Below are 249,057 nucleotides of genomic sequence, written 5' to 3'. Positions count from 1 at the left end.
CATTGTTATTTTCCTGTAATATTTGTTTTATTATTCAGGTACTTCAATCCACATTAATATTATATTATTATTTTAAATATTATTTCCATCAATTAACTATGCCAAACCTTCATTTATGTTCTATTATAAACTAATACTATAGTTTTCTAATACAATTGTTTGAACTAAAAATACCCATTTTTTCATTGCCTACTCCTGTGGTTCCATAGAACTACTTTAATAATCTCTTCTCTATTAAACGTATTATTAAAAAATGTTTTATTGTATTATTTGTGGGCATATATGGATGGGATTAGATCTCCCTAAAAACAGTAAACGGTAACTCAGCTGTTACTCAGTACTTGAGTAGTGTATTCATCAATCACATTTTAATAATTACTCTTTATTAATTTACTAATATTACTCAAAAGTAAGAGTGCTTTTACTTGAGTAGATTTTTCCCCCCTAAGTCTATATTTATGATCGTAATTCGTGATATAACGTTAGCCGTGTGAGAAACACTCCCCTCTGCTGGACCTAGTTGCAAATGCAGGCGGATTAAACAAAACTAAAATCGCTTTTTAAAGTGAAAAATTTTCATATATTTGATTAGCCGTAAAATACCCATTTCAATCACAGAAGGGTAGAATCTTAATATACACACATACAAACAATATTAAATTAACGCTTTGAAACTGACCTGTAGAAAGTGCAGCCCGGGGGCCACATGCGAGCCCTTGACTGTATTTACGTGGCCCTCGGGAGGTCAAAGATCAAGCAGGAACTATTTTATATAGTGTTTATTCATATTATTTATAACTAGTCCCTATATATGTCTGAATTGACTGTTTTCCGCTTCTGATATATTTGTCAGTATCTATTGCCCCTTAAAAATATTTAAATAAATGCTGTTGATTTTTTTCAAATATAATTTTTAGAAAATATATTAAAACAAATGCCTTTTTAAAGCAAATTTAAGGTAAGGTAAGGTAAGGTAAAACTTTACTGATCCCTCAGGAGGTCTCCTTCGGGAAATTGTTTTTTACTAATAGCCAGCAATTTTTCATAAACAATAAAAAAGAATACATAAAAAATAAAATAAGAAGAAGAACATAAAGAGAAGAACAAGATGACACAATCTAAGTCTAAAGATAAAAACAAAGAACATAGGTCAAAGAAAAACAACAAAGACAAATGATACAAAGACTAACATAGAACAGAACATCCAGATACTTTTACTCCACTCCTGCCCCCGAACTCAGAATTGTACAATTTAATAGCCCGAGGGATGAATGAGTCCCTGAGTCTATTTGTTTTGCACCTGGGTAGGAGCATTCGTGCACTCATTCTGCTTCTCTGCTCACTGATGAAAGTGCTGAGAGGATGACTGTTTATGATTTACAATTTTTTCATCAATTGATTTTGTACTTTTTGCTCCTTCATTTTTGCTTGATGGCCCTTTTTTTTAAAAGCTACTTTAAAGTAAATTAATGTCCGATTAAAAACAGCAAAGTTATCAAAATACAAAGTTAAAATCGAAAGAAGAACATGTAAATTAATCAAACAAATACAATATTTCCATTTATTTTTCCAAATGTATTAAAATGTGGCCTCATCACTGTTCCAAAACAAAATTAATTCAAATTAAATATAGTCACGATGACGTTTATCTTACAGAGTGCATTATGGGAATTGATTTTTAATTTGTGAAATTACTCTTTAGTGTCTATGAACTTTTAAAAATATTATTATACAGAAGTATAGAGAGAAGTATTTCTTGAGTTTACCATTGCAGGAAATAAAATTAAAAACAAACACATTAACTGGATGGTTTAAGTTAATTACAAGGTAATTACAGTCCAATAGTATCAACGCCTGACCTTAGATCAGCAGAATAAAATGCTTACTTAAAAAAAAAAGAAATTAAATCCAATCATACGAATGCGAACTCATCAGAAAGGCAGATTTAAGAGTCTGCGGTACAATCGCATAAATGGCTTTTCATCTGCTTGTGTCGTCTCTACGTCTCTGTGGCTCTAATTACTACTTACTGCGTCTCCATGACTGTAATTCATCAAGTTGTTCTCGCTAATCTCTGGATGGAATCATCTCGACTGAAGGGCCACTGCTGCTTCATCCCCTGTAAGCTCCTGGATCTGTGTGATCGTCCCAGAAGTTTTCAGGGAGAAGCAAATTTGTTTGGAGTGTCTCCTGCTGAGAGCTTCTAGCAGCTGCTCAATAGATGCTACGATGACGCCAAAGAATTTTGTTCTTTTGAGAACTTTTCTAAGTGGTCACATGATCACAGCTACAACTACTCTGTGTGTTCTTTGAGCTACAATAGTGATCTTAAGAGAATCCTTGACTTAAGCCGCACGGTTGGAAGATTGAACATGTTTGTTTCTGGCTCCCCCTGCTGAATACTGAAATTACAAGTGAATTAGGAACTGAAGCGTCTCCAGCAACAATGTCTGCTCTTGTTTGTTTTAGTTTTTTCTTTCTTTCTGGAAATTTAAAAAAAAAAGTTTTATAGCCAAGATGGAAATGAATGCAACCACCGTCCCGCTGCTGACAGGTGGTCACACGGGTCAAAACAACCCTGGTTGTGTCTCAAATAGAAACCTACCATTTAAAAAAAAAGGAAAAATATCTAAAAAAGTTTCCTAGTGAAGCTTTAATATATATTTGTTATCAAAGCACTCAGAAAGTGCATAAATCAGCCAAGGGGCGAAGCATTCACACAATTGAGATCCTGTTTTCTTCTGACCTAAACTTTGTGCCGCTTCTCCTCCCACAAATTTTATCCGATTTGAACCATTAAAAATTTCCTTCCAGTTTGACCTATTACTTATACTTTTACGACGAATTCTACTACTACTTCCACTACTACTTCTACTACTCATACTACTACTACTTATACTTTTGCTACTAATTCTACTACTACTTTTACTTTCCTACTACTTCTACCTTTACTACAAATTCCACTTCTTCTACTTTAAATACCAATTCCACTAACACTTCCACGACTACTTCTACTACTAATACTACTACTAATACTACTACTGCACAGCTACAGCTACGGCCAGCATTCACACTGCATTTTCTTCTGGAAATGCACTCTTTCTAGTTTCACATGACTTTATGAAACATAAAGCGTCATCAAATAATAATAAAAAAGTGTGAGTCACATGGTCACACAGAAGCTCTACACACAGATAACAACACACAATAAGACACACAATGTGTTCTGGAGTCTGAGCCCGACAGCTTACCAGGTTCCTAATCTCTGCTCTGACCTCACCCGCTCCACCCGACCTCCTGCGAGAGAGTGGGTGAGGACGAGGGGGGGAGGGTTTAGTGAAGGTGAGTCGCTCGGCGCCGCGAGAGTCGGGAGAAAACTCTTGAGAGACGGTCGATGGCGGCGGGCGCAGAAGACGAGGACGCTCACATGGAGGACCTGCTGGACCAGAGTCTGGGGATGGAGGAGTCTGGCCTCGGCCTTCACCATCACAGGTCGTCGCTGAGGAACAGTTACCATGGCGACGCTCTGCTGGCGCCTGACACCGACTTCATGACAGGTAAAGAAGGAACACTTGAGAAATAAAAGTTCATCTTAGAAGCAGCTGAACATGAACACAAATATCACCCATCTGTGTGTGTGTAGTTGTGTGTGTTTGTGGGTGTTTTTGTGAAGGTGTGTGTGAGTGTCGTTGTATAGATGAGGGTGTGTAGGGGTTTATATAGGTGTGTGTGACTGTGCAAGTGTTTTTGTGTATGTTAAGTGTGTGTCAGTCAGTAGATGTGTGTAGATGAGTGTATGTATGTACATGTTTTGTGTAGGTGTATTTGTTTTTGTGAACGTGTAGGTGTTTTTGTGTAGGTGTGTGAATGTATGTACATGTTTTTGTGTAGCTGTATGTGCCTTTTGTGTGGGTGTGCACATAGGTATGTGTGTACGTATGTATTTTTGCGTAGGTGTATGTGTTTTTGTGTAGGTGTGTATGTATGAATGTACATATTTTTGTGTAGGTGTATGTGTTTTTGTGTAGGTGTGTATGTATGAATGTACATGTTTTTGTGTAGGTGTATGTGTTTTTGTGTAGGTGTATGTGTTTTTGTGTAGGTGTGTATGTATGAATGTACATGTTTTTGTGTAGGTGTATGTGTTTTTGTGTAGGTGTGTGTACACGTGAGTTTTTGTAAGTGTGTATGAGTTTTTGTGCAGGTGTATGTTTTTGTGTATGTGGGTGTTAATTGAGTGTGTGTGTGAGGGTGAAGGTGAGTATGTAGGTGTATACATAGCATACATATATAGATTAAAATATATATATTTTTAAACTTTTTCAATAACAATATCACATTTCTAATCAAAGCACAACTGAACTATATTGTCAATTGACTTTCCAAAACACAATATCACAAACCAAAGACGAAAATGTCCATATCTTGTGGAATAATATGATATAAAACACATTTTCATTTACTTATAGATCTATTTTAAACGATGGTGTTTCCTTGTGAACCAAATTGAATAGAAAAAACAAGATGACCTGCAGTTTCTAAAGGCCTAAGAGTTCTGTCGTTACGCTGGTTCCCCTTTTTAAGAAGGAGGATCACAGGGTGGATTACTACTGTAGGGGGTCTCACTCCTAAACCCCCCTGGAGAGAACTATTCAGGGTTTTTTTTGGAAATGTATGGTATGTGTTTGTGGTGGTAAAAGAGAGCTAAGCTAAAAGGCATGAGAAAATACAAAAATAATATTACACATTAAATACAAGACAGTGAATCAAAGAACGAAAATGTATATTTAAATTACAAAAGCAAGTAATAATGATCATAATCTGACTAAGATCAAATCTTTATTTTATATTTTTATATATATGTGTCGTTGTTACCTGGACGTTCGCTTCTATTGTAGGTGTCATTGTGTGACATTCACACACTTAAAGTGTGTGTGTGCGAAGTGTTGAAGTGTGTGTGAAAACATTTGCACAACATATGTGCTTGTTTGTTGTGTGTTTGCATTAAAAGCATCCACTTTGTGCAGCACAAGTACTGCAGAGATTGAGCTTTGCGCTGCTAATTCCCTTTTACAGTACGAGGATTATGTGCTATTCTAATCCCAATCCCATATGGGGTGTGTGGAGGTAGCACGAGGATGATGTCACGGCTGGAACACGAGGAGCGAACGGAGGGCCGGGGCTGAAGGAAGGCAGATGAAATGAGTCACGGTACAACACGTATCCCATAATGCACTGCCACGGTCGGAGCGCTTACGACAGCTGTGAGGTCAGAGTTGAAGATTGAATTTCAATGATTTAAAATTAGTTATATTTACGTTAGAGAGTGAGAACTAACTGTGGGAGGAGTCAGGAGTCGAAGAACCAAACATGGAGAGAAACATTAGCACCTTTTAGCATTTTTGTTAGTGGAGTGTTGTTAGCATTTGTTGATCTGATAGCAAAATAATCCTTTTTTTAAACAAAAAGATTTGAAATAAATGTATATATATTCAAAATAAGATGTCAATAATCAGGCAATAAACATATATAAATTGGTAAAAGACAGAAATCTGTATTCAGACCAGATTTGAAGGAATCGTCGTACTCTGTTAAAAGCTAGCTAGCAAACTGAAAACTATATAGATAGATGAATCTTTATTTATCCCTGAAACAGATCATACAAGAAAATTACTAATATAAATCAACCTCAAAGTGACTCAATAAAAATACTTGTTATTGTTCATCTTTTAGGTTGTTGTTGTATGAATTGCTTGGTAATATCGCGGAAGTCTTAGCTATGCTAGCACGCTAAGCTATTTGCTAAGTCTCTGCTTTATGAATCAAACAATAAAAATCAATGAACTTCCTTTAAAAACATTTATAACACGTTAAGTGAAGAAAGTTAAAAATACAGTAATTAATAAAAAGTATTACATTCACATAACTATTACTATGAATACTAACGAATAATTTTTTTTATGAATTCTTCTTTATATTTGTGATTTAAAACATGATGACATCAGCACTTACAAAACAAGTGTGTAAAAACTTTTAAATGCCCTTTTTTTTCCAAGTGAAGGGCTCTTTAACATCAATCTGTATTTTTGTAAAAAAAAAAGAAAGTAACAATTCGCTTAATTTTCTCAAAACATTTGTTTATCCGCATATACGGACATAAAACACTTCTTTGTTATTGCATGAGTCATGTATTCATTTTCATAAAATCTTCTGCCAAACCTTTTAATACGACTAAAGTAATGTGATTGACCTCGAGTGCTTCTCTCACATTTTATTTTAAAATACAGAGACGGAAGAAAGAAGAAAAACATGTTATCAGACCAAATAAATGTAGATAAATTATTCTTTTCCTCTATTGCAAGAGTGATCCACTCAAAATATATAAATAAAAGTATATTTTTTAAAGCTCAGTTTGTTTTGGATCCTAAAAAACAATTCCATCTGGTCGGACTGTGGTCCAAAGAAAAATAGTTTTTGCTGTTAAATGAATGCAATAATAATGAAATATTTACATTTAATTATCATTTTAAATAGTCTGTGACAAAACCGGTTAAAACTGAAGGTAGAATTTTTAAGTTCAAAGGTTTGGACCGTCAGTGTGTTGGACACGAGTCCTGGTATTTAAAGACACAGGATAATAGGAAAAGACTGTTGTTTCCTCCATAAATCTCCATCTTTCACTGTGACACGAGGCTTATGTGTGGGGGGCGGGGTCAGTCTGAGAGATTATCATTGAACTCTACATACACACACACACACACACACACACACACACACACACACACACACACACACACAGACAATTCAGACTGATTTGGACCTGAGTTTTAAGCCCTCGGCAGAGGCTTTAAAGTCATACGCATCCCTACATCATCCCAGACGGGAGGAGCCGTGAGAGCATCATCAGCATCATCTCCTGTGACACGGACATGAGATCTTAGTGGACACCAGCCAGTGCATCAGATGGACAGGGACCCGGACGGTGGGACCGGCGCCAGAGGAGGTCGGAGAAACGACAGCGTTTGCTCCAGGGAGGAGAGGAAGAGGAGGAAGACCACGGGGGTGCTGGAGGAAGTGGTCCAGCAGAGGCACCTGGACTGCTCGTCCTCGGTGTCCAGCGTCTCTCACGGTATCTGTGGTTCTGTGGACGCTTTTTGTTTGTGTCAATCATCTGCGGCGTCCAGCTGTGCTCTGACCTCATTAGCTTGACTTTTAGAAATTCACGGGAGAACAGGAGGGTTTAGAGAGATTATCGTTCTCCGATTATATGTCAAGAGGAATGAAAGATGGATTCAAAACAACGAGTCGAACTTATATTTGTCTCCGGCGCTTTCTCTCCACCCTCGGTTCAAGATGACGTCTAAAGATGTTCTTCACTTTTATCACCTGTGTCCACCTGCAGATGACCGAAGCTCGGCGGCCAGCGGTCTGGACGTGGCCGACCGCCTGACCTACCTGGAGCAGAGGATGCAGATGCAGGAGGACGAGATCCAGCTGCTGAAGATGGCCTTGGCCGACGTCCTGAAGAGACTGAACATCTCTGAGGAACATCAGGCCTCGCAGGCTGCTGCAGGGAGGAGGGTGGCGAGCACTAAAGGTGGGATATTTATCCACGTTAAATATATTGTATTTCACAAAAACATATTAGAAACATCTAATAAGAAGCCGATCTGATGTAAAAGCAGCAAAGAGTAGAAAAATAAATACAATGTGAGACATTAAACTTCACTTATGACGATAAACACGATAAAATATATATTGTATAAATAATCTAATTGCCAGAAGACTATTTATTCCCCATGTGTATAGTTATCTTCATATGCATCAGACGCTACTAGCAAAACTGACGAGTAACCGGAAATGTAATTTCAAAACAAAAGCGTAACAAAAAACAATATCCGCTTAGAGGAAAAAGTGCTCGGATAATAAAAGGAATACTTTTAATCTGTGTTTGTGTTGATGTGTGTGCAGCGAGGCCAGTGTCTCTGGCTCTGCCCTCTCGACCCCCCCTCATGTCCGCGTCTCTGAAGAAGAGCACCACGCTGCCCTCTAGCGCGGCCTCCAGGAACTACAGTCCGACGCCGTCACGCAGGTAAGTCATCTGCATAGCTGTGGAAGTAAATGTGTGTCAAAAGATTTCGAACGTGAATTGCTTTCACTCCATTTTTACAGCATCAAAATTATTCTTTGTAGAATCAAAAGCGTCCAATTTCAAGCATTTCGTCCATTTATTTCCAATGTAAAAAAAATATCAGAGCAAAATTTGATTTAATTGAAACATTTTCAGGTCAAACATTACTACATTTTTAAAACTTATATTAAATTATATTACATTGGATTTTATTTTTTTCTAGATTATTCACATTATTTTTTAACATTGATTTGTTTACACTGATTTTACATTGAATCTTTATACATATTGAATTTTAATATCTATGTTGAAAGTAGGCAGCGTAAAAAAATATGCTTGAAATTGTCAGAAATTCAAATTCGTTTGATGTAAAACATTTATTTCCCTACATAATGTCCTACAATTATTAGATTTTTGTTCTCACTGGAGGCTAAAGGTATAAATAATAAATTATTATAATATTAATAATATTTCCGATTCACAACTGTGATACAATTTTAATCAATCAATCAATCAATATATAAAATAAAAAATATTTAATGTTTAATTTGTGTTGTGACTCTTAAAGTTGTATACTGTATGTGTAAAATGTTGATTTATTTATCTTCCTTTTTTATTGTGCCAATTTTTTAAAAATAGTTTTTCATTGTATTATTATGTTATTATGTTTTATTTGTTTGTATTATTGTTTTGTGAGATGGTGTAACAACCTTAATTTCTTCCTCTTACATCTTACTCCTTAAAACACCACACGTCCAATATATTTTGTAAGCCTTATAGTATTGCATAAAGTTTTCTGAACAGATTTTGTTGTTCTTTTAGTCTTTTTCTCCTTCCCTTTAGATCAATAAATGGCTAGAAATATTCAGTGGTATTAATACTTTCACAACATTGGCTATGAAATACATTTGCACCAATCTATTTGTATTTGCAGTAGTAAGCAAAAGTGAACAATTGGTAATCCATATAAGTCAACCTCATCCATCTGCTGTTTAAGTACAATCAGCTTTGCCTCTCGCGATTATTCCAGCAGTCTCTTATTTGGACGCGACCAAGCGGAGAAGCCTTCCTCTACATTACTTCCTCTCAATTACCTTTTAAATGGACCTTCCAGTAGAATCCATTAGTCAGCGCCGGTGATTGGTTCTGTGTCTGTTGCGTTAATGTGCAGCTGCTATATTGATGTAGGAGAGAAACACTGTCATCGCCGGCCTCATTAGAAACATCATTATTATCTGTCTTATCCGTCTTTTCAGGCGTCTTCGTTTGTTGAGTCGAGGTTTCAGGGAAAGAGAACGACTTATCCTCAAAGTTTTATAGTTTAGTTTAGAAAATAAATGCATATACATATATTTTTTTTTTATTTAAAATGTTGAAACATGGTCAAGGGTACTAATCCAATATTATGTCAAATTAAATGTCATTAAAAATGACTTAAACGTTTTATTTATTGTATTTATTGCTTGTTTATCTCCAGTAGTGTGAAGAGCCCTCAGGGGAGTGTGAGGGACAGTCCATGCAAGACCTCAAAATCACGACCTTCCTCTTCAGCATCGACCTCCAAGTCAGTCGACAAAGGGTGATTTGTCTCCCTCTTGTGTTTCGATATTGCAACTGTTCACGCCAGTCGCTGTATTTACAGCTAAACGCCTTTTTTAAATCTCTGATCATTTACATCCACAGCGGCAGCAGCACCAAGACAAAAGAGAGCTCAACAGGCCTGGGTGAGAATTTTTATTTATTCATTTTACGAGTAGTTAATCCTAATAAGATTGTCTTTTGTTATCTAGAACATATTTATTTCAAATTAAATGCTATCTAGAGAAGCGTGGAACTGTCCAATTGTGGGGTATAACATATAACGTAATCATTTTCATTAAATAACGTGATATTATCAACAGTTAAATTGCTTCTGATGCAATTTTCCCAACGTTGGCAGTTCAACAAAACAACAAGATGTACACATACATGTAACAAGAGACAAATATTACTCCAGTTATTATTATATATTCATTCCAGAATCCGATACTTACATTATTGTTAAATCAAGTTTTTTTTTCTGTATATCCTTTAAGAAACATCTTAAGACGTTTTTATTTGTTCAGGCTTTTCCTTGATTTTCTGGAACTCCTGTTGTGTTATCAGTTTTATCTTGATCTTTAAAGTATATACTTTATTGAATATTGTTTTGATTGTTTAAGCGCTTTGTGACCCTGGTCTGGAAAAGCGCTATATAAATAAAAATGACTTACTTACTTATATTATAGGGTGGCAATTGTACGCTTTACAGACAGACTCTATTTAACAATCAAAAGCCCAAATGAATCTAGACCTTGGCTCCTGCAAGGGTTTGAATGATGTCATCTAATGTGAGGAAACACTGTCTTTGAGAAACATTATTTTTATATATGAAATTATACTTTTATTAAATATTTGTCTTAAATAGAATAGTATTAAGTGCGTAATTTTAATCATTTAATTAATAGAAATCTGATGAAAATGAATATCTTAGATACTAATTCTGACACATTCTAGACGTAAACATATTGTTAATGATCTTATTATTGTTTTAATTCACACTTAATTTATATCCACTTTATATATATTTGCGAGATTAAGAAGTGGACCGAAACCCACAGTTTTGTATAATAATCCACCTGTAAATATTGAATGGAACAATCTTGTTTTATGAATGACTCAACAAGATGTTGTGTGTGTGTTGACGCTGCAGGGACGCGTCGTGTGACGCAGTGCAAAGGTAGGCGACGCCACAAACACTCAGTCTCATCGTAGCAATAACAGGATATTGAGTTGTGTCCTTGTGCTCTTCTTTCACATTTTCATCATCTGACCATGACTTCTGTTCCTCCTCTCTTTCACCCCCCCCCCCCCCTCGCCACCTACAACTACCCTCAACTCCCCATTCCACCACTTCACTTAGTGACTATGCAGATCTACCTGAGCCCGCTAACAAGAAGGACTGGGTCTTCTGAGACCGACGGCCGAGATGCGGCGGCCGTTCCCGCCGACAACGAGCCGGCGGCGGCGTCCTCCTCGGGGAAGCCTCAGGGGAAGAGCACGACCAGGCCGGAGTCCAAGAAGAAAAGCCCGTCTTTCACTTTGAACTTGGAGAAAACCAGGACTAACCGGAGCATGCATCAGGAGCCGTCCACTTACAAGAGCCCGCTTAAATCCCCGAGCCAGTACTTCCAGATCTGCTACTGAGTGGAATTGATTGTTGACACATGTTAACCTTTGTGAAGGAAGAATGTTGCTTATCGTTCAATGAACATCTTTATGATGATGTTGGTTTTTCCCGATCATTGTGTTTTAAACGTTTGTATCCCACTGGCGTGAAAAGAGAAAGAGCAAATAATGTTTGTCTCTGCCTTTTGTCTTGAAATTAAAGAAAATGTTTAGGCATGTTTTCCTGTTCAATGTGTTGCAATTCTTGTCTGAGGTTCGACTTGAGAATTCTGGCCACAAATCGAAGCTCACAAAAAATATCATCAGACCTGCGGATGAATGTAAATGGAGTCGCAAAACTCACGCTAAGCGCTCAAGCTATTTATTTGTCAGTTTTATGGATCTGTTCTCAATCAAATTTGTCGTCTATGAGTCAGGAACTCAAAATCAAATATCTGCTGTAAATGTATTTTTGTTGACTCTAATAAACAAAGTGTTTATGCAACATTAAATGGAAAAGCAGTCTTTGGTCAAATTCTTTATTTATTGCAATAATTATCGGCTAATTAATGTTATAATTCGAGATTCTAATTTCTTTAATAATATGCCAACTCCTAAAATAAACGGATGAACCCAAACTAATCAAGAAGAAAATAAATGCCCCTCGAAAAGAACACTGATAAAACATTCAGTGTAGAGATGAACCAAAGAACATATTAACATATTTTTACTTTTATTACACCTCACTATACATAAATATCCACATATTTGATTATTCACTGGTCATGGCAGAAAGTAGAAAATACTAGAAGATCAACCTTGTGTCAAAAACTCCAACAACGTCCATCGCTTCTTTCCAGCAATTTAATTTATTTACGGGTCATGAACCCTTTCTAAGGACCAACAAGAGTAAATTAATACAATCACATTTTTTGGGAATGATCGAGACCTTGATATCTGCAAATATATGTCATTTAATTTAATTAGCATTACCTGGTAGTGTTGAAAACTGCTGAATGGGCATGAATCTATATGTTTACATTTAGAAAAAATACTTTTGTACAACAGTATAAAGCAGGGGAGTCAAACTCAGTCACACAAGGGGCCAAAAAGAGGTCAATGTTGTGAGCCAAACAAAATTAGTATTTCCGATTTCGTACTGTCTTTATAATCTTTGAGGCTCAATTTATCCTGGTTATCTTAACTTGTGTTTCACCAAATAAATTCTAGTTTATTGTGATGTTCATATACTCTGTCCCTTATCTTATCTTTAAAGAGCAACTAAAGTGTTGATTTAAGTGTGTCTTGACTCTATTATACTCATCAGTATGTGTCTGTTTGTCTTTTCATTCAAATTGTACTTAAGCCCTGTCCACTGAAGACACTTAGATTTTCTGGAGATTCAAATCTTGTTTACTTGTTTTCAGTGTTTGACACCACATGTCATCAATCCCGGAAGGCTCCACCGCTAAGGGACTTGTTGTATAAACAAAGCGGGGCTTGTTAACAGCTGACTGGAGGAGGAGTGAAGCCATTATTTAGTCACAATGGACTCCGCTCTCGTAACCTCTCATTCGCCGAGATTTCAGACTGAGAAGAACTTTATAAAGTAATAACATCAAAACATGGTCATGATGAGGGACTTACTGCATCTTAGAGAGGAAGACTTCAACATTTGAAACATAATAATGTAAATAATCTAGAGAAAAATAAAATCCAATGTAAAATAATTAAATATAAATTTTTAAAAAATGTAGTAATGTAGTAATGTTTGACATGAAAATGTTTTTTTTTACATCAAATTTTGCTCTGATATTATTTTTACATTAAAAATAAATGGAAGAAATGGTTGAAATTTGACGCTTTTGATTCTACAAAGACTAATTTTGATAAACCTAAGTGAAAGAGGGCCAGGAAAGTTGTGTTTTCACATTAGTTGCCCCTTTGAACACTGGTATAGGTCACCAAATGAAAATGACCATTAATAATAATAACAATTATTGGATCTATGTTAATAATTACATTAATGATAGTAATATTCTCTGCACTGACTCAATGTGGCACGTTTAGGTATAAATATATATATATATATAAATAGTTTAACAGAAACTGCATCTGACCACTGGGTCGCGGCAGCAGCCTGCGCGCATGCTCAGTCGCTGCGAGGAGGAAGGTAGAGGGAAAGATGGCACCTCTGGAGCGGATCCCACTCTCCCCTCCCGGCTTCTCCTCCGCTGCCATTCGGTGGCGCGTTGCTCTCTAACATGGCTTCCGACGAACCACCCGACGCCACACGACTCAATCCTAGCAGACTTTGAAAAGCGTAGGAGCTAAAAAAAAAACCCGAGAGCCTCCTCCGTAGCATCTCCACACCCTGCCCTGGTCGCGCCTGTTTCAGCCGCAACATCTGCACCTTCCGCCGCCGCTGGACTCACCGCTGCCCGCTGTAGCTTCTGCTGCTCCTCCAGGACCGGAGCTCGACTGCGAGGCTTTTCATCCAGACGAGGAGCAGGAACATGAGGTAAGAATGTCGTCGGTGACACCAGGAGTGTGTTATGCAATGTTTAGACATTTTTGAATTAAAGTGCAACACGTTTTTTTTTGGTATATTGACCATAATTAGCTTCACTAGCTTAACTAGCTTCACCATGTTGACCTGTTGGTTTACGTAGCTTTAAAAAACGCTGTGTCACGATCCACACTGTGTCACATGTTTGGTTATTAATAAAACAAAAAAAAACATTTTTGGGAAAATGTGCCTGTTGTTATGGAAACCATGTTAACGGTGAGTGACACGAGCTCAAAGACAAACATCATACATGTGATCTTGAAGAGTGACACACCTCCGTTGATGCCAACCAATCCACTGCCAGTGTGTGTTAACGTGGACTCACACACATACACACGCACACACACACACACACACACACACACACACACACACACACACATACACTCTCAAAAACATACGCACACACATACGCACACTCTCACACACATACACACACACACACACACATACGCACTCCCTCACACACATACACACACACACACATAAGCACACATGCACACACACACATACACCCACACATACATACACACATACACACATACGCACACACCCCCACACACACACACTCTCACACATATACACACACATACACACACACACACACCCACAAACACACACACACACACATACACTCTCTCACACATACACACACACAAACATACGCACACACACATACACTCTCACACACACACACACACGCACGCACACACACACACACACATACACACACACACCCAAACACACACATACGCACACACCCGCACACACACACACACTCTCACACACATACACACACACAAGCACGCACACACACACACAAACACACACACATACACCCTCACACACATACGAACGCACACATGCACACACACACACTAACACACACACATACACTCTCACACACATACACACGCACACATGCACACACACACACAGACAAACACACACAAACACACGCACACACACACATGCAATACCGGTTCATGCCAATTGGCCAATCTGACTTTAAAGAGTGACACACACACTGCCAATAAGATGCAAGTTTGATGCTACACAAGGGTGTGTCATTAACTGGCACAGACACACAACTGATTTTAATCTTCGCTGGCAGTGTGTGTGTTTGTTTGTGTGTGTGTGTGTGTGTGTGCCTACAGCAGGTTGGTGTCTGAGCTCACAAGTTGACCCTCCCCCTGACATCTCTCACTTGCTTTGCTAAAGGGCCAGACAAACGTCTTTGAGCGAGTGGATGCAACACAATCTTAAGACAAACGCACAAAAATGGCAGACGCAGCCAACGGTTCATGTGTACGACCATGTTTCTGCATCTGGACATCTGGGTCCAGAGGGCGAGGACTCTATCACTGAGCTGATGCTATCACTTTGAGATTCACGGAGTTCATTCATTAGGGTCGTGGTTGTTAAAAAAAATCAGTCTCATGCACATGAACAACATGAAGAAAACTAAAAATTAATTTTGCTAAGATTTCAGAAAAGATTCCTCCAGTCTTCATGCAGTGTTGATGCTTTAGACCAGTTGCTGCAGGAGCGATAGTTTTGAGATCAACACCGATTGCTTTAGTTTGTTTCGCTTGTTTAACCAATACCTGCCTAAGTCTGATGTTCGACCCGCCCACTTAATTTACATACTGAAAACAAAACGTAAAAATTAAAAAATATCAAAATGTATAAATACCTAATAAATAGAACACAAAATGTATAAATGTATAAATAAATGTCAAAATGTATAAATGACAAAATGCGTATTTATACGTAAAATAGATGTATTCTTTAAATCAGAAGTCATTTATTTATTTTGACATATTAATATTTATCCAAACATTTATTTATACATTTATACATTTTGTTGCGTATTTATACATTTATTTATACATAAGTCATTATTGTTCTTCATAAACAATGTCTTATAGTGGGGATTAATTCATAGTTCTTTTTAATTGGATGTTTATTATTTATTTGATCATGTCTAGATTATATGGACAATTCATTTTAACTAATCACATTTAAAAATTATCATAATATGAATTACGAGGCTTAAAATAAGCTAAATAAGGCAAGACAAAAAAACAAACTTTAACAATAACTCTTTACAAATAACCTTTACTTTACTTTGGATGTATATATGTATATATTTACACATATATATATAAACCAAATGTCTGCATCCTATAAAACATTTTAATTTTAACAGAGCAACTGCTTAATAAAATAATCATGCCTGTAAACAAACTACACAAGTAATGTATAAAAAAAACCTAGTAGATGAACACTTACTTTCTTTTTATTCAATTAAATTAAATCAAATCAGTCCTTAATTCAAAAGATAATATTTAGAACTGGACTCTTGAACTTAATACAGAGTTTTCCTAAACTTAAGCAGCAACGCGTAATAATGAAAAGGTTGTTTCTGGCTCCCCTTGTGTCAGAACAGTGTAACTACAGCCTCACAAAACCTGTTGCCACATGCTGCGTTTGCTTTTTGTTACAGTATATTTTGATTACATTTGTTTTAATTACTTTACAACAATCAAGAGCCAGTGGATGGATGTCACATCATTGGTACAGAGTACACAGTCGTACCTTCAGAGATCTCACCAGCTGCTGCATGTTATTTTTAAACAACAATTCTCTACATTACTCCTGGGATTCATGGAAAGACGGAGGATTCTTTGAAACATGTTCAGCTGATTTCTGTATGTCGACTTTCTGCGAGGCTGCAAATTGTGTTTGATCTGAACCTTTCTGACAAGCTGTCTGCCGGATACTATTATTACTCTAAAGCTTGTGTGTATTTGTGTGTAGTGGTGTGTTTGACTGTGGCGCTCTGTAGGTGGCTGTGACTCAACACAACAGGAAACATCCGTTTTTTATTACATTGGATGTTCTTTTTTAGTAAAATAGAGATAATATTATACATGTTTTATGTCTTTAAAATGCTGACGTATTATTTAAATAAACTAGTTTTGGTTTTTGCAACAATGTGGACACCATGTGAGAGATTATTTCTTCACTTGAGAGTTGGAAGAGCTGCGAGCACAGTTAAGCTCTCAATGGAATTCAGGTTGAAGCTGATTTCTCTCCTGGAGGCAAAAACTCTTTTCTCTCCACCTTCTCTTCCTGCTATCTCCCCCTGTGAGGGAAGAGGTTTTTTTTAAAAAGAGGGCAGAAGTAGTTTTTCTTTGTCTACTAAGGTTTTTACTTCTTTTGTTGGACCTGATACCAGACATGTTTTTAACATGTTTTACAAATCATTGCTCGAAATAGATACTATTGTTTTTAATTAAGTAAATTGAAGACAATATCTTTTGAATATAATTTAAAAGATAAGAGGTAATCTATAAGTCTAGTCAATAGAAATTGTTATCTATATATATGTTATTGATGTGATATCAAGCTACCCAACCTAAAATAAATTGTTATATAAACTTTAAACTTATGTGTATTGTAATGCATTGGACAGATATTTTCTAGTGAAATTGCTAAAATTGGTCATGTGTCAAACCAAATGTACTGTGTATCACAGATAAGATATCAGTCCAACTTGTTATCATGATTAGTTTTCATAATTGTGGAATCTATTAGGTTCAGTTTAGACTTTTTAATTCACTTATATCATATTATTTTGGTGTTATTATCATCCAGGGCTGGTTACCAATACCTTCACTTCAATACCACTTTGTGAACAATACTTTTTTCGATAATTGGTTAAATTTCTACTTCGAGTCACAGAAATTGAAAATCCAGTGCAAAATATCACTTGCTAACATGTGACAAATAAACCTGATCTGCCTTTGTCACGTCTCAGTTTTTCTTCATAAAAATCCACACTCTATCAAGTTCTTATCAAGTGTGTGTACTGAAACTTAGCCCTAAAAGACACTTTAAAAGGCATACGTAGTAGCCTTAAATTTTTATTTTCTCTGCTTTCTACAAAACAGGTTTTAACATTTAATCGAGTGTTTGTGTTTGATGGATCTACTGACTACTTCAAGAAACATCTTAAGACACTTTTATTCGTGCAGGCTTTTCCTTGATTCTCTGAGACTCCTGTGTTTGTCTCGATGTTGTCTTGACATTTAGCATATATTTTATTGAGTATTGTTTTGATTGTTTAAGCGCTTTGTGACCCTGGTCTGGAAAAGCGCTCTATAAATATAAAAAACTTACTTACTTACTTATATATCAAGATGCTAACAAACAGTCAATTAGTCTCACCTAGATTTCAACTGTTTATTTTTTCATTATTATTTTGGGCAAAAAGTAATAACACGTGACACATACAAAGACGGTATTGGTAATGGCAATTAAAACAACATTATACATTTAGTAACAAGTAAAAATTCTGCCTAGTGGAATATGAAAAATATTATGAATTTTTTGTATTCCCTTGGTTCTTTTTGTTCTCTAAATAATCTCCCATGATCAGTTAAAAGTTAAACGATTGCACTGTTTTTAAAAATCACGTTTGTATATGTTGTGAAGTTACTAAGTTATTAATCACATCTATTCTGTCAAATAATGTTAATAAGACAATATGTAACTACAAAATGAATGTTAAGAAAAATGTGTGTCTCAATTATATTGTTAACATCTTAACTATAATCAAAAATATGTAATACCTCTTCTACAAATTAGCACTATTGAGTCATTTTGCATAAAACCTCCTGAGTCACTAACCTGGATTCTATTTATATTTTGGAGTCTTTCCCATCAAGTTCCACAGAGCTGCAGAAAAGGCTGAATCGTGTCTCAATTATGTGGCGCTCAGTTATCCGTTACTAACTAGATCTAAAGCCTCGTCTCGCAGACAAGAGCCACTCGAGAGGTTTTTGTAGATCCACTGAAGGTGATTAAAGGTCTTGCTCCGTCACAGGGGTGATAGGTGTGCGGAGCTAGTCTGGCTGGGAAGCTCTTCTCCCGTCTTTATTACACCATGAGTGACATACAGTCACCACTAAATTATCTTTTCTGCATGAGTCAGTGACTCGCCTGCCCGACTCACACACAGTCTGACGGCAGGATTGATGCGCGGTTCTGCCCGCGGCGGCTTCCCACCATCGCCACCTAGCATCTATTTGTGGTTCTTGGTTCAGCTGAGTGTGGCCCGCATCGATGGGAGCGTCATCACAGTGCCCTGATGAGTATTGACAGGAGCAGTTGGTGGTCTGTGTGTGACCCACATCCTGGTGCACAAGTCATGTGCTTTGACAAGGACAAACCCATATGACTCCAGCGATGTGGTGAACAGGATGAATTCCTTCCTGCTGTATTTCCTTTGTTAGTGTTAAACATCTGTGATGTGTCTGTTGTGATGGACCTGTAGTAGAACAAAGATGTTCCTCATGTTTACTGTGAAACTCAAGTACAATTTGTGGTTGAACCCTTATAGACATCAGGGTAGTGAAGTTTTTATTTTTTATGTCGGATGATTCTGATGAAAAAATTACTAAACAATATGTGGGTCTATGTTGAGTAAGTATGAGTCTGATTGTATTATGGTCTTTTCATCCATAGAGGTTCAATTTATCATAATTATCTAGTGTTTGTCAACCAAACACTACTATCAAATTCCTTCTCTAAAGCATCAGTTTTACTCTCATTTGAAGTCACATATCAACATGGACTATAATCTACTTCCTGCGCTCCTTCAATTTGATGCATGGTAAGTGTTAATAATTGAAATAAATATTCCATTTTCTTTAAATTTAAGATATTCTTAATAACGCTTTTTGCATTTTGAGTCCAATCCCTTTTTTGCTCTGGATTTCCCCTAAACCAAGCTCAGTTTGATTGACATGTAACTATCATTTCGGCAGCATTTCTTAGTTTGTGCTTTTTTTTTTACATTATTGTATGTTCGATATGTGCTTAAAATTCTTAGTTTTTGCGTTAAATAAGAAAAATAGTTTCTGGCTCCCCCCAGGTTCAGACAGTGTAACTGTATTTTCTGGGCTTCTCTGTGCGTAGTTGTCAAATACAGCATGTGCATTTGTTACCAAAACAAAATAAAAACTTGAGTGAGTTTTAGGTGTTATCTTGCTGGTAACAATTATTTGAATCATTATTGAATACATTAGTTATTAACTTCATCACATTTAAAATAATTATATTTAAAATTGTATTTTAAAGGGGTGTAAGAAAATATCGATACACTTAAATATCCAATACTCAACAACACTGTTTTGTTGTTTATTTCATTGTTCGTATATTGGTTATATTATGGTAAAGGATGTATAAATTAAATAATTTGATCATTAAAAAGCAAATATTAACATTTTGTTCATTTTCATGTGACGATTAAATGTCTGGCCACTAGATGACTGAGGACGAGAGGATACAGTCAACTCCAGCATCTTTTAAATATTTTTTTATTTTTTAAAATAAAAGTAGTTACGAATTCGTCAAGAGTCATGTGGAATTCTGCAACACCAGAGTCAAGTACTTATAACAATTAAATTATAAAGTACAATGTTACAAATATATCTTTGTTTCTACAGTATCGTAATATATCGCACCTTTGCCCCTGCGTTCGTATCATATCTCCAGATTATTTTATTCTTGATTAAGTGTGAATCAAAGTAATAAAATAAAAGTTATATTGATCTATAAAAATGACACTTTCAATAAAACATAAAACATCAAGAGTGTACGACAACAGCGTATAAAGTTGTCATGTTTGAGTCCAGACGTGAGAAATATGTGATGTAAAGCCTCCAGTCAGGTGTGAGGTCACATGACTGCTGCAGATGTGCATGATTAAGTTCACAGTGCATTCTGGGTGACAGCTTGTGAGTCATAGAGCTGAGCTCAGTGACTCACACATTGTTGTGTGTGTGTGTGTGTTCACCACACACACGTGTATGTGCTAGACGTGCTGAAGAAGTCTTGTGTGAACGAGTCAAAGATCTAGTCACCAGCTCCAGTAATTACATTGATCAGCTGTGTGTGTGTGTGTGTGTGCACACACACGTCGCACCTCTCACACTAATTATTTCACTTTACCTCGTGGTGCAGGTGGGTGTGAGAGGGAGGAAGGGTGAGAGGAAGTGGGATTAGATTATTTCCTGGACATGTGACCCACATTATAATCTGTATGTTTTGTCTATAAAGCCACAAATATAGAAACAAAAACAAAAAAATAGATGTCAGATATTTTATTTTAATGGCTCCTCCCAATTTTTCCCCCATAATGCACTGCATTATGTAGATGTCTAAAGACTGTGACAGGTAGATCCCAGAATAATAGTGGTGTTTATTGAAGAGAATCTGATACAGGGACAAAATAATTATATTGAAATATATTTTGATACTGTAGTAACAAGGATATATTTTTGAAGTAATGCACAAGTACTTGAGGACTCTTGACGAAGTCCTAACTGCTTTGTTTTGAACCCAAAATATGTCCAAACATCAGTTTTCAAAGCTCGCCTCGAAGGATTACATTGTCCCTCTGGATTGCCATCTAGCAGCCAGAAGTGTTTTTGCAACACAATAAAACACTGTGAATATTTCCATTTTCATTGTAGATTAAAATGTTTTATTTCAAACACAATTTTATGAAAATATAAACCATTAAAGTTCTATGAAAAAAGTAGAATATAATAAAAAAGAAAAAAAGAAAATAGAGTGAATATCGAAACTGAGTGTTGAAAAAATGTCATAATATTTAAGTGCATTGATATTTTCTAACACCCATACAAAAAACACAATAATAGTATTTAAAACTAACATAAAACAAACATTATGAGAGTCTTTAGAGTATTTACTAGATATGATTTTGTATTTTTTTCTATCTCACACTTTCTACACTCAAACTGTGTGTCCGATCAAAGGTCATCCCTCCTGCTGGATGATAATTTGAATTACAAACACAGTCATGTGCAAACAAACACTCCAGTCACACAAAGTGTCATTTTTGTGTCGCCCTTCTTTTCTACCTGAGGGATACAAATGTGACAAAACAGACGCTGGACCTTCTCTTTTTGCCTTTTTATTAATACCTTCCAAAACGACTACACCCCCAAAAAATGTGTCTCAACCACTAGTTTTGACTTTAAATGATGTATTTTGGTTCACTTGATTTAAGGAGCGTAATAATGCAGTACTGTAGTAAAATAGATTCAGAGATTGACGGCTTTGTTCCAGGCAAGCTCAGAACCTGGACACTTCTTTTGTTAGAAGAAAACTGGTGATGTCATCCCCTGCCATGCCCAGCGTGTGTGTGAGCGTCGCCAAGCACACACACACACACACACACACACACAAAAGCAAGTATTTGTTTTGCACTGTCAGTGTGTACTTGGATTTTGCTTTCCTTTGTTAACATTTTCTTACAGACGTGTGAGGGAAAGTGCATCATATTTTAACTCTAATTTAATGCATGTTTTTGGGAACCCCAAAATAAGGAATTGATCATTTTATTTTGAACCAGCGTAAACACCCGCTGTAAAAGAATACATTTTAAAATCAAATAACCCAAAAAAACTGTGAGGTTGAAGAGGGAAAAGAGTAAGTTCAGGTCTTACAGTTGCAGAATTGGATCTGAATTTAGTAAATCTCTGCTACTTAAATATGGTTAAAATTTTGCAAGAAATTTGATTTCTATCTGGGTCTCTTTTCCCTCCTTGTGCCCCTTTTTCTCTTGACCTGATCAAGGTGCCCCATCAACTTGACCTTCACTGAGAGGTCTACTTTATAATTTCAAATAATCTTTTCATTAAAATTGGATATCATTTTCAGGGGAGACTTTACCCCCCTTTTGTCACCCTTGCAGTTATCATAGGGAGCTTAAATTCTGCCTAATTTACAATAGTAAGTAATACCTATGGTTTAAACTCAAAAAAATGTGATGTTTTTTAATTTTCATAGAGGTCTTGCCCCACTTGTGACCCCTTTCTCTTGACCCCTTAACGTATTTTCTGGCTTCTATATATAGTCTTGAAATATTGTAAAGATTTAACAGAAGGACAATTAATCAGTTGCACAGTTGTGTGTACACACTATTTACAGAGCAATTTGTGTCACGCAAGTGCTACACAACCAAGTCTGGTCAATGAAAATGCCCAGTGGCAGATCACAACAGGAAGTGTGTACGTGGTGGTCACGGTGGGTTTTCCCTGAAAGTATGTACAGTAGATACCGGCGGGATTTACGGTTCCTGGCAGACGGCTGCGACAGCCAGAGGATTAATGTTATAGCTGCACTTATTTGACTGTATATCATTTATAATCTATGATGGATTATAAAGAAATATAAAAATGGATATTGCAAAGGCGGTTGGCAATTTCCTGAGTGCAAATCCTTTTTTACCGAAAGTCTGCCAAGAGTTTACCAGTTCTGACTGCCGTCATCGTCACATGACAACGTATTTTAGATGTTTTAATTCATTTAAATCGAGGTATTTATTACTTCAAATGTATGAGATTATAGTCTTCAGTCTGATGTTTTATAATCCTTCATAAATCAACTCTTTGAAGTTACTATAACCAATAACCTTCTGTTGAGTGCAATACTCTTGTCTTTTTAAATATTATAACTACATAAAATGTATGTGCGTTTCAGATGCAACACACTAGTCATGACTTCTGGTTTGTCCTGACATCAGATATTAACAATAGTCATTATATCTTAGTTGACTGGCATCTGTCTAAGGGGGAGCTCTGTCACCTGCAAGAGATTCAAACGAAAGTCATTGCAAAATCAGGGGTAGATGTTCTTCAAAACTGTGTGGGCAAGCTGGCTTTTTGTTCTCGTGAATCATTAATTTAAAACCATTTTTTAAGGTATGCAATGGGAGTAAATCTTAACTCTTGTGTTGTCTCTGGGTCAAGGTCATGGATTCCAAGGTCGTATACCTTGACCCAGTGTCAACACAATTAAGGTACACCACAGAAAGGGCCTGTTTTTGGGCGCTCGGGTCACCTTGACCATGAGCTAACACAAGGGTTGAAGGACTTAAGGTACATTTCTCAAAGAAACACTTAAATGACAATTTATATGCCCAGTATTCTATATTAATCGTAAGAGATATACAATATATATATTTCTATATGCCATTTTTTTTTATGGATGATAGTATTCAATAATAAGTCAAATGATTGATTTCCTGGATTTGAAGTAGTATCATCCTAATATATTTGGTTTATCTTCTTAGGTGTAAGAAAATATCAATACACTAAAATATCAAATTTTTTCCCCTCTATACTGCATTGATGTTCAGCATCACTGTTTCAATGCACATTTAACATCCAAATATTAACCGTTGATTGTTCATGTTTGTGTAGCAAGTGAACATCCGGCCACTAGTTGGCAGCAGTCATCACGTCCTCCCCGGCTAAAGGAACAATGACAATGACGATGGCGAAAATGAAAAAGCTGTTACGACCTCGTCATGAACCATTTCTGTAAACTCTTCGAGGCCAGAGGTTACTCAGGTAACGCCACAAATAAAACCTTGCTTCTTGATATTTCCTGACGACAACTGAGGACGAGAGGATACCTTCAACAGCTTCCACATTGTGTGCTTACTATGTAATGACAGTTTTGCTATAATTTCATACGTAATTCATTATATCGTTGTTACTATGTTATCGCAACATATTGTCTGTATCGTGATACACATCCTATCGCAAAATTCTTGCTAATACACACCTCTAACATCCTGAGAGAAAGAAAAAAAGACAAACTTTTCTTCATGACAAACAGTCCGTCATGACGTTAAAATTAATGTAGATCCCGCTATTGATTCTCGCTTTCAGGTTCTGATAATTCAATCCACTGATTCAATCTTTATTTCCGAACTGCACCTGCGTCCTATTTGGTCAGTGAACATCCTGTTGATGTGTGTGTATGTGTGTGTAGTAGTGTGTGTGTGTAGCAGTGTGTTGAGCTCCACCCTGCCTCCTCAAATTATGCGAGAAAGACGGAACACATCACATGAATTAAAATCTGCTGCTCCGCCTCCCTTCTGTAGCCTCCGCACGAGCTTACGCATCCCTGCGTCCACCAATCGGGCAGAGGGGTGAAAAAAAAAAAAAGAAAAAGTAAAGGGGGGGAGGAAGGGGGTTCTCTACGGAAGGAAGACGAGGGGGGAGGAAGGGGGAGGACCAGCAGCCTCTGGGGCTGGATGCCCATTGCTCCTGTCACAGCTGGGAGGGAGGAAAGTAAGGGAGGGAGCGAGAGAGAGAGAGGGAGGGAGGATGGAGAGAGAGTAGGTAATCCAATGAGACACTCAGAGAGGAGGCAGTGCGAGGGCAACGCCTCACAGCACCGGGATCCTCTCTCGCTCTCCTCTCTTTTTCTAAAAAAAACACTCTTTTCTCATTGACTCTCTTTTTACGACAGTTTTTGACACAAACGTGAGGCGCTAGTTTTATGCCTGACATTGCTGTTGGACTTGAGCCGGAGTCATCTTTGTCTCACACCTGCTGACTGTACTGAGGCGGCTTGTGGGGAAATAGGTTAGTGTGCCTGTGGGCGCCGAGCCTCTGCCAAGTTTGTTGGATTTTTTTTGCCCGTTCGGTGGTGGTGGTGGTGGTCCGGAAGAGGGGGATGCCTTCCTGACCCCGGCATTGCTCTGTAGCCTCGCAACCCTTTTTTTGAATGGGAGAGATGCTGCTGCTGAACCACAACCTCTAACCAACGTGTCCTGGGCTGAATTCAGGATTAACCAAGGATAGCTGGGAGAGAGAGAGAAAGAGAGAGATATTTTTTTTCCTTTGATTCTATTGGATAAGGGGGTTACCTGTGTTCGGCCACCATGGATATCAACCTTCAGTCGCACAGATTTTACTTTCCCCAAATCTACTGCGCCGAGCCGGGCGCTCAACCACAGCTGGCTGAGTTCAAAGTCAGGTAGGCGACGGGTTTTCGATGGTTTTGTGTTTATTCCGGGAGCTGTCATCCAGATTTGACGCCTGCTAACATAGCATAATGTTGCACTGTTTCAAGTGTGTGTGTGTGTGTGTGTGTGCTGCTGTAAGCGTCTGCTTGTCCTTGCAGGGGGATGGGGGCTGCATGCTAGTGTGTTAGCTGCTGGCTGTGCAGAAAGCTCCCGGGAGATGCAGAGGGCATTAATGATCTATGAAAAGAGCTCGCCAAGTTTCGGACAGAGGCGATGACAGTGCCGCGGTTGTGTTCTATCGGGGCGTCCAGGACCCGGGCGCTTTTCTTTTTTTTTTTTTTCAGGGCGCTTCTGTGGCTCTTTTGTTCTCGGTGCCGGCTCGCCTCTTTGCTTCACTTCTTCGCTCAACACTGTCAAAGCGCTCGCGGTGCCTTGTTGCTTTTTCTTCGGCCGACGCCTGGCGCCCGGACGCCGGCGCGCATGCTCAGACGAGCAACAGCTTTTCCCGGGTCCTTTGTCTGGGTCGGGATGTGATGGTGCTGTTGCATGCAGCCATGCAGACCTGACGCTCCGTGACATCCGACGCAAGGAAAAATGTTTGTCTTTTCTCTCCGATGAAGTCCTTATGTTCCGGGTTTTCACGGCGTTTTCCCGATGTGCGTTTGGAAGATGATTTATTTGACTGCTCCTTATCTCTCGACACTGATTAGTGCAGCTTTAGGGGACTCATCCCCATTTTTTTTGGCCCAACTAAGCAGCTTTGAGCTTGTCTTGGACTTTTGGGCGAAACAGGTTTACTGGGCCATAGCGTGTCGCTGTCAGAGTTTGGCCCGGCTCCTTGGAATCTCCTAAACGTCAGATTTAAGCAGTGCTAGTGCATATTAAGCTACGTCCCCCCCCCCTCGGACCCAGCTCAGTTCATCATTGGAAACAAGTTCTTGTATTGGTTCCATCTGTTATTAAACAGGTGTCTCCAGAGGAGCAGTGTGGAGCTACATGGATGTTTTTAAGCCTCTTTTTGGAGGAAGTTCGACCAGTGGGCGCCTGTTGCTTCATTAAAATGGATCTACGGTTTTGCTTACAAATCTAAAAAGGAACAAATGACTGAAGATAATTCAATAGTCAACATGAGTCAGATGAGACATAAGAGAAGACAAGTAAAATTAATGAAGTTTGAAATTTGGGTGAAGAAACAAGAGATTTATTGTTGGCAAAAGACTTCTACAGCAGCTACCAAATTAAAATAAGAAATGACATCTCACTATTCTGATAGAACTTATGTTAAAGTAAAGTCTCTTGTTTTATATGCCATCAACATTTGACACACATTAAAGAAGTAAATGAAGATACTGATAGCTGTAACCATTAAGGGTTAACCAGTATATATACTTGGTACAAGGACTTTCTGTCCAGTCTGCACATGGACTGATCCCAGTGTATTCAGTGTTTTAATAAGTGTCTACATGAACCCCAACACGGCCAAAACACATCCAAAACTGTGGAATGTTTTTGTTCTCTTAAAAGGAAAAGATAAAATGTTCTAAATAATAATGACAAAAAGTGCATTTGTGTCTCTCACTGCTCCGAACCAATGAATTAAAACTAAACAGATAATGTTGTGTACCGTTAGGCCTCTAATTATAATAAAATGTTTACTTTTTACATGTAAAGACAAAAACATTTTATTGCAAAAAATAGACAAAATTCTGTTATTATAAATATTGGGTCGATCTTGTAATTACACTTCTTTAGGCTTTTTGAAAAATAAAATGGATAGATTCTTATACTAATATTTTTGAATATTTTAGAGTTATATTCAAACTCGACAGTAGCTCATTTTTTTGACCATCCCAGTATTTTTTTAAGCATTTTTTTTAATGTTTTATTCAACTATTCCTAAATAAAGGAATGCTTGAGTGCAACAACCTGTAGAAAATAAATCGATTCACTTAACATCTTTCAAATGCACATAAATAACTGCCAGTTCTGTTTCTAAATAAACGACTGGTAGTTAATGCTTTTATAGGTACAGAGATTACAGATATTCAAATATTTCAGTAGATATCTGCTAGTGTCTGTTGCCGTCTGGCACAGTGAGAGCTCCGGCTCACACCTCTCGCACAACATACTTCCTTCAGCGATGGATGGAACAGAATAGATTTTCGCAGCTCATGCGTTACCTCTAATAGTGGAGTCTCGAGCCTAATCCCTGACTTGCAGGTTGGATGTTAACAAGCTCATTATTGGAGGAGAGTTTTAAGGAAGGGGAGGTATTAGAAGAAGTAAGGTAATGAGAAAAGGACTGGAGAGGATGAGGGGGGGATGGTGAGAAAAGCCAAAACAGACGGGAAAAAATCGTTAAAGAGGAAAAAGATGATTTTTATATTAGATAAGAGGAACATTTGTGTTGCTTTATCGTTAATGAACCTTTTTAAATGATGCAGGAATGTAAAGCCCCGGTTTGCTCTCACCATGGTGACCAACATTGACATAGCAGTGGTATAGCCAGATTACCATGGCAACCACTACATCGGCACACATTTACAGCTTGTATATCCTCACTGGAAACACACAGCACAACACAACACACAGCATCTTTTGAAACAGGAAATACCAAATGTTTTTTCTATATTTTCATTGTCAATAACATGACCCACAAAGACTGCGATTCTTCAAGCTTTGCCCTTTGACGGGCTGTTAAATGTCACCATTTGATCATAAGGAAAGAAAAAAAATGGATGCAATTGGGTTATTTTTTTAATGCTCAAAGACCAAAACCATATTTGTTTTTCTTCTGATTTAAGGAAGAAACAATGATTTAGTACAATTTCTGTATGTTGACATGAACACAGAAGTGTTACTGGCTAATTATTAACCATAAATTAAAAATGAACTGATAATGTATGTTCTTTACGAAACTAAATAATAAGGTTGTAAAAGAAACCTTTTTTTTTTAAGCTAAGGAGTGTTTTTTTTTTTACAAGGTGCTAATCTTTTTAAATAATATTCTATTCCCCAACAATTCATCTAATAGAACAAGTATTTATTTTATACTAATTAGTTTTGTCCTTTTTTGGGGAATTTACACTGAGACTATAAGAGCATTTATTTCCTGCTGAATAAGGCAAATCATTAACCTTGGAAAAGACTTTACAGGTTATAAGGCAGACCACAAAACAAATAGTATTTCTCATGTAAATAATTAAAATGGGTTTTAACTGTTTTTCTAATAAGAATCTTGCACCAGAATGTGGCGCTGAGTTTAATATATATATATTTTTTATGTATTTTTTCCTTTCCTTATTTATGAATAGTTGCCACCAGTTTCCTCGTCATTCATCAAGAAAGCACATGAAAATGTAATAGTAAGAAGATTATTAATGTCAAATTAAAATGCTACATTTACCTCCAGGCTGTTTGCTTAAGCTGCTGTGTCATAAATATGCACCAGCCTGAATAAAACGTGCAATTTTCTTGCACGAAACGTTGACATTACTTAGTGACTAAGGGCTCATTTGCCTATTCTGTTCTAGGGAGATTAAACTACTCCCCAGTGGTTTCTCCAAATCCCACAGTTGCATTATCTAAATAATTAACCACATTTAATGGATTATCTAGTTAGTTTAATTAAGATGCTATTGTAGCCTTCACTTATTTAAAGGTCTTAAAAAAACGATACCATTACTACGTAACTCTCTTTAACCTTAATTAATTTAACTGTTTAGGATTACAGGCTCTTTAAGATAAAAAGATCTCTGGCCGTTTAAAATGTGTATTTACCAAACAGTCCCTAAACCTGACTGTAAAATTGTCTGATTATTTTTGGAGGCTCAATATTTATTCTCATTTTAAAAATTATCGATACTATATTGACACACATACTTTATATTTTTGGCACAGACCTTAAACTTGTTATCATAGTTCCAGTTTTTTTGCACAACTATTATAATTATATTTAACATTTGGTTCTGTTTCAGTTACATGTTGTAACAGAGGTTATTTGGGGGGCTTTTTTCCCCTCATGGTATCGAGTATAGCACATTTTCCTGAGTATCTGTTAACCCTGGTGACGTCGCAATTTTGGAATTTAAAGTTAGAATTTTGGATTAGATTAGATTAGATTGACTTTATTAATCCTTCTGGAGATCTCCTTTGGAAAATTAGATTTCACTGCAGAATACAGAAGGTACAGAAGATTCATAAAAGCAAGAACAAGAACAAAGGGCAAATAAAGAGAGCAAAGTGCAAATATATAGAGCATAGATTAACGGAAATAACACAAAAGGGGATTAGAATAATATATATTAACATCATCCCTTTACTTTTCATCTATAAACACTATCTTCCTATTACACACTTAAAACAGATTAATTATTTTTTCAGAAATGTAGCTGTTAGGGTGATCAATTTGTTGAATAATCAGAATTCCTACATGTTATTAATTCAAATGTACAGCTGTAACTTGGTTTATCAATCGGAACTTCTCTCTTAAATGTTGAGGTGTTACATTCAATGCACTTTATACCTAAATTTATTAAATTTTTTTAAGTTAATTTTCCAGTTTCCTTTTTTTTGGAAAGTGGACAGTCCAACAATATATCCGCTGAGCTTGAGCAGACACATCTATACAAGTTTATTTTCTTTATTCTGTCCTCGGATCTAATAATAATCCCAACTGCAACATGACGTCTTGCCGGAGGATTAAATCTTAAATATGATGGATGTTGGCTTCTCAAATTCCCACCGGAAACCGAATGTCTGTTATTCCCTGAGCGCAGTGATGTGACAGATTAGCGTTGCAGTCCAGCGCACATGCATGTCAAACGTAGGAAAGCAATGCTGGAAATTTTGCGAGGTGTATTCTGGGTCATTGAAGCCGCTGAGTGATGATTCGTGGCACGAAGAGGACTGAACACTGAAGGTCCATAGAGGATGATTTTTTTTAAAAAAGGCCAATTATACTCACATCTGGTGTCTGAGCCGACAGTTAACTTTTTCTATTTAGTACCGAGAGCTCGTAACCTAATGGCCTTGAGTGTAAAATGGATCAGATGTAAGTACAGATCGCCTGCCATGTGTGTGTTTATAGGAGCTCCACAGTAGCAGCAGTTCACTGGCATCATGAGGAGCAGAGAAATGCCTCCTGGCATCTTCTCCGCCTGTCTCAATCCTTCCTGGCTCTTTTTTTTTTTTTTTCCTTAAGACAATCTGCTCTGACCTGCAGTGAGAGAATAGCTAGTGAACTTTTTTTTTTCCTCAACGCCAAATGGAGACTCTTGCATATTTAAAGACCTGTGTTCTCTCTCTGTTCACTATCTGTTCCCTATCTGCTCTCTATCTGCTCTCTATCTGCTCCTCGCTCAATCTGTTCGCCTCCTAGATTTATCTCCCGTCTTAATTCTCTTCCACTTTATCTTTACGGGCTCCGTCTCTCTCGTCCCGGCAGGAGATCCGCAGGCTTCCCCTGCACATCTCGCTGTTGGATTGAGTTTCTTCTAGGTATAGAATCAACTTTGATTTATATTTTAATTTGAAACGTCTGAACATACCTTATGTAATGGGAACAAGTGAAAAAGTTTGATTAATTGAGGGTTTTTTTTATATTTAAATCAACAAAAATAAGGCAGAAAATGTCATTATTGTCGTATTTAATGAAAGTTAAATTACAATTTTTGTTTAAAGGCTATATAAATATTATATTAAAATAACAGTTGGGCCAATAATTACATTTTATTTAATGATTACAAAATGTGAGATACAGAGATTTTTTAGATAAGAAATCTTTGTGTAGTCTGTACAGAAATTGGGATAATTTATCCAAAAGACTATAAAAAGAAAAATCTTTTGTCGTCTGCAAATGTATAAAGGTTGCGTACCTGATTAAAAAAACATGTCAGGATGAAAAAACACACCAGATTAGGAAGAAATCTGAAACAGACAAAAAAACAAAGTCGTAATAATCGGAATAAAAGAGAAAACTCAGAGGAAGAGATCACAAGAAAAGAATACACAAATGTACTGCAGTAAAAAACTGACTCACTGGTGAAACTCATATAGCCCAATGCACCATGGGAAATGGTGCTCAATGTAGCCAGCATAAGAGTAAGGATACTCTGACACCACGGACTGGAACTAGGGAATTGGTTTTGATTGCCGGTTCTAGCCAGGTGTTATTATTTGTCAATAGAAAACACACAATATAGATATAAGGATATAACACAATTAACTGCCTAACAAAACAGACCATGACAAATATTCATATTTTTCATTTGGAAACATTTGAGTTACATTTAGCAGTCTAGCTCGTGACTCTGCTTGTGATATTAACCTTAATATTAATCATACTTAGATGCTCTTAATCATATCTAGATATAAAGGTCACATTGTCAACCTAAAGAATGATAACATCTTTGATGTGCAGCCAACCATGCGTCGGGCCACATAAAACAACCTGTCAGGCTGGATTTCGCCCCCAAGCTTTGTGTTTGACAGATGTATTTTCGGCGATCATTGCTGTATAAGCATCTTGTTTGCCAGCAGGGAACGATGTATAAGTTAAAACATATCGAAAACAGCCCCAAAATGCTCTTAGAAATGAAGTGCAGATTAAGCCTGTTTGTTGTCAGCAGAGAAAGCACAGGGGAAATATCGACCATGTGTCGTCTGCACCGGCGTTACGTCAGAGGATTTAACTGTTTTTCTAGAAAAAGAAGCTCCCAAAAGTCCAAATCCTCTTGTTATTTCCCATCCTGCCTCACTGACAAAAACCCTGCGGGGTCAAACAAAGGCAGTGGTGTCTTTTGTTTTACGACACGGTTAGATCGCTGCCAACTTCATCCTCAATCTGCTTTATAATACTTTTCTTTTCCTTATAATCATCTTCCATTTCCAACTGCACTTAAAGCCAGTGAAAAAAATATTACATCACTGTCACATTTCATAATGGCTTCCGTTACAGCCATGAAGGTCTGGCACTAAACCTGACATCCTTCTTTACTCCGCACAATCTCAGGGAAACTCTTAAATGCTTTATGCGCTCGCCTGTCGCAGTGGTAGAGAAAAGCTTCTTCCACTTCACAGGCTCGCGGCTTGAATCCCAGCATATATTTTAAGATGTCAACACGTCGGGCGACTCTACCTCTCTTCCACTCCGGGCGTGAGAAAAACATACAATAATCCCTGAAGCAAAGACACAAGCGAAGTGGATTCAGCTAACGGTCTATATACTTTACGGTCTGCAGCGTCTTGCCTTCAAGGCAGCGTTTCTCGTGCAACGTATGGAACCTCAAGTTACGTCACGTCACGCTCGTATCCCAGTGATTATGGCGTGTAATTGAAGAGCAGACTGTCTCGTGATGCTGGGGTTTTTATTTATATCTTTACATTCATTCATCTTTTCTTCACGGCCATATTTTCTAGGCCAAGTGAATATTCCACGCCAGTTGTCATGCCAACCGATTAGCCTGCTCTTGCGTGGTCTTACAACTCTCCCTCACTCCCTGTGTGTGTGTGTGTGTGTGTGTGTGTGTGTGTGTGTGTGTGTGTGTGTGTGTGTGTGTGTGTGTGTGTCTCTCTGTGAGCTCTACTGTGTTGATGCATATAAAGATCAGTTGAAATCTGAACATCAAGCGTCCAAATTATTCACCAGTTTAAAGACCCTCGTTTGAATACAGTCGCTAATGATGACGTTTAAAAATGTTTAAAACGTCGGTTTATTTTTTAAATCCTCTATACAAGTGGTTTTATGGTCACTGTTCAGGGAATGAAATTTACATGCTTTAATGTTCATCGTTAGTAGTATTCTATGATTCCTTTTTATTTAAATATTTATTTTTAATTTAAAGCCATTTTAGTTTACGGTTCATAATTCACTTCAATCTGTTATGTATTATAATGATTTCATCCATAAACTTTATTGACACATTACTTTCTTTTACTTACATCTTAGTCACATATTTATCTTCACATTTTTTGGGCTTTTTTTAAAATAATTTTTACTTTACTAAATGTTTTCACTCATCAGGATATATTTGTCTTTGAGGTTTCTACCTAGTAGTGAGATTACTATTCTAAACAACACTACATTATTACTAGTATCGATACCACCCGCCCTTTAATTTAGTTCATTTTTATGTGTGTATATATCCAATACTTAATTTATTTTTATCAGGCATGTTTGCCTAATATTCAGATGTGCACAACCAACTACTTCAAAATGTTGTTCTAATTGTTTTTTTGTTTATTTGTGCACTACCGCAGACAAGAATTATCATACTTGCAGTTTAATTTTGCACTTTTTAATAAATATTTAAGTAGTTCTGTTAATTGTTACATGTTATAACAGACGTTATTTTTTACATTTTTATTTTTAATAAAAATATTTCTCATTAACTTTGAGGCTGTTTTTTCCATCTTATTGTATTATATATTATTGTATTCGTCAATAGTATCGGTTTCAAATTTAACATGTAATAATGTTAAAACCCCCTAAAACGTTGTAAAACAGAAATATTAAATCAGTAATGACATTATCTTATTTTAGTTTTTCAATAAATCGAGTTTATGTGTGTCATGTGACCAAACTTCTTTACAGCAGTGGGTCAGAGACAGTGTTTTCGTCTGAATTACTGAGAAACCTTTGAAGAGTTACTAGGATATAAAATATAGAAGCCACATTTTCAGCAGTTTCACTGGACTAAGAAACAATATTTTAAATCTTACGTATTGGGGCTTTAAATGTAAGCTTCTTGGAAGTATCTTTAGCCATGTAGGACACAAATCTCAACTGAAAGATGAGAAAAGAAGTACCATTTTTTTCCCCCCATCATTGTCTTTAGTAAACTGTCCAAAAGCCAACTCGTGGCTCGAGGTGGTCGAACTTGTGACACACCAACACTGTGACTACTTTGCTACAAACCAGTAGATCAGACTGTATTCTCGTGGAAGGACACATCCCTGGAGCCGTGTCGCTGCTTTTCTTCCACCATAGCCGGCACAAATTGGGGCAGTGAAAAAGATTTAACACTCCAGAGATCTTTTCTGCTGTGTCATGTCTGACTAAAGTCGCTGGTACTGAGTCACCACTGTCGCCACAGACCATTAAACCGATCCACTCTTTCACGTCGGTGGACGCACTTCGCCAAAGCAAGGATTAAGTGTTTTTCTCCTTTAGTTAAGATTAGTCTTGAGACCTTAGAACTAAAAACAAAATCAAAGTAGAAATGTTTAATAATGATGTGTTGATGCCTCACAAAACATATTGAAGACACTGTATAATGAACCTTGTCTTATTTTGAAAGGCCAATAGACGGCACTTTTAGTAGGAAAATATCAAAACACCTAAATACCGCAATACTTTTCACCATACTGTATCGATTGAAAAGCACAGTATCAATTAATATATTACATTATTATTATATTTATACATTTTCTATTTGATCAGATTTTTTTGTTTATTTATGGCTTATATAAGAGTCTCTAAAATAAAATAATTCGATTTCTGTATTTGCAATTAACATCCAAATATTCGAAATTCGCAATCAAACAACTGGCCTCTAGGTGGCAGCAGTCATTAAATCTATCTGCAGCTAGAGGAACAATGAAATCCTCCAAGACAACTGAGGACGAGAGGATACATTAAACTCCAGCAGCTTTTAAAGCTAATGTTTGGACATAATTTGGTTAAAAAACAAATTAAAGCGGTTATGACTTCGACAAGAGTCATGTGGTCTGCAAATTCTGCAACACCAGAGTCAAGTACTTGACAATACTACAAATATATCCTTGTTTCTACAGTATTGCAATATATCAAATCAGTTCCTCTGTGTCGTGATACATATCGTATCGTCATATTCTTAACAAGTCTGCTACCCATCTCTAGTTTATACTAATAAAGAATAACATGCCTTTGAAACATTTGAAATTGTCCCTTTTTTTTAAGAGACAGGATTTTCTGTTGCTGATTCAAACCACATTTATTCCTGAGATGAAGAAACAAACAGTTCATCCTGTTACTTATAAATGTGCATGTTTCCTCCCTTGAGTGTTTTGGCTCCCATTTTTATTTAGCATTTTTTCATCCTCGATTCTTACTCAAAAAGTAGCTGCAGGAAGAGTTTTTAAAGAGCAATAATGTCTCGCATCCAGCAGCAGTTGCAGCTACACTCTCGCCTGTTTCATCTTTAAACTGGGAGCTCATATTTATGTCATTTACCCAAAGTGGCTTCTCATTATGCCAGCTGGCCGTGCAGCACTCTGACGGTTTAGTACAACTTATTCCATTTTCTAATAAAGCTGTGGTTTAGCTCCGGCTCAATGCTAATGTCGCTCAGCCCTGGCGCTCTTTTAAAGCTGTCAGTTTGGCTTCTGCGGCTTTGATGTTTCATTCAGTTGATGGCCTCACACACACACAGCATTCACAAGCAGTTTCATTGTCCTTCGCCGGGATTGTTTTTGCCTCTTTTGCTTCTGTCAGGAACAGTAGAAGCTTCTTTTTTTTCTGTGAGGGATTTAAGCGTAAAGACAAACAAGTTGTGCTGGTGATTGTAGCATCTGCCAACTTATTGGATTTGGCAGCTACTCTGGGAGCATCTGAGGGAAACGCTCGACACAAAGAGTAGTGAGTCGGAGCAGCTAATTGGTCTCACTTTAGCCTTATTGGATTGTGAAAACAACTTGAGGATGACAAAGAGACCTGAAGGAGACACGAGTGACTTTCACTTAAAACTGTTGTTGCTCCTGCTAATCCACCAATTCAATTTAGAGTCGTTCAGAGCCAATAATGAGCATCACTGCTGTTTTCCCTGCTTTCAATGTGGTGATACAGTCTTGCTTCATGGAGTTAGAATAAAAGATGCCACATTGTAACATTAGATATTCACACAGAAATGTGTTTTTTATTTTTTATTAAGTAAATGCTTTTTCCAATAAGTGCCTCTAACACAGCAGTAACACGGTTAGATAAAAAAAAAAAAAATTGTAAATGACCAGCCTCATGCATTCCTGACGCAAGGTGACAAATCTTGATGTTTGACCAATCACAGTAGTGTGAGCGTGGTTATGGTAAACAAGATTTCAGTGGGCTTAAGCACATATTCTAATGTAAATATTTTAATGAAAAGAGAGTTTTGTACAAACAGACACATACTGATGATACAATAGAGTCCAACATCTATTTAAGACACACTTAAATCAACTCATCACTTGACCTTTAAGCTGTCGTCTCAGAATCGATTCATCGATTCCTTCAGCATCTCTATCACTGAACCATCTCCTTCATCTCTTCCGACCTGTCTGCCTCGCTCTCTAGAGCGCCACCTGAAGGCACAAAGTTGCGGCTCACAGTCTGGAAAAAAACCCACAGTTGATTAAATCCCAGTCAATTGATTCTGTGGCAAAACAATCAATGGCAGTGAGAGCGTATTCATAAACACCGACTCTGGAAGTCTTCACATTCCTCAACTGAAACACTGAGCCATTGATCTGCAGTGCGAGCGAATGCAAATTATTTTCCTCCCGCAGTGATGTTTCTATTTTAGGCAGACACTGGCTTGTTAGCGCACCGTCGCCTTGAGCGTCGGAGGCCTGGGAAAGTGGAGCAGAGGAGTAGCTTTGATGCTGTGATGTCTGCAGGCTGGTGCGAGTGGATACACTGAGGCGAGCACGAGGCCGTGAGACAACACAGATTAGTGGACAAGGTCGACAGGGACTCACGAGTAAACACACTGTCAGCAGCTAGAGGAGGATGAAAGGTGTTCACAGCACATCATGAATACACCCCAAAAGAATAAATGAGAAGCGCCTACATGATGGTTCTTAATTGTTGAAGGTTAAAATTAAAAAAAATAGTTTTGTACAGTTGATGGAGCAGCATTGACGCCCGCTTTATAAAATGTGTCATACTTACCTGACCCTTGTGCTCACAATTGTCATTTAAAATACTTTTTTCAAAACAATATTTCCTTCTCTTTGCTAGTAAACAATAATCGTAAACACACATCAATGCTTTGCGAAAGAAGAAAAGCCACGACAAGCAAAAATTCCCCCCCAAAAAACGGACTTTTAATGGCATAAATTCAAATAACTAAAATTATTATTGTTTAATGATAGAATTAGTTATTCATTTTTATGTCTTAAGAATTGTATTTTTTAATTTAACATAATAATCTTGCTCTTTTAGCTCATTCACAACTCAAAATATGACTTGTAAGACGCTAAAGTAGCACCATTTATTTGATTTAACCTTTATTTAAACAGGTGAAAAGACGCATTGAGATCAAGATATCTTTCACTAGGGCCACCAGGCCAAGAAAGGCATCAGCACTCATCATAGTGAGGGCAAAAGGAAGGCAACACCGACATAAAAAACACTGAAATAATTGTATATAATTATATGGTTAAAGTTGGACTTGTGTTGTAAGTAAGTAAGTAAGTAATTTGTATTTATATAGCGCTTTTCCAGACCAGGGTCACAAACCTCTTAAACAATCAAAACAATACTCACTAAAATATATACTTTAAAGCTCAAGATAAAACTGAGAACAACACAGGAGTTCCAGGAAATCAAGGAAAAGCCTGAACAAATACAAATGTCTTAGTAAGTATAAATATAAATATAGTGTTGTAGATCTCTTCAGGTATTGTTTTGACGATGTTATGTAACTTTGTCTGGACTACCCGCCAGAGAATATGAACACAAGTAACTGACATGACAACGGTAAATAAATACAGATGTTTTGTCTGACAAAGAAGCGACAAGAGGTTTCATGTTTCTACCTTGTATTGCTCCTGACCTGTGACCGATTTTAGTTCTGCCTTTCATATATGTTCAGAAAGTTGATGCTACTTAATCTACTAAATGGTTGTTACATTCTATTTTCTGTTACTCAAGACTGTGCTCAAGTACATTGAGATTCAATTATTTTCATCGCTAATCTTTTTAATGTGGTGAATATTTTTACCTTGGAATGCGACTAATGTAGAAAAAGAAAAAAAACTCTCAAGTAAATGCCTTTTTTCCCCTCAATAACTATTTATAAATGCAGCAAAGGAGATGAATAATGCATCTGTTTTTCCACACAGACCCTCGCTGATGTAAATGCTGGTGGACATGTTGACAAATTCTCTTAAGTTCACTGACAAACACCCATAAAAATAAACGAGGTTTTACATGCAGGCAGCCTGGGACACTTAAGATGCAGGTGGTGTAAGGTTTATTTTTTAATGTAGAACATCTTCAACTGACGTATTATGATAGGGATAAATAGTACTTCTTTCACCATGTTTCTACAGATACAAACATTTGTGTCTTTTTAAAGAGTAAAATGTGTTGTTTAGAAATACTTTTAAGGCTAAATATGTTTTGACTCTTTTTCTTCCATTGATCATGTGACGCACGTTACACATTGATGAAGAGAAATCGAGTAGTGACCCAAATGGAAACGTCGAAATCTTACGGGTGATCTCATTCAGAATTTCAAAATAAAAGCTCTTATATCATCAACTTGGACAGAAAAAAGTCAATTTATGAATTAACAAAAATTAAGCATACAAAGAGGGGTAACACAGGAAAGGTTTTTCTTTTACGAAAATGGTTTAAATTTCATAATTTCTCTTAGAACTTTAAAACTAATATTGTCGTAGCATATATCTTTTTTATTTTTATTTTATCCTCTCTCAATCATCATATGACTGTGTCCACCCACCTTATGGTTTAACTTTTTCTTAATTTGATTTGATTTTAATTTAGGTATATATTTATATTTAAGTTTTTGTTTTAATTTGTTTTTACTTTGTTTTTCCTATGTGTTTTCTTCACGAGAGTTTTTTCAAAATAAAACACAAAAAATCTCTGGAAGTTTGACCCACATTTCTCTTATCAATAATTTGCGTGTTTCCTTGTATGTGATACATTTTTGACTTTGTTAGTCCATACATGTTTTCATCATGTCATGTCAACTCTTATAAATAAATAAAAAGCTCTTGCTTACACTCATTTTAGTTCTTTCCATTGGACAAGACAACATATATAAATACTCTATTTTGAATCAGATCCGGCCTGTGTTTGTTTCTGACTCCTCTTGGTTCTATTTTACTTTTACAAAATCATTATTCCCTCAAGCATTTTCATCTTCAGCCCTTGTACTTCGTCGTTTCTCCCTTCATGAGTCCGGATTCAGAAGCAGTTTGTTTGCAAAAGACACAATGAAAACCCTTTCAATCAGTGAGACATATTTGTGTTCATGTATATATATATTTAACTAGCAAATTTTTACATCTTTTAACAGTAAATCAGAGGGCTTTGATAACATCTTCCTGTTACCTAGCCTTTCTGTTATCTAGATTCTTGCTTTGTAGAGTAAAACGGCTGCTGTGGATAGTAGTCTTCACAGATGATAGTTTTATTTTTATTTAGTTTTTTACTTTAAAACTGTAAGCATCAGAGGAACCATCTTTGATCATTTGTCGTGCGATTCCTAAATGAACGCCCGAGTCTCCCATTGTGACGAGATCGGAGGCAAAAGCTTCGACTTGTTCTCTCCACATCGCTTTGATTGGACGTTTCCTACGATGTGACTGGAGGACGAAACCTAAGCAGAATCTTCTGTCTGTCCCTGTCACTTTGACTCTTGTGAGGATGACGGGCAGGAACAGGGCGAGTCCATGTCCTTGTCCTCGTCTTGAGGACGAAGTCAAATTCAGAAGCGAGTGATTAATTCATGAGAGATTGTTCATTTCTTGACAAGGGTGACGTGAACGGATCCAAACTACAGGTTTGCTACAATCACATTATTCTGTAGGAGTTAAAGTGCGAGTATGACTTTTGCCCCATTACTGTCATCCGGAGTATGTGTTGTGTTGCTTTTTCCTTCTTCTCACTGCCTCGTCTGGTTCTTCCTCGAGTTACTTTTAGCACCAGCCTCTCATTTATTCATGCTTCAGGGACTCTGATGCCATATTCAGCTGGTTCTCTGCCTTTAAAATTTAACCATGTCTACAAGTCAAAATAAATAAATTAAACACATCGTTGCTTCCCGCTAGTGCTCGGGCACATTTCAAGTGTGCGTTCATAAAAGCTTCAATGAATGCTGATGTGAGTGTGAAGTGTGAAAGAGGAACGAGGAATTGCTTTTTTTCAATTCTATGTTTTTAGGATTAGGAAACAGGGGTTTAAGTCGCGTTTTCATTTCCCCCGACTTTTAAAGGAAATGTTACCTTCATTTCATACTTTGACTGACATTTTAGTTCCTAGCGTTCTCTCGGGTTACGCAGAAAAACATCAATGAATAATTATTTTCCGTGATATAACCAACATTTTCGTATAAATTATGGCCAAAATGAATTGAAATATCAAACAGAAACTAGCAGAAATATCTGTTTTCTACTGGTGTAAACCAAGCATTGTATTATCTTGTCAATATTAGTTAGTCCAGCTCTTCAAACTTGGTTAATTTAATTCATTTATTCATTCATTTCTTAGTTCCAATCTTGCCATATTTCTTTTTCCAAAACAAAATAGGCGAATCTAATGTATTTTACTGGCAGGAGGTATTATTCAGCTGTCGTTCTTCCCCCTGGTTCTTCCATGGGTTTCTTCCAGGAACATTGGTTTCCACTGGCATCTCACTTCTGGATTTTGGCCACAGGCGTGAGTTTAAATAGTTGTGTCTTTCCCATGCTGGCTTGGTCGTCCAGTCCAGAGCCTGGAGACAAGATTATGGTCTGAACTTGCACCTACAATTTAGTGTTTGAAAGAAAAACATGTTTGTTGTTTATAAGCTACATTTGTTGGTGCCAGGACTGAAATGAAGAGCAAAACTGGCACAGAAATCCAATATTTGACCTAAAATGTTTGGCCATTCAGAGTCAAACATCCCTCTCTTTCACTGTTCGAAACAAAATATGGAATTTCTCATTTAGAATAACGTCAATTCTCAAATCAATTGATGAGATTGTTTTATTCAAAGAACTAGAAAGCATATATTTATTTCGTTTTTTTTAACTCTTATATCATTCCCATGTTTTACCGCTTTCGCTCTTCCTTTAACATGTCGAGGAGTTTTATGTTTTACTGTCTCTGTGTTAGTGAACCTCTTTCTCTTTATTTATTAGCGCTTAAGAGCAAACTAAATGTAACTAAATGTAACTTAATGTTGAACCATTGATGCTACTTTGTTTTGAGCTAATCGTCTTCCGTCAATACTGACCAGTCTGACTCATTCCCTTGTGCCTAATATGTTACAATAATAATAAAAATACCTTTAAAAAAATCTGTGATACAAGCGGATGTAAACATATGTAAAAATTTATTTAGAATTATATGGATAGAGTGTGAAACTTGAACTGCAAAATGGTCGAATAGATAATAAAATGTGTTTAAATGTTGAATTATTAAATAAATATAAAGACCGGAGCTTAACATCGAAAAAAACACACAGATGAATAACTAAGTGAGAATAACTATATTATATTTCATTAAACCTAATCTAAAACATTTAATTGTTAATATAATTCAAAGGGGAAAATAAAAAAGCATTGTAAATATCAAGAAAAATAAGTAATATGATCATAAAAGCAAAATGAGTTTGAGCCATTAACTTGCAAAAACATGTTTTTAATGAACACATCGACCTTATTATTTAAAATGTAGTCCAGTAAAAACGATGCCAAGTTGTGTCGTCAAGAACGTTGCGAGCTGATCATGACAGTGTAAGGATGATATCAAATTGCTCTGCAAACACACCGACGCACAAGTGTTGACACTGCAGCATTGACATAATTCCCTCTCCTCATGTGTGAAGCACTTCTTCACATGCTATTTTGCAAGCCCACACTTTCCCCCGCTTTCTCTTCTGACGCAGCTCTTTCAATCGGGCCTCGGGGGTTGATCCACTCAGTTTAGCTTGGCAGGCCCAGCGCAGACCCAGATGGGACTCTTCTCGTTAATCTCATTTGCAAGTCAAAATTGTTTCGCTGATCCTCCTCTTGTGTTCTTCCATTATTCCGCATGTAATTCCCCCAGATTTGCTCCGTGTTCCGCCGTGCAGTGATTCAGCATGTGGCTTTTGTCTGCTAAACACTCGTAATGATGGAGCGCGTCATGTGACCGTCGAGAGCCGTCACGTGACGCCGGTGCAGACGTGAGCGACTCCAAAAACATCAACATATGCTGAAGAGGCGCTTGATTACTTTTGGATTAGACTGTTAGTGTAACACTGGATTAGAAGTGGAAACTTGTTTTTTTCCAAATAACATCCAGAAAAACATCAGAAAAAAAAAAAACAAGTCACCTGCTTTTAATCTTTCATAATGAGATAAATAGTAATTTAATTTATGTGGACAGTATTTCTTATGTTGATGGGCAGTGATGAGTTGATGAGGCTTCATGAAACAGATGATTTAAAAGCACCAAAAAAAGTAACTTGATACAGTGCTGTTGAATATCAACACAGTAGTTAAGTGTATTTTTGTTTTATTGACAATACACTCAGTGATGAGTTGATGAGGCTTCATGAAACAGATGATTTAAAAGCACCAAAAAAAAGTAACTCGATACAGTGCTGTTGAATATCAACACAGTATTTAAGTGTATTGTTGTTTTATTAACAATACACTCAGTGATGGGTCGATGAAGCTTCATGAAACATCTGTGTAGTGAAGACGATAGTCTGTGGAGCCTTTCAGCGACAATTTCAATTAAAATAATACATTGTTTTCATTATGAAAGGCCACTAGATGGCACTCTCTGCTTTGACCCTGGTTTAGAAAGGCGCTTTACCACTAACCTTTACTTACTTACGTACTTACTTATAATAATGGTTCTAATCTACTAATTCAATGGTATCTGGTGTAATTTTCAAATTTAGAGCGCCATCTAGAGGCCTTTCAACATGAAGACTGTATCATGATACCTCATCAGCTGTCACTGGTCAGTCGTGTCAAAATCAGTCATAGAAAGTGTAATAATATTCACGGTAAGGGCCTGACAAAAACGTATTTATTGAACATTCAATTTGACTATTGTATTTGTACTTTCCTTGAAGTACAAACGTCCATTATATTTTCATATTTTGGATTAGTTTTGCAATCGCCGCCAACAAAACTTGAACACTCATCGCAATATTAATAGCTTTTGTTGCCGTTTAAAATCTTTATTTTAGCTCTTTTACTTAAGACATATAAATGTATTTGAAGCTCTTGATACAGGCCACATTAAAACACCTGGTGGACCAGATTTGGCCCCTTGACTTGAAGTTGGCACATGTGGTGTATAACCAAAACGTTTTTTGTCTTCAATCCTATTTATTGAAATTCTGTCATGTTTATGTTGATGGTTACGACTGATGTGTTGAGGTTTCATTAAAACAGCTGATGAGGCTTCACGATCCATTGTTATGATTTTCTAGAGCTCAGTAGTCGAAACTTTTAATTTAAAAAGACTAAAGAGTCATTTTTAGTGATGGGTTGATGAAGCTTCATGAAACAGTATCTTTTCAAAGCCTGATAAATGGCACTAAGATTGCCATCATCAGCCCATTAATAGCAGTATCTTTTTATAGTATAGTATATATTTTGCCTTTGATAATGAGGTACTGCATCATATTGTATCATGAAACTTCCTCTTCCCACCACTAACACACGAAGACATATATTGTCAGATCACAACCTTTGATGTGTTTCCTGTTCTCCGACTAATAGTGTCGTTTCTTCCCATGACAGCGAGCAAAGCATCTGCCAGGCGCGAGCCTCAGTCATGGTCTACGACGACACCAGTAAAAAATGGGTTCCCATCAAGCCTGGACAGCAGGGATTCAGCCGCATCAACATCTACCACAACACTGCCAACAACACCTTCCGAGTGGTGGGCGTCAAACTGCAGGACCAGCAAGTAAGATTGAAATTGCTAAACTATATTTACTGAAATATACAAGATATCTAAAACCAAAAGATTTACTTGTCGCCCTGACTCTCTGTTTGTGACCATGTCAATATCAGGGGCCTCAAACTCAATCATACAAGAGCACAAAATGGAACAATATCTGTGTAATTGTTCTTGTCGATTAAGCACTACCATCTTTACAGTTCACAATATCAATATGAACATTCATTATCCTGCGGGCCACAGAAAATGACTTGGCCGTCCCAATTCGGCCCCCGGGCTTTGAGTTTGTCGGATGCACGTTTCTATTTTCCATCAATATGTGGGTCAAAAGGATTTTCAGGAACATGTATGTGTTGGGATATAAAAACCAACACAATTATCTACCATTTTCTTGTTTAAAATATTGGAGTGGTGGAGAAATCAAGCCCCCCCATGCTTCAGAGAACTCTATAGAAACTGTGTAAAAAACGGCAAATGTTAAGTGGTTTATTATATAAAACGTTGATTTTTATTGTTGAATGTACAATTATTTCACTTATTGTAATTAATATTAATCATTTTTACCACACTTTTTAGCAGAATTGTGTATTTCCTGTTAGTAAAATTAGCGTGAACATTTTCACCCTCTTTTTTTTCAACTAACTCCAATATTTAATCAAAAGAATGATGTAGAAATGTGTTTCTCTGATCTAAAAAAAACGACTTGTTCTTCTTCCCAGGTGGTGATTAACTACTCCATAGTGAAGGGTCTCAAGTACAACCAGGCCACGCCGACCTTCCACCAGTGGAGAGATGCCAGGCAGGTCTATGGCCTCAACTTCGCCAGCAAGGAGGAGGCGACCACCTTCTCCAACGCCATGCTCTTCGCCCTCAACGTGCTCAGCGCTCAGGACGGAGGTGCGTTATTACATCTCACTCGCTCAGAGGTGTAAATACGACCGACTCAGCGTTTTGATGCTCCTTGTGTTGTGGTCTCCACTGCAGGGAGCACTTCCTTCCTCAGCTTCTTTAGAGCCTCGTTTTCTGTTTAATGACCCGCTTGTTTCACGGTGGTTCTGAAGCGCCAGCCCTTCTACCTTCTTTATAGGTCGCGTCAGACGGCGGAGAAAATGTTCCGCCCTCCGCATTTTCAATTCAAAGAGAAAAATTTGCTTTTAACATTGCGAGTTCTTTGAGCAAGAAAGAGTGGTTTGTTAACGCTGCGGCGTCTAAATATAGACACATCAGAAGAGATTGTGAATCAATAATGAATTGAAAGTGCAGCAGGAGGCCACTAATGGAGCCACGAGGAGCAACTCGCTTCCTTCTCGCTGTCCAGAGTCACTTTCTCTTCTCCTGGGACGACTCTGAGGCTTCAGACCAGAGGAGAGATGAATTTATCACTGTTATTTATAAACTCTGGGTTCATTTATTTTTTTAAATACTGCATATTTTTGCATTTTCTTCAATGTGTCTTGTAAGTAAAAGTAAGTCAAATATTGTCATAATACATATAATTAATGGCAAGTATTACAAATAAACACCTGAATATATTTAGGTATTTAATTATTACTGTAATAAAACTAAGAATAATTTGTAACCTGTGATGCATAAGTAATACAATGTAAATTAACATTTTTTTTATGTACACAACTAAAACTAACAATATTCTGTATACTGTGTGTATATACTGTATAAATATGTATAGATCAACAGCAAGTATTGTCCATAAATCTGCATTTTAATTGTTAGATCATCATAAGTGTAGGAAATTTAATTTACTTGCTAAAAGATAATAAAAGTGATCCTAAATATCTTTTTTTCTCTTTTTATTTCAAAAGTAACACTGTATCAAATTATAATTAAAGATAATGAAAGTCTAACTTTGATTGTATTTAAGTAAAACACCTAATTCCATTGTATATTATATAATTTCATATTGTTTTAATGTGAATATACTGTAACTATATGAAAAATATTTACAACATTTTAAGGCACAAAAATACGCACAAAATAATCAACAAAAAGAGCGGCCTAAATTAACAATACTTTTTTTTTAAGAATTAAGGTTTTTGAATTAACTAGTAATTGATTATAATTAAAAAGAGTACAAAGTAAAAACATTTCTACATGTTCAGTTTTGTAGTGTATAATCACATAAAGGTTTCCACTCAACCCAAAATTGTGGTATAATGTAAGTCAATTGGTTCTTATATTTCTTCCTCAGCTTTTATTTTACAGCTCAGTCTTAGAGCAACTGTTTTCTAAACTTTAGCGCCCTCTCGTGGGGACTGTAAGGCATGATCAGAAAATCCCTAAATGCTTCATTTTAAATAAAGCTTTTGGGGAGAAGACTTCTTAAATTAGAGGGCGAGAAGACATTAAATGTCGTTTCAATGTCTCTTAGGAGTTTAGAGCCGGAGTGTGACACGAGTTATCACGAGTATCTGCAGTATCTTCAGCAGAAAAAGACTTGTCTCCCCCCTTCTGTCCCCCTTCTGTCCCCCTACAGCCTCTTAATGATAGTGAGTCACAAGAAGATCTCCCCCGAGAACACATCTTCAGAGAGAACTTCCTTTTTTTTCTCCAAATGTCGAGCATGAGCCGAAAACAGAAGACAAACACTTGAGGGTCGACACAGTGAAAAGACACAAACACATGTATTAGTCATGAGAAAAACAAACGTGTCCTGATGTGTCGACCTCGTTTGACATGTTCATCACGTCAAGCTTTTAGCGCCTAAAGATCCATGTTGTTTCGCTTTTACTTAGAAAAACTACATGTAAAAAGAATTTAAGAATAATTACTTTGTAGCCATTTTAATGTAGTTATCCTTCATCTCATGCACCGTCAAACTGAGAACTTTAGAAACATAATCCTGGAGACGTTTGGCTGCTGCCTGAAGTTAGTGTTACCAGAAGATGACAGATGATCCCGGTCAGGTGCAGGAAGGGGTGATTGACAGGTGAGGTCGTGATGGAGGGAAGAGCAGGTGGAGGTGAGAGATGGTCAGCCCGGAATGGTTCTGTCAGTGTCTCTGCGTCTGCTACGGTCGCTTCCTCTTCTTCGGCATGACATGTAGGTCCATGTTTTACTATGTTTATTTAACACCTTTTTATGTTTAGTTTAGAATTTAAACAGTTTTGTCACTGAGTTAGTTATGATATTGAAGCCTATAGGCTAGCATTAGCTTGTGATAGTTAGCATTTAGCTACTTTGATGATCCTGTTTTTGGACATTGGTCAAAACATATAGTTTTGTTACAACTGTTTAGTTGTCGTAAACATTTAGTTATTGTTCTGTGTGACAATTTTAGCTGCATTTACTTTGTTAAATTTGTGCTAGGTTTGTGGAAACACGCAGCTTTATGAAGCTACAGTTAGCCTGATGCTAAATACAATAGCTACAGTTCTTTGGTCTGGACTTGAAGTAACAAAATATGTTGCTTTTTTCAAGAATAAAAGTTATGGGAAAATAAGTTTCTTTCACTCAAACGGAACCCACCTAATACACATGCTTTATGAATATTTACTTTATATATTTCCATTAAATCTGCATTAAAAAAATTACCCACAAAAGGTAATTTCATGTAACTATTATTTGAAGTAAATCAAAAAGGATATATAGATTTTTTTTTATTCAACATACTTTTTATTTGTGCACGCATGTTGCTCATAAGCTTTGGAACGATCTCCCTGTGTGTTTGATAGATCTACTGACTCCTTCAAGAAACATCTTAAAACATTCTTATTTGTGCTTTTTCCTAATTTTCTTGGTACTCTTGTGTTTGTCTTATGCGTCTTTAGAGTTTTTTAATCTGTATGTATTTTTAAATGTGTATTGTTTTTGATTGTTGAAGCACTTTGTGACCCTGGTCCAGAAAGTCGCTTTACAAATAACTATTACTTACTAACATTTTCCAAAATAGCCACTAACACTGTGATTATGCTCTTGTTAATCTGGATCTGTCCGAGTGTGTCCCGGGTTAAACAGTGTGTGTGTCGGCATCAGATGGGCGGCAGATGTGTCCTCTTTTTTTTTCTTGTGCTCTCTGATGTTGGCTGTTATCTGATCGCGGGTGTCCGCTGTCAACATGTTACACAGTCGCCGCCGTCAGAGGTGTGAGCACCGGAGAGGATCGTCTCGGTCCGTTCACAGTTCGAAAACTAGTGTCAGGTTAAATAAGAACTAGAAGAATGATATGATGAGTATATAGTAACTGGCTAAAAACATAAAATGTTAAATAATATGAAGCATCTGATAATGATTACATGAAAAAGAAAATAAATCATTTAATAAAATGTATAAATTTAAAGAAAAAAATGCATTTTATTATATATGGCAAAAAAAACATTATTATGAATATAATATACATGTATTCTTTATATATTATATTCATAAAACAGTTGAATAATGCGTTTATAATATTTATAGTAACAGATATGCGAAGTGATGTTCAAAATGGATTGAAAAACTTTATCGACGCATATATAAAGTAACAGTAAACTCTAATTATTAAACTATAAATAATGATCATGTCTCATTTTTAAAAAAAATTATAATAAAGAATATTTCACACAAATACAATATATTGATGTCAGAGCTCACCTTGAGGATAAAGCAGATATATATGTTTTTTTATGTTTAGATATATAATAATAACTAGATAAATACAAAAGATAACTAATAAAAAACAGTCAAAAGAGAATGATACGAGTACATATGAGTTTATAATGTAATTAGAATCTAATCTAAATAGTTAAATACCTTTGTATATTGACCATATAAGACCAATTTAACTCAAAACTAAATGGAGGAAGACTCAAAAACAGCCTCCTCGACAGTGGAATGCAGCATTAATCTAAAATGTTCCGCTGTGACCTGGAGGGAAAATGCAGATGAGTGAGCGGGAGTGTGAGAAAAACACAATGATTCACCAGGATTGCAGTGTAATCTCTCCGGCTGACATGCTTTCATCTTCATCTCGTCACATCTTAATTATATTCTCTATCTCCCCCTTCATCCACGGATCTCATGTTGCCGCGGCGATTACAATATAAGATGTGTGTTGCTTGTACGATATCAGCGTCAGGGGAGGAGACGTTCCCACATCAGCCGACTCTTCCCTCAGAGACTCTGATGTCTTCATTTGAAGCATATGTTCTATGAGAGCTGCTGCATCTGCTGCCATTATTAGAGTCAACTTATTTGACTATTTTAAACTTATTTGACTATTTTAACTAATAAATACTCATTAAGTGACTGTTAGCAAGCTAGCTATTTTCTGTGCATGTTTTTGCTGCTTACACCATAGTGTGGAAAACATTATGACCACCTCTACTTGGCTTGGCTCTTATGTACAATAGAAACATCTTAGCAGTACAAAAATGATCACTAAAATGTGTGTAATCTTCAAAACATATGCTGTGCTCTTGCTTCTTTTTTTGTTCTAACACAATTTAAATTAAACATAACCAGGAATAAAAAAAAAAAAGATCAGATGTGCTTATGACTGTTTTAATATGTGTTATTACAATACAATAATTTACATAAACCGCATTTACTTTTATGTTTACAATGCAACACTTCACCTAGGAAATTGCAATAAGATCTAAATGTTTGTGGTTAAGAGTCAAAAAAAGTACATTGGATGATTTCTTTTTTTTTTCGGCACCCTTAGCCAATGTTTAGTCGTACATATTGTAGACATAAAAGCTGAACTCAATCACTTCTTGTAACTATAAAGAACATTCTGACAATAAACATGATCCTTTTTTTAAATTTCTGGATAAACATGAAGTGTTTGTTTCTTTTAAAGAATTCTCACCAGAACCTTCTCTTGGAATGATTGTAGCTTTGTCCACATGACGTGTTGGAACACTATCTGACTGTGTTTGTGTACCTTCTTATGTGAGATGTTAGATGAAACTTTATCGGTTTCCTCCACGATGACATTGTGTGTGGAAATGTAGCAATAAGTTGTCCATGTGTGTTCATGATTGTGGCTCACAAATACAGTAACTATCCCTAAATTGTATTTCTTTGGAGGTTTTCTCTAATTAACTTATTTCTCCCAAGAAGGTTGAAAATGTGTTTTAAGTGTGAAAATAATTTGGACTGTTGTGTTTCTGCAGGTCCAGCTGTCCAGCGACAAGTCCAAAACGGACCCACTTCGGAAGAGATTGAAGTCCAGAGAGCGAGGTGAGGCTACATTAAAATCTATTCTGTCTTTCTTCGAATAAAACATCCATCAGCAACAACAGAAAAAAAGATACTGTGAAAAAAAGAAGTGTCAAGTTGTGTGTCCGTGTTAGGACCTTACACTTTTACTTGAACAAAGAATATAAATCAGGTTTAAAGTCACACTTTTACTTGCAAGTGAGAGAGAAGAACACAGAGTTTACATGTATGTCTGAATCCTGTTATATCTTCGTTCAATTTTACAAGCCATTATGTACGTTATTATAAAGGTTTCCACCAAACACGAACTTAAATGAGTCAATATCGCTCAAGATCGGGGTTAGCTGTTCACTCCTTCAGTGACCGGTATATAGTACGAAGACTACTCCCAAATTACTTTTCCAACAGTGAGGAAAACATATAATCAGTGAGAGACTATTATTATGTGTGCTTAGAACTATTAGTTTGAGATTTATTTGCTAAACTCACTGCGACTGTTCAAGAAGTATTTGTGTAAGTTTAACTATAAGTCACAATCTGTCCTTGACTCTAACTTTTAAGAGGCTTTTATATGTTTTCATTTATAGCTCACAAACTTGTTTACTGGACTCTAATACTTGAGTGCAGACTCACGATGTGACTCAAAATCAAGCTAAAAGCAGCGACCTTTGAATGAACCTGCTCGACTAGAGAGTGTTCTTCGCTGATGTCCTGCAGCGCCGGCAGATCTTGAAGAACTCAGAGCTCGGCAGCAGGCGGTCCTCCGAGCATTTGCTGAGATCTTCTGGACCGCCTCGTCACGCCACTCTGGTCGTCTGCAGACGTACGGAATCCGAGCGACAGATAAATGGTTATGAAACAGCAAATTATTGTGAAAGCTTCGGGCGCCTTCTGTGACATTTTGAGTGGTCGGCTGTTTCTGCAACAGCTGAGTTTAAATGTCAGAAGATATTTTTGAAAGATGTATTCTATCAGAAATTATTTAATATATTTCAATTACTTTTCATTCATTTTAATCTAATATTACAGTACATTTTTAAGTTTTATAAAAAACAACAAAAATCATTTTGTATAGATCGTACAATCATATCATACCAATTATATACTGTATTTAAAGATGTATTTAACCATTTTCGTATGTAAACACTCGTTTTTTTCTATTTCACTGAACAGAAATACGGAACAGACTTAAGTTTGTTATTTTGTGTGATTATGACTATGTTTGTTTTACTAATGTCAGAGAGTTAGGCTTTATCTATTTCCTGTCATCACTTAACATTGTGCATGTCAATTATACCTATTTCATAACTAAAAATAAATGATCTTCCTTAAAAATAGGATTTTAAATAAAATTTAAGATACAAATCAAATCGAAAAATTGTTGGGAATTTTTTATCTGAACAAAAATAAAATATATAACACCAGTCAATTTAATTGAATTTAATTAATATAATTTTACACTTTTTTTATTTTTATTTGAGATTTCTTTGATGTTAATGAGCTCAATTGAACAGCAGATAACATTATTGTTAACTCACACTTAAACTGACAGAAAGTGATTAATCCTTCAAAAACATCCTGGATCCAAATATATATTCAGAACACTAACAAAACTGTATCATCTGTTCTGTGTCGCATTCCTAACATTGGTTCATTGAAATCTCCTTTTACATCTTTTTGGTTATTTGGCTAGAACATAGATCAGAGGATCCGACCTGGAAGTGTCTTTCTCTTTATTTCTCTTCTCCTCACAAGTTATTTTTCCATTTATTTACGCTTTTCCGTTCACCCGGAGAGCAAATGCCAGGACTTACAAACGCAGTTAGAAGCTACAATTCAATCTGCTCCCATGTCTGCTGAACTCCACATCTGACGGGTGGGATTACAGCCGTGATTGTGAGGGGAGATTGTGGGCTGTAGGTTGGATTTAAATTAATTTGAGCGAGCTCTCTCTGCAGTGTTGCTCGGCGCCTCGGCTCCTGCTGTGTCCGCTGCGCTGCAATCTAGGAGGTTTTGCTGGCTCAGCACATTTCCTCCACTAACACACGACTGGAGAATTCCACTTCCTGTCCACGAGCGCTGTTTGTTTCCACGTCTCTAGAGTGGTGGCACACATATGCTGCCTCTATCGGGGTTGGGGATGGATTTTGAAAGTGTTTTGAACCGACGCCAGCTCTGTCCTCTGGGGGTCGTCAACAAGGCGACATCTTGAAATGTGTCAATTCTCTAAGCTACTCAATCAAAGCTGCTTTTTATCGTAAAGCCAACATCTCATCAGAGAGAATTAGGAAGCAGCTTTGCACACTAGGGATGGGAGAAAAAAATTGATCCACTGTAATTATTTTTCAGCTTTTTTCCACAATATCAATTTGATATTCAACAGCACTGTATGTTTAATTATATTTTTATCATAGTTTATTTTTAATTTTCATTAAATTCCCAGCCGCTAAACAGCAGCAGTTATTAAATCATCTGTAGCTAAAAGAACAATGAAATCCTGCAAGATCCCGGTGTTGACTGAGGACGAGAGGATACAGTTGACTCCAGCAGTTTTTAAAGCTGATGTTTAGGAATGTTTTGGTTTCAAAACAAATGAAAGCAGTTGGGACTTCATGAAGAGTCATGTGGTCTGTAAATACTCCAAAGTCAAGTACTCGTACAATACTAGAAATATGTACTTGTTACTGCAGTATCGCGATATGTTGTGATTAGGATTGTACCGCCAGATTCTTGTCAAAACACAACACAGGATTCGTTAACCATCACCAGAATCATCATCCAAATAATAATTTGTCAAAAAATATTTGACAATTTTAAACGTATCCTGACTTTTTCCGTCTCTCCAGACAGATGATGGAGCAGCAGCAACAGATGCAGGCGCACATGGAGCGAGAGCGGCGGTCCTCTAACTCAGGTACACCCCCAAGAAGACCCTTTCAATGTGGATTTTAAAACACACCTGAAACCCTCCAGGTTCACCTTTCCAAGGCCACCCTGCCGTCCTGTCGGTGGCCCCACCTGTAGTACCTCCTCCCATGAACATGTGCGGTGGGCCGCCCCCTCCTCCACCCCCTCCGGGACCCCCGCCGCCCTCGGTGGCGGCGCCCCAGCCTCCTCTTCCTCCGCCGCTGCCCATGGGGGGTAATCCAGCCGACGAGGCCCCCGCCCCCTCCGGACTGGCCGCGATGATCGCCGGCGCCAAGCTGAGACGCGTTCAAAGAGTAAGGCGAAACATCGACCACTAGATGGCGTCATTGAGCACTTGTTATGGGTGTTATAGTAGAAGCTGCCTCACTCACAGGTGTGTTTCTGTGTCCCCCCCCTCCAGCCTGAGGACACTTCCTCTAGCTCGTCCACCTCGTCCAGCACCAAAAATGATGCCAACCGGACCAGCGGGGGCAGCGGGGGCAGCGGGGGGCTGATGGAGGAGATGAACGCGCTGCTAGCTAGAAGGTCAGATCAATATCTGTGGGGAAAAAAAAGCATCACCAAGCGTCGATACATAGGCCTCCCCTTATGAGGGACTCAAATCAATGTGTGGTCCAGAACTCTTTGTTTTTTTCATCATGTGTAGTAAACTGTAGCATGTAGAGATGTTTAGTTCTCACTTCAGGCTTCTTCTTGCTCCCAGAAGGAAAGCAGCTTCAGAGAGGCCGGAGGACAGCCAAAATGTAAGCAATTTATGAGTCGTTAAAAAATATGTTTGTGTTATTATGATGCCAAATAAAAGAAGATATTGAAGATTTTAATCTGTTTTTTTTCCCTCTGCTCCGCAGGATGATTCTAGCTCTCCGTCACCTGGCAACCGTGGGGGACAGAACTCCACAGGTGAGACACAACACGTTCATGAATCAGAGCCATTGTTGCGCGGCGTGAATAGGTATATATAGCGTGAAGGTTATGAGGCGGTTTGTTCCGTATTCATCCGACAATGATGAGGTCGGTGTGACACTCTCGAATGTCTCGAATGGGGTTTTGTAACGTTCTGATGTTTCTGTTGTTATAACAGTGAGCTATCATTATGTTTTTTAATAAAATTCTATTACGTTTCTTATCTTAAAATGTATTTTAAAGCACATATAGTGACTCATCTTTTTCTGATAACTTGTGCATGTGTTTTAATGGATATTGTTTGCATTTACTTCCAACCTTATATTCGTTACTTTTTTAAAAATATTTATGTATAATGAGCTACGTGAGTTTTCAGAGATTAATGTGGCCCTTCTGTGAATTCAACTACATCCTCCCGGGCTTGGTTCCGCTCAGGTAACTCCCAAATCGGGTGTCGGGTTACAGGACAGACAAAGAATGGTGGAAAAAGCCAAAGATCTAGTCGCAACCTCTGCCACAGGAACCCTCGAATCTTATCAGGATCTCTAAACTTGTCGTCTTAGCACCTGTGAGGAGAGACGACAGCACAGAAGTCATAAATTACAGCTTAAACTATGTAAAAAATCTTTAAAATAGACTACATTTTTGTGAACAATGAAGGTAACGTAAGAGTTTAAAGAGGTTTTATGTCTTTGTTCGTCACCTAGATGGTGTTAAAAAAGCTTGGGACAGAGCAAACTCAGCGGAGAGGTCAGTGGCCTCCAGGTAAGAACATGAAGCCGCTCAGTTTATATATAAATGTATTTGTTTTTATTTAAATGTCTGTTTTTTTGTCTCGACCAAGGGTCCGGCCTGCAGCGGGCACCAACGACTCGGACTCGTTAGACATGGACCGGATGAAACAGGTATAAGTGTAAACGTCCTTCAGATAATATCCTCTTTTTTTTTTTTTTAACTCTTCTCTTTTGTGACACCAGGAAATCTTGGATGAAGTATTCCGTGAATTGCACAGAGTGAAGGAAGAAATCATTGATGGTATGTTAAAAAAAACATTTTTGACCACTAGGCGGCACTGTAGTCGCAAAGAGTTTGAAAAATACCTCAAAAATAACTAATCCTGCAGCCGATTATATAATAAACCCAGTCAGATGATGAGCCCAAACAAAAGTAGTGGCTGGTTTTGTTTTGAATAACCAACCATATCTGATTCAAACTAGGGTGTATTAGTTTATCTTCTGGCAGTATTTTGCATTTATTTTAAATATCTTTGATGAGTATTTGTAAATCAATGTTCTTGTGTGTAAAATGAAGTCATGGAACTAATTATCTTATTTTTGTTTCCGCCCCGTACAGCCATTAGACACGAACTGAGTCGGGTTAGCACGACATAATCCCGCAGAGAAACCCCCTCACCCTGCCCGCCCCACACTTGACCCGAACCGCCGATGCCCTGCAGCAGCTGCTGTGGCCCCCGAGGAGGAAGATGAGGCGGGGAGTCAGGACCGGAGGCCCAAACTGTGACATCTACTCATCGTGTTCTGCTGTAGTGTTGAAGCAACGAGTCGTGTTGCCGCAACACTTCAGACGTTTCTGTGTTTTTGTTTTTTTTTTGAGAGCGGGTTGTGAGTGGACTTCACTCTCACACAGACTCCTCCGATTTCTCTGATGTGTCCGACCCTCGTTCTCCTCCGACCCAAAGGAAAGCATTAAAGTATTTTATTTGTTGTACTTTTCACAACTTTTTCCCATCCTTTTGTCAATTTCTAGATCATCAATGTACTTTAGTGTGAGTCTAGTAGTCTAGTGCGTACATTGACGACCAGAAGAAAATGAAAAAAGGATGGTGGTTAATATTATTATTGCATATTAGTTTCATTTTATATATGTTTATATTGGTTCTTTTATTTTGCATTTGCAAAGTCATTCCTGTCCATGTTATATTTTAATCAACGTGTTGAAAAGATTTTGTATCCTTTTTGCTGACGCACCGACAAGTAGCAGAAAACACAACCAGCTGAAAACAGGGAAGGGGTTGATAGAAATCTGAAGAAGACGAAAATGTAAAAAAAACAAAAAAAAACAAGAGTATTTGTGATGTTGTTAATAAAAAATGTTTATTGGCCGAAAAAAAAGGGTATTATTGTTCATTCCATTCTTTTGTTATGAAGTGCTTCCCGATTTGACGACAAAGAATAACGCACGGAGTTTAAAATGCATTCAAATAAAACTGTGAACCAAATCTTACCAAACTGTTGTGTGTTTCTTCAATCTTGGAAGGTAAACGCCTTAATCTGAGATGATTCATTTGGGTTTGTGGTATCCCTTGTGTTGTCTCTGGGTCAAGGTGAAGAACCTCCACCACTGCATATGTGTTAATGGAAGCCGGGGAGTTCGTTCCTCTTCACCTGGAAACAACACAAGGGATACCACAAACACATTTGTTTTGGGGCCTTTGAGTCGCGTCGACCCTGAGATAACAACAGGGTTAAGAAATCATTCAAGTATTCTGAATAAGAGGAAAACTTTTTTTAATGCCTTATTATTACAGAGGATTATATATGATATAATGAAAACAGACAATGTTTATATACTGTATATTTAATTGCCTCTTAATGTTTTTTCACCATTTCTGACCACGATTAAAAGTCTTTCACAAAGGTTAATACATGACGATAATATTGTGAAAAATGTATTGATTGATTGGTACACCTTTATTTTTACCACATTTTTATTTATTCAGGCTTTTCCTTGATTTTCTCGAACTCCTGTCTTGTTCTCAGTATTATCTTGACCTTTAAAGTATATATTTTATAGAGAATTGCTTTGATTGTTTAAGCGCCATATAAATACAAATTACTTACTTACCTACTTACATTGGGAAATTGAGTTATGACAGCGGTTCACAAAAAAAATATATCTTGTACGTCATAATTATTCCAACGTACTGGTCTATATTAGATTAGATTTTAATAATATTTATTTAGTTCATTTATTCAGACTCGTTTTTTGCTCCTAAGCTTTGGAACGATCTTCCTCTCTCTTTGCCCTTGATGGATCTACTGACTCCTTTAAGTAACATCTTAAGACGTTCCTATTTGTTCAGGCTTTACTTGATTTTCTGGAACTCCTGTTGTGTTCTCAGTTTTATCTTGACCTTTAAAGTATATACTTTATTGAATATTGTTTTGATTGTTTAAGAGCTTTGTGACCCTGGTCTGGAAAAGCGCTATACAAATAAAAATTACTTACTTACTTACAGTAGAGATATGTATAATAATAATAATAATAATAAAATAATAACGGTAATATAATGATTATAATTCGTTTTTTAAAAGTGTAATACATATAAATTACAGTGGGGGGCGATATCTTGAACGTCATAATTATTCCAATGTACTGGATTAGATTTTAAACAATATTTATTTAGTTAATTTATTCAGACTCCTTTTTTAAATCGTTTCTTTTTTCTTTAGCTCACTGAAGAAAACAATTTTTTTTAAAAAGGAAAAATCAACAAACTGAAAGAAAGGGTTCCGGAAGTCTCGCGATGTTTGACGCTGGCGAACACAGTGGCGACGAGACTTCGGTGCAGGACTGAGTGACAGAGTTGTTGGTGAAGAAGAAGGGAGAGCAGGGGAGGCTGGAACAGAGCAGGGGGTGTGTGTGTGTGAGTGTGTGTGTTTGTAGCGGCTAAACAAGAGCACAACACGGCGTGAATGAGAGAGTCAAGCTGGCGGACTTCAACATGGCATCCGGAGACACGCTGTACATCGAGACAGACGGCTCGGAGATGCCGGCCGAGATCGTGGAGCTCCACGAGATAGAGGTGGAGACCATCCCGGTGGAGACCATCGAGACCACGGTGGTCGGCGGGGACGACGACGAGGACGACGACGACGACGAGGAGGAGGAAGATGAAGAAGACGACGAGGACGAGGACGACGATCAGCCCATGATCGCGCTCCAGCCGTTAGTCACGGACGACCCGAGCTCCATCCACCACCACCACCACCACCACCAGGAGGTGATCCTGGTCCAGACCCGGGAGGAGGTGGTCGGCGGGGATGACTCGGACCTGCACACGGACGGCGCCGGCGGGGATTTCGAGGACCAGATCCTCATCCCGGTGCCTGCCCCGGGCGTGGAGGACGAGTACATCGAGCAGACTCTGGTGACGGTGGCCGGCAAGAGCTCCATGGGTCGCATGAAGCGAGCCGGCGGCTCGGGGGGCAAGAAAGCGGGGAAAAAGAGCTACCTGAGCGGCGCCGAGGCCGGCGGGAGGAAGTGGGAGCAGAAGCAGGTGCAGATCAAGACTCTGGAGGGAGAGTTCTCGGTCACTATGTGGGCGTCGGGTGAGTGAACGTTAGCTTGTCCTGTCACTACCGTTCGTGCATGAGGCCTCCTGGCCGGGGCGTTGTCCTGGTGCACCAGACTACTTCCTGGAACGTACCGTGGCGATACACTGGTAAAGAGACGCGTTTTTCCAGCGATTTTTCGCTTAAAATTCGCGTGTGAGGCAGAGGGAAATGTTTTTGTTTTGAAAGGAGGCCATGTTTTAGTTGGGCGCCGCCATATTTTCCCCGAGTCTAGCAAGTATGGCGGCGGCCCCGAAAAAATGGCGATAGTCGCGGCCGGACAAAAATGGCGGCGGTGCTCAGTGAGACGGATACAGGCCGCAGACATATGTCGCCCTTAGAAGCGGTTTATCTTCAATTTTAAACCCGCTAAACACGCTCTTTTTGTGTGTTTTACTCTGATGAACTTACATTTGATGACTTTAAAGAGTAAAATCGTTAATATTTAACCGGGTTTTGCTGTTGTCTGCTACCGAGACATTCCGGCGACTACGCCGACTGTACAACAATCCGATCAATTTTGTCAATATTGACCAACATTTATTCGTGTTGCTCATTTCATCGTTATTTAAAACTCTTTTTTACACTTAATAATGTTTATAAAAAAAATGCACACAATTTGACTGTAACCGCATGTGTTTTTGACAGTTTGCCGCTCGTACGTATCAATGCGCTTTGCTAGAAAGTAGTCCCTAAGAACTATTTTCACCTTTAATTGTTCTTTAATCTCCAATTTTCTAAACACAAACTTGTTCATCGACTTCGTCAGAAACATCTTTTTGAAGTTTATAGTGCATAACTCAATATTTCCATCATAAAAAGCACTTATATTTATCAAAGTATTTAAACAATATATATATATATATATATATATATATATTGTTTTACACACATGTTGGGGTTACTTTTCGAACTTGAAACTTCATTTTTAACTTAAAACTTTTGCATATACTTTCATGAGTGATTTTAAAATACCCAGATATTTATTGTCATGTTTAATTTGTGTGTGTTTGTACTAGACAGACTTATGGTAACACACACACGGTACCAGAGTTCATGTTTATTCGAACCGTTGTGAAACCGGCTTAGAACTTCAGAATGAGTTGACTTAACCATTTATATATCACAAGCAAACATGCGCCAGTGAACGTGAACTTGAATTCAGTATTTATTCATGTTGCTTAAAAAGCGATTTACACTTTATTTTGACATAATTTTAAATAATGTTCACCATATTATAAGAAAATATCGTCAAACCTGTTGATGTTAAAGGACCCCCTGGTTTGTCATCGGTTCAGTTCTGTAATGTCTTCCTAGATGACTCTAAAGACATCGACCATGAGTCTGTGGTTGAAGAGCAGATCGTTGGAGAGAATTCTCCTCCAGACTACTCCGAGTACATGACGGGGAAGAAGCTGCCCCCTGGTGGAATCCCCGGTATCGACCTTTCGGACCCAAAACAGCTGGCCGAGTTTGCCAGGTAAGTTAGTGCTGAGTTGCTTGGTTTTGTATATGATTGTATATGATAAGTTGCATTTTGTTGGGATTATTGTGTAGGAAGATACCAGTGTAAACAAAATAATGTTATGTAAACGTGTAATTATTTTTATTTAGATATTGCAACATAAGCGTTAAAGAAAAAAAGATCAAACTTCAAATTTCCTTAGGGCAAATGTGGAATCAGAACCTTTTATTGTCGGTGTTGTAAACACAACAGTCCTGAAATAAGAACTTTTATTTATTTGTTTTTAACCAGGATGAAACCCAGAAAAGTGAAAGAAGACGATGCTCCGCGGACGATAGCGTGCCCCCATAAAGTAAGTTGTTGTTTTTACACAGTATGTCTCAACGTCAGAATTTTCTATACAATTGTAGCTTATGGAAAAGGCAAGAGTCACGGAAAGTTGTCTTTAAGAAGCTTGTTTTATTTAACCTTCAAATTATTTTGATGGCATGTGTAGCTGAGTGGTCTTTATGTTGCGTAGTGGTAGAAGACCAGTAGTCAAACTATTCAGTTGTGAAATGTATTTATCGTTTATTTATTTATACCTTCAAGAGCCTGGACCTGAACTCGCTTTGCACTCTTTCATACACAATTTATACCCCAAAATCTCAAACTGCAAATATAGGGAAATGCAACACTAGCTTCCTAAGCTACATGCTACTGTGAGCTAACCCTAGGAAATTGTTTTTATGCTTTCGTGAAGAGTTTTCTTTCGATGTTTTCATATTATCACAAGTTGAATGATGACACTTTGTCCGTAAAAACATTTCAATATTTGCTCAAGGACACGACAAGTCACACAATAGTTTGTTCTAATCTCCTTGGAATTGAAACATCTAAGTCTTCTGCCAGGTCAAATGTTAGATTTAAATGAGTGAATTATTTACCCATCCCTCTGGGGCTGTTGTAAAATGTTTGAATTATCAAATCTTTTTCTCAAATATATGTTTATATTTAACTAATCAAATTTATCTTTGAACCTCACTGAAGTGTTACAGGGAAAATGTATCATTAATGATTGATTGGAGTTGGACACTAACTTGACAGCTTTGTTGTAAAGACAACAACAAAGATTCAAAAGACACTTTACTAATGATGGCTTAAATTTATTTTATTTTATTGTTCAGAGCAGCTTGTGCTGAGCTTCAATTCCACTAAACATGTACCATGAAAAAAAAGCTTTGCCACTTTTTAAGTCATTGTTGTCATGCATTTAGCTTGTCCTCATGTTACTGTTTATTGCAAATCATCCTTATTGTTGGGAAAGTTGGTTTGATCTTTGATTTAGGGAAATGTATATTGATTTCATCTGCAACTTTTATTAAAGATCTGTCAGAGAGAAAACACGTCTTATGTGAACCCAAGATGGTTTATTTTTACTCGTGGTCATGTGCTGCAGCTGCAGCTTCCTGCTGATGTGACACCATTGCTCCATTAATTATGCGCCGTAAAACCACCAAGACTCTGCTGTGCCAAGCATCTTTGTAGCGAAACTATCTGTCTTTATGTAGTAATTATAATTAATGATCTTTTTATTTCCTGATATTTGGCGGAAGAGGGAGGCGTTGAATTTCTCATTGTTCTGTTTTACTCGTTTGCAACACATGAGCTGTCTTTTGAACTTCAGCGCCCTCTCCTGGCGAGATTTTCAGGATCTAAACTGTTTGTATGAAAGTAAATATTGACTTGTGATGTGGAGGAGTGACGGCCTCCGAGTAGAAAAAAAATTCCACCTGGCTTCTGCTGTTCTTTGAAACATGTTTGCGTCTTAGTACAAGCTCATGCGTTCTGTTTGTCCTCAGGGCTGCACGAAGATGTTCAGGGATAACTCAGCCATGAGGAAGCATCTCCACACTCACGGGCCGCGAGTGCACGTCTGCGCAGAGTGCGGCAAGGCCTTCGTGGAGAGCTCGAAACTCAAGCGTCATCAACTCGTTCACACGGGAGAAAAACCCTTTCAGGTTCGTCTCTCTTTAACTAGAAGAGTACTTCATCCAAGGCCTGAACTTGAAATTAGGAAAAACGGGGGATTTTCTCCCAAAGCGATGAGATCGGATGTAGGGATAAAAGTCAAGAGTATAATTATAGGAAATGTGTTTTTTCACACGCCTTGTAATAAAGAGATTACTTGTTTGTACCCTTTTTATTTGAACATTTGCAAGCTACGCGATTTAAATTTAATTAAATTCGTCTTGTTCTTTCTCTTTATCTCTTTGTTCTTGTTCTTATTTTATTTTGATTATTTTTTTGCTGTATTTGCTGTGGATAATTTGGAGAAAAAAACAATTTCCGGAAGGAGACCTCCTGAGGGATCAATAAAGTTCTACCTACCTTTCTAAAATAATAAGGGTATTAAGTACACTTTAACCTTGAAGAAAGTATTCTAAGTCACTTATTAGGCTAATGTTTACATAAGGTCACTGGCCTTTTTTTTCACGTGTCGCTTTCTGCACATCTGACCCAAAATAAAACTCCAGCATAATGTGAATATAAACATAATTAGGTAACATAAAGGATGAGCCAACATTTTAATGTAGCTTTTGTCATGTCTTGGCCAAAAAAAAAGAGCTTTATTCACATCTTTTAATTCAAGACTCTCTGGTCGTCCAAACTGTTTACTGAGGAACGTTGTGTATTTATAGCAACTGCTGCCAAATGCAACATGAAAAATGTAATCATTAAAATGTGTTTGAAGTTATCGCTTCGAAGTCCCTCATTCTGTCTCCTCTCTCTCGGCTCACAGTGCACCTTCGAAGGCTGTGGTAAAAGGTTTTCTCTGGACTTCAACCTGCGCACACACGTGCGGATCCACACTGGAGACCGACCCTACGTCTGCCCGTTCGACGGCTGCAATAAGAAATTCGCTCAGTCAACCAACCTCAAGTCTCACATCCTCACACACGCCAAAGCCAAAAACAACCAATGAGAAGCCACCAGCCTCCAGAACCACCACCACCACCGCCGACCCGGAAGGAAAAGTGGAGGAAAAAAAACTTTCAGTGGAGAAAAGCAAAAAGACTATTTTGGTTTCTTAAAAATGATCCGATGAAGACTTTAAAAAACACTGAGAATCAGCTTGTTTGCCTGCGTCCCCCTTTATTTTGCTGTCGTTTTCGGATGAGGATCATCTTCGCCAGCGCCGGCTCTTTGTCCCGCGGGCCGCCGGCAGAAGGACCCACGGACGGACACCAGAGACTTATTTTTACCAGAGCGAGCAGAGAAGCAGCAAGTCTATTAGTATTTTATTTTGTGGCATAGATTTTATTTTTCCTCAAGTGTGCATATTGTACACTTGCCTCTGGGTAACATTGTGAATTTATTTTCCCCATCCGACCCTACCTACGATAGCAGGGGCTCCGGCCCCGTGTGACATGTTTGTTTCACATGTATGAGGTGATTAAAAACAGTTGTACGTTTGCATTTCCACTCTTGGTTGTATTTTTCTCTTACCACACAATAACCTTGTATACTTGTATCGTATGGCTGTAATGAAACTATGTAGACATAGCAGTGTGATTTACAGTGTTAACCAATTAAACCCTTAGTTCTGAGTTGCTTTTTACTTTAAAAAACTGTCGTTACACAATAAAGATGAGTGACACCCGGTTGCTTTGCTTGTCCAGGCGAGCGTTGAGTGAAATGCAGATCCATCACTTTGTTTAGAATGTAATGTACAGGCGTCAATCATTAACCTCCTTTTTTGTTGATATTTACACCCGTGTATCTCGAATGCCCAAAATAAAATTGCTCATTTCAACCCTGTAGATTAATAGAAATGCGTCTTTTCAAGGTAGAAACTCCTGGTTTTATTTCTTTGTAAAGCAAAGAAATGGAAGGGCTAAAGGATGCGTTGCATTTTTTGGGGGTTATTTGAATTGGTTTGTTTTGTATTTAAATGGCGTGTAAATGACAGTTACACCTATAAAGTTGGCAACTGTGCTATTGTCATTTTATAACCTCGTGTTTGGTCCTGGTTGTAATTTTAACTAGTTTGCACTGTGTTGACTTGAGTGGAAATCCTAAACGTATATAACAATATACTAGTTTTTGAAGCTTCGCTATCACAACATGTGGGGAATCATAGGTTTTGTGCACATTTTCACCTGGTTAAAAGTATTTATGCTTCATGGAATTTACGATTAAACGTGATGTGTTTTACACGATAGCAACTTCGCAACTTTCTTTAAGTTAAAAAGGCCCGGAAACAATATATAGAATGGTGTCTTTCTCGTAGCGTGTTGTTTCCGTATTGCCATAGCCAAGCTTTTTTTTGTTCTATTATATTATTTTTGTGTGTTTTATTCACATTTATACACTAGGTTTGTAGCATTATGCTAGCAGCTGAGTTCAAAGTTCAAGTGGAATCTTCATTTACGGACATATATTTGGTAAGTACCAATACAACTTTATTTTTTAATAATAACGTCTTTTGTTTTGTGAAATATAATGTTACCTTCTGTTTTTAATACCTGGGAGATGTTATCCCCGTTTTTTTTCTTACTCTGGACATACTGAAAGTAATATCTCGGGCTTCCATCATTTATAACTAAAATACTTTTTAAAATCTGCAACTTGTTTAAAAGGTTAATTCGTGTTTCAATTTCTGGTGGAAATTAATTAGTCCCTTCTGTATATATATATATATATATATATATATATATATATATATATTCAATATTTTAATATAATCTATAATACAATGTCGAAACACTTGTGATTTAGCTACTGTATTTGGGGGAACGCTGTCAAAGTATAAACAATAAGTTATACTGCATTTTCCTGCGAAAATACTTTTTAAATTACAAACCAACTCTGTTTGGCAGTTGTCAAAATGGCTGAATTAATGGCGAACTAATAAAGAAGCTGGAATGAGCACGACCAAGAAATTGAAGGCAGTGTCGAGCTAAGAAGCTACATGCTAAAAGCTAGGAAAGTCACAATTAACAGAAAAATAATTGTTAAAAATTTAAATAAAAAAAAAGGTCAACCATGGCAAGTTAGTATGAGGTTCTAATAATGTGTATTGTACGTCATTATGTGCTGGACATCAATATAGTTCATTTTGATTTGTCATTCCAACCACTAGATGCCACTCTTTATTCAAAGAAAACACACTATAAAGACTTGGCCAGTTCCTGACACAAATAGAATCTCATGAAAACAGCATTTCATGGAAAATAAAAGAAGAAAATATAAACACATTAAAATACTGCACAGTGGTTAGTGACTTGCCAAAATAACAAACACATATTTATACATATTGATCTGTTATAACATCCTCTAAAATTAAAAGGGGGGAATAAACTATAAGAAAATAAATAATTAACTAGTTTATTTCCAGTTCTGTAAGAAATGTGTCCTATTTTTAGAAAACCCCAGCAGATTATTTAGATGATAGTACTTTTTTTTCTTCTTTTTACTCCCATAGATTTTCCTGATTTCCTGTTTCTTCCTCAGCGAGTCCATCCGTCAAATCCAAGAGCTTAAAAAGCTCTAGTGTTCTGGTTGTCAATGCTTTTGAAATGATTGCATCAACGTCTTAGCAGCAGTTCAGAGAGTTCTTTGTCCGATCTGGTTACAGGAAGTTCACTCACTCATGTGGCCTTTTTTTAAAACCACTTTTTTGTTCGGAAATAGACTTGTAAATTAAACTCTTATACTGAAATAAAAAACACTTAGGAGTTTATCTGATATGGATGCAGAGTACTGATGATACATGTAATATAACTTTTCTAATTGATTTTTACTAATGTTTTGTTGGATGTAGCCTGGAAAAATACAAACTTTTAAAAATGTAAGTTACTGAGTCAGTAAGTCATTTTTATTTGTATAGCGCTTTTCCAGACCAGGGTCACAAAGCGCTTCAACAATCAAAACAATATTCAATAAAGTATATACTTTAAAGGTCAAGATAAAACTGATAACACAACAGGAGTGGAGTGCGTGGAACCATCAGTAGATTCTGATCCATAGACCTCAGAGCCCGAGCTGGGGTGTAAGGCTGGATCAGATCACTGATGTAAGGAGGAGCCTGACCATGAATAGATCTGAAAGTAAGAACCAGAATTTTAAAATGGATCCTGAAAGAAACTGGAAGCCAGTGAAGAGTTTTAAGGATCGGAGAAATTTGAGTTCTTCTACTAGAGCGGGTCAGAATTCTCGCTGAGATAAGAGGCCACTTTATATCCTTAGCATCTTCAGTGGATGTAAAAGAACAAACTAAGAAAGTCTGAAAAAATTCAGAAAATCTTAAGAATGTACAAAAAATAGAACTAACTAATGTAACCAAGCTCAAGTTGTAATTATATATTATATGATTGTATAATTTATGTAATTGCATTAAATCAAATTCATGTAAAATATACATACAAGTCCTAAAATGATTATAAAAATAAGTCAATATGATATATGAGCGGGAAATACTTCAAAAAAGAGTTATAAAAGTAATGATTTGTAAAATAAATATAAAAAAGATGTTGTTTTTTATTGCATTCATTACCATTTGACTTTACGAGGGCCGGATAAATACAGTCAAAGTGAAGAAACAAACCTTTATCCCGTGATTAAAGCAGTTATTATAGCAGAGTTATTCACCTCAGATGAGTTTTTAATATCGTTCTCAAGTCACAATCTTCTCGTCTTGGCTGAAATGATGTCCCTAAGTCGGCAGACGTGAATACTTTTTCGCCGGCCTGGATTTCAACGTGGAGCTTTACTTCCCCCATTTGTCAGCCCGAGATAACAAACTGTCATGAATATTTTGGGCCGAGATGATCCTCTCAGCGAGGGAACAGTCGTCTGAGTGGCTGATGCTGAACGGAGTTGGAAGTTTAAGGCCGTCGACGAGGAAGTCACCTTGTGTTGCAGCAGGATCTTGTAGTGAGAACCAGACCCTGGGGTTAGGGAGCTCTCTGTGGTGCTGATCCCACGGCAGTCTGTGACGCCACCCGAGGGGTCTTTAAAGTCTCGACATCTGCTGTTGATCAGAGAGAGAGGGAAACCAAAAGGGAGTTGCAGTCTGGAATCAAATAGATTTCGATTCCTCACCTTTTTTTTTCCTGATATCTTTATTTCTTGCTGCTTGAAATTCAGCTCAAGTTCCAGGTTTTTTCTTCTACCTGAGACCAGCTCTGACTGGTAGCGCGTGAGTGACGGATCTATATGGCTTTATTAGGGAAGCCAGAGGCTGATGCAGGCGTGATTTCACTTGGGGGTCCGTGTTTTTCTACTGAGGGAGTATACATTCACAGGCTTGACAAAAGCAGGCAGAGTAAATGCACTACTTGTTATGCAGCCGAAGTCTGTCAAGCCTCCAACACCTGCTCTCTTTCAGATGCTTATTTCATTACGGCTTCCCTCATCCCGGGAGTCAAAGCACTTTGGTGTTTTTGTTTTTTTTTCATTCTGATTTAATTTTCCGTGTTTACCTGAATTCTCCTCCTCGACACTTTCCCCAACCCTTCTGCCCCTGATCAAGTCAGGGGTTATTTCTCGGAGCTGATCGCAACCAACTATCTGAGCTCGTATTTGTTTTCATTAGCGCCTGACACGCTCGCTCCGAGGCTAACAAGGAGTTATCAGGCCCGAGGTGTGCTGCTCTTAGATCACAGGGTTTTTTATTTTAAAAAAAGGACGTCTGAATAAAGACGTCTTCTTTTCATCCCTGAAGATAATTCCATTTATTTTTCGTGTCACAAAAAGTCACAGAAATTGTGATATACATCTATATATCACGGAAATTAAATCAGTTCATTTAAAAAAATATATATATATCCACAAAGACTAGAAACAGGATATTTTTGGACTATATTGAAAGTAAAACATATAAATCTGTTGTGGAATATCGTAAAACTGTCTTTTTAAGTTACCCATTGGAAATAATTTGATTGGTATATGTCATTAAAAGTGACGTCTGTCCCCACCTGTGCTGGTTCCTCTTCCCAAAACGTCATTTTGAACCATGTTCAGACAGGAATAAAAAACTTCAGGAGCCCACAAAGGTTGTCTTTGACCTCATGAACTATGACTTCATTTGCTTTATTTTCTCTGTCGCGAGAAGGAATTCGAGGTCATAGTCTTTCTTGCCCGTGAGTAACACTTCTGTGAAAGGCGGCATGCTCTCTGCTCACTGCTTTGAAAATCACCTACCCCAGTGTTCTATCTTAAAGTCTTTAGAAAGACAGGATGAAAGTTGACAAGGTAATTCAAAGTTCCATGTTTTTAAACGTTAATATATTTAAAAAATATAAATCAAGTACCTAATACAACTGACTCCTTTAAGAAACATCTTAAGACGTTTCTATTTGTTCAGGCTTTTCCTTGATTTTCTGGAACTCCTGTTGTGTTATCAGTTTTATCTTGATCTTCAATAAAGTTTATACTTCATTGAATATTGTTTTGATTGTTTAAGCGCTTTGTGACCCTGGTCTAGAAAAGCGCTATATAAATAAGAATTACTTACTTACTTACTTACTTAAGTATACACACATCTTGCATCATATTTAATATAAAATTAAGCAGAGTAAAGAAGCATTTTTATTATACCTGCCAGCTGTTTTCTCTTTTCCCCTCCATCAATGCATATGTATCACCGGAATAATTGTATCTCATTACCACACACGAGTCAATACATGGAGGCGTCTTCCCGACATCCGTCACACTCCTGCTGTCAGTCTTATATCGTTCGGATCAATGTGTTTTTGTGTCGACACATCCCAGCATGCATTGCCGAAACCGAAAAGGTCATCCTGATGTGCTGGACTTATGCATTATCTCCTCCCCTGTGAATGTCATATTATCTCATTGTAAAAATCATCACTCGCAGTGGTTTAGCATGTGAGTCATTTCTGTCAAGCTCGAGTCGCAGACGTGGATGACCTTGAGTCGCCATCGTCTGTTGTCTAACCTTTATCTCGTCATTCGTAGTCAGCGTCCAACTCTCTCTTCCCAACCAGAAAACCGGCGTCTCTCACAAACACAATTTAGCGCCAAAATAATATTGACAGAATATAACAGAGATGTTGGCCGGGTCCCAAATGGAGTGTTTGAGCACTTACATGGACTCGCGCTCGGAGTCGTTGACGACTTAAATGAGATCATCTGTGCGTTAAACAGGAATTGGACAGCATTTTGTAACTCGCACAGCAAGAAGACGGACAGAAAAAAACTGAACAAGAAAAAAGAGAAATATATTGAAAGAAAATACGTATTATATAGCGAAAATTATAATGTGTTTTATCCTGAATTTGCACATCAAGCTGTGAGGTTGACTTACTAATACTACCTAACAAGTGGGTTTGTATTAGCTGCTGTAGTCTCAACTAAATAGACGGGGTTTCATCGCCCAAACATAATTCAGAACGTCCAAACTCCTCCGGTTAAACGGAAGACAGCATTTTCAAGATGGCCCCGAACTGCCTTGGGGTGTATCTACAGTACTACTACTTTAATATGGAAGCAGTAGCAGATACTACTTCCATCTCTGCGCTTGATGGAGTCTACTGACTCCTTCAAGAAACATCTGAAGACACCTTATATTCGTGCAGGATTTTCTGAGACTACTGTGTTTGTCTCTAACTTTACAACTGTGTTATCTTGACCTATTAACCATATATTTTATTTGGTATTGTTTTCATTGTTTAAGCGCTTTGTGACCCTGGGCTAGAAAAGCGCTCTACAAATATAAATGACTTACTTACATATTAAATTCAGTCTATAGAATTCACTCTGCTTAATTTGGTGTGGATTTTGGATTACGGAAAGCAGGGATAAGGAGCTCAAAAATGTCTGCCTCCCTCTCTTGATCCCTCGGCAGTTGTAAAATTGAAGACCACTGAACCTTGAGGACCCTTGCAGGGTTGTGTCCATAAATGTACCAGTGCTTAAGTGATCCATTTGGGTTTCGACCAACATCTTTTTTTTCAATGAGAATAAAAAATCAAAGACTATAACAATAGAAAAACTCAAAATAATACAAATTTGCTTTTTACTCTCTTGGTCAAGGATAATGTGTTTGAGGTATCTCTTGTGTTTCCTCTTTGTCAAGGTGAACGACCTTCTCTACTACATATGTATTTCTGGAAGCCATGGAGGTCGAGGCCTGAGATAGCACTAGGGTCATTCACCTGCATTCAATGGTTTAAAATGTATTTTTTATTAAATCCGAATAATACCCATCCTTTTTCTACATGGAATGAAGTAGGATTGACTTCAGGACCAAGACAAATATGGAGAAAATATCTGTCAAGGCCATGAAATGTCAGAAGTCCAGTAAGAATTCAATTCTGCCATCTGCTTTTTAGTGTTTTAGTGTACCACCTGACACTGTACATTATGGTCCTGCTTCTTGGCAATTGGAAATCAATGGGACGCTACAGGGACAAAGGTTTGTTGTGTACTGAGCCAGTCACTGCAACACTGCCTTCTGAGAATGATGTACATCTATTCACGAGCCCGGGGTTCACTTAGCGCTGAAGGAAAAATCTCACCAAGATCACCCTTGAAACAATTGTAGCGCTACCTTCGTGAATAGAGCTCTTGTCTCAAGTGGAGAGACTTTCTGAGGGCGACAAAAGGATCCTCTTTGATGGATGGTCCCGCCGTTCGCTCCTCGGCAAGGACTCGGGTGATGATTCGGAAGAACAAAAAGATTGCCAGGTGACCTGTGTCACCTTCACACGCAAGGTTAGAAACTCAGTCATCAGTCACAGACTTGGAGCGAAGCCACCGACGCTCCTCATTGGAGTAGAGCCAGTTTATAGTGGCGGAGGCTTCTCTGTTCTTGTCGAGCGAGGCGAACCCAGGACCTGATTAGATCTCTAATCTGTCTAGGAAACAGGTTTCATCCATCTGTCACAGTGATTAAAGTAGCTAAGGTAAGGGAACAAGGGAATACCTGACAAACCATGGATACTTTTAGATGCTGTCTTTATTTTTAGGTCTTAATATTTGAATCCCTCCGTTCCGCCGCTTTGGGCTGTCCGTAAAATATTTCAAGAAAATGCCCACAATCCTCTCCTCCCACTCTTACATATGTCGAGCTCCTGTCGGGGACCATTACACTTTGTCTTCTGGCCCGCTTCATGTCACGGCCAATTGGCTGCCGAGGCATGCGGAACCCGACGAGTCCATTCACTTCTAGGCCCGGTCACATCTGGTGACTTAAATCTCTTCTCCTATTTAAAAAACCTGTAAAAATGCATTACTTTTTGTTTAGCGGTAGCGACGGCGAGGGATGCTATTTCCATGCAGAAAATATGTTGCCAAGGTAACAGAGGGGAGAGTGTGAGGAAGATAGTCGGTGAATTCCAGGACCCGCCGCTGCAGACCCTGGAACACAACGCCTGTCAGAAGACTTTTAACCCGTGTGTGATACTCGTTGCCGATGAATAGCATACATTTTGTTCCGTCTGATGTGCGAGAGTCGTATTGTAGAAGACTTGAGGTTATCATCCATCTGTAAATACCTGCTGCCCCCCCACTCTTTATCTCCCCCACCGTCTGTCTGCACCTTTTCCTCTTCTCTGCGTCTTGTCAAACTCCTGCTGCCTTTTTTTTCCTTCCGCGAGAGAAATGAATCCGAGGACAATCGATGCCGGTTCTACACCTTTAATACAGCAACATTCACTTACGCGGGGTGTAATAATAGAAGGTTTGACATTACTAAACAGCACAGCGCACAGTGAGCTACACTAATCACCATCTGTTTCAGTGATGAACGAAGCCTTTGAGTCGATTACTATTATGCAACCCACTTCCGTGCGAGGCAGAGCTTTGACTAAAGCCTTGGACTTGAAATCGTTTTGGAAGTATTAAAGCAGAACTCGCTATTTTAGGTATTAACGTCACTTTTTAACTGAAAAGGAGTCAAGAGGTTTCAGTTTGAATTCAGTTTTCAGTTTATGAAGCTGGAACTAAATATTACCACCATACCTACCACCATATTTTTTTCAGACTTTCAGATACATTTTAAATCCTTACACTTTCTACAAAATATAGATTTTGGTAAAATACAAACCAGCACCCTGAGGCTTTTTAGTATTGAGAGGCTCTGACTTGAGTAATACAGAGTAAGACATAATGGTTCCTGTGCCTCAACGTAATATTAAGGTGTGTGTAAAGGATCAGGAGTACTAGGGGTCCTTAGGCAATACCCTTAGCAGTACAACCCAAACACGATACACAGAAAGCCAAACCAGTCGTTGTACCAAGGTCTACATCAAATATATTTGCTAATGGAACAAGACGTATAAATCAATGGACATAAGATTTTTCGCTACTTCAGACAACAGAGTTAATTGTAGGGGTCATGGGATCTAATCATACTTACATACCCACGGTCAATGCTAACACCAAAAGAGCTAACACCCCCCCTGAGAGGGTACCAAGTAGGTAATAGTTACTTGTAAAGTGCCTTTCTAGACCAGGGTCACAAAGCACCTGAATAATCACTACACAGTCAAAAATACATACAGATTTAAAAACTCTTAATGGCCAAGACAAACACAGGGTCCCAGAAAATTAGGAAAAGGCCATAAGAATGTCTTAAGATGCTTCTTATAGGAGTCAGTAGATCCATCAAATGTAGAGAGAGAGGAAGATCTTTCCAAAGCTTAGGAGCAACAGCCTGGAAGGATTTCTCTCCTCTGGTCCGGAAGCATGTTCAGGAACCATCAGTAGATTCTGATCTACAGACCTCAGAGCCCGAGCTGGGGTGTAAGGCTGGATCAGATCATTGATGTAAGGACGAGCCTGACCATGAATAGTTCTGAACCAGAATTTTAAAGTTGATCCTGAAAGAAACTGGCAGCCAATGCAGAGTTTTAAAGATCGGGGAAATGTGAGTTCTTCTACTAGAGCGGTTCAGAATATCTTGCTGCAAAGCTTTGTATACCAGAAGTAAACAAAGTTCCAACTGACCATAGGAATAATATCACAGCTATGATGAGCACCTTTCAACTCTGACAGTGATTAGCGAAAATACCTCCTGAGATCCTTGAGAGGCAGAAACAACACCAACAGCAAACATCACTTAGATGTACTGCACAGTACTGAGATATCGATCCCTGAGATGCTTGGATACCAGATGGAAAAGGCTGGAGGCTAAAATCAAGTTTACATGGAGAGCAGTCAGTCAGTTGTCAGAGCACCAGAAAGGAGCAACAAGGAAACAAGTACACAAGACGAACAGGCAGATACTATTAAATGAGGCCTTGTGTAGACTAGTAAGACCTTTTATACACACTTCAAACCAGCTTTCTTCTGACACTATTTCTTACACAGTGCACAACTGAGCAGACTGCCTGCTAAGGAAAGCGGTTCATACCCTCAACATTTCAATAATTATTTGTCACCCCAGATTATTTTTGTTCTTCTTGCTTTGCGGTTTGCGGTTGTATAGAACGAGTCTTTTACATGTTTTTCTTCTGCTGTTGTGTTTTTAGTTCTCTTGTGTGTGTGTGGGTGTTTTTATGTTTATTTATTCGTTTTAAATAGTAATAAGGCTTTTAATAAATGATGTTGCTTTGCTTGTGATTTAGCTTGTTGTTGCTCCAACTACAGAGTGGACTCTTCAGCTGTGTGACTCAAGAGGGTGAGTTTCACCTCATTTATTCTATGTACTATTTAGGTTTGATATTTACTTTACATGCATAATGTACTTCACATATACATAACACGAAGAAAGCCATCTTTCCCGGAAAAAAAGAAAAATCAGAGCTTCCAACTGTCCCCATAATTTGTTTCTTCATTGTTTGTTTTTGGGAAATGAAAATGTCCCTAAATAACTTTTAAAGCTCTTTGATTTTTAGTCATACAATATGCAACGTGTAGATAAATAATGTAATGTATTTTCTTTTCATTGTTTCAGCATATGCTGATTCTACTTGACTATCTTTACAGAAAACAATATCAGTTAGCATATTGTTTTCAGACTATAAGGTCCAACTTAAAATCCTTTAATTTTCTCAACAATCAACAGTATAATTTGATGCAACATATAGTCAGAGAAATATGGTATTAACTAAATAATAGTCATGACAGTCTTGTTGTTCCCATTAAGGACATATTTACAAAATAAGAATATTATGCGAAATGTGTCAGTTTCTTGATATATGTTTTTTGAAGTTTTTACACGATGTAAGTAAGTAAGTAAGTAAGTAATATTTATTTATATAGCGCTTTTCGAGACCAGGGTCACAAAGCGCTTAAACAATCAAAACAATACTCAAAAAAGTACATACTTTAAAGATCAAGATAATACTGAGAACAACACAGGAGTTCGAGAAATTCAAGGTAAAGCCTGAACAAATAGAAACGTCTTAAGATGTTTCTTAAAGGAGTCAGTAGACTCCATCAAGCGCAAAGAGAGAGGAAGATTGTTCCAAAGCTTAGGAGCAACAGCCTGAAAAGATTTCTCTCCTCTGGTCCTGAGCCGTGTGCGTGGAACCATCAGTAGATTCTGATCCACAGACCTCAGAGCCCGAGCTGGGGTGTTGTGTTATCGTCTTCATTTTATTGGCACTCAATGCAGGAATGGATACTTTTCTGACTGAGAAAAATGGGTAAACAATCATTAACTTTAAACTAATCCCTCTGGAGGTCTCCTTCTGGAAATTGTTTTTCCAGCTCACAGCAACACAGACAATAGTTTAATAAAAACAAGAACAAGAACAAAGTGCAATAAAAGAAGAACAAAGCGCAAGATTACAAAACCTAAGTATAAAGAGTAGATTTTTTTAAAGACGGTACTGCATGCTCAAATATACAGTATTGTATATGGTGTTAACTTCAACTTGCATTATTGTTTTGTATTTGAATTTTACGTCTTTGTTGCTATGTCAAAACTGACCGACAGCGGCGATTGGTTGGCTGGGCGGCAAAGAATTGTGGGAGCTGTTCAGGCGAACATTACTGAGGAGGCTGTTGAGAGGGAGAGCAGCTCCTATGCAATGTTGAGTTTCTGAATTCTAATTAAATCGGTCAATACTTTGCGGATTTGTTTAATTTCAGAGGTCTTCGTAACGTAGCCCCCACAGTAAATGAGCTACAACAGTAAACCTTTATTTGAGTGTGTCTTTCACATTTTCCTTTTCATGTTTTAGATTGCTGTAATTGACTGCAGGTATTGTTCATTCTTGGTTTTCCCTTTGATGTCTTTTTTTTCTTGCCGCCGCCGCCTCCCTTTGACCCGGAATGTCAATCACACATCGACCTTTGCTAGATTAAGGCTGCGTTTAACAACCCTCGTCACGTCGCAGGCTGGCTTTACACGATCACTTAAGGTGGACGATTTCAAAAAGATTGTATTCACAGTTATTTTGTTTTCTTGTAGCACTCACTTCCTTCCATGATATGAGGTGAGAAGGGAAACGAAGATTTGCTTGGACAAGCAGTCATTAGGTGTTAATGGGTTTAATCCAGGTGCTGGTTTATATTTCAGACGTGGTCACGGTCGGATCGAAAGTGTTTGTTTGTGAGCAGCTTGTTACGTCTCTGTATCGCCTCTGCTCGACGTGCACAGTCTGCCGCCGATGATGACAACTGATCAAACAAACGTATCCCCATGTGGCTCTGCCTTCTTCATATTCCCAATTAGAGGGAAAGCCATGTAAAGTACGAAACAATGACTTGCTATCTCGCCCTGATGGGATCCTTCCCTGTTATAGATTAACATTTACAAATGCAGCTTCGGTTTAAAAAAAAATGGCTCAGTGAGAGAGAAACATTGGGAAACATGTTTGGGAATTCTCGCCGGCTCGGTGATGAATGAGAAAAATGATGTGGCCCGCAACCTCCAGACAGCCTAAGACCCTCTATTACCAGCAGCCCGAAGTGATAACAAGATTAGCATAAGCACTTTTTAGAAAGTCACAGTGAACGGGATCCTTAAAGAGGCTTAAACTGCCCCCCCCACCCCACCCTCCTTCACCCTCCGCTGACAGATAGCTGGAGCTTCCACATCTGTTTTGTTGCTCCTTTCTTTTTCACCGCCGCTAAATCAATGAGATCCATCATCGGGGGACGGTCGGCAGAGACAGCCAGCAAATCACTTGAATAAGCGATAGGAACTATCAGACTAAATGGGCAGAAAATGATTCCTAATGGTGCCTGGTATGTCTGGTGTAAACTGCAGCCAGGCTTTCTGTCGTCCATCACCCCCGGAGCATATGTAACCCCGGCGCAAGGATTGGCCAGCACCGGAGGAAGTGGAGGAAGCATCTGTTTGTTCAGCGTGGGAGCGCCGCAGGGGGTGCACGCGATAATCCGGTAGTTCACGTCAAACAAAATCTGGTGTTGTTACCGTGTCACTTAGTGAGTCAGCGAGGGAAAAGAGGAAGTCACTCGGCAAACCCCTGGTGTGTGACCTTCTCTCAGCCGTCGCCTCCGCTCTCCCCTCTGAATGGAATCTCACACAGAACCCGCCGCCTCTCTCGCTGCTTTGTCAAAGTCTCTGTGTTAATGTTTGTTGACTCGAACGCCGGGGTTATGAAAAATGAACGATGGTTGTCTGCGACGACGGAGCTGCCAGTCGCGGGGAACAGTGATCCAGAAGTCAGAGTTCTTTTTAAAGACTCTTGGAAAGACGAGTGAGACGTCTGATACTTTCGATGACATTTTGTTGGTTTCGCAGTATGTCGTTGTGATTCGGTGGCTTTAGTGACGTTTTTTCAATCTTTTTTCTTTCGCATGTTGACCGTATTAGGAACATACTGTTAAAGTTTATGTTGTCCAAATTACTTGTTTAGTAATAACGCCCCCGCCCCTTCTTTCAAGCATTCAACATGTTTAAAAATATATTACTTAAATATCAGAACGTACAGAACACAGGTCCCAAATGGACATTGACTCTGTATTAGTATGAAGACACTTTCAAACGTATGATATTAATACACATTTTAGGAATTTAAATTTTATTTAATTTGGTCAAATTTTGATTCAAACACCTTTTGTGGCACCGTTTAAGTACAAGTTTGGTACAGATATAGTAAAAACATCTAAACAAGAGCTGTACAACTTACAAAGAGAAAATCAATGATAAACAAATATATAAAGAATGGTTAAACATAAATCCAATATAGATAAAATATGTGTTGTACATGTAAATGTGTTTCTTAATGGTATCACTGGATGAATTATATTTTGTAAGAGTTAATAATACTTGAATGTTGAAGTTTTCCTCTCCAAGATGCAGTAAAGTCTCTCATCATGACCATGTTTCAAAGTTACACATTTTTTAAAGTTCTCCCCGCGTCTGAAATCATCAATTATTTTGTCATGTTCGCATAAACACACAAATTTGAACCGACAAAAATCACACTTAATTGTGTGCAATTTGCGGTACGGCCGCTGTCATTACATCGCAATCATCTTAATTGCACAGTTTAGTAAAAGCAAACAACTAAATCTGTTTCTAATTATGACGTCGAGTTTGGGTTACATTCATACTTTTTCATTCAGTGTTTTGTAAGATGAAGTTACACTTCATTCACACCTTTTACTGTATCTTTCTGTTGTGTATCTCTGAAACAAGTGTTATTAACTGTGATTTATCAGCCAGAAAACAAACATATAGTGCTAAACAACGTGTTGACCAGGTCAATTATCATCCCTCCTGTCCCTGCATTCCCAGAAACAGTAATCACATTTACTATTAATGAGCCGTGACGTCTATCCTGGACCCATTTACTCCTCTAAATAATGCATATTCCTTTGAATCGTTTGTGCATATTTTAAAACCATGCCACCTCCCCGGCTTGTGTGGATACACCCTTCTCTCTAGCCCCCCCATAAAGGGTATCACTGGTGCTCAGTTTCATGTCTCGGGCTCTCTCGCTCATGGACTCCAAGGGATAATCCTTCCTGTGATACAATTGTCTTCGGAGTAAGACAGACCTGGCCTGTCTGCCGCTCCGAGATAATGAAACATGAAGAGCAAAAGGTGCGGAGATGAAGGAGCTCTGGTCTTTTTTCCATGTCCCCCCCCCCTCTCTCTGGCCTCGGCACAGACAATCTTTTTAAACAAGGTAATGGTCCACATATTGGACACATCAATGCACCAAATGTGATTTCCAGGAGTGGATCATCATTAGAAGCTGGCAACAGTGGCATCGTGGCGTCTGTTAAAGTGCTTCATAAAGGGACTTGGTCCTGTCAGAACTAACTGGAACTCACACAAAGAAATGAAAAGCCCATTAGCAGTGACAGCAGAAAATTAATTTAATCGGTGGAACATTGAAACCACTATAGAGGGAAGTGGGGGGAGAAGGTGGCGGAGGCTTGGTTAATCAAAAAAAACGTCACCGCCGATCACTCTGACCCTGATGGCATTTGTGCGGCATATCAAAATACGCCGAGCGGGGATTGGCCGGTCTGTTTGCAGAAGGCAGGTCAAGACTAGTAATCAGGAGGATCGGCAGGTTCATTTCTTTTGCAGGTGGGCCCGAGCGGGTGGAGGTTGGTGAGAAGAAGGTGAGTCACCGAGACTGGAGGGAGGAGGAGGAGGAAGCGTACAAGTCACGGGAAACAAATGTTTTTTCTTTTTAACAGTCGGCGTTTCAGAAGGCTAGTGTGTGGTTCGGCCCTAGGGTCTCGCTCGTCTCCTCTCGTCGCCAGACCTCCAGCTGAGGTCCATCGCCCTCCATCACTCCACCGCTGCCCCCTGCACCTCCTTCTCCTGCCCTTGCTCAGTCCGTTAAGATGCGGTGAATACAGAGGAGCCACAGGCATGTCTGGCATACAAAAGATGCTCTTTTCTCGATCTACACCTCTGTTATTACTCCCCCCTCTGGTCGCTGTATTTGTTTCACAAATCCTCCCATATACCGCTCACTGGTTTCCCCCTCCCCTCGCCTCTCCTCCTATACCCCCCCCATCTATTATTAACACACACCTCTGGCTCAAAAGACTCCACCAAGGTTCAGGCCGGGCTCCTCAGCATTTTAATCACCCATAATGAGCCAGAAACAAACGACCAAAAAGTGCTGGAATCCAGCTTGTTTGGATGACGGTGATTCATTTACATCTTGTTGTATGAGCGGCCAATTTCGGCGTTTTTTTCTCCTTTTTTCTTTCTCGGCTGCAGCCCTGGAGACTTCCCCGCCGGGAGGAAGTGTATGTAAGAATCAATCAAGATGCACCGGAGCACCGAAAATACACGGTGATTCACGGCTCCTATTGCAGCCGATAATGCATATCATGTCAGAGCTGTGATCCGATCCGGTTGCTGTAACATTAGATTGAGCCGAAGGACAGATCCCTGCCGCGGCGATTGTGTTTAACCTCTGCAGGTTCCAACTGACGAAAGAAAGAGGAGGGGAGGATGGGAAGGGGAGAGAGAGTGGGGGGGGGGGTGCAGCTGCAATGCTGTCAGCCAGGCGTTAAGATGTGCAAACGAAAGGCATCCCCGGTGCCTATCATGGCTTCTTTTCATCATCTGCTCCTCATCCTCTCTTTGAACAAACACAGGGGCTCAGGGCAGATATCTGGCAGAGGTCCACTGCTCAAAGAGAAGGAGGATTATGTTGCTGCATGGCTAGTGAATCTCTAAAATTCATTACAGTGCCCGCAGCAGCCACCTTTTTTCTGTATTTACAATTGCATTCTGTGATCCGGCGAGTGTGTGTTTCACGTTGTTAGGAGCACAAATGAACCAGAAGGCAGGTTACAGTTGTAATTATAAGAACAGATCTCAGATCGAAACATAATTAGCGCTGGTTATATGGGGCGGGTTTGTACGCCTGAGACTTTCCTGCGTTGCACTGCATTCTATAAGGATCCTTTTGACGTAATATACTATCTTGTTCCCAATTACCACCTCCTTCTTTGGCTCGTTACCTTCTTGAATAACCCTGTTTTGCAAGCGACGGCTTTCTTTTGTATTTCTTTATTAACTTTTTAACAACTATTAAAAAGTTTAAAAAAAGGTATTAAATTCATTATTTTTGATAGTTTTGTTTAAACAGAACTCTAAATACTTTAGTTGCTACATACTGGTAGAAAGAAATATAGGGTAACCTTGGGCATTGAACATTCAAGTTAGTCTGAAATATAATTTTTTATTAAAAACACTATCAGGCTCAATTGAAAAAAGGATCCCTTTTTTAAAATGAGAGCAATGTTTTCTTTCTTAAATAATTACATGTGTCTATTTCCTCTGAGTTTGTTGTTGTTTTCAGGCGTTAGCCTCGTAACTCGCAGTCTCATCTTTAGAAATTGCCAGGAGATAGATGCTTTTTTTGTTTTTTTGATATGAAAGTAAAGTTTGTCTCGACGCTAAGAGAAAGTTTTGTCACCATCTGTCCACACGTAACAGACCATTTTTTTCCCGCAGTGACTTTATGCCATCATGGTAATGTGGATTTTTCCAGATTCAGGTTCCTCCTTCAATGTTGTCCTATTTGGTTAAATGGAAGTGGGATCAGATAGCTATGTGCTAAGGTAACAAAAACATTCAAATAAAATTAATATCGTCCCTTTCGTTACTGGTTTATTGATACTTGTAAACATCAAACAGAAACAACAGCAAAATCAAGAGCTGACGTTCTTCCACGTGTGTGATTATCGTCCCTCTTACATCAACGAGTTCATTTACAACGGTTGTCATGATAAGGTCATTGTGTAGAAAATATGGAAATGAAAGTCTAGTCCCTCTGAATCTCATCCGCCGAACCTGTCACACGCTTGGCTTTTGTTCAATTGCCTTTGAAATCAGGGGTGACAGGAATCCTATTGGAGTTGAGTCTTTATGTAATTACGTGATAAAATTCTATTGATTCAGACTGGAGGGCAGTATTAGGCTGAGTCGAGTTGTGCGACAAAAATGGTGTTTTTTTTTTTTTTGTTGTTGTGCCTCGTATGTCGTCTTCTTAGGACGATCGTGTGCTGTCTGTTACATTCTGTTCCGACACCTCTGGGATGTAAAACACATTCATAATCTCTCCAAGTTAATTAAGACATGTATCTGTCTGTACATTTGGAGATGAGATTGTATACTGTACCATTAAATAGGCAATAAAAGTAGGTCAATGTCACTATCTCTTTTTGTTATAATACAGTCCGTTCAGGATACTGCATTCACCGCCAAGTGTCCTGAGATACACAATATCTCAAGCAGCTTCACATTTCTGTACATGGTTTTTTATAATCTAGTTGTGCCTTTCAAATATTTCCCCCCTGTAAAGAAGACGTTATAAAACAAGTGTGCAAGATTTGCCACCCAGTTCCATGCCTGCGTGTCCTCCAAATATAACGAGGGTAACTTACAGGTCCCTCAAGAGGAAAAACCTCAAGGCATCACGTCCTTGTCCTGCTCTGCAACAGGCCACAAATCCAATTCAGGAAAAAAACAAAACAAGTGAGCGTAGGTCATAAACTCCGAATCATAAAGTGCTCTCCAGAAGCCACTCAGATCTGGAGAGCTTGTCCCTCGCCCGCCGAATGTTTGTCGTGCCCTCCAGCCGCGGCAGCTCGCCGCTCATCGACAGGCTCCGCTTGGAGCGCAGACCGGCTCCCGGTCTCGGGTAGGACATGTAACAGTGCTCCGCGAACGAGTCCGCGTTGAGGGAGTGTCTGCGGTTCACCCTCACGCCCCCGGTGGGCACGGTCATGTATTGCCGAGACACCTGGTGGTGGTGGTGGTGCCGCGGACCCCTGGGAGCCGCGGTCCATTTGGCGCCTCGAACCGCCGCGGCCGCCATTTTAACGTCCGAGGAGTTATTCCGGTTCATGTTGTCGAACTCGACATCCGCCCTAGCCTCGCCTCTGTGGCCGTCCCCGGGTTTGGACGGCGCGGGGCCCCGTTTGTGTCTGAGGACCCCCGGGGATGCCGGGTGCCAGCTGTGGCTGGCGGCGGAGGTAGACACGGTGCAGTCGGGGACGGTGGGCTTCGTCGCAGCCGCCGCCGCCGCCGCCACCGCCGCCGCCGCCGCCTGCCGTTGCTGCTTGGCCGTTTCCGGGGGCGGGAGCGCAACCCTCAGACATTCTTTGTCGTTCTTCTCCGGCCGAAGGACCTGCTTGGAGAGGGACTTCGGAATCCCGCATCCCTGCAGCTGCCCGTCGCTGCTGAGGGAACGCATGTCTCCCATTTCAAGAGCCTGGAAAAAAAAAGATGGAAGCCGTTCAGTCACGCCGTTATTAATCGAGACAATAGAACAAAAAGGTGGAATCATCACTCTGACCTTATCTACATCTCCTTGGTTACACACCCGGTAGCGCACGATGAGGAAGATGATGAAGGCGAGCACCGAGGCGACGATTATGCCTCCGATGATCACCACGATGGTGCCGCCGAGGAACTGCGACTGCATGAAGTGACACCGGAGGTACTGGGGCTCCGTGGTGAAGCGGACGCATCCGATCACCCTTGTGGCCGTCAGGGCGGTCACCTGGTCGTCGTATATGGCCAGGACGCACAGGTCGTACTGGGTGCCGGCGGCGAGGTTGTTGACCATGATGTTCTGGCTGGTGGGCGGGATCATTCTGCAGGGAAGAGGATTTCAGTCAAACGAGCGTAGATTCGAAGGGAAATTGTATTACACACTTCTTGATGTTTTTGGGGAAGGATGCACAGCATTGCAATCATTTATCTGCCACCGGGCTATTGAACATCCGTCAGGGCGTAATAGTTTTTGACATTTGATTTGTTCTTGCCAGCGACTTGACTGATAAACACTTGATTTTAACTGCTGGGTGAGGAGGGATTATTCCGCAAGTACAGCTTCTGAAAAAGCAAATGTGTTTGTTGGTGTTATGATCCTAAATTATTCTATTTGCACAAATTATGGCGGGGGCGGGGGTGGCGGGGCTGAGGGATCCTGATTAAAGACTGCTGTGCATGTCGGGTTCTCGGAGAGTTGTGCGTGAAGGCTCTGATGGTTTTTGTAAAACAACAGCAACGTCCTTTACCCTCCTTCTATCGGTCCTCGGCTTAGTGCTGACATTCTGTTTTGATTTTGTTGATTAAGCATTATCAGGCTTCTGCATATAATAAAGGATGCACTCTGGCGAAGGGGGGATTATGAGTTGAGGAATATCAGTCCAATACAGTGCATTAGTCCTCCCGGCAGGATAAACAGGCACCACAAATAATCGTGTAGACAGTCGGGCTCACATCTTAAAGCGAAGTATCCAATTAGAGGGATTATAAAGTCAAAATCAGGGCCAAAGGAATTTTAACAATCGCTCCACTACTCTGGCTTAGATACGTGGACTTTGCGATGAATGGACGGATGAATGGTTGGAACATTATGGACAGATTATTCTAGATGGATGGCTGGCTGAATGAAGGGAGGGATGGATGTATAAATGGATAGATGGATAGAGGGCTGGATGGACAGAAAGATGGAGAGAGGGATGTATAAATGTAGGCATAACATGTATATAATGGATAGATGATGGAAGTTGGATGGATGTATCCATGTATGGATGGATTAAAATTAATGGATTGAGTGAATGATGGATGGATGTATTGATGTATGGATATATAGATGTGTATTTGTTTAAATAAGTGGATACAAAGATGGATGGATGGATTGATATATAAATGGAAAAATTAATGGATTTATTGGACAGATAAATAAATGGATAGATAAAAAAATATGGATCAAAAGCGGATGGATGAATGTATAGATGTATGGAAAGAAGGATAGATGGTAATGATAAAATGGAAGGATAAATATAGATAGATAGATGATAAATGGAAACAAATAAGGATGGATAGATGGAAGGATAACTATATGAATAAATGGAAACAAATAGGAATGGAAAGATGGAAGGATAAATATATGAATAAATGGAAACAAATAGGAATGGATAGATGGAAGGATAAATATATGAATAAATGGAAACAAATAGGAATGGATAGATGGAAGGATAAATATATGAATAAATGGAAACAAATAGGAATGGATAGATGGAAGGTTTACTATATGAATAAATGAAAACAAATAGGGATGATAGATGGAAGGATAACTATATGAATAAATGGAAACTAATAGGAATGGATAGATGGAAGGATTAATATATGAATAAATGGAAACAAATAAGGATGAATAGATAAAAGGATAAATATATAAGAAGATGGAAGAACACATGTAAAAATATATGGAAGGATACATGGAACTTAACATTTATGTATAGATTAATCCATTAAAAAATATACATGCAAGGATAAATATAATAATATAATATAATAAATATCATAATATTGATGGGTGAATGGATGGAAAAGTAATTGATAAGGGTATGAACATATAGACGTTCATTTTAAGGTGGATTTTCAAACATTTTGAAGGTTTCTATGTGTAACTGCTATAAAAAACTGGGGCATCCCTGAAGGAAAAAAGCTGAAAACACAAAACACAGCATACAATGAAATCACTGACATAAATCAACTTCCACGTGACTGTAGGGCATGATTTGTTATTATTGTTCATTGAACTTTGCTTGAGGACACCACATGGAGATTTAAGGATCGTAAAATGCTGCACAGCCAACATTAGCAATTGTAAAAATGATTTATATAGTCTGTGCTTTTCTAGTTCCACTCCTAGTAAGCAGAGGAGTAAGTCAAATTGTCTTACCTGTAGACCAGTGAGTCATCATAGCTTCCGTTATATTGGATCTGAAACATTCGTATTCCCGGAATACTCCTCTGAAAGTTGAAGTTGACCATGGCCGAGGTAGACGTGGCCTCCGTGATCACCACTTTCTTTTCCTGGCTCGTCTTGGCGTTTCCCAGAGGCACGCCTCCCGCTTCGGGCCCAGTCTTGGTGACTGTGGCGATATCTGATGATCCCGGGTCGGGCTCCTGCTCCGCGATGGAGTTGTTGGTGATATGGGGGAGTTTAGTGATAACCAGATCCACGGTGGCCTGAGCTTCGCCCGCTGGGTTCGAGGCCACACACGTGAAGGAACCTGCATCATGAAACGATGATATCAACGCAGTTGAAATGCCTTTTTTTTCTGTACAAATCTAGTGCCAACAAGCATTAAATTTAGCATGACCATACGAGGCTTAATATCTCAGAAGTGGGAAATTAGGAGGGCAGCTTTAGGCGTATTAATTTGTTTACACGTTCAACACATTGTAAAAGAAAAGGAATTTCCTGGAAGTCTATAGTGGTATTGGTGCGATCGTGACCCTTTTTTTGGGGGCAGGAATACAGCGAACGCATCACTTTGACTGTCCTCTACAACAGTGATTGCCACAGCAGAAGCAAGGCAGTAGTTCTCTGAAGTGTTCTCTTTATTACGTCCCCTAAGGAGGTCCTGTTTTACTCTTGTCAGCACAATTAGACAAAAAGTGTTTGCAGGGAAAAGTTGATGGAGTCTGAGGAGGTGAAACAAGAGCCAGTGAGTCACAAGTGAGATTACATCTTGAGGAAGTGAAGAAAAAAAATCATCATACATTTTGATACGTTGATTATTATCTATTCAAGCGGAGCTGTCTGTGTGAGTTGAATTCATATTATCTCCCCTCACTATAGAGTGACTCAATATTTGTCCCCAACCTCCGATGTAAACAAATACTGCAGTCCTATAAATTTCTGCCCACACAAGCAAACAGCAAATCAGTCGGTATCGCAGGGAGCGCCGGTGTGTGAGTACAAACAAACCTGAGTCCTTGACGGTGCTAATGAGGATGTCCAGCGTTCCGTCGGTGTGTACCGTGGCCCTGGAAGAGTTGGACATGAGCCGACCGTCGGGGGCAATCCAGTGGATGATGGGATCTGGGTCACCTCTGGCCTTGCAGCGTAGGGCCACGCTCTGACCCTCCAGGGCTTGCATCTCCTGGTGAGCAGATAAACATGGCCATTCAGCTTTAGTATAGGTACAGATGTACCAGTGTTTACTCTTTTATTAACAATTGTGTTTTTCTAATCAGGGATACATGATTTCTCTATCAGTACGTCTATCAGTCCGTCAGTTAGCCCATCGTTTGTCCGTCTGGTGTGTCTGTCTCTCTCTCTGTCCGTCCATCCACCCGCCCATCCATTGATCTATCGTATCTATGGTACCCCTTTCCGTCTGTCCCACTATCTGTCCGTCCATCCATCCATCCATCCATCCATCCATCCATCCATCCATGCATCCATCCATCCATCCATCCATCCATCCATCCATCCATCCATCCATCCATCCATCCATCCATCCATCCATCCATCCATCCATCCACCCACCCATCCATCCATCCGCCCGCCCGCCCGCCCGCCCGTCCATCCATACATCCATCCATCCATCCACCCACCCACCCACCCATCCGCCCGCCCGCCCGCCCGTCAGTCCGTCCATCCATCCATCCATCCATCCATCCATCCATCCATCCATCCATTTATCTATCGTATTTATGGTACCCCTTTCTGTCTGTCCCACTATCTGTCCGTCCATCCACCCATCCATCCACCCATCCATCCATCCATCCATCCATCCATCCATCCATCCATCCATCCATCCATCCATCCATCCATCCATCCATCCATCCATCCATCCATCCATCCATCCATCCATCCATCCATCCATCCATCCATCCATCCATCCATCCATCCATCCATCCATCCATCCATCCATCCATCCATCCATCCATCCATCCATCCATCCATCCATCCATCCATCCATCCATCCATCCATCCATTTATCTATCGTATTTATGGTACCCCTTTCTATCCATCCATCCATCCATCCATCCATCCATCCATCCATCCATCCATCCATCCATTAGGATCCTTTAAAGTATATACTTTATTGAAAATTGTTGTGATTGTTTAAGCGCTTTGTGACCCTAGTCTGGAAAAGCGCTATATAAATAAAAATGACTTACTTACTTACTTACTTACTATTAAATGACAATTGACTAAGCAAGGCAACCACAATGTTTGTATTTAAAGGGATTAAGTAATTTGGCGCCATGTTCATACAAGCACAGAACTCTGGAAGCCGACAGGGAAGCTCACATACGCTGTGGGCACGGTAGATATTTTGGCAGGAGTGGACTTGAATGTGAGGTGCTAGTGGGCAAGAACTTTTAGACTAAGAGTGCTCTCTCGTGGTGGGCAGGAAACTGCCAACAAACAGACGGCAACTGATGAAATGCGCGTTGAGTTAGAGCCCAAAGTACTTCAAGTTCATTGACAAGTTAAAGAAGACGTTCGCCTTGAAGCGGAGGCTTCTGCAGCAACACTATTAAGAACTGTCGGAAGTCGTTGTGATCAACCGAACCCTCGGAAACTGTAGCAAAAGCATCGAGATATAGATCAGGAACATACAAACCAGTGCGCTTTTATTACATCTGGTATTATACGAAATGCACCACAAATGAGTCATTATAAAGTTTTGTTGGTCATTCACTGATAATTGTTAGATCTGTGTGAACATAATGAATCTGTGAGCAGATATTTAATACCTTCATTTCAAGTGTCTCTCCAAATGATTCAGTTTGAATTAAGTTTGGAATTAAACAAATTAGGATGCTTGGAAATGAATAAAACAGCAAGTAAAAGGCTGTCAGTACAACATGTTTTTGTATAATTATGGTAAATGCGCAAGCTGGATGTAAATTGGTTACCATAGCGTCTGCTATTTGACACGGTTTTGATCAGATTTAGTTTTGGATGCAGAATTCACGGCTTAATCACTGCCTGCCTTCGCTGCAGCTCATCACCCTGCAAAACAGCTATATATTCATTTGACAAGTGAATTCCTCCTTCCAAGGATGGCTTCTATGGGACACCAGACGTCTTCTTTTTTTTTTCCGGAAGGAAATCCAATATATATTTCATAACGTTCATTTAGCTGAGCAGGTAAAACGAGTCACACAGGACGAATAAGACTTTAAGGGCTGAGAGAGTAAATCATCGGGCGTCGAGAGAGATTTGAAAATGTGTCATGTTAAGTTAAATGTTCCACTCATGAGCAACGAGAGTCTCCATCTTTTTTACCTGAGAGTGCCTGGTGATGAGAGGAGGCTCGCAGAGGAACTCCTCTTCCGAAACGGTCCAGAAATAGCGACCGGCCAAATGTTGCGGTGAAGCACACGTCTCCAGATCGTCTTCTCGCCTCAGTCGCCGCAGCCAGAGCAGCTCGCAGTTACACCTCAGAGGGTTTCCTCCGAAGCTCAGCGCAAACGATGTAGGTCCCATAATCCCGGAGGTCGCCAAGACCCCTGCCCTTTGGAAAACCGGATCTGGAGGAAGCTTCTGAAGTTTGTTGGAGGTCACGTCCAACCTCTTCAGCTTCTGCAGGCCAGAAAACGTGCCTTCTGGGATGTAGCTGATCATGTTGTGGTCCAAGTTGAGCGTGTGGAGACTAGACATCCTCTGGATAGCGACCCAAGGAGCACCTTCCAAGTTGTTGTAGGACAAATCCAGCTCCTCCAGGGCCGTCAGGTCGTTGAAGGCGCCGATGTGGATGTGGGTGAGCTGGTTGTTGTTGAGGATGAGGTGGTGCAGCTTGGACATGCCGCTGAAGGTGTCGTTGGTGATGCGAGTGAGACGGTTGTTGTCCAGGTGGAGAGCTCGTAGATTCTCCAGGTCCTTGAAGGCGTGGGGGACGATGGAGCCGATGGTATTCCGAGACAGAGTCAGGTCCTGCAGTTTGGTCATGTTCGCGAAGTCCTTGCGTTTGATGCTGGTTACGAAATTATCCCCGAGACGCATCTCGACGGTGTGCCTGTCGATGTTGGGCGGCACGAACAACAGTCCCTTCTTGCCACACAGCGTCGCCAGATTCGGGTTGAGCACTTGGCAAACACAGCGCTTGGGGCAGATCTGAACTTTGTGGGCCTTCACAGCCACACTGAGGATGATCAGATAGATCAGCAGAGACTCCATTTGGCTTCTTCAGTCAAGTTAATATACCTGCAACACAAAGCAGACAGCAGAGCGCTTAGCAAACCAGATAAAGCAAAACAGACAATCTGTCACTGTGGTTTTGATCATCTGCTATCAAAAATTATCATTCCGGGAATTACACACACACTGTGAAATCCCCCTTTTTACATGTAGGGAGTCTTTTCTTCTGCCAGGTAATATCACTGCCAGCTCAGTGTTAAGATATAGAGTCCATACCCGACAGTCTGTTAGCAGGATCTAAAAAAAAACAATTACGACAGTGCAATCATACATGAAACTAATCAACCGCCTGCAGCTATGATACTGATTCTTCCTCCACCGTCTCTTTTTGGTACGATTGCCCTTTAAACGCTCCAGCGATCATGCAATAATATTTGGTTTGTGTGTAGAATGAAGTGCACTGGATGGGTGTTCCAGAATGGGTCCGGATTCAGGCCGATATCTTCCACGATCACATCGCCACGAGGAAGGGATGATGGCCCCGGTGCCTCCGGGAGGATGTGCTCTTCCTCCCTATTGATTTTCTCCATGCTGCAACTCTTACTTATGACACAGGCGAAGATGGTGGATAAAAGGCTCCGTTTGATGAATCCCGAGTCCTTTGTCAGGGATATGGCGTGTCAAGAAGAGAGAAGATCGAGTCACAATTACCCTAGTGCGCGACTCAAAAGTGTTCTGACATTAGCCGTGATTATATTGAGATCTTTAATGGATTGTCCATATCAGGTGAAGATACACCTTGATCCCATGATGCATCAGCTCTAAGCTGGGGATAATCTATTCACACCAAGTGGCTTTGAAGTTGAGACTGCATTTTTACTTCTTTTCTGGACAAAAACGTATTGTTATTATATATCGCTGCGGTCAGCAGTTGTGGTTATAAAGAGCCACTCTCTATTCGCCACTTGTCGGTGAACACCTTTGTGATTTAAATCCTCCGTTGTGCCTCAGATGTGACATATCACCCGTAGTATAATAACCTTGACAGTCCAATAAATGGAATATCATTGAGTAAAGTAAGCATATGTCAGAGTGGGACTGACATGAGGCCACATGGGGCTGTGAGAAGTTGTTTTTTTTGTGTTTTTCTTTTGACAGCCTGATGAAATATACCAGAGGCCCTTCAGGAGGCTGGAAAACGGGTCACCTTAAATGCCATAAAATTGTAATAGGAGTGTTATGAGTGGAGGAGGCACTCGGGGGATGACATTTTCATGGATACTGCTGATCAAGCAACAATGTGTCAATGTCTTTCCCCGACCCATTTTTTTTACAACTATGGAGAGTCATGCTTCGTCTATAAAGCAGCAGCTGTGCGGGTTATCTCTGCTCCCACATTGTTAAATGCACCCTAGAATAGCTCTTGCTAAATCATGTCGCTGGCTGAATAGACACCGTCATAGCTGTTGTGCATCGCATGCTTATGAAATATGCAGAGCGACAAGCTGGCATCTTGTCGGGTTTGTGTGCCACGTGTCGAAGTCACGGCCTGAAGGCCAAATCCAGCCTGGCTTTTGGTCATTTTTATGTGGCCCCTAGGGGGGTTAAAACTCAATGCAATACTAATTCAAAGTACACTAAAACAGATCATGTTCATGTAGTGACAAGCAGACACCAGTGTCAAAGTTTTTCCAGTTTGACACATTGTTTTTCGAGCAACACTTACACGTAACAGTAATTACCCAGAAAGTTGATGCAGGTAGAAGGACGAACTTGACTCGAGTAAAACAAGTGTCTCTTGTGTAATGAGGTGGAGACGGTCTTGAACCAGAGAGCTGTGCAAAAATGATAATGACTTAAAGCTGACAGTGAATTCTGGTTCAAATAGTTTCTTGAGTTATTATATATATTTTTTTTGTCTGCCCCTTGTTTGGACTGAGATTGGGATTTTACTGATACTAATCCCGTCCCCAACTTCCTCCCAGTTAGGCATGACTTTAACAATAAACTACTCTTTTCCATATCCAAGTATCCCCTCTCTGCCTCCATGTTGTACTCTCTGCTTATTCTTTCACGAAAATAACGCATGGTTAATAGAGCAAACATAAAGTAGCTCGAGTAAATCTGGTACACAATGTTTTTGATATATGTCAAGTCCTTTTTTTATTTATTGTTTCATGCTGCTTTTTTATTTATCCTTGGTCATTTCTTCTAATCTTGTAAATACAGTCCAAGAGCAATTTTTATTTAATATTTATTTTTGAATGAGCAAGTAAATATCTCACCCTTTTATTTTTAATATAAAAGGTGAAAAGTCTATGTACTGTAGTGTACCATTCTAGCTGTGTCCTAATACTGCGTTATTATCAATGGGATTATCTTCTATTGGCAAATACCTTCACAGCAACATAGCAGATGGTTTAAGTGACAGAAGTTATTGCCCCGATATAATCACCAAAGAAGCTGTTTAAAAAGATTAGTGTGCGAAGGTTTGGTGTGTGTTTGTGTGCATCGGCGTAGAGAAAGCTAAAGGCGTACATAAACGTGTACGGCTTCTGGGTGCGCAATGAGGCAAAGAGGACCTGCTACTTCCAAACTCTGGAATGGTGCTGAAGATTTGATATTGATTCACTCGCTGGAGATCACAGCCCCTTGAACCCCCCCCTCCAACCCTCTTGAGAAGTCGACCAAAGGAGACGAAATGGGGTTAGAAAGCTAAACCCGTCAAAAAAATCCGTCCAAAGGACAAAAAGGACGGCGTCTATGGGATGAGCCAGTAGATGGGATATTTATTTCAATGTCTCTAATTTGCATTTAATCACAGGCGCTCCATTGAGATCTGCATAACAGGTTGCACTCATCAGGTACACCAACAAATAAGCAGATAATCAATCAATGCTCTCATCTATCATGAGCTTCATCTTCAAATGTCACAGCCTCCTGGAAAACCATTACTCCCCGAGTTGTGCTGTTCAGAATAATGGGCTAAATTGGAAGGGCTGAAAATAACCCTCTTAATAAACACAAATATCCGATACCGTTGCATTAACCTCGATCCATACCATCGGTTTATCTATCCGTCTATATATCTTGGAGGCTGTAAAACAATTAGACTATGTTCCCACTGCTTACAAGTGATCTTAATCCAATGTTTTCACTCATATGACGTGATTTTTTTTTTTAAAGACTTAGACTTAGATTGTATCATCTTGTTCTTTCTCTTTATTTCTCTCTGTTCTTGTTCTAATCTTGTTCTTGGTCTAATTGGAAAAAAAACAATTTCCCGAAGGAGACCTCCAGAGGGATCAATAAAGTTCTACCTAACCTAACCTAACTTAAAGTGTGAACAGCACAAGTTGCATTGAATCTTATATTTTCCAATTAAAATCGGATTCATAGCTGATTTTTTGGATAGCGACCTAATGTGACTTAATTCTGACCAACGCTGTACGTGAGAGGAGGGTACGACATTCACAGATACTCGATCAGACATTGGATAAATGTTTCCATTTCTGGTGGACTAAAAAAAGCCCTATACATACAGTGCTATTTTACTTGTTGCCTCAATGATCAACTGCTCATGCTGGTCACTTCATGAGCTTGAGCTGTTCATACCGCATCCATAGACAGGCCACATTTAAATACGTAAAGTGATAAAAATTGATTTCAGCAGTACTTCAGAAATTTTCATGAAGACTTGAACTGCAGTATCGAACTTCGGTACTTTTGTGACACTTTATTCAATTCTTCTGTTGTAAGAAAGGTTTTTTTGGCACTGGGAGTTCTTTGTGATTTTTATTTGCCAAGAAATTAAGTGGAAATTTACAGAAGCGGAAACGTTTTTAATATGAGTAATGTCATTTTCTCATTGTTAGAATTTATCTCATAAAATCCGTATCGAAAAAAAGTATCGTTCAGTAACCGGTATCGTAATAAAGGAACCTGTATTGAACATTTTCACTCAATACCGAACCCTAGCCTTCGAAGCTCTACTTTTCCTCCTTTTAGTTTAATTGCAGATTTCATGCCGCCCTGTTTTTGCTGTTGATGTTTAAATGCTGTAGATCGGCGCTGCTATTTGATTGAATGTTTTACATACTTTGCGGCAAGATAAAGTATGCTAAGGTTGGTGTAAAATCATAACAATATTTATCATTAAATAGCCTGATAACTGTAGAGGTTGTTGTTTTTTTTACCTTCTTTGTTAGCAATAACAGTTGGTGAACCTCATGAGAAAAAAACTATAAGGAATATAGATAGAAGAATCTTTAGAAAATGGTCAAACTTTTATTGACAACAGAGTTCTGTACTACAAATATTCAGATGATAATTATATTTGATGTGACACCTATACAGTGGTCCATTGCAATATCTTGGATCAAAGATTATATTATTTTATGGAGGTACAGCGCATATATATTGTAGAACACTGCAGTCAGAGACCCACACTGTTACAAATATGTGATTAATATCCTCCTCAGATACACATCAACAAATCAAGACCAAAGTACCTAGTGGGAGGCACTAATCACCGCATCCACTTTACTGATGGTGACAGAAAAACTGTCAACTCCCATGATGCCTTTCTTCACTCTGCTCTATTTAGTGGCGACTGATTGTTTGCTACAATCCTGAACTATAATTCTACGCCTGTTGCTAAGTCTACAATGATTGACAGCTGTGATTGTTTGTTCAAATCACTGCTACTTAGATGATTGTTGAGAGGGATGGAAAATCATAAGTTTGCAAATGAATGTTGGTAAAAAATTAAAGTGAAAAATAAAATGGTCACTTCTTTTAAGATTTCTTCAATGAGCAAAGGGTTTCAGAACTTAACCCCCGCAATAAACCAACGACAACCATATACAATAAAAAAACAAATTATGTTGGTCCCAAAATTCATTCATTTATTCATTCATTTTCTACCGCTTTATCCCTCATAGGGGTCCGCGGGGAGACTGGAGCCTATCCCAGTTTCATTGGGCGAGAGGCAGGGGACACCCTGGACAGGACACCAGTCTGTCGCAGGGCACACAAAGACAAACAACCATTCACACACACACTCATACCTATGGACAATTTCCCAAAGTTCTCAATCAACCTCTGTATGTATTTGGACTGTGGGAGGAAACCGGAGTAAACCCAATTTGCACCTTAAATTCCAAGAAATGCAATTTGATGAATGATTAATTTTAAATATTTTGCCATATGGGGAAAGCCTGCATACCCCTCAACAATACACGGCCATTGCTACATGTAAAGTTCTTAGCTAAAAGTGGGAAAACCTCTGAAAAAAATCGATCTACTGGCCTGCTGGTGTTTTGTGGCAACAGGCCTTTCGAACAGAAACTGCGTTGATCACCTTGATTTTCGCCCGAGCAAAAATGATGCCTTGTTTATCTCGCCTACACCCGCGTGTCACATGTCAGCGTCTCGGCGCTAACTCACCTGGGTCGTTCAGAGCGAAAGCAGCTGGACGTCTGTCGCCAAAAATAAGCTCTGTTTGTGTAAAAGAAAAAGCGATGCTCCAACATGATGGTAAAGCAGTATCGACGAAGCAGTGAAACAAGCCCCTGAGTCTGCCCTGCTTTATGGCACCAAATGGGGGGCTGCTGCCACATCTGCTGAAGTGGATCATATTTTGACTGAGGTGAAATTTTATTTGGTGCGAGAGCTCTCTCAGTGTAGCCCAAAGCCAACATCCTGACCAAACACTGATGCCGTCGAAGCTTTTTTTCGAAAGCGACACATCTGTGTTTGTGGACGCTGGTTGTGTCGCTGTGACTGCCTTTTCCTCGCGAAGCTGCCAATGTTAAATGTGATAACTCTTGGGTGACAGCCTTGATGCCATGGCAACACAGAGACGTCAGTTTTTTGTGCGAGATCAAATCAGCGGCTCATTTGCTGATGGACTTACATCAAGGACTATCATTCGAGAGTTGAAATAAATAGTGGATTGTGGAAGATTTTGGTTAACGATTTCTTCAAACAATCCTTATTAAGGAGGACAATGGTTTTCCGACTGTAATCTAAGAGGTTCCTTTGGTTTGAATCCAGCTCCTGACTCCTTCATTGTGACGTTGTTCTGTGTCCTCGAGGCACTCTAGTTTCCTCCCACAGACCAAAAACAAACAGAGGAAGATTCATGTCTATAAATTGTCTGCAGTTCCGAGTCGCCGTCTGTGCTAAATCATTCTTATAACGTTCATATTTATGTTGCTTTAAATTTGAATTTATTGATTATACACTGACACACCTTTGACCTCTCGATGATATATATCATTCGTATTTTCAGCATCAGAGATGCATTCGTCTCTTGTGAGATACAAAACCCATTGCTCTAAAATGGCACAAATCTACTGGACTCGTCTGGCACCATCGTAGTCTTGGCCTGAAGGACCACATGGGACGAAAGAAAAATTGGATGAAAGAAAAAGAGCCTTTAAAATATGGGAAACTTGACAGTACTTCAGTAACAGGAAGTAGAAATATCAAGTTTAATTTTGCCTTTTAAATTATATTTGATTATATATAACTGTATGTATTAGTACACCTTATTTTGAACTTCTAAATATAAAAAGTCAATGCACATAAAAAAGTTACCATAAAGTATTGTCTTTTAAACTAATATAATTTAACATTACATTTCAGAATTATATAACTATGCTTGAATCCATTGGGAAATTAGATGCAAGTACAGAAATTAAAAAAAGAAAATGAACTAGAACTGCAAAATAGGGCCGAATAGATGCAGACAAAGGACCACAAGTAGCCCGTGTGCCCAATTTAAACAGGTCTGGTTTTAGCCTCTCATGCAGTATTACACCGACCAGTACACTTACCCAATTCATTATGTTGACAAGGTGTGTACAAAAAAAATGTCAATGCATAAATAGAACAGCTGTTCATCAGCATAGCCTGAAATAGCTCAATTTGACACACTTGTACTGTGGTAATCTGGGATGGAAAATTGATATTTCCTGTGTCTGCAAATCAGATAGAAGGAATATCTTTATTTCTAAAAGATAGAAGGATAGAAGGAATATCTTTATTTCTAAAAGATAGAAGGATAGAAGGAATATCTTTATTTCTAAAAGATAGAAGGATAGAAGGAATATCTTTATGTCTAAAAGATAGAAGGATAGAAGGAATATCTTTACGCCTAAAGGTCTGTTGCGATGATGCTTGTGACTACCCGGGATCTTCTCCCAGGAGAAAGAATGCAGATTCCCTGGATGCTACTTGGAAATACCACAACTCCACATTTCACAGAAAATGTATCCGTGGAGCTTTTTTTTTTTTTGATTCATTTGTGAAAATCTGCCAATTCCTCTGCGAGAGACGCACAGCTATGGGGGGGACGCGCTAAATCCATCTTCGTGTTTGTGAAATTGAACCCACTGTTACAGTGGATTTTTTTTTTTTTTCAATGTTACGTTCTACAAATTCGAGGAAACAAGGACGCCTAAAATGAATCCCATAATCGCTCGTTCCGAGTTCAACCTCACAGACAGATTATTACCTTTGACTGTCTGAGTTCATATCTTAATATTCTATAAAAGAAGTCCTTAAAGCCTAATGTGCAGTAGTGGTTTATTTGGGTCAGGGACTGTGCTGGGAGCTGCAGGACAGCCAGGATGCTGCTCACACAAACACCTTAATCCAGCGAGATCAGGTGCAGGTATCTGCACATGTAACGCGCTCCATAATAATAAGGGCATCAACCCCAGTGCAGAAAAGGGCAAAGCAAGTATGAGGCGTGGGCCCCCCCCCAAAAAAAACCCCACAGCTGGAGCAGTTACACTCCTGCCTGGGGCTCTCATGAATAATAAGACATGTGATAACTAACCCTGGAACACACGTCATGTTGGAACAGAGATCAGCATCAGTCACCTGGCAACACACACCGACACACACACTCTCTCCAATTAGAACTGATTCATGGTGTGAGGTTTTTTTGCAATGAACCAGAAAAACCGCATCGATGTTTAAATAGTACTGATGTGGTGGTGAAGGGGGGGTTGGTTGGTTGGTGGTGGGGTGGATTTTTTTTTTTTTTTTTGACCTTGCGGTGCAGGTCCTGGTGAGTTCCAGCCACAACCCTGATCGAGACCTGATGGCTACCGAAAGGGAACTAGTTCAAGTCCACAATGCGGCTCTTGGACAACACCATCCTCTCTCTTTCTCTCTCCCTCTCTCTCTCTCTCTCTTTCTCTCCTTCTAAAAAATCCGCTACATTCCATCGGGGCTGCGAGATAGTGGACTTACCTTGCAGATGAAGCCTCCAGTCGAATGCGCTCATGTCCCCCTTTCCCCTGGAGAGCCGGGACCTGACTTGATAATAATTCAGGTGTCCCGAGTGTCAAAAAATAAATAAATAAAAAAATCCAACTAGATCGTGTGTCGGCCTGCGATGCCGCCGATGCCCTTCAAGAAATCCATCAGATAAAAAAGCACGAACCCCTTTGGAGATCCAGAGATGAAAACCCCCTCAGATTCCCCTTGTCGTGAGGAGGGGAGTCAGGAGGGTCCTGGTGCGCCTCCACGCCAGAGAAACGCCTCTCAGATGCGTCCAGATGTTGCGATCGCTTTCACTCTTCTTTTTTTTCTATCCTCTCTCAGCTCAGTTTAATCCCGATTGACTGAAAGCTCGCTGGCCGTCGCTGAAAACCCGCCTCCTCTCGAGCAGTCAGCGACCCGGCTCCATTTCTGACCAGAGGTGCTGTGCTCGGAATGGTAATGTGCGCGCGCGGAGCTGCACACAGAGCGCGTGTTGTGTTGTGTTGTGTGCGCGCAGACAGAAGCCTCCCAGCCTCTCTGCGAGCCTGCCATCATCATTTATTCATGCACACTCAACTCCACCTCACCAGGAAGATGCACGAGGCCTATCACATTCTCTCTGGGAAGAAAAAAAAAGACATTTAATTAGAATTAAAAAGGTGATCAGAGGCTAAGATTGCAGACACTTGATCATTTAAGCAAAGTGTAGAATTACTGCTCGAAAAAGTTTCAACTGGTTTTAAAATGAGTGACCCCTTCTAAAAAATGGAACCTTTAAGTACCTTTAAGTGCAAGTTATTTCATTTAACCACCACCTCCAATTGTTGTTGCAACAACTGTTAAAATTAAATTAAACACCATTTTACCACTTGCAGAAATACAATAAAACACAGAAGCTACCAAACATGGATGCCCTACTTTTGACAAATAAAAGTAAAGTTGCTTCTAAGAGTTAATGTGAAATAATATTGTATAATGTTCTTAATGTTACTTAAAATATATTGAGTATTTATTCAGAACATTTGGGCGTGTCGTTGGTATGTTTCTCTGGGTTGTAACAACCTGCATATTTATTTATTTTCTAAGCATGTCATTAATTTCTGGGTTTTTTAGCGCCTCATCCATCCTTTTTCACCTTTCCATTCATCCATCCTTCGCCCAACCATCCCTTCATCTGTATCCATCCCTCCATTTATTCATTAATATGTCTATCCATCCATCCAAAATTAATATTGCCTTTTTGATCCATCCTCACATCCCTCGTCTATCTATCATCCATCTGTCTTGCCATCCATCCATTTATACATCAATTTGACTATCCAGCCTAACCCCTTTTTAATATATCCTTCCCATCCATCCTTACATCCATCATCTAACCATCCGATGCGTCTGCCCATACTTACATCCGTCCAACCCCCATTTATCCATCCATCCTTACATCTGTCCAACCCCCATTTATCCATCCTTTCTTACATCCATCATCTAACCATCCGATGCGTCTGCCCATCCTTACATCCGTCCAACCCCCATTTATCCATCCATCCTTACATCTGTCCAACCCCCATTTATCCATCCTTTCTTACATCCATCATCTAACCATCTATGCATCTGCCCATCCATCCATCTGTCCATCCCTATATGCATCAAACCACCCATTTATCCATCCATCCTTACATCAATCATCCAACCCTCCATCCATCTGTCTGTTTATTAACCCTTCCATCTGTTCATCTATCTATTTATTCATTGTTCCATCCATCACCCATCCCTCCTTACATCAATCATACAACCCTCTATCCAGCTTTCCATCCATTCCTCAACCCATCCTTTTTTCCATCCAACCATCCATCCTTACAAGTATCAATGCAACGATCTGTTATCTGCTAATTATAATTATAAATAACAATATAATTATTGTGAAGGTGCAGCAGTTCCCATTTCATACTGGTGACCAAGCTGCTCTGTAAGGGAGAATCCTGACAGCCCACTAAATGGAATTGAACCCACATCTAATGGCTATTGATGAGAGTAGGTGCAAACATTTGACCTAAGACCTACATCTTCTAAGACCATGCTTTGTTCTCAGATACTTAAACCCACCTGGGTACCCATGACACTCTATTACACTTTGGACAAACTCATAGTAATGCTGACCAAGTGGTCAGCTGAGACTAACCACTCATTAGCTCCAATAATGTATGTTTGTTGTTTTTAAATTACCCTACAATTATTTTTGACAGATACTGACAGACGAGGATAACATAACCTCCTTGGCAGAGGTAACAAAGTTGCTCAACATGTCCACGAGGAGACAGAGGTCTCTGACTGTCTCCAGTGCATCCTGAGGATGTCTTTATGAGACTTAGCGATGGATAATGAATCAATTATTTAAAAACTTTCTTTCATTAGCAATAACATTATAGCCAAACATGTTTAGGAAGAATTATAGCTGCAAACCTGCATCGATGGTCTCAGGTGTTGGAGAAAAAATAGCATGTGGATGAAGATAAATGGTCATAGTTCTACACATCTTATACTTTGGGACTTTGGGACCGGTTCTCTTCAGCATTCCAGGCCCTCAGAAGCATGAGTTGGACACGATCAATATATACTTTTTTTTTATCCCCACAGGGACATTCTGTAAGAGGATTGGCTTATATTGTCAAGTCTGTCATTCATTATTGATGTTAGCATTAAAACAAACTGGTTTCTGAAGCTTAAAATAACATTTCATGTCCATCCTCAGAGAATGGGTTTAGTTTTTCCTCATTTCTGTCATTTTTCCAGTCCGAGTTAAAGTTATTTCATTAGTTACCAAATGAGAATAATGATGTTTTTGTGTATGTTTGGAATAGTTGTTTGTTTTGACGTAAACAAAAGTATGGCAGAGAGAAGCGAGAAGACACTGAAATCTAAACTTTTAGAGTTAAATTGCAGAAATAGATCCAAGAGTCATTGTTATGTATATATGTATGTATAGTTTCCAGAATGTTTACATTAACTTTAAGAAATTTGTAAAAAAAAAGAAGTTTCTTGTTGTTCTTGTTTTCTGTCTCGTTCACTGTGTGTCTTGTGACTGAGTTGTTTTTTTGTGGACTTTCATTTCTCGTTTTTCCACTGGAATCACTTTGCATATTTACTTCTTCTACTCAATTTTTGGACATTATGTTGTTTTCTAAACAAGCTCCTGGATTACTAATCTTGTAGGCTTTTAACATCGTCTCCTCATTATATTACCATTTGTAACATAACTATTATATACTTTTATGTTTTGTTATATAACTTTGCAGTTTTGATACACCACCATGTACATTATTTGTCTATGACAAGCTCACTGTTTCTCTAAGTGACAACACAGAGAGCAGATAAAATCATTCAAACCCTTGAAGGAGCCAAGGTCTAAAGCATTAATATCATTTTATCTTTGGTTAGAAACGACTTTATAAGCCTAACTTTACTTTAAGGAAACAGATTTTGTTTCAAATGTAATTTAAAGTATAATTTAAACTAAATTTATACCTGATAGCTTGGCTAGTTGATAAAAGTGCTAGCTTCGGTTGGACTGAGGTCAAATTTACCTACTTGTAATTCGTTGAATCGTTCATTTTTTAAGATTAGAATATGAATTTTCTAAGTCTCCATTTGAAAAACAAACCTATATTATTTTTAAATGAAATACAGGATACTTTTAAGACAGAAAAAAATGTATATATTTGAAAAACATCTGCATATTTCTTAAAATTGATGCATAATGTATGTAAGGGAACCACATTGTTCACAATAAAATGATATTAATAGCCATTTATGCCTAGAGTGACAAAATATATATATCCACAGTTTGAATGTGAAAAATGTTTTATCTAAGTTTGTTGAAAAAAAAACTTAGATAAAAAACCTAATGTATCATTAGATAATTCATTGTTTTCGAATTTTGATAACAATCTTTATGTCAGAACAATCATATAAATATATAAATATATATATTATAGTTCAATATTTGGAGAGAGTAGTAAAATTAGGTTTATTCTGAATTATCATCTTCATTTTCTACTCCACTCTGTTCAGGAATTGGGGTTGAAAAGCTTATTGTGTAGCTTCCATTGACTGGAGCCATGAGCCTCAATAGCCTCTATGTTACTGCTTGAAGTCCATATCTTTATTCCATTGAACACAACTTTCCTAATTTAACAAGCCTGGTCTTCTTCAACCGACCTTACATCACACATGTGGTATTTCCTGTTATATCATAAAGGAATAGGGCGACATTTAAACAAAAGATTTATTTGTCCCACTGGGTTCATCTAGTTTTCTGCATACAGTCTTCTTTTCTTTCTAACCTTACAAGAGCTTCGATACAAAAGGTCAAATGATGACCCAATATCGGGGACTATTTATCTACATTAGCCTAGAGGCAGTGATAAATACGCTCAAACTGGTATGTGGTCCAAAAAAACTTGCTTATTTGTCAAATAAAATGGTTTTAAATCAGTTAATATCAGCGCTTTACATTGGCTGTCGGAATTCTCGTCTCTTAAATTGGTAAATATGTTGTTTAAATAAGTCAAAGGGAAAAGCAGGCTCTGGAATGACCCGATGATCGTGGGTTGCTTTGTGTACTTTGCGCAGCCTCTTATTACAACAACATCCTTCTGAGGCTGTTGAACCTTCCTTGAACATTGTGTCTCTTTGATATGCAAACGAGTGGTAAACCAACAGCGATACACGGAGGTAAAAATACTCCGGCTCATTTCCTGCATGAAAGTGTGAGCTTTAATATCGACAGCCGGAGAAATATTAAATCATGGATGTGTCATATATCAAAGGCAAACGGATCACACCTGTGTATCATGGATCGTGTTTAAATAGAAGTTTGTACATTCATATGTATGTTTTTAACCACTTATTGAACATCATTGAAGGCAAAAACAATTGCACTTTACTCAACTTTAAACACAAGGAGTGAAACATGGAAAGCATTAATTTCTTCGACTGATTCTGCATCAGCACATCTGAAGCCAAATATATATCCGCCCTATAGCCGAATATTCAGGCGTGTATTACATAGATTATTGGCTGGAAAGTGTCGAGCTGGCTGAAACATAAAGCCCCGTCTCCCTCTGGGTCTGTTTGGCACTTACGATCGGACACAATGATCCCATAACCTTTTGTGCAAGTTGGCGAAATACGTGACTGTTCCAGTAGAGATTAAGTCTTTTGCAGAGATACTCGAATATTTCCAAAGGCAGTTTCACATCCTCTGTTTCCCAGAGGCCCCCGGCAGGATGAAATTGGGACTTTTTTTTTTTTTTTTTTTGTCATGTAGATGGAGGATTGCTGTTCTAGATTTCTTGTATTTAATATTCACTAGAAATGAACATTTGAAGTCGGGCACCATTTTGTGGAGGATGACAGTTTTTTGCAGGTGTGTCCCACCATTAAAATACCAAGTAACAAGAGTTTCCTGTTTTACTCTTATGAGTTGTGTTCTAAAATGTTTGGGGCAGGGCTGTCGGATTCCACTTTTAAACTCAAAAAACAAGATTTTTGTGCAGAATATATGTTCATCAGTAGCATCAGAATATGGTTGAATGTAACATTTGAGCATGTTTTTATTGAATAATTTAATTTAATCAATTGTGTATTAAAAGGTTGTTGTTCTTTTTTTTTTATTCTGGCGTTTCTTTTTACAAATAGTAGTTTGGTATCGAGTTTGATAAATGTTTACACTATGATAGGAACGTATTTATATTGCAGCCAAAGGGCCACAACTAAAACAATTTTAGATGTATCTGTTAAAAATGGAAATTAGAATATAAAACTCTATGTGAAAAATCTTTCATTAGAAAAAAAAAGGCTTTTATGTTCAATGATAAAATGTTGGCACTATTATACAGAAATATTTATATTTAGAATTGTAAAGGTTATTAAAATAAGAAATTCAATGCATTTATTTTGAAAATATTCGACTTTTAATTGAAAAATAAACAATTCAACCTTTCAATATAGAAATAATAGAATTATTAATTTATATATATAACATTTATATTTTAAGTTCTATAATTTATATGAATAAAAAATCAGTTTCAACATTTGAAATGTGAAATTAAACCACCAGAATCATGTGTAATGATATTAACATGCAGGTAAACTAGTGTTTAGAAAGTTTCTAATAGAAGTTTAATTGTGGGAAATATTTTGTATTTCTCTCCCTTATTAATTCTTTTTATTTTTTATTTTGCTTGACACACATCTGTAGCACAATATCCTCCCAATATATGAGCAAATCACCAAAGCAGATTAGCAGTCATGACTGTTTCACTTTGAATAAACACTTTTTTTTTAACCTTCTTTTGTTTTGTGGAGCACAGAACGTCTAGATTAGTTGCGGCAGTCGTCTTTAAATCTCTCGATTTTCCATGGAAATGTGTTTTGTTTTATCTTTAATATGAAACAATCGAATCTAATCTCCAGAGGGATTAATAAAGTCTATCTATATAATCATCTTTGCAAAGGTTTCTACTGGACTCAAGTTGTTTATCTGGATCTGGAGACATTTATAAACAAGTAAGAAAAAACAGTATTTCCTGTTAAAATGTTCTTTTGCATCAGCTCGGATAAACTTGCCGAAAACTGCTTTTTCTTACAAATACTGCAAAACCTCCTGCTGAGCAAGAGTTTCTGAATTTTTTATTGGTAAAAAAAACACTCAATTTTGTTTCACATTTTCTTTCTCATTTAATTTGGTTTCTTTCACAGTTTATCCGGTGAAAAAAAAGGTTTAAAAGAGTAGAAATTTGTTATCTGGTCTCTGGTTATTTGTAGTCAGTGGATTTTAAGTAAGAATAACGGACAAAAAGAAGCACAAAAATCAAAATTGATCCATTAAGAAAACACAATTTCCAAATACATCTTCTGGATAAAAGACAATGATTCATGTTGAAAGAAAGAAAAAGTTTAGTATGTTTTTATTATTGAATATATTCAAGGCAACGACGGTGTATTTTCCGAACCATTAGTGACGAGCAGGTCCGTCTTTGTGACAAATCCACGCTTCATTCTGGTGCTGCTCATAGGTCAGAGCGTCCGTGTGTTCGCCGGTCTTGCTCTTCCTCTCCAAGTACAGAGCCACGCGGTCCCGTCCGGGGTCACCGACGCCTCGGCTCCACAGGGTCCTTGTTATCCCGAGCAGATCTCGAACATTAGCGGCGATCGCCTGCCGAGTGCAGAGCCGGGTTGAGGCCCTTTGATAAAGTACATGTTGACAATATCTAACCTCGTTGACGAGCGTGTCTTCAAGGAGATCTTCCCCCAAATTAGAGATTCTACATAAAGAGTGTGATTCCTGGAAGACACGCTCATAATTCCTTGAAATAATGAAAGGGATTTTTATTTGATCTTCATTTACTCCCAAATGCTTTCTCAACGAAACACCTCCGATCTAGTTAGGCTTTTTATTCTGACTTTGGGTGAGAGAAGAAGAAAACAATTTTGTCAGTGAGTGGAATAAAGCTGACGCGAGGGGAGTAAGTGCAGTCATGCACGGCCACGACGCACGACTATAATTGGATGTCACACTGCTGGAAGTGTGAAAGTTTCAAATGAGATGTGCAACTGAGCCAGTGCCACCAGTTTGTTGTCGTTCGCGTCTCGCTTTGATTCTGCTGCTGGAGAAGAAAAAGGCGGTGGAGTCTTCGTGTGACAACCATCGTTGCTGTTGCAGTTCTGTAGGTTCTCGCATCAACTCTTTGTTCTATGAGGGTTAACCATCTCTAGCCGACTTTTACATTGAGACTTACACACTGTGGGATGAATGTGGTCTATGGCTCAACTTCTTCTTAGTGGTCTATGGTGACAATGTTTCCTGAAATGGCCAAAACCGTAACATCTAAACAACGTATTATGCTCATTAATACCTCACTTAAATCGAGGCATTGCAATAGCTTCAAATGTAAATAAGTAATTTATATTTATATAGCGCTTTTCCAGACCAGGGTCACAAAGCGCTTAAACATTCAAACAATATTCAATAAAGTATATATTTTAAAGATCAAGATAAAACTGATAACACAACAGGAGTTCTAGAAAATCAAGGAAATCAAGCCTGAACAAATAAAAACGTCTTAAGATGTTTCTTGAAGGAGTCAGTAATAGTAGTCAAAAATGCTACAAAGAATAATTACATTACAAATATGGCACTTGCGATTCAACAATGTTATAGTTGTTTAAAGTCTTGGACGCTAAATCCACCCATATTTTGTTTAATCATATTACAATTTTAATAGTTTCTGTTAATGCCAGATATGGGCCCCGGGGGTATAGAAGTTAATACAGTAATGCCATCATTGCAGAGCATATTGAACTGTTGAATTTAACATTGCAAATGTTGTGGCATGTGTATATTGAAACATCAAATTTATTTTTTATTGAATAATGATTTCAATCATTTGTGTATTACGTTGAATTTATTTTAATTTAATAATTCAATTCAATAATTTGTATATTTAAATTGTTGTTCATTTGTTTTTTTCTTCTTTGTCTTTTATCTTTGGAAGAACTGAATTTGAAACAAAACACAAATTTTTTTTTGAATACATTTTTTTTCTTTACACATAGAGTTTGATGTTTTATTTAGAATAATTAACAAATAAATGTTCTAGATTAAATATATTTTTAATTCATAGCCTTTTAAATTCAATATTGGAATTATTGTATTCAATAAAAACTAATTCAACCTTTTAGTCTTTGAATTATTGAAATCAATTATTCAATTCAATTCAATGGTTAAAAAGCAAATGTGTTTGTGGTATCCCTTGTGTTGCTTCCAGGTCAAGATGAAAGACCTCCCTGGCTTCCATAAACACATATGCAGATGTGGAGGTCGTGGTTGACCCTGAGATGACACAAGGGTTAAGTTTTACACTAGTGTGTTAGGAGGTACACTAAGAACTAAGAACTAAGAACTGCACTGAAATGTTATTTAACATGTGTATTGAACATGTTTTAAAGTGTCTGGAATAAGAAACATTACATTTCTTTATGCTCTAGTGTGCTTGTAATTTTACAGTTAAGAACTTTTTTTATTTTTATTTTTATTTGTTCCAGTCCGTAAATAAACTATGACATAACAGTCAGTCAACACAAGGATGCTAGTCACTAGATTGGTGAATATACTAATTTTGCAACCCTCAACTATTTGTCCAAACTCCAATATTGATATACCAATATTAAATCAGGTAAAACACAAATAAATGAATGAACAAACCGGACCCACGAGTGTTGCAAGGTGTGTCAAGGTGACCCAGAGGCAACACAAGGGTTTCAAGTTTCAAGTTTCAAGTTGAAGGTTCACGTTCGACTAAAATTGCTCATTAATACATTAACATTAAATGTTTATTCTCGTACTCAAAACCTATTTTTGACTCTGTTATAAATATATGTAATATTTATGCAGAGGTTACTGATTTTTTTGTGGTTAATTTTGTTACTTTAGCTTCACTACACTCTGAAACTCCTGTGTTGGTCTCGGTGTCGTCTTGACCTTTTAAGCATCTATTTTATTGGGTATTGTATTGATTGTTTAAGCGCTTTGTGACCCTGGTCTGGAAAAGCGCTATACAAATATTACTTACTTACTTACTTACTTACAAATGATTCTAACTTTCTGCATTTTTGTCCTGCCACATTTTACAAAAGTGTTCCTTTGTGTCATTTTAATTTGGAAAACAAAATTATGCGCATATCCTTAAGGCAGGAATCAGGTCGACTCCAACTCAACTGTTTACAAAGTAAAAAGGCTTTTTTCTTTTTTTTTCTTGCAATCATTTTGTATTCAACATGAACAAACCTGTCAATACAATAAGTTACACTTTTTTTAGTTTTATTTACATATTTTTTCTAAATGTACATAGTGTGTTTATGACTTGGGTCTCATCATCCAGTACCTTATTAATTTCAACACAAAATATTTTTATTGAATTAATCAATATGAACAATTATTCTCACTCAATTTATGTATAAATGTTTCTTAATTTGTCTCGTGTTTAATATGTATCTTGATACGATCTGCAAATCGCTCTATCGTGTCTTCAAAATGTTCTTTTTAACGTGTTTCCATTGCTTCCCATCATCATACCTGCATGTCTTTAAAGACTGTGATGCCGAGTCTGGGCAAGGTCACACAGTCCACGAAGATGAGTTTTCTTCCGGTGACGTGGTTTTCTAAGAAGCAGGCCTAGGATAAAAAAAAATGAGCAAAGAAAAAGGAAGAGAAGAATGATCCTGTCCCTCTATATTACAATGTTAGTAACTCACTGTATATTGTGGAAATCCCATGGATTCAATCCATCTTGCAACATCATTACAACTCCACTGCAGGAACTCCATGTTTTATGTTGTGTGCTTGCCAGTTACCATGGAAACTGCTGATCGCCACTGGGTGTTAATGAAAAATATCTAATTCGATTCAAACGCACATTCCCCAAAGTTAGCGTGAGTTTACTCCTACTTAAACAAGTTCATTAAATTATATTCACAATATTTTTCCAGAGAATTCGATTTTATTATAACACAATCTCAGCCAATCAGCGTTCTACTTTGTAGGGCGTCTGATGAATCCTAAACCGTGATTGGCTGCTGAAAGTGACATGTAGCCAACCGGGTCGCTCGCCATTTTTTTGAGTGGATCTACAAATACTACCCGCTAGCAGCCACCACTCATGACCCACGACGACGGCGATTTGTAGATCGACGCATTGCTGACGCAGCCAGGGCTCTTTCGCTGCACCTTCGTCGTGTGAACTTCTTGGCTCCTGTGGGTCGGTTGAAGGGCTTCTGAGCGTTACAAACAAACCGTCCATCATGGCAGCACTCCTCCGCTCTGTAATAACCAAGAAGGTAGTTTAAATCCTTTTTTTTACCCAGTATTGTTTTTGTTTTGCAACAAAAGGCGAGCTAGCTAACGAGCGCTGCAAGCTAGCTAGCAAAGTGACATCGCCACGATGCAAACGTCAAACTAGTTTGGTTTTGCAGGAGAACTTTTTGTTTTGGGTCAACATTAAAGCTTGCATAATCCTCAATAATGTGCATATTTGTGTTTTAAATGTTGTTTGTTTGTGTGCAGGCCCCCCTCCAGCTGGGTCGCATGTGTTACTCCTCGACTGTGGTAAGAGCTTGACTTTGTACAGTTAGTTCTCTGTGTCCACAGTGAGTGTTGGTCAAAGTTACAATGTTTTTAAACTATTTTTTTTAAATCATGGGTTATATATTGAAAATTAAATTAAATTTGTATCTATAGAAACACAACTTCCAACTTACCTTATTTGTTTGTTGTTCGCCTTTTGAACTTTTCTGCAGATAAACATTGAAAGTTTGTTTTTTCTCTTAAGACAAATGTTTTCTTAACTTTGTTCTCTCCAATCATCCCCTTTAAGTAAGTAAGTTTCATTTATATAGCGCTTTTCCAGACCAGGGTCACAAAGCGCTTTAACAATCAAAACAATACTCAATAAATGATATACTTTAAAGATCAAGATAAAACTGATAACACAACAGGAGTTCCAGAAAATCAAGGAAAAGCCTGAAGAAATAAAAACGTCTTAAGATGTTTCTTGAAGGAGTCAGTAGATCCATCAAGCGTAAAGAGAGAGGAAGATCGTTCCAAAGCTTACCTTAAAAGTAGTACTTAAACACCTTTTTTTTCTTCTAAATTCATGCATAGTTTATTTTACTAAAACCTAGTTTTTTAAGAAGTTTTCATCCTCGCAGAACTTGTTAAACAAGAGTTGGTTAATACGCCTCCTTTCCACACTTGTTTCCACTGTTTGCTTTGCTTTTGTGTATTTTTAAACTAGCAACCTCTATCCTTCACTTTCTATGCTAATGAGATTTATTCTCCGAGTGTCACTACCCTCTCTTTGAACACCAAGTCTATTTTTTTTTTCCCCAAGAAAATTAGGACTCCTTTGAAGCTCCTCGCTGTTGTGGGATAATTGTGCTCGTGAACCGCTTCACACACCAAGTGTGTTAAACGAGCCTTCCTTCATGAGTTTGTTCTCTAGTGCTATGAAACCTGCTTGGATTTAATGGACTTTTGAGTGGGGTGATGATCGTAGAAATGTCATGTGAGGTAAACATATTAGTCATCATTTGTACACATGGATTGGCCACCGCAAGGTATTGTTGTGAAGAATCCTTGTGGTGTACGGACTCTTCACGACAAAAACACTGAAAATTAATCTCAAATCAGAGCTGAATTCTGTTCAAGATATTTAGTGAGATTATATATATTTTTACTATTACCTACTCCCATCAGTATGTGTGAATGGCTGTCAAAAGCACTACCGAATTTCCCCTCGTGGGACAAATAAGGGATTCTAAAAAAAAATATTTTTTTTTTTAGAGGTATTTAAAAATATCGATACGCTTACATTTTTTCACAGTACTGTATAGTTTTTATTCGTTAGTCTTTTAAATTATATTCAATCTTTTACCACATTTCTTTTATGATTGACAGTTCAATGCAGTGTTTCTAAAATATAATTTTCTTTTTTTTAAATTTACAAATGACATTGCAATATTCACAGGGTTCGTTATTGTGTTGCAATTAAAATTCCTCTTTTCCGTCTTTCACAAAATCATCTGCCGCTAAAGGGACTATTCAATTCGTGCGAGATCCAAGCGTTGACTGAGGACAAGAGGATACAGTCGACTCCAGCAGCTTTTAAAGCAGATGTTTTTCGGACATATTTTGGTTTCAAAACAAATCTAGGCCGTCATGACTTCGTCATGTGGTCTTTAAAGTCTGCAACACCAGAGTCAAGTACTCGGACAATAATACAAATATATATCCTTGTTACTACATTATCGCAATATATTGTATATGTATCGTATCGCATCGCCAGATTCCTGCCTATACACAGCATTAATATATATATATATATATATATTCATTTTTTCCCTCTGTGTAAATTGTTTTTGGCCTGAATGTACAGGTATATCTCCTGAGATATGCTATGAATAGGAGAAATTGCCCTACGTCCTGTTAATTATCATCATTCCATCACATTTCTTTATTCATAATGTTTCAAGACCATCAACACTGTGTCCTCTTGGTGTTTCTCCCCTTTAATATTAACTGCCTCCTAATCTAGTGGTTAGGAAGTGGTCGCTATGGCCTTAAGGTGAAAGTTTGGAGAAATGGACAATAAAGAAGAAGAAGAAGTTGCAACATGTTGAGCATGGAAAAGAAAGCATGTGTAATACAATTATCTAATCTATTTGGAGGAGACCAGAGGGTTGCCACTCATCTCCTGAAACATGTCTAATCTTGTCTATTTGAAGATCTTGAAGCTGTTTAATCAATCGTAGAATAAAGAAGTTGTTACGTGCTGAGGGGAAGCCCCGAACATCCTCTTAGGTCTTATCCATCTCATATTCTGACTCTCCTCAGCAGCTCTCTTGGGATTAAACATCACAGCCGGTCCCATGTGTTACTTTACTTTTTTTTTTATACCATATTTCGTTTATTCTGATGTAAGAAATCAGACGTTTCCCTTCACTCAAACTGCTTTTCTTCCCTTCAAAGTCACTTTCACATTATTTTTTCTTTCTACCTTCCAACACGACCTGTTCTCGTCTCTCACTGCGAACAAAATGTCATCCATAAACATTGTTCACTGAAGCTCTTGTCTCATCTCATCAGTCAACCTCTAGATGCAAAATGTCCCCGAGCCGTTTCTGTTACAATCCTTTCTTTTCCCTCTTTGAAACGACTGCCACGACCTTCAATGCATCATCCTAAAAATATTTTTACTTTTTTTTGTGTGCACTTGATGCCAAATTAAATTCTAAAGCTACCTTTGATGAATTATCACTTTAAAATACTGGAATATCAAACAAACTTTTGTTCAAACATTTTCGGCTCGTCATCAACTAAGGGTTTGGATTATTTTATAGAGTAATCGGTTCCTCTTTATAGTTATAGAAGAAAAACAACTGGGGCTCAGTTGTCTTTGTGGTCTTTCTTCGTCCAAAATCTCGCACTTAAAAACATGCAAATGGACTAGTGGCTCCCGCTAAAAACTAGTCGAATAATTCCTAATATCGAGGCTTCAATGTAAGATGGACATTAGACGAGCAGTATCAAGGTATTTGGTTGTTTTTAAGTGTGTTATTGGACAAAGACGACAACTGAGCTCCAGTCGCTACATTAAAATGAACAAACATTATTAACTCTAAAAAAAAAAAAAATTACTCTGAAAATAATCCCAACCCTTAAGTTATGGTAGAAAGTAAGTGAACTGTTACTTTTGGATGAACTTTGGGTATATTATTTGCTTTTCTATCATGTAAATGTCGTTGCATACTTTCAACTGTTTGCTCAAGTTTTTTATTTGTGTTGTGTTGGTATTGAACTATGTGATAATATTTGTAGGCAAACAAAATCGAATAGCTTGTTTAAAATGAACTTTAATGGTGATTAAAAATACTGTATGATGTTTATTATGAAACTGTAGTTTCCTAAATGTACTGTTTTGATAAATTACAGTATTTAACCACCAGACATTACCGAAAGAGTACCGAGCTACTTGATCAAACTTTCAGCCAAACCTAGTGGTACTGTTGTATTGTATTTTATATTGAATTTAAAAGTATAATGGAATTAGTGGAATGAGTATATCAAACGCTATGTGTTTAAAAAAAAAAAAGAAAGAAAAGTGTGTGTTTAGATGGATAGATATGAGATATGAATATTTTACTTTTTAAATAAATAAATAAAAATGTAAACCTTTCATTCAAGTTTTACCAATTTTAACAGTTTTAAACAATTTCCCGAAGGAGACCTCCTGAGGGATCAATAAAGTTTTACCTTACCTTAACATTTGGAATGTTAAATTCAATATTCTGGTGGCACTGATGTACCTCCATAAAAGTCTCTTAATTGCTTCTATTTTGCAGATTCATTATGAAGTATTTTTGTGAAGAATATTTATTCTATAAATAGTTTTGAGCCACATGTCACTCTCTTGAACTAGGGTTACCATAATTCATCTATGAAATATTAATTCCATGTTTGTTCAAAAAAAGAACCTCTAAATCGCTGTATTGTGTTTTGCTGCACAATAGTCGACTTAAATTCATTCGATTCACCATCTTTCTGCAATTTCTATTCACATTTCTGCTCGGAATAATGCAAGATAAGGCTCTCATTCTCCGATGGTGTGCGAGTCAGTCACGGCGCCGTGATCGGCTGAATAAGCCGTTCACTGATGCAACCCGACTGTAAGTGGATGTAATGTTGTGTTTCTGCTGCCCTCCAGCCCACCACCAAGCTGTTCATTGACGGCAAGTTTGTGGAGTCCAACACCTCGGAGTGGCTCGACATCCACAACCCCGTGAGTACTCTTGAGGTGAACTGTGGTTAACCTGAGCAGAAGGCTGCAGGGGAAGCGGATGTAGTTCCAAGCTGGCCGGACAGATCCAGGGCAGCTACGTCCATATTGTAATGGGAAAAATTCAAGGTTATTTAACCAAAATACTGAGAGTCACAGTTATGTAACTCGCAGTCATGCAACAGTTACACAAGTTTCCGCTGAATAATGAATATATACCTGCTGAGGATTTACTACCGTGTCGTCCGTCTCAGGCCACGAACGAGGTCGTGGGACGGGTTCCCAAAGCGACTCAGGGAGAGATGCTGGCAGCTGCCGACTCCTGCACCAGAGCCTTCCACTCCTGGTCTGAAACCTCCATCCTCAGCAGGCAGCAGATCTTCCTTCGGTACCAGCAGCTCATTAAAGACAACATTGTAAGTTTTGACACTTCACGCCCACACGCCGCCGATTCCTGCTTGTGTGACTCTCTATTTTAGGACGAATCCACAGAGGATTTCTTGTTTTCTTATTAACTATTAACATAAATATTCTTAGAATATTTAATCTAAATGATGAGGTTATGTTTCTAATGCTATTCATCTGTCAGCATATTTAAAGAGGATTATTATTCATGCGTTCCACAAATATTTGCCCGTTTACTGACATTTGGTTTGCCTCAAAGCTTGAGAATTATTTGACCAAGTTCCTTTATTTGCTTCACAGCAAGAGCTGGCTCGGCTGATCACGCTGGAACAAGGCAAGACTCTGGCCGACGCGGAGGGAGATGTGTTTCGAGGATTGCGTAAGTTAAAAAGTTATCTGTATTCCCGACCGCTCTGCACTCATTTGTTACCCAAGTTCAATTGATGTCAAGTCTCATTTACGCACCACCATTTCACAAAACAATTTGTCTCTTGAGACCCGGTGTAGCAACCGGGTTCAAGGCTCTTCTATAGCAACACAGAGGAACGATGGCCTTGATGCATCATTCATGGAGGCGAGGCTATGGGTGGAAGAGAAACCGGGCGGATGTTTATTCAAAAGACGGAGGGAATCGGGGTTTTCTGGAGTCGTTCAGATTTTATTGGTGGACAATAGGATTTTTTTTTTTTTTAAGAGGCCATCAAGTCCAACACAAGGAAGATGGAGCGTATATTTCTGACTTTAAAATGTTCTATCACTAAACGGGTTTATTAACATTAGTTACTGTGTGACTGATGGCCTCGAGTTTGAAATCTGCTCCGTAAGCATGTTTATTATACATTTATATACACACACCTTAGATTAGATTTTTCCTGTATTAGTCCCACAAGGGGACATTTTTGTAAATGCACACACCTTGCAGTGCGGCTTCATTCCAAACCAAAGTCGTACTGAAACATTTTTGACAGATTTTCGAGCGCTGTGTACATGATAAAAATCTGTTCTAGGTCAGTAAGTACAACAATAAATGATGCATAGGGATTAAAAGGTGCCCTGTCTATATTATTATTATTTTTGAATCTGCCTTATAGTCTGAAAGATATAGTAAATAAAAAATGTAAATAACAAGACCAGAACAATTACAATTTAAAAGTAGTGATTACCAAGAAGCTTCAGGCATCCTGCCTACTTTCTATTAGTAGTTTGTATATCATCACCATGTTTGCATTGGTTTCCTCCTGTAGTCCAAATGAACATTAGGCATAGACGACTATAGAACATAATCTAATTACTACTTCTCTAATACAATACATAATTCATAAAAGTATTTCATTTTGATTGCTAAGATAAAGTGATGCTAATGTACAGGATGTCAGGATTTTAACCGGTGCTCAAAATACTGGACTCGGGTGCTTTCATTCAGCAGTGCTGCCATCATCATATCAGACGTGTTGTTTGTTATCGTGTTGTGGACGTAGAGGTTTGGAAGATTGAGTTGTGAAGGCAGGTGTTCTTCTTCCATGACGTTGAGACACTGGTTGCATTTTAGCCACACGGCTTCTGTCGAGCTCGAGGTGTTTACGTTGTTCTCGTATATATACGATATATATATATATATTTGTTTTTGAGGTACAAGAAAAGCACAGAAAGCGCAACTAATAAGATGAAAATTTCATAAAATGTAGAAAATTAAATAAATGATATTGAGAGTTTTACATGGTCGTCGTCTAGCTTAACTAGAATGGCATCGACACATTGTTTGGATCTCCTGAATAAGCAGGAGGAACCTAGGACAGTTATGGCTGCAAATATAAAGTCGTGTGTCGTACTCTCATAAAATAAAACGTAAAAAAACATGTCTAGTCGAATCTGAAAATCGCCGTCAAACGACAATCCATCTTATTCACACCGAAGACTCTGAACACGTATCGAGCGTCTTTCTTCTCAACTCTCGGGCGGATGACAATTCAATGTAAATGTATTCTGTGAAATTTCTCCGCTTGTTTAAAAAAAAAAAAAGCCCCTTCTGCCTACTAACGCGGAGACAAAGTCAAAAAAATGTATGGCAGCACTTTTATCTATTTGAAATTCAAAAGGCGGAGTATGCGAAGACGATCACGCCGCCGCCCCCCCGTTCACTTCAGCAGCCCGTTGTAAACAAGGTTCACGTTGAGAAATTAAGAGCGGCGCTCTCTTGCGAGTGGAGGACAATATATTGTGTCTATTACACGCTGCTGTTAGGAAACTGGAGTGTTTGCTGCACTTGGTGCTCTTCCCAGCTCTGGCACGCTTTAGTGATCGCGCTCCTGCTAATTTGGTTATCGGCCATAAAGCAGGCTTCATCTGCAGGTACGCTGCCAGTCGGGCTGCTGTCCCCACACTACTATTACCAGTGTTTGAAGTGTTTATTTCTGCCTGTTCTGCGGGGGAAAGTGAATCAATTAACAGGTGGAGCTTTGACCTAAGATTCTGTGCTTAAATGACAACGTATCATCGTCTATTTTCACAGCCTTTTAACACTAAAGTGCTATTAGCAATAGTTAATGCCACACGTTTCTCTGAACAGAGGTGGTTGAGCACGCCTGCAGCATCACGTCCCTCATGCTCGGGGAAACCTTGCCCTCCATCACCAAAGACATGGACACCTGCACCTACCGGCTGCCCATCGGCGTGTGCGCCGGCATCGCTCCCTTCAACTTCCCCGCCATGATTCCCCTCTGGATGTTCCCCATCGGGATGGTGTGCGGCAACACCTACCTCATGAAGCCCTCGGAGCGGGTCCCCGGCTGCACCATGCTCCTGGCCAAGCTCCTGCAGGATTCCGGCGCTCCCGACGGGACGCTCAACATCATCCACGGGCAGCACGACGGTGAGAAGTTCCTTTTGGTGCGTCGTGAAATTATTCCGGATGTAATGGTGATACCTCCAGGTGATATGTAGATGTGAGATTTACATAATAGGTGCTGAATATAATCCAAGTATGCAAAGTGTTGCTGCTCTTTTCTTTCGTGCCTGGAGGGCTTTAGAAGTGTATCAGGGCCGTCACGTTATTGAACTCTCTAGCTTTCATGTTGAAACTGTTTTTGTTTTTTTTATTGAAATGTTTTTTTAAGCATAGTTCTTTTATTAAATAATTGAATTCAATAATGTGGAAATTGAAATTTTTAGTTATTAAATTTTATGATTTGTATATTGAAAGGTTGTTTAAAAAATATATATTTATATATATATATTTTATAATTCATTAAAATAAAATGTAAATATATAAATATAGATATATAGATATATATATATATAATTAATTAGCGTGATATTAGACTTTTGAAAATTTAACTATGAATTTTTAAAATTAAATATTTTGATTTCAATTAATAATCATTTAATTTGAAGCCTTTTTATTCAAAATGCAATGAGGTATAATTGTGATGATTGGATGAGTTCGATCAAATGGCTCTGTACTCATTTGGTATTATATTTATTATATTTTGGATTTAAAAGGCTACGAATAATAAAATGTTTAATTTAGAAAATATATTTTTGGATTATTGGAACATCCAAAATAATATTTTTTTTTTAGTAAATATTAGAATTTGCAACAATTATATTATTAATTAAAAACAAATGCAACCTTTTAATAAACACATTTTTGAAGGTTTTGCTTTTATATTTTTTATCTGAAGAGAAACCTTTACCAATTTATTTTTTTAATGGAAAAATTTGTCATTTACAGCAACATTTTCTTTTTCTATCACCAATGTTTTTTTTATTATATTGTTCAATAAAACAAATGTATATAAAAAAAATAAAAAAAAATAATATAACGGTTGAATTTCATTATTTCCCAAAGTAATTAGAGCAAAGTCGAATTTTTATTTAAGCATTTGTTTGTTTTCAATTCAACAATTCAGTATCTTGTATCTGTCACTGATGTACTTGTGGCTCAGATAAGCATGTTGTCCTTCTTCTGTGTTTCTAGCTGTGAACTTTATCTGCGACCATCCGACCATCAAGGCCATCAGCTTCGTGGGGTCCAACCAGGCGGGCGAATACATCTACGAGCGCGGGTCCAAGAACGGCAAGAGAGTTCAGTCCAACATGGTGCGTTTGTTTTTGCCGAAAGTATCTGTACTGCACAGCTGTCGTCGTTCTTTTATCTGCAATTACTGCTCTGAACGTGTCTCGCTGCGATTCCTAATGTTTCGGCAGCGCTGTAGGTCTTTGATGTCCGTCCTGTCTCTGAAATCCTACTGCTGTGTCCTACATTGCTCGTCTCAGGGAGCCAAGAACCACGGTGTGGTGATGCCCGACGCCAACAAGGAGAACACGATCAACCAGCTGGTGGGCGCAGCGTTCGGCGCCGCCGGCCAGCGCTGCATGGCTCTGTCCACGGCTATTTTCGTCGGGGATTCTCGTGAATGGCTGCCAGAGCTGGTGGAGCGTTCCAAGTCTCTGCGCGTGAACGCAGGTGAGATAAGAACGGCGGTTTGGTGAAGTTGAATGTCTTGTTTTTTTTAAAAAAGTGCGACCCTTGTCCTGAAGGCGACCAGCCGGGCGCAGACGTGGGTCCTCTCATCTCCCCCGACGCCAAGAACAGAGTGGAGTCTTTGATCACCAGCGGTGTGGAGGAAGGAGCCAAGCTGCTGCTGGACGGAAGGAACGTCTCCGTCAAAGGCTTCGAGAACGGGAATTTCGTGGGACCCACCATCCTGGGCAAAGTCACGGTAAGCCGGGACGACAGATGCGTCCGCCCAGGAGTGGACAGCGGTCGAGTAATTTGCCGAGCTGAGGGCATCGTTATTTCACATCCATCTGCTCCACGCTCTCTAGGACTCTGTGGCCAGGAATTCACCCTCATGATCTGATAACATCAAATAAATGTTGGACTAAATGACCAATTGGCTCGTTTTAAAACCCTGCATTTTTATCTGAAGGAAAACCTTCCAATTATTTTTGAAATGGAGCCATTTGTAGTGACTTTTTACAGCGATGTTTCATCATCTTGACTAATTATTAAGATTGAAACTATTTATAACATTGACAGGCATGACTTTTTAAGTAATACATATTTCACATAAGAATACTCGAGCAGAAGAATGTGTAACTTGCGTGTACAGTGGTCCCTCGTTTATCTCAGGGGGTTATGTTTTGAAAACCCTCGCATGAAACAAATCCCCTGAAGTAGTGACAGTTTAATTTTTCACTATTCAAACACATGTTAATCCCTTCCTCGCACTCTTTATAAACCTTCACGGTCAGTAACGGTTTCCACATTTGCACACACTTTATACACTCAAATCCCTCCCAAAAACCTTCTTGGTTATAGTAAACTGAAGAGCTCCCTGGATGCTTTGCTGCCCAGCCAACTAATCACAGCTGGTGATAACTTTTGACTTATAAAAATGCATGTATTATTGAAATGCATTATCGTAGCGACCAACCGACTGTCACTTAGAAGAGCAGTGTGAAGAAAGGCATCATGGGAGTTCACTGTTTTGTAAGTTGGGTGCGTTAATTGGTGCCTCCAACCAAGTTCTGTGGTTATGGTGAAATTGATCCGCTGTTCCATTTAAACACTCGTGTGTAACACCAAACAAATCAAACAAAAAAAGTCATTATTTGTTAGACCAGGGTCACAAAGTACTTAAACAATCAAAACAGTACAAGGTTAAAATGATTGCAGTGTGCTACAATATTTTTTAAATATGCAGTACTGTGTCAGGGGGAAAAAACTGCATAAAACTACTGGATATTTTTGATTAGGAATACACATTTTTCTATTAAATAATTTTGCTACTTGATAAGCATACGTGGATGATCCTTAACACACTTAAAATGAATCCATTGGAATTTAACTGGTTCTTTTAAAATCGTGCCAGTGCCTGCAGTGGAAAAACCTTGTTGTTTGGCAAACAAAAAAAAAAAAAAAAATCCAATATTTAGATCAAAATAGTCATTTTTTCACGTTTGCTTTACAAGGTTTAGACCTTCTCTCAGGAAGACTAAACCCTGGTTAGTATCTCCACAGCTGACGAGTTGAGTACATAAGGGCGATCACTCGCTTCCTCTCGATCAATCGCATTAACTCGGACTAGTTCAATATGTTGGACAAAGCTGGGCAACGTTCCAGCTCCCACATCAGATTAAATGTGCTGGATTAATCATTACCGCCCACCAAGGCTCCGTCAGAGGAGAGTGAAGACAACAAGTAGGAGATGAGTAACAAGACCCTGACAGTCTGCGTGAACGGAAAAAAAAAAAACGAGATAGTTTTCCTGCCGACTCCTGCTTTCGACTCATCTCGGAGCATCGGTGTCGGCAGCAGCAGGTGTGGATTTAGATGCGTTTTCAACGCGCCGCCGCTGTTTCTGTCGGCGTCCGACCCGTTCTCCACACCTCGCTGACATCTGTTCTCCCGATCCTGCTCTTACTCGGGGTGCACTGAAGCGTCCGACACTCCTCACTGGAGCCGCTACTCTCTGGAGCGTTCAGTTTGGACTCGTAATAAGGGAGCGCTGGGATCACAAGTCCGCACACTATCAAAACACAATAGGCTGACACGGAATAGGAAATGAGGGAATACATGAGCTTTTAAAGTGGTGGAGACTGGAGAGAGAGGGAGGACGCAGAAGAATGGCAGATACTTTAACTGAATCTTTAATGCGTGGTTATAATTACCTTTTGGTGCTTCAAAGACTCCTTCAAGAAACATCTTAAGACATTTTTATTTGTTCAGGCTTTTCCTTGATTTTAGTTAGTATTGTTTTGATTGTTTAAGTGATTTGTGACCCTGGTCTAAAAAAGCGCTCTGTAAATACTAATACTTACTCCATCTTTCATTAAGGCTAATGCTAACATGGCTAGCTCCAGAAGAGCAAAAACTGGAAGCCTCTGTAATGGAGATAAAAAATCTAACATTTTTGTTCAAGAAGCCTCATTTAATTTTTTGCCAAAAGCCAGTACAACCCCCCCCCCCCTTTTTGTCCTGGGAGTTGTTATACGAATTGTATTGTAAACCGTTTCTAGTGAATCTATGCCTTTGGCAGAGGTGTGCAGCGTCTCGACGCTCTCTACTTGGACACGTTTGTTAGATTCTGTCAGTGATACAAATGTTTGACGATACAACATGATCAGTTGAACACAGTTGGATTGAGATATGACGGGATACAAGAAAGTACCATCACTCTATGTATGACCTTGTGATCCGAGTTCAGAAATGAAAGTCGAATGCTCCTGGATGTCTAAGAAAAGTGTTACACTGAGAGTTGGGTTGGATCTTTGGTTCTTAATTAATTTCTTAGGTTGCTGTTCTAAAGGGTTTTTTCAACCAATACTGCAAATAAGATGTACAGTTGTAGTAGTAGTGTTTTCTTAGGCCAGTTGCAGCTCTGATCGATATCAAACAATCTGTGATGGTTCAATATGGCAACATGATACAAACGACTTCACTCTTAAAGTTATATAAATCGACATGAGGTTGGGATTATTTTCAGGGTAATCGGAGCTCAATGTAGGAGTGTCTAATGTCTGCCACAAACAAGTATAAATCATAGCCTTATTCAAATTTTTTCTTGAAAATCTCATGTCGAGGCTTTAATACAAGTCAGACGTTACATACAAGCAGGATTAAGCGTATTTTTGTTGAAGGTTCGTCGACTGGACTGATAATGATGGAAGTACATTTTTGTCTATAACTCTATAAAGTAACAAATTTCTCTGACAATGATCAACCCTCGTCGACCTGAGGGCGAGTAGAAAATGAGTGAAGGTTGAATTTTGATGAAATCTCTTTAAGAAAGCTCTATATATAGATATATCTATATATATATGGATGGATGGATGGATATTAGATTCTTGCATATCAATGAAAATCCACCCTGTACCATCACAGGTGAGAAACTGTGTGATTCGCCCACTGCTTTCGCTCGCCGTCATTCCTCCGGGTACTCGCCGTCTCCTCGTAGTCATCCTTCCGTCGGACGTCCGTCACCGTCCTCCACCCGACCTCCCCTCACTCCCGAGCCGAGGAACGCAAAGAATCTCGACTCGATGCGACGAGCTTACCTGGATTTCTCACCCTCCGTTTAACGAGTGTCGACAGTCTCCGCGAGAAGCAAATCCCTGTGAAAATCCCATAATGCGTCGGTGTCGCAGACGGTGACAGAAATATTGGGTTTCATCAATAGTTCTCGTCCAGACGTGCCGTGACAACAGGTTGAGGGGAAACTGGAATGTTTTTTTGCTAAAAACAGCTGCTTGGTTGGAATATTCAGATTGCAGGGTGGAGCGTCTACTATTGTGAACTACTTTCCCACCTGTCGTGAGCTATATATAGGTGCGGGACGAGAGCCAAGAGAGCAATACTGCCTCTTATACAGGAATCCTGCTGTGCTGCTGCAGTGATCTCAATCTCACTAGAATACAATCCTGGGTTTTTCCCCCTCAAGTTGTTTTTTTGGAAAAACCTTGAATATTTGAGCATTTCTTGAGTAAACCGCTGAGCTTGCACTTCTCTCTGCAGGTGATGGAATAATAATTCATGTGTGTTTCAAACCTTCTTCCCAGCCGGACATGACGTGTTACAAGGAGGAGATTTTCGGGCCGGTGCTAGTCGTGCTCGAGGCCGAGAACCTGGACGACGCCATCTCTCTGATCAACAAGAACCCGTACGGCAACGGCACCGCCATCTTCACCAACAACGGAGCCACGGCTCGCAAGTACACGCACGAGGTGGATGTTGGCCAGGTGAGACGAATACCAAAGTATATTGGTGCCATTTTAGCAGGTTTTTTATACCCATTTAAAAATATATATATTGTATATAAGGCTATTAATAGAAAATATTATATGTATAAAATGATACATAATAATAATAATAATAATAATAATAATAATTCTGTGTAAAAACAACAAAAGACGACAAGAAATTAAGTAATTTTTAAAATGTTTGATTTAACAAATATATTTAATGTAAGTAAGTAATTTTAATTTATATAGCGCTTTTCCAGACCAGGGTCACAAAGCGCTTAAACAATCAAAACCATATTCAATAAAGTATATACTTTAAAGATCAAGAAATGTGCAATTACCAAATTCAACTTTTCAATATAGAAACTATTGTAACATTTGAAATGTGGATTTATTTATTGGAAATTATCTTTATTTGTTATTTAATACATTTTAGTTAAATCTGTCAAAACAGTGTTTGATAATGAGACTCGATTCATCTTGTAAAATAAAGTGGAAAAAATACAGTTTGATCAATTCCACAAAGTCTTATGTTTAACTGTAAAATGTAATTTTCCTCCACTTTTTAAAGCGTTGATCTGATATACTTTTGTGTAGATCGGCATAAACGTTCCAATCCCGGTTCCTCTCCCGATGTTTTCCTTCACCGGCTCCAGAGGATCGTTCCGAGGAGACACCAACTTCTACGGCAAACAGGTTCCACAGACTGTGCTTTGAAAAGAAGTGAAGGGACGACTGACGCTTCTTTCTCTCCAGGGCATCCAGTTCTACACTCAGATCAAGACGGTGACGTCACAGTGGAAGGCGGAGGACGCCACCGTGACCAGCCCGGCCGTTACCATGCCGACCATGGGACGCTAAACGTTGATGCCTCGCGGATGCTGGCAGGAGGCGAGCCTGGTTTGGGTTTGAAGATAAGAAATGTTTCCTCCAGAGGAACGAGAGTAGATATTTAACCACGGATGAAGATGAATCGGTAAAAGTTCACAACCTGCATCTGGGTCCAACACTCGGGTGTGTTTTGTGTCTTTACTCTTTCTGGTGTTGCTGCAGAGACTTCATCACAAGGTCCACCGACACGAGCGACAAGTGAATCCTCATTTGTCCGAGCTGTGATTTCAAGTCTTCCTTTTTCTCTTCACATCTGACCTTTTATCAGAGTGTTTTTCTAGACGAAACCTGGTGTCGCTCCAACAGAACCCATTCATCAGTATGTAAAATATTTTTTCAGGTTGTGTTTTGTGGAGGATGTGTGCGTGTCTTCTAGGATTGTGGTTACATTTCAGGGTTTCGCTAAATATGCAGTTGTTGGCTGAGAGTTTTTGAATAAGTAGTGGTTTTTTGGACAGTACTTGAGACCTTCATGTATCTGATGAATTTTCACAGACGAGACAAACGACTGTTGAATAAACGTTTTTGGAAGCTGCGCTTGTTTGGCTCTTTCTAACGTTTACGATTCAAGTTTATTTGCAGCACTTTTTCTCGACTGAGGAGGAAAAAAGGTAAAATGCAAATGTGTTCATAAATATGTTGCAGTTGCTAATGTTTGTAGAAACTGGATAAACCATTTTAATAATAAATTGTTGTCAAATATTTAAGTTTAAGCAACGATATTATGTCATTCATGACTTCAGAAAGACGGGAGGAAAATAAAAAACGCAATGAGCATGCGCTGGATCTGTGACGTCACTGAGTTGACAGCTGTGAGTGCACTGCTAGTTGAACATCATGGTGAGCATTTTATTTTAAACGTGCATTATTTAATAATCCTGCTCCGTGTAAACCAGATACTTTTATTTTTTTGACTTGACTTGTACTTGAAATGTACTTGAGTAGCTTCGAGTGTATTTTCCGAGCGGTTAGCTCGCAGCTAATTCACGATGCTAACGTTGACAGCAGCTGTTTTTAATTAGTAAGTATAAAGTTTAAAATGAACTTTAAAATTTAAAGTATAAAACATGAATATTAGGAGTCTTATAAATGCATGTGTATCGAACAAACGCTCACGCATATGTTTACTTTGACAAATATTCCGTTTAAAAATGACCAGTTTGTTTTTATGCGAACATTTAAACACGTTTAAACCTCTTTAATGTTTCATTATTTGTATTAATAGAATACATAGAAATATAATTTGAAAAAGAAAAGTTTTTGTAACGACACAAAATAGATTACATTTCTTTCACTAAACCTCCTCGTGTGGTTCGTCACGTATGGAATTGAATTTGTTCTGTATTTTGTGGCTTGTAATGAGACTTAAAATGTTATTTTATTACATTATAGAAGAAAAATGTTAAACCTTAACGAATATGCAATAGAATCAGAAACTTATTGCCAGCATAGGATTTTTAGTACATATTTCATCTACTAAACGTTTAGGAATAACAGCTGATGATTTACCAGCTTCTCCAAAACATTTCCTTTGAATCATGATTCATTTATTGGTTATTGAAATAAGATCCAAAAAATGGTCAAAAACTGTTTTTCTTCAGGTCTTAAAGGCCTCGGCGAGAGAAATCAAAGTAGTTCTAAATGTCGCTGAGAAATCAACTTTTATCTTGGCTTTTGGAGGCGACGATTAAATCATCAAATCCTTCTAATCTCATTTCTTGACGTTACTACTGAGAAAAATCTCTAAACTTAGGAAAATGTTGTCGGAACATGATCTGGAGCTTGTAATCCATGCATTTGTGTCTTCTCGTCTGGACTATTGTAACATTTTATTTTCATGTCTTAACAAGAAGGATCTGTCTCGTCTGCAGTTGATACAAACCTCTGCAGCGAGAATTCTAACCTGCTCCACTAGAAGAACTCCCATTTCTCCGATCCTTAAAACTCTTCACTGGCTTCCGGTTTCTTTTAGGATCAATTTTTAAGTTCTGGTTCTTACTTTCAGAGCTATTCATGGTCAGACTCCTCCTTACATCACTGATCTGATCCATCCTTACACCCCAGCTCGGGCTCTGAGGTCTGGATCAGAATCTACTGATGGTTCCATGCACACGGTTCAGGACCAGAGGAGAGAAATCCTTCCAGGCTGTTCCAGACGTTTTTATTTGTTCAGGCTTTTCCTTGATTTTCTGGAACTCCTGTTGTGTTATCAGTTTTATCTTGACCTTTAAAGTATATATTTTATTGAATATTGTTTTGATTGTTTAAGCGCTTTGTGACCCTGGTCTGGAAAAGTGCTATACAAATAAAAATGACTTACTTACTTACTACAGATTTGAGCAAAATATGAAAACTTGATCAGACGTTCAGATCAACAGCTTCATGTCCAACATGATGAGGCTGCAGGAGTGACTCAGGTGTGGGTTTTAGGATGCGTCTCAGGTGGTTGGTGAGAGAGGGAGGGCGGGTAAACGACCGGTCGGCCTGTCAGGGTGTGATTTTCAGATCTCCTGGAAACAAGGAGCTGCTCCTCTAATGAGATGTGCTTCTGCTTCCTAACATTGTTCCAGAGTGAAGATGAAGTCCATCGTGCTGCTGCTGCTGCTTCTTGCTGTGGTCCGAGCCCGGGTCCAAGTGTCCTACCTGGACCTGACCAGCAGCTTCTGGAGCATCGCTCCCGGTCTGAGCCGACCGGCGAATCACAGCCGCATCTTCTACGCCGTGATGTTTGACGCCGGCAGCACCGGGACGCGCATCCACGTCTACACCTTCATCCGCGGCGACTCGGGTACAGTTCCAGCGTTTTTTGTCTCAGACTAATGCGTCTGTGGAGCCGATTTTCTCCGGTTCTGTGCGTGGTTTCTTGTGTGGAAGCGCTGCGAGGCGTCCTTTTCTTCACACATTTGTAAAGCAAGATTGAACATCTCGACTGTTCACGGCGCTTTATTTGACGTGGGCGGACGCTGTGTTTCAGGGAAGCTGCCGTTTCTGGACAAAGAGGTGTTTCATTCTCTCAAACCGGGTCTGTCTGCATATGTGAACCAGCCTACGATGGTGAGTGGAGTCAAACGTTGAGGTCGAACTGAAGTTACTCAGTAAACTTGCTGGTTATTACGGAACTTAACTTGTAACGGTTTATAATTCAGGTTAATTTGAATAAAGTGTCTACTGTTTAAGCTTCTTAACGTGATATTGTACTGTTACTAAATACTGGTGCCTTTCAAAATGTTACAATAAAGTAACAAAAACAAAATAATTACCATCAAAAATGTAATTACGATAAAGAAGCAATAGTCGTGGTAGTTATACACATTTTTCTCCTTTATTTGGTCTTAATTTAGTGTATTTTTGAGTCATAACGTGAAAAAAACGACTGCTTCTTACAATTGCGCCTGTTATTAGTAAAAACGATTGTATTTATTTATTGTTTCAGTGCCAAAAAAGTTCATGTAGTCAGTTAAAGGTAAATAAAAACTTAAATACCAGGTTTATTACGGAATGTTAAATGTTTTTGAGACAATAAGTGTCAGTAAATATAGAGGAGATGCATATAACATATTAATTTATTCATAAAGTGTTGCTTTTTGAGGATTTGATTTTATATTAATTGAATTCTGATCAAAGTGAATTAATTAAAACTTGACCAAAATGATGAGTTTTCTTCAGGCGTGGGTTTAATTTTGACATTAATGATGTATAAATCAGATAAAATAATGTTTGTTTGGGATGTTTTTGTTCAGGGATATAAAAACAATAATAAACATAATGTATAAACACTACACAAAAGTCGTCTGCACTAGTTCTAATGACCACCTGATGTTGACCGATGTGTTCACAGGCCGGACAGGCGGTCAGGATGCTGCTGAAGGTGGCCAGGAAGGCCATACCTCGCCTGGAGTGGAAGCAGACCCCTGTGGTCCTCCGAGCCACAGCTGGGCTCAGACTGCTGCCTGCAGACAAAGCCCAGACTCTGCTGGACCAGGTCAGAGGATCAGCAGCAGCTGCAGCTGCCACTAGTTATTTTCTCACCTCCAGACTGCAGTTCAAACGCAAGCATTTATAAATGTTGAAAATCTATATTTTACACTTTCCTTGACTCTTGCGTTAACTTCTTAAATGTCAGATGTGTTCAGTAGTTCAGCAGTTTATCATTTTAAATCTGCTGCTTTGTGCTTATTTAGACACGTTCACTGCATAAACTAGTTGATATACTGATTAAGAAGTTAACTATTTAGACAAGTTGTCAAAGTCAATCACACGAACGGCCAAAATTACTGATAAAAACAATTTACTGAACTGTCTGTGGCAGCAGATGTGACTCAGATTGTAAAATCCTGAATCTTAATGGTTTAAAATCTCTTTCCTTTAACGCCAGTTTTATTCTTTTTGAAACATCTGTGTATAATTGTTGACATTTATTATCTCTGTTCCTTATCTTATCTTAAACACTGGAATATTTAAAGTTCACCATCTCAACATGAACATTGATCTACTTTGAACAAACCATACGACTGGCCTCATAAAACCACTTTTTTACATGTGATTCAAGCCTAAACCTGCTTAGATTCACTTTTTATATTTTAAAATCTCCTCTTAGTTGATATTTTGTAGATTAGATTTGACAAACTTTGAAGTACTTACCTTGCAGTGATGTCATAGTATTAGAATGAGAAATATGAAGAATAGTAATAAAGATAATGACGACACGTAGGAGCTCAAGAAGTAGATTTATTCTGTGAGGTTCTCCTGGTCTCTGGTTCAACTCCTGGAGGTGACGAGCGTCGGTGGCGACCGAAGGATGAGTTGCTAATGTGTGGCCCCGAGGCTCTCGTGGAGATGAATGTTTCTGTTCTAATCCCTTAATTAATCCCTACAATAACAGTAGATGACGCCTCTAATCCTGCGGCTCTACAGGTCCGACACGTGTTGGACGAGGGTCCGTTCCTGGTGCCAGACGACGGCGTCAGCATCATGACCGGCGCAGACGAAGGTGATGTTTGTCTGCACCTGCGTCATAATTATGTTGCTATAAGCTGCCGCCAGATGACACGGCACAAATGTAATTGAGGGTGTTGTTATGTCAGCGATGATCCGTCACACCTGGTCATTATTACTGTTGTTGTTGTTGACGCCACCTGTAAACGTTGACTCAGCTGATCCATGGTGTTCCCTCGATGCAGGTGTCCTGGCCTGGATCTCTTTAAACTTCCTGACAGGTGAGTCTTAACCCTTTAACAACTATAACTGGTCGAGGAGGTTTCATGAGACAGTTTCATTAAAGAAAAGCCCATAGATGACCACTAATGTAATGAAACCTCACATCGTTTTTTTTTTTTAAACCGACAGCGCCACCTAATCTCTGAAAACGATGACACTGTTTAATGAAACCTCATCATATCAACCAACCCATAGATTAATATAGTGTCCTTGGTTTATAAATAAAAAACAAGTACTAGTTACTGATGTGTGGATGAGGACTCATGAAACTGTGAAGATGTGTAGTGACAGTGTATCACGATACAGTGAGTGTCTTAAGTTTAAATCTACTTTATAAACTTTGATCTACTAACTTTAGAATTTTAGCACCATCTAGTGGACTTTCAAAACGATGACACTGTATCATTAAACCTCATCATATCAACCAACCCATAGATTATTATAGTGTCCTTGGTTTATAAATAAAAAACAAGTACTAGTTACTGATGTGTTGATGAGGCCTCATGAAACTGTGAAGATGTGTAGTGACAGTGTATCACGATACAGTGAGTGTCTTAAGTTTGAATCTACTTTATAAACTTTGATCTACTAACTTTAGAACTTGAGCACCATCTAGTGGACTTTCAAAATGATGACACTGTATCATGATACCTCATCAACACATCTCTAATTCACACTAAAACTCACATTGACACCGAAGTTGTTTTCCCAACTAAGCTCTTATCATCCCAATCCCTCTCAGTGAACTCATCTGAGAATCTGCTCCATTCATCTGGTCCTGTTCTAGCAGGACTGGCGTTCACCGTCAAGAAGAAATAGTTATTCGAGGGCATATCTCCTGTTCCCTGATATATTTGAATCATCACAGCGACCCAAACATTCGAGGAGTTACACGAACGTTCAGATACTGTGACTTGATGTTGAGGCTCGAGGACTGATGTTCTTCAGAGGCCAGTGTTGCTGCCGACGAGAAGCTCTGATCTTTATCACAAACCATTGGTAGCATTTCATCGCGTCGACGCCAGCAGAGGCGTTTGAACGATGGAAGCCTTTGTTGTGACGCGTCTGATCTGAACAGGAAGTGTGATTTTTTTTTTATTTTTTAGGTCACCTGAACGAGCAAACCAGGACAACGGTGGGAATCCTGGATTTGGGAGGAGGATCCACTCAGATCACATTCCTGCCTAAACTTCAAGTGAGTCTCTGGCATGTGAAGAGAAATAAACCACTGGCTCTCTACCTACACGTGTCCTTGACGCGACCTTGCAGGAAACCATTGACAGCGTTCCACTGGAGGATTACATCGGCAGATTCGACGTGTTCAACAAGAGTTGTGAATTGTACACGCACAGGTAATCTCTTCTAATCTGTGTTTTCACCACTTGAATCAACCACGGATCTGGACGTGTTGAGAAATGTTCTTGTCGTTTCCTCTTTAAAAAGAAGGTATTCAAGTCTATAAGTCTTGGATAAGAAGGTTTTTGTGCGACACTAAAGTCGTCCATTAAAGGCTCGATGAGGCTTCATGACTCAGTGTCGTCTGTGGAGCTTCAGTTTAAAACGAGTGATGTTTTTAATTTAATTAGTGGTTCAGCACCAAAGGCTTAAGAACAGAGAGTGACATCTAGTGGATTTATAAAAACTGTATCATGATACCTCATCTGCTGTTTCATGAAACTGAAACGACCGCAGCATCAACTTTGACTAAAACCGTCGGAGCTACAGTGAGTCACTCTGTCACTCCTGCAGTTATCTGGGCAGTGGACTGATGGCGGCTCGACTGGCCGTCCTCGGGGCAGACAGGAAGTTGCCGGTTCTCACGAGTGCCTGTTTGCCCGAGGGTTCCCGGGCAGAGTGGAACTTTGGAGGGACCACTTATCAAGTAGCTGGAGACCCGGCAGGTGAGTGTCATTTTATTTTTGATACATTCTGTCAGAAGCCTAATATTAAAACCTTCCACTGTTGCAGTGCATTATGGGCCATTTACACATTTTTAAATGTAATTTTCTGATCCATCATCAGACCAAATATGGCCCACGGGCCTCACCTGTAATGCATCTAGAAGGTCTTCTAATGGTGTCACTCTTCTCTGGCAGGTCAGACAGGATTTCAACTCTGTCACCAGGAGGTGCTGAAGGTGGTGAAGGGAAGATTCCATCAGCCTGAAGAAGTCCAGGACGCCAGCGACGTCTTCTACGCCTTCTCTTACTACTACGACAGAGCGGTGGACGCAGACCTCATCGGTGAGAACACGTCGAGACACACTCGTGCTGCAGAGAGAAGGACTTCATGAGCGTCTCTTGCAGGTGGACTCAGGGGTGGAACTCTGGAGGTCGGGGACTTCACGAGGAGAGCAAGAGAAGGTGAGTTTGAAGCTTCTGCGTCGGTGAGAGACGTTGACGTTCTCTCGTCTGCTCAGTGTGTGACGAGATGGTCGACCCGGGACGGCCCTTCCTGTGCCTGGACCTGACCTACATCAGCTGTTTGCTGCGGGACGGGCTCGGCTTCCGGGACACGTCCAAGCTGAAGGTGAGAAGAAGCACACGGAGGCTCTTCATAGAATAGTGGATTTAATAAATACAAAAAGGCATTTGGTGTCGTCCAGCTGACAAAGAAGGTGAGGAGTGTGGAGGCGAGCTGGGCTCTGGGAGCCGTCCTGAACCACCTCCACCACCTGAAGATCCTGTGACGAGCCCCCACTCCAGCCGGATGATGCCGTTAGTGAGCAAGGCATGATTGGGTCACACGTGAGTCCGTCGCTCCCGATGTTGAACCGCTTTTATCCTTCGCGGACTCATTTGTAAACTCAGAGCTGCTCTCCGGGACTATTTAGAGTTAATTACAGTATATCTACACCAGCCAACCTGTCGAGTCCTGCCTCATGCGTGCGGGGGGTTAGAGCAGCACCGCCACCACGCTGTCCTCCCCGTACGCGGGGTCTCCTGTTGTCATGGTTACCAGCTCGTGAGGCTGCGAGAGAACCACCGAGTCTGCAGAGTCTGAGGAAAGAGTCACACAAGTGTTGGTTTTAACGGGTCATTAACAAATGTTCTCTTGCACTAATGTGGTCATTTCAAAATTAAAACTACAATTTTTCTTATGGTTTGACTCTGTGATGATGTCTTCGTCTGACCCAGTTGCGAGTTTAATGCCGACGAGAGTTCCTCCACAAGTTACCTGGCGACGTGAGCATGGCGTGATGAAGATTGATCGGCTCCACCGCGGTCGCCATGACGACCATGCCGTCTCCGCTCTCGTCGGCTTCCAGCAAGCTGCTGTGTGTGAGCGCCTCTCCTGTCGAAACAATCGCAGGAAAGTTGTGAGGATCCGAGGCCCCTTCGGCCCTCGCGTGGACGCTTTTTCAAAAAACTTCCTCCGAGCGTCTCTTCCTAAACATCACAGGAGCTGCGAGAGTCTCTGCGGGAGTCTGACCCAGATAAATGTGAGTAATTGGAGATCCAGTCGTCTGTGAAGCGCGAGTCTGGCTGCGTCACCAGGAGTCGAGTCGGGAAGAATGAACCTGGAGAGTCACCGACTGGACTTGTTTATCATCCGCACTCGAACCTTTCAAGAATATCAACGACTCTCTTCTCGTCGAAGTGCTTCAATTATTCAAGTCTTCTCTCAGAATCTACAGCAGCCGCTCATTTATGCACAGTTTTTTCTTTTTTAATGTAGGATCAGCTCGGAGCAATGAAAGCCTGGATTAGCATAAAGCGTGAAAAGACGAACCCGTTTCTCTGCCTTCGCCGGCGTGTCCTTCGTCTCCGTGTCTCTTCCTCATGTGGACGTTCCTGCTGCCCGACTGCGAGAACGTCTTCCCGCAGATCCCGCAGTGATGCGGCTTCTCGCCTTCAGACACAACATGTCAGGATCCACACGCTTCAGAACACACAGTCCTCAGTAACAATTATTTAACTCTGAAGCCTCCCATGATGCTTTGCTGCTGTGTCACACATGGAGACTCACCAGAATGCACCAGCATGTGCTTCCGGAGACTGGAGTACTCGGCGAAGGAGCGACCGCAGCCGTTGGCCTCACAGAGGAACGGCTTCTCTCCTGCGGAGTCATCGTCAACAATGAGTGGATCAAACTACTGTGAGGACAAACTTCACAAAATTTAGATTTTCTCCTCCCTTCAACTCAAAGTAGATTCATCAGAGTTATTGAAAATGAAAAATCCATTTATCAGTGGTGTTTATAAGATATTAATATTCAATTTGACTATATTGATTTAAAATATATATATATATATATATATATATACACACACACACTTAACATTTTATCTTCATCACCATTCTAATTATCGCAAATATTAGTATACAGTATATTTTAACTTTTGTGTTGCGATTAAACTTCTTAGTCGTCGCTAAAGGAACAATTAATCCTGGCAGATCAAAGCAATGACTGAGGACGAGAGGATACAGTTGACTCCAGCAGCTTTTAAAGCTGACGTTTAGACATATTTAGGTATCAAAGAAGTTAGGACTTTGTCAAGAGTCAAGTGGTCTGTAAATTCTGCAACAGCGGAGTCAAGTACTCGACAAAACTACAAATATATTGTTCATTGTATTGCAATATATAGCAATTTATGGTATCGTTGCTCCTGTATCATGATGTGTGTATCGCATCACTCCCCTGGTGTTAAACAAACTGCTGTGAGAACAACATGAAGAGGTTTCTCAACAAGTAAGAAATGCTCCTCGTGAACGTCGAGCTGCTTCCTCACCCGTGTGGATGCGCCTGTGGTTCTTCAAGTTCCCGGCGGTGGTGAACTTCTTGCCACAGTTCTTCTCCTTGCAGATGAAGGGCTTCTCGCCGTTGTGCGTCCTCATGTGAACCTGCAGGCGCTGCAGCACATAGAAGCTCTTCCCACAGCCGTCGGCGCCGCAACGGAACATTCGGTCATTTCTGCAGACGAGGTGGAAAAAAAACAAACAAAAGCTTGTTGGTTCAAGGTCAGTCAAAGGAGACCACAAATGAACAAGGAGGTGACGAAGCAGCCGTGGATCAGCTGCACAATCGTCAGCTTGACCCAGTTTTCGGATCATCGCCTTGCAGGAACAACTGTGGAACCTTTTCAGAGGTTTATTGTTCCCACATTTATGTCACGCGTCACTCGGTTGCCGTCGGGAACCATGTCAAATATTCACATCATAATCAGTCAAGTTTCAACAGTGAACCTCCTACACTCTGCCTACACGTTATCCCATTATCACTAGTGATGAGCATCTACTGCAGGACTCTCAACCTTCCTGGGGGGCCTCCACAGGTCACTTCTCGTGGAGACTGAGGGGTATATTTTCTTCTTTAATGTTTCGTGGATTTTTTACACGACTTTGGGTCGTTTTTGTCTAAATGCATGTCATTATATCTTAGAAAACTGTTGCATCTAAACTATATATCAGAGCTACACAGATTCTAATATTTGATGTGATATTTATTAATAAACCATCTAGCATTAAAAATGCAGTCCCTCGCTTCTTTCTCTCATGAAAACCTAGAGAATAAATGAAGGGGCTGCAGAATAACAAGCCTCAGGACACAAGTTTGAGACCCCTGATCTATTGGGTTAGGATTATGCCAGGGGGAAATTTCAGTCCATTGTTAAGAGACTATCTTCTTTCAGAATTATTTTAGGGCTAAATTGTGGGAATGTGATGTTGAGAGGATTTGAAAGAGTCAAAAAGTGTGAACGAAAGTTAAATCTGATTCTGACTAAATATTTGTATTCACCCCCTCATTAAAATGATTTAGTTGGTTGGACAAAAGAGGGTAATAAAGTCCCCCCGAAAAAATATGATTCGTCTTTTTAAATTCTTATGTTTTCAAGTGAAGAAATTGGATCTTTGAAAAAAAAAAAAAAAAGCTTCTTCTGTCATTTAAAGCAGCAACTTGATGAGACATTCTTTAATTATCTTTCCTGTTTAAAGATGACCAACAGCTACATGGTTCTGTGGCGGCACAGTCGTGGCAGTTTGTGGATGAAGCACATGACGTAAGTCAAGAAGAACAATCACATGTTGTCAGAGTTCTGTGCGTGTATCGATTTGTTTTCTATCAATTAAAATAAAAATGTTACGTCTGATCAAGTAGAAGCTCTGATGTCGTGACATAAATATCTTTTGATTGTCATTTCATTCATCCGTTTAAAGAGGAATCAAAAAACGTCTCTTAGTGAAGAAAGATGTCTGTGATTTTGACGAGGCCATTACATGGTTCTGGTCTCACCTGTGGGTCTTCAGGTGGTACTTGAGGTGAGCGGGCCAGGTGAAGGTCCGGCAGCAGCCCTCGAAGGAGCAGCGGAGGATCTGCTTGGACAGCGGCGGGTTCGTCCTGGACGGCGGCTCTCGCTTGTCCGCATCTGACGGCAAGCCGTGGTCGCCTAGGCAACGGGAAGAGAGCGACGGAGTCAACCGGGCCCTGAAAAGAGCGGTCAAGAACTGCCTGGTGGTGGGTCTCTAGAGTCCGGCGGTATAAAAGCTAATCATTGTGCAGAACCGCCGCCAAAAGAAAACAACCTGCAGCTGAATGCAATCACTTCCTTTTAACCTGCACGGGCTCCCCCGCCGCCAGCCGCTCCACTTCTGCATGAGGCGCAGCGGCGGTCCACATAAAAGTCACTCCCCGCTGCTGCTGGAACACAAAATCATCTCATCTGAGCCGGCGGGGGGGTAGGACCGCCACACTGGTGATCACTTCTCTTTTAACTGTGGACACCAGCTCCGAGCCCGAGGAACGCTTTGATGACATCATCCAACAGCTAAAGCGATTTTTTTTTAACTTTGTTTACCCAGTTTTGTGATGAAGCAACAGAAGCATTTTTGAAGATGGTTCAGATTTGAGTCAGTGACTGCAGCAGGTGTAGAACAAACCACTGAAAACTTGTGAACAGAACCAGCAGCTCAGCGGGAAGTGCTGGTCCACAGACGGTTCTGCTGATTCAACCAAAGGTGGATGAGAGGATAAACTAACATCTGAGACTTTGAAGGCTGACACCTAGTGGCCACAGGCTGAAAAATACAAATTAAAAAACCAAGAAGTCTCTGAGCTCGACATACATCACGCCTGGAATGTCTTCTAAATGACGGCGAACCAGCTGTTTAGCGCCGGAAAAGTGCCGTAAAGAAAAGAGACGAGGGCTCCCACGCGAGCCACACTTCTTCTAAACACCTCCATAAAGACGCCAAGACCCTCATTTCTCATCCGTGTTACCGAGAAAAGACACCTTGAAGATCAATTAGAGCACGAGCTGTGTTGAGCTGTGTGTCTGAGGCACCTAGTGGTGGGATAGCGCAATGACACCTGGACTCCTTTAATTCACAAGTAAATAAGTGAAAACTGGGGTTAAAGGTCTTACAGGTGCATCAACTGTTGCAGTGCATCATGGGACATGTCATATGATGTGTTGGACTGCATTTAGGGGCACATAATAATGTGCAGATCTTCATAAAACCCTAAATATCTTTTGCGAAATGATATGGCTTTTAGACCCACCATTCCTGCTCGCACTAATATACAAGATGGGTATTCGGCCATCAGATGACCTTATTAGACTGTACTGTGTTTTTGTATATTATTGTGTTTTTGCTTTATTTGTATGTTGATGTATTATGTAAACTGTTTTGAGGACTACAGATGGAGTTGAGCATTGTGCTAAATCTGGTGCATCTTTTTAATGTAACTGCACGTTGTCCTTTTAAAATAAATTGAATCTATTAAGGTTTAAAAAGGTGGAGCAAACATCAGGGGAGCTGACGATTGATGATATTATTTTGAATATTTTTGGGTTATAAAAGCATATTTGAATGAGTTTTCCTAATCATTTTTTAAAGGTGTAAAAAAACCCTGTAGAACTGTATAAGTAAAGGAATATTTAAGGAGTTTCAGTGACATGTACATGAAAGAGTAATCTGTCCACGTCGTCCCTCGTCTCGCTACACGGCTGAGATCACTCCAGGTCAGCGACCGAGGACAAAGAATATGTTTTCTGATCATGTTGTTAATCTTTCATAATAATAATATAATAACGATATATTCATTTGGATTCAAGAAGCTCTCTGGTTCTGTGCGTCTGCTGTGACCTCATTTATTTCCCTCCGTCTTTGAAGAGAGCTGAGCCACAATGTAAACACGTCTCCTCGCTGAACAGGAGTAGAAACTTTTTTTTGCTCTAATTTTAGTCTCGACATGTCACACATTCTTCATTTAATAACGTTGAAAAGATGAAGCACGAGAGAAACTAACGAACGTGGTTTTTCCAGGGGAGGTTCAAAAACACTTTGACCCACTTCCGCACCAGCGCTGAAGTGACACCGTGAGATCATTAATGGAGGAAACAGAATCATGGTTACCGGTGTCGACACATGCTTCTCGGGCGTCCTGGCTAGCTTTAGCATCTCGGGCGAGCTGCGCACGCGTGGCGGCGATCAGGCTGTCGTGAGCGAGCTCCTGCACCCGCAGGTACCAAGGAGCGCTGCCGTCGATCCCGTAGTCCCCGGACGAGATCCCCTCGTCGTCTTCCTCTCCGGCGCCATCTGTGGCAAAGATCAGGGAGTCCGAGGCGGCTGTGATACCTGTGAGAGGAGGATAGGCAAGATTCATGACTTGTCATTTCTAATTATTTTGTAACTCACCTTTCGCGAGGTTCAGAAGCACATACGACGTGCTGTCTGACTGTTGGAGGTCATGCAGGATTGGTGGGGGGCTGGGGGAGGTCTGGAGATGAGTGGGCGTCTGCACCAACAGTGAGCTTCGCTCAGGCAGACCGCCGAACTCTGACAGTGGAGAGCTTTCTGGCTCTGGACTCAAGGCTCCATCTGAGGACGAAAATAGGTTTATAATACATCACATATTAAATACAGAACATCTCAATCCATGTTGACAAAAAAAAGTTAAGAATTTTATATCAAAATGCTAACGCGCATCGTCATGATGCCGACTATTGTTATGTTCAGTTGTCTTAAGTTTTTATGTTCACAGGACACATTGGAACACTGAGCTACAATTTGTTTGCTGATCTGAGGAGCTTTAACAAAACTAGTTTAAAATAAACTCAACTGAAATTCAAAACAGGAATTGTGTGTCAACCTACTCTGAGCTTTAATACACAAAGTTTTTAGCTTCAGAAAAGTTCAATCAACACTGGCTCAAATGTTCTGAGCTCATGCATGAGAATATAAAAAGCCCCGATCAATAGATCACAGATTTCACGATTCCCCATGGCAACTAGTGAAAAAGCATTGCCCCTCCTCCTTCTTCGTGTGGATGAAACATTTTTGACCACATAAAAAGCGATGAAATTTAAAATCATTGTGACCACATATGCAAGAATTGAAAGAAAATACTGACAGTGCTAATGCAAGTGTGAGTTGAAAAAAAGATTCATGTTTTGTCTGTAGTGATCACAACATGGATTAAACAGATTTATTAGAAGGTAACAATGAAAAGTAGTTAGAGTAGTAATGTAGTTGCATACATTACAATTTTTTTTATATCAAATAGTTTATTTAACAAATATTAATGCATTAAATAAACAATCATGAGTTTAAACTAAAATGCAAATTCAAATGTAACAATGCATTTTTAAAAGGGGCTTGAAGAGAGAAGTCGATGGAGCAGAGACATGTATACAGTGAGAAAAGAGGATCCTTTATAATTTCAAAATACTTTGTGACAATAAAGAAATTGTAATGATTTCGAATTAATTATCATGCATGAGTATTTGCACTTTGTCACAGGAGACCCAACTAGTGTTAGCCAAGAAATGGAAGCAAACATTTGTGCACGTGTGAACACGTTGTCATATCTAATGAACCACATCAACCAGTTTTGGGAAAGTTCACTTTCTATGTGAACTAAACTAATTTTAGTTCTAAGTTCCGTTCACAAATTTTGGTACATAGTTGATAATTAAAAACTTGAACCAAGTTCATAGTGCAGAAAAATGACTAGTTCATAGTTATTTTTTGTGTATGTTTCTGCAAACAGTTATTAATTATATACTTATAATTATATACAGCTCATATATATCAGAAGCAGAAAACGTTTATTGACGGTATTGTAAAAACACCCTGGAAATTCAATCTTTTTTATCGTAACCACAACCACTCTACTGTGATGAGTTTGTCTCTTTAGGGACTTGTGTAAACAAAGTCCCAACGGTGTGATTACAGCTGGCTTGAGGAGTGAAGCCATTATTACATCATAATAGACTCTGCTCTCGTAACCTTTTGTTCGTTCGCAGAGATTTCTAACGGGGAGAACTTTATAAAGCAATAAGTTCAAAACATGGTCATGAGAGACTTACTGCATCTTGGAGAGGAAGACTTGAACATTTGAAACATGTGGATGCGAGTTGGGTTTTCACATTAGCTGCCCTTTAATGATCTGAACCGCAAACAGCTAGATTGACTTATTGAACAGTTGTCTGCTGGAATCTATTGCTATTTTATCAGATTTAACATTGAAATGATACCTTGGATGTCATCGTATCGAATTTAAATACTTATCGAACCAGAGTTAACATCAGCAATGTTGCTTTAGCACTTGGTCTATTTAGTCCACAAAAGCAACTGAAGCTTTTTGTCATTTTACAAACTTTCCATTTTAAATTTGGCATCAAAGTCTGCACAGCAATGTCAGATTTCTTCCAACCTCATCAACCTTGTCATAAAACTTGTTTAAATGATTATTGGAATTAACCTTGTTGCTTTGTAGTTGGTCAGCTACATGATGCTGTAGCTTCCACGTTGATGCTCTTTGTTTTGACAATCTGATCAAATATTTTAGTTAAAAACGTGTAATCTTTACTGAGCCAAACGTAATAGTTTATAGGCATTGCATTATTATGCGTGTGTGTGTCTGTTGCATATCATTTTGTAAGCACCTTGGATGAGCAGGACAGCCTGCTTCAAAATAAACACTTGTACACGTAAAGAGCAGTGACAGGTAAAGAGGGTCAAACACATGGCCCTGACATGGACGCGTGAAGGACCTGCTGACCTGTCAGCTGCAGCGGGCTGCACAGTGGACCATCAGCTGGGGCCAGGAGGGGCAGAGAGGACTGCTTACATTCAATATCCTCTAGACCTTGACCCAGAGGGATGGAGGCGTTCTGGACAAACTGCACCAGCAGCTGCAGGGAAACAAAAAAAAAAAACATGACATCATATATATCATGTCACTGCATTGATTCTGCTATAAACAACAACACGACAAAAATACCTCTGGTTTGGAGTCGAGCTCATCTGAAAGCATGAGTCACCAGGTGTGGAACCTGCACCCGAAACAAGCAAACATTAGCACGAGTGACCACCTGGACATCATGGCGTGTAAAAACCTACATACCTTTCTTAAAGCTGACAACGCTGACCTGGGTCACGAGCTTGCGTAAGAAGTCATCTTTCAATCTGCTGTTAAATATAGACCCAGTTTTACATTCGCCCTCGCATCGTTTCAATAGAAAAGTATTCGCCAAAATGTCCGTATTACACACAGAAAATGGAAGTTTTGAAGTGAAAGTGTTTATTTCTACAACATGCTAACCTAGCTAGCAGAGTTAGCACTTTAAATATCCACCCGGTGCTCGCACTTCGTCCGCTTTAACGCCTGTACACGCAGTCAACACAACACGTTGTTCGAAAAAACAAGTGTGTAGTCCGTTAGTTTAGCTATTGTTGTGTTTATGCGCGTGAGTTTAGATAAATAACAACAACTAGCGGACGCGAAACAGCCGCGGCGGATCTACGGCGTCTCCAGTGGAACAATGTTTGGCTACTTCCGTGTTTGTCTGCGGTGGGCCGGAAACACTGCCACCTAGCGATCGCTGTTGCAACCGATCTTTAAATGTCTCAATAAAAATCAATGACGCGGATAAAAATGTATATTGATTCGAGTTAAGTTGAAGTTTAATGTGAATCTTTTTACAAACAAGTTATCAAGCAGGGATTGTATATGATTATTATTTGTTCTTTCTGATGGTTGAATTAGATAGTGTTGTTGGGTAGAGAAAAATGTCTTTAACTGACATGTAAAGTGAAATACATTTTTATGTTATAGTTGCTAGTTGAGCTCGTTCATAAATAATTATTTGGTGAAACCTTTAGCTTAAAAAGATAATATTAAAATGTAAAGTGGTGGGAAAAAAATGTAAGGGTCCTTTGTTTCTTATTATTTTTAAATGGCTTGTCGTATTTTCAACACTGGCAATAACTGATTCTGATAATTAATTAAAATTAAATAAATAAACTTGAGGATAATACTCTCGCACTGGTTTTAATATTTATTACCCTTTTCTTACATGTCATTGTTATGTCAATGTTCTTGTTGATAGCACATAAACACATGCTTTTTTTTTTTTTATTTGAAAATATAAAAACAATTCTTATTGTAATCCAACTAAACTTACTAGAAGCAGTGGCATACAACTTTAGGCTTCAGTTTTAAAAATCAGTTTGAATACATAAAACGTTTCACATAAAGTTTAGGCGTCAGTTTCATTTTATAAAAATAAAGAGGGTGGAGGGATCTGACCTCTGGGTGTTGACCCCTCTAGGGGCCTCACCCAGAGGTCAACAGTTTCCCGTTGCTGCTCGCATTACAAGAAATACTGCAACGGTAGCCTTTTGTAAACAAGTTTTAAGATTACAAAATAAATTAAAAAAACATTAGAAGTGTAACAACATGAACATTTGTTTGGTTCCTTTTTAACAGGGATTCTGGAAAAAAAACAATCACATTACAAAATAAGGGTATAAGAAACGTGATATGACTTAAATGTTGAGGACAAACTAGAACGCAACGTTTTAGGGAGAGCAATAAGTGAAACAGGATTTTAATTATTGGAATAGTTTGAAAACTTGTCTTTCATTTGACCATTTGTAAGTAAAATATCATTTTGTGTTACAAGAATTATAGAAATTGGTCGATTTAGCAACACTTCGTCGTGATATCCTGGTCTAGGTTTGTGATCAAAGCTATTAACGCAAAGATTGATTTTTTTTGTAAATATAAGATCCAAATTGAAGCAAATTAAATTAATTGTGAGGTTACTACACATAAGCCCAAAAATAAACCAGAAGCAGAAATATTCAGTTTTGAAAATCTTGTTTCTGGCTCCCCCAGTGCCTGAGGAGTGCCATTGCAATGTCCAACCCCCTCCAGATCACATTTGATCAAGATATTATATCCAAAATATGTGATTCATTGAAAAAAGTCTAAAACAAAGAGTAGTTTTGTTTATGTTCATTTTATTTCAGATTGCAGAAATAAAGAGATACAAAAAAACAAACACATGTTTCCCGTCCTTTAACAACCAGGTCATAATTTAAGTACAAACTTGATAATATAAAGACAAATCCAGTCTTTGGAAGGTGAAGTGTTGGCCAATTACAACACACTTAAAAAAAATATTGAACAACCATAGCTGCCAGTAAATCAGCTGCAACGCTTTAGTGCAAATGCCGACTTGCGTTAAGGCCGATACATTAAAATAAAAAATAAAAAGTACAAAACATCTAATGAAAGAACTGTTTGTCTGGCCCTGGTTATAAATAAAGACAGAAGATCAGGAGATCACCGACAGTAATGTACAGAAACATATACCAGAAAAATCAAGCACTTGATTTCAACCATATTGTCATTTTAACAACATCATGTACGTTATTTCCTACAGTATTAAGAGTCCACGTGGTGATGAAACTTTCCGAACAGATGATAGCACCTAGAAAGATACGAGGAACCATCATGAAGAGCCTTGATTCTAACACACGGTTCAAATAACATCCAACAGGAAGTGAAAGTCTTCAGGCACGCCTTTGTATTTCTCAATTACATTCAACAAGAATATTCAATGAGGATTCAGATTAAATTGTAGACTGAATATTTTAAACATCACGAGACAACGGTTAACAGCCTCAGAACGATCACTTTAAACTAAACAACAGTGACGCCTCCAAATCTCCCCGGTGAGGTCTGGTGGTTCCTCACGGGGACAGAAGGTGACGACACAACAACTCTCTGCAGACCCGTCATGTCCTGACACACCAAGATAAAAACATATTATGCTGGAGCTCCTGATTATCAACATTATATCAAATGTTTTGAGAAGGCCACTCCAAACACAAGATAAAATTAACAAAACATTCGTGAAATATTTCCGCTATTGGAAGTGAAAATTCAAAGCGTTAACCTTGAGCTGATTTTGATGTTTTGACCAGGAATTTAATAAATGTATCTTCAAGATTTTGAGTACGAATAAACAAATAAATTAACAGAAAAGTATGAAAGTGTATCAGTGCAATCAGAATATTGAATGGTTGAAATGTACTATTTTAAATGTTGAAACTTACATTTGTCTATTGAAATCTTGTTTGTTTTTTTAAAGCATTGAATTATTTTTTTGAATAATTCATTTAATAATTTAAACATTTAAAGGTTAAAATTGTTGGATTTTGTTCAATAATTGAATTAAATAATTCAAATGTTTAAAAATATAATGCTTTTCTTATACAGAGTTTAATATTCATATTGCAATAATTTTAAAATAAATGTTCAAAATTCAACATTATTTGCATTCATAGTCTTTTAAATTCAATACAGAAAATTTAAAAACAAGGTCAACTTTTCAATGTAGAAATTATTAAATCAAATTATTAAAAAATATATAACAATGCTTAAAAAAAAACATTTGAAATGTTAAATTCAACTATCCAATATTCTGATGGCACCGACTTTCATAGAACAGACTCAGAGTTTGTTTCAAGAAAGTTTGTCCCACACGACAAAAAGTTAAAAATAAGAAAAATAATTGGTGTCTCAGGAAATGAAGGCAGCCTACGATGCAGTTTAATTGGTCCATTTTTGTCCATATCCTGGTCTACAGGACTCAATAGTCCAAGCTCAACGGCGTGTCCGACTCTCTGTCTCTCTCCTGGGCCTCGTCCTGAAGCATCGCCTGCAGCTTCACGCAGATGCTGGTGTCGCCTCGGCTCAGCGCCTCCAGGAAGAGGTCCGTCTGCTCCTTGAGTCGGTCCAGGTCCGTCTGAGTGCGGCGGTTCAGTCTGAGGAGCTCCTTGGTGCGCAGCGTGATGTCCAGCAGGCCCGACTGGCTCAGGATGTTGTAAGTGTTGCAGAAGCGCTTCCTCTTCACGTCAGCGTTGCTGCTGTGCTCGTCCGCCGAGGACGAGTCGTCGGCGGCGTCGGCCTGGTGGTTCTGGACGGCGGTCAATGTCTCGGGGTGGCTGACGGTCGACGCGGGGCTGGCGGGACTGCAGGTGGACCTGGAGTCGGTGTCGGGGGGAGCGAGTCTGCTCTGAAGGACAGAAACTTTGGAGGGAACGGGAGTGGACGCGCCGGAGCTGCTGGTACTGGTCGAGTTCCTCTGTTTCTCTCGCCGACTGGAAGTGGTGCTTCGACCTCTCTCTGAGCAGGAAGACGAGGAGGACGAATAGGAAGACGTGGACGAGGAGGAGGAGGAGGAGGAGGAGGAGGAGGTGGAGGAGGAGACCGTCCCTCGTCCGGAGGAGCTCGAAGAACCGTCTCCGGGATGGGGGGCGATCTTGGGGTAGGACTTGAGGATGGGGAAATACTTCTTGAGGCGCCTGTGACGTGGAGCCTCTTTGGCGTTGGGGGAAGCTTGACGAGACACGACAGGCTGAAGGAAGACCACCTGAGGCTGCTGGGCGACAGGCTGAACCACCTCCACTGCCGGACTGAAACTCCACGGTTTCAGAGCTGGAGGACTCTCGCCCGGCTGTGAATGAAACACAGAGGCTTGGTTAAATAATTGTTATTTTATTCTTAAACATCATCATCAAACATACAGTGTAAAATTTGTAGTTATGATTTATGTCACAAATAAATCATATTTAAGCAGCAATATCTGAGAATGAAAATATAGTTCCCCTGTGGCATGAGGGTGTAACTACAACAACGCGGAAACTCCATTACCACATACCCTAACCGCAGTAAGACAATACTGAAACTATTTAATAATCAATTTTTTCTTTCACAATGCGATACAGATGCATTTAAAGCATGGTGTCGATTTTTTCTGATTTTGCTTTCAAACCATATTGTATTTTTGATCATATTTATTTTATTGTTCAAATTTACCCGCAAGTATTTAAAGGTACGTTTTTTGTGTTGAAATAAACTTCCAGCCAAATCCTGATGATGACTGAGGACGAGAGGATACAGTTGACTCCAGCAGCCTTTAATTTGGACGCATTTTGGTTTCAAATAAATGAAAGTAGTTACGACTAAGTCGAGAGTCAAGTGGTCTGTAAATTCTGCAACACCAGAGTCAAAGTACTCGCACAATACTACAAATATATCCTTGTTACTACAGTATCACAATATAATCGTATCGTTGACCCTAGTCAGAGAAAGTTCTTGCCAACACACACCCCTGCCACATACTCCATGTGGACTTGTTTACAAAACAAGATAAAAGTTTTTCTTGAGCAAAGGTTCTTGTTTTATCTTTTTACTGGTAACTTCAAAAACGCTTCTCAGTACTTAGTACTGCCTCTGGTCCACTGCTGGACGACTCAATGCAAAGTTGTGAAATGACGACGACAAACCTCTTCTTCTCAGTCGTGATTAGATCTCACTTAGAATTCTAAACGAATTCTAAAGTCTTTTTTTTTTTTTTTTTCAACTACTGCCAGATGTTGTTGATGTTTAAGTGGTTGTCGCACAAACAGAGCAGCATGTAGAAGATGTTGTGCCTCCACACACAGCTGCCAAACCACTGAGATGGAATAATGCATCAGTAGATCAAGCAGCTGTTTTTTTTTTAAAGCTGACTCAGCGTAAACGTTTAGATTACTTCTATCAAAGGCAACATATGAAAACGAGATGACACTCACAAGAGGAACATCTTAAATCAAGCGTACCTGTTTCAGGACGACGTTGTTCATGATGATCATGGGAGAGAGGTTGGAGTACGACCCTCTGACCACCGCCAGCGGAGAGGACTGGGATCCCGGGCCGGAGGTCTTGGAACTCTGCTTCACAATGCGACGTGGAGACTCTTCGGAGTCCGTGGTGTCCACGGCGCTCATGTGCTCCGAGCTCGCATCTGTAACAAGCCACGTTGATAAGTAACATTCATGTTTTTATTTAAATGTAGACAAAAGGCTTCAGACTCACCGGAGAACCCGGAGTCTCTCTCCGAATCGGCTCTGGAGCCCTTTATGACCCGCGGTCGGCTGATGATCCTGGAGTCACCGTCGGCTTTTCTCTTGGTGCTCATGGTTGCTGCTGTAATGACAGCGAACGTTAGGACAAATGACAGGAGACCAAGTAAACAGATGCAAGTCTCTAAATGAAATAGAATTAAGATAATGATCTCTAAACGCATCTAAACATTCATTACTGGAGACTGTAACTGCTTAAAGAATTAAAGGTGGGCAACATGGTTGGTGTCTGTTTGTGGATTATGGACTTTAAAAGTGACTATAAAACTACTGTATAAAGATCCTCCTCCGCACTACAACTTGCTGGGGGGTCATAAAAAAACGAAATGAACTGTGAGTATAACAGCATCATTCAGCATATATTGTCGTTTTAATGACAATAAAAAGAAGGAGAAGCTAGTCAAGAGATATGCTGAAGCACATACAAGCTGTCATTACTTTTTTTTTTTTTTTTACCATTTTCCTTTCGTTAAACCAACACAAGTGTGAAATACGTAGTTTTGTGGCTTACTTTAATAACAAGGTTTGTTTCGTGTCTTATGTTATTTCAAATTTTTTATTCTGTACTGAAGCCACAAAAAAAATCCCTTGTTGAGTTTACAACTCTGTCAACAACAGTGTGGATTCTGACTCTACATTGTAAGGAAAGTTAAATGGAAGACTTTTTAAGATTCAATTTAAGACCAAGTCGACAATAAACAAACACACGTTTGTTCTGTCATTTTGAAAAACACAAGTCTAAGACGTTGAAAAAAAAATAAAATAACAAACAATATTCTAAATATAAGTTTGAAGTTTGTTACCGACTTAGAATCGTGTTTATCATGTGTTTAAATGTTTACTTTGTTAGAAAAAGACCTTGTTTTTGTATATACATTAATTTTAAGATTTTTTTTAAGAATCCATGGGAACATAAACACAAAAATAACGAGTTGTCAGAAATGTTCGCTAAGACAGCAACATGAAGAACAAAGTTATTTAATATTTCCAAAAGTATATCGTTCTTTGACAGGTCACTACCGATACAAGTGTGTTCCGGGAACACAACAACATTGAAAGTAAACGTTTCAAAAAACAAATTTAAATGCATTCAAATAACCTATATAAAGTAAGCACTAAATACTACTCACTTTTGTGGGAGAAACAGTGGAGAGAAGGTTGTCAATATGTCGTTCTGTCGCAGGCTCCGTCAGTGGTGCTCTCGGGCGGCGGCTGCAGATCCGTGTGTCTCTCGCTGCTGGAACTCTGTGTTCCACGGTAGAATCCACGAGACCACACGCCCCGCCCACACCCCACAGTCACATGTAAAGCACATGAGCGTATCCCCCTCAAAATGCTTCCATCGCCACCATTATTACCCAGAATCCCTCTTAAAAACAGACTATAGTTTTTCAGGGGTGAAGGGTCTTAAAAGAGTCGATATTCGCTTTAGACCGTATGCCATATATGGACATAAAGGCGTGGTCTCGGCGCGTTGGTGCATACGTCACGTCCGGCCCCGCCTCCTTTGTGATGTTCCCCGCGTCTGATTGGACGGGAGATCCAGCAGCTGTAAAACGTGACCCGAGCAGAATGTGTGGCAAGTTGAGGACATCGTGTTCAGCTTGTGGTCCTCGGAGGAGGAGGAGGAGGAGGACGTGGACTTCAATGTACTGACGAGAACCCCGGTGTGACGTGCTCCGGAGTAGTTTTCTGGCGCCTTACATAAGAGCCTGGCTCGCCTGCCCCACTGGCGACAAACCTTTTGAGTGTTTTCCTCGTGTGTGATGAAGTTTTAAGAGAACAAAACGTTCTCACGTGGATGAAGTGCAGGAGTTCATTTACAAGTTACTTCTAAGACACACAGAGCGATCTCAACTCAAACCATTGGAAATATCGTTTGTTTTTTAATAACTAATATTATTAGGAATTAACTTTTTTTTTAAAGTTGTAATGGCTGCATTTTAACTTTCCTCAACAACACATATTTTGTATTCTTTGTCTTCGTTATTTTTCTTTAATCTATGTTCTTCATCTTTAGATTTAGATTGTATCATCTTGTTCTTTCTCTTTATTTCTCTTGTTCTTATTTTTATTTTTATGAATAATTGCTGTATTGCTGTGTCTAATTGAAAAAAAACAATTGAATAAAGATCTACCTGACCTAACCTAATCATATCAGGTATTCCAGGAGAGTTCATGTGAAAAACAAAACCAAAAAGTTCTCCCCCTTCCGAAATATCAGCGAAAGAGAGGTTACGAGAGCGACGTTCCGCTTTCTTTATACAATGATTCGCTTCGAGTTTGAGACTTAAATGGTTGATGATATGTGGTGACAAATCAAGATTTTATATTCAGAAAAACAAAGCGTTTAAAGTGGTCACATTTTCTACTGTAAATATTTCAATAATAAGATAGTTTTGTACAAACAGACACATACTGATGATACAATAGAGTCCAAGATCAATTTAAGACACACTTAAATCAACACATTAGGTTAGGTTAGATAGAACTTTATTGATCCCTCAGGAGGTCTCCTTCAGGAATTTTTTAAAAACATTAGTTAACCTTTAATAAAAAGATTCAACCCCAACATTTACCAATCAAAAACAAACAAGTCTCAAGAACAGTCAATACGAGGCAGTCACGGCTGGTTTATTATCAAGGGTGTGAACTCTTTGTTCTCCAAATAAAGAGATAACAGTTGGCATGTGTGTCCTGGTGACGAGTGAATCATCTGGAAGATAGATTTTTTAAAACAGAGTCTTCAATGTTTTTCCTAGTAAAAAGTGTCCATATTCTTGTGAAAAATTACCCAAAAAACAATAGATTTTTATTGACAATAATATTGAGACATGTGTTATTTAATTGACAATACTTCAAATACATTTTTAATCTACATTTACTAATAAAATGTACCTGACACTGAGGTGTTGCAGAGTTACAAAGGTCCTATTTTGGATAAAACCTGTATTATTTCTGTTTGCAGTGGTTTTCATCACGACTAAATGGCGACTAAAATGTTCAAAGATGTTTATGTCCGAGTTAGTCCTGGATGGACTCGTGATCTTTCCAGAGTGATTCAAACACATGTTCCGCCAGAAGATTGAAGTGAAACCGAACTTTTAGGTATTTACCCAATAAACCGCAAATACAAGACTAAGAAGGTTTATTTCCTGTGTTTTCTACAACTTAAGACATTTATGACGTCACATATATGCCGAAAGAAATATGTGAAAATTTGAAACAATATGGATTCCCTTACTAAGGTAAAGTAAATACATTTTAATAAAAGAAAGTACAACCTATTTTTCATGGAGGGGTGACACCAGTTGAAAATGAAAATAAAAATCGGTAGTTTTTGTATTATTTTTTGTTTTCCTTTTATAGTGATTTTACTGTAACTGTTGGGTATGTGTGAATGGCTGTCAAAGCGCTTTGTGACCCTGGTCTTGAAAGGTTCTATATAAATAGAGATTATTATTATTATTATAAACATATAATTTTGTAAGAAAATTCAATAAAAAACACGTTTTTGAAAAAAAAAAAGAAAGTTCATAGTCCAAAGAATAGTGCCTTGTGGGCCGCCAAAGGTCACAGTGAAGCATGCCGTTCCAGCGGACTGGTCAAATGTCTTCAGGGTTCAGAGGTCACTCAAAAGACTTGTCAGAGGAACGTTATTTTTTGCCGAGTCAGCAAAACCCCTTCTGAAGAGCAGTCACGGCGTGATCACCTCACATGTTTATCTTCTGGTGCTCAGAGGTTGGCAGTTGAGATCCGTGTGGTCCTCTGACCACTAACAACAGGTCGGTTGAACATCAAGGCCACACAGGCAGAAATGAAATCATAAAAACACATATTCCAAACGCTTGTAAAATTCACATTTGTATTTTGAGTTCAGGCCAGTCACAGCGTCACAACAATCCAGAGTCTATCAAAACAAAAGCACGAAAATACCCGCAGGAGCCACGAGTGTGTAATTCTAGCCTTTCTAACAGGATAATAATCCCAAATGCGCCAGAACCAGTTTCCACGTAGAACAGCTGCTCCTTCGAGGCTTTGTCCGTTGCAAAGACAATAAACAATAGAAACCCCGCAGGAAATGAAAACTATAGACGACCCGCCGTGGCTGTGGTACTGTCTCCTGCATCACAAACACAACGTAACACACAAATCGTTTCCCTCGTCTTTTTTATTTTGTCGTTTTTGATAAAGACATCGAAAGTTTAATTTCAAGGGCATATTTATCGCCGTTCGCGTTCGGTGAGGCTAGAGAAACATTTGTGTTGAGTTTGTCTGAGGTGTTGACAGGTTCCAGCAATAACTTCCATGTGACCTCCATGGTTTAGTTTCCTCCCTTTTCCACTTTCTCACCACTCTGGAACACATGTACACAATCTTGAAACAAAAGACCAAACTCACAAAATGAAAAATGAATCTTTCTACATGCGTTACAAGGGTTTCAATTTTTTTTTCAAGAGATATATTGTACATGAACGTTTTTTAATATTTATTTATTTGCTCAAAAAGATTTTTCATTTAAACAATTGTGTTTAATTAAATGTTTGATTTGCTCATTTGTGAAAAAAAAATGTGTAAAGAATGTTTTTACAAGGGTTACATTTGTTGTAGTTTGTATATTTACTTGAAGAATTTGTAAATATCTGTTATTGATGGTAAAAATGTTTTATTGTTTATAAATATGGTTTTAAGATTTTCGAAAAAAAATAATATTTAAAGTTTATTCCGATATTTTTGTAAAAAAAAGATTTATATGTTTTTACATTTGTTTTGATGTTTGTAAATACTAAGGGTTTTTTCATTTTTTTTGCCCTGCGACTGACTGGCGTCCTGTCCAGGGTGTCCCCTGCCTCTCACCCAATGGACCTGGGATAGGCTCCAGTCTCCCTGCGACCCGATAAGGGATAAAGCCGTAGAAAATGAATGAAAAGGATGTTCAATTAAAAAATATATATATTCAATTAATTTGTGGGTTAAACTTGTTTTGCACTCAGATAAAAGTATTAAAAACAAACACAAAAACTGCCTCCTCGGCAGATGTAATAAATCTATCTAGTGTATTTGTAAATCTCCTTTAACATGCTTTTAAAAAAAAACGTTTTTGTGTGCAAGAAAAAATATTTTATTTTTTATTTTTTAAACAAATTTAATTAAACCGTGACATGTTCATCTAAAACACCACTGCCTGCCTCTGGAACCTGTCAGAACCAGTAATGTAATTATTTTAAATGAATATTTCCAGAGTTTAGTTTAAAAACGACGCGTTGCTCTTTACATGTTTTATAATATTACTTTGTATATACATCATATTTATAAGGACCAAACTCTGAAGAATAAACTTTGTTCAAAGCTGTTTTTGATTTGACGTCAGTATGTGTGGAAAAAAAAGTTATTTAAATAATGAAATGCAGTTCAAACAAGATCCTGTGACTTGTCTTGTTTTTTTTCAGTTCCTCCTGAAGAGTGAGACATGAATGTCAAAGTAAGGTAAAAGTACAACACAAACCTTTCTCATCATGCACTGCAACAAACAAACTCCTCCTCATTGATTTATTGTCATTTGGTAGAATTTAAGTTACAACCTTTATGACTCAGTGACACTTTAATAACCACACCATTGGGTTTGTATTAAGTCCTATATTTAATTAATTACATTTCCTCAGTTTTGTTTCATACTATTATTCAACAATATTGCACGGAAGTAAATTCTGACAAAGCAAGTTTGATGTTTGACCACAACAGTAAATAAAAACCGTCATCATCTGTCCGTTGTTCCGTTCATTGTTGTGCAAACAATGTGGGGATGCACAGGAAAAGAAGGATGGAAGTGGAACGAGGCCCTCATTCTCTTCATTCTTGGACAAAAATGGTTCTTTGATGGTCTGAGTCACAAGTTATTTATATCAAACATTACCGGCACTGTTACCGTCCTGCGTCATTTTTGCTTTGAAAACACGTCGTAGACGTGTGTGTCTCCACACGATTGAACTGAGATGTACTTGCAGAGGACTTAAGTTAAATATATAAGGTAAGGCAAGGTAAGGTAAGGTAAAACTTTATTATATATGGTGTTATCATCTCAGCGATTCTCGATAATGACGTGTTCACCTGGTCGGAGAATGTTTTCTATTACCATTTAAGGATATGGTTAGATATTTATTGAACTGCAAAACTTCAAATATCTTTAAAAAAAAATGCAAAAAGTAGCCCATCAATGCTATATATCTTTGGCAGTTTTGTTTTGGGGATCATGGGAGAGGTTTGGGATTTTAAAGATCATCTACCTCAGCTTAAGCAACATTTTCATAACATTTTTAGCATAAAAAATGTCATTTGGATAGCAGAAAGTAGCGTTCCCGAACCTTAGAATCCCTAAAACGATTTTAGGATCCAGATGGTAATTTAAAAAGTGTTCAACAAGTGGTTCATTTTGAACAGAAAGGTTTACACTTTTGACTTTCATAAAGATTCTGCTAGCTCACACCATTGCTACCTTGGCTTATAAAAAAGAGCTCTCGAGAAAAAGACAGAAGAACATTTAATTTAGGAATAATTTCACTATTAAAAAACAAGGTTTTAGGTGAAAATTCTATCTATTTAAATAAAATTCTAATTTAAAATCTTTTCAATAATTTGGATTAACTTGACAAACTAGACCAACATTTTTGTTAAATGCAGAAACAGGATCGTTTTTTTTCTTCTTCTAAACTGACACTGGTGAGTCATAATTCTTTTTAAGTAAATAGTAAAGAAGAACTTTGAGAAAGATTTCTTCTTCTCCACTCTGAAGGTTTCTCGATCGGTTTCTCCGACATTACGTCACTGACAGGAAGTGACAGATCATCAGAGGGTCAGAGCGAGAGCAAGTCATATGACGCAAACACGCAAAAGAAAATAAAAAGCCATGATGTCACTGTGTTCTATACTTTTATAAATAGAAGGACAGGTGATTATAAATAATCAATAATAAATCAATAAATAGCAAAACATTAGCACAATAATTCTCCAGCTGGCTTGTATTAAGAAACAGACTATTGGATGTTACTACTTTTGGAAACGACAATGTGAAAATAGTGGGGTTTTTTTGTAAGTTTGTTTATGTTAGCAATAAGCTAATTATTAGCATTCAAGAGAAATAACGACTAAGTAGCAATGAGTTTGTACATTTACACAATTGTGTCAAATTTTGTGGAAAAAAAAACACTTTTATAACATTTAGTTCAATAATTTATATGAAATAAAGTATGTTTTCAAAAGTTTTTAAATACGTTCCAGGGTTTGTAGATTTGTCGATGTTTTTAAATAGTAAGGGTTTGTTAATTTACTTTTAAACATTTGTAAAGCTATTTATTTGTTTCCCTACTTCCCTACTAAGCTCATAAAGTGGGCTTCTTTTTAACCCTTATGTTATCTCAGGGTCAATGTGACCCGGAAGGCCCGAAAACAAACGTGTTGGTCGTATCCCTTGTGTTGTCACTGGGTCGGGCCTTTGGGTCACCTTGACCCTGAGATAACACAAGGGTTTTGTGAGCAAAAAAAACCCCATTAAAATGTGTTAATATGCATTCTATTTATTTATTCAAGATTCTTTTTGAATATTTTTGTAGGAGCTAGATGTCGAAAATAAATGTTGCTACATCAACTCTGTTTTAGGAGAATTTATTTTTTTTTCTGCAACTTTACGATGCTTGTGTTTCCTCCCACACCAGTGATTTCCTCGCTCTTTGTACACGAGTGTCAACAACAGCGCGTCGTAGCATCCAGACCGAGCGCTAACACCAGACTGGCCATGTGCTCCATCTTCATTAGCGTGGACTGCTAATCCAGCTCATGTCCCGGTGCATCTCCACACCGAAGCCAAACTTGCTTGTACGAGCGGCGGCAGGAGACACGCATGCGTCTTGATGTATGGCCGCGGCGGGCGTGATTCATGAGATAATTGGATGGACGGGTGTGAAGAATGGCCTCCGCGGAGGAGATAACAAGGATGGATGCTAGTGTGTGATCAATCCGTGTATCCTTAGAGGCTCGGGAGGAGAGTTTGTTTTTTTGTGGCTTCAGTCAAGTTTTCCATCAAAGATAAATACAAAAGTGATGACCTTTGACCCAAAACGTGATTTCAGTCCAATACTTACTCTTAAGTTTGATTTAGCTAAATAATTGTATACATTTTCTACAATATAAAATTATATTTAAATAACAGATAGAAGTAGCTTTCTAGAACTTCTAGCACACAATAACTGAAAAAAGAACCTTCAAGTTTGAAAAATACTTCAAAAGTTTGTGGATCCAGATGGAAATTCAGACACCCAAGGTTAAAGGTCAACTAATGTGTTGATTTAAGTGACTCTTAAATAGACATTCGACCTCTACAGTATGTGTCTGTTTGTACAAATTCTCTTTTCATTTAAATATTTACATTAGAAAATTACATTAAACCCATTGAAAACGCATGGTTTTCTGGAGATAAAATCTCGTTAACCACAACCACACCCACTCTGCTGTGATTGGTAAATCATCAAGGTTGTTACCCGCACATCATCAATCCCAGAATCCACCTCCAGGGGACTCATCGTATAAACAAAGCAGGGCAAGAGTGAAGCCATTATTACGCCATAATGGACTCCGCTAGTAGAGTTGGACTTTCACATTAGTTACAAATTAAACAGCTAAACAAACAGAAGGAAATAAATGGAACATTAAAAAACCCGGATAATGAAATAAAGACAGTTTAAACATTATAACGAGCCTACATTTACATAAGGTTGTTTACGTTGATGTGAATACACCGGGGTGTCCTCGCCTCTCGCCTAAAGCAGCCAAGATAAACCCCAAGTGGTCCAATTATAAGAGAAGTGGTAGAAAATGGATGAATAATGAATGTAGAACACCAGACGAATTACTCACTTTAACGCACAGTGGAACAAAAAAACATCTTTTTTTTTTACAATAGCAATAGAGGAAATAATTAATTTCAAAATGAAGTTCATTATATTTTATGACACAAACATCTAAAGGAAGTATTTCATCAACTGGGTTGACATCATAGTTACATATTCTGTTCAAAACCACTCGTGCATACAGTGACGTAAAAGATGTAAGAGCCTAAATTATAGTCTATACATTTAGATAAGGGACATTGATTGTGTTTGAGCACCACCTAGTGGTCATTAAAAACATGTTCTAAAAGGCGAAATCTAAAGCGATATTTTAGAAATAACGACAAACTTGAAAAAAAAGATCAGAAATGAATACTTTGTTGAGTATTTATTTGTTGTGATATTTAACATTGTATAGATGAAGTGTTTAATACACACAAAACGTAATTGTTGTGAAGAGGTCAAGGTTCTCATGATGGTTACAAGTGTAAAATACAGCACAAATAAATAAACTTGGAGTCCATCCCTAGCACTGCCTCACTTTTATGCAACACGCCATCAAATGTTGGACAATAAGCATGCACGGAATCTGTCAATAGTTAGTGCACAACACTTATATTCATCTAGCTCGCGGCGTCTAGTGCTTGAATACAACATAAAATCTACTTTTCTGTGGAGAACGCTCGCTTCATCAGAGGTGGATTTTTGCCGGCATCGTACATAGAATCCGTCGCGGGCGAGGTCAGGCAGCACCAGTCTGGGATACGCCCGTTCTGGTTGTAGTAGTCCCTGGAAACGGACCTGCTGGCCAGGATGTCTTGAGGTGCTCCAAAGATTGCACCTGGAAAAACACGGGAAAGAACCTTAAGAATCTTAAAGAAAACAAGGGTGAGGGTTCATGATCCTGACCTCCGAGCCAGGCGGTGCAGTTGGGCTTCGCCGGTGGCGCGTGTATACGGAAGTTTTTGCTGGCCAGGATGTTGCTGTACTTCGGTTTCTCCACCAGAAGTCGTATTTCCGCCAGAAGTCGGTGCAGGAAGCCTGGCAACATGGCCGTCCCACCGATGACCACCAGGTTCTCAGAGAGGACTTTGCGGGTGTCAATGGGGCACTGAAGGAAACACATTTTTAAACCAAGTGATTTAGAAAAAAAATCTGTTTCATATAGTTCTCATTTCTTTGTGCAGCAGCTTAAAAAAAACGAAAGGAAAGATAAGCAAGTTTCAAGATGAGGCGCATCATCCTGAAAGTCAGAGAGATTAATATCAATAATTATAGCCTCCATGGCTCGCTTCAAATCAAACACCGACTAGCTGTCACCATGGCAACCATGTTATAACTCTTCTATTAATGCTTCGTCTTGAACAGATAAAATTACTCTGATGAAGAGGATAGTCTACACCACACCTGAAAGTCGAAAGGCAAACATTGAGGAAAGAGAAGAAACGTAGAAACATGACTGTTCAAACTACTACTCAAGTACCTAAAAATTTAAGTAAATAATAAGTAAAAATGTATCGACATGTCATATTAAAAAAAGGACAAATCTCAGACAAAACAAACCATATTCAAAGTACCTTGACAAGAGAGTCTAGGATGAGAGAAGCCACACTCTTCTCCTCGTTGTCTTGTTCAAACAGTATCTCCATCAGAGAATCTCTGCAAGACAAACAGGACGGATGAGTCACATGAGGAGACGAGGGGTCTTCACACGATCATCTACCGGATCGATCCTTTGATGTGTAGAATCTTTTGTCCATCCAGAGGATAAGCAACATCTGGAGGAGGAGCTGGACGCTTTAGAAGAGAAACACAAACGTTGAGACGTTGGAATAACAAGGTACAACATGATGGAATTCAAGAGTGGGGTTCAATCACCTCAGCTGTACCGTCCAGGTTGAATTTAGCTTCCTGGATCTTCAGGCCTCTTTGCAGGTCGCTGACGAAGCAAGTTCTGACTGCAACGAAAGCCAGAAGTACATTGATGTCGCTGTGGTTTTAAGGTGTTTGAGTGATCAGGATCTATGTTCTCAATTTACAGTTTTTTATTTATTTTCAGATGACCGAGTTGATTTCTTTAAACAAATGAATCAATTATTTTATGTCAATTCATTTTAAAAGCCACAAAAAGGACTTGAATAATTATATTTGAATATTATTTAATTTCAATACCATTAACATACATGCTAAGCTGTCTTAATCTGACACCTTTAAAGCACTTTGTGTAACTAACCTGGGACAAAAAAGTGTCCAGTTAAGTGCATTATATTTGTCCATTTAAATTTTTGAAATAACAAAAGGTCACATTACCTTTGATGTCTTCTACAGTCTCCTCTGGAATGGTTCCTGTGGGATCAGAACATCAGCTGTGAAATCATCGTAGTCACCTGGTTGCCATTTATTACAGATAAATAAATAAAAAGTTACAGAGAACTAGTTAACCATAATGGAGGGAGGAAAGTTTGCAAAAAAACAACAACTGCAATAACCTTACATTGAAGCCTTGAAATGGAAAAGAAGTCGCATGAATAAATAACCATTTTTTGAGCGTCATATATTCAGTATAACATTTGTTATTTTAGTGGAGAGTAAACACAATAAGTCAAAGACCTTTTTCATTTATGGAGATTTTTTCTCCGGGGGTTTCCTGGTGTGAGCTTTTGCAAAAGCCTCAGGCATGAGCTATGAAACCCTTCAAGTGCACTTTTAATAAACAGAGTAATTACCAATGCCAGCAGTAACACTCTGCCCAGTTACTGTATCAGTATCCACTGTACACTGCTCCACCAGGAGAGCGTCCAGTTCTCTGTGGGAAAATGATAAACACATTTATACACATAAAGAATAATACTGTGGGTATTTTTCTCTCCTTTTTCTTACTTATGAATTGCTTTTCCACCCAAAGGCAAAGCCTCCCACGCTGGCAGGATAGGAGTACACTCATAAATCTGGGATGTTAGTTAGGGAACAAAATATCTGTATAAACTTTTGTTATGATTATGAAAAGACAAGACCACATTTTTAAAGAAGAAAAACATTGAGCACATCCAGCGTCTCCGCCCTCTAGTCCTCCTGCTGGACTAGAAGACATATGTTGCTGCCCACTTCCTGATTAAGAAAAGAAAACCAAAAAACAATAGTCACATTGTGCAACACGTGACTGTGTAAAAGAGTCCAGACGACCAGGAAAAAGGATACAGGAAGAACTAGAGTCTCTGTGTGTCCACAGTCCATCACCAGTGCCGAGTTGATCCCCAAGGTCATAATGGACATGAGATGACTTGGTGCAAACAAGACCGAAGGAACCTGAACACAGCACACAATACATCCTTAAAGGAAATTCTGGAGGGAGATTTATCAAATATTTAATTTAAACAAGTAAGTAAATTCCATTTGTAAAGTAACATTAAAAAGCTTTTTCTTTTTTTTTTTACCTCAAACTGTTTGAAGAAAACCTTGGTAAGCGTCTCTCTGAAGTGAGACGGGCATAGGATGGACTCGATAATGACCACTCTTCTGTCGCGAGGGTTCACCAGCAGATGTCTAAACGTTTAATCATAAAAATAAGTTTGATTACATATTAAAATCACGTGATAAATTTCATTTCTCTTCTCACCTGAAGTAGAGTATGTGGATAAACTCTTTTAGGATGACGTACAGTTCTTCTGTGTTGATGTTGTACTGAACGACTTTGGTCACCTGAAATTAGACATTACCTTAAGTCACGATGCTTCACATAGGTTTTATCAAAAGCAACGCCACCTGTTGCTCTCCTGGTTTCTTGATCTCGCTCGGAATGATGAACCTGGGCCCCGTTTCCCCTGCAAAGCCACATCTACGAAGGGAGATGAAATAGAGGAATAAAATACATTTGCGAAAACACAATGAAGGTGGCACAATATAACTGATAGAGACAAGATTTGACAAAAAGCTGTTCCTGATGGACAAGGTGCTGATGCACATCTATTAAGGTGCTTTAACTTGATGAAACAAGAGAAACATCTTAAGACATTTTTATTCGTGCAAGCTATTCCTTGATTTTCTGAGACTCCTGTGTTGTTCTCTGTGTTTTATTGATCTTTTAAGTATATATTTTATTGAGTTTTGTTGTGATTTAAGTCCCTTGGTGACCCTGTTCTGGAAAAACACTCTATAAATATTTACTTACTTACTTAACTTCTATGTGTCTGTTCAAGAAAAAGTCACAAAAGTAACATGGACTGACAAATATGTTGAAAACAGCATGAGATAATAAACATATTTTGACCAAATCAATCATTGAGCCCAGAACTTTTATCGCATGCACAACACATCTGGTATGTCATCACAAGAGAAGAAAGACTTGTTTATTCAACTTTGCTGAAAAAAAAATCTGTTCAAGCTACATGTGACTTCACTTTGCTTGCAGGCATGAACATTTTAAAATATGAAACCTAGAATCAGCATTTAAACAATGAATTTGCGTTGCCATTAAGTTAAAAAAAAAGTATTCACAACCCTATATTAAAGCAACACGTTGTTTAAAAACATGATGTTGCTTAATTTAAAGAAGCATCAGCTAACGTTAGCTTAGCATTAACTTGTCAGAATTCCTGCAACTCCGTGACAAACAAAACCAGCCTGCTGAATGTTAAAGCAACCTTTTACACTTGAAGACGTGCCAATGCTGTAAATAAATAAATAAATAATCGTCTGCAGCTTCAAACGCGGAGCATTTAAACCAAATGTTTTGCTAACTGTTAGGCTAACGTTGCTACTCACTTTGTGTACGCTGCTCCCAGGTCGATGACGACGGCAGTCTTCTCGGCTAAACTCCCCAAACCTTCAAATAATGGCATTTTTTAACAATTCCTTGGGAATGTACGGTCGTTACCGATTACTGTGTGTTATCTATTGGCATGTTGTATACGAACAAAAAAAAAGGATGTCGTTTGTTTCTTTTTTTTCTCGCTGCCGGCTGGGTGTAGCTGCTAGCCTGCTCGTGACGTCATAGGAAGCTGTCAAAAATAAAATACAAAAATATATACTTTTAAGATAAAATGCTATAAAATGTGAATGATACGCATTTATAAAAACATAAGGCTATAAGGCAAAAAAGTACAACTATTAAAAAATCTGTCAATACGTTAACTTGAATCCAGTTACGATAAGCGACAAACCACGTGTGTTATATTTATAATATATTTATAATAACATTATAATAACATACAATTGTAATCGAATAATATAATGGTTAAGTAACAGCGTAATTATATATTTTTTATATATATTATCATATATTTATATATATATATATATATATATATATATATATATATATAGGTTTGATCAAGTAATCTTGAAAATATTAAAAAACATATTATATATATATTAAAAGGCATCTCAGTGGACGCTTGTTTGATGGAAGCACTTCAGACGTCTGCGTAGAAACAGACTTTGAGTCGGTGACGTTGCAAACAACACGCCTCTTCATCCTCTCTCTCTCTCTCTCTCTCTCTCTCTCTCTCCATCCTCCTCTTCTGGTCCACATACAACAGCACAGTTTCTGCTCGTGCATGTGGCAAAATAAGTGCATCCTCCAAACCCCAGTCCTGCAATCCTCCGGGCAACTCGTCATGAAGTCTGCAAGGTAAATGCGGTTCCATTTGCGCCACGATGCGACTTTTTTTTTCTATTCGAACTGCGACTAAACATCCTGCACGAATGACTCCGAATAGAAAGGAAAAAAAAAGGAGAAATTATTAATTGTTAACACAGTGACAATCTCGAGCGATTGTGTTGCCTTGTGACTGCAGCAAAAGTGATACTATATAACAACACACACACACACGCTTGTTACCCTGGTAACATGATTCAGCTGTGATTGTTGCAGCCTTTAAAAGCAACAAATGTGACACCGTTTTTTTTTCTAACATTCATCTCAGCAGAGAGAACCTGGTGGTCTATTTATAGTGTGTGTGTGTGTGTGTGTGTGTGTTGGGGAGGGGGGGTGCTCAAGGATTTCTGCCAGACTGCCCAGCGTCTGTTTGGAGATGAAAAGGAATCCGAATTGTGAATTAGTAAAGGGGCATTGAAGATGGTTCTGACTGCGACATCAAAGCACTTAATCCTGTTCTCTCTGCTGATCACAGCCAACACTGTGAGCTCTTGTTGATCTGACGCTCGTGTAAAGTGCAGACGGAGCAGAAGTTTTTTTTTTCCACCATGTCCACACTTGTAAGATCTGCAACCTGTGTCTCACCAGGAGTTAAGAGATGATGATGATGTCGGGTCTTCTCCGTGGCCTCCTCCTCCTCTTGGCCGGCACGTGTCTGTGCGTCTTTGGCAACCCGGCGTCTCGCCCGGAGCCATCCTCCGGCCCACCTGAGGTCACGGATGCGGGTCCGGACGAAGAGCCGGGGACGCCGGGGATGGAGGTGGTGACGCAGGCTGGAAACGGGGCCAGCTTCGGCGGGAGATCTGGGTCGAGCGTAGGCGGCGGAGAGTCGGAGGGAGATGCTGAGAGAAGGATGGAGGCACCTGTGGGGACTCCCTCAGGTGGGCGGCCGGATGAGAGGAGCGTCTTCTCAGATGTGAACACGGATCCACCTGAAGATGGAGGCCGGAACGTTGGACCTCCAGACTCCTCTGTGAGTAGTCAAAAAACCATCGCTCCTATTCCGGTCACGTCGTCAGATCCCATGTCGGCACATTTGTCAACGTGGTACATCGACGCCGCCACGACGTCCACGCTTTCGGACCCACTGGAGCCGGACGTCGGGCCGGACCCCATGCCCAGACAGGACGACATGGAGAGCCTTTGGACAGAGGAGACTAGACCCAGTGGAGGTATGTTCTAATATTTCTCTTTAATATTTATTAACAGGCGCTGGAGGAAGGTGCAATTATTCTGCTGCTTCCTGCCAACTGCAGGTTGAAATATACAAAATATTGTGCAAGACATGCTCTTTTTTATGATCTATGCTGCTGAGGTTGTTGAAAACCACCCTCTGTGGGAATAATAAAGACGTATCCTATCTGAAAACTAGCATGAAGATAATTTGTAATTCATCTAAAAAGTATTTAATACTTAATATCCTCATTACTAATCACAAAATATTAAAGACTAGAACTTTTTTTTCCAAAATAGTTATTCCCTCGATTAATGAACTAAGGCATACTTTGTTTAGGAGTCATGGAAAGGGTTGTTACAGGTTAGATTCCAGCTTGATTGATTGATCTTCACCAAAATCCCCCCAAACTCCTGGAAGAATGTCCATCAAAGACATGTATTTCCTCATAACTTTGCTACATAACTTAAATGATTCCACCCAACGTTATTATTAATTCAATTTCAATTCAATTTTATTTAAAGTGTCTTATCATAACAAAGTTATCTCAAGACACCAGTTGAAATAAGACTATAGTTGATTAAGGAAAAACCGATCCCAGTGATTCAACACAATAATTAATCACTTTAATTGATACTAAATATATAAGATATTTCAAGTGTCTGGTAAGCAAGGCGCGTGTAGTGAGCTGTATCTTAAACGGTAATAAAGTGACTAAACTTCAGTTGTATTCAACAGTCAAGACCAGGAATAATTTGACGTGTCGTTGTTAAGGTTCAGCTTTATGTTGATTTCCATGGAAGAATATAGAATATCAATATACATATTTCTTTATGCAATATATTATAGTTCAATTTAATCATTTCTATATTGAAGGTTGAATGAGGTTTTCTTTTTAATTAATAAAAAAAGAAATAGAACATTTTTGATGTTTTTTTACACATAGTTTGCTTTTCTAATTCTCAAAATGAAAAAATAAAATTTAATTTCAATTTTTTAGCTTTTTTAATTCAATGTTTGAATAATAGTATAATAGTGCTGATGACCCTGTTATAATAACATTCTTATATTGAATTTAAAGGGCTACAAAAAAAACATATTAAATTGAAAAAAATATATTTTTAATATTTGGATTCTATGTGTAAAAAATGTGATTACTTTGAAAATATTAAATGTTTTAAAATTCAGTTAACCCCCCCAAATATTCAAACTTTTAATATGTAAATTACTTCATCCAATTATTAAAAAAATCTTTTAAATGTTAAATTCAACCATTCAATATTCTGATAAACTTCTACAACTTGATGATAAACGTTGTTAAAATACTGTCTACACGATGCAGTGACGGTGGACACTGTGGGCCTGATGTCTGAAGACGAAGCCACCGAGGGAACCATGTCCTCAGAAGCTCTCCCTCTCATCTTCGAGCCCGTCGAGGACGTCACGCCGGAGGAGGCGACCTCGCTCACCTCGGCGTCCCGCCGTGCTCAGCCTCCTGCTGCCATGGCGACCGACGGCGGCTGGCATCCTTCCGAGGTGGACCTTCAGCAGCCGGTCACCGAGGAGCCAGACAGCGACGGTCCCTCGCACGCCACGCCCCTGCTGATGCCAGACTGGACGTCACCTTGGCAGGCGTCGGGCTCCGAGCTCCTGGATCCGCTCGGCCAATCGGATCCGACCGTCTCACGGCGACCCCCTGGAGTGGACCTAGGACCACTGGAGGACGGATCCGATGAAGGTGGAAGAGATGATGCTGCATTTTTTTTCAAGATTAGTGAAATGATCACATCATTATTAAAAGAAAAGTTCAAATAATGGTAGCATTTTCTTTAAAAAAAACATAAATTAACTGTTTTTTAAGTCAAAAGTTTGGATTATTGTTATTTTTTCACTCGTTTTAAATCTTTCCTTTTTCTACCTTGACCCTGAACTAACACAAGGGTCAAAATATTAACATTTAAATAAATGTTTTCCTAATTTATTAACATAAATCATACATTTATTCCAAAAAAATCATTATGTTTTCCTCTGTTCAGGCGATGTGAGGACAGCAGCCCTCCAAGAGAGCAGTCCTACTTCCTCAGCCTCGCTCTCATCCATGCAGGATGCTTCCACCGCCGTCACCATGGCAACCTGGCTGAGATCTAGATCGGGGCTGGATGAGGTGGATTCTGAAGGTGAAGTTTACTTTTACTCCACTGCGACAGGATTTTGAACACGTTCACCGATGGGTTTTGACGTTGTCAACAGAGGATGAAGATGATGAAGAGGAGGAGGAGGAGGAGAATTCGGAGGAATCTGTGGAGGAGGACAGCAAAGAGGACTTGGCGGGAACACCCGGAAAATCCTTGACGCAGCCTCCTTACAGCATCATCCCTCCTCCTCCAGTGTGGGTCCAACGCAACGACGGGCTGAGTGAGTGCACGCGCACACGCACACACGCGCACACATGGAGGGACACGACATGACACGTCTGTTCTCTTCTAGTGCGGAGCTGGGTAGAGCTGATCAGAGAGAAGGTAAGGGCGACCTCTGCTGTATCTACGAGGTAATGTCATCCTGCCATTTACTTTCAAATCTAAACCTTCATTCGTTTTGAATTACTTTACCAATAATGATGATTTTACATTTATTTATCTGTGAGATGTGTCCAAAGCAAGTTTCAATGTTTTATATGGTCAACCAGGGATTTAAATACATAAAGCTAGCTCTAAACTAAATTCAAAATATCAAGAAATGTTCTTTGTAAACTAATTATTTATTACAAATTTATAGCTTAACAAGTGATGTGTAGTCTAACCTATTTTGTTACATAGGAAATAAGGTTGCAAGAAAATACTGATAATCTTAAATATATAATAAATTAAATATATATTTTGGGGGATTATTATTTTCATTATAGCTCTTTATGGTTTATATTTCAATAAAGTGTCAAATAAAATAACTATATTTTTATAATTAACGTCCAAATATAAATAAAGCTTTTGTTCATTTGTGTTGTGTGTTGCATTAAACATCCGGCCATTAGATGGAAGCAGTCATTATTCCTCTGCAGCTGAAGAATCAATTAATTTCCTGGAAATCCCAGCGATGACTGAGGACGAGAGGATACAGCGACTCCAGCAGCGTTTAAGGCTGATGTTTGGACATATTTTCGTTTCAAAACAAATGAAAGCAATAAAGACTTCGTCAAAAGTCATATGGTCTGTAAAAACTGCAACGCCAGAAATCAAGTACCCGGAGAATACTACAAATATATACTTGTTCCTATACAGCATCACAATATATTCTATCGTGGCCCTGTATGGCTAGATTACTTCCAATACACATTGGCAACCTACTGAAATATTTTGTTTTAGGTGCCAGACAAGACTGTTTGATAAATGTACTGCATTGTACCTACTGTATGTATGACATTTGTAAAATTAATATGCATTCCTTTGAGAGTTTATATATATATATATATATATATATATATATATATATATATTTACTTGTTAAAATGATTCATGTCCGCCAACGCATTTACTAAATATCAAAGTGGATTATGTTCATGTTAATATCATGACCTATAAAGATGCCGGAGATAAAATACGATAAAAGATAAATACAATACATAAAAAACATAGATTATCGATGTCAAAAATTATACATAGACTTTCAATATGGTTTGGTAAATATACATTTAGTTTGGCCGAAGACTTAGACAAATAAAAGATGTTGGCCCCTTGCTTGTTTGAGTTTGACACGCCTGTTTTAATGCTATGTGTTTCTTATTTGAGTTGCCAATATAATACATTATTTCTACCTTGCAGGCGGGTTATGTGTCTGGTATGTTGGCCCCTGTAGGCATTGGCATCGCAGGGGCCCTTCTAATTGTTGGCGCTCTCTATAGCGTCAGGATGATTCATCGCAAGAGACGGAACAGTTTCAAACACCAGCGAAGGAAGGTCCGACAACCAGAGGTCAGTATTCCATTCTTAAAAAAACAAATATAAGGTTTTTAAGTAACTGACTAACTTTAACTTGTTCTCAGCAACCTGGTGAGCTGAGCACGAGCGGTCAGGACCAGGCCATGCTCCTGGCCGACAGTTCCGAAGACGAGTTCTGACGCCGTCCGGTTCTTTATGAATAGTGATGCTGTTGAAGGTTTTCTCTCACCATGACAACCGCATCTTCAGTCACCCGCGGTTTGTCTGACTCATGTGACCGATGCATTGGTCAGTATTGGTCATATACACAGGTCAGTGTGTACGTCCCCGTGACACATGACAGGGACGAGGCGCGAGGACCATAAGTTGGTAAAGAGTTCGGGTTTGTCTAAAGGGCTGTGGTCAGGATGAAGGAAAGTGTAAATATGTGTACAGTCAATGTAGCTGACGCGAATGTACATAAAGTAACGTGTTTGTCAGGAGCAGTACAATAGCACATCGAAATAGATGGCAATATATCTTGTTCACTGGGACCAATAATACTCCTTTAGATTTCAACTTTTAAACCCGTTTTCTTTACAGTTACTAGTTTTCCTAGCTTAGCTGAGTGAGTGGTTTAGTGAAAACAAAAGTAAATAAAAATTTACATGAACATGTTTGTTCAATGCAAATGCTCAACATCTGAATATAAATGGACAATATGTTTATTTACAACTCATTTCTTTTTAAATCGTAAACTGTTTCGTAGAAATACGTTAGCATGCTAATAATCTTAATTTAATTGTATTATATAAAAGTTAAACTTTAATTTAAATGTTTTGCTTTTTTATACTTATTATCATTAGCTTTTTATAAGATAATTTAATAATTAAATAGGTAATTCTAAGAAACTGGTGCACTTTTTTTTTGTATATTTGCTAGCTTTGCTTGCTAGCGGTTAGCAGAGTAAGCTACAGTCATAATGATGTAAATGTAACCACGTATACAACTTATGAGATTAGATGCTAAATATTAATAAACACTAAATGTTAAAATTGTAAATCATCTTCTTCATAACAGGTTAATAAAGATTAATTTGATTTGGTAAAAAAAAAAAACATTTTAAAGATTGAAGTTCAGTGTTGAAACATATTTTTGCTAATCTTATGTAAGGTTTATTTAAAAGGTTCCACGTGGATGTTTTTATTTAATGTGAAAAAGGAAAATGGCACCAGTTTCAAAGAATGAGCCCATTACGACTAATAGCAGTAAACCCATCAAACGAAGGGCTCTTTATTTAAACACATGTCATTTATATTATTTTAAAAGCACAATTATTAAAAAACAAACAAAAAAAAAACTTAAGAGCAGCTCTTTGCACAGTATTTTATGCATTTTGTTAGTTCAGAAAAGGGATATAAGACACAGCAGGACTCGTGCGTTTGAAGAATTCATTTTTAAATCTATTTCAGAAAAAAACACAAAAGAAAAAACGTTTTTTCAGGTCATTCACACCATTGTGGTTCAAAACATTCCAATGTAATATCACAACCTGTTTTAATCAATTTATATTTCCTGCTTGTGTGGAAGCAATATTGTTCAAATGTGTGGTCTATAGTGTGACTTTCTTTTGTGTGCGACCAACCTTGTGTTTGTAATGACAGACAACTTGAAACAGACAAGATGTTTACAGCATTAAAAAAAGAAAAAAAAAATCAAATAATTTATTTCTGTGTTCTTTTTTTTTCTTCCATATTAAATAAAGGCTTTTGGACATTTTCAGATCAAAATTAAAAGGGACGGCAAAGAGCAAGAGGTGGCGTGGAGGAGGATTTGCACTTTGTGGAGCGGTGGAGCTGCAGATGTGTAGATTTTCTTGCCTTTTATCGTGGGGGGGCTTCCCGGGCGAGGACAGGGTTCGTTAGAAGCAACACTTCAGACTCGGACATTTTGGGGACAACTAAACACTGTACTGGCATGTAAAAAAAAAAAGAAAAGATAAACGCATGACACCACTGGCCACAAATGACGCAGCCCTTCAGTCTGTGGCGACCAGAGGTCTCTGGATCGATGTGGAAGGATTTAATGCCCAGAGCGTGACTGGATACGAGGACAGAGTTTGGTGATAAAGCAACAAATTCTTCCGAAGGACGACAAACTATGACACAGGTTTGTAAAGGCCCCGTCATCCATCTTGTCATCATTGAAAAGGAAACATTTGTATGAAAATAAACACTCGCACCTTCGAAATGGTTCACAAGCAAACGCAAGCATCAATTTGCTGAAAAAGAAAACTTCTAAATTCAAGGTTGTGGACTATTATTTGTGTAACCTGATTTAAAAAAAAAAATGCCTTTCAGGCTTCAAGCAGGTTGATGGCAGTGTTTTTAGAATTTGACTCAGTAATAAACCCAGCAGGTCAATATGCATCGTCTTAAAAAATAAATAATGGCTGAAATAGCACAGCAGCTGGTCGCGATTGATCGAATGAAAAAAAAAACTGTCTAAACAACTCTTAGTGAACTTGTTCGTGTACTCGTCGCCGTGAGGAAGTCTAGTGGAAGGTGGTTGTGTTCAGAGCTAAAAGGGCGGAGTCATTATGCATGTTGACAAAATGAACCAGCCATGACAGAATCTTTAAAGAGTTTTGTTAAATTAGTCACAGATTTGCATAAGTCAAACGCATTCTTTTAACAGCTGTAGTTTTGGGCAGAGAATCGTTACGGTCTCGTTGAAAGGAGTAAACAGAGACGAGTGAGTGGCCGTGTGACCGGATTGGCATTCTCTTGTTCCAGAATTAGCAGAACCTGGCAGTGCTTTTTTTTTTTCTTTTCTCCAGGAGATATGCTCATTCATTAGGAGGCAAAAGGGATAGCTGGGAAGACCCAAAAGTCGGGGTTAATGTGTGAATTTCGATCAAACGCTCCGCACCGACATGCTGACACCAAACAGGGATAGGTTTTTATCAGAACGCACACTCTTTGCACCAAATCAACGCATGCCGAGACAGTCCCGTTGGCCGAGGCAGGCGATGGAAAGGGAAAAACGTACGTCCGAGAACAGATTTCTTTTTTTTTTTCCTCACCCTCTCGTTTCCACACGCCCGCGGCGCCCGAGCGAGCGCACACAAGCGGGCTCGACACCCGCTTTAAAAAACAAACACGTGAAGGCTGTACAAACAGTCATACTCGAGCGCTCCTCGTCCAGATTACAAGGTTAAAAAAGAAACACAAAAATAAACTCCACAAATATATTTTCTTTCCCAGTTTGTTTTGCGTCTGTCCTGCCCGACTGTCGCCTGGATGGTTGTGGGTTGTTTTCCTGTTGGATGTGGACTCCCGTGTTCCCACCTGAGCTGCCCTCACAACCGCCCCTCGCTTCCCCCCCCTACCCTTTTTCGTCACTAAAAGCTTGTAAAACATCTGGAGGGCTTCAGTCGGCCAACAGTTCTTCACCGTCAAGGACAGAAATTGAGTGATTGTGTGTGTTTAGAGTGAAATGACCAGGGCAAATCTGAGGCTGTGTAGCCGTGTACACTGTGAAACGGCACCCGCTTCCGTCCCCCCCTTCGTCTCGTCTTCTCAGCGGAGCCACAGTTTGAGCCGCAGTGCGTCGACTCCGTTCAGGTAGTATCTGAAGAGCCGCTTGTCTCGGACAAAGCCTAAGTTTTCGTAGAGCTTCAGGGCTGATTTGTTGGTGATCTCAGTCTCTAGTACGACCTGTTGGCAGAGGGAAGGGCGTGTCAGTGTAATCCAGTCAAACTAAACATTCCCTTCAGAACAACTGTATCTCGAGACTTGTTCTCAAGTGTGTGTGACAAAAGCTGCCATGAGGCACATTCTTCAAAAGATAAGATAATCCTTCATTTGTCCCACAGCAGGGAAACTTTTGATAAAACTTCTTATCAAAAGATTCCTGAATGAGTATCACAGGACAACACAAGGTCTGCTTTTTTTCCCTCTAAAGTTCGATTATATTGAACACAAGAAAACCGGCAAAGAAAACTAAAATAAAAAGGTAGAAACAGAAGTGTAATTTAGTTTTTAATTGAAAAGGATAAACATTGACATTTAAAATTGCATTCCTGAGCAGTAAGTAAAAGTAAATAATCTTAACTAACTTCAATATTTCATTAATTAATTGAAATAGAACTTGATGCATGTCAACAGTACTTTGATATAAACGGCAGCACCCTCAAGTTTGAAAAGTAAACTAGAGGTAGTGACTTATACAGAAAGGTAAATAATGCAAAGCTAACATAATGCATAAAGGGAATGATACTTTGAACAAACAAACAAACAAAAAAAGGTTTTCAATGACAGCTATGACTCACGTTGGTTGTATTGCATAGCAAAGGCTTATTTCTTTAAGTGTCACTGAGCCTTTATTTTTTAACCTTTAAGATAAAGGAACAAAACTATGTTTCTTTCCTCAGCTTCCACCATCAAACAAAGCTAAGGGGGAAACATTTAAATGATCATCAAATGGGGTCAAAAAACACCATTAATTACAGTCATTTATTTTAACATCTAGTCCTGGTGTGTCAAACTCGATCACACAAGTAGCCAAAATGTTCGACTCAGTCCAAGTCACGGGATGAACAATTCCAGAGTACAGTTTATTTAAGAGAATAGAATACCTTTTTCACTTATTTTAATAAGTAAATAAGCTATTTTAGTTCATTGTTAGAACAGGAAGATTTAAAAATTGCACTTTCGCCACAAGACATAATTAGTTTTGCCTATTGAAGCACAAAAATCTTCACTTTGAAGATTATTTATCATGATGTCTGATCTGTATCGCGTTCTGGAGAACAGGACGGGTGCCGATATAAACTTGCATGGCTGGTATATGGTTTTCTTGTGGGCCACGACCTGATTGTGACATCAAATTATCCAAGTAAACAGGAAAATTAAACTTAATCTTGTGGTAAGACTGTTTGTTCACATTTAATTGAAAACAAACAACTTAAAAAGCACCGAGACAATGCATACCTCTGGCAAGGACCTTCCAGCATTCAATCAACTATGAAAACAAGGGTTCATTTTTGTGTATAATTATTTGTTACTGTGCCCTTTATATCATATATATTATTCTTTTTTTGTCAGTTTAATTATCTGTTCATCGTTATCTGATCACTTTAAAGTTATTTTTGAGATATTTTGCAAACACATTTAAACAATCACACAAAAAAAGACCTCAATTTGAGCAGATGTCTATGTATTGATGGTAAATCATTCTTACTTCGTCACAGTCGCCCTCCACCATGGCATAGATGGCCTTCTTCACTAGATTAGTACCTGGGGAGAGAAAAGGAAGCAATGAAACTATAGAAATATCTTCAAGACGCACTGAGAATCTACAAGTTCAACAGTTTGATATTAGTTTAATGACACGTGTTCATCTGTGGTTTACATAAAAAAAAAGTTAAATGGTTTTCAACCATTCATCGATGCACATATTCCTCACCGATACTTTTCCTTCTGTGTTTCGAGTCCACAGCCAACATGGCGATATAACCACGTCTGAACATTTTCTTGTGCATGTCGAGCTTGCACACGATGGCGCCGACACACTCCTCCTCCACCATGGCCTGAGAGACAAACAAACACAAAAACACGTTTGTCATTTCAGTTCGAGCGTCAGTTCCTCTGATCTTCCCGTCGCGTCTCCTGTTCGGCTGGTTCTAGGAGCCGACCTCCGACCCCTCGTGTCAAGGAACTTCCTATGCTTTTGACAACGTAGGGCTCAAGAAAAACAGGAACGAGGAGTTTCTAACTGGAAGCACGAGACTACATGACAGTCAAACGTTCTTCTCGTGATGAGGGGAAATAGCTTTGATCAATTACAGTTAATTTAAAGATGATTCTGGAGAAAATAGTAGGGGTTTGAGAAGTTATCAATACATTGATATATGCAAGTAAGTAAGTCATTTTTATTTATATAGCGCTTTTCCAGACCAGGGTCACAAAGCGCTTAAACAATCAAAACAATATTAAATAAAGTGTATACTTTAAAGGTCAAGATAAAACTGATAACATAACAGGAGTTCCAGAAAATCAAGGAAAAGCCTGAACAAATAAAAAAGTCTTAAGAGGTTTCTTAAAGGAGTCAGTATGTAATGTAGTAGTAATGGCGACATTTCCCCCACGATATTGTCTTGATATTCGTGCTTTCAAATCATACTTATTTTATGGTTTATATTACAATAAAGTATGTGTACAATTTGATTATTTTCCAGCCACAGTCTTAAGGTCCTCCGCAGCTAAAAGAAAGATGAAATACTGGGACATCCCAGCGAAAGACTAGGTACGAGAGGATACAGTCGACTGCTAAAAATGGATGGTTGCACATTTTTTTGGTTTCAAAATATCAAGTCATGCGATCTTAATACGCTAGAGTCAATTACTCAATACTATAAATATATTCTCGCTCATAAAGTATTGCATTATATAGTATGGTGTCGACAGGTTCTTGCTTAAACACACCACTTATATTTAGCGACTAGTGTGATTATACAAAAGAAATACACGAATAAAAATGTTAATTTCTACATCATCTTTGGCCTCATCAGGTTCAGCAGTTTAAATAAGATGGTCAGGAATACTCACTCTCAAGTAATACATAGGTTTTACGATTCTATGACACACGAGACTTGTCACACGGTATTAGGTCGTAAATACTCCTAAGATGTTGTGGGGACTCACCAGGAAGCAGAGTTGCGGCCAGTTGTGGATGAAGTACCTGTAGGTGTAAATGGAATAAGGCTCGGACAAGTCCTTGGTGATCAGTCTCATAATCCAGGGCATCTGCAGCTCCGACTCGTAGCGCACATAACAAATACCGTGGCTCTGGTCCGCGTCCGGGCCGAGGTCGAGCCGGGCCAGCTCCTCCGTGGGCGGCTGACAGTCGGCGGGGATCTGCTCCTCGGACTCCCTGTGATCCAGACCATCCTTCTCTGATCCGTCGCCAGTCCTCGGGTGAGCCGGTACCCCATTCATGCTAGTGCTAACCGGGAGCGAGAGGCTATGGTTCTGGGAGCAGGGGGGGCCTTCCTCGCTATTGTTTCTACACAGCGGCGCCTCACGGTTGTCCCCGGACGACGACCTCGGAGGGTCAGGCCGTGTGTCCGGGAGCTGGAGTCGGTCTCCGTCCTCCACCGGACCCGCTAGCAACCCGTTGAGCTGCGGCTGCTCCCGGGCTGCTACCGTGTTGAGGTGCAGCGGCGCCTGGCTAGCTCGGGCTAGCATGTTCTTCTGCTGCTGCTTCTTCTTCGCCGCCGAGCGTTTCACCTCGTTTTTGCCGGCGGACGAACCCTGTCCGTGACCCGCCGGGTGTCCGTCCTCCTCCCCCGCCGTCTCCGAGTCCACGGCGCCGGTGAAAGGAGGACTTTGAGCCGGGGAAGAAGAGGCGCTACTACTAGGCCGCGGCGGCACTGTGGCCATCCCACCGCATTAAAAGGTGGAGATTCGCGCTGGAGAGAAGGTTTGCGGACAGTCTCATTCACGAGAGGCGAGGACTTCAGAACCACCACCACCACCACCACCTCCCTGGACGCACCTTGAGCTGAGCGAGAACTGGGTTGAGGTCAGACGAGCGAGAGAGGCGACGGTGTAGCGGCTGCTGGCTTTCTCCTCGATCCCCCGCTGCCGCTAAATGCTGTCGCAGCAAACGCCATTGCAACACACCGCAACAGTGACGTTTTACGACGGTTGCCGTAAAGCAGAGGCCTGGGTCATTCCAGCACAACCCACGCAACTTAGACAAAAAAATTATAATAAGTGAACAATCGAACAAAAAAAAAAAGAAAACCATGAATGGTCATGAAATATAAAATTAACCTATGATTAAAATTGATTTATAAAAATAAATTCAAAGGGACAAAGAAAGTCGATTAGCTTTAATAAAAAAAACTGTATCGCTAGCTTCATTTTGAAAAACTTAAATAAACAACAATACATTTATTTTAACTATTTCAGCCTTGGAAAAATATTTGTCGACATTTAATAAATTAGATTATACGACTGTAGTCGACGGAAATACATATAAATACAAATGACTTTGTTGTGAGATTTTTCTTTTTACTCCATACATACTAGTATTTCACCTGTTTTCATTGATGTTATAAACAAAGATTGAATCTAGAATAATGGAGGAAATAACCATTTTGTTTCGTTTTTTCAAAGTTGTATCTTGCACTTTAAAGTATATACTTTATTAAGTATTGTTTTGATTGTTTAAGCACTTTGCGACCCTGGTCTGGAAAAGCGCTATACAAATTCTACCAGCTGATGGCGCTACAGTACAGCTCACGTATAAACGCAATCATTTAACTGCAGCTTTACTTCACTCCGCAAGATGTCGCTATAAGATAGAGGCGCGTGTTTCAACTACTAGTGGTCACGGACACAGTTGCAACAACAGGATTGATTTATTTTTCAATTATTTAATGATAAGTTTAGACATAGAACGATTACAATTATCAAACAAATACATTTATTTAAACCCACGAAATAACAGAAACATATCAATTCTAATTACTTTAGTAACACCGTTTTTGAAATACGCTTTAATAAAATAAAATCGTTAACTGTATTTCTTTAAAATGTCTTCAAGTTAGTATCCTTCGTTAACATGTTATTTAATTTTCTAACTAAAATTACTTCGTTTTTTATTTAAATATTTGGAAATCGCGGTTTCGATAAGGTTAGTTTTTACACCTTAAATCTAAGAAACGTTTTTTTTGCGTTTTTCTCATTTTGTTTTCTCACAAATGCGGCGAACCTTTTCAAGTGTCCCTTTTTCTTCAACAGATAAATATCTTTAGTTCATAACCCATCGAAAAAACGCCAATAAAAACAAATAACCCTTCATTCATAAGGAATTCACTGATTTTAAAAAACAACTGAAGTCCATTTACATTTTTGCGTCATAGTTTCACATGTAAATACTTAGTGTGAAGTAATATAGTAAAAATGTTTGTGACCTTGAATGACCTAACCTTAAAAATCATAATTATAAAATAAGTTAAAAATTATAGTAAGTAAGTAATTTTAATTTATATGGTAGTATAATCTTTAGAATAAAACAATCATGATATAATTGTTGTATAATTTGTAGTTGTAAACACATGAATATACAAATCTGGGTATTCAATGTAGTACTGTATGAGTTATATATATATTTTAACAAAATGGCAGCAGAGGGAGGACGGAAGCCTCTCCGGTCCACCGGCAGGAACAGGTGGATGTGAAGGTAGATCCAGAGATACGTCGCTTCACTCTTTGATTAGCGAACACGACGGCGACAGAGCGACGGCGACAGACCAGCGGAGAAGCAGACCTTTGAAAAACTAAGCCTCCGGGCTGAGAGCTCTCTGAAAAGCTGGAATCAGACATGCACAATCAGTTCCCCTCTTCAAATCTCTTTCACAGGCCTATCTACTTGAACAGGCTTCTCTTAATTACTTTCTCTATCACTTAGCGAGCAGTGCCGGGGACTTGGAGCAGCGTCTTGCCAGAGACACTTGGCTGCTCGGAACCCATATTTATATATCTCCATTCTCACAATCCCGTACCTTTTTTTTTTTTTTTTCCTACCCCCTCTCCTCCTCTTCATCTCATCTTCCTGCTTTCATTCTTCTCTTTTTCCATCCCTATCCTTTTTTTTTCTTCCAAATATCTCCAGGGTGTCCGTTGCGTCATGTGACTGGTGTAATTGTGGTTGCAGTGGCTGGCACTTGAACTGAACTGTGGGAGAACCAAAAATATCTGTGGAAAACGAGTAAAATCGTGAGGAATATCAGGTCAACGTTGGTCTGTATTCTTGAAGATTTGAACCATCAGGGAAACTAACTGACGCCCCCCCCCCCCCCCCCCCCCCCCCATTCTCCTCCCCCTCGGCCTACACCCGCCCTTGGACTGCCCGTCTTGCTGGCCCACTCCCCTCTCCCAGCTCACTTCCATGCGTCCACCTCCTTCTCTGTTTTTTTTCCGGGCCTGGCGTCTGGACCACTAGAGCTGTATTTAATTAGTTTCTGTTGGGTTAATTAGGGACTAAAGTTAGGGGGTCGGAGCGGAACAAAAACAGGTCAGACTGGACGGATGCAGGTGCTCCAGAGTGGATGCCAGATTCCACAGTTTGGATTTAGGCGCCTGCAGAAAGAAATAAAAGTAATAATGTGAATTAAAAAAAACACATAGATAGTGTTGCCCGGTGGTTGATTAAATACAAGAAGGTCTGCAGCTAGCATCGACAAGCAAAGCTAGCTTAAAAACGAGTCTCTTTAAATTAAAATGAAAGTGTCAAAAAATAAGTTATCTCAAGACACAGTTTAAATAACATTATATAAGAAAAAGAGAAATACGGGTCACAGCGAATCATAATGAGCGACTGTGGTGGGAAAAAATGTTCTTTTGACAGGCAGAAACCTCGAGCAGAACCAGACTAAGGGTCAACGGTGTCTTCTGCGGTGACCGGCCAGGGGGTGAAAAGGAGAGGGGGATGAGAGATAGGCAGAGAATAGAAAACAGGCTACATTTATCTACAAGAAAAGAAAAAAAAATCTTATGAAATTGGGTTGTACTTGGTTTGATTGACACAATATGTGGCTTTGATGTTAGTGAAAGAAACAGTGTCTACGTAATAGATGGAAAATGTCAGCGTTACAGGGTGGTTGGTAAAACTGTGGGACAGTAATTAAGATTTGTACATGAGAAATTACACTTTTTTATAATAAAAAATGGTTACTATATCATCATGACTTTAATGTAATTATTAAAATGGTGTTACAATTTTGATTTTAATATAAATATTATTTTATATGAGTGACTTTCCACACATCTATAATTTTTCGAAAATGACAATTAATTTTTTATTTAATAAAGATATTCATAAAAATAAAATAAAATTTATAAACAGCACCAGTTTCAATATATTGACCTATTATATTGGAAGTACATTTATTGACATTTAGCTAAAAAAACACTGACAACATTTTTAAATCTTTAAATCTCCTGTAGTTTAGTTAAAAATGAACATTATTTATCACAACTAGAATGAACTATAAGAGTATGTACATCTGCAGATACAATGTATTTAAAAAGGTTAATGAACAATAAGTCATCAAGCTTATGCTTTAGCAATGTGTCAATATTAGAGGTCAAAGGTCAAACTCTTATATTTTACTCCACACTCCACACAGTGAAAATGGCAGTAAAACACAAACACATTTTCACAGCCGTTCTTGTTGCATGTTTTGAGTGTCACAGCGATTAAAAATGTTCTTTACGTGTTAGGCTTACTGGTTTTAAACTATTTTTATTATTTATATAATTAGTGTGGTTTCTTCAAGTCATCGATGGGATACATGTCATGTAGGCAGACGTGATCAGGAGACACCGGCCTGAAGGAACTTCTTGAAACTTTGATTCGAGATCAAGATATTTAAAAAGGTTAATATGACCAACAGGGCATAACAAATGACACTTGACACTGACTTTATACCAAATGCACGGCCCACTTTTTTACCTTCAATATGGACATCTTTACAAAAAAGAAACACCTCACAGTTCAATCATCACATGTTATGATGATTTTTATTTAATCTGGGAAAAGTGTAAAAGTGTAATATTGGCCATACAATTTACTATGACCTCCCTTTACACTGGAAAACGTGTCACATTTTTCAAGTTACAGAACACGGTTGTGTATCTGTTGACATATCAGTGGATTTATTTTTTTCTAAGCTAATCAATCAACCTTTCAACTCATACAATCGTGTTCAATGATTTTTTAAAATGTTTCGCTCCATTGGTCCTTCAATGACATCGATGAAGGTCGCTTCCTTTGATCCTATGAACTGAACTTGTTGTACACATTTATGTTTTTAAGTAATGGTCAACTGATGAATGCAGAACACAGTTTTCAGATACTATGACACAAAATCTAAAGATGAATACTATTGGTGAGGAAAACCTAACAATCTCCTCATCAGAACCTGAATTATAAATCATATACTGTACATCTGTGGACCCTGACCACTGGACCAAGGAATGTTATATAGATATAGATATATAGATAGACTTTATTAATCCCTCTGGAGGTCTCCTTTTGGAAATTTGGTTTTCATTTCACAGCATAAAAACAAGAACAAGTACAAATAAAAAGAACAAGTGCAAGGGATGACAAAGTACAATAATAAAGAATAGATTGAAATAAATAATGCAAAGAAAAGAATACAAAGATTAACATTGAATAGAATACATCATCTCTGTTATACAAGAAAGAAAACTTATATAATAGATTTTGCAGTGATTATTATTGCCAAAAAGGGGATTTATTTTTAAAAATAGGGTGGAGTTTACTTAACCCTTGTCTCAGTGTCAAAGTGAACGACCTTCATCGCTTCAAGAAATACAGTTGCAGTGGCGGAGGTCGTTCATCTTGACCCGGAGACAACACAAGGGATACCACAAACACATTTGTTTTAGGGTCTTTGGGTCACCTTGACCCAAAGGTTAAGACAATGAACCTGTTTACAAAAAAAGTTGGGGGGAAGTATTACATCAAGATGAATTCTTGATTCAAGAATGTTTCATGATCTAGTAAAAATGTATATGAGATGGGATGTGTATTGGCAAGAATCTGCTGATACAATATGTATCACAATACATGGGTAACAATACAGTATATTGTGGTACTGTAGCAACACGTATATATTTGTAGTATTGTGTGAGTACTTGACTCTGGTGTTGCAGAATTTACAGACCGCATGACTATTGATACGTCGTAACTGCTTTCATTTGTTTTGAAACCTAAATATGTCGAAAAATCAACTGCTGGAGTCGACTGTATCCTCTCGTCCTCAGTCGCCGCCGGTATCCCGCAGGAATTCCTTGTTACTATAGCTACGGAGGATGTAATGACTGCTGCCATCTAATGGACTGAAATGTAGTTGCAACATACAGTATATCGAACAAACGCAGTGAATATGTGCATGTTCACATTTAATAATAAAAAAAACAACTAAGGGATCTTGCAGGATTTACAAACTCTGTGAATATTTGCATGTTTATTGTAGATAGAAAATCGAAATATTTTATATTCCACACACTTTATTGAAATATAAATCATAAAATAATTATGATTACCATAAAATATGGTTTAAAAGCCAAAAAAAAAAAGGAAAACGGATTGAATGCTGTTGATTATCGATACTAAATTGTCACAAAATATAAATTGTATTTTTGTATAGATTCTTTCTCAATATAAATATGCCCAGGATTATTAATATTTAACATTTATTTTATTTAAAAAATGTATAATTTCTCGTCAATACTAGATCAAATGAGACGCGAAGCTCATCACCAAGCTACCGAAATAAAGGTCGTCATGGTAACGTAAACACTTCTTGATCATAGAGAGGAAACATCTTGAGGTAAAAAAAAAAAAGGGATGGTGAAATAAGAGATAAGAAGAGAGAAGAGAAAAGCTGAGGAGAGGAGAAGAGGAGGGCATATCTGGCATGGCTGGAGTCCCTCAGTGTGCGAGGGTCCTACGGCCCTTTAGACAGGCGCCAGCCCAGCAGGAGCGCAGAGACAATCACGCAGCAACCAAAGCCGATGCACAGAGATGGAGGGATGGAGGACAGACGGTGGGACAAAGATGGAAGAAAGGTGGAACGAGGGGAAGAGTAGGGTTCCAGGCTGAGAGAAAGAGAGAAGATCAAGAGGAGGTGAGACAGTGGAAGATAGCACAGGCGTGGATCCCCGTCAGTAACCGTCTTTATCGCGGGCCCAGATCGTGGCGTTCGAACAGTGATCCAAGTCAACCATCTGCTGAGGCTAGATAAGCCTGGGAGAGCCGGGCATTGAGCTGTCACTCAGGGAGGCGAGCGGAGAAAAAGGAGGAGAGGAGGGGACCACGGAATCAGAGGAGGAAAATAAAGACAAATCGTAAGGGAGGTGGTGGGGGGCGGGGGGGACAAGGTAGAGGAGCATCAGCCCTGTCCGGGAGAGACTTAACGTCAAACTCATGTCCCCCCAAAAAAAATAATCCCAGGAATGATGCTCTGGATTCATAATTCAGTGTTTCTTTAGGAAATACTTCTAAAAAAAAAAAACAGTTTCCTCGAAGGAGTCTCACCCGGGGTCATGGGTTGACTAAGACCAGGTGATTAAGTTAAACCCACTTAAACATATCCAGATAAACCACTTACTGCACATCTATGAATGCTATTATCCTCCTGACCTCGGCAGGAACACACCTCGTGACGTCAGATATCACCGTGTTTGTAGCGCCATAGTAAAGTGGCTTGAATTGAGGAGGGGGGGGGGGTTTGTGTGGAGGTGGGTCAGGCCCGAGAGTAGGGAGGGGGGTTAGAAAAGGGATTAGCCAGGGCCAGTTGGATCATTTTACAGCTGTAGAACCCCCCCACCACCCGCCGCAGTCTCCCGGACAATGAGGATTAAACTCCTCTTGTTCCTTCAACTCTGAGGAGGAAAAAAAAAAAAAAAAAACGGCAGGACGACAAAGACAGTGTCCCCTCCTCGGGTCCCTCGCCGTGGCTGAGAGCCGGGAGAAGAAGAAGGGAGGAGGGGGAGACGGAGGAGGAGGGCGGGAGCCGGCAGGGGGTCCATCATCAAATTAATCCCCTTCACAGTTTCCTCTGGGTGCAAAGTGAGATATGAGGCAGACATGTCTAATGAAACGCTACAGTCATCTAAGGGCGCCGCGATAAAAGCAAGTATTCCACTAATGGAGCTCGTCATTAGCGGCGGATTTAAGCGGATGGAGAGGGTCTTCTTTGGTGATCGGCACAAAAAGATTCATCATTGATTGTCCCTCTTATCGAACCCTCCTCACATCAGTGGACTCCGGCGCTGCCACGGTTCCTCAGAGGAGCTCCTGACGCAATGGATTCTGTGAAGAACGAGACTTTAATAAAGACTTCCTGGACGAAAGAGAACAATATTAGCTATGATTTTCAAATATTGACAAGAGGAGAGAGAAGGAACTGGACAAGCCAGTTGTAAATTGACTGGACGAAGAGAGTGTAGTTGCAAATCATAGTTCTTTTCTAAGGGTACCTGGTTTTTGTCAGACATTTTTTAAAGAGCAACTAACATGAAAACCAAACACTCTGCAGTAAGTCTCTCATCATGACCATGTTTTGAAGTTATTACTTTATAAAGTTCTCCCCCGTCTAAAATCTGGGCGAACGAGGGGCTACGAGAGTGAAGTCCATTACGACGTAATAATGGCTTCACTTCTCCTCCACCCAGCTGTAATCACGCCCCGCTTTGTTTATACAACGAGTCCCGAGTTGAGGTGGAAGCTTCAATTTCAATTAAAATAGAGTTTTGTATAAACAGACACAATTTAAGACACATTAGTTTTCCCTTTAAAGATTATTGTGAAAATGAGTACGTTTTTTTTGTAAGGAGACTTTCTAGACCAGGGTCACAAAGCGCTTAAACAACAAAACTATACACGGTTAAAAAAAAAACATACAAATTTATTATCAAAATAATCACATCATTCCAAACACAAATGATCAAATGAAGTATTAAAAATTAAAATGTTTTCATAACTTTTGAAAATTGTTTGATTTTTGTTAAAATTGTTTGTTTATGGATGAAAATTGATTGATAATAGTTTAATGTTGTTTGATTCAAGTTAAACATTATTTGATTACAGTTGAAAACAGTTAGATTACAATTAAAAATGGTTTGATTACAGTTGAAAACAGTTAGATTACAATTAAAAATGGTTTGATTACAGTTGAAACTTGTTTTCTAAAGTTGTAAACTGTTAGATAACAGTTTAAATTTGTTTGATTACATTTGAAAATTGTTTTATTACAGTTATAAACTGTTAGATAACAGTTTAAATTTGTTAGATTAAAGTTTAAATGTGTTTGATTAAAGTTAATAATTGTTTGATTAAAATTGTAAATTCTTTAATAAAAATTGTAAACTGTTGGGTCAATGTTTAATATTGTTTGTTGCAAGATGAAAATTGTTTGATTACAAATAAAAATAATTGGAATAGAGCTGAAAATAGTTTGATTTCACTTAAAAAATGTTTGATTTCAGTTAAAAAATGTTTGAATTCAGTTGAAAGCGTTTCATTATAGTTGAAAATTGTTTGATTAAAATTGTAAATTGTTTGATTAAAATTGTAAATTGTTTGGTCAGACTTTAATATTGTTTGATTAAAGCTTAAAATCATCTTACTAAAGATAAAAATTATTTGTATAAGATGTTTTTGAAATTAAAATCGCGACATGAACCGGAATTAAACAAAAAACTACCAAAAACTGAGTATGCACAACAATGTGAACCTACATTATTTTGCGAAACACCAGAACTAGGGAAACATTACACAATTACAATCAACGACTTAAGATAAGAGATAATTATCTCAAGCATCTAATATCAAATGAATGGATGCGAGTGGATGGTGGGAAAAACAAGACTTAATCTCTGAAAGATCTACAGTAGAGTCACCATTGTTGTGTTTAGGTATATCCTCCAGCAGGAGAGATGGTTTTCCTCTTAATCACCTGAAGTTTTACTCCTGCGGTGAGTGGAGAAGATAAACCCGCTGAAAGCAAGAGGCCTCGGGCAAAGAATCCCGGTCGCCTGCATTGCTCGGCTAAGTAGCAGAAGAAGAAGAAGTGTGAGGATTAAGAAGTGACTTTGGTCCGATTACAATCAGTCCGACTGTAAAAGCACTTGTGTCGATCCTGCAGATTAACTTCATCAGTTGAACGGTGAAGAAGAACTGCTGTTTTAAATCTGTCAAGATGGAAACACAGGAGGGAGAATCTGAGGGAGGAGAGTGAGGATCACGAGGGAAGGGGGGAGTAGAAGAAGAAAAAAAAGGCGCTCTTTTATTTTATATGAAGGAAAAAACGAGCAAAAGAAAAGCTCTTTCTCGAGTGTCAAACCGAATCAGCGTCTGCGCTGGCAGCGCCGCTCGTCTCCCAGGCGCCGCTCCACAAAGGAGGCGAAGCCTCGGCCGCCACACCTCTCACTTCCAATCTGCGTCCCCCCAGGACTGGGGCCTGAGAGCCGGTGGAGGGGGGGGCCGCACCTCAAAAAAAAAACACTGGACACTGTGGCCAGAATGGGATTATCAAGGGGTAGAGGTTTACACTCGATAGATGTTGATCATAATAACGTGAGGAAGTGTGGGACGTCTGTAGGATTAGTGTGGTTTTTTTTTTCTTTAATGTAAAACTAAACATGGATCAACGGCCGGGGACGATTACCGCGAACAACAATCCCGGGTCTGCACCGAGTCCCACGCTAATAAAACAGATCAACAAGGCCTGATCCCTAAAAAACCTCGGCACTCAACGGAAAAATGTCTCTTTTGAATAGACATCCCCTAAATCGCATTGTTGAGCAAATCCCGTCATAAAAGGACGGAGTAACTCTGCGTTTATACTCTTGAAGACTTTGGTTAAGCCAGTGCCGCTGACACTTCGCAGTGCGAGCAAATCTCTCAGTGGCCATTGGCTGGAGACGAAGGGGCCATCTTTTTCACACGCTTTCTTATCCCCCCCCCCCAGTCCTCCCCGACTTCTAGTGTTTACCCGTCAGCAAACAATGGCTGGTTACTGGCAATTAAACAGCATTTTCCGAGGAATCCGTGGCACTGGCCTAATGGCATTACTGTTGGATGATTCAATCCCTGAATAGTCAACAGGATTGTGCGTCTCTCCAGGAAAATACTGCTTCATCGAATTACCCGTATTACATAGATTTACCTAAAGCTTATGATTCAGGAGTCGCAGATTACAGCTTTTTCTAAAGATGGTTGGAGAAAAGAGCGTCGGGCCAGGAGTGAGGTGACTCCAACTCTCAGAGCATTAGAAAATAATCCCGTCGGATATTTGAAGAAATACTTTTGGACATGCAACAGTAAGAGGTGGAGGGTTGAACATGTGAACATGTAATAACGTCATATAAACGTTTATTTACGACATGTGAACATTTATTTATGTCATGTGAACATTTATTTATGTCATGTGAACATTTATTTAGGCCTATGAATATTTATTTATATCATGTGAACATTTATTTATGTCATGTGAACATTTATTTATGTCACGTGAACATTTATTTACGACATGTGAACTTTTATTTATTTCATGTGAACATTTATTTATGTCATGTGAACATTTATTTACGAAATGTGAATATTTATTTACGACGTGAACATTTATTTATGTCATGTGAACATTTATTTATGTCATGTGAACATTTATTTACGACATGTGAACTTTTATTTATTTCATGTGAACATTTATTTATGTCATGTGAACATTTATTTATGTCATGTGAACATTTATTTACGACGTGAACATTTATTTATGTCATGTGAACATTTATTTATGTCATGTGAACATTTATTTACGACATGTGAACTTTTATTTATTTCATGTGAACATTTATTTATGTCATGTGAACATTTATTTACGACGTGAACATTTATTTATGTCATGTGAACATTTATTTATGTCATGTGAACATTTATTTATGTCATGTGAACATTTATTTACGACATGTGAACTTTTATTTATTTCATGTGAACATTTATTTATGTCATGTGATCATTTATTTATGTCATGTGAACATTTATTTACGACGTGAACATTTATTTATGTCATGTGAACATTTATTTACGACGTGAACATTTATTTATGTCATGTGAAAATGTAATAACTTCATGTGAACATACATGTAACGTAAACATGTATTTAGGTCATTTAAAATGTATTTACTACATGTGAACATCAATTTAAGTTGTGTGAAAATGTATTATGTCATGTGAACATTTATTTAAGTCATGTCAACATTGATTTATGCCATGTGAACAATTATTTATGCCATGTTAACATTTATTTCCGTCATGTGAACCTGTATTTACGTTGTGTAAATATTTATTTATGACATGTGAACATTTATTTATGTCATGTGAACATGTATTAACGTCATTTGAACATTTATTTAGTTCATGTGAACATTTATTAATGTCATGTAAACAGGTATTAACGTCACGTAAATATTTATTTACTACATGTGAACATCAATTTAAGTCACGTGAACATTTATATATGTCATGTGAACATGTATTAACGTCATTTGAACATTTATTTAATTCATGTGAACATTTTTTTACGAAATGTAAATATTTATTTACTTCATGTAAACATTAATTTACTTCATGTGAACATTGATTTACATCATGTGAAGATTAATTTATGTCATGTGAACATTGATTTACATCATGTGAAGATTAATTTATGTCATGTGAACATTTCCCACAGAAAGTGATGCACGACTAAACGTCCTTGTCCACCACATGAACTTTACGTACCAAGGCTGTGATTCACCTCAAGAAAAAATATCCAAAAAACAAGTATGTGTATATTTTTGTTTTGTTTTTCCTCGTACGTCATGAGGACGGCGTACACACATTGTCTCACCATAGACGAGTGATGCCAAACCGCACATTGCGCCCTTTGAACTCGACTGGGTCGAGTCAGGCTGGTCTGTAACCAGGAAGATGGGCCAAGTCCATTATCTCACAATGAAGGGCTAATTACTGGGCCTGCAAGCCTGAAATCACACGGCAGCAGCCTGCCGGTCCCTGTCCTCTGCTCACCCAACATCTTAATTGCTCTTTTATTCTCTCCCCGCGTCTCCTCAGCCTTCGCTCGCCGACTCGCTGTAACCATTTCACACATAAAAGCCAGATGCTAATTGCCTGCTATGGAAATATTGGGGCCTGTGATTAGCCTTGTGTCAGGTTTTGGCTGGTGTGAGTTTCCCTGTCAGTGTCTGAGGGAAAAAGTGCGCCGGAGAGAAATCCATTTGTGTGCAGGAGGGGCAGAGTTGAAGGGTTGTTGTGCTCCATTTGTCAGACTGCTGCGTCGGCGAAAAAAATGTGCCGAGAGAAAATCTGCTTGAAGAAAATCAAAGAGAAAAATAAGCTGTGAAGGCGAAACACCAATCGTTTATTAAATTATCTTTATTCTTTACTTTTAAAAAGTCAACCAGTTATTTTTTTGTTCAAAGGTAAACAAAGCTACATCATGTGAACATTTATTTACGTCATGTGAACATTTGTTAACGTCATGTGAACATTGATTTACATCATGTGAACATTGATTTACATCATGTGAACATTTGTTTACGTCATGTAAACATTGATTTATGTCATGTTAACATTGATTTATGTCATGTTAACATTGATTTATGTCATGTGAACATTTGTTAACGTCATGTGAACATTGATTTACATCATGTGAACATTTGTTTACGTCATGTAAACATTGATTTATGTCATGTTAACATTGATTTATGTCATGTTAACATTGATTTATGTCATGTGAACATTTGTTAACGTCATGTGAACATTGATTTACATCATGTGAACATTTGTTTACGTCATGTAAACATTGATTTATGTCATGTTAACATTGATTTATGTCATGTTAACATTTATTTATGTCATGTGAACATTGATTAACGTCATGTGAAGATTGATTTATGTCATGTGAACATGTATTTATTTCATGTGAAGATTGATTTATGTCATATGAACATTTATTTACGTCATGTGAACACTAATTGATGTCATGTGAAGATTGATTTATGTCATGGTAACATTTATTTATGTCATGTGAACATTGATTAACGTCATGTGAACATGTATGTATGTCATGTGAAGATTGATTTATGTCATGTGAACATTTATTTACGTCATGTGAACATTGATTAACGTCATGTGAACATGTATTTATGTCATGTTAACATTTATTTACGTCATGTGAACACTGATCTATGTCATGTGAAGATTGATTTATGTCATGTTAACATTTATTTATGTCATGTGAACATTGATTAACGTCATGTGAACATGTATTTATGTCATGTAAAGATTGACGTATGTCATGTGAACATTTATTTACGTCATGTGAACAAGTATTCATGTCACATGAACAATTATTCATGTCACATGAACAATTATTCATGTCACATGAACAATTATTCATGTCACATGAACATTTAATACGTCATGTGAACATTTAATACGTCATGTGAACACTGATTTACGGCATGTGGACACGGATTTAAGCCATGTGAACTATTATTTATGTTGTGAACAATTGTTTATGTCATGTGAGCCATTATTTATGTCGTGTGAACATATATTTACGTCATGTGAACATTTATTTATGTCATGTGAGCAATTATTTACGTCATGTGAACATTTATTTACGTCATGTGAACATTTATTTATGTCATGTGAGCAAGTATTTACGTCATGTGAACATTTAGTTATGTCAAGAGAACATTAATTCACGTAATTAATAGCAATCGAGCTAACTAAATTAACAATGGTTTTAACCCACGTCTGCTGGTCGTATGCGTCAAGATACGGAGCTACATTCAAAAAAAGGTTCAAAACCCATGTTCATGGAGAGCTTCGTTTGTTGATCTATTGTCCAGAAATTGTGTCTTTGTCAGCGAGTCATTCACTGGAGCCCCTCCTGACCCGGCCTCTTCATCTCAATCAGATACTTGCAGCAGATAATGGTGCAGTGAGACAACACAGGTCAGCTTTAATGGACTCCTTTCTGCCAGCGTCATACACATGGAAATGAGGCTCAGCGGGAGAATTCTCGGCGCAACTATATCACTTCTCTCTCATAATCGCTGCTGCAAATGAGCAGCTCGACTGTTTGAGTGAAGGATCACATAAGCATTCTCAGACAGTTATGTTTTTCTTTATTATATTTTATCTTTATCAGTCTTAAAAAACGACCGCCACGGCAGGTTTTTCACAGTAAATCACTTAACAATTAGCTTCATTAAATATATATATTCTTGGTTTTGATGACTAGTAACAAAAATATATTTGTTATATATAATTGAAATCAGATTTAGGAAAAGTACGCCCCAGGGGCCACATGCGGCCCATTGACTGTATGAATGCGGCCCTCAAAAAGGTCAGAAGGGAAATGTGAAACTGTTCATGTGGTGATAACTAACAAACTATTCCATTGTTCTTTATTAGTAACAGTTTTTTTTTTCAATGTATGTATTCACAATCTGAAATTCTTATTCTGAGTCTAAAAAGAAAGAAAATGTAAAAACAACAACAAACAAAAAAACAACAACGTATATTTATTTAAATCCTACTTAAATTATTTGCCTGTATGTTTTTTTTAATATTTAAAAAGGAAAGTATATAAATTAAAATAATAAAGACATTTTTAATTAAAAATACAACTGATACATATATTTTCAAACAAAAAATTACTTATTTATTTAACAGATTAAAAGAAATTCATAGTGAGGTTTATTTTCTTAATCCCATATTTTCTCTTGCTCGAGGGCCCCTTTAAAAATCACAGTAAAAAGTAACTACTAACTTAAGTAATTTTATATCTATCTTTTATTTTATCCTTTCAACATATTGTGTGGTGTTTAAGTCCCTCAAAATAAATTTAAAAACATTTATTTTGTCCTTGTTTTTTAGTATTTTGTCAGGTTTTAACTGATTTTAAGGATTATTTTTGTCTCTTCTTGATGAACCCTTTATAGTCACTTTAAGTTCCCCCTTAAGAAATAGAACTACCCACTCTTGATCTAGTGTACTACTATGGCCCATGGTTTTATTTCTTAATTTGTTTTTTATTAATTGCCAGTAATGCTGGGGTCCCCAAACTTTTGTTGTACTGCAGATGTCAGGATTATATTCACGGACTGACGTTCAGATAGAAAAAAGTAATAATACAACTGCATGACCTGCAAACCACAAGTAAGTGCATGAAAAAAACATCTCACCATGACGCTGAACCAGCAAGAGCTCTGGACTGGTTACAACCAGATGTTTGTGTATCTGCATCTGTGTATGTTTGATTGTATGCTGATGATGGTGTTCTTTACGTGTGAGTCTCCTTGTTTTTAGAGACTTTGTGCTAATGTTTGAGTTTGTGTTTATGGAACGAGGACTTTTCAACAGAAGTTTTATTTCTGCAGTTTGTGTTTTACTTAATATCACTAGTCAAGAGTCACACGCTAACGTTAGTTCAGAGAAGAAAAAAAAATGTCTTCTTCTAAATCAATACTTTTCAAGCTGTAATAATGAATAGAACATGTTTTTCTTTCTGTGCGGCCCAGTACCAGGGTTGGTGACCACTGTCATAATACTCTACTATAGTTGGAGATATTATTGTAGCTTGAATGTAACTAGACTCAAAGAAAATACTTCAAAATGACTCCCTGCATTTACACACAGTGTACATCGTGATGTAAAATAAAGGATGTTTATCCTCCATTCATTTATGAATAAAATATATATATATGATTAACTGAATTAACTGTATTAATTTCCCTAATACAAGCTAAAAAGAGTTTAGTTTTAAGTCGGTAACATGTTTGTGGTTGCATAACTTAAAAAAGAAACACATTAGTTGCACAAAAACTAGAGAGACACAGAAAATAAAACACACAATAACCGTGTTATTAAAATAACCATAATACACAGATTTTATATCAGTAATTTATAAAAAAAAAAAACTTTTTGTACTCATGTGACTTGATTTTAAACTATTATTTCAGTTTGAATAAAGATTTAGATCCTAAATCCCATGTTTAATCCAATCATATTCTATTCAATCCATTCAAAGTTTGGTACGTTAACCCCGGAGATCACTGACATCAACATTGGTCAAGACATAAAATACAAGAAAATACTTGCAAAAGCACATTTTTTAGATTGTTTTTGTTGCAAATTTCAAACTATTTCTCTCCATGAAGAATTTTCCAAGCGTGTTTAACCCCTTGAATGCCAGTTATGTCTTTGTATAAGAAGAAGAAATCAATTTTTCAACATTATTCACAACAAAAAAGTCAAACTTAACTTCTCCATAATATGTTTTGCTTTTTCCTTAAAGGCTGTTTATTCTACTTGGTAAAATGGTTGAAATTTAAAGTTTAATTTAATATTCTGTCAGAATCACCTGTCGTTTGACTCTCAGTTTATATTCAGTTTCTTTTACTGGTTCACGAGTGTTCAGTCAGAGAAGTTAAAGAAGTTAAAGAAGGAACCTTCTCTCGCTGCTGTGCAGTGTTTAAGCATCTTGATTGAAGGGGGGCGAGTCGGGGGGACGATGGGGTGCAGGTCGGTCTGTTCAAAGGCAGGATTTTTGCATTGTTGGTCAGTCGGGGATTAGGGTCCTCTGTGCAGCAGAATAGCCCCTCTAATTAAAAAGGATAAGAGGGCAGAGAAATAGTGAGAGGCACGGGAGGAAGCAACGAGAGGGAAGAGAGCAAATTTACCCAGAAAAGAAAGAAAAGAAAAACTGTTTTCAGTGTCATTCCTGCATCAATTCAGCAGTGGATTAACTCCTCGCTTCGCTCTCTGTCGGTGCAATTTCTGAACTTAGAGCACCCCGGAGATTCACTCCCAGCTGCGGAACCAAGAATCCAGACGACTGACTCCGTCCTTGATCTTTTATTTGCCGTTTCACATCATGAATCTTTTTCTTTTTTTAGTCTCCAGAAGATGAAGAAGTTGTTGCCTCACCTGCGTATATCGGGAATTTAATTTTTAAAGGTTGGTTTTTGACATAATAAAACTTTAATAGTAATTTAATATAATGTTTTGACGTGGACAAAGAGTTAAGAATTGATGTTATCGTAAATGTTGCAGGAGTTTATTTAAAAATGTGTTGAGATTTAGAAAAGTGTTACAGTCATTTTCATCCAATAAATGCATCAAAACTCTGTTTTTCTCATAAATGACACATTCATGAGAAAACTCAGGATGATCTTAAGAAAAATGTTTTATTTATTTAAAGGTATGTAAGCAAGTAATTTATATTTTTAGAGTGCTTTCCCAGACCAGGGTCACAAAGCGCTTAAACAAAGTAAAGAAAGTAAGAACCAGAATTTTAAAGTTGATCCTGAAAGAAACTGGAAGCCAGTGAAGAGATTTAAGGATCAGAAAAATGTGAGTTCTTCTACTAGAGCGGGTTAGTAAACCTGTTATATGTTATTTTTTCAAATAAAAATTAGCGAAATACATAAAAAGATCTCCAATAACACATACCACAAATTAACAAGTTTTGAAGAAATTAACCTTTATTACAAAATTGAGGCAGAAATAAGGTAAAAAAAACAACATTATTTAATTGTTAATCTTATCTGTGAAATAAGAGCTTTTACTTAGTAACATAGAACAAAAAGTCATTCCAAAAGTCTAGCTCGGGGACTATGATAGGCCCCTCATAAAATGTCATTCTAGCCGGAAAAATATGTCCTAAAATTAAATGTTAATAAATCTTTTAAACCATCGATCAGTAAAATTTTATAAAAAAGGATTTAAAACAACACATCGTACCCAATGGTTCCGATAAATAAATACCAACATACAGCTAATGACTACAGTTAAAACATGTGATGTTTCGAACTTTGACTTAAGATAACCCTGGATATCATGATGCCCTTTGTTTGCTTTGATCTTAACCTACATTTTAATCACAACAAAATATCCTAAAGTTTTGACGCACGTTTATATTTGACTATGATGTTATCGCTTGATTGACATGTCCATATAAGGGTAAACATTTGGTCAAAATAACACATTTAATAGTAATTTTCTTGGTCATAAAAACTTTATTCTACTGATTTTTGTTCATAACGTCTATTTGGACAAACTCATGCTGCATGTGACTAAACAAAATGTAATTTATATAGTGAAATAAACACACTTTTTATACGTAAAAGCTTAAAAAGTTTGAAGACATTTGAAACAAAAAACTATTATTAAATAAAATGATTAGCTTAAAAAGTGATGCAAAAAATGTGACAAATCAAAAATACACATATGGATTCATCCTGCACATTAAATAGCTAATACAATTTTTTTTTTATATATAACTTTAAATTACATACATTTGTTCTTCTGGATCATTGTTAAAAGTATGTGTTGCTCTAACTCTCGCCGTGTACGTGGCACACAGTTTGACAGTATCTTTTTTGTCGGGTGTTGTTACATTATAATTCTGATAGTGTTTGTGAGTCTCTCTCCGCGAGTGTGTGTGTGTGTGTGTGTGTGTGTGTGTGTGTGTGTGTGTGTGTGTGTGTGTGTGTGTGTGTGTGTGTGTGCGCTGCGACTATTTGCCACAATCACAATGTGAATAGAGGACTCAGTGCTGTGTTCCAGATGCTGGCTTGACGGCAGGAGGGCTGTTTACCGTGGGGAGGCCAGGTTGTGTTTTTGTTTGTCCCTCCTCTGTCCCGCCTGCCTCCCTCCCCTCGCCCCGCGGGGGGTCCGGGGGCTCCCCGGGGATGGTCCCTGCTGACCAGTACCCAGGTATGAGGCCCCTCGGTTGTGCACGGGCCGAGGGAGGTTAACGAGGTACCGGCGGAGACAAGACATTCAACGGTCCCCCCCGGGGGCCCAGAGCGAGTGGGGAGTGTGTGTCCGCGAGCGGGACTTATAGGAGGAGATGGTCCGGGGGGGCGACGCCAGATAAAGATCCAGGTGTTTCACTTGCTAACAAGTTAGCAAACAGAGAAGTTGGCGAGATGTTTTGTGTTCTTAAATAGAATCAGAAATAAGGGATAAACTTACTTATTGCAGCTTTAAACTTGCATTGACAAAAATATCTTCAACCTGCTCAACAAACAAGAAAAAAAAGTTTGGAATTTTGACACTTCATCACTTTTTGTTTGACTCATATTATCATTAAAAGCTTGTGTGAAATTTTATTTAAAAAATGAATTAAAGATGGCTCACAGATTCATTTGACGTGGCCCCTCAAATCAAAAATGGATTAAAAACAACATGTTAATAAAGTGACCTTTAAAGATACTTGTTTTATAAGATAAGAAACAGGGATTATCTACGTCGACATTATACGAAGACTTACTAATAATGACGCCTCAGGCTAAAGATATAACAAGAAAAAAAACAGATCATTTTGAAATATCAAGATTGAAAAAGTTTGAGTCAAACTCATACTTCCTGACACAATCATTTTGGCCCCTTGTGTGATTTAGTTAAACACCCGTGGTGTAGAATAAACGTACCTATTACTGCTTTAAACTAGCACTTAATTAATTGTGAAATATAAGTTTTTATCTCAGTATTCTAAAAAAAAAGAAATTTCGAGCGACAAACTGTTGGGATGTACCAACAAAATTGACTAAATTAACAGACAGACTAAAAATGTCATTATTACTAGACACTTAAGCTTCTATTTTTGTGAGTTTTCTTTCAACTTATCTTATTACAGAAGCTTGTTTGACATTTAAAATTACTTCATTTTAAGTAAGTTGTTTATTTTACATTCTGTCATTCAAAGGACTCCAGCCCTTGGACCAGGGACCAGTATTGGTCCTTTTACCAACATGAACAGAGAAAAAAAATATATATATATATATATATATATATAGTTTATCTGTTTTTATTGACCGAAAGACGTTTTGTTTTGAAAAAAATCTTGTATTTTCTCTTAAATTTTATGTGCCTGTGACCAGGGCCGGGTCTAGACAGGCATGTATGAGGGGGCAGCCACAAATCTTGAGGGGGCATTGTGCTGTTACTTACTTACTTACATGTAAGTTTGAGGGGGCACAACATTTATTTGAGGGGGCCAGGCCCCCTCTTGCCCCTGTCTAGACCCGGCCCTGCCTGTGACTCTTGTTTCAGCCAATTTTTAACACAAAAATAAACCTTTAAACTAGTGAAAATGAGTGAAACACAAACTCTATAAGATTAATTTCATTTTCACATTAAGGTTGCTCGGACATTAAACCAATCCAAGGAGCAAAAAAGGTCGGGGACCCCCTGCTCTAGTTCATAACGCAGATACTTAAAAATCCACCCAAGGGCCACAAATGGCCCCAAGGCCAGATTTGAACATGCCTGTTCTAAAGTGTAGGATCTATAATTCAATAAAAACAGACGCTCGGATGCTGGAGCAAGTCGCTCCACGACGCCCGTCAATAAAGCCATCAAGATCAGATGGCAGACACTGGAAATACAGTAACAGATGGAGCTGAGATGCCGAGTCATTGATTCGACCTTGAAGCCAAAACTCGACAGAATGATTGTTTCGAGAAGAAGAAGCAGTTGGTTTATACGATGAGAACTTAAGCAGGGTGGAAAAAAATCCGTCTTCCTGAGTGTGTCCCGGAGACGAGGAGGAGGGCAGATTGTCACCGACGTTAACAAGCGACTTCACCTTCTCAAACAAGCGAGCGGCGTTTAGTCGCAAACACTCCCCGGGGCTGTTGGATGTATTTCCCGATGAATTATATATCAGAGCAGCAGATGAAAGCGGCGTGACGGAGCCCGGAACATTGCTGAGGGACGAGGGGCTCTCCCAGAGCCGTTTGTTTCATTAGGAGCCTTCAGGGATCTGAGGAACAATCCAGCCTCGAAAGTGTGTGAGAAGATTCCTGGTGGAGACAATGTTTCTTTCACCAACTTAATGATTTCCTGCTATCATTTGATAATAACCTTGGAATATTTATCATTTTGATGGATATTTCACTTTATTTATTAACAATAAAATACATATTTTTAGAACAAAAATCATTATTTAATTGTATAAAATGTCTGTTTTTCTTCTTTTCTTCATTTAATTTTAATAATGTTGATGTCAATTTCTATGACATTGTATGTCATTGTAAGAAAAATATTTACATTAAATGCAAGTTAAAATACTAGAACATAAACATATAAATATATTAATTAAAACGACAACATTGAAATCAATTTTTGTTTGACTTCTTTTGATAATCCAAGTTTAGTACTATAAAAATTTAACTTAAATCATGGCTATTTCCTGTAATGTCTTTCAAAATAAGATACGCAACCAACCGCCATCTTACTCTGCCAAATCATCATCTTTGCCTTAACTAGCATCATTTCTTTATCACGTACTTTAACCAAATTTGATATCAAACATGAGGCTTTTATTTTGAAATCAACCAGCCAAGAGTTAAGTAGCTGCTTCTACTGCCTCTCTTCTCTTTCACTGGAGGTCAGATCGGTCGGGCTGACAAGCGAGCCTGATAATTGAGGAGGCGGGAGTTGGGAGGAAACTCTTCTTCTCTTGCGGAGTAGTCAGGCGGGTAATGTCCACAAAGAACCAGAACCGGTCCACTGATGCGATACTTTTGTTCTGAAGAGCAACATGCTATTCAAATTAAAATGGCTAATGACTGGCGCATAACAATGCAAACTTTATTTAGGTAAATAGTTTGTGGAAACAGGCAAATAAATTAATACAACTTACATATAACTTACACATGTTAAATGATGTAAAGGTTAAAGTTCACAAACCAGAGTCGACTTAACATAAAAAGTTCTTCTGTGTGATAAAGTTAAAAATCCAACATTACATTTGACTCCTGATCTGAACATTAAGAAATAATCTGCTAGCAACATTACTAACACCAAAATCCATACAGCAAGAAATTGGGAATTTTGGGGGGGACCCTGGAAAGGAGCCATTTAGAAATTAAGAACTTAGAAAATACACTTTTATCTTTGGAAAATAATTAGTCACAACTGAATGGAGGGCAGACATGAAACCCACACAAGCAAATTTAGAACTCAAGGCATATAATATACACAAATATTTTCTTGTAGAATTTGTCCTGCACTGCAATATATGAAACACAAATATTTATATATATATATATTCATATTTATGTTTTATACATACAGTATATATTTATAATCGTTTTTATTTGGTGTATTTTCACACATTTAAACATAATAATAACAACAACAACAACAACAACAACAACAACAATAATAATAATAATAATAATAAAATAATAATAATAATAATAATAATAGTAATAGTAATAGTAATAGTAATAGTAATAATACTAATAATAACAATAATAATCATAATCATAATAACAATCATAATAACAATAATAATAATAATAATAATAATAATAATAATAATAATAATAATAATAATAATAATAATAATAATAATAAAATAATAATAATAATAATAATAATAATAATAATAATAATAATAATAATAATAGTAATAGTAATAGTAATAGTAATAGTAACAATACTAATAATAACAATAATAATCATAATCATAATAACAATCATAATAATAATAATAATAATAATTTGGCTGTAGGTTGTGTGTGTGTGTGTGTGTAGGGGGAGGGGGGGTGGTCTGTCTGGCAGTCAGCTGGTCTCATAAACACAACGCAGGTCTTTGTTTTATTTTCGTGACGCAGAAAATCGCGGGGGTCTGCTGGGTGAGTGGGGGTCTGCTGGCGTCCTGTAATCAGGCCCACGCGTGCCACCCGGATTATCTCGTTAATACAGACAGAGAGAGAAAGAAAAAAAAATCTCCAAATATAATTAAAGAACGTGGCCGCGAGTTATTATTGAACGGATGTGGAGCAACCGGTGTGTATCTGGGGGGGTGTGGGGGGTCTTCTGCTGCCAGGGGTGACAGATTGAGTTGAGGAGTGGACCGTTATTGGCTGGATTGAAAACGACGGGGTCTGCAAGAAAGGGGGGCGATAGCCCCGGGGGGTCCTGGGAATTAAATTCTACAGGTAGGTGTGGGAGAAGTTACCCTAATTAGGGAGAGTAAACATCCAATAATACGATCAGTGATTTGTTTTTCCTTCTTTTGCTTATTGGGCTCGTGTTGCTGCTTCGCCCTATGACGTCATAACTAGTAAACTTGGCGACTGGTTGACATTAAAACCTGATTTAAATCAAAGATAAAGATATTAAATTAGCTTGTTTACATTCAAGCAACTCGCGTTTGAATCAGTTTTTTTTATAACACTGAGGTGACGTCATCTTAAAGTAATTTTCAAGAAGGAACTGTAATACTTATTATTGTAATACTTACAATATTATAGTGTTGTTTTTTTTCTTGAAATGAGGGAGATATTAAGTATAACCGTAACAAATAACCGTTGACGAGATTCCACATGAACCAATGACAAAGGCACAAACATATTTATATCATATATATTTGTATAATTATATGTGTATGTAATATTGTATTATTATTTTCTTTCATTTTACGTGTAAATTGTTTCATATTTTTAAGTGTTTTTTTCCACTGTTTAAATATATAGAGTGATAATATATAATTGGGGCAAAAATTATGTTTTTTTATATATATAAAACTGAAATATTAATGTTTTACTTGTATTACATTTCATTTATTTGTGTATTCAAGTAATCCTTTTTGACGTGTGATTTAATTCTTTAGACAAAAACGCGAATTTTGTTATGGTTTGGTAAAATATAGCTTTTTAAGGTTATTTGAATCTTAAATTGTTCTAAAGAATAAAAATAAAAAGTACATTAAAACAAACATTTTTACATGTAAATATTGGGTAATACTTGGATTACGTCGTGAAGCGATAATAAGCGATCGATTACCAGGTTCCCCTTAAAAAGCAGCATTAATCGATAAATAAAAGACGCTCGTGAATGAACTGATCCAAGTTTCAGTCTCTTTCAACTTTTTTTTCTGTTCTTCCCAAATTCTGCTAATAAAGTGTCCATCTCCTTGTTTGTTTAGATTAAGATTAAGTGTTAAGTCTAATCAACACTTAAAGATAGTCTCACCTTCCAAATCTAATTACCGAAAGCAATTCATTACGAGAGAGAGAGGGGGGGTCTGAGGGGGGTCGCACTGGGCAGAGTCAATAATGTCCGAATTAGCCTCGAGCTTCTGCAAGTTTTTCCTTCAGATTGTAATGTGGCCCCATTTGAATCTACAAGAGCCCGCGACAAAAGGCTCAAAATATCGAAATAAGATGCTCTGCTTGTATGCGAATGAGCGCTCGGTTTGCGCCATTGTCCCCCCCCCTCCCTCGCAACCGAACCCCCCCAAAAAAAGTCTTTTGTTATCAGCATTACTTATCGCTCCACAGTGGGCTTTGTCTCTGCAAATGGCCCCCCAATCAGCTGTCTATTTAGCTTGGGCTAACCTGTGGGTATATGCTAATTGGGGGCCCCCCAAAAACGAGTGAGCGCATTTTAACGACAATGTTTTGTTTTTGGTGGTCGTCGCGGAGGAGAGGAGTGTGTTTTTTTGGTGGTGGGGTGGGGGGGTGGTGAGGGGGGGGGTGGTACTGGGCGGGACGAGCGGGCAGCAGTTAGTGGTGGGTGAGCGTGTATTAGGAGGGGGGAGGAGGGGGAGGAGGGAGGAGGGAGGGGGGTAAACGCCTGTCAGCCAGACAGAGCATCCTCAGTGGGGGTCTCCACTCAGCTTTAAGAGCCCCTGCGAGACCCCGCCACGCTCACTTCTCTCAGTCCACGGACCTACACCCGCGACACTCCTCGTTTTATCAGGACCCGCGACTCTGAGGATTTAAAAAGGAGCAATTTTTCACATTTTCTATCCGCAACCATGATGTCCTATCTGAAGCAGCCCCCCTACACCGTGAACGGACTGAGCCTGTCCACGTCCGGAGTGGACCTGCTGCACCCCTCCGTGGGGTACCAAGGTACAGACACCGCCTCTTGTGGGTTTATTTATATTTAACATTTTTTAAAACTTTGAATTCGATTTTTTAAGTTTCTAATAATGTGGTTCATTGCAGGGACTCCACGCAAACAGCGCAGAGAGAGAACCACCTTCACCCGGGCCCAGCTCGATGTTCTGGAGAACCTGTTCGCCAAGACCCGGTACCCGGACATCTTCATGAGGGAGGAGGTGGCCCTGAAGATCAACCTGCCCGAGTCCAGAGTCCAGGTGAGAGCGCCAGACGATCGCCGTATTATTCGTTGAAGATGGCGCAAAAAAAAATGAAATATAGTTAAGATTAAAAAAGAATGAAGGTTTTTTAAAATTATATTTTCTTAAATAAAACGCTTCTTGTTACAATCTGTGAATTATATGTTGACATCGATTGTCGTAAAAGGCGCCGTTTATTTCACATTAATTTCACCTAACCTTAATGTCAAAAAAAATAATAATTAAATATTAATAATAACGGAAAATTGGTTGCATTTTATAAAGTATTTAAAAGCTAGACTTTTTAAAGTCGACATACACGCACTGATAATAACATGATATTGATCGTAACTTATAAGTCAAATGTCACGTATAGAAGAAAAAAAAAGGATGCTTTATTTATTACGTACGTATTTATTGCTTATTTGTTATTTATAGTCATAGACAATGTTTAAAAAAAAATTAAGAGCCCTGGTTTCACGTAAAAATAAGATTGAAATTAAAATTCATTAATTAAAAATGGGTGAATATTTTATACACATATTTAAACAACACTAAAAAGTACATTTATTTGGATGGATTTTTCCTCAACATGGTCATTAAATATGTTGATTAAATTCTATATAGTACACACTTCCAGTACCTTAAATAGTAAATCATAATCCGTTTTATTTTACAAAAAGCTTAACAATCAATACATTTGAACGAGGTGATATTTCAATAGAAAAAAAACATAATTAATATTAAATCAACAATATTATTTAATCGTTTTTAAACTAAAATTAGTATCCAAAATTTATTTATTCAATTTAATGTTACGTTCACAGTAACTCAACCTCCTCCTCCTCCTGCAGGTCTGGTTCAAGAACAGAAGAGCCAAGCACCGGCAGCAGGCCCAGCAGACTCAGACGGGTACCCAGAGTAAACCAGCGACCAAACCCGTCAAGAAGAAGTGTTCTCCGATCCGGGACGCGAGTTCCGACAGCGGGGCGAGCGGTCAGTTCACGCCGCCCTCCAGCACGTCCCTCCCGCCGGTGAGCAGCACCGCGGCCCCGGTGTCCATCTGGAGTCCGGCCTCCATCTCCCCCATGGCGGACCCCCTGTCCACCTCCTCGTCCTCGTGCATGCAGCGCTCCTACCCCATGACCTACACGCAAGCATCCGGGTACAACCAGGGCTACTCCGGGTCCTCCTCTTACTTCACCGGGATGGACTGCGGCTCGTATCTGTCCCCGATGCACCACCAGCTCTCGGCCGCGGGCTCCACCATGAGCTCCATGGGCGGCAGCGGTGTGTCCAGCCACCTGAGTCCGGCCTCCTCGCTCTCCTCGTCGGCGTACGGAGCGGCGGGCCTCGGCTTCACCGGAGCTCCGGACTGTCTGGACTATAAGGAGCAGAGCGCGTCGTGGAAGCTCAACTTCAACGCGGATTGTTTGGATTACAAAGACCAGTCGGCGTGGAAGTTCCAAGTGTTGTGACATTTTTGAAAAGACACATGAAAGGTTTTTTTTTTTCTTTCTCTGGTTGGGTTAACTTATTGAACATTCTCCCCCAACTTTGATCGAGGACACGGAACAAATCGACCAAAAAAGGGGATCAAGAGACTTTCCAGGAGAGGGTTTTTCTCTTGCAAAAGGCTCCTCTTTTCTTTTTTTTACTCTTCTGTTGGCTTTGATCCACGAATGTGTGCGTGTGCGTGTGACCTCTGACATGATCCAGGATGCACTACTACTTAATTTATGACAAATATGTTTAAAAAAGTTAGATTAAAGAGACAATCACCTGTTCACCTGTGTTTTACTGACACCCCCCTCTTTACCCGTTAGATAAAAGCAATAACTGTGATTATTTGTATTAACTGTATTAAATTTGCTTCAATGAGAAAAAAATGATGCTTTTTTTTTGTTTGTTCTGTTTTAAAATGTTTACGACACACACACAAAAAAAACACATGAAGTTGACATCATAAACATCGATCAAAATAACGGGATATATGTTTAATGTCATACAATTTTGTCATCCATATGTAGAGATTATTACATTTTTAAACATTGTTAAACACAATATATTTTATTTTACCCTGGAAAATAATTAAATTTCATTTTTCTAGCATGATCTACGGATAAATTTCAAATAAAACACACATACAAATATAATCGAAAATGATATGATCAAATCATTTATAATACGTTAAAAACGTGTTTTGTAAACGAGACATTTTTCTTTAATTTCTTAAACTAAACGTATTTAAAAAAAAAACACCCTCATAGGCACAAAAATACACATAATTCTTATTTTTTAAAACAACTGATTTAGATGTTGAACTTAAATCTAAACGATCGCAGGTTCACTGAATGTTAGGATTTTTTTTATTCACTTGGCAACCACCTCGACTGGAAGGAATTTTGGGAGTTATGTTAATCCAGGCTCATGAAAAGGATAATCCCACACTTTTATTGACGGTCGCTCTTTGGTTTAAGCAAGAAATGTGAACAAGCTTAATGGCAAACGCTTGAAAAAAAAAAAATTGGTAAACGAAAAAAAAAAAAGAAAGATTACATTTTGAATAAATATTCGCCTCAACCCGAAAATGACGTCAGAATTAAATCAAAACATGATATAAAAAAACAATATTTGCCAATCGTCTGATAAATCATCTAATTTATGGCGCGCGTTTTCACTAGAAGGCCCCGCGTTTATTCTGAATTTAATATTTGAGATATTATCGAATACAAACGCTCCAGGTCGTACATTTTTCGCGTTATTAAATGAAACAATTTGTACGTGTTTCAATATCAATAGCAACGATTTGTTCACTCTGGCGATAAACACAGTCTCTTTAATCACATTATAGTCCGCGAGTGTGCAGCAGTGGCCCCCGGGGCCCCGAGGATCCATTCAAGGTTCTAATTAATGCCCCATCGTCACTGCGGAGACATATGGGTGAGACAGACGCTCTCATTAATCCTCTCATCGAGTCTGAGGAAGTTTCTTAATAAAAAAAAAAACGTGAGGAAGCTTCAGATTGACGCAGGAAGACCGCACAGCGCGAGCCTGAAGGCAGAGCAGCCGCGAGCGGCGTCACTCCGGTGGAGGCCCGGGGCCCGAAAGAATCATCTCTTTAGAAAATGTAATGTAATTCAGTATATTCCGCAATTAAAGTCAGACCTAAGACCGGATTTAAATTCATTCTTGAGTTTAAGTAAATATCAAATATATGTATGTGTTTGGCTCAGGATGTTTCGATGAGGATCCGCTCCTCCAAGTTCAAGAACACAGTTTGATGAAATCTCCTTACTTTGTTAAATAAAAAAACATCGAGAAAATAAACTTGAATGCACTCTCTATTTCTGACTCTTATTTAGAAATCGAATGATAAGCTCAGAGCTTCAGAGTATATAACGAGTGCATATATGAATAAAAAAAAAAAACTTTTTATTTTAATATCTAGAAAGTCCTGGTCCCTTTCGCTTATACTTTTTTACTCTTTGAAATTAAAAAGGTGACGAAATATCAATTAAAAATTTAAAAATTAAAATTAAATAATACTATAATATTAAAACCTTTTGAAAGATATTTGGAAAATAACTTTCTTAAATAAATACAGTTCTCGTCCATAGTTTATTTTTTATGACTTATATTAAAATATAATGTATATAAAATGAAATTAATGTGGGTTTTGTTATATTTATTGACATAATTATTAATATTCTCTGATCGTTTTAGTTTAGTATTTTAAAAAATAAATTTCCCATCACATCAAAAATCTTGTTTTCATTCATACTTTCTGTGTTTTGGTTCGACAGACCCTCACAGAAGTCAAAGTTTAAAATCTAACCCATTGTGAAATGTCATTTCTAACACCTGAAAAGGACGATTCCAACAGAAAAATTCTCCCAAACCTTGAACTCTTTAAACGAGCCAGAATGAGGTTAAATCAGCCGGTGTATCGTGACGACTTAGTGAAAGTATTGGAGCAACTGTCACTTTTGATTTCTCCGTCTAATAACGCGACACATGCAGCTGGTGATAAATATGATGAACACTTTCCTTTCATGGAAATCAGAACGCAAGGAGATAAACGGCCAATTTGAGGACGAGAATCTAACTGTAGACTATTGTTATGCATAAGTATGTGTCCTACATTCCCCGTGAGTGTCTATCACATATCAGCACAGCCACACATAAATAATTCATCTGAGACAACAACAGTCAAGGAATCTCATTTAAAGGCATAAACAATAGAAGTTTGTGTGCTCCAGACTGGCCGTTGAGGAATATGTTAAATGGTCAGACGCTCGCTGACCCTCTCGTGCGCAGGGTTTGCCTATGATTTCTTGGCGTGGATTACACAACCATATCAGAGATTAAGCTCAATTCTATCCGATGCCGCTCACAGTATGTTGGCGGGACAGTTTTAATGGGATGCCGGGGGTCAAATTAACATTAAGCGTGGATCACTGGGAGAGTGGAGACGGTGAAGGACTTTTTAATCTGCAGTAATATTCCTATTTGATGCTTTTAAAACCAAATTATGCTCTTAAAATATTCAACCTCCCGCTCTTTTTTCCCCCCTAATGGGGTTTCATGTGGGGGGCCTGTCCCAGCTTCTTGGGGAGAACTGAAGAGGTGGATTTGGACTACGGGAGGAAACTGGAGTGCGTAGAGGAAACCCATATAAGCTAATACAAACCGAAAAGTCCCCAAAAACTCTAATAATTAAAAAGATAAACAAGGCAAATGAACAATTTCAATGCGATAAATTCACATCGATACCATTTCCTGAACAATACTCTTTCTGTTAACAATTTAACATCCTTTCATTCATTTTCTACCGCTCTATCCATTATGGGGGTCGCGGGGAGACTGGAGTCTTTCCCCGTTTCATTGGGCGAGAGGCAGGGGAGACCCTGGACAGGATGCCAGTCTGTCGCAGGGCACAAAAAGACAACCATTCACACACACACTCATACCTACGGACAATTTCCCCAAGTTCTTGATTTTAACCTCTGTATCTTTTTGGACTGTGGGAGGAAACCGGAGTTGACCGGTCACAAGTTGGTGGCCAGCGACCGCGCTAACCACTGCGCCACCGTGCACCCCTCACAATTTAACATCATCAATTCTAATTAAAACTAAGTACACATAGTACAAATCTGAACCCTAAGACGTCTCCAGTTACCAAGTATTTTTCCTGCATCATCACGTAAACATTACATCAACCTTTGTGTACCGAAACTTAGCTAGCTTGTTTTGACACAAGGTACTAGTGAGGCATTTCTGTCGGTGCCTCCAAAGAACATCGGTACCCAGTCCTAACGTAAGAAGTTGAAGGTTAAATCCCTGCTCCAGATAAGATTGTTTTATTGTGTCCCTGAGCAAGACAATTAACCGTCGCGGCCTACTCCCATCACTGTGTGTAGACAGGTTAAAAATGATATAAATTTTCCAGCTAAATGTAAAAAATGCTTCTTCTTCGTCTTTGAATCGCTGCAGTCTCCGCAAAAAATGCGACCAGACCGGAGTCAGATTTACGCCATAATCCGCTGCCTTTTAAACAGAGCGAACAGATTTTTTCCAAGACACAAGCTTGTTATACAAGCTCAGGGACATTTTTAACTAAATGTCTTCTAAGTGGATGTTTAAGTGCATTAACACCAGACGGGCTGACACACATATGCTCACACACTCTCAGACACAAAAGCAAAAGCTGATTAAAGCTTAAAAAAAAATAAAAGCATATGTACAAAAACAAAAAAAAAAATCAATGGCCATTAAAGAATTAACAAAAAGTTAATTCCTAGATAATGTTTTCTTTCTCTGTATTTTCAAAGCGTGTATTTAGCAGCAGTGCTACCGTGGATTATATCAGACGTGGATGTCCAGCCAACAAAGCACTCTGATGAGAACCGACCATTAGCAGTTAAAAAAAAAATAGACAAATCTCCTTATAAAAAGCAAACATGGAGATGCTGTAATAAGAGATTACATGAGTTTAATGGTCACATTGACATGCATAAGCTTGACGTGCTGCTAAAAGCTTTTGACGTAAACAGATGTTGAAGTGACGGGCGGATGTTTCACGGTCAGAAAGTGGGAGAAATGATCGTACCTGCAACTATGTACCAGTTAATGATTATCTTTAGATATACTTATTTGTCAGAGGTATAACAATATTTGTTTCCAGATCACGGAATTGTTTACACTGTTTTATAAATAATAATATTAAAATATCTTATCATCTTAAACCTGTCTACACATTTTTCCTCCCAGAAACTACATTAATTGTATTTTTCTCAAATAGATGACAGGTCTACTGCATATTTAAACTCACAAAACTGTAAACTTGTATTTATTTTTTGCTATCAGATACATCTCAGTCATCATTTCATGCTGTAAACCATTTTCAGAAGAGAAATTAAAATGCATGTTCAAATCAAGCTTTAATTTACCAAAATAAAATCTACATTTTCTGGATAATATAAGTTCAAAAGAGAATCATGTATAAAGTAAAACAGTCACAAAGTAGAGTTTGTTAATTTTGGTAGATGTCCATGCTAACTGTCCATGCTAACTGTCTATGCTAACTGTCCTTGCTAACTGTCCACGCTAACTGTCCTTGCTAACTGTCCACGCTAACTGTCCTTGCGAACTGTCCATGCTAACTCTCTATGCTAACTGTCCACGCTAACTGCCCACGCTAACTGTCTATGCTAACTGTCTATGCTAACTGTCCTTGCTAACTGTCCACGCTAACTGTCCTTGCTAACTGTCCACGCTAACTGTCCTTGCGAACTGTCCATGCTAACTCTCTATGCTAACTGTCCATGCTAACTGTCCACGTTAACTGTCTATGCTAACTGTCCATGCTAACTCTCTATGCTAACTGTCCATGCTAACTGTTCACGCTAACTGTCCTTGCGAACTGTCCATGCTAACTCTCTATGCTAACTGTCCATGCTAACTGTTCACGCTAACTGTCCACGAATGTGAGTTCAAAAACTTGATTTATATCTGTAATACTAGCAGAAATTCAAAAGGCCATGTGATTTAGTTTCTAACATTTTATATTGTATTTTATTATTTATCAAATACAATATAAAGACAAACGATGAATTTAGATAAAAAAATGTTTTGTCAACCTAAGGAACCATCACGACATTAGCATGAATTTGACCTCTGACCTGCAAAACAGTGACAGTGGCGAGGAAAAAAAATCCTTTAAAAAGGGAGAAACCTCAACCTCATGTACAGCCCTAAATAAAATCATAAACATGCAGCTTATGGTCAAAAATGACACCATCTAAAAAATATAAATGAAAAAAAAATGAGCATAATTTGATCAAATGTATAATTTAAAAAAAAGATACCAGTTGCAATATTTTTCTTCAAAACAAAAATAAAATACTGTTTAAAATGTCAGTGGTTAAATGTAGTTAATTCATTTTTATATTTAAAAACATATTTTATCTATTGTTCAGTTTTGTCAATATATAAATTACTTTTCCGAGATCAATACAAGAGCATCAGCCCTCATCTCCCACGCGCCTGACTCATCACCGGGGTCAAAGGTCAAGGGCCCAACATTAGCTTCACGAGGACATCGCAGGGAAAAATGCTGCCGATGATTGTGTTGTGATCCGTAAAGTGATTCATTTTCACCTGCTTATGTCGATGAAGTCGTGCAGATGGAGATGTACATTAGAAGGAGGAAGGATGCGGAGTGTGTTGACAGATGCCTTCCCCCCCTCGACCCCGGCCTCCGCCGGGCCCACCTGTTTTTAGGGCTAGCGAGCGAGGTCCTGGAAGCGAGCGTGTCTGCTGTGGGTTCCGAGGGAGGGGTGGACCCGGGGTGGACCCGGGGAAAGCCCGGCACGTGTGGACCCGACGCATCCATCGGGTTCGACGCGTAGGTGCGAGCGTGTCTCTCGTCCTTTCGTCTGCAGATGCAGGTCAAACCCCGTGTCGGCGGATCGATCGCATGTGCGTGTCGAGGGGTGGCAGGAGTGTGCCCTCGCTGCACCCCCACAGCGGCCACACGCCTGGCCACCTGCTCCGGGATTAGAGAGCATGCGGATTACACGCGTCACAATGGAGATACACAAACACAAACATGCCCTCGGCCAAGCAGAGCAGACACACCGGACAAAACAAAATCTTCAGAAGTTCACCATCAATTAGAAGGCAGGAGGCCGGACGGGAGAATCGTTCCACAGGTGATTCGATAACATGACCCTGACATTGACCCCCCCGGTGACTTTAAATCAAATAAATACTTTTGCAACATTCTGTATCGTGGACGCTCCGGTGGCGGTTTTGCTTCAGCAGCTTCATTGTGTCCCAAAGAGCTATGGCCTACTTTGACGCTACAACAACACTGTGACGTCAAAAACGAGACACAGACGAGCGACACACGCCAACAAAACTACTGTACCGTCGAGAAAAAAACAACAATTAGTCGATCACAAACAAAGACTAGACATGGTGGCTCTTCTTAAAGGAGGGGGTTTATTACAAATATTATTAAAAACATGTTTTCATTCTTGTCAAGTGTCCAGAAGACTAAAATAATAGAGAATACCGTGACTGATATAATTAGAAAAGGTTTATTTTCTCCATATTGTGGCAACAAATCATTAAATTTATCTTGTTGTTTTTTTACATCATACATCATTAGAAAGGCTGTGCGAAAAAGAGTGATATAAGCAACATGTCGGAGCATATAAGAACTCAGCAAGATAAATATTTAACAGCACCTTTTCTTCTTGTTATTTTCTTCTTGTTATTTTTGTATATATGATAGTGTATATATAATATAGGGCAGATTTTTATTCTATTCTATTTAGATCTTTCTTTTCATTTTATTATTCTATTTCTGGGTGTTTTTTTAATTTTATTTGAGGTATTGCGCTTGCTGTTGTTTAAACTGAATTTCCCCTCGCGGGACAAATAAAGGATTTCTGATTCTGATTCTGATGTGTATTGAATAAGGGATGGAATAACAAGAACTACTACAACTATATTTGAGCTTTAATTCTACAAAAAGGTTTTTTTCCTCACTGCATGTACTTGGTACATGTTGTATTATATAATCATAAAATTATGTATTATATAAACAGTATTATATTGAATTATGAAAAAAAAGGTCATAAAATCAAGATATACTAATACTATCTATAAGCCAGTCACAATGTATTGTTTAACGAATTGTATTTTATTTAATTAATACTTATTTATCTTTGGGCTTTTTTTTTAGCATTTGAACCGTAGTTATCACCAATGAGCTTAATACCCCCAAATATAGATAGAACTTTATTGATCCCTTGTATTTGTGTATTATTATAATGAATATAGTACACACACACACTCATATATATGCAAAAAAATGGCAAACAAAGTGCAAAAAAAGAACATATACACACTTAACATGGAAGAAAGAGAGTTGCCACTCACTCTCCACCACAGAGAGTTACAGTATGAATCCTTCAGAAGATGAATTCTCAACTCAACTTTATTTATAGACCACCTAAAAAAAACAGCAGTCGACCCAAAGTGCTGTACAAAGACATGAAAATATCACTAAAATAAGTAAAAACACTAAGATAATACAATACCAAGGCACAAAGAACAGCTACCGAGTCCCATGTGTTAAAAGCCAGGGAATAAAATTGTGTTTTGAGGCAAGTTTTAAAAATGATCAAGATGGTAATCCAATAAAAAACATCCACTGAAATACTTTGATCTGTTTTTGAGTTATTTTCCTAACAAACCCATGATCGCCATAATATTCTTAGTGGTGGAAATAGATTAAAACAAACAACAGAAACTACAGCTTTTCAATATAAAATAATCTTTTTGCTACAAGTATAACACCTTCAAACTTTCCCAGATACTTTTTTAGTCTTAAAAAGCAACACATTTCTTCCCGATTGTGATCAAAAACTGTAGTGTTGGGAGTGTTTCTGACGGGCTGATGATCTTCTGCCAGTCTTCCCCCTCATCCATGCTCCTGCCCCATGGGGTTGGTGGGTTTGTTTTGCTAATGACCCCATCCCGTTATGACCTCATTCAGTTTGCGCTCAGTAACTGGTGGCACACTGACACACTGTGGTTGTGGGGGAGGGTCTCCCGCCCAGGGGGGGCGCCATCCTATTGTAAACATTCCTCCCCGACAAATAAGGTATTGTTATTACTGATTAACGGCAATGAGGGGTAAAGTGTGTGTGTGTGTGTGTGTGTGTGTGTGGGGCAGGGAAAAGGATAATGAGGGTGATTATTGAATGACAGTAACAAGTGAAGTGCTGCCACAGATTAGACTGAACTGAAGCGGCAGTGATGAAGACAAATTGGACGATGAATTTTAAAAGGTGTACGATGACAAATGTATTAAAAAAAAACGTGAAAATGTAAAGAAACGTTTTAATTACAATTTGGTCCATCTGTTCTTTTGGCTGGTCGGACAGAGTCGGTTGAGCACATCCTGACCACCCCGTAACGCATGATGGGTAAAGAAACTGGTAAATCTTTTCTTTATTTTACATCAGTGATATAAAGGGCAGAAGTTTTTTTTTAACTAATTGATGAACTTGATAGCTTAGCTCGCCAGCAACAGTGCTAATTGTGTAAACTGCATCTTTGTTGACTACAGATGGAAAGTAGCATTCTGCTAAATCTGGTGCAGCCATCTTTTTAATGTATCTGCACATTGTCCTTTTAAATAAAATAAACTAAACTAACTTTCAACCATTTCGGGGTCACCATCGAACATTGTAAATTCTGTTAGGTGCCCTAATGGCCGTCTTGGCTGAAATGTATTATTATTGTATTAAGTTTAATCCAGTATTATGATTTTTTACCGAATTTCTTTTGTAATCATATTATTTGATGATTGTTGACTTATTGATTTTTAGAGAATACTGTTTAATTCATGTTGAAAAATCACACACTTTCTATTCTTTATTTATTTATTAAGTTAATTTTCATTAAGTCGCAGGACATTGAATGCACCACAGCTGTTTCTACAACGTTAATCTGATGCAGGGAAATTCAAAAGCTTATATTTATAAACTACATTAATTACTCCTTGAAGAACCTCTGTTGTATTTAAAGTTTAACTAATGTGTTGATTTAAGTGTGTCTTAAATATATGTTGGACTCTATTGTATCATCATTGTATGTTTGTACAAAACTCTCTTTTCATTGAATAATTTACATTAGAAAATGTACTAAAGCCCCGCTGGAAAACATGTTGTTTTTGTAAAGCTTTAATCTTGTTTACCATAACCACACCATAAAACATTAAGGTTTGTCACCATGTGTCATCAATACTGGAAGTCCCCACCTCCAATGGACTCATTGTATAAACAAAGCGGGCCGTGATTACAACTGGCTGGAAGAGGAGTGGAGACCATTATTGCGTCATAATGGACTCTGCTCTGGTAACCTGTCGTTCGCCAAGATTTCAGATGGGGGAGAACTTTATAAAGTAATAATATCAAAACATGGTCGTGATGAGAGACTTGCTGCATCTTGGAGAGATGTGAGTGAGTCAGAAAAGTTAGGTTTCATATTCGCTGTCCTTTCTCTAAACGTCATCTATACATTTACAGATGAATAATGTTGAATTGAATCGTCTTCCAGCTCGATGGTCACAATCAACAAGAAAGACTATTTACGGGGCGCTTTATTGGAGCGGAAGAAAAAAAAACAAACTGAAGTACTTCCAACAGTCGACAAACAAACCCAACGTACAAAAGGCCCACAAACATAAACACACACACAATCTTGTTTTGTATTTTGAGTAAAAAGTGGCTCCACCACCAGCATCCATCTCTTCGCTGCCACCTCCTCATCCCACTATCACATTGGACAGGGTCTACTTATAGCATCACGCCAGCCAGCAGAGAATGGGGAGCGAGCGGGTATTATGACGGCGCAGGGAGAATAGAGAGGCAGCAGAGAAAAGAGGGGCAGACAGGGTATTATGAGAGAGAGGGATGAGAGCAGTGAAGGCATTTGGAAGTCTTTATTCGTCTTCCTAAGCCACGGGCGCCGCTCCCAATCCGATTGGTTGATACGGCCAGCCATGTAAATGAAATGCAAAGCAAAAAAGACCCTGACTTCTCTTTGCCAATTTGTGGGGCCCTTTTCTCTCTTCCTCCACTGATGGTTCCCTTCTTTTTATCAGCGTCTCGTCCTCTCGACGTGATGCCTTTCTTCTCCGGTATCACAGTCTATACAGCCTCCAACCTTTGATTCTTCCTCTGACTGTGGAAGATAATCATTTGCCTTTTTTTTCTCTCTCTCTCTCTTTCTCTCTCTCTCTCTCTCTCTCTCTCTCTCTCTCTCTCTCTCTCTCTCTCTCTCTCTCAGCTCTTACTGAGAAGTAAGAGCTGAACTCTGCACTTTCTCTAATGTTGGGCTCCAGGGATTAATTCCGATGATAGAACTTCAGTGATTAAGAAAACTCTCTTTGGAATATTTACTTGTTTGTTTTTCAGCAGAAGGCTGTTCTAGTGATGCAACAAGTAGATCAGGATGGAAACTTTATAATCCGGCCTCGACAAATGCAACAGTTTATTCAGATGTATATATATTAAATAATTAAAAACACCACAAATACTTAAACAATACATCTTATAACACATTGTTTTCACCCTTTTGTTATCTCAGGGTCAAGGTGATCCAGAGGCCCGGAAAACAAATATGTTTGTGGTAACCCTTGTGCTGCAATTTTAACTTAGTGTAAATTCAAGTGAAACGTGAGAAAGGGGGGAAATTACATAACAGGTACTTCTATCTGAGGACACTTTTTTTTCGTCCCCATAATACATTTTTATTTGTTTAACTTATTAGTCACACATCTGGACTGCTGACGGCATCTTGTGGTGACGGTACACCAACATTACACACATAGTTTTGAGGTCAGTGAGGGAAACCAGAATGAACATATAAGACTTTTAAAGTCACTTTTTTGAAAAAATGTTTTAAGCCATGTGTTATCTCAGGGTCAAGGTGACACCTGTGTCCGAAAAACAAATGTCTTTGTAGTATCCATTGTGTTGTCCCTGGGTCCTTGACCCTGAGATAACACAAGAGTTAAAGAGTATTTTAAGTGCGATTTATAGTCCGATAAATACGGTAAATGAAGATGTTATACAAGAATAAGGATTACTTTGTCTGATAACTACTGGAATGGTTTTGCTGTATTTGGATTAGAAGTTGTTTGAATGAAGACAGAACTTTAGCAGCTCAACTGTGTGTAACCGGTTACACGACGGCCTCGATTACACACTGGAGAAAAATTAGAAACGCATTCAGGATCGATATGTCTTGGTCATAAGGACGTTTTAATCAATTTTGTGAAATCTTACATCAAAACACTGATTTAAAAACACAATGTCAGGAAAGCAAAAGTCAGGAAAATCAAATAAAAATATATATTTTTTGTTAATATAAATAGAAAATCAGACAGACAACAGACCAGTACCAAAAAAAAAGAAAAGAAAAATCCTTCCATCCATAATACATCCAGATTTGATGACACAACAAGATCACAGATCTATAACTGGTCATCTGTTTGCTTGACGTACCAGCATAAATATACAAATATATTTAGTCTTTCTTTTACTTATATATTTTATACCACTCTACATTTCAGTTTTAATAAAATCAATTGAAAATGAAAAGAAACTATAACCTTTATGACACCAATAGCCTGCATTGTGCTGAAAAAAAAAACAAAAATAGCTCTGATTTGCTTTTATATAGAATGAAAAATGCAAGAAAACTTCTTAATACATTTTGAATTATTTGGATCACATTAAAAAGAAGCTCTTATTTTAATCAGCCACAACCTGACTTCATCCCCGGTCCATCATGGACTCGTGTCCCGGAGGTTCTGCTGACACTGACCTCTCCACAGGGGGTGGTGCACCAGTAATGGGGACTCAGGCCTCGTAAAGCTCTGGCTGTGAGATTTAGGTTTTCGGTCATTTATTTATTTTAAAGTGTCTAATCAGCTCCGGCATATATATATATATATTTTTGCAAACAGGATGGTACGTGCGCGACAGGCCACCGCAAATGATGACAGTTTAAGTGCAGCGCTGCAACAATCTGTCCAAGATTAAAAGACGTCCAACACCACCACTGTAATCCCTGCAGCTGTGCCAAATTGGTATTTCCTGCCCTTCTCTGAATTGAGCAAGGATTTGGATGAAGAGTGTGTGATGTGTTGACCCAGCCACACTGAAATTTTAGTCCTGGATTTATTTAAAATGGTTTGTTTCCCAGGTCTGATCCGAACAGACTGTTTCCTAGTAGGTTCGCTTTCAGATATTTAATGTGATTTACTGGAGAAATTCAAGTTCAATTTCACCAAAGCAGACGTCAAGGTGAATTAAATATATACATTTAATTAAAACATGTAAATCAGGAAGATAAAGTCACTAAATGAGAAAGAAAAAAAAACATTTTATTTAAACAAATCTATACAATTTTATACCAATAAAACTGGAGTCGACTGTATCCTCTCATCCTCAGTCATTACCGGAATCTCGCAGGATTTTCTGGTTGCTTTAGCAGCAGAGGAGGTAATGACTGACAAAAGTTGGATTGCAACACAAAAATGAACAAATACCGGATTTTTTTTGCAAGGTAATTGTAAGTTAACACACACTTTATACCTTGTCTTAACCATATTTCAGCAGCTCCTAATAGTTAAAGAAGAGCATTAAAAGTACTGACAGCATTCAACAAATGGCATAAAAACTACTAAAATTACTTCACATTTAAAAAACTCTTCTTTTCATAGAACAACAGGGAAGATGCTTATGTCATTGACTATTGACGATGCCGTAACTGCTTTCATTTTTTTAAAACCAAACTATGTCCAAACATCAGCTTTAAAAGCAGATGGAGTCGACTGTATCCTCTCATCCTCAGTCAACACCGGGATCTCGCTGGATTTCATTGTTGCTTTAGCAGCAGAGGACATAATGAATGACAAAAATTGAATTGCAACACAAAAATGAACAAATGCCATGCTTTTTTGCATGTTAATTGTTAGTTAAACATTTATATAAATTAAACATTAGATCATTTTATTTCACACACACTTCATATTTTGTCTTAACAATATTTCAGCAGCTTCTAACAGTTAAAGAAGAGCATTAAAAGTACTGACAGCATTGAAAAATGGCATAAAAACTACTAAAATTACTTCACATTTAAAAAACTCTTCTTTTCATAGAACAAGAGGGAAAAATGGTTACGTCATTGCCTCTTTATCCTTCCTTTAGAAACCGCAGTGCAGCGACTATATAAAGCTGAAGCCACTAAGAGGAGAAAAGTACAACTTCTGAACTGACTCCACTTTTTAAGAAGTCATTTTTCAATGAACCGTGTATTATCACAAACACATTAGGCATCTTACTGCAATTATAAACCTCTAACACTGTGTAACATAAGAGTTGGAGGCTTAAATCCACTCAGGCTAAACGTCAAAAGTGATGTAGAACCTCTCTGCAATTCTAATTAGCTTGTTCCAACACATCAGAATTCCCTTTTTAAAAATTCTGTGTGCCTGCAAAAGTATATATTATAGTATATATCGAATACTCGTTTAATTTTCACTCAAACTCGGGGCAAGTTTGCTCAGTAAATTTTAACTACTTTTTTAGGTTTTTAATCCTCTACCACTTTCCACTTTTAATACTTCTCTTAAACTGATTTAAGCAGATAGACTGGTGGTCAGTGGTGGAGCTTCTTATTGTTTTAACAATGCTAGTACTGCCCCCTACAGGCTTCCTAGCACACTTCAGCTGAGGAAACCATGACGGTTTAAGATGGATTTAGTTATGAATACCCAAAATTAAATTCAGAAATCTAACTATATATGGACCACGACACAATTAAAACTTGACAATTAGGTGAGAGCCAGGAAACTAATTTTATTGACGTGTGTTAAGAAAACACATAGAAAATCCACATAACCATAGTTGGTGTGTTTTAAGAATAAACACACCTATATTTTAATGAACCACCATCATACCTGTTCAAGGGATTTATTCGCCAGATACAGAGCATACCACTGCCAAGGATCTAAATTCTCAACTTTGTATATGCAGATAACAGATAAACAGATCATCATGACACACATGTTAACAAACGTATCCAAGATAAATAGAAATACGTGCAGTAGTATACGATAGACATTCACACATTCATGCATTATCAATATTCTCTTGGTCTCTCTATGGTTTTGCTCTCAGGTTCCCTTTATCTAGACTATAATAGTCTTCAAGCATTGTGGACCTTGAATATGTTTCTTCTCCTTAAATAATAAACATGTCCTTGGTCTGGACTCAGTCTCTGTTTTGGTCTTGACTTCTTCCTTCTTGGTCTTTGTCTTGATTAGGTCTGTCTTGGTCTTAACTTGGTTTGTCTTAGTCTGGACTCTCTGACTGCTTTTCGCTTAACTATGTCCTCTTTGGTCTCGACTCTCTCAGTTTAGGTCTTGCCTCGGTCAGTCTTGGTCTACCTCTGTCCTTTTTTGGTCTTGTTCTTGACTCTGTCTGTCTTGATCTTGTTCTTGTCTTGGTCTCGAGTCTTTCCTTTTTTGGTCTTGGTCTTGACTCATTTTTGTCAGTCTTAGTCTTGAATCTGTCCTTTTTTTGTTTTGCTTCTTACCTAAGTATGTCTTTTAACACTTGTCTTGTCTTGGTCTTAGTATCTTGGACTTTGTTCAGGTGGTCTTGACGACATAAGTACAGTGTTTAGAACGTTCAGAGGCCTCGGCGTATATATGGCTGACACTTCCAAACCTCGATAGCCATGTTGATGTGACAGAATATGGGTCTTGAAGAGCCACGATATATGTAGCAGCTGAAACTGCAAAGATCAATATAAGGTATGAGTATACAAGTGTGTGTGTGTGGGGGGGGTGTGTGTGTGTGTGTGTGTGTGTGTGTGTGTGTGTTTCAGCTCACTGACAAGAGGGAGAAAGTCACACCCACCCGCCTTCTCCCATCTTCTCTCGTCCTCTTCCTCCTATCAAACAGTTCATGGCTGTACCCCTCACACACACACAGTACCACACACACACACACACACACACACACACACACACACACACACACACACACACACACACAGGCCTGCCAAGCTGACAGTTCCAAGCTCCATGGAAAATGAGTCTTGCTCGCATTACAATCGTGCGGGACAGATTCCATTAGCACTATCTGAAATTGAGCGCGAGAAGCGGAAGGCAGCGGCGTGCAGCCTTATCACAGGGAGAGGAGAGCTGCACCGACGTCACTAATCCACTGGGTGGGATAGAGGGACACACACACACACACACACACACACACACAATCCTTCTAATTGAAGTACACGTGCAAACGGAAATGCACTGACAAAACATTTTGCATACACAAAGTGACACATGAAAAGACAATTTGGTGGGTACATTAGACACAAACTTTCATTTATTCTCCCGTGAGGTCACATATTTCAACTTCACACACACACACAAAAAAACAGTCAGACATTGCAAGATGTGATACGTGACATGATGCGGACAGTAATTTGTACTCGTAAAACCAAATGGTATTGACAACCTTTTGTGCAATTCCAAGGTGGAATGACGGCTACAAGAATACGTTGATTTTTAAATTGTTACACACATTGAATTTCTGCTGAAATAAAGTGAACACAAACACAACAAAATGTAAGCGTTCACTAGTGGTGTGAGAAAATAATGATAAACCAGTATATAGCAATATTTGTTTCCCACGATACTGTAGTTCTTTTATGGTTTATACTTCGATAAAGTGTGTGTAAAATTAAATGATTTGTTATGTAACTTTAACAGGTCGAATAAATTCAAATATTCACAGTGTTTGCTCAGTTTTGTGTTGCAATTAAACCTCCGGCCACTAGATGACAGCAGTCATTATGGCCCCTGCCGCTACATTGAAATCCTGGCAAAGACTGAGGATTAGAGGATACAGTCGACTCCAGCAGCTTTTAACGTTGACATATTTTGGTTTCAAATCAAATGGAAGCAGTTACGACTTTGTTAATGCTACAAATATATCATTGTTTCTACAGTATCTCAACATATACTAAGCCTATTTATAATCAAGAATCAAAGTGTTTATTGTCATATGTACAGTGAGAACAAGTTCTCCATATCATGAAATTCCTACTTTGTTGCCCAAATAGAATGCACAGAATAAATATATATAAAATATAAAAATATAAATATAAATTTAACATTTTAAAGAGAAGAGAAAACTAAAAACATAACAACAAAACAGCTAAAAACAATTAAAAGTACAATAAGTGCCTACACATAAACACATTAAAAAGTAAACTGCATCCATTATTGTAAAGACAGAAGATACACAAATAAATAACACAAAAACTGCTCTTATTAACAATCACTGTGGGAGAGTGAGATACAAAAATAAAAACACACACACGTCCTCAAGCACGATTCACCATAAAAATAAACAAATGTTGCATAAAAGATATGATGAAACTGGTAGACAAGACACACTTATGTATGTGTGCAGGAGTGTGTGTGTGTTTTCCTGGCAGGTTTCATCGCCGGGATTTGTAACATGACAGATGAAACTGCTGCATGATCTTCACACACACACACACATCCTCATAGTTATTAACCCTCCACACACACACTCGCACACACACAGGCGGTGTGTTTGATATTAGCCGTGGAGTGTGGGTGGGAAAGAAGATGGGGTTAATCTTTATGTAGTGGGGATCTTTCACACAAGATCACTCCATTTTAAATAGAGGGTGAAGCCTTTGATGTCTCTCTCCCTCTTTCCCTCGCTCACCCTCTCTTTTCCCGTCGCCTCGCCGGCTCTTTTTAATTTGCTTCATGTTGCCCTCTCGCCGCCCCGGCGATAAGGTGTAATGAGAAACTCTTCCAAAGTGACTCTCACCTTCGTGGAGATGCTAATTGAGTGTGTGATCCAGAAGAAGAGAGGAGTCGTCATCTTTGACCGCCGCCGACTTATGAGAAGAAGAAGAAGAAGAGGAGGAAGAAGAAGAGGAGGAAGAAGAGTGCCAGGGGCGGCCCAGCCCCCTCACACACACTCAAGAGGAAATACCGTCTTCATTAGTCGTCATTTACAGGGAATTATGCCGACGCTTCCTCCGGGGCTGATATTTGGTCACAGTGCGGAACTGAAGGATCCGTGCAAGCGTTTGGCCTACATCGACTTCAGGGTCTCGGCGACACATACATCTACAATAAGGTTTAATCTATCGCTCATTAAATACACTTCAATAAACTGCAGGTTTAAGGGTTAAAAAATACTAAATGTTCAGTTTATTTGTAACTATATTTGTAAGGCTTCTATGGTTCGCAGATGTTATTGGAGTTGCCAATTCCGGGTTGTTCAAAATGGAGAGATTATATAAGAATTTGACATTATATAAATCACACACATAAAAAAATATTGTTTACCCCTTTATTCCAAATCATACATTTTTTATTTAATTGGAGAGTTTTTAATTTTCTAAATATAATAAGATGGTTTGTAAATGTAACCACGAAACATTTCCAACCAGCCCAAAAAAAAACAAAACATTATTTTTCAAACAGTTTCTCTATCTATTACGTGCAATTATTTCATGAAACAAATCCAATTCAATCTTATTTAACTACTGAAAACAGCAATTAAGTTAACTTTTAATTTCAAAAGTATATATTTCGTGTTTCAGGCATAGTGTAGTATAAGAGGCATACTTTTAATCATGAAATGTAATTACTTAAAATTAATAATAGGAATTACAATGAATGTGTTTGGAGTTAGTTCTATGTGGAACCTTTTACAATTGGGGTAATTGTTTACGTTAATTAAAACATGCATTTCCTGCTCCCCTAGTGTTGGAATAGTGAAACTGCAGTGTTATACATTCTCCGTTTCGCCAATTTTCTGTGGGAGAAAACTTTGTATCTAAACATTTGTGTGAAGAAAGATGGTGCAACACTAACCCAATGGCATTTGTGTGAAATATTTGCTCAAATTATCGATTATCTTAAGTATCTATCTATTACAATAAGAGTCGGACAGGAAGGAGTTACAGAAATATAAATATGTTTTTTAAAAACACAAAAAATAAACATCAGACATAAACATGTCATCCTCTAATGAAGTGTTTAAGTATTTTATTTACCGGGAAAACAAACTTGTTTAATTTCTGTTCATTTGATTATAATTGTCTAGAAGGTGTTTTATTTTGAAAAGAAAAAGAGTGGATTTTCACCAAAATAACACTAGCTTGTGTTTCTTGACACATTAAGTTGCTTGTTTTGGCAAAATCTGTTTTTCTCAACAAAAACGCTCGTTTTTACCAGTAATGACATTTTATTTTTGACGTTTTTATCTTAAGGTTGTTCAGTGAAGATAGTGCCAACAGTAAACTGGTCCATGATGGAGTTACTTCAATATTCATTACAACCTATAAACCCTACAACGACTGAATATGTGACCCCGAAACTGTCATTATGTCAAAGGTAAACAGGAGAAACGTATTCATTGGTCATGAAAGAAGTTTGACCTGCTCCACTAGAAGAACTCACATTTCTCCGATCCTTAAAACTCTTCAGTGTCTTCCAGTTTCTTTCAGGATCAACTTTAAAATTCTGGTTCTTACTTTCAGATCTATTCATGGTCAGACTCCTCCTTACATCAGTGATCTGATCCAGCCTTACACAGCAGCTCGGGCTCTGAGGTCTGTGGATCAGAATCTACTGATGGTTCCTCGCACACGGTTCAGGACCAGAGGAGAGAAATCCTTCCAGACTGTTGCTCCTAAGCTTTGGAACGATCTTCCTCTCCCTCTGTGTTTGATGATCTACTGACTCCTTTAAGAAATATCTTAAGACTTTTTTATTTGTTCAGGCTTTTCCTTGATTTTCTGGAACTCCTGTTGTGTTATAAGTTTTATCTTGACCTTAAAAGTATATACTTTATTGAGTATTGTTCTAATTGTTTAAGCGCTTGGTGACCCTGATCTGGAAAACCGCTATATAAATAAAAATCACTTACTTACTTACAAAAGTTAGTCAAGGCCGAGTTATACAGTGTTACTTGAGGTTTCCCTGACAAAAATACTTCTGTACCAGTGAAGAACCTTCATTATAAAAGGCAATATATGTATCAAGATCTTCTGAAATTGAATCAGATATGCAGCGAATCTACAGAACAAAGTAAAGAAAACACTTTGGTAACTGTCCAAACTTTTCTATTGTTCCCCCCAAAAAAAGACATTTTGATTCATTAATAAGCACAATACGACAATTTTCAAAGAAATAATCCGAGCCCGTCCATCAAGCGGGCGATGGTGGCGGCCCTTCAGCACTTTCAAATGTCTCCGTGGACGAGCCGGTGACAGCGAAGAAGCGTCCAACTTAATCTGACTCCTAGCATTGTGACGTTGACTGTCAGCCCGGCTGTGCGGCGCTGAAGTTTCCGGGCCCGTCGCCGGGATGACACGCGGCGTATAAAAGAGACGGGATTATTCGCTCGCTTGAAAGGCTCAGTGGGAGTTGAAGTGAAACTGTCAGCGCTCCTCACATGTCGCCGCATTTTGTAAACTGGACACCATGACAGCCGAGCGACGCGCCGGGTTGTCGGAGAGATTTCCTCGTCTGTCAGAATGCAACATCCGGGGCTTCTCTCCTCTTGAACAGGGGGCCCCCCGGAAAAAAAGAAGAGGGGACCACTTGTTGGGACTGGATTATCGGGGCTGATGCCACAACATCACCTCCCTAACAGGATAACACTAGAATAATAATCTAGTTTATTAGACCACATAACCCTGTGTTTAAGAGTGGTGGGGCCACAAAAGAGAAGTGTGTTATAAGTCGGCGATGCCTCAATATTGGCTTTAATTGGATTTGTTAACGATGTGGTTAAATGAACACTTTCCACGGATCGACGACTCGAGGAGCGACGAGCGAAGGAAAGAGAAAAGCGTTGAAGGTCTTAAAGTTAATTAATCGTCTGTGGCCACGGCTTCATTAAAGTTTCCCAGTGTTTGCACTTAATAGCTGGATTGATAGGCTTGTGCCGCGGACGCCCCCCCTGCTACCTTCTAATCCAGTGTGTGTCACGTGGAATTACACACACACACACACACACACACACACACACACACACACACACACACACACACACACACACACACACACACACACACACACACACACACACCCACACCCACACACACACACACACACACACGCGGGAGAGTCTGTTTCACACTCTCAATACTCCCTGAGCGGGTTTCATAATAATTAGCTGGGATCAGAACCTACAAAGGGCGTCCGCTGAGAATTCCGCCTCCATCATCTCTGGGAGACTCACAACCAAACACACAAGCACGCACAGACTCACTTCAGTTACTTCCGATGCAAAAAAACAATTAATCAAATTGTAAAAATGAAATTACTATATTTAAAAAATGTTATTTAATACATAAATCAGAGCTAAGGCCCAAACTTGGAAACGTGGCCATGGAAACCACACAGAATGTAGTGGGAGTGATATTGATGTTGTGTTCATTTGATGACGATCTAAACGACTTATAACGACCTATAACAGTACACGCTCAGATCCCTGTGGTGTATAAAGAACCTTAAAGTAGTGATTGAGAGGTGGATTCATTCAAACGTGCGCCACTGAAGGCTAATGTGTGAAATGTACGGCTCGCCACTGGATTGGTTTGTGGTGTCAGTACAGAATATACAGGGCTTGACAAAAATATAGGACCACTCATTTTTAGGGAGGTAAACTAATTTTAGCTAAATACACATCAAGACTGTATGTTTTTTGTTGTTTATAATCGGCACTTACCTACATTTTTGGCGCTCAAGAATAAGTAAGTAAAGTAAGTAAAGGTTATTTGTAAAGCACCTTTCTAGACCAGGGTCACAAAGCGCTTTAACAAACAAAAACAATACACATTTAAAATATATACTTTAAGAGGCCAAGATACATAAGACGAACACAGGAGTCCCAGAAAATCAAGGAAAAGCCTGTGGCCCGGAAATGTGTGCGCATAACCATCAGTAGATTCTGATCCACAGACCTCAGAGCCCGAGCTGGGGTGTAAGGCTGGATCAGATCAGTGATGTTAGGAACAAGAATTTGAAAATTGAACCTGAAAGAAACTAGCAGCCAGTGAAGAGTTTTAAGGATCGGAGAAATGTGAGTTCTTCTACTAGACCGTCTCAGAATTCTCGCTGCAGAGTTTTGTATTAACTGCAATTTTTAGATTTCAAATTCCCGTTTTGAGTGGATTTTTTATCCTCAAATGTGTCGTCCATGCCTCATCTAGTCTAGAAGTCTTTGTGTTTATATAAGGTCTGGTTTGAAAGATAATAAAAATATAGGTCCTTAAATGTGATTCATTTCTTAACTTTTTTTCAGTAAAGAACGTAGAGAGGTTGATTTGGTTATTATTGATTTATTTCCTGGAAAACAATACATTTTTCAGTTTAATCACACTGAGTGTTATGTTGTTTTCTGCAACAAACTGAGAACAGAGAAGGAAAAAACATTGTGGCCCTCACAGGAGCATATTTGGGGACTCCTGGCTTAAACGCTTGTTATTCAGAAACTGGTATCAACACTTATTTTATTAGACAATTACATTTCAGTCCAATCCCAATTAAGCTTCCTTTCCTTTTAAACCTTTGACGCACAAACACATTTGAAGGTCTTAGACTTATTCATCCTTCTTGTTTTAAGATTTGTTCGTTCAAAAGGAAAAAAAAGAAATCTTGAGAATTCCTGCAGACGGTGAATACAAGCTTATTATTTGTCGTTAGGTTATGTTGGTCAGTTGGAAGTCTGAGCACAACCCTTTAAAAAAATTAATTAATATATGCCAGAATCCCGGGTTCAAAGCCCTAGTAGGTATTTTTTAAATTGTGTTTCTAGCTCCCTCTAGTGTCAGAGCAGTTTAACTGCAGTGTCAGAAATTCTGTATGTGTCATTTTACTGATCACAAAGTAAGAGAATGTGTCTTATTGTGTTCCTGGTAATTCAAAAAGTCTCTCAGTAGATAAATGAGACATCGCTGTTAAAAAAAATTAAACCATCATTACAGGAAATCTGGAAATGAATAATAACGTCACAATGTTACGCATTGTTGCTTTAAGATCCACCTCTTTACACAAAGTACATTCAAGGCTCCCAGAGAACTACGTTGACAAAGTAAACAAACTAAAGTGCCAAATAAGTTTTAAGTATCATTAAAATAAAGTAAAAATAATCTGTATTACCTTTTTGTAATGATTATTAGAATAGAATATATAGAAGACTAAACTCTAACTTAAATTCACTGGACCTAAAAGTTGGACAAAAGTCTTTAAATGCACCACAGTGAACTTCTCCCACATGATGTGTGGTGTTGAGTCTCAGCAGGTTTTTGGATTTTCCTTTTCCTCTCACACTCAGATTAAATGTTGTGTGGCAGCGAGAAACCCATGAAATAGGCTTCATAATCTCTGAGAAAGGACGAGTCTCCCCCCGCGCGAGGGAAGGAGCTGCTCTTCACACTTTCAAACGTCATCTTTCAAGACGCCAGTCTCACTCGATAAATGATTTTTGTTTTAATTTTGGCAACGTTTGTGGGTTGATAAATACCAGAGCGTTTCTATGACACGCTGAAGACATGACGCAAGTTCGAGCAACTTGAAAAATGCGGTTAGTTAAACAGCGCACTCTGGTGGTCACAGTGAGACTTGCACTCTAATGTTACTTTTTTTTAAATCCTTTAAATTCATGATAAATATTGAAACTATGATTCGACGAAGATTAAATGTCGAAATAAAAACGACTTTATGTCACTAAGAAACGTTTGAGTTTAAAAAAAAAAAAAATCGGGACTACAATAACAACAATACAATTAAAACATAACATTAGACACAAGGAAACAAAAACAGAATGCATAGATGACAGATTTAAAAGTGCCAAAACATTAAAATAAAAACCAAACTGTTTATCTTCAACAAACTAGCATGAAGCGTGTGTGTATGCATTAGCTGTTGATGCTAGCAATGTAGTCTAAAGTATGTAATAAAGAAAAATATTGAAGTATTCAACTTACCACCATCCACGTTTATCCAGAATAAGAGCTTTAAGTGGGAGTTGCTTTAATATAAAACAACTAAAAAAGCACATACAGTATTTATTTCGATGGTAGACAGTCTTTGTCCCCCATTCATGTCACAAAACAAGGTTGAATGTATTTTGTTACTTTTTTTAGTTCATAATGTATATTTCATAAAAAATATACATTAAATAAATCCACCAATTAAACTTTAATTCCAACATTTTAACTCATTAATTGTCACATTTATACCCATCTTTCCTCTACTGATGCATCCTCCTTTCCAGTGTCTCCTCAACCCCCTCCATCAGAATCATAACATTGAAGAAAAATAAAAAGGAACAGCTCATATTTTTAACTGGTTTATTGACATGTGTATAGCGATTGTCTGTGCACCGTAGGATTACAGAATATGGTAGAAAGAAATACAAAACAGCTGTACATGACATTTTTTTTAAAGTAATGCATTAGAATCGGTGAGGTCTGTGTGAAACATCTACTAACTCTCTTAGAAATGAGTGGAGACGAGTGTCTGGAGTGAGCGACGACTAGTACTCGAGTCGATGATGGCGGGGACTATACTAACCACAAGGGACTGAAAATAATAGTCGATCCAGGAGTTTATAAATGCTAAACATCTAAAAAAGAATACTGACAAAAATATACATACCTATATATGATGAAATAAAAATAAAAACAGAAATGGAAACTCTTGTAAAATGAACTACAAAAAGCTGAAAGGGTGCTGCAACTTGTCCTCCATCCACATGCCAATGGTGTTACAGTAGAAAAGGGGATTCGGGGTGTGAAGTGAAAGGGTTGAGGTGAGTCTCAGTCCCTTTCAAATCACGCCGTGTTGCGGAAAAACATCCATCAATCCTGATTCAGCAACATGATTTGCACTCATCAACTGAAAATCACACACTTTTCAAAACCTTCAGTGCTTGTAAGTTGAAGTTAAAAATAACATGTTGAACCTGCGAACACAGTCACGTCCAACATTGAACTCATCACCAACCACACTATTACACCGTAGTAGACTTCAGGCTTTTATAATACGTCTCATTAATAAAGTGAGTTTTCAAAACTCTTTTTTTGATTTAGAAAGATTAACTGAGATCACGTTTTAATCACACACGTTAAAACATCAACTTGTCAAATCACCAATTTTTACAATTTTCTTTTTTTTTTTTAGATACTAGGCTTAAGCGTTTATAACTTGAAAAACACTAGATGTTATCAGAGACATTAATACCATAGTAGTAAATACCTTTAGAATGAGCTGAGTCGTGAAGAGAAGAGTTGAAACTTCTGACGTTTAACTTTTTTCACTAAGCCTAGAAAGCTCTTCAGTTAATCGCCTAGTACAGTCTGCCATCTAGTGGTGAAAAGTGGCGTGTTTTTTTTCTTCTCATTTATTCTCAACATTTTGAATAGAAATCCCAGTTTGCAGTGAGCGTGTGGCAAACCTTAGCATAGTGGTAAAACTGGTGAAAACATCACACACCCATCAAGTATAAGGATTTGTGTTTTTTTTTAGGCTCAACTCCTCGTTCGTCCTTACACTTTCGCTCGGAAGAGAATATTGCTCATCACACACTCTTGCATGAACAACATATTGGCAATCCACCGTGCAAAGTAGGTGTTGTGAGTGTAGTGTACAGACTGTGTGTGTTTGTGTGTGTGTGTGTGTGGTTTCAGCACATGCAAGCCAGAGACACAATTTGGTGTGTTGGTTATCAATTCTTCCATACTTGAGGCTAGTATTGCGATCACAGACTTTTGAGAAAGAGAGAGAGAGAGAGAGAGAGAGAGAGAGAGCGGTCACCAAGCTACACTATTATACTCAGTTACAAAAATAGTATCACAATATAGACCATTCAATATTGAGCACCAGGGAAGGCTAACGATATAGCCTGGTTGGCTACATTCATTGTCCGGGCGACGCTTTCGTGGTAGCGGAGGGGTTGGTGTGGCGGACACAGTGTTGGCAACGTTTGCTTTTTTTCTCACGAGCTCCTCGACGTCTACCACGCGAGGGCGTCCAGAGTCTCACACTGGTTTACGACTCGACTGATAATTGTTAGAAAAATAGTTTTTGATTTTAACACTTGAAAGACCCACCCCCCTGCCTGAACCCTCCCCTGTACAAAATAGTTTCTTTAAGACGTAAGCGAGGTTATCTTTTGAGGTGAAGCAATCAAACCTTTAAAAACCCACACAGACCCTGTTTACTCAACAACCAGGAGTGTGTTCAAGTCACCAAATGCACGTCGACTACTTTTTTGGGGACTTGTTGTTTTTTTTTAAAGCGTATGCTTTGGTTAGACATTTAAAAAAAAAAAAAATCGCTTGCATTATTTGGGATCAAACGGGAGCCAGAGTCGAACACACTACTGTTTGAGACAGCTGCCCCCCCCGACCTAGACTTGGCAAATTAATGCACAATACACAGCTTATACACGAGAGTGATTATTGCTTATTGGAGTTATGAGGTGAGGTTTACCCGAGTTAATGCCAAGCCCCTATTTTTACTCCATTTGCGTTGTGATTAGGGTGAGGTCTGAGGCTCAAAATTAAGTAGAAAATATCATATGAGGTACTGAGAGACTTTTTGAATTAAAAAAAATAGCAGAAACTCACACAACAAGAGCCTTTGTCTTGTTTTGTAAACAAATGTGAAGTTCCACAAAATTGCAGTTGCACTGTTCCGACACTGGGCGGAGCTAGAAACAACATTTTTTCAATGTTACGTTTTGCTGCTTTGTCCATAATAAAATGCTTTATCAGTCCATTATAATGGAAATCAGGCACACCCAGAACCCGTCATGGTAAATGCTGGATGGATAAATGCTATCAGAACTTGCACTACACAGGAAATGGTTCAAGAAAAATCGGAAGTTTAAGGAAACGCATTTCTAAGGAGCCTTTGTTCAGAACCTCCACCAACCATCGAGAAGTAAAAATAAGGGCCAGGACTGCAGTGCCGTGAGCTGCACTCCGTGACGAACAACAAAATCAGTCAAAAAGTAAAAGTTGGACGCAACATAATCTGCCACGCGAGTGCAGCTCAGGCTTCTTTCTGAAAGTGTGAGAGTAGTTTTAGTGTAAAAACTAGTCGATGGGGCCCTGAAAGATGAGACGTGTCCAGCCGGGGGTGCTGAGCGCCGTGGAGCAGAAGGGGCACACCGGTCTGAAGGCGTGCGTCCCGTGAGGCAGCGGCGTCTCGGCCCAGTACCTGACTGTCTTCTCGGAGCAGACGTGGCCGCACGGCACGAAGGCGTGGGTGGGCGCGCCGGCGTCCACGTACACGGCCGGCTCGCAGCCCAGCCACAGAGGCACATACGGACCCACGCTCCTGCAGAGGGGACATTCCCGGCGAGCGGTGGAGGTCTCGCTGTCTCCGGGCTCCTCGACGCCGCCCTCGGAGCGCTGACCCCAGTCGTGGCGCCCGTGGACGTGGCCGCAGGTGAGGTAGACCCACGGCTGTCGCTCTTCCAGACTGGAATGATAGATCCACAGTTATTAGAAGAGTTACAAACATTTGTGTGATACTGAAGGCTCTTTACGTCTTTTTATTTTACTTCTTCTGACCTAAACTTTGTACCGCATCTCCTCCTACAAATTTTGCCGATTTTAACCATTCAAACTTCAATTCGGCTCGTTTCCCAAAATACTATGTTCTAGCTTTCTTTTATCTATTCAACTCTTTCTTCTATTTCTCTTTTTCTACCCTTTTTTCCCCCGCATTTGATCTTTGACTTTCCGGTAAATTAATCTACTTGCATCTATAAACTCACTTTAAAACCACTTTTGTCTACTTACTGCTACTTATACTACTACTTCCTCTACTTATACTACTACTTTTAATACTAATTCTACTTATACTTTTACTACCAATTCTACCACTGCTTTTACTACTTATACTACTAATTCTACTACTTCTTCTACTCCAACTACTACTACTTCTACTACTCCCACTGCTAATACTTCTACTACTCCCACTGCTAATACTTCTTCTACTCCCACTACTACTACTTCTTCTACTCCCACTACTACTACTTCTTCTACTCCCACTACTACTACTAATTCTACTCCCACTACTACTACTAATTCTACTCCCACTACTACTACTAATTCTACTCCCACTACTACTAATTATTCTACTACTAATTCTACTTCTAGTGCTAATTCCAATACTTCGTCTACCCCCATTAATACTCCTACTCCTTTTTTCTTCTCTTTTTTTCACCTCCTCTTTTGTATTATTCTTCCTTTTCTTCTTTTTGTTCTTTGCATTTTTCAGTATATTTCAACTTTTTCACATCAGTCTTTTTCCTTTATGCCATCATTTCAACGTTTTCCAACTGTTTTACTTTAAATACTGATTCAATACTTTCAAGCATTTCAGTTTAAAGATTCAGCATTCACACTGTATTTTCTTCTGGAAATGCAACTCTTCTAGTTACATTAATAAATCTTCATTTTCTGTATGAATGAATGAATGATTTATTTTTTTACACTAAGATTATGACATAAAACCGTTTCTTTGTTAAATTTTTAATCTGTTTAACAGCCATCAAAAACAGGATGGTATCATTTTTTTTAAATACATTTTTAAAAATATAAAAAAGACAAAATATTAAGATAATATATTCCTTAACTTGTCCCTCAATGAGGAAACCTTAAATAAATAAAAAAACAAGGAAAACCTAATGAATTTAAATAATAATGTCCTATTTTTTAAATAATTAAACAATTATTTAATTCCAATTATTATTTCCAGAATTAACCTTTAAAGGAAGAAAGATATGTGCCTTTAAATATAATTTTGAGACATGTTTCAGTAAAAAATCAAAATTTCAAAGAATCTTAAGAGAAGATTAAAATATATTACAAACTATATTAAAGTTGTCAAACACAACATCACATTATCTTTATATATTCATATACTCCAGCTGCTAACCTGTGGCTACGAGGCAGGCTTGGAAAGGCCAGTGTGCTGAGGCCGACCGGACACTGAGGGCGAGAAGCGTTGAGCTCCTGGCGAAGAGCCTCGAGGTGACGGATGGTGGGAGAACGCATGAGCCCTTCGCCGGTTCGCCAAAGCAAGGTGGCTCCGCACAGATCCACCAGCGAGCCGTCCTGCAGTGCACTGCTCTCTCCTTCAGCCTGTGACGGGAACACATGCTCAGTACAAACATTAACAATTCATTGGCTTCTTCACTCACCAGCTTCCCTCGGGTCGGACCGGAGCGAGTCTCCCGCAGGGCGTAGACGTCCCCGCACACCGAGATCTCCCTCCACAGACCCTGCCGGGGATTCTCAGGGAACCCTTCTGGGTGCATCACCAGAACCCCGTTAGTCGTCAGGCCGTCCATGTGGCCGTCTGGGTTTTTCCATTTGGTAGCTTTTTCCTGCAGAGACAGACTCGATCATCAGACCGCGACAGATACTGCAGCTTCACAGACGAGCGTCACAATTACTGACTAGATGTCTACAATAAGAGAGAGAAATGGGCGTCTTTAAGAAAGAAATTCAAAGAAGAAAGATGTTCTCTTCCCTACTAAGTTCAGAGTTGAAATCTATTAAAACTCAGAAGCGCCAAGTAGTTTTGATTCAAATAGATTTAAATATGAAACCAAAACTTATTATTTGCAAAATACAGCGAAAGTTGGTATTGTCTTCTACCTTAACATTATGAAAATATATATTTTGAAACATCTTTTAATTTCCACAAATAGTAAATCTACTATAGTTTATATATTTTATGTTAGTTATTGCAATCCAAATGTTATTTTTTGTTCGTCCAGATCCTATAACTTTTTTTTATTTTATTTGGCATTGTTTCATCACGTTCTGTGAATCTGAAACAATGTCAATCAATCACTTAGCATCACCAACACAGGCTAACGTTGGTTGCCTTAGTGTGCGACATATAGGAATAGCATAGCATAAAAAATTTAAACTCAAGACGCATGTATAACATCTGATCTGGTTAATTTTAGTGTTACAGTTAACAGACTTAATATCAATAGTGAGTGATTGAGTTTGTCACCCCTTGCCTATAGGACTAAAATTGTTCCTTAGCGACAGTTTATTTTCATGTCTTAACAAGAAGGATCTGTCTCGCCTGCAGTTGATTCAGAACTCTGCAGCAAGAATTCTGACCCGCTCTAGTAGAAGAACTCACATTTATCTGATCCTTAAAACTCTTCACTGGCTTCCAGTTTCTTTCAGGATCTACTTTAAAATTCTGGTTCTTACTTTCAGATCTATTCATGGTCAGACTCCTCCTTACATCACTGATCTGATCCAACCTTACACCCCAGCTCAGGCTCTGAGGTCTGTGGATCAGAATCTACTGATGGTTCCACGCACATGGTTCAGGACCAGAGGAGAGAAATCCTTCCAGACTGTTGCTCCTAAGCTTTGGAACAATCTTCTTCTCTCTTTGCGCTTGATGGAGTCTAAGTTTAAGAACTCCTTTAAGAAACATCTTAAGACGTTTTTATTTGTTCAGGCTTTACTTGATTTTCTGGAACTCCTGTTGTGTTATCAGTTTTATCTTGATCTTTAAACTATATACTTTATTGAATATTGTTTTGATTGTTTAAGCGCTTTGTGACCCTGGTCTGGAAAAGTGCTATACAAATAAAAATAATTTACTTACTTACTTATAGTCGTTTAAGGGATTAACTGGCTAAATGACAGAACAACACATAGAATAATTAAATTAAATAATAAGAATAAAATAGCCAGACTGACTCATACTTCTTCTATTAGGCATACAAATGATGTTGCAGCTTTTATATTCATGTACATATTGACCTAAAATCAGACTTAATAGAAACTTTCCAACTGTTATACAATTTAAATGAGAATAGTGAGAGACAAGTTGGAATCATTCAGTCATGCTGGAGAAGAGTGTATCCATCCCATGTGGATCAGAAATTGGATTGTGCATCGAGAGCTGGAGAGAGTCCAGTTTACCTCATGGGCAGAACCAAGGTGCCCTTGTTAACCAACATCACTCTGGGCTCTGATACGAGTATCTTTGTCATAAGTTTGTGTCGTACAGAAGGTAATGGGGGGGGGAATTTACATGCGTCTTTAATCCAGATCAACGATCAACAAGTTTCTCTTACTCACCCCGAGAAAGATATTTTTAGACGAGTCAAAGCCGGCAGCGTAGATGCGTGCAGTGTAAGGCGGGTGGCGCTCACACACTACTCTGCAGGCGAACCGGGAGATGGTGCTGGGAGCAATGGAGGGGTCCTCGCCCTCCTTGCCGCCCCCGGAGGTGTCTGTCACCACAAAGTCAATGGGACTCTCAGTGGAGCGGCCGATCTGAAGAGAAAAAAGGGGACAAAACATGGTCAAACTCTGCTAAAAAGTCTACTAAATATCTACAACCGACATAAAATAACATCTGCTGATAAAATAGCTGGCGTTACATAACCAGAGTATTTTGGGACACCGTCACCATGTTTGTTTCCTAAATTAGACCATTCATGTGAACTTCACGTTTCAAGGCTTTATCAATGGAAACCGAACGTCGGTCGACTGGTTACCTGGAACATATCGGTGTCGTTATCGTGGCAGTACTCCACCACCACCGTTTGGTTTCGGGACAGAGTGAAGGAGATGCTGTGCTGCCCCCTGCTGTGCACAGCCTGGAAAGGAAAATATGTGAATCTCTCGAGAAAACGATTGTATTTGTTTGCGTCCACGGGAAGGAAGTTAAAGCACATTAACAACGCACATACCTTGCTGTCCTGGGGCGTGTTGAGGATGTGCACAGCGCTGGGTTTGACGCCGTTGGCCTTCGCCCTTCTGTAGAGAGCGAAGCGGCTCTTCCTGCGGCCCCGGTCCCCACTGGGAAGAGAACCATTGTACCTAGAAACAAACAAATCACGAACTTAAGAGCTCAGATGACACTTTGACGAGAGAGAACAGCCTTGACGTCACAAAAGACAAGTCCGTTCAAGTGCACGTCAAATGTGTGCAAACACGCAGATGATGTTATCATCTGGAGGAACTGGAGGAAACAACATGACGGAAACTTTTTTCCAAGGAAATCAACTAAAACTGCCCCGGGACATTCTCAGACACACTTTAACATTGACAAAGTCAAAGGAATGGGTACATCCATGAGTAAATCAGACAAATGTATAAACTGCTTTAAGTTAAAAAAAAAACGAAGAATAAAGACAGATGTCTGGTCATCACCACCTAGTCTGCAAACTGCCATTTTTGGGGGGTGACACCCTGGACAGGTTATCTGTAGATTGCTTGACACATATCAGTTGATCTGCATTTGTTTTAGAACAGTGCGAGAATTCAATGCATGTCTAGAGAGTACACACAAATTCCAGCGAAAGACCAATATTGGTTTAGATGATCGAAAGTTTGATTGATGCAACTTCCTGGAACGCCAAAGCCATCTTGAGTTTAAAGCTGAGCCTTTCAGGTCAATGGTCTACAGCTCTTTAGTGTGTACTGACGTATAGCTCCATGATTTTGCTTACGTTGTATTGTTTTTGATGTCCTGTGTATTGCTGATTTGAATTGAATGGAATGATGATAGCGATCCTTGAATCCTTGCCAGAAGTCCCCAACCACATTGTCCCTGGATTGGTACTGGTATGTGAGGTATTTTATTTCAATACTATTTCTTTGATTCATGTTCTACCAATTATTAGAATCTAAAGGGTATTTTACTTTGAAAAGAAATTACCTTTTTTTTTTTTTTTTTTACACATAATTTTCGCTGGTCCCTATTAACACATGTAGATGCTCGTCACACAATAGTTTATGAGGCATTAGCAAACTGTCCAAAACAAACTCTAGCTAGGGACATTTTGTTGCAGAGAAACACATCCAGGTGTAGTTATATAGTTTTATCCTTTAATAAACATGCAACTCATCATCTTGGCGCGACAAGTCACTTCATGTGGGTCTGGAAGATGGTTGGCTTAAATCAAAGTAGATCATGGACCTATAAAAGATGCTACTCTCTGATATAAGTTAAGGAACATAGCTTGTCGATATACCCAAAATATACAAAAACTTCCAGTAACAGTTAATATGGTGTAGGCTGGTGGGAATTTGATGGAGGTGGAAAAACTCCAATATATAATTCAAATATATATCGGTTCTCCACGAATAAAAAGAAAATGCCAATCAGACTCTTACTTACTGTTAAGGACAGGTTGGCAAGATAGACTGCTATAGTATTTTGGCCCCTTGTGTGATTGAGTTTGATACCCTTCATTTAATGCATTTAACATTTGTATTATGTCTCCCCCCCTTTTTTTTTAAAATTCAAATTATACTCAGTTTGCCAAAAATTATGTGCATTATTTGGAATAGTTGGAAATGATTGTAATATTACTTTGTTTATGTTTTTTTTTACAGGTTAGAAAACAGCTTGTTGAAAGTACACATTTTCAAATTTCTCATTAAATGGATTGTGCACCCAAAATCTCTTCATTTTCTACTCACCCTCATGTCAACTAAGGGGGTGGGGGAGTTTTCAGAATAATCAGTTACAGGCAGAAATAAATGTCCATACATACAGTCTATATTATAAGCTTGTTTGAAGCAGAAGCTAAAAGCGAACATGCTAGACAAACAGGAAACACTACTGTGTAGACAGTGGACACTGGAGGCTGGGTAGTATATCTGTGAGTATATCTGGACTTAAAAAACAGTGAAATAGGGAAAGTTGCCAGTAAAGGAACGGAAAATGTGCCGACAGCGTCATCAAGAGTGAAGCCGGTCATAAATCTCATCACTACAACTGGCCAGATAAGGTCTTGCGTCATGCGTTCATCACAGAACAAAGCATAAAATATTCACTCGTCCTGCCCCCCCACACAAGGTTTATTTTTGTTGAGGTCAAGTCACCAAGGAGGCCTTCCTCTGCAAAAGACACGACTCAGCAAAAACACACGCACGCCCTCGTGAGCAACAGTGGAATGTGACCGAGACACTTCTTGTGAACGGCGAGATAAAACTGTGTGAAGAAGGTAAATAAAAAAAACGAACAACGAAGGGATTGTGTCGAAGGGTGTGGAGAGAATGTGTCCAGGGGTGAGAGGCTGCAATGATCACATGGCCTTGTACCACTCAAAGCATGTGATCGTGACAGTGGCCAGATGCAGAGGAATATTAATATCCAGAGAGAAACATCCCCTGAAAGTTACCAGAAGCGGGTCAGATTTGGGGAAATGATAGTTATTTTATGACCACCATAAAGCCAAAAACGCTATGTCACTTAGCGTCAACTGGGGTAAAAATGACATCCGTCACAGACCGAGACCAACATTTTTTTTTTTTATTCTGCTCGGATGATGTCAAGGGTCGCTCTGTTCAAAGGGCCAGATGAGGAGGAGGAACGACTCATCAGTATTCTGATGCAGGCGAACTCCAACCTCCATGTTCGGCCAGAAGGGGAAGAGATGGGCCATTAGGTCAGTTATCTTCGGCATACACAGGAAAGCCCTGCGAGGCAAAAAAAAGGGAGGCCTGTGTACGCCTGGATACGACATGTTGAGATACTTTCTGCACAGTGTGAAGCTGCAGTGGTGGAGGTTGGTGGCTGTCACCCACACATCCTGTCTTTCCGTGTCTCTCCTCCCTCTTTTTTTCCTGGCATTAGTGGTCGTTTTTTTGAAAAGAAAAAAAGCATGTTAAATCCCCCCCAAAAAAGATATGCATATGGAAACAAAGAGCGTGTGATTCATGAAACCTGAATCACATCAGCACCACCGCCAGAGCTACTTTTAGCTCTATCTGGTATATAGTATGACATCATTGGGATTTTCAGTCCCAGCCACAGCGCTTACTACCATTGAGGGAAAGTGTCTCAGCATCATAGTGGATTTTTTTTTAAAACATCCTTACGTTTTCAAGCATCCAGATCGATAACGTGGTTGTAAATATATGATGTTTTATCATAGGCTGAAGTAAGTCTATCAAAAAAATACTACGAGGCAAGTGGGAACGATGCCAGTGCACAACTGATGCGAAAAATATCAAATCAAAACCAACATCCAAGGATGAAATAAAACGACGAATGATGAGTATTTCCAACGCGTTTTCGCAGAACATTCATGACGTTTGCAGCTGGATCGGTTTCTCCATCATACACACACACACACACACACATATACACGGTTGTAGTGACGGTTCACAAATGTCACCTACGTACCCCAGAATGACCAGCTCGCCGTATTTTATCGAGTCTTTAACCGGCACATCATCGTCTCCGTCTCTTTTCGGCGAATTCATCAGACTGGACTGGACCAGGAGGAGAGAAACTGGACGCGACCGACGGCTGTAGTATAGAAGGTTCTTCTTCTTCTCAACAATGCTAAAGAAAACACTCGAAACTGTGAGGAACTTGTCGGGCTTTTTTCCCGTCTATTAAAGTTCGGCCGGTGCTCCACAAAGTTTATCTAGGTGTCTCGGTGCTTCTTTTGAGGTTTTAATCCCGAGAACAGGCATTTTTTCGCCAGGGTTTAACGACTATGTGGCTAGTTTGTATCGAGGGGTAAATCCGTCCAGTAGCATAGACTACAACAACGGCTAACGGAAGGGAGTGGGGCGCGCCATGTTTTAGTATAGGGGTCGACGGAAATATATTCCTCAAATATACAACGAAAGGAGTTTATAAGTAAACATTTTGTGATTAATAGAAAATAAAACATAGTTTAGTATTATCCTAAACGCTATAGAAGGATACACTATGAAATAATAATGCATCCCCTCAACATACTTAACCGTCCGCCCCCCTGTAGAGAAACGTACGTTGGTACAGGACCGATAAAACGCTGGCTCCCACTGATTGAATAAAATGAGGCGTTTGTGTTTCACATCGACACGCACGCGGAGGCGCAACACAATATTTCACCTCAAATCTTCCTATTTTTTATCAAATCTATGAAGAATATTTTTTGGTTGTAATCTGGTGATGCTGCGAAGCGGATGCGAGGAGTTGAGAATTAGTTGCGGGGGTGTGGGCTAATACTGGGATCTGGGTCACCATTGAGATCCAGACATGTTTTTGTTTTTTTTACACACAGTCTGCATGCAATCGTTGGAAATAAGAAGCAGGATTTTGTTATGTTAAAAAAAACCCACTATACGTACATCATCCTCTGCAACACATACAGTGCTCACTCATCATACTGTGACCACACGAGGGCAGTGCGTGTCAAATACTATGAATACAACTAAGAAAAATAAACAGAAATACTACATAAATAGAAAGTAAGTAACTGTCAACTTGCATGAGGACACTGTAACTCAAGTAAACAAACCAAGATGGGGAGAGAAAATGAATAAATTGAATTAAGACTCACTAATAACAGTAACAAATATTAGCACTTAATCTCAGTTCAGAAAAGAAAATTCTGGTATCAATGAACACATCAAGCAACACACATTACATATTAAACAATTCATTATTTATATTACATAAACAAATAAGATCCTATATTATATATAAGTAGTATGTTTGCATCTGGGAAATCTAGGAAAATGTTGTCGGAACATGATCTGGAGCTTGTAATCCATGCATTTGTGTCTTCTCGTCTGGACTATTGCAACAGTTTATTTTAATGTCTTAACAAGAAGGAGCTGTCTCGCCTGCAGCGAGAATTCTGACCCGCTCTAGTAGAAGAACTCACATTTCTTCTTAAATCTCTTCACTGGCTTCCAGTTTCTTTCAGGATCAATTTTAAAATTCTGGTTCTTACTCTCAGATCTATTCATGGTCAGACTCCTCCATCACTGATCTGATCCAGCCTTACACCCCAGCTCGGGCTCTGAGGTCTGTGGATCAGAATCTACTGATGGTTCCACGCACACGGTTCAGGACCAGAGGAGAGAAAACCTTCCAGGCTGTTGCTCCTAAGCTTTGGAACAATCTTCCCTGTCTCTTTGCGCTTGATTGAGTCTACTGACTCCTTTAAGAAACATCTTAAGATGTTTCTATTTGTTCAGGCTTTTCCTTGATTTTCTGGAACTCCTGTTGTGTTATCAGTTTTATCTTGACCTTTAAAGTATATACTTTATTGAATATTGTTTTAATTGTTTAAGCGCTTTGTGACCCTGGTCTGGAAAAATGCTATATAAACAAAAATTACTGACTTACCTACTTATTTACTACATAAACAAATAAGTACCTACATTATATATAAGTAGTATGTTTGCATCTGCATACGGCTAAATTGTTTGAAAATTGTGTAGCCTACTGACCTATTAGTGAATTTGTGTTTAGGGGTCGGCATTTGTTCGAGTCAAAGGAATGAAGACCCTCATGGAAATTTAAAATAAATACGTTGAATTCTGATAAAATTCAAACCTTGTGTTTAACATACTAAGTAAATACATAGATTGTTTTGTTAACTATGAAAAGACCCTAATAAAATGATAACACGTCCAATTTGAAAAAGTGTAAACAATTTGTATAAAATCCATTTATTCATTTTATTCATTCATTTCATTTTATCATCTCTCCTGCGCGTGTTTTTGTGGCTGTTTGATTAAAAAATATATATATATATTAGCAACGACATGTTTTAGCTAGTATGCTATTATTGATAAAAATACTATTCTTGTTTAATTGGTTCTTACATCAATAATTACTTTAATTGATTATATACCTAGTGACTCCTAAATACACTTATTAAAATCAGTATAGAACATTTATTGGTATAAAAAATATTGTTGACCAACCTAAACTTTGCCAACACTCTCCTAGCAAACACTTCAAGACTGAACTAGTCCTATTAGTTGTTAATGACTTTGTTTGGACTTGTTTTCCAGATAGTTAATCCGGTAAATATTCCACTAATACAAGCCTTTTTAATGCATGTCAAATACAAGTGTTGTCCCAGAGTTGAACAGGACATTCGGTACGAGCGACAGCCTGGTCCTATTTTCCGCAGCATGTCAGTCGCCCTTTGTTACTTGATGAAACAGAAAGCCCGGTCTATGCTACAGGCTTTTTTGGAACGAGCCCAGAGTGTCGTCCTCGGATCTAATCCCAACAATAGCTAAGATGTCTTCACCAATAAGCCCTTGTGCTCCTGCAGGGGGGCGATTAACATGTTGGGACCTGCTTTTAGGAAGTTCACAGGCGCCATGCAGCGTTCTCATTGTTGATTCATGTGCCATCAGACGCGTCATATAAACCTTTACATGAGTAAAATTACAACTCTTAAATGAAGCGACTTACAGGCTCTGTCGAGGCATTTCTAGTAGTAAAAAAAGGTGAAGTGCTGTAACTTCCCCTAGTGTTGTGACTCATAATGACTGATCTTGTGTTTAAACACAACTAAACAGCCACACCCGGCGCATATGAATGAAAGCCTACAGCACAGGAAGAAGGCGTTTGGACTGTTTGTGTGCTGAGTCACTATTGGTGTAACACATATAGAGGAAGTTTCTGCTTGTGTTACTGGAGCTCAACCATCGGCATACTTTGAGCATGAAATACGGAGCTGAAACTGGATGAACCAGATGTGTGTCTCGCTCTTTAGATTTTGTCATTCCCACAGTGGAACTGAGGTCACACCCTTCACATGCCTTTTCTGTTATCCCCCACAAACAGTTCCTTGTTGTTTTACTATTGCTGTCTCTCTACAGTTTTCACTTTAAATGGAAAAAGTATGTTTTTCCCTGAGCAAAGAGAGCAACTCCGCAGTTGGTAAACAACTTGTTTGTTCTGGAGCTGATGGTGTCCTTAAGTTAGACTTTTACGTTACTGTTAAACTCTACAAACAATGGTTTATAAATAAACTAAGTTTACCAAAAACTATAACTATTATGTAATTTAATTTGAAATAAATTAATCTTAAAAAATAACCTTCTTAATAACCCATAACATATATTGATAAACTTGAAATCTGAATGAAAATAAAAAATAAAAAAGTGATTTTTCTTTTTAAATAAATTAGGAATAAGTCGTTTTTTCTAAATTAATCTCCATTAACTTGTCAAATAAAACATCCCATTAACCAAAAGACGATTTTCTATACAGCCGGCAATAGCTTTCAATGAGCTGATTGAGGTTTCTGATACATTGTAACAATGTAGAACAAACCTGGCCAAATTGGTGTAGTGTTGTAATTTAATAATTAATAATATTAGCCTTATTAATACCACCTGTGAAAAGCATTTTTAAATTTCTTTTAACCATTATTGGAAGATTTAAATGACCTGTTTTTATTGTTAGATATGTATGTACCTTTTATTTAAATCATTGATTCTATCATACATTTATTAAATAGTGTTTACTCTGTTACAATCTGGATTATAATAACAAAAAATAATATTTAAAAAAAAATAGTGGAAACTAATGACCCCTCACAGCAGTGCCAGTATAAAACGTGGCTTAACTGTAAATTCATTAAAGTTATAACCACTGTAATAACTTGTTTGATTTCAATGGATTATTATCTGAGGCTTAGAGCAACTTCTAAAAAAAAACTTTCCAAAATGTTTCCTAGAGAACTTTCACTTGGGGAGTTACTGTGTCGCTACGTTCCATTGAATTCCTGTTTCCAAATCCATCCATCTGGTCGAAAACAGGTTGAACTTGTCAACGCTTTGACTCTAATTGGTCGTCACTCGTTCGGTTCTCTCTCGCACGCCCAGAAGAAGGAAAAAAAGACTGTTTGTACGAAGCGAGTCGGAGATTTGTACGAAACAAATTGAACAGATGTAACAAGCTGTCTGGTTAGCATCACATGCCAGACAAATTATCATGAGTTTAAGCAAGAGTGAGGTCTTTGTGGCACGAGGACTCCAGGCCAGGTCCAGTCCATCAAATACTTTTCATAAGGCAAAGTACCAGGTAACAGCTGAAACAAAAGTGTTGGGACAAATGAGTAACAGATTAAAATTAAAACACATTTAAGATGGATTACTCACCTTTACTCTCAGGCCTTAACTGGTCAAAACAAAGCTTAATCCGTTGAGGTGTGACAGGCCTTGACTCGGTGGATCATGGAACAGCATTTTCATATTAAACCGTATCTTTTCCTACAACAATCCCTTAAATCTAATACAAAATGTAAACGATATGCAGTTGAGTTCGTTTTCCTTGCCTTCATGTGTTGCTCAAAATATATTTTTCTATGATTATTTGCATCACCTGCTAGTCATTCCGTTGCAGTGCCCTTGTCTGTGTTGCCATAGAGACAAGAGAAAACAAAGGAATTAAATCGCTAATAAAAAATAGACCAACATGACTGAGATCATTCTTTCTTAACATAACACATGTAGATTTATATAAATTACAAAACAGTATCCTTGCAAACAGTTGTGATTAAAAACAATAGATTAAACTCGTTAGGTTTCAATTTAGTCAATTTATATAACGCTATAACATATTACGCTTAATAAATAAGACAATGCAAACAATACAATACTGAACTTTTCAAAACAGTCTTATAGCTCAAGACCAAATAAAACATATTGGCTAAATGTTAATAAATTACCTTTATTGGACTTTTTTGGAAGTGTCATCAACAAACTACTACACTGTGAAATCTTAAATAATAAAGACAGATTTCTGAGAAAAGCCTTTTCATTGTACAAAAGGAGTTTTATTCTACTGTATTTTTCAAAGATTCAAGGATCTTTAGTTTCAGAGGATGAGAGCAATGCATAAGTAAAGAAAAATTACAAAACAAGATCAAATTTATGGAGTTGGAAGGTTGTAGCCATGAAAGTAGGTGGAAAAGCTGTAGATCTTTGTTGTTGATGATGTTCAAGATTAAGGAAGTTCCCTAACTACAAACATGTTAAACAAGAAGGAATATTTGGTGTTTGTGTTGACGACCCATTAAGGAACATATCATTAACTGACCTGCTAATTAGTTACGCAGCATGTGAGCGTCATACGGTCCTCAGGCCTGGAATAAAAAAAAGCACCATGTGACATGTCACGTCCACGTCTTTTGTTTAGTCAAAATGGTATCAACTGACCAGAGGTGGACTCAAACTTACTTGCTTTACACGCCCTGAAACCCAATTCACTTTCTCCCTTTTTTCCAAGTCTTCAAAAAGGTCTTCTCGACATTGAAGAAATCTCACAAGAGTTACGAAATGTTATCAGAAAGAGGAGTGAGCTTGAATGAAACTTGAATGAATGAATCTAAATAAATATTGGTTGAGGTATAATATAATTGAGTTTCTTGATATTTAAAATGGGTATAATCTAACATCAAACCCTTCTCATTTTTTTCAGTTGATTCAGTTGTTATTCTACGTTAACGTTTCCTTTTTCTTTTGAATTTGCCAGATTATTATGACTCATATTTTTAAAGAAACTAACTAACTTTTTTACATGTCCTGAAAATAATATATTTTATTTTATTTTAAGAAGCCACTTCTAAGGCTATCAATGAGACTTTACAAATCCTAAAGGTAAGGTAAGGTAAAGTAAGGTAGAACTTTATTGAATTGTTTTTTTCCAATAGCCACAGCAAATACAGCAATTTTTCACAAAAAAAAACCCAAAATAAAATAAGAACAAGAACAAAGAGAAATAAAGAGAAAGAACAAGATGATACAATCTAAGTCTAAAGATAAAGATAAAGAACATCATCAAATGCATCAAAGGAAGATCATGAAATCACAACATACAATAAAATCACATATAAAAAAATTGTAGCATAAAATCATGACATAATAGAATAGAATAGAGGTTACTGTGGTGTGTACTAATAAATGTGTACCAAAATATATATATTTATATTTATAACAATTTAAAAGCTGGTTGCATCTCGTGAGAGAAGGCAGTTTGGGGTAAAACTCAAAATGATGGGAAACAGGAAGTACTGCACCAGCATGGTAACCGACACCACTCTTCACCTCAGTATAAACACACATTAGCGACCCGTGCATGATCCGTGGCACCTGCTGCTAACCCGATACACAACTCACGGCTGATAAAGTGTCGCATTAAAGCCGACACGTGCCGTTTAGTGAGCGCGGCGTGTGTTATTTCTGGCTTGAAACGTGTTATATTCGCGGATGAAAGTTGTTCTGACCGTCTGTGTTTGTGTGAGTGAAAGAGTGACATTTAACGTAATTGGCTCCCTGTTCGGTGCAAAGCAACACACCTATTAATAATTACACAACATGTGTGTGGCAGCCTTTGACCGCCTCGTAGAGCTTTTATTATCTCAGCTTCTAAAGAATGCGCGGAGACACACTGTGTTGCTTGTTTCATAACCGCCGGTGCGGAGATTTGACTGCAGACGTAAGTCAGCTTTAAGTAATTACAGTGCTTCTCTAGGAACCACAATAGCAACAGTTATATATATTATTCCCTTCTAGATGTGTGAGGTCGCAGTCGGTGCCACTTCCTGTTTCCCTTGCAAATGTATAACCTGTTTCTTGTTCATGGAGTTTTAAATTTTCGTAATTAGTTTCTCCTGTTTAACCTGCTTACGGTGCATTTGAATAAAATACTTAAAACAACCAAATTATCCACCTTTAACATGACTTTTCTAACGAATTACCAAACGCTGGTGTCAGCGACCTTTACTCCAGAAATAGCTAGTTTCAACCAGTTTTTCACCAACTGTATCTAATCTTTGTGGGCTGAACTAGTCAGTTATCATTTTTTACCATCACCGCTTTCAGTAGAAACCGACTTTTATTTTCACCCCGGGGTGCCCTCGAACTTGGTTGTGCCAGGCATCCAGTTTTCAACATGTTCAGTTTCTGTTCATTACTACTTCTGATTTCTTATGATTATTACCAGAAGTTTTTCATGGACTTTGATAATGGAACAACGAACACCATTTTCCAGTGTTACAGATTACTATCTGGATCTCGGAAACTTTTGAAGAATGTGTCACTCTGCGAAAAAGTTATGTGAAAGTAAATGCTGCCTACAATCAAATCCGTCAACCAGTTTCCATGTTGCTGTACCAAAATGTATTACTGTTGTCAATTTCACAGTTTTTATTTTGTTCATTCATTCATTTTCTGTGCCACTTGTTCCCTTATAGGAGTTGTGCAGCACAGTTACTATAGATCAGTCCATCAAGACTGAGTAATACATGTAGAATTATCACATTATTAGTGGAAACGAGCTGTTTATCTGATACTTTTAGACATGTTATTCTAGGGCTTGACATTTGAGGTCTATTGAGGATTCATTTTGAAATAGCAACAGTGTCTCTTGTGTTGTACATCTTTTTGACGACACAGACAGTGTGACATATTTACACATTTTCCTTTCGACTGCCAAGTGTTATCTGTCCTTGTCAACTTAACTCAAATGGCCATCTTGCATTATCTGAACGGATTACTGTAAAAAAAAAAGAAGCCTTTATTGTAAAACACAGAAGGTGTCAAAGGTCTTGAATCTTTTATAATAACACACTCATTATTTATGGTTAATGGGCTGCGGGCCAGATCTGGACCTCCAGTTGAATAGTGCTGATCTAAAGCAAAATGGAGTAAAATGGATCTCAATCTTCAGTGATGATATTAATAGCAGTTTTGAAACATACAAAGTACTGTATAGCCAAGAAAGTAGGGGACGTGACTCCACCAGAATCCTGAGAATAACCTTATTTAAACATGATTTCCCGAAGCCTTCCATCAAGTTGCATTAGATTTGTTGCCGTTCTCATCGTCTGACTTCTGACCTTTTAAGATGAGACAGAGGATGTGATTATGGCTTCAGACAGTCCATTAATTTCACTTGAGAGAGAATCACTGCTGCCTTTCGGGTCCGACACACAACCCTCCTACTATCTGCACACAAACAAAAGCTTCAGGCTCACTATAATTACTCACAGATTGTAAAGGAGCAGCAGTGTGCGACATCCTCGCCCCCCCGTACCCCCCTTATTTACGCCACACATGCTGGGTTTAGGGTACTGTTTGCACAAGACCCATGACAACCACGTCTTTCAGGTCCACCCATTACGCCCCCAAAAGGTCTCTCTGAGTGAGTCACCGGTGGGTGTTTTTGGACAGGAAATGTAATTTACCCAGACACTAGGAAATACAGAACAGATTTGACGGAGAACAGAGAGATGGTTCTCAAGAAAACAGGTCTTCATAGGTGTCAACAATATAAGTGACGTAGAATCTGTAAAAGGAAAATGTAACATGTTTAAAACGTATCCAGTCTTTTAAAGTATGTTTTGTCAAAAAAGCTACAAATATAAAAAAGGAATTTGTGTTCCAAAAATTACACTAGGGGTCCCAAAACTTTTTCCTATGAGGGCCACGTAACTTTTTCTCCTTCTCTGACAGGGGGCCGGGGTCAGTTTGAAACAGAATGCATTCAACCCAAATCTAAAAGTACTATGTTGCCTTTCGAACATTTTTCAGCGCACGAATGCTCCTCCCCAGATGCAACACTAATAGACTCAGGGACTCATTCATTCCTCGTGCTATTAGACTTTATAATTCTGAATTTTGGGGGCTGGAGCGGAGTGAAAGTATTATGTATTCTATTCTATGTTAATCATTGTAAAGTTTTCTTTGTGTTATTGCCTTTTGATCCATGTTCTTATTTTGATTTATGTTCTTTATACTTGCAATTTGTCATCCCTTGCTCATTGTTCTTTGTTTGTCTTGCTTTTATGATGCCTGCTGTGAACTGGAACTCAATTTCCCAAAGGAGATCTCCAGAGGGATTAATAAAGTGAATCAATCAATTTTTACTTTATTTGTTTAAAACGATCACACTTTTTTGCTTTCAATGTATAATAGTGTATAAAATGTTTGGTTTTTAATTGTTAAAAAAAAGGTATCTTTTGTTATACTAGTGAAAGATGTGGTTTGAATCTGCAATAACTTAAAAGGAATGCTTTTCTGTCATTTCTTTTTTACTTATAATTAATATAAATATTCTGTCCCTCAATAAAGGGTCTTAAGATTGATCCGACAATCGAACCGGAATTATAGTATAGTTGAAATTGTTATTTTTCTTAGTCTTTTATACCACACAAACCTCAAAATATCACATATTTGATCCAAAAAAACAACTATCACATTTAATATTGAGAGGAAAAAAAGGTGATCAAAATTGAAAGGAAAGCAAGTGTAAACAAACAACCGTCAAACTGAACACAGTGTAAAGGTTGTGTTTGAACCCACTCCTCTTCAAAGGCGTACAATAGTGCAGCTCACCCCCACCCAGCTACATACAATGGTCGTGTTTGGAACGTGAAAAGCAGCAACAGCAAAGCTTTCATTGCAAGTAAGAGAGAAGCCTTCTGTGTTCCATTAAAATATCCTAATGTTTTTAATGAATGTTATTTATAGATCAAATCAAAATTGTATCAATAAAAGTTTATTAAGTCAGCCAATTTGATTATTCACACTTCATGGTTGCATAAGGGTTCCGTGGATTCCACACAAAGGTTAGAGCTGAATTTTATTAGTAGTATTTAAAAATATACAGCAAGCTTCAGGAAACATCTTGAGCGCGTTTTTTTTCTTCCAGGACACTATTTTTATCATGAATAGCTTCATACTTGGAGTTTAAATGCCTACATAAATTGTCTTCCCTGAAAATAAATCCACTTTTTTTCCTTACAGTTCTAAAAATTGCTTTCTTTCACGTTCAAAATCCCTCTTATTATTCATAAGTAGATCGATGTTTTACTCTACTTAATAAAACTTTTTTTTTAAATGCTTAAATTAGGAAAAAAGGAAATAAACTAAACACAAAACATGGAATGCACGGAAATACAATGGATACATATCATTTATATTTCAGTTATTTCTGTATTTATTCATAGTTAAATTGCATTTATTTTGTCTATCCATCCTTTGAACTCCTAGTTGAATTGAGGGCGACAGGTGAACATGACATGTGATAGCAGCCCTTGTGGCCGGTGAATCCACAGCAGGGTTCAGTGACAGCTGGACAAAAAAAAGCTTCCACGTGCAACAGAATTCCCTGAATCAGCGCTGGTTCAACGCTGGGAGTAGCCTGCCCTGAACCTCTCATTTGGAGTTTCAACACCGATATGTTGAAATCCATAAACAAACTCATCAGCAGCTCCAGCCACAGCGTTTTGACTGAAATTGCCAGGAAATGTCAGCTCACTCAGTGAGGGGGAGATGCGGAGGAATGCCCAGTCGTTTCCCTGTGAAAGTGATTCCGCCATGTCTTTTGTGTGAGCTTCTTCTGTGAGCCCAGCAACAGGTCAAACTTCACGTCAGCAGCCAGAAAACAAACATCCCGAAAGCAAACACGAGCTTCTCTGAACGTGCAGTGGCAGAATTCCTACATCCATGCGACGCTTTTTTTTTTCCCTGTTGAACGATATAATGTTTCATTAACTTTCTCTTTTTATGACCCTGGATCTATTGCTTTTGTCTGTCCCTGGCATACTGAATGTCAAGTCCATGCGAGCAAATTGTCCAAAAACATCTTAGCGCATTGGAATGTTTCTGTGTAAACCAGATTATGTTGAAGTTCATCCAAATACCTGGTTTCATTGTCACGTTCATGTGCCGCTTGATACCTTTTATCATTAGATAATGGAGACGCAACTCATTGTGAAAGAAGGTTAAAGATAATGCGAGGTGCAACATTCATTTCATCACCTCATATTCTTGGCTTAATTCATTGCAATTTTTCCATTGAATTGTTTCTGTAACAGAAATTATTTTATTTTTTTGTTACAAAAAGCTGAATTTAGCCTAAATGGTCTTATTTTTTCATTTAATTCTTTCAATACAGAACACAGTACTCTGAAAAAAACCCAACATAAAGCAATATATAGCATGACCATGTAGTCAATCTGATATGTTTGAATCAAATTATGTCCACTTGTTGTTGTCTTCCAGTACTTAACACTATTATTTACCCATGTTAATTAAATAAAAGTTCCCGCTAACATTGTCCAATAAAAGGAAGACCTTTCATAAAAAAATTATCCATGGTTAATTTGCAAGAATGTATTAATAAATCTAACTTCTAACCGTTTTGTCGGCAACAACAAGCATTAATCCTCACCCAGTTACCTCCCGAAACCAGAGATGTCATGACTTATTCACAACTGTTGACTCACAACATGCAAAATAGCAAGAAAGGAAGCGTGATGTTCCATTCTGTCATCTTTGCTCAAACATGGGTGACTTTTCTCTCTTCTTCCTCTTTCGGTTCTGAGTGAAAAAGGCGTCACTTCCGCATTGACTGGATCATTTTCCTTTTTTTTATTTATTGAATCAGCATAGCAAAAAAGAATAAGAACAAAATTAAAAGTGTCTATAATGTTCCAGTAAATGAGCTTTTACAGTCGTTTTGAGCACACTTCGCTGGGGTTTAAGAGTCAGTCACAGAGAGCCCCACCCACCTCGGCTGATCACAAAATGAACACTCAGCGTTTTCAAAAGCACCTTCTTGAATTCAGGGCACCTGTACCCTGGGGGCCCCTCCTAAGGCAGCTGAGAACACAAATACTAAACCTAGAAAAGGAAGATGATGGGAGGCAATAATTAGACTTGTGGTAACAGAAATAGTCCCGGTAACGACTTCTAACAACATCACAGTGTGTGAAGATCCACATTCAAAAAAGCACGTCGTGGATTCAATCACTGCACAGTTATGACACTTTCAACCTGGTTACAGTGAAAAGTTGGTCATGGAAAACATGTTTTTTGTCGTTTGTGTCTGAGGTCCAGAAATACACATTCGTAGAGTAATAAAAAGGCAATGGTTTCTCGACTCCTCTGTCCTTTGGGTTTACAGCTGTGTCATGAAAACACTGAATGAAGCAAGAGTCAAACTCATGTGTGTCCCAAAGTCCCCTTGTGAAAACAAACAGAAAAAAGAAACGCAAATAGCAGTAAGCGCTGAAATAAAGTTTCTGACTTCAGAGACTGTGAGTGAATTACAGAAAGCCATGTTTTTTTTGTTTTTTTTAAAAGCCTGAAAATGAATCTAAATCTGTGGTTATAATAGTGAAGGTATCTCATTGAGAAAAACTGCTTCAGGTTGCATTTTTTTTCCCCCATTCTCAGCTACTTATATCCGGCCTTTCAAAAGTCCTGCTTGGTGATGAGATGAGCCATTAGGATTTGTAGTTTGAGGTAAGCCAAGTTAGCCCCTCGTAGAGTCCATCCCCTGAAGTGGCACACGAAGGCTGAACGTACCAATTTCTATCCCTGATCCGCGTCAGGCCCAACTTCTCCTGGATTTCGTGAGGCTTCATCGCATCCTGCAGGTCCTGTTTGTTGGCAAATATCAGGATGATGGCGTCTCTCATCTCCCTGTCGTTGATGATCCTGTGCAGCTCCTGCCGGGCCTCGTCGATCCTGTCCCGGTCGGCGCAGTCCACCACGAAGATCAGACCCTGGGTGCCCGTGTAGTAGTGTCTCCAGAGGGGTCTGATCTTGTCCTGCCCGCCGACGTCCCACACGTTGAATTTGACGTTCTTATAGGTGACCGTCTCCACGTTGAAGCCCACCGTGGGGATGGTGGTGACGGACTGTCCCAGCTTCAGCTTGTACAGGATGGTGGTCTTCCCGGCGGCGTCCAGTCCGAGCATCAGTATTCTCATCTCCTTGTTGCCAAAGATCTTTGACAGCATCTTCCCCATCGTGTTCACTTTGCATAAATACTTTCCGAGGAGAAGTTGCGGTTGACTTTCAGAGTAAAAAAAAAGAGGATTCAAATATGTTAGCAGGACCTGAGTTGTTGGAGGCACGACCGTGTGAGCAGCCCTGACAGAACTGGGAGGGGTGTTTTCATAAGCTCCCCGGCAATTACGTGAAAATTACTACATACATGGTGAAAAACTTCATTCACGAGCCCCTGTTTTTTTTTCCCTTTGAAAATCCAACACAAAAAAAAGGCACTTTACACAGATCAGGCCCAAGTCCTAGCCCGGGGGTTCCCACTTCCTCCTCGGATGACAGATGTCCACCCTGAGTCCTGAGAGGAGAAGGTTCCCAAAAAAAAAAAAAAACCCAAAGCGAATTTTTTAAAAATTCTTCAGGGGTGACAAGAGGCTCCAGAGAAATCGCTCCGAAAATGTCATTGATTCATCCGACTTTCTTCTTCTCTTCCCCCCTGTGACACAAGAGCAGGGAGGGGTGTTAGTACCGAGGACAACTTCTGGACGCGAATTACTTCCGCCGAATTTATCTCGAGACCACCATTTTAAATTAACATTTTTTATAGTTAAATACCTTCAGTGTGTGCGGCATCCGTATCGCAGTCCACCTGGTTGGTTTACTCCCCTCTCTGGCCGCCCTCCGTGTCTCTCTCTCACTCCTCGCCGCTCAGGCTCAGTGGTGGCGGTGCTGTTACCGGAAAAGGTGCGGACCCGGATCAGGCGCCACTTCCTCTACACACTCTCACAGCGGTGCTGCCTTCAGGGCCCCCTTTGTCAGCGGCTGCATCCGCGAACAATGTACGACGGAATGAATGGTTGAATTGTGAAGAAAAACATGTTTTCGTTTATTTTCAAATACATTCATATCTATTGTTATTTTTAGGGAGTTTTGTAGTTTAAAAGTGCAACTATGAGTCACATCGTAATCCTGATCAGATAAGAGGTTTTCACGTAAATCTGGCAGAGGAACATCTCATAATTCTACAAATAAAGCGTTTGACCCAAAGCTAAGCTTTAATTAATTGCCATAACTTTTTTAATTAATAAACAAATAATTAGTTAACTAATTTAAATAAACGTTTATTTCATTAACATTTTTATTTCATTTCAATATACATTTTTTTTTTACTTTAATTAATTTTCTATCGGGCTCAAAACTTGCGATTTTTTTTTTTTGAGCGTACAGTAAACCAAACACACGGTGCACATTTAGAGTCTTCAGATTTCCGACGGTACCTGAAAGCATCAAGCGCCATTTCGCATGCGCGCGGAAAAGCAGTTCACAGACGTCATTGAAGCGTTAAAAGACATATATATAACTTATTTATTTTCGTTACACGTCGCTTCGCATCAATTTATAATTCGTAAATGATCTATGAAGTTGAACACTGCACTGTAGGATTCTCGTTTTCCGTTTTCCGTTGGATAATCCGTTTAAAACAGGTCCGTGTGAT

At 38.6% G+C, this 249,057-nt stretch overlaps 15 protein-coding genes across 20 annotated transcripts; 7 read left to right on the top strand and 8 right to left on the bottom strand.

Moving 5' to 3' along the window:
• Positions 1-6,955: 6,955 nt before the first annotated feature.
• Positions 6,956-11,356, top strand: LOC148062326 (uncharacterized). Its single transcript, XM_087813120.1, has 7 exons — positions 6,956-7,129; positions 7,403-7,597; positions 7,972-8,092; positions 9,609-9,710; positions 9,815-9,855; positions 10,863-10,889; positions 11,073-11,356. The coding sequence occupies exons 1-7, from the start codon at positions 6,964-6,966 to the stop codon at positions 11,354-11,356; spliced, it is 936 nt and encodes a 311-aa protein (XP_087669246.1). The 5' UTR covers positions 6,956-6,963.
• A 2,139-nt stretch (positions 11,357-13,495) lies between these two features.
• Positions 13,496-56,872, top strand: evlb (Enah/Vasp-like b). Of its 3 annotated transcripts, none has more exons than XM_087813272.1 (13): positions 13,496-13,838; positions 44,467-44,635; positions 45,349-45,526; positions 50,743-50,809; positions 53,635-53,702; positions 53,762-54,009; positions 54,117-54,241; positions 54,420-54,459; positions 54,565-54,616; positions 55,327-55,384; positions 55,464-55,524; positions 55,597-55,654; positions 55,973-56,872. In XM_087813272.1, the coding sequence occupies exons 1-13, from the start codon at positions 13,834-13,836 to the stop codon at positions 56,008-56,010; spliced, it is 1,167 nt and encodes a 388-aa protein (XP_087669398.1). In that variant the 5' UTR covers positions 13,496-13,833; the 3' UTR covers positions 56,011-56,872. The 3 variants fall into 3 exon arrangements, with proteins under 3 accessions (XP_087669398.1, XP_087669397.1, XP_087669396.1); XM_087813271.1 differs by lacking the exon at positions 13,496-13,838 and adding an exon at positions 25,234-25,760 and having other exon boundaries at positions 54,423-54,459; positions 55,973-56,871; XM_087813270.1 differs by lacking the exon at positions 13,496-13,838 and adding an exon at positions 25,234-25,760 and having other exon boundaries at positions 55,973-56,871.
• Positions 56,873-58,211: 1,339 nt separating this feature from the next.
• Positions 58,212-64,235, top strand: yy1b (YY1 transcription factor b). Of its 2 annotated transcripts, none has more exons than XM_087812468.1 (5): positions 58,212-58,971; positions 60,292-60,454; positions 60,731-60,791; positions 62,281-62,439; positions 63,222-64,235. In XM_087812468.1, exons 1-5 carry the CDS (start codon positions 58,365-58,367, stop codon positions 63,402-63,404), a joined length of 1,173 nt encoding a protein of 390 aa, XP_087668594.1. In that variant the 5' UTR covers positions 58,212-58,364; the 3' UTR covers positions 63,405-64,235. The 2 variants fall into 2 exon arrangements, with proteins under 2 accessions (XP_087668594.1, XP_087668595.1); XM_087812469.1 differs by having other exon boundaries at positions 58,215-58,971; positions 60,304-60,454.
• A 16,711-nt stretch (positions 64,236-80,946) lies between these two features.
• On the bottom strand, positions 80,947-97,974 carry lrfn5b (leucine rich repeat and fibronectin type III domain containing 5b). 2 transcript variants are annotated; one of them, XM_087812767.1, is made up of 6 exons: positions 97,522-97,974; positions 88,411-89,318; positions 86,092-86,266; positions 85,057-85,390; positions 82,654-82,954; positions 80,947-82,569 (listed from the first exon to the last, which is right to left on the bottom strand). In XM_087812767.1, exons 2-6 carry the CDS (start codon positions 89,299-89,301, stop codon positions 81,856-81,858), a joined length of 2,415 nt encoding a protein of 804 aa, XP_087668893.1. In that variant the 5' UTR covers positions 89,302-89,318; positions 97,522-97,974; the 3' UTR covers positions 80,947-81,855. The 2 variants fall into 2 exon arrangements, with proteins under 2 accessions (XP_087668893.1, XP_087668894.1); XM_087812768.1 differs by having other exon boundaries at positions 88,411-89,328; positions 97,531-97,974.
• A 6,531-nt stretch (positions 97,975-104,505) lies between these two features.
• LOC148062322 (sterile alpha motif domain-containing protein 15-like) lies at positions 104,506-107,925 on the bottom strand. Its single transcript, XM_087779040.1, has 3 exons — positions 107,854-107,925; positions 107,675-107,773; positions 104,506-104,755 (listed from the first exon to the last, which is right to left on the bottom strand). The coding sequence occupies exons 1-3, from the start codon at positions 107,923-107,925 to the stop codon at positions 104,555-104,557; spliced, it is 372 nt and encodes a 123-aa protein (XP_087635166.1). The 3' UTR covers positions 104,506-104,554.
• Positions 107,926-108,282: 357 nt separating this feature from the next.
• LOC148062321 (methylmalonate-semialdehyde/malonate-semialdehyde dehydrogenase [acylating], mitochondrial-like) lies at positions 108,283-123,507 on the top strand. Its single transcript, XM_087812127.1, has 12 exons — positions 108,283-108,435; positions 108,662-108,703; positions 112,860-112,934; positions 113,186-113,347; positions 113,637-113,715; positions 115,903-116,205; positions 117,313-117,434; positions 117,612-117,801; positions 117,876-118,057; positions 121,899-122,078; positions 122,679-122,777; positions 122,838-123,507. Exons 1-12 carry the CDS (start codon positions 108,400-108,402, stop codon positions 122,940-122,942), a joined length of 1,575 nt encoding a protein of 524 aa, XP_087668253.1. The 5' UTR covers positions 108,283-108,399; the 3' UTR covers positions 122,943-123,507.
• Positions 123,508-123,779: 272 nt separating this feature from the next.
• entpd5b (ectonucleoside triphosphate diphosphohydrolase 5b) lies at positions 123,780-130,923 on the top strand. Of its 2 annotated transcripts, none has more exons than XM_087812126.1 (13): positions 123,780-123,812; positions 125,543-125,760; positions 125,947-126,026; positions 126,811-126,954; positions 127,887-127,962; positions 128,153-128,188; positions 129,296-129,384; positions 129,459-129,541; positions 129,939-130,090; positions 130,286-130,432; positions 130,496-130,552; positions 130,609-130,718; positions 130,795-130,923. In XM_087812126.1, exons 2-13 carry the CDS (start codon positions 125,550-125,552, stop codon positions 130,876-130,878), a joined length of 1,269 nt encoding a protein of 422 aa, XP_087668252.1. In that variant the 5' UTR covers positions 123,780-123,812; positions 125,543-125,549; the 3' UTR covers positions 130,879-130,923. The 2 variants fall into 2 exon arrangements, with proteins under 2 accessions (XP_087668252.1, XP_087668251.1); XM_087812125.1 differs by having other exon boundaries at positions 130,777-130,878.
• On the bottom strand, positions 130,743-139,938 carry znf410 (zinc finger protein 410). The gene is made up of 11 exons (XM_087812124.1): positions 139,542-139,938; positions 139,419-139,470; positions 139,197-139,329; positions 136,829-137,011; positions 136,547-136,768; positions 134,424-134,577; positions 132,922-133,103; positions 132,159-132,248; positions 131,922-132,041; positions 131,367-131,483; positions 130,743-131,188 (listed from the first exon to the last, which is right to left on the bottom strand). The coding sequence occupies exons 2-11, from the start codon at positions 139,449-139,451 to the stop codon at positions 131,085-131,087; spliced, it is 1,338 nt and encodes a 445-aa protein (XP_087668250.1). The 5' UTR covers positions 139,452-139,470; positions 139,542-139,938; the 3' UTR covers positions 130,743-131,084.
• Positions 139,939-141,996: 2,058 nt separating this feature from the next.
• cipcb (CLOCK-interacting pacemaker b) lies at positions 141,997-146,644 on the bottom strand. Its single transcript, XM_087778747.1, has 4 exons — positions 146,527-146,644; positions 145,350-145,460; positions 145,094-145,278; positions 141,997-143,946 (listed from the first exon to the last, which is right to left on the bottom strand). Exons 2-4 carry the CDS (start codon positions 145,450-145,452, stop codon positions 143,080-143,082), a joined length of 1,155 nt encoding a protein of 384 aa, XP_087634873.1. The 5' UTR covers positions 145,453-145,460; positions 146,527-146,644; the 3' UTR covers positions 141,997-143,079.
• Positions 146,645-154,650: 8,006 nt separating this feature from the next.
• Positions 154,651-159,252, bottom strand: actr10 (actin related protein 10). The gene is made up of 13 exons (XM_087778824.1): positions 159,037-159,252; positions 158,038-158,110; positions 157,892-157,974; positions 157,710-157,818; positions 157,474-157,581; positions 157,156-157,223; positions 157,002-157,081; positions 156,586-156,621; positions 156,154-156,233; positions 155,999-156,072; positions 155,853-155,934; positions 155,185-155,386; positions 154,651-155,116 (listed from the first exon to the last, which is right to left on the bottom strand). Exons 1-13 carry the CDS (start codon positions 159,111-159,113, stop codon positions 154,938-154,940), a joined length of 1,251 nt encoding a protein of 416 aa, XP_087634950.1. The 5' UTR covers positions 159,114-159,252; the 3' UTR covers positions 154,651-154,937.
• A 571-nt stretch (positions 159,253-159,823) lies between these two features.
• On the top strand, positions 159,824-167,502 carry armh4 (armadillo like helical domain containing 4). The gene is made up of 8 exons (XM_087778746.1): positions 159,824-159,904; positions 160,520-161,103; positions 162,448-162,843; positions 163,142-163,282; positions 163,356-163,520; positions 163,593-163,624; positions 164,921-165,070; positions 165,142-167,502. The coding sequence occupies exons 2-8, from the start codon at positions 160,530-160,532 to the stop codon at positions 165,214-165,216; spliced, it is 1,533 nt and encodes a 510-aa protein (XP_087634872.1). The 5' UTR covers positions 159,824-159,904; positions 160,520-160,529; the 3' UTR covers positions 165,217-167,502.
• A 146-nt stretch (positions 167,503-167,648) lies between these two features.
• On the bottom strand, positions 167,649-172,710 carry naa30 (N-alpha-acetyltransferase 30, NatC catalytic subunit). The gene is made up of 4 exons (XM_087778748.1): positions 171,724-172,710; positions 170,486-170,609; positions 170,261-170,316; positions 167,649-168,735 (listed from the first exon to the last, which is right to left on the bottom strand). The coding sequence occupies exons 1-4, from the start codon at positions 172,459-172,461 to the stop codon at positions 168,598-168,600; spliced, it is 1,056 nt and encodes a 351-aa protein (XP_087634874.1). The 5' UTR covers positions 172,462-172,710; the 3' UTR covers positions 167,649-168,597.
• A 24,662-nt stretch (positions 172,711-197,372) lies between these two features.
• Positions 197,373-199,618, top strand: LOC148062314 (homeobox protein OTX2-like). Its single transcript, XM_087813225.1, has 3 exons — positions 197,373-197,583; positions 197,680-197,831; positions 198,668-199,618. The coding sequence occupies exons 1-3, from the start codon at positions 197,487-197,489 to the stop codon at positions 199,289-199,291; spliced, it is 873 nt and encodes a 290-aa protein (XP_087669351.1). The 5' UTR covers positions 197,373-197,486; the 3' UTR covers positions 199,292-199,618.
• A 23,705-nt stretch (positions 199,619-223,323) lies between these two features.
• LOC148062313 (E3 ubiquitin-protein ligase pellino homolog 2) lies at positions 223,324-234,549 on the bottom strand. The gene is made up of 7 exons (XM_087812447.1): positions 234,193-234,549; positions 230,744-230,873; positions 230,549-230,650; positions 230,127-230,324; positions 228,206-228,391; positions 227,941-228,146; positions 223,324-226,476 (listed from the first exon to the last, which is right to left on the bottom strand). Exons 1-7 carry the CDS (start codon positions 234,270-234,272, stop codon positions 226,089-226,091), a joined length of 1,290 nt encoding a protein of 429 aa, XP_087668573.1. The 5' UTR covers positions 234,273-234,549; the 3' UTR covers positions 223,324-226,088.
• Positions 234,550-246,176: 11,627 nt separating this feature from the next.
• On the bottom strand, positions 246,177-248,309 carry arf6a (ARF GTPase 6a). Its single transcript, XM_087778942.1, has 2 exons — positions 248,178-248,309; positions 246,177-248,058 (listed from the first exon to the last, which is right to left on the bottom strand). The coding sequence occupies exon 2, from the start codon at positions 247,583-247,585 to the stop codon at positions 247,058-247,060; it is 528 nt and encodes a 175-aa protein (XP_087635068.1). The 5' UTR covers positions 247,586-248,058; positions 248,178-248,309; the 3' UTR covers positions 246,177-247,057.
• Between the last annotated feature and the right edge of the window lie 748 nt (positions 248,310-249,057).

Source organism: Callionymus lyra, chromosome 17, assembly GCF_982586985.1.
Source record: "Callionymus lyra chromosome 17, fCalLyr1.hap1.1, whole genome shotgun sequence".
Taxonomy (NCBI): Eukaryota; Metazoa; Chordata; class Actinopteri; order Syngnathiformes; family Callionymidae; genus Callionymus; species Callionymus lyra.
The sequence above is the reverse complement of the archived record's forward strand: the minus strand, read 5'-3'. Positions and strand labels throughout refer to the sequence as shown.

Coding starts and splice junctions, on each gene's coding strand:
- LOC148062326 (XM_087813120.1), top strand. CDS start 6,964: ATGGACAGGGACCCGGACGGTGGGACCGGCGCCAGAGGAGGTCGGAGA. Junction 7,598..7,971: donor GAGGGTGGCGAGCACTAAAG/GTGGGATATTTA, acceptor ATGTGTGTGCAG/CGAGGCCAGTGTCTCTGGCT. Junction 8,093..9,608: donor AGTCCGACGCCGTCACGCAG/GTAAGTCATCTG, acceptor GTTTATCTCCAG/TAGTGTGAAGAGCCCTCAGG.
- evlb (XM_087813270.1), top strand. CDS start 25,666: ATGGATATCAACCTTCAGTCGCACAGATTTTACTTTCCCCAAATCTAC. Junction 25,761..44,466: donor CTGGCTGAGTTCAAAGTCAG/GTAGGCGACGGG, acceptor TTCCCATGACAG/CGAGCAAAGCATCTGCCAGG. Junction 55,385..55,463: donor GAGAGGTCAGTGGCCTCCAG/GTAAGAACATGA, acceptor GTCTCGACCAAG/GGTCCGGCCTGCAGCGGGCA.
- yy1b (XM_087812468.1), top strand. CDS start 58,365: ATGGCATCCGGAGACACGCTGTACATCGAGACAGACGGCTCGGAGATG. Junction 58,972..60,291: donor GGTCACTATGTGGGCGTCGG/GTGAGTGAACGT, acceptor ATGTCTTCCTAG/ATGACTCTAAAGACATCGAC. Junction 60,792..62,280: donor CGATAGCGTGCCCCCATAAA/GTAAGTTGTTGT, acceptor GTTTGTCCTCAG/GGCTGCACGAAGATGTTCAG.
- lrfn5b (XM_087812767.1), bottom strand. CDS start 89,301: ATGGAGTCTCTGCTGATCTATCTGATCATCCTCAGTGTGGCTGTGAAG. Junction 86,267..88,410: donor TCATCACCAGGCACTCTCAG/GTAAAAAAGATG, acceptor TCTGCTCACCAG/GAGATGCAAGCCCTGGAGGG. Junction 85,391..86,091: donor TAGCACCGTCAAGGACTCAG/GTTTGTTTGTAC, acceptor TTCATGATGCAG/GTTCCTTCACGTGTGTGGCC.
- LOC148062322 (XM_087779040.1), bottom strand. CDS start 107,925: ATGGAGTTCCTGCAGTGGAGTTGTAATGATGTTGCAAGATGGATTGAA. Junction 107,774..107,853: donor TGGGATTTCCACAATATACA/GTGAGTTACTAA, acceptor TTTTTATCCTAG/GCCTGCTTCTTAGAAAACCA. Junction 104,756..107,674: donor CAGTCTTTAAAGACATGCAG/GTATGATGATGG, acceptor TGCACTCGGCAG/GCGATCGCCGCTAATGTTCG.
- LOC148062321 (XM_087812127.1), top strand. CDS start 108,400: ATGGCAGCACTCCTCCGCTCTGTAATAACCAAGAAG. Junction 116,206..117,312: donor CATCCACGGGCAGCACGACG/GTGAGAAGTTCC, acceptor CTGTGTTTCTAG/CTGTGAACTTTATCTGCGAC. Junction 118,058..121,898: donor CCATCCTGGGCAAAGTCACG/GTAAGCCGGGAC, acceptor CCTTCTTCCCAG/CCGGACATGACGTGTTACAA.
- entpd5b (XM_087812125.1), top strand. CDS start 125,550: ATGAAGTCCATCGTGCTGCTGCTGCTGCTTCTTGCTGTGGTCCGAGCC. Junction 125,761..125,946: donor CTTCATCCGCGGCGACTCGG/GTACAGTTCCAG, acceptor GCTGTGTTTCAG/GGAAGCTGCCGTTTCTGGAC. Junction 127,963..128,152: donor CATGACCGGCGCAGACGAAG/GTGATGTTTGTC, acceptor CCCTCGATGCAG/GTGTCCTGGCCTGGATCTCT.
- znf410 (XM_087812124.1), bottom strand. CDS start 139,451: ATGCTTTCAGATGAGCTCGACTCCAAACCAGAG. Junction 134,578..136,546: donor AGAAGCATGTGTCGACACCG/GTAACCATGATT, acceptor CCCGTTGCCTAG/GCGACCACGGCTTGCCGTCA. Junction 131,189..131,366: donor CGCCATGCTCACGTCGCCAG/GTAACTTGTGGA, acceptor CTCTTTCCTCAG/ACTCTGCAGACTCGGTGGTT.
- cipcb (XM_087778747.1), bottom strand. CDS start 145,452: ATGAGCACCAAGAGAAAAGCCGACGGTGACTCCAGGATCATCAGCCGA. Junction 145,279..145,349: donor GAGAGACTCCGGGTTCTCCG/GTGAGTCTGAAG, acceptor GGCTTGTTACAG/ATGCGAGCTCGGAGCACATG. Junction 143,947..145,093: donor ACAACGTCGTCCTGAAACAG/GTACGCTTGATT, acceptor TTTCATTCACAG/CCGGGCGAGAGTCCTCCAGC.
- actr10 (XM_087778824.1), bottom strand. CDS start 159,113: ATGCCATTATTTGAAGGTTTGGGGAGTTTAGCCGAGAAGACTGCCGTC. Junction 156,622..157,001: donor GAGTGTTACTGCTGGCATTG/GTAATTACTCTG, acceptor CTGATCCCACAG/GAACCATTCCAGAGGAGACT. Junction 155,387..155,852: donor TCCTAGACTCTCTTGTCAAG/GTACTTTGAATA, acceptor TGTTTCCTTCAG/TGCCCCATTGACACCCGCAA.
- armh4 (XM_087778746.1), top strand. CDS start 160,530: ATGATGATGATGTCGGGTCTTCTCCGTGGCCTCCTCCTCCTCTTGGCC. Junction 162,844..163,141: donor GGAGGACGGATCCGATGAAG/GTGGAAGAGATG, acceptor TCCTCTGTTCAG/GCGATGTGAGGACAGCAGCC. Junction 163,283..163,355: donor GGATGAGGTGGATTCTGAAG/GTGAAGTTTACT, acceptor CGTTGTCAACAG/AGGATGAAGATGATGAAGAG.
- naa30 (XM_087778748.1), bottom strand. CDS start 172,461: ATGGCCACAGTGCCGCCGCGGCCTAGTAGTAGCGCCTCTTCTTCCCCG. Junction 170,610..171,723: donor GGCCGCAACTCTGCTTCCTG/GTGAGTCCCCAC, acceptor TTTGTCTCTCAG/GCCATGGTGGAGGAGGAGTG. Junction 168,736..170,260: donor TGGAGGGCGACTGTGACGAA/GTAAGAATGATT, acceptor CTCTGCCAACAG/GTCGTACTAGAGACTGAGAT.
- LOC148062314 (XM_087813225.1), top strand. CDS start 197,487: ATGATGTCCTATCTGAAGCAGCCCCCCTACACCGTGAACGGACTGAGC. Junction 197,584..197,679: donor CCCCTCCGTGGGGTACCAAG/GTACAGACACCG, acceptor GGTTCATTGCAG/GGACTCCACGCAAACAGCGC. Junction 197,832..198,667: donor TGCCCGAGTCCAGAGTCCAG/GTGAGAGCGCCA, acceptor CTCCTCCTGCAG/GTCTGGTTCAAGAACAGAAG.
- LOC148062313 (XM_087812447.1), bottom strand. CDS start 234,272: ATGAATTCGCCGAAAAGAGACGGAGACGATGATGTGCCGGTTAAAGAC. Junction 230,874..234,192: donor GGCGAGCTGGTCATTCTGGG/GTACGTAGGTGA, acceptor GTTTGTTTCTAG/GTACAATGGTTCTCTTCCCA. Junction 226,477..227,940: donor AGCCTGCCTCGTAGCCACAG/GTTAGCAGCTGG, acceptor CTATCATTCCAG/TCTGGAAGAGCGACAGCCGT.
- arf6a (XM_087778942.1), bottom strand. CDS start 247,585: ATGGGGAAGATGCTGTCAAAGATCTTTGGCAACAAGGAGATGAGAATA.